The sequence below is a fragment of the Canis lupus genome, chromosome 17 (genome assembly GCF_048164855.1).
Source record: "Canis lupus baileyi chromosome 17, mCanLup2.hap1, whole genome shotgun sequence".
Classification (NCBI taxonomy): Eukaryota; Metazoa; Chordata; class Mammalia; order Carnivora; family Canidae; genus Canis; species Canis lupus.
In genome coordinates this window covers 56,382,628-56,599,286 of record NC_132854.1, presented here as the reverse complement: position 1 = coordinate 56,599,286, position 216,659 = coordinate 56,382,628, and the positions used below count along the sequence as shown (strand labels likewise).

At 44.6% G+C, this 216,659-nt stretch overlaps 3 protein-coding genes, 3 long non-coding RNA genes and 1 pseudogene across 19 annotated transcripts; 4 read left to right on the top strand and 3 right to left on the bottom strand.

Annotated features, from left to right (window-relative positions):
* Window positions 1-14,109: 14,109 nt before the first annotated feature.
* On the bottom strand, window positions 14,110-19,412 carry LOC140608171 (uncharacterized). The gene is made up of 4 exons (XR_012010193.1): window positions 19,228-19,412; window positions 18,819-18,955; window positions 15,823-15,993; window positions 14,110-14,583 (listed from the first exon to the last, which is right to left on the bottom strand). It is a non-coding gene; the product is annotated as an uncharacterized lncRNA (long non-coding RNA).
* RUBCNL (rubicon like autophagy enhancer) lies at window positions 17,307-54,592 on the top strand. 4 transcript variants are annotated; one of them, XM_072783081.1, is made up of 13 exons: window positions 17,307-17,357; window positions 34,459-34,529; window positions 35,054-35,264; window positions 40,189-40,290; window positions 40,820-40,880; window positions 41,433-41,565; window positions 42,926-43,071; window positions 44,979-45,043; window positions 48,262-48,500; window positions 49,435-49,496; window positions 51,467-51,620; window positions 52,265-52,355; window positions 53,625-54,592. In XM_072783081.1, exons 3-13 carry the CDS (start codon window positions 35,081-35,083, stop codon window positions 53,735-53,737), a joined length of 1,350 nt encoding a protein of 449 aa, XP_072639182.1. In that variant the 5' UTR covers window positions 17,307-17,357; window positions 34,459-34,529; window positions 35,054-35,080; the 3' UTR covers window positions 53,738-54,592. The 4 variants fall into 4 exon arrangements, with proteins under 4 accessions (XP_072639182.1, XP_072639180.1, XP_072639179.1 ...); XM_072783079.1 differs by lacking the exon at window positions 17,307-17,357 and adding an exon at window positions 25,994-26,230; XM_072783078.1 differs by lacking the exon at window positions 17,307-17,357 and adding an exon at window positions 30,825-30,944.
* A 14,119-nt stretch (window positions 54,593-68,711) lies between these two features.
* Window positions 68,712-104,951, top strand: LOC140608167 (uncharacterized). Its single transcript, XR_012010191.1, has 8 exons — window positions 68,712-68,922; window positions 69,479-69,586; window positions 70,636-70,728; window positions 81,866-81,970; window positions 82,754-82,833; window positions 93,504-97,601; window positions 99,507-99,547; window positions 103,626-104,951. It is a non-coding gene; the product is annotated as an uncharacterized lncRNA (long non-coding RNA).
* Window positions 92,425-130,141, bottom strand: LRRC63 (leucine rich repeat containing 63). Of its 6 annotated transcripts, none has more exons than XM_072783076.1 (10): window positions 130,052-130,141; window positions 128,956-129,078; window positions 120,508-121,188; window positions 119,967-120,035; window positions 116,435-116,595; window positions 106,225-106,323; window positions 105,850-105,986; window positions 103,235-103,318; window positions 97,333-97,572; window positions 92,425-93,626 (listed from the first exon to the last, which is right to left on the bottom strand). In XM_072783076.1, exons 2-10 carry the CDS (start codon window positions 129,038-129,040, stop codon window positions 93,440-93,442), a joined length of 1,743 nt encoding a protein of 580 aa, XP_072639177.1. In that variant the 5' UTR covers window positions 129,041-129,078; window positions 130,052-130,141; the 3' UTR covers window positions 92,425-93,439. The 6 variants fall into 6 exon arrangements, with proteins under 6 accessions (XP_072639177.1, XP_072639175.1, XP_072639172.1 ...); XM_072783074.1 differs by having other exon boundaries at window positions 128,956-129,205; window positions 130,052-130,135; XM_072783071.1 differs by having other exon boundaries at window positions 128,956-129,205; window positions 129,906-130,129.
* On the top strand, window positions 107,043-213,094 carry LCP1 (lymphocyte cytosolic protein 1). Of its 6 annotated transcripts, none has more exons than XM_072783067.1 (18): window positions 107,043-107,138; window positions 157,861-157,924; window positions 159,850-159,960; window positions 181,645-181,731; window positions 182,284-182,447; window positions 182,632-182,761; window positions 184,249-184,381; window positions 186,778-186,859; window positions 188,428-188,593; window positions 190,118-190,260; window positions 193,077-193,172; window positions 195,118-195,313; window positions 197,558-197,636; window positions 198,224-198,338; window positions 199,213-199,346; window positions 205,603-205,726; window positions 208,451-208,575; window positions 211,360-213,094. In XM_072783067.1, exons 4-18 carry the CDS (start codon window positions 181,668-181,670, stop codon window positions 211,490-211,492), a joined length of 1,884 nt encoding a protein of 627 aa, XP_072639168.1. In that variant the 5' UTR covers window positions 107,043-107,138; window positions 157,861-157,924; window positions 159,850-159,960; window positions 181,645-181,667; the 3' UTR covers window positions 211,493-213,094. The 6 variants fall into 6 exon arrangements, 5 of the variants coding, with proteins under 5 accessions (XP_072639168.1, XP_072639171.1, XP_072639169.1 ...); XM_072783070.1 differs by lacking the exon at window positions 107,043-107,138 and adding an exon at window positions 131,281-131,328; XM_072783068.1 differs by lacking the exons at window positions 107,043-107,138; window positions 157,861-157,924 and adding an exon at window positions 159,568-159,687.
* Window positions 206,690-211,537, bottom strand: LOC140608168 (uncharacterized). The gene is made up of 2 exons (XR_012010192.1): window positions 210,873-211,537; window positions 206,690-207,164 (listed from the first exon to the last, which is right to left on the bottom strand). It is a non-coding gene; the product is annotated as an uncharacterized lncRNA (long non-coding RNA).
* A 96-nt stretch (window positions 213,095-213,190) lies between the features above and the next one.
* On the top strand, window positions 213,191-215,907 carry LOC140608260 (non-histone chromosomal protein HMG-17 pseudogene; annotated as a pseudogene).
* The last annotated feature ends 752 nt before the right edge of the window (window positions 215,908-216,659 follow it).

The following is a 216,659-nucleotide window of genomic DNA, read 5'->3' as shown; positions in this document are numbered from 1 at the left end:
TTTGAGGGGTGGGTCTTAGCAAAATACTCACTCTTACTTTCAGAAGTAAGCACCTGAAGCCCCAAATGCTTACCCCAGTTGCCTCTGTGTTTTTACCCCTTGCAGAGCAAAATATTCTTTCCCCAATATGACAGAGGAAGACAGAAAAGCTGAGATTGCTTTCATGTAACCGTCGAGGGGTATCAAATACAGGAGAAAGGAGGAAATATAATGCAAAGATGATGGTAACCTCTTGGGGCTCAGGCCAGACTTCAGGAAAGGGTCTTTCTTTCCTCCAGAGAAGTCCAGCCAGGTGGGCCAGGGCTGGCAAGGCTGGGTGATGGCAGAAAGCAGTTGAAATCTGTCTGGGGCAGCCACTGAGAAGCAGGGTCTCCTGACTTCTGGGGCTGGAGAGCCACACACAGAAGAGATCAGTGTAAAAGTGCCCTTCGATGAGTAAGTGCTCGCTGTGCAATTTGGGAACTAATTTTATCTGTGCAACCCAGGCACATTCCCCACGTGGGGCTGCGAGGTGGCTCTCTTGTGTCCTCTCCTGCCTGCCATCATGTTAAAGAAAGAAAAATCCCAGCGCAAAGGTGATGTGGGAAACAAAAGCCACAGAAACATAGCTTCAGTTAAAATCTCCTTACGGCTTGCAGCCCACTGATAGATCCCTGAAACTGCAGAGCATGACCCTCCCCCTGGGCCCCAAGGCTGCCTTCATGTTTAAAAGGAAGCTTGTCTTACAGCATCTGGCCCCTCAAGGTCCTGAGAGCCTTGCTTCCAGATTCCTAGGAGACAGGTACTACCCCTCACCCCCACTAATTAAAAAGTAGAGTCACTCCTCACCATCCCAGTATAGCTCTTTCTGCTCACAGGTCCTGTCCCGTGAGCAGGGACGGGGTGGAGGGAGGAGAGAGAGAGGAGGCCCCTGACTCCCCTGACCGGCTCTGGACCTCTTCCTGGCAGATAGGAACGCTGAGACTGAGCAGAACGAGAGATATGGGAATACACTAAGGCCGCCACAAGAACCTCAAGGCCACAAGCTTCCCAGCCAGTGCTCCATAAGACACTGCCACTCACAGCCCTCAGGGGCAACCCATTAGGACCCCTCTCACCCTAGAGAGCGTTTTTCTTTCCTTTCTGCTCTCACCTTCACTTAGTAAACTTTCACTTCACCCTTTTGCATCTGGGAGATTCATTGTTTGACTCCGTGAGACAAGAACCCTGTAACCCGGGTGGTTCGGTCGGTTCAGCGTCTACTTTCAGCTCAGGTCATGATCTCGGGGTCCTGGGATCGAGTCCCACATCAGGCTCTCCATTCAGCGGGGGAGTCTGCTTCACTCTCTGCCCCTACCCCCACTTGTGCTCTCTCACCGTCTCTTTCTCAAATAAATAAATAAAAATCTTTAAAAAGAAAATAAAACCCTGCGATCCTGTAACAAAGTGATTAGATGTCCTTCCTTGTCCCCTCCTGCCTCCTTCCTGTCTCTCCCTCAAACAAAATTCCACTCATTTCCATTTGCCCTCCTTAAAATCCAGTCCATATACATCCCCCGCCCCCAACTCCAGCATGCAGTGTGGCTTGGAACATAGTTTCTTCCAAGGGATTTGGATAAGGATCCCGAGATGTTTGCAGTGGGCGGCGGCTTATATCCAATTATTCTTGCCCTCAACAGCTTCATTAATGACATGGATCCTAATGCAGAGGGGGAAAAAAAGCAGAAAAATGTTCACCTTTAGCCCAGAAGGCTGACCTATGGCCTGCATAGTTTTGATAAGCTTCAAATAAAAAGTGGTTGCTCCATTTTTAAAGGGTCCCAGGACCTCCTGTACATCTCAGCCATGGTTATCATATAGAATGGAATGAGAAATCTTGCAAAAGTAGTTTCACAAGTGAAAACTTGAAGAAGATAATGAGCCCTGGGTGTTATACTATAAGTTGTCACACTGAATTTAAGTAAAATATATTAAAAATTTTTGAAGAAGACATTCATGATCTCATACTCCCTGCACGTCCCTTCCCCCTTGAGCACCGAGCATGCAGCCACAAGCTCAATACAGCAAATGATCCTGTGACATGGAGATGGGCAGCGAGCAAGAAGATCTCTCATAAACCTGTCCCGAGAGCCAGCAGAGCTCACAGCCACAGGGCAGGGCATGAGGGGGTGGCCGAGGTCCGGGAGTGTGGCTGGCTCAGGGCACACCTGCGCAGTGCCAGAAAAACATCTCCGATGCAAGAAAAATCAAATGACATCTCACCTTTGAAAATAAAAGAAAGAGCTAGACATGTTTAAATGTCTGGGAGAACATAGGGGAAGGGAAGGAAAAATAAGATGAAAATCTGGAAGGAGGTAAACCACAAGAGAGCTGGACTCTCGGGAACAAACTGAGGGTCACTGGAGGGGAGAGGGTGGCGAAGGGGAAAATTGGGTGATGGGACGTAAGGAGGGCATTTGATGTAATGAGCACTGGGTGTCATATGCAACTGATGAACCCCTGACCTCTACCTCTGAAACTAGGGGAAAAAATGTATGGAAAGAGTTTACATATATTTATTTTTTAAATATTTTATTTATTTATTCATGAGAGACCCAGAGAGAGAGAGAGGCAGAGACACAGGCAGAGGGAGAAGCAGGCTCCCTATGGGGAGCCCGATGCAGGACTCAATCCCAGGACCCCGGGATCATGGCCTGAGCCAAAGGCAGACGCTCAACCACTGAGCCACCCAGGCGTCCCAAGGAGTTTATATTTAGTTTAAACATCCCTTTCAGACGGCTGTGAATACAGATCTCTTCTCAAATTAGAGTCCATTTGTCTACAGCTCAGCGTGGCCAAGAGGAATAGCAACATATGGTAAAAGTTTAGTTTATCAAGGGGAAAATAATTCATTTATAAACAGGGCTTTTACTTCTTTGGGATCCTCTGGGAATTTGGGAGTGAACAACTAAATACAGGAGTCAAGGTAATGTACGAATTATCAACTTCATAGACAAACACATCAGTGACCACATGACCTCCTTCCGGCAAAGCGTAGAGGTGGTGAGAAAAAAAGAAGATTTAAAGTTCTTATTTGCTGTCGTTTCTTGTATATATCCACCAGGTGAGGTGTTTGAACCAACGAGGTATTCTTTGGTGTCTAACTCTCTAAATAGAGTTTGTCTCACCTTTTGTATTAAAAAAATGAATTGTTTCCCCAGGAAGATAAGTTAGGTAGTAACTGAGATGCATTTCTTTCCTTTCCATAAGAGGGAGCCCTGCAGTGGAATGATAATTTTATCATCTGCAGCATTGAGTGTTAGTTAAATAAATCCAGGGATCTGTTATGTAGTGCTCTATTACAGTCAATCAAAATTAGATTTTTTTGAAAGATATTTCATGAATTGTGGAAATGCTGATGCTATAACATTATTATTATTTTTTAAGTCTGGATCATGCTGTATATACAAGGTGATTTTCTACTTGTAATAAATGTGTGTGCATATGCATAAATAACAGGTATGTGCATATATATATGCAAAAAGACAAAGGAAATGCACTGAAATATTAAAAGCTGTTGTCTATAAGCTACAAGGTTATGTACAACTTAGAAATTGAGAGTATTTTTCCATTCCAACTATCCTACAATAAATATATTTTACTTAAAATCAGAAAAAAGAACCACCTTTTGAACATTTATAAGAATCGTAACTCCCGAAGTGTCTAATCTGTGTCCTGTAGCATTCGCAAATATGATTAAATTAGATCATTTTGCAAACTACTTTTTTAATTAATTAATTTATTTATTTATGATAGTCACACACACACAGAGAGAGAGAGAGAGGCAGAGATACAGGCAGAGGGAGAAGCAGGCTCCATGCACCGGGAGCCCGACGTGGGATTCGATCCCGGGTCTCCAGGATCACGCCCTGGGCCAAAGGCAGGCGCCAAACCACTGCGCCACCCAGGGATCCCCCATTTTGCAAACTATTTAACTTTGGTTCCTTGGCTCCATGCTACCCTAAATCTGCAGAACTGTCTCGAAAATAATAGCCGCTGATAATGGCTGGAGAAGCAGCTCAAGGTTTCCTTTAGTGGGTCAATGGCACCACCACTGGCAAGAGGGAACTGATGCTCCAGAGTAATCAGAAGGTGCTCGCTTGCATACAACTCCATTCAACAGCGTCTCTAACGATGAAGGGCCATGTGCTGGGGGTGTGGGGATTCCTTTTAGGAATCTGGCCCTGGCTCTGACTTGCACACCAAGGGTTTAGACAAGGAACTGCACAGACCTGATGACCCTAAACTCTACTTCGGCTCAACCAGACCCACACAAAGGAACAAACAATGGAAATGAGGACTACATGGGGGGATATACGTGGCACTCGGGCAAATAGAAAGACATTCTTTCTTAGGACTTAGACATCTTTAAAAGATCATCAATTGTTGGGGCACCTGGGTGGCTCAGTTAGTTAAGCGGCCGACTCTTGATTTCACCTCAGGTCATGATCTCAGGGACCTGGGATCAAGCCCCGAATGGAGCCCTTGGGGTTGGCTCCTTGCTCAGTGGGGAGTCTGCTTCAGGATTCCCTCTCTCTCTGCCCAGCTCCTTCTAAAATAAATCAATAAATCTTTAAAATAAATAAATAAAAGATAAATTGTTTAGAGCAACACTGGGACTACCTTAAATATTCATATTGTCTAATTTTTAATAATAGCTCTATTTGAAGTAGGTGCTCTTGTAATAAATGTGTGTGCATATGCATAAATAACAGGTATGTGCATATATATATGCAAAAAGACAAAGGAAATGCACTGAAATATTAAAAGCTGTTGTCTATAAGCTACAAGGTTATGTACAACTTAGAAATTGAGAGTATTTTATGTACACTTTACAGATGAGCAGACTAAGGCTTAGAGACCTGAAATATCTTGCCCAAGGTCAAATAAACACATTCCTTATAGTCTATTGCCTTATGCCACTGACACAGTAAGTACGAGGTCCCATTGCTAGAATTATGTGGAAAGGGGGGGGAATGTATTGAGTAATTGCTATATTTAGCTGCTTGAACAAACGCCTCTTTGTTTAAAAAAAGACATTTATTGGGACACAGTACCATGTTACTCATAAATCTAAATATGAAAGTCTATAAAAAAGAGTCAGTTCTGATTCACCGAAAAGGAAATGCACTGAGATCCAATGGATTATGATAAGGACCAGTTGGGTTTTATGGGAATCGACATGGCAAGCAGCGGCTTTTTATGGCAATAGCTGGAGGAGAGAGAACAACACTATGAAGGAATCTTTGTGTTTCAAATAGATGTCGTTTATAATTTCCATTTGGATTAGGGGGAAAAAATGGATACAGGATAAATAGCATCCGTCCCCCTCCCCCCATCAAATAGAAGGTTATTCAAGGAAAAGAATACATTAAAAAATACTCATTTTTAAATCTACCCAATATGTTTGATGATACAAATCTCTATGACTGCACCTGAGCCTTTCAAGTAGGGCACAGTTTCATGCAGCAACATATAGATTTTCTTCCTGATTCAATAGTATCAATGCCGACCAGGGAAAACCATGCTTGCACTTGTGTGCATGTGTGTGTGCATGTGTGTGTGTGTAGTGCTGGTGAAGCAACCCACCTACAGAAATTTGTTTTAAAGAACTGACATTTAGGGGCGCCTAGGTGGCTCAGTCAATGAAGTGTCTGCCTTTGGCTCAGGTCAGGATCCCAGGATCCTAGGATTGCGCCCCACGTCGGCCTCCCTGCTCAGTGGGAAGCCTGTGTCTCCCTCTGCCCACACTCTATGTCAAATAAGTAAATAAAATCTTGCAAAAAAAAAAAAAAACCCTAACATTTATTAAGTTCCTACAAACTATCAGAAATGTGCCACACACATTTTAAAATATTTAATTATCTGCAATACAGTGGTTTCCCAGAAATACAAAGCTTGGTCATCAGATGGCCAAACAGATTTCTCGGAGACAGCTGGTCTCCATCCACGGTTCCTGAATATGCTTTGGAGCCGTAAAGGTGAAATGGGTGTGTTTGTATTAACGAAGGTGACTTCTAGACCCCCCGGAGGGCTGGGGCTGGTTGCCAGGAGGACCAAACATGTGATTCAAGGTTTGGGAACTTTCAGCCCCACCGTTGGGGCCTCAGAGAGGAGACAGGGGCTGGAGGTCGAATCAGCCAGTGGCCAAAGATTTAGTCAATCATGATTATGTAACGAAGCTTCCATTAAAAACCTGAACTGGGTAGTTTGTTGGTCTTTTTCAGAGATTTTTCTACCCTTGGGAAACCAAAATGCTTCCTCATGCCGCCCAGCCACGAGGAAACTCCATGAGGACAGAGCTGCTCTGTTCAGGACGTCACTGCGTGCTTCTGTTCATCTGACTATTCATTTGTATCCTTATCTTACTCTTTAAAAAAAAGGTAAACCTAAATAAATGTTTCCCTGAGTTCTGTGAGCCGCTCTGGCAAATTAATCAAACCTAAGGATGAAGTCCCTGGGACCTCCAGTCTGCAGCAGTCGCAGCAGCCTGGGGCTTGAGACTGGCCTCTGAAGTGGGGGACAAGGCGGGTGGCAGGTGGCCTTGCGGGACGGAGCCCTCAGCCTGTGTGATGCTACCTCCGGGCCAATAGTGTCAGAATTGAGTGAAGCTCTTGGATGCCCTGCTGGTGTCTGAGAATTTCTCGGCGTTGGTCGTGGTGAAACCCGCCCCCGTGTTGAAATTGGGCTCAGGAACTCTAAACAATGATCTCATTTCATCTTCATAAAAACCTATAGGATAGGTGTTATCATCCTTTTTTTTACAGATAGGGAAAATAAGTGCTCGTGAAATGGTCAGCCCTGTTAATAAACAAGGTTCTAAGCATTTATTACATAAGTTCTCCGAAATAATCGTATTACCTATTTTGACCTTCATCGTCACCGTATTGCAGTGGATGCGCTCATTGTGCAGCACACGGAGGCCTAGAGAGCCTAACTATCTTGCCTGATGTCATGTAAACACTCACCATTCATACTATCTGCGGCTTTGTGTCCTTGACAGAGTCCAAACGTTAGTCCCCATTGGTTCCCGGCCTGTCTCTGAGAAATGCATTCCAATACCAAGAAGACAGATTTTAGCAAGGCACTTCCTCATTTATGATAACCGGGAAGAGGCTGGCATAGAGCAGATCCACGTCTTCACACCTGCACCTCAGTCCATCAGGAGGGTGCCTTTTCTCCCTTAGTTTCCATAATGTAATGGACACGGGTTTGGGATGCTTGGGTCTTAGGTTGCAGGGAGTCAAGAAGAGTCTGATGGTACCAGAAACGTTTGTGGGATGGTCCTTATGGAAGATGAACGTGGGGCAGAACCAGGACGTGGCTCCCCGCACAAGAGTGGGTGCACACCAGTGGGTGACTTCTCCATGCCAGGCCCTGTGCTAAGATCGGGAAGTGCAGGCCCAGGCGCTGCGTGGGGTGGGCATTCTATCCATCTTACAAAGAAGGGGACTAAAGTTCAAGAGGCGAGCGCCCAAGGCATCCAGCTGGTAAGTGGCAGAGGGACAGGAGCCCACAGATGTCAGGTGGGGAGCCCCCCCTCTAAACACAGCCTGACTGCATTTTGGAAAACTAAACAGGGGGGGAAGACCGCCGGCTGAGGAGGAACGAGCGGCCTTGCCTACCCACCCTGTTTTCACTTGTATTCACTGCCAACTTGAGAGGATTTGAGGAGGGAACCAAAACCAATAAAAGGAAGACTTGGGGAAGAAATCAAAATGGATTAGACCCTACAAAGTAGAGACGTCGATGAACCGAACACGTTACATAAATTTCAGTCTGGAAAAAAGCAGTCGGGATCCCTGGGTGGTGCAGCGGTTTGGCGCCTGCCTTTGGCCCAGGGTGCGATCCTGGAGACCCAGGATCGAATCCCACATCGGGCTCCCGGTGCATGAAGCCTGCTTCTCCCTCTGCCTGTGTCTCTACCTTTCTGTCTCTGTGACTATCATAAATAAATAAAAATTAAAAAAAAAAAAAAAGAAAAGAAAAAGAAAAAAGCAGTCAAAGCTATATGGGAACCAGGACTCCCGGGGTCGCAGGGCTGCCAGATATCGTCTACCTTATTATCCTGATAGAATGATCCAGTGTATAATTGAACACATGATGCTCTCGCTTTTATGCAAAGACCTGCTGCTACCAACCCTCACGTCAGCAAGCCCATCCTTAAGTCTGGCCGAGGGCTGCTTGCCTAGAAAGGTTGGAGGGGTGCCTGGGTGGCTCAGTTGGTTAAGGGTCTACCTTCGGCTCAGGTCTTGATCTCAGAGTCCCGGGGTCCAGCCCCACATGGGGCCCCCTGCTCCCCGGAGAGTCTGCTTCTCCCCCTGCCCCTCCCCTAACCCCCGTTAGTGCCCAGGCCACCCCCCGACTCTCTCCCACTCACTTTTCTCCCAAATACATTTGAACAACAACAACAACCACGACAACAAAAAGATTTGGGAGAGACAAGTTCCTGAAGCTGGGAGGGTCACATGACCCCAAATGATGCCAACAGCTTCATCAGGAGCCCTCTGCACCGACAGCCAGTCTTTCTGTGCTGCTCTCTTGTTAGGGAGGGTTGTCAAAGCACCATTGAAGCCTCTTTTTTGTTCTCTCTTATAAACCATTAGTTGGGAAAGGGTCTGGTATTTTGCAATTGCAATGCATCCACGAAATGAATGTGGAACTTAAGGCTTTGCGTGTGCGACCATTGGGATCCATCTCAAGAGTCATTCACGATGCACCGCACCCCTCACATAAACCCAGCTTTCCCTCCCTGACTGTCAGCAGCATCTTTGTTGCCTATCGAGTGGCCTGTGAGTCTGTTCGCACGATTTTGTGCCATTGATCTATTAGTTGACGAGAGCCTTGAGCGTTAACTAGTGAGTTACACTGTCTTTCTGAGGTTGGAAGGAAGAGAAGACCCAAGCTTAATGCAGTTTAATACCTTAACTATAAAGTCATACGTCGGATGCTTCCTGTGTACTAGACATTGTGCTCAGTACTTTACATTTACTGTGTCGTTCGTGTGTGGCTATGCCGTACTGATGACACAAATGCTTGACAAGTCCTGTGTTTCCCTCTGCAGCCTCAATTTGAAGGAATCTAATTTTTCTTTCTTTCTTTTTTTTTTTTTTTTTTTTTTTTTTGCAGCCTTCCTTCACATCTCTAAATCATCCGGACGGAGGCATGGTGATCATTTTTGAAGAATCGGGTGTTCTTGGCTTGACGTCAACTCAAGAAACGGAATAGTCAATCCCACTTAAGACATGAGGAAAAAAAAAAAAAGGAATTTGAACTCCTATTTGTAACAAAGCGCATGGAGAGCAGGATGAGACAGGGAGTTCTGAGTAATGGTCCAGAACAAACGAAGAGCTCAGAAAGAATGACTAAGGGCATGGCCACAATGTTCTCTGCCCGGACTATTAGATCACCCCAGGAAAACACACAGCTATTTGAAGATTGGAAAAGAGCTTTGTGTGTGCCCTCCAGCTGCTCCCTTGCCTTCTTACAGGCTCTGGAAAAAAAATCAGTGGTGGATCTCACAAGTGATTCTGTTCAGGCCTTTGCTACTGGAAGTGTGGCCTGCAGCTCAGCAGCCGTGGCATCCCCAAGGAGCTTGCTGTAGCATGTGGGGCTCCTCCTGAGGACCACTGAATCTGCACTTTTTCAAGACTCAAGGGGATTCCCATGCACGTGGGAGTTGGAGAACTTGAGACATTTTAGATCACCAAGGAAGGAAAGTGCAAACATCACCAGGCTCGCAACCTGATCCCGTCCCACCATCCAGAGCTCTTTAGCTTCCCTGTCCCTAGGCTAAGACTCCCAACACCTTCACATGGCCTTGGACTCCCACTGCCAGCCTCCTCCCCTCACTCTTCCCTTGTGTGCTCCACCCAAGCTCAACAGGAAACTTTTTCTTCTCCGTGTTGCACATATCTCTGCTCATTGAAACAGGACTGTCTTAAAGCCAGGGAAATATGGCACTAGTTAGGGGCGATGAACATAAGAAAGTGGTGCCGTGGCCCCGGGAAGGGCAGTGAATGTGCGTGTGGCTGGGTCAGCATGTCAGCTCTGCACACAGCTGAATTCAAGAAGCAGAGCTCGCCCTGGGAAGGTTCTTGAGTCAGCAACTTTCAACTAGTGGTATTTTTCAAGGGACCTTTGTGTTTACACTGGATTTGACTCGCTGACAGTAGCTCCAACACCAGAGAATGACAACAGGACTCTTGGGAGCCCTTCTAAGTTGGCCAACTGTTGTAATGGTTCATTGAAATGCTCTGCTTGTCTCTCCTTCTTCAAAGAGGCCCAGTGTTCCATGCTGTACGTGATATGGGTGTCAGCTGTGTTGACAAGAATGTCACAAGCTCTTTCACCCCCCAGCCTAAAGAACTTCCTCACACTGCAGAGTCCAAATGAAGCTTCCTCTTGTGAGAGAAGTCACTACTGTCTGCTAGGACTGGCATTTATTTTTAAATTGAATCCACATTTTCTCTGCAAGCAGGAGAAAGAACTGGGTATTATCGTCACAAGTTTCTCTGTTACTTCACGTCCGTATAATTTAACTACCAAGTTCTTGATAGCAGAGGCCTTCGCTCACAGCCAGCTCAGGAGAGAGATGGTTATCCTTAGGGTTCCAGGCTATCAGAGGTACACCAGTCGTGGCTTACAGGCTCCATATTTTGCCAAAATTTACTTATTCGGCAGATATTTTTAAGATGGCCATGTGATGTTTCTCTCTGATGATCAGAGAGGAAAAAAGAATTGAGATATTTCCAATGGAATCCAGGAAACCACTTGGCAAAGACTCTACAATGCTGCTCCAAAACCTGCATTTCATCAGTGCAAGCAAAATCACTCAGTCTCTTGGAGTCTGTGACTTAAAACAATACAGATTTATTATCGTGCATTTCTGGAGGTCGGAAGTCTCAAGCGGGTGCTATGGAGTCAGAATCAAGGTGTCAGCAGGGCTGCGTTCCTTCTGGAGGCACCAGAGAAGAATCTACTTCCCTGTCTGTTCCAGCTTCTGGAAGTTGCCTTCATTCTTTGGCTCCTGGCCTATTTTCATCTTCAAAGCCAGGAATGGCTAGCCAGGTCTTTGTCACGTTGCATGGCTCTGACTTTCCTGCCCCCCTCTTTTATTTACTTGTGATCATATTGGGACATGTGAAAGGTCCAGCATAATCTTGTCATCTCAAAGTCAGTTGATGAGCAACCTACATTCCATCTGTAACCTACATTCCCCTTTGCCATGTAACATAATTACTGGTTCCAGGGATTTCCGGGGATAAGGATGTGGATGTCTTTGGGGGACCATGACTCTCCCGTTTACAGGACCTGATTTATTTTATTTATTTATTTATTTATTTATTTATTTATTTATTTATTTATTTATGTATTTATTTATGTATTTATTTATTTATGTATTTATTTATTTATTTAAGGGCCTGATTTAATTTAACCAAACCCACTGGCAATTTATAGGTAGGGAGGAATGATAATTTATTACTGTTTACTATGAAAGATAGAACTTTGGGGAAGTAGAGTAGGTGGGAACGCCCATGGTGGCTGGTATGCACCTTCCTTCCCTGTAGGTAAATTGATACAGAAAGTCTACTTTTAAGTAGAAGCCAGCCTGGAGAGCATGAGATTAGAGCATCAAGTCAGGCTAAACGGCTTAACGGCTGATGAAATGAATCAAGAGGAGAGAGAAGCTGATGGTTGGCTCCATCTCCGCTCACTTCTCTCCAGACTGGACACCAGTCTCCGCTGGTGTTCATTTTACTGGCACATTAAAAGATTGTAACTTAATGTGGCAAAATAATTTGTTGAGAATTTAATTTCTATGTCATTGTTCATGATAATTTATTGAGCAGTGCACTTATTTTATTCTTAATGCTTTGCAGAAAAATCCAAATGAATGAGACCACTGTTCTCTCATCTCCCTGAAGAGGCTCAGTAGGGCCTTGAGTAGCCCAGGGTGGAGCTAAGAGATTTCGTGTTTAACTTAATTGGAATTAAGAAAGGCAGGAGTTGCCTGAGTGGCAAGTGGCTTCTTCAAAAAGAGGAAGATTTTTTTTTTTTTAATGGGAAGGGCAGAGAGGGTTTGTGAGAGAGGGACAGACTCTCTGAAGGGGTAGCATTTGAATGCTGAGTGACTGGACCCCTAAGAGACTTGTGAAGCATCTTGGTACCCACACTCGGCGTAGAGCATGGAACCGCTCCAATTAAAAGATTTCAAAATTGAGAATCTCTGCAGCAACTTTGATGGAAGAAACCAGAAGTCTTTCCTCAGATGTCACACAGGTACCTGAGCTCTTGAGAAACGCCAAGGAGGGGGTGAGGCTCTCCAGCGCGTGGTGGATTTTTCTTGCTACTTTTTCAAGTAGGGATACTGAGCCAACTAAATCTGATCCTGAAAAAAAAAATTAGAAAAACCAGGTAACTTTTTTTTTTTTTTCTTGGTATCCAGGTTATGGAGAAAGATTCTCACCAGCCACACAGGATTTAATCTAGGCGTAGCTTTTCCTTGTCAAACAGTCCATGTGGAAATGACTTAAGGAATGAATGGTCTAACCTCGGCTAGAAGGCTACCCGAAAGGCAAATGAAAATATCAGGCAAGCAACATAGAAGTCCCAGGTCAGCTCAATGTGAAAAATATAAGATGTGGTCGATGGCTTGAGGTATAAAGGTAGGACAATGCAAAGAATGTTCCCAGAACAATCGGTGGGCCATTGAGGATCTTAGGGTAATTGAGGCCCAAGTGAGAGAAGAGACTGGAAATTGGGTTGAGATCACAGTAAAGGACACTTCACGTGTTGACTAAGAAACCGAACGTTGGACACTAAGTGTTCCCAAACATGAGATAATCGAAGCCCAGGGTCTTTCTCTTTCGTAGGACGGCATTCAAATCACACCCCACAAGCTACCTGAGCAGTTAACAAATACATGGAACACCAGAAACATGAGAAGTACGGGACCAGGCCCACGGGAAGGAGGTTGTGGGGGAGGAAATTCAGAATTGAGTAAGGTCCTCCTCGGTCCACAGCCTCGAGTGCAGGACAGCATACAAACCACTTACAATTTTTAGTCCTGAAGGCAGATGACTATGCACCACGGCACTCATGTGCGAACCCCCATGTTCACGTACACTGCAGAGCTTGTGAAAAGAGACCACAGAACAGGTGCAGCTGGTGGTTCTCCCAGCCCTGCTGAGGGTATTTTCATAGAGGAAGAGTGGGAACTGTGGAATGGAAAGTGGAGGAGAGGGACTGGGGACAAGGTTTACGGATTATTTGTCAGGCTGAGGCCACATGCCCTTCATCTTGTCATCCCCCCTGGAACAGGCTGACCTTGGGTATGCGTGTCTGGTATTCCTGGTTGGCTGGAAGCAAACAACATTTTCACCAGAGCCCACAATCCTTTTGCTGGTTTGTTACAGAAGGAACAACAGGCCTGAAATGGAGTCACTTGGCCCCACAAGAGTAAACCGAGGTTTCATTAGGGTTTCGGCTACGCCTGGGAACGTGTCCTTCAACCAGTCAATCTGCAATGAAATGGTCAGTGCTAGTGAGGTTAGTCTGCGTGATAAGCCCCTGCCTTTCTCCCAGACGAAAGGGATCTTGCTGGAAATAATCCTTCCTTTTGTTTTGACTTCCTTGGCCCGCCCCCTTTCTGCCTTTAAAAAAACCTTCCATTTTTGTACAGAGCCTCGGAGCTCCTTTCTGTTAGCTGGAAAGGATGCTGCTTGGTTCATGAATCATGGAATGAAGTCAGTTAGGGCTTGAAATCTACTCAATTTGTTTCTGAACCCGTTTTGGCTTTCTTTCTCTGAAAGGTAAAGAGCCTCTTGCAGGACGTGGCGCTTCTGAATATGCCCCTCACAACCCCCCAAAGCCACCGATCGCCAGCAGAAGCAAGCAGCAAAGTGGCAGGATTACTCTTCCTTCTGAATGAGGGGTGCTACAACCCAGAAGCGAGGCCCTGGCACCCCTAAAGGAAAGCAAAGTAAGGTAGGACAAAATTCACGAAAAGAGTTTCCAGGGGCAGAAGCCATCTCTTGGCATATTGCTTTTACTTGGGTTTTTATTCCAAAGAAGTAAGACATCATGATAACAGATCTCAAATATTTTTTTTGTTTTTTTTTTACAGATCTCAAATATGTATGTAATATATATACTTACATATAATACAGATATAACACACATATTTAACACAATACATATATAGTGTGTTATAACACACATTATATTACATAACACCCATTATATATATTTAATATACAGCACACATCATATTAACATTAATATACACTATCTATTATATATTACATTAATAGATACATGATGTAACACATTATATGTTAAAGAATATAACACACATTATATTTAACATATACAAATAGTATCTATAATGTATAAATGTTTATTATTTACATATACATTTATTATATATAATAAAATAAAACTACTCAGGAAAAGCAGAGGCTGGTTTTCTTTTTCATGGGGAAGGTCATCTTCCAGGTCACAGTGCCTTCCATGCCCCAGGGCCTGGGACAGTGAGACCATCAGGAACAACTCAGGCTTCAGCTAGTCAGACATATATATATATATAGGCACACACAAATATAAACACACACACACATATATATAACATATAACATTGTAACATTATAATACATATATTTTCAATATATATTTACATGCATGTATATACATACACACATGCATATATACTTCACTATAGTAAAATATACATACCATAAAATTTACTATTTTAACTGTTTGTGGGTATGCATTTCAGTGCCATTAAGTACATTTGCAACCATGTGCCACCATCCCCACTATCCATCTCCAGAACTTCCTTATCATCCCAAAAAGAAACTGTGCCCATAAACCAATAATTCCCCATTTCCCCTCCTCCGGTCCCTGGTAACCTCTATTCCATTTTCTGCCTCAATGCATTTGCCTATCTAGGCTCCTCAGGCAGTCACCCAGATGTGCCCTTTTGTGGATAACGGGTGCTTCAGACAGAAAGGAGGAAAAGAAACCAAGGCAAGCCAAATGCAGCCTCCCTGGGTTCTTTGACTCCCTGTCGCATGTGTTAACCTCCCTCTCGGGTGGGATCCTACCCCCTTCCCTGGACGGCTGTGATGGTATCAGTTTATCTCTTTCCCTCCCTGCTTTGCACAGAGACTGATTTCTCCTGTACTGATGTGGTCGGGCGAGCTCAGAACCAGGGTCGCAGCCCTGCTCATGGCACAAGTCACCTCTCGTGAAGTCTGGCTGGGTTGGGGCAGGCAGCTGCCGGCTTCCCGTCTCCTCCGAGGCTGTCTTGGCCACAGTGGAGCCTTGTGTGTGACCAGTGGGTGCTGGGCCTGGGCCCACCCAGCTGAAGTGGGGGGGTGTTCCCAATGGTCTCACTGCCCCTGGGCCCTGCGGCGTGGAGGGCACAGCGACCTGCAGGATGACCTTCCCATGAAAGAGAAAACCAGCCTCTGCTTTTCCCAGGTGGTTTGTGGCTGGTGATGGTCGGCGATGTTCTCAGAATTGAACAGCTAACACTAGGTAGTCTTGGGACGCCCACCCTCAGCAGGACTTGGGAAATCCTACTTCCAGGACTCTAATCCCAGAGGGGACAGTAGGTTTCCAGTGAGTATTTCTTAAATGAAAACAAAACAAAACAAAACAAAACCCGTCCTTGAGCTTTCTTTCTTCGTTGTAGAGATACTTTTCCAGAATGTGGGCTTCCTTTATCTGTGATAAGCGAGTGGGCACGTTCAAGTCTGTAAGAGGCCTGCAGAGAAGCGCAGGGGCCGGCCTACTTACCTCCTGGTAAAGAGCGTGTCAAAGTGGGCAGCCCGGGTGGCTAAGTGGTGTAGCGCCGCCTTCAGCCCAGGGCCTGACCCTGGAGTCCCGGGATCGAGTCCCACCTCGGGCTCCCTGCATGGAGCCTGCTTCTCCCTCTGCCTGCGTCTGTCTCTCATAAATAAATAAAATCTTCAAAACAAACAAACAAAAAAAGATGGTGTCAAAGTGACTTCAAGGGGGAACTGCCCAAACCTTGCCATCTTGGTCTAAAAATCTCCTAGTGCCTTTCCGAGAATGTTTTTCTTGCCTTGGACTTGGGTCTTTAAAGCCCGACCGTGCTCTACCAGCTGTGCGACCTTGGGCAAGTAACTTAACCTCTTCTACACACAGATTTCTCCTTTGTGAAATGGAAGCAGGTGATCTGTTTATTCTCAGCGATGTCCACAGGATAGTTCAGAATAATTTGGAACCTGGTACCAGGGCGGGCAGTGCACATCCATGGGCTGCCCTCCCTCCCTCCCTCCCTTCCTTTCTCCCTTTTTCCTTCCTTCCTTTCAATGTAAAGGAAGCCCTTCCCAATCTGCCTTTAGCCCATCTGAATTCCTGGGGCAGAACCTCCAAAGTCCAGACTCCTTTCAGGTCCAAGCCTTCCTAGGCCTCCAAACAGGCTCCCCAGGAGTGGGGGGGCGGGCAGCTAGCTTGTCTAGGGGCGCTGATGCGGACCCCACCGTCTGCCTGGAGCGGGGACTCCCGGAGCTGCGCCTTGGCCACCCCACTGCGGCTGTGCCAGGGACAGGGATGCTCTGCAGAGCCATCCAGCAAAACCAAGGCCCCGTTACCTGCCACCTGGTTCCACAACCTAGAAGCCACCAAGGAAGCGAGGGCAGGTTGCTTGCAGCCAGCAGACAGGCTGGCCGGCCTCTGTTACCAGGGCGGGTAACTCTGAGACCCCCCGCCCCGGGAGAGATCGGGGCGCTGCTGGGGCGCCTGGAAGGGACGGCCGCGGGGCACGCAGCCTCCTGACCCTTCCTTAGGGCTCGGGTTTCGAATTGTGAGCACTTTGGGTTTGGCTTGGCGGCTTCTCCGCAGCGTCCACCTGGATCCATCACACCTGGATGCTCCCCCCCCCCTCCCCCCGCCCAGGTGTGATGGAACCGCAAACCCCGGCTTCAGCAGGACGCGCCGACCTGGGGTGGGGGTGGGGGGTGGGTGCTGCCGCCAGGTCCCGGGAGGGGGGCTCCCGGCGGGGCTCGGCGAGCAGCAGGTGCGGGGGGGCCGGGCCCCAGGTCCGCGTTGCTCGGGTCTGCGCCGCGGAGGGCGCGGTGGGCCCCCCAGAGGGCAGGGCGCGGCTTGGGGGAGGAACCGGGGCGGGACCCCGGCTGGCCCGGCCCGCGCCCCCAGCGCTCGGCCGCGGGGGTGGAGCCGCGCGGGGGCCCAGCGCGTCCCGGCTCCGTCCTCCCGGGGCCCGCCCGGTGGCTCCGCACGGGGGGCGGCCGGTCAGGCGCCGCTGCCCCTCCGCGCCCCGCTTCACGGCGCCCACCTGGAGAGCAGGGGTGAGGCGGCCCGGGCGGGGGGTGCAGGTGCTGCGGGGAGGGGGCGGCGAGGGGCGCGGGGAGGGCAGCGCGAGCGCGTGGACACGGGCTCCCCCGCGGGCGGCGGGTTTGCCGGGGACGGACTCGCAGGGGGGCGCGACCCGGGGCCGGGAGCGGGGACCTCGGGGCGGCGGATGTGGGCGACTCTGCGGGAGCACAGAGCCCCGGGCCCCGCGCCGCGCTCGGCCGCGGCGGCTTTTGTCGCTTCCCCAGAAGCGCGCCCGGCGATGGCGAGGGCCGGCGGGGGCTGGGCGGTCCCCTCCCCACGGCGCCCACACCTCTGGGCGTCTCGTGGCGACCACCACGCGTGTGGCTGCTTGAGCGAGCTGGGGACAGCCCGAGAGCGCGGCACCGGGGGCGGTCCGAGCGGCCCCAGGGTGGGGGTGTGTGTGCCCCTGCTGAGATGGCCGGGGTGGGGGTGCACCTGATGAGGTGGCCGGGGTGGGGGTGCACCTGCTGAGGTGGCCGGGGCGGGGGGGGGTGTGTGTGCCCCTGCTGAGATGGCCGGGGTGGGGGTGCACCTGCTGAGGTGGCCGGGGCGGGTGTGTGTGTGTGTGTGTGTGTGTGTGCACCTGCTGAGATGGCCGGGGGTGGGGGTGGGGGGGGGTGAGGGTTCACCTGCTGAGATGGCCGGGGCGGGGGGGGGGGGGGGTGGGTGCACCTGCTGAGATGGCCGGGGCGGGGGTGGGGGGAGCACCTGCTGAGATGGCGGGGGGGGGGGGGGGGGGCGGGGGTGCTCCTGCTGAGATGGGCAGGGGCGGGGGGGGGGTGCACCTGCTGAGATGGCCGGGGTGGGGGTGCACCTGCTGAGGTGGCCGGGGCGGGGGGGGGGGGGGTGTGTGCACCTGCTGAGATGGCGGGGGGGGGGGGGGGGGGTGCACCTGCTGAGATGGGCAGGGGCGGGGGTGGTGCACCTGCTGAGATGACCAGGGGCGGGGGGGGGGGGGGTGCACCTGCTGAGATGGCCACGGGGAGGTTCCCCCCACCCCACCCCACCCCCCCGCCTCCCCGACCCCCCTCCCCCGCGATCCTGGACGCTGTCAGCTTGGAGAGCGTCGAGAACCTTCACAAGAGGGGTTACTCATTGGGTTGAGGGCTAAAAGGAAGGGGTGCCTTCCAGACCCACCTGCGGCGCCCCCGGAAAGATGTTTGCGCTGAAGGTGTCTCAGGAGGGCTGGGGGGGCCGAGGGTCGCCCTTGGGCGCCTGTGTGCTGAGTGAGGGAACGTCCCTGCCCTGCTTCCCCGGGGGGCGGGGGGGGGGGGGGGTCGGGCAGGGCCACGCTTGGCAGGGCTTGCAGCGTGGGGTGGACACAGAGGTCTCACCGTGCGGCCCACGCCCCTTCCTGGCCCAGCAGGACAGCCTCAGGGGAGCATTGGGGCGGCCGCTTGGGGTGGTACTCACCTTCCCCCCCCCCCCCTTACCTGCCCTCGGTAGCAGGATGTGCCTGTTTCTCCGTGTCTGGCCGCAGCTCCTCTTCGCAGCACATCAGGGGACACATCAGGGGACCCATCAGGGGACGGGAACTTTGCCTTCCTCATCTTCTCCAGGGCCTGAGAGGCTAAGAAAGTTGACAAATTGGTAGTGACCTCTGGTGGGGGTGGGGGGGCAGGGGGGTGGATCTGATTTGACTTGACGTGCCCTACAGGAAACCTTTGAGCTCCGAAAACAGGGTTGGCCTTCTGGAGTCAGAGTTCTTGGTTTCTGATAAGGGGAAAACAATGTCAGAGCCAAGGGTCACTCTGCGAGAATCAGCATTTCCGTTTGAACGATCCCTAGAAGAAGCAGGAGCTAAAGAAAGAGTCACCCTGCTTGCTAACAGGTCGTCCCCACCTGTCTGAGGGCACACAGCTAGTGGCACTGCCCGCCAGAGCAGTTTCCCTTGTTCCTAAGTGGAGATTCCTGTTGCTAATATGGAAAGGAAAGGTCACAGGGTTGCTCGTGTGACTGTTGCAATTTAAGCAGCTCTTTGTAAATAAGCGATTCCCAGCCATTGTAAAGGAGAGCAGGACTAAGGCCTGCGTGTCACGTTGTATCTGTTCTAAAAAGATAAAATAAGGTAAGCGGGACAAAGCCACCAAGGCCTCCGATTGGTTTTTCTTTTTCTTTTTTTTTCTTGTATTTTTAAAATTTTGTTCGATTTGCCAACATATAGTTTAACACCCAGTGCTCATCCCGTCAAGTGCCCCCCCCCCAGTGAGATTGATTTTTCATTTTAATTGAAAGGAGTTGTGGGGCACCCCGGGGGGACTCAGAGGCTGAGCCTCTGCCTCCGGCCCAGGCCCAGGGGTCCTGAGATGCAGGCCCTTGATCCCGGGGTCCTGGGATCGAGTCCTGCATCCGCTCCTCACAGGGAGCCTTCTTCTCCTTTTACCTGTGTCTCTGCCCCTCTCTCTGCGTCTCTCACGAATACATAAATTAAAAAAAATTTTTTTTAAGAGTCTGATTAAAAGGAGTTGAGAGGTGACTCATTTACAAAGTTGAGAAGTAAAACTAAGCCTCCTTAATTGTGCTGTTGTATATGCTGAACTACAAATCTTTATAAAATAACACTGATAGTGATGATAAAGCTAAATTTTATTGAATATTGTGTGTCCGCCTGATTATATGCATGTTCCAGTTCATTGAGTTCTCACAACAGTCTATAAAGAAACTGAAACACAGAGAGGTTAAGTGCCTTGCCCAAAGTCACACAGCTAGTAAGTGGAGAATTTCTCAGATTGGCATAAAATTATATTTGATGGGGACCGTTGTGTGTGGGTTTTTTTTTTTTTTCTTAACTTATGTACTGGGTTTTATCTCCCACATACATAGAGGCAGCATTGAGGGCGAGAGCAAGGCTCCAGGTCCCCAGTGCTGAGCTTGCTGCCGTTGCTGGGTGGTCTCCTCTTTACTTCCTTTTTCTGGGCCTCCGTTTTCTCATCCACAAAATAGTCACAATAATCCTATATTGAAGGAATGCTTTACTTCTCGCTGGAACATGAAGTGTGAATTGTGAAAGAGAAACCAGTCCAGCAAGTGAAAAAGAAGTTTCAGAGGCAAGTGGCTTTTGTCTTCATTAACAGTCGGCTGGAAAATGATAAAGGAGAAAAAGCCAAAACAATCTACACATGTAAATGTGATCTGCCCAACTATTAATGTTTGGAAATTACATTTTTAAAAAAAGAACAACAAAACTTGAGTTCTGTTCTTGGAGCCTTAGTTTTACACTTATTAAAATAATAATAATAAATGTAAATCAGACCTCAGAGCTTTGGGGGGGCAGGTCACAATGAAAAGCACCCCCCGCCGGCAGGTGCTTTTTGTCTTGTTGATTTCGGGATGGAGGGCAGGGTGGGGGTTTTGGTGGTTTTTGTTTTTTATCCTTTCACTTTTCTACATTCTTTTATTTCAGCAATCTGTGGTGGGTCAGAGAAAACTATCTGGAAAATATATGTAAAGTCCTTCCCTATTCTCTCTTTCTTTGGAAATTGTTCTTAGAAGACAGCTTGCAGGATAGCTCTTTTAAATACGGTATGTCAGAGGAGTTGAACTCTTGTTTATGCACATTTTAAGGGTATTTTAAGGATACGACTCAATCATCAAATCATTTGAACTGTCTCATGACGTATGTAAAATGTGTTTTTTGGATTTTTTTTTTTTTTTTTTGGATTGGTTTGGTTTGGTTTTGGTTTTGGTTTTGGTTGCTCACCCTTCATTTAAACTCTTAGTGTCTGTGGAGATTCGGACCAAGGGAGGTAAGCATGACATTGCCAGCAGTCCCGTCCTGCTTGATAAATTTTAATGTTCTGGAGAAATCTTTGGGTCCGTGAGATTTGAAGGTCTTTCCTTTACCCCTGTGCTGTTATGGGGAAGAATGTAAACTTGGGAGCAAGACTGCCTGGAGGTGAAATGCACCATTTACAAGCTGTGCCTCGAGTTCTCACCTGTAAAATGAAAATAGTGTTGTTATAGCTACCTCATAAAGTATTAGAAGGATCGTGTGTGTGTGTGTAGAAGCATCTAGAACAGTGCCAGGCAGACAGTAAAAGCCATGTAAGTGTCAGTTATCAACTGATGATGATGGCCAAGATAATAAAAGATGAGTACTCTTGGGGAAAAAAAATAGGACAGTAAATGAGGATAGCGCACCCCTTAGGGATGCAGTTTTAAAAAGGGCTATGAAAAACGTCTCATTCCAAAGGTAAATTCGAATAGAGATGGGAGTTCATGTAGAAGAGTCTAGATGGGTGTAGGGGTGCAGAAGAGTATAGAGCTGTGGGGATGGAGAGGTAGTAGATAAGGAGGTCAGACAGGTACCCAGGGGTACATGGACAGATATAGCAATGTGGAATTCTTTCTTTTCTTTTAATTTGTTGTTTTTTTACTCTTTCTCTGAGAGAGAGAGAGAAAACGAGGCAGGGGGTGGGGGTGGCGCAGAGGAAGAAGGAGAATCTCAAGTGCACTCCACGCCCCGGGCTCGATCTCATGACCCTGGGATCACGAACTGAGTGGAAATCAAGGTTAGACGCTTAACCGACTGAGCCACCCGGGTGCCCCTGTTGTTGTTGTTGTTTTAAAAACTTTTACCTAGGGAGTTTGCTTATGGAAAATTTCAAACTTAAAAGCACAGGGAATAGGACATGTACCCTTCTCCCATTTTCAACAGTTCTCACCATGGCCAGTTGGGTGTCATCCGTATCCCCTGCTGGCTCTTCCCACGGTATGACTTTGCCAGAAATGATTTCTACGTACGTCTGTGTATGTTTCTCAAAGATGGGCACTTAGTCCCACGTAAGCACACTACTGAGCTGCATTGATTTTGTTTCCCATCTGTACAGTGGGACCCGCACAACCTGCCTGGCGGTGCTGGTCTGAGGACGAGGGTGGCGGTCTGGACAGTCGTGTAGGGTGCGGTGACCAGCGAGTGCCCAGTGACTGGTTGCCATCACACTCATGAAGTCATCTTTACCAGCTCTCAGTTTTTGTGTTTTTTCCTCTTTTCTTTTTCTAGATAGTTCAGTTGTGGCAATTTCACTTCTACTTCCCCTGTCTCCTCCCTGCCTACTTCAGGCGTCTATGTTCTGTGTTCCCTTGATCTACGCTCTGTTTCCCCTGAACTTTCAGTGCCGTTGTGTGCAGCCTGACCTACAGCTGGTGCTCCTCTGATCCCCGCAGCCCATGTGATACCAGCACTCTCTGGGCGCCCTACACATGTATGTATTTATTTATTTTTTGACAGAGCGAGAGAGCGAGAGAGAGAGAGAGCACAGCAGGGGGAGCGGCAGAGGGAGAGGAAGAAGCAAGCTCCCCACGGAGCAGGGAGCCTGACGCGGGGCTCCATCCCAGGACCCTGGGATCCTGACCTGAGCCGAAGGCAGACGCTTAACCGACTGAGCCACCCAGGCGCCCTTTCCTAGACCTTCTTGAAGGATGACGAAGGGAACTTCTTCCCATTTCGTTGTATTGGACAACATTATCGAGATTGAGATAGGAGTCACATAACCTACAATTCACCCATTTAAATTGTACGGTGCAGGGGCCCCGGGTGGCTCAGTCAGTGGAGCCTCCGACTCTCGGCTTCATTCAGCTTAGGGTCATGAGATCCAGCCCCGCCTAGGGCTCCATGCTCAGCTTGGGGTCTGCTTGGGATTCTCTCTCCCTCTTGCTCTCCTCCTCCCTCCCTCCTCTCAAATAAATAAATCTTTTTTTTTTTTTAAGTGCTGCTTTTAAAGTGTACAGCTCAGTGGCTTTAGTATATGCAGCAGATATGTGTCCTCATTAGCGTTGAGATCCCCAAAGATGTATCCTGTAGGGCAGCCCGGGTGGCTCAGCGGTTTAGCGCCGCCTGCAGCCTGAGGTGTGATCCTGGAGACCCAGGATCGAGTCCCATGTCGGGCTCCCTACATGGAGCCTGCTTCTCCCTCTGCCTGTCTCTGCCTTTCTCTCTCTCTCTCTCTGAATAAGTAAATAAATAAATCCCTCTATGGCTTTCCCCATTCTGGACATTTCATTAAAAAAAAAAAAAAGTACCTATCAGTATGAAATGAAATATCTTTTGGGACGGGCTGTTGGACTACGCATATCGTTTTCAGGGCCTGTCGGTGCTGCAGCGTGTCTCAGCACTTCACTTCGTATTGCGGCCCAACGACCCCGCTGTTACACGCTTTGCTCGCCCCGCCATCAGTCTCTGGACGTGTGGGTGGTTTCCATTTTCTTGCCTATTCTGAATAATGCTGCCGTTCACATTTGTGCACAAGTTCTCATGTGAACATGTACTTTCACTCTCTCGGGTACGTACCCAGGAGAGGAATTGCTAGGTCAAATGGTAACTGCATGTGTAACTATTTGGGGAACTGCAAGACTGTTTTCTGATATGGCTCCCCATTTGATTTTGCCCAAACATGGGAACCTCGCCATCATTCAAGGATAGGTACCTACCCCTACTTTGGGTAAATTTTTGTCTTATTCAGTTGTTTCATATCCACGTAGAGAGGCAATTTTTTGTTTGTTGTGGGTTTTTTTTATATGGAAGGTTTTAAGTAAAACATTAGTTGAGTGGTGGTATGTATTTTTAGGCTGCAAGATGATTTATTGGAAAGGAAGAACAAAATGATATTTTCAGGACTTTTTAAGTTACATAGTATATTAGAAGAGCTGTGCACATATAAAGTTTTTTTTTAAGATTTTATTTATTTATTCATGAGAGACAAAGAGGCAGAGACACAGGCAGAGGGAGAAGCAGGCTCCACAGGGAGCCCAATGCGGGATTCGATCCCGGATCTCCAGGATCATGCCCTGAGCCAAAGGCAGATGCTCAACCGCTGAGCCACCCAGGGATCCCAAGATTTGTAAATAAATAGTCCCATATTGGAGATGTATGTACAATGGTTTTGTTTGTTTGTTTTTATGAACAGGTATAATCATAAAATTCCAGGCATGGTATTCTAAAAACATGGAATCAAATATAGTGGTGTGGTTCTTAATCCTTTGTTTTGCGACAGATCTCATGAGAAAATTCTTAATATGACTTTGCCAATGAAATTAAAAATATCCTAATTTCAGCCCAAATGGCACATGTAAATATCAGTGGAAGGAGCTTTGGATCAGGTATCAGACTTTTGGTTTTTGTTCTCCTTCTGGTAGTTATTCATGGTGAGGCTTTGGGCAAGTCCCCTAATGTTCTTTATTTCAGTCCCCAAATCAGCATAATACCTGAAACATTTCATGGTATCATTGTGTAGAATGAGAGCGGTAAGTGTGACATACTGACATACGCAGTGACCACAGGAAGTTAGTCATTTGTGTATCTTGGGCAACCTTGCGGTTTTATTGGGCAAAGTATCTGGCGTTCCTTGGTCTTTGCCTTTGTTGGGTCTTCCCCCTTCTCACCCCACCCATTTGTCATACTTACTTTCTGTCCTTCTGTCCTTCTGACAGCAGACCTTCAAAATTCAGGGTCATTGCCAAAGGTTAAGTTGGTCAGAGAGGAGTCCATATGATGCCACCAGCCCCCATTGCAATATAGCCCTGTTTCCTTCCTGGTGCACATCGTGTTAGAACACAGAGTCCAGCATGTGTTGTGGGTGACATTGCAGCTGTATGAAAATGGCAGGGGACTCTGATTCCTGGCCATTTGGTGGAACCTGTGGAGCCACTCCATTGGGCATCTTGGCGGTTTCTGTGTGACAAGTGATAGTTTGAGTCTGTCGACATCCTCGGGGATGCGAGTCTTGTTTAAAGTCAAAGCGTGAAGGGAAGTAGATACTGAAAGATGGGAAGAGGACTGGGGAACTGCGTTAACCCCAAATAGCTCACAAGCTCTCTGTTCACTCGCGTTTGCTTATTCCTGAGCATGCTCTGTAAGGCACCACCAAATTGGCGTAAACGAAGTTTACCTTTCCCTTCCACTCTTATTTATGATTTCTATTCTCCAACTTCCTTTATTATAAGGCAATGATGGACAGAAATCTTGGGTCGTGATCTCTGATTTCTTCTAAAGGTTGGCATCTGTTCTTGACTTTCTTTCTTGGGCAACAGAAATAACCAACGGAACCATACTTAGCTACTGTTTGCTCATTCCTTCTTGCAGTCATTTTATTCACACTCAAAGAATAAATTTGCTGAGCACCTATTAGGTGCCCCTGTCTTGGGTTCTGGGAACAAAGTAGTATATCCAAAGTACAATTTTTTTTTAAAAGTTAGGCTCAGAGATTTTACATTCTAGTGGGTGTTAGTCTTTGAGGTTAAATCAAATGTGGATTAGTGCTAAGGAGTAGGGAAACTAGAGGTGGAAAGGGGGAGAGGAAGTACTGGCTGGACAGTTGCTTAGACCTTTAGGGGGACCAAGGAGGCCTCGCTGAGAAGGTAACATTTAAGATGAGTCTTTAGTGCTCCCAGTGATGTATTCAGTTAGTAGTTTTGCTGGGGCAGAGAAAGTCTTAAATCCTAAATCTGACACGTTTGTGCTTATTCATGGAGTGACTCTAAGATTGTTAGGGGCATTAGCAGCTAAAAGCTGCTCCTCTGCCATCAAAGTCCTGGCTGGTTATGGTCTGAAAGACTTTTGTGAGGTCACTATAGAGGTCATGGTGGCTCATGCCCAACTGAGTCGTCCACCCCTTTTGCAAAAGTTGCGTCTTTGCCGTTGGCATTGTGGCTCCGAGGTTGTCCTCGTGATGCAGTCATTCTTGACAGAGCCACACTGACTTTGATGGGCAGAGGCCCAACCAGAATGACTTGGCAGGGGGAACCCAAGAGTCTCTCTTTTCATCTAGGACCTTTGCTGCTTTATATATGTTAACTAATAATCTGGCCTGTGCTCACCCTCAACAGGAAACTCCTGATAGAAATGACGGTAAGCTTTGTAATTTGATTTCTCTCCCTTTAAAATGTGTTTGGAAATTGATTTTGCCTTTGTACCTAAGCCTCTGTGATTCAAAAGACCCCACCTGGGAAGAAGCCAACCATTGCTCGGACTCATAGTGCCTACTGCCTATCGGCACCAAAACGTGTGAACGTATGGGTTCGGTCACGGTCTCTCCTCCACCAGAATGTAAACGACTGGGGGGAGCATAGCGCTCATTTTACTCCCGGGCTTCCAAAACAGAAAAATGCCAGTCATGTAGTAGATGCTCAGCAAACGGTTGTTTAATCGGATAATTAACAAACTACGAGCAAGGCGATAACAAGCAACACAATGATACGATGGTATCCCATGAATGATCTGTTGCCCCAAAGATCAAGCGATGATGTTGACCTCCGGGACCAGGGCTTGGACTTGGTTTCTAATCATTGCTCTCTCCTGTGTCAATCTCCCTCTCAGAGAAACTCATGCTCCTTAATGAGTGTCCCACCTGCCTTTTCATCCTCTCTCTGACATGACTCAGTGGTGTCCTTAGACGTGCCTTTGCATCTCGTTGGGCCTATTCCAGCTCTAAAATGTTCTCGTTTTGTAACCCAGACAAGCCAACACCTGCCGATTATGTGTGTGAAACAAGAACATCTTTCTAGAAGGAAGTGGAGCAAGCACCTGCTTCTGAAATTACTTTTTAAAAGAAAGTCTGTTTTGCCCAGTGCAGTTAAGTCAGTTCCATATCAGGGAGGATCATAAATAACATCATTCTTCTTGAACTATTGCCTTTAGTCTGTTTCTTAAAAAAGCACGTAGGGATCACCGCTGCGTATCGTTGGTTGGAGGCTGTGCATTTTTTTAATGTGATTTCACATCTGCAATCATCTCCCCACACAAGGACAGCTATGATATGTAGAGAAATGAGCGTAAAACATGACTTTCAGCTTCATTCTTGTGGAAATAGTGATATTATCATGAGCTGTGGACTCAGAACTAAAACTGGCAGCTGTAAGAGAAGAAATCTAGTGAAAGAAAACCAACAACAAGCAACGTGAGCAGGATGTTGGTTGCTGTATATCTTATGATAGTGAAAAACGGAAAATAAGTTTCTGTCAGTAGGAGTCTGGTTAAGTAAATTTTGAGACATTAATAGTAAAGAAAGTGGTAGCATAGTTAAGAGTGATATATACCCTTAAGACCTTGTCGGGAGAAGAAGATCCATTGCAGATTCTGCCCAGAGTGAGCCCACGTGTATGTACAGAGGATCCCACGTGTAAGTCTGATCTGACTGACGTACGTCTGTGAATTCCTAGGAAAAGGTTGGGAGGGATAAAGTCGTTTCCAACATCATTTCTGGGATTGGTGGGTTTGTCTGGTGCAGGGTGGGTGCTTCGTTTGTTCTAGGCTTCTGTGTTTTGGGCACTTCACAGTAATGCAGTCAGGGTCCGTGTTTGTGACTACGACACCCCAAAATTATTGGAGAGGAGAAGATGCATGATGAAAAGAAATTGAGGCACTAGCTGAGATTTGAGGTTTGGAGAAGGAAGACAAAGCGCTTCAGATGAGTTATGGCAATTGCCGCCACACCTCGTGATGTTTGGCGAGAGCGGTGATTTGGGGCAGATGCGTATTGCGCGGTATTGTATGTATCTCAGGGATGTACAGGCGTCACTTCCGAAGGTGTGACCTAGAAAGGGAGGCCCCCAAATCAAGAAAACCTAAGGAGCCGTAGTACATTTTTTACATGTACCTTCCTGGGGGTATTTGTAAGCATTGGGTGAGCAACATGTCGCATCTCTAGGAAACATGATGGATTCGCTTCTATACCTCGTGTGAACAATTCTCCCACCGTGACAGAACAGCTGTACCCACCACAGAAGTCTTCTCTCCAGCTCATGACGTTATTTCCATTTTGTTGGGTTTGCTCATTCAGTCCATGAGCTTGGTGAGCTCTCCCCCGCCCCCCCAATCCCGTATGTAACTCTGTGGCCTGGCGGAGAACAGACGGGACCCCTGCTCTCATGGAGCTTCTAGGCAGGGGGTGGAGGAGGATGACAGTAAGGAGCTAAAAAAAAAAAAATACCAGGAAGTGAGACTACTCTGATGAAAATTAAGCAAGGTGATGTGATAGCGAGCGGCTAGGAAACTACTTTAAGGAGGTAGTTAGGAAAGAGTTCTTTGAGGAAGTAATTCATCAACCAAAGCATGCAGCAAGGCAGGGAGGAGCCAGATGTGTGCTCAGCGGGAGGAAGAGAGGCACCGGCCAGAGGGACTGGGACCACACCATTAGGGTGGGCGACAGCTTGTAGGCCGTAAGCGTTGGCCGCGTGGTTGGGGCTTATGGAGGGTGGACGGAGATGAGTGAGAGCGGTCTGCAGGACAGGATCGTGACATGCCTTAGGGACAAGGTAAGGATTTTGGATTTCAGTCCAGATTTGACCGGAAGCCGTCAGGGGGTGGGTGGGTGATGGGGGGGGGACCACACCTGACTTAGGCTTAGAAGAGATTTCTGCGTCCTTCTTGGTTATAAGTTGGCGAGAGTAGAAGCAGGGAGACCCTTTGGGCAGGTGGAAGGAGGCCCAGGTGGGAGAAGATGGTAACCTAGGTGGGATGGCAACTATAGGGAGGAACTTGCTAATGGATTAGAGAGAGAGAGAGAGCGCTAGGGACAGGTAGGATCAGAGACAACTTCCAGTTTGGGCTTCAGCAGCCGGCAGGTGTTTCCTGAGATGGGAAGACCAGGGAGCACTGGCTTTGGGGGAAATGAGAGTCTGCTTGAATGTGTTTGTTCGTGATGTCCCCTGGATGAGTGTCGGAGAGGCAGCAGGATACGCCAGCCGGAGGTCCCAGGGGAGGCCTGGGTAGGGATGGGGGGATGGGGAGCCCCCGTATACATAATGGGAGTAGTTAAAGCCCTGGGACTGACTGCAAAGTCTCAGCTCACCACCCTGTGGCTGTGCTCCCACCCTTCCATGGTGCTCCGCTCACCTAAGCCGACTGCTTGCATCTCTGGGCCTTCCCCCTCGGACCTTTTTTTTGCTGTTCCCAGTTGCTTGGGTGGGAGCTGTGGAGAGACACATGCTGGGCCTGTGACTACGGTGACCCGGTAACCGGAGTGCTCCTCCTTTGAGTAGCTCTCGACCTTTTCATCAGGACTTTTCTTTTCTAGAGCTAAACACTAAGCTTTTAATAGCGAGCAAACTGGGACGCCTGGGTGGCTCAGTCGGTTAGGCAGCCGACTCTTGATTTCAGCTCAGATCAGGATCTCGGGGTTGTGAGCTCGAACCCTGGGTCAGGCTCCATGCCCGGAGTGGAGATAGAGAGTCTAGATTCACACTGTGTTCTTGAGCTATGAAAAGCTACTTACCAATTGCTCTTGCTGCTATAACTCAGTATTGTAATCTCAGTTACATAAAACAAACTTTTAGGGCTAGTGGTTGTCCTGTTTCACATGCCGCCGGTCTACTTTGTTGAAATGGACACACAGAGGGACGCCCGGGTGGCTCAGCGGTTGAGCATCTGTCTTCAGCTCCTGGGAACCAGTCCTGCATGCGGCTCCCAGCGGGGACCTGCTCCTCCCTCGGCCTGTGCCTCTGCCTCTCTCTGTGGGTCTCATGAACGAATAAATAAAATCTTTAAAAAAGAAAAGAAATACACACGCAGACTAAATAAAAGCAAGAAACGATGAAAGTGCACCTTTACTTCCAAATGGTATTCCCATTTGGGGTTTGACCTTCAATTTTATTGGAAGAATGCACAGCTTGTTTAATCAGCTGTATGCGTCTATGACTCTATCCTGCAAACTTCCATTATTATCTTTAGGCCTTGAAAACCCATTCCTGGGGATCCCTAGGTGGCTCAGCGGTTTAGTGCCGCCTTCAGCCCAGGGTGTGATCCTGGAGACCAGGGATCGAGTCCCACGTCGGGCTCCCTGCATGGAGCCTGCTTCTCCCTGCCTGTGTCTCTGCCTCTGTCTTTCTGGGTTTCTCATAAATAAATGAGTGAAATCTTTAAAAAAAAAAAAAAAAAAAGATAAAAAATAACCTCGTTCTATCCCAGTGTCTGGCCTCCTGTGTTGGCTGCTAGTTTTATTGCTGATTGATTGATTGATTGATTGATGCGTTTACCTAGTCTTGGAAGTCCAAGGGGAATTCACTGTGTTGTGCAGGCTCAAGTACAAACCTGTGTGTTTTTTGTTTCTTTTCCTCCCACGATTTGGAGTGAAGCAATGACTGCCGTCCTCTGCGTGTCCAACCATTTCTTGTTTGTTGCCCCTCGCAGGTTCGCTGCTGCCCGGCCCCGGCCCGCCGGCCGCGTGGCGAGTTCGAGGCCCGAGTCCGCTAGCCCCGCGGCCGCTGACACCTGCAGCCCCGAGCCCGGGAGATGGTGTCCCAGTCGGCGGGCGGGCCCGAGGCCCCCGGGGAGGCCCGCGGGAGGGCCGGCAGGGGCCCCGGCGCCCCGGGCGGCCCGCGCAGCTCCCCGCACCTCGAGCGGCCCCGCTGCGCGCCCGACGCCAGGCTGCGGAGGCACAGGGCCGCCTGGGTGCAGCCGCCGCCCGCGCAGCGCCCGGGGCCCGACTCGCCCTCCGCGGGGGCCCCGGGGCGCCGGCCGGCCTGTCCCCGGGGCAAGGGGGGCCCGGAGCCCCGGGAGCTGCCCCCCGCCCCGCCTGCGCCCCGGACCCAGGGCGGCGCTGCTCCGCCGCCTCCAGCGCAGGAAGGTACGAGGCTCCTGGGTGCGGCCCGGGCCCGCGGCAGGTGCATCCCCCGGGAGGGGGGGGGCGCCCCGGGAGGTGCCCGTGCCCCGCCTGCGCCCCGGCCCACGCGGGAAGGTACTAGGCCCTGCGGCAGGTGCATCCTGGGGGGTGGGTGGGGGCGAGAGGTGCTGTGCCCCGCCTGCGCCCCGGCCCGAGGGCGGTGCTGCTCCGCCGCCTCCCGTGTGGGAAGGTACGTGGCTCCTGGGTGCGGCCCGGGCCCCCCGCGGCAGGTGCATCCCCGGGAGGTGGGGGGGTGGGGGGGCGCCCTGAGAGGTGCTGTGCCCCGCCTGTGCCCTGGCCCATGCTGGAAGGTACGAGGCTCCTGGGTACGCCCCGGACCCTGCGGCAGGTGCATTCCCTGGGGGCGGGGGGGTGCGCCCCGGGAGGTGCCCGTGCCCAGCCTGCTGGGTGACTGCGGGGTGACCAGGCCACGTGGGCCCGCGGGGCTTGGGGCACTGCGGCCCTGGGATGGACGCGAGGCTCCCCACCCCCATCCCACGGTCCTGTGCCCGAAGCCGTGGGACTGCAAAACCAAAACCTCAAAAAAACCCAAATCACGATCCCCCCCCCCAAAGACTGTGGGAGACCTGCGTCGTTAAAGCCGGGAGCCCTCGCACTTCTGTGGACGGAGGTTCGGGTCTCCTAAACAAAGAAACAAACTAAACAGCAAAACACAACCCCTGGAATCCCTAAGGGAAGGCACCAAAGAGTCAGTAAATCGTCCGCTGCTCTTGTGATTCGTGGCCTTCTAATTCCTTTTAAAGATTTTATTTATTTATTTATGAGAGACACAGAGAGAGAGGGAGGCAGAGACACAGGTAGGGAGAAGTAGGCTCCATGCAGGGAGCCCGACGTGGGACTCGATCCCGGGACCCCGGGGCTCACACCCTGGGCAGAAGGCCAGGCTCTCAACCGCTGAGCCTTCCAGGCGTCCGAGGGCTTTTTCTTTTCTTTCTTTTTTTTTTTTTTTTTAAGATTTTATTTATTTATTAATGAGAGAGAGAGAGAGAAGCACGCTCCATGCAGGGAGCCGGACGCAGGACTCAATCTGGGACCCGGGAGTCACACCCTGGGCCTAAGGCAGCTCCAAACCTCTGAGCCCCTGGGCTGCCTCGCGACCTTCTTTCTAATTCTTAACAAAATGTGCCATCCACACTGCCTTAGTGTTTCTCTTGGAACCCTAGCTCAGATTGTCAAGGAAGTTTTTTGTCTTTCAAACCAATTTGAGAGCTGCCTGGGTGTGTGTCTGGCTGTATTTAGTATTTCTCACTAGCGAGAACCAGCCCTACCCCTTTCCTAAAATAGGAGGGGTTTTTTGTTCGATGGGGAAAACTTCTGAATAGTCCAAGATGAGGATAGCCTTTTTTTATTTTTTAAAGATTTATTTATTTATTTGTTCATGATAGACATAGAGAGAGAAAAGAGACACAGGCAGAGGGAGAAGCAGGCTCCATGCAGGGTGCCGGAGCAGGACTCAATCCCGGGACCCCAGGATCGCGCCCTGGGCCAAAGGCCCGTGCTAAACCCCTGAGTCACCCAGGGATCCCCGAGGACAGCCTGTAACATGTTATTCATCACTTAAGGATGGTGGATTGTGGACAATCTTAAAATGGGCTAATTTTGAAATAAGAACCAAATCTGAGGGGCGCCTGGGTGGCTCAGTGGGTTAAATGTCTGTCTTCAGTGTAGGTCATGATCCCTGGGTGCTGGGATCGAGCCTGGTATTGGGCTCCCGCTGAGCTGGGAGCTGGGAGCCTGCTCCTGCCTCTCCCTCTGCTCCTCCCCCTGCCCCTGCTCCCTCTCTCTTCTCTCTCACTCTCTCAAATAAATTTAAAAAAAAAATTTTTTTTTTTTTGAGCAAAATGCCACACTCTACAGCAAGTGATTCTGCGATTTAAAATTCTCCTGTAGCTTGGTCATACACCAGCCCCTTTTGTCCCAAGACGGTAACCCCCAGCAACTTCTCTAAGTACCTTAAAAAAAAAAATCACTTCATGTCAAACTTGGTAGGGGGATTCAGCCCATGGGATTAAAAACAAAAACAAAAAAGGAAGTCCCCGACGGTCTGGTCTTTGTTGTGGGACAGCAATGCAGAGAGCAGACCTTTTGTACTAGGATACAGGATTTCCCACCATTTTCCCCACTGGGTCACCAATGACAGCAGCAGGGTTAGTCCTTTTCTAGAAAATATGATAGAGCAAGACCCCCCCACCCGCTCCCCCAGCTGAGAAGCGTTTCCCAAGGCCCGAGGACACTTTGCCACAGTTCCTGGCGTTTGCAGAGGCGCCCACTCCCATTCCCAGTCTCTTCCAACCTCCTAATTGGGAACTATCCAGTTTAAGGGGTGAGGACCTTTTAGTGCAGAGGCCGGACTGGCTGGTGTCCACACTGTTGGCATCTTCTCGGTCCCTTTTTCTGTCTCTGCTCAGGCTCCAAAGCCCATGGCCTGCAGACCCAAGCCAGCCGGTCCCCTGATCTGATAAATACAAGCTTTGTGTCGCTGTAGCTGCTTGTCACCCTCAGGACAGAACTGCGTGGCGGCAACAGGTGGGCCTCACTCAGGTCCTATACTGGTGGCTACGGAGTCCTTCTCAGAAGTGTGCCCGCCCCACGCGGATTCTGCACCCCAGAGATGTAGGTTCTGGGGGGTACGGTCACTGTCTTGAAGCCGGGGCTGGGGCCGGGGGATCCAGCTGGCCCCTCTGCCGCTCGCCCTGAGAGCTGCGGCATCCACCAGCCACCTGCAGCGTTTTGGTCCCAGAGAGCGGGTTGGAGCAGCTCAGCCCTCGGGGGGCGCTCGCAGGAACCTGTTGCCTGACACCTGCAAGAAGAAATCACTCATGGCAGGGGGCGTTTTTATTTGGGGGCGTTTTTGTCTTGATGGTCTTGGCTGCCAGGAAGGGAGCTGCTTTGGGGTGCAGAGGCTTCAGGGTGCAGAGCACAGGAGTCAGCTGGACGTACCCTCTGTGGTTTCTTCTTGCTTTGGGCTGGAGGAAGAGCATTTTAGAGAAGCACTTCACGCGGGCCTTTTGCAGACAGACTTGTCTCCCTAAACAAGAAGTTTCGGGTCCGGTGCAGCGCCCGGGAAGAGGGATCCCATGACCCTTAGGGCCCTGCTTCTAGGCTGTTCCTTCTTGCCCGTCTCCACCTCGTGTAGGGAGTTTCCACGATCCTCTTCTCTTTCTACCCTCTTGGCCTCCTCATGGGTCTCCTCCGTCTCCCATCCCTTCTCTGAAGAGTCCCTCCAAGTTGCTCCAAGAGGGTAGAAATGATCCCTGGGTGCTGGGATCATTGTTCGGGCAGTATCTGCGATGCCTACCACCAGAAGGATCTGTCTTCTTCTGGCAACCTAATTTATTCTAGAATTGTGCTCATTAAAAAAATTTTTTTTCAAAGACCACTGCCTACAATTGTTTGGTTTTCTTAGGATTCTTTGAACTTCTTTTTCTCCATTTTTAATAACTTGCTGCCTTGGCAGGTGCTGTGCAAGGAAGAACCTTGAATCCCTTCTCACCAGAGGCATTCCTGCTCCCTGTCGATGTTGAAAAGGTGAACACATCTTTCTTTCTTCTTTTCTTTTTCTTTTTTCTTTTTTTCTTTTTCTTCTTCTTTTTTTTTTTTAACCACAGAGAGTGTTAATTCCATAGATGGTACTGTTCTGATTTAAATCTGGAAACTTCACTTGATGAAGCGTGGCACGTAGGTTTCCTTCCAGCCTTTGGCAGGAGCATAAGCTAAGGCGGACTCTGAGTCAGTGCGCTCAGCTGGGCAGGTTTCCATGACTGATGTCTACCCCCCGGGCCACTGCCAACCCCGGGGGTCATTTTCCATCACGAGAAATCCAGCGTGGGCTGTCTGTTGGTCTCAGGGGCCTAAACTGTGTGTGTCTGGAAGATATGGGCCGTCCTTCCTATGATGACCTGTGGTCCCTCAGGTAAATGGACATTTCTGTTTCCATGCATTGGCTCCACTTAGATGTAGCCTCTTGATTTTTCAACCCAATACACCCTCCGTGGAAAACAGGCAATCACGCTTGTGAGTATTTTAACTGATACTTTTCTTTTTTCCTGCAGGAAAACGCCCACTTCTACGTTGCGGATATGATTATAGCGGCAATGGAGAAGATCAAGTACGCCATCCTGAGTCAGCAGCACCCAGACCCCTGGGGTGAGGAAGAGGCCAGGGGGGCACCCGGCAGTGGTCACGCTGATGCTGAGACGACCTTCTATAGCAACATGAAGCAAGGATCTGGGTCTTCCAACTCTTCTGACAGCGGCTATGAAGGCAAGTGGGGGCAAATCAGGGGAACTCTATGCTGTGTTCTGTGCTTACGTCTCTTTTCCGGGCATGTCCCAAAGTAGATCATCATATCCTTTGTCTAAAAGGTCCTGAATAACCATTATCCTCACCATTTTTGCCTTTGGGATTTGGCCTTGGTTGTCATCATGTTCCACTCGGTTGGTACATCAATGTGTTTGGTTTGGGTTTTGTTTCTTCCCCCTTCGACTCCATCATACTTTCTCCTTGGCAGTGGCTGATAGTTTCCCTGTTCCTCTGTTTTCTGTCACCTGGCCGTCCCCCAGCTCTTCTCACACATTGCTTCTTTTCCCGAGGACTCCTCTGTCCTTCATCCCACAAACCAGGAGCCCGAGGGCCTGGGTGATGGGTATCAATGGGGGCAACACGCCGTGCTCCTTCCTTGCAGGAGCATCCCTGTGGGGATGCAGGAGTAGAGGCTGAGGACGCCATATGGGGTCCCCAGGGTAGCAGAGGTAGGCCCCCCCACTGTAGGCCCCAGAGCGGGAGGAGCGGGCTTCATCCTGGGAACCGGGGAGTCCCTCCTGGAAGAGAGGGTCCCTAAGCTGAGAACTGCAGGTAGCATTTGCCCTTCCTAAGTGGGAGCCCTGCTCCGGCCCTCGGAGCTTCGTCTGTACTCACGTCCCAGGAGATGTTCTGCACCGGGGTGTCTGCCCAGGATTCCGTCTCCCTTGGAACCTCCCAAATCTGTTTCCCCTCCTGCCCGTCTCCTAACAAGTGCTTGCTCCACGCAGCGGGGACCTGCTCGCCACATTTACCTGGTTGGCAGGCAGTAACCAACGAACTTAACATTGTCTCAACTAGTCATCTGTTCCTCCCTTCCAACCCCTTTTTTTCCAAAAGAAAAAAGATGAAAAACTAAAGTTTGCTTTTCCTCTTGGCTTCCTTGACCAAGCGTCTTCAGGCGTTTCTCAGTAATGAGGGGAGAACTCACTCCAGCTCCCACCGTAGAGCATGACGCCTGGCACCAGATCCATGCACAATAGCTGGCTGTTGAATGCACTACCTAGCTCAGAGTGAAAGGGAAGTTCGTTTTATTTTATTTTATTTTATTTTATTTATTTTTTAAAGATTTTATTGATTTATTCATGAGAGATGCACAGGGAGAGAGAGACACAAGCAGAGGGAGAAGCAGGCTCCATGCAGGGATCCCAATGTGGGACTCGATCCTGGGACTCCGGGACATGTCCTGGGCTGAAGGCAGACTCTAAACCGCTGAGCCAGCCAGGGATCCCAGGAAGTTCTTTTTTTTTTTTTTAACAGGATACAGAGCACCCTCACCCAACCCAGTGGTGGGAAACACAGGGCTGACCAGTATAGAGGACCTGCCCTTTCTGGGGCTTTGTGGCCTCTTTCACCTTGTGCGATGACGTCATTCTCCTTTCCTGCAGCCTGACTTCCTCTCCCCATTCCCTCCACACCCCGCAGCATCTGGCCTGGGCTCTGCAGCTCTGCAGTCCTCCTGAGCGCCCAGCCGGGGCTGCGCAGCCCAACCCAGGTGCACGGGACCCCTGGAGCACCTGCCGTGGAGAACATCTCCCAGGGCATGAACATAGAGAGCACCTGCTAGTTCTGCGCTCTTATCTTTGACTCTTTTCGGGGGGTGGGGGGTTGGCCTGTGTCCTGGCCCCATTTCTAGTGAACACATCAACCCTGACTTCTCAGTAATGGTGACATCCCCTCCCTCCAGTCCCTGTTCCTGCCCTTGAGCTGCACCATCGCCGCAGCCTCCGGCCGGTCATTCTGCAAGAAGTGCATTCAGGTCCTCACGATGCATTTGCTGCCTTTAATTTTTCTCTTGACTTGCGGCCTCTTTCCTTTCATCGATCCCACACACATCTGTCCTCCTAGAACAGCTTCCGTGCCTCTCAAATGGCCTGTCGAGTTTGTCCCATGTTTTATCCTGGGACTTTTAGGCCTGCGGGCTGCAGCTTTCCAACGGGCATCTCCTGATTTCTCCAGGTTGTACGTGGGCTTCAGGTACCCTAGTCTGGTAAACTTGCCTGCAGACGAGCCTCTGCCCCCCACCCTCTGCTTTGGCTAGGCTCCCTGGAATGCTGGGTCCCCGGGAACTTCACATGAGTTCCTTCATTCTCCCCATTCTTTGAAAGCAGTCTCCTGCCACCAGCACTGAGACAGGCTCCCAGATTCGCATCACAAGACAGGGGCACCATTCATGTGAAATTAAGCGTAAGTTGTGCTCCACAATGCTCTATGATTGTCTGTGTGCGCGCCCCACCGCCCCCTGGAGTTGTGCAAGGTGGAGCCGCCCTGCCTTCTGAAGGTCCATGGCACGCACCTCTGTTTCCTGACGGTGGGTGATGTGCGTCGGGGTCTCAGCTCCCTTACAAGGTGTTAAGCTCTTGGATGGACAAGTATTCCCATTTGAATTTCCCTTCCACACAGTAGTACCTTGCCTGAGATGGTATTTTATAAATATTTCTTGAAATGCTAGCTGAGCTTTTTTTTTTTTTTTTAAGATATCATTTATTTGAGAGAGACAGAGCATAAATAAGCAGGGAGAGCAGCAGGCAGAGGGAGAGGGAGTAGCAGGCTCCCAGCCGAGCTGGGAGCCCGACGGGGGGGGGGGGGGCCTCCATCCCAGGACCCTGGGATCGTGACCTGAGCCAAAGGCAGATGCTTAACCCACTGAGCCACCCAGGTGCCTCTAAATATTTTAAATATGAATATAAATATGTTAAATGAAATCTCAAAAATATTTCTATTGCCCCAATAAAAAAATATGCATCTTTTATTAAGGCTCTCTCTTGGGACATTGGCTTTTTAGTAGTAGCTTTTCTCCTCTGGGGTAGGTCAGCATACTTCAAGTTGCAGGGTAGTCTTGAGAGCATTTGAAAACGAATGAAAAAAAAAGATTGGAAAGTGTCAGCATTCACCTCACCTAGAGGAGGCAATGTGTCCTGGAACTTTTTTGTTTGTTTGTTTAATCGGTGAAATATATTTTTGTGTTTGTACTGAGTTGCAATGTGAATGCATGTTCCTGTGGATCATGGTCAAAAGAGTGTGGGGAACACACAGGTAGGGTGACGTTGCCCTGTTTTGCCCGGGAGAAAATCAATGTTGAGAAGTTGATTGTACATGGTCACCTCGCTAGGATGGGGCAGTGTGGTGGTGGTTTTTTTTTTAATTTTTTTTTTAAAGATTTCTCTATTTATCTTAGAAAGAGAGAGAGAGCATGAGCAGGAGGGGCAGAGAGAGAGAGGGAGAGAGAACCCCATGCCGACCCCGCACTGAGCACACAGAGCCAGACACGGGGGCTCGAACCCAGGACCCTGAGATCATGACCTGAGTTGGATCCAAGGATCGAGTCAGACGCTTAACTGACCTCACCACCCAGGCAGTGCTGTTTTAAACCCTGGCCAGTCCCTTCTGAAGCCCATTCGTGTAACCTGTGGCCTAGAATATTTTCCTAAACGACTGTATCCACTTCTCTGTGTTTTTCTCTTTTTTTATTTTTATTTTTTATTTATTTTTATTTTTGTGTGTGTTTTTCTCTTAAACTTAATCATGTGAGTACAGTTTCATAGTGATTATGTACTCGTATTACTGTAATTCCATTAATAATATGATCATATCATATTAACACTATTTCATATCCAGTTTTCCAAGTTGCTACGGTTTTCACATTTTTCCCACGATGGTGCTTCTTGAGTTAATAACATGATTTGCAAAATTAACTTACCAATATTTGGCACGTAGGTGGCTTTCCATATTTGAATATTTAAATGGACTGCCAATAGTTCCTTTATGATCAAAGCCCACCTTTTTCACCTTTTTAACTTTCTTTTCTTTTTTTTAAGATTTTATTTATTTATTCATAGAGACAGAAAGAGAGAGAGAGGGGCAGAGACACAGGCAGAGGGAGAAGCAGGCTCCATGCAGGGAGCCCGACGTGGGACTTGATCCCGGGACTCCAGGATCAGGCCCTGGACTGAAGGCGGCGCTAAACCACTGAGCCACTCGGGCGTCCCTTAATTTTCTTTTTAATGATATTCTTAGGATAAATTCCAATACTAGCATTTGGGATAGAAAAACCTAGACGTATTGGAAGTAGTTTCCTAGGGTTGCTGTAGCAAAATACCACAAACCAGGTGGCTGAAAACAACAGAAAATGTATCTTTTCTCACTTGGGGAGTCCAGAAGTCAGCAATGAAGTTGTTGGAGGGTTTGGTTCCTTCTGGAGGCTCTGAGGGAGAACCCGTCCCATGGATCTCCTGGCTTCGAGTGGTTGCCCATGGTCGTTGGGCATCCTAGGCTTATAGACGTGTCACTCCCGTCTCTGCCTCCATCTCACAGGGCCTTCTCTCCGGAGATCAGTGTCTGTGTCCAAATTTCCCTCTTTTCATAATTCCCTCTTTCTAATCTAAACGGTCATGTTGGATTTAGGGCCCACCCTCATCCAGTATGACCTCAGCTCAACACGATCACCTCTGCCAAGGGGCTAATTCCACATAAGGTCACATGCACAGGCTCTGGGTGGATATGAATTTCGGGAGGACTCTCTTCAACCCTCTGTGTTGCCTCTACCCTTTGCCTCACCGTGAGGCTGATTTTTTACCCTCTTTCATTCTTTTTTAAACTTCGTATCATGGAAAATTTCAAACACGCCTGAAAGCAGGCCGCTCACTCTTCTGAAGGCCTCCTCGTCACAGATCCTCATCCATCTGTTTCGCTTAATCACAGCGAATGTAAGAACAACACAAAAATAGCTCCCTGCATTTTTGAATTCTCAAAATTGGGTTTTAAAACTCTTTGAAAGTAAACTCTTGGCCCATTTTATTCCCCAGTTTCTGGTTAGTTGGATGTGACAGGTGGTACAGTTTTTCTTTTTTTTTCTTGTTGATGGAACCCCCTTCCTCTCTTGTTCTAGGTTGTGCTATGTTACAGGGCAGCCCGGTGGCTGGGACACCCACTTACGGTGACGTTCTCAAAGAAGCCTGTAAATGTGACTTTGATGACTTTGTTGTCGTAGGTAAGATTTGGAAACTCAGCAGCTGTGACTCGTAACCTCCCTCCCCACCTCCTGCTACACACACACGTGTTGACGTGCATCACATGCCATCCCACATTATAGTGGCTTTCAAAGGAACTTCTCCCAGGATCAGATTATGTCCCTGATATAAAAAAAAAAAAAAAAGGTGTCCTTCTTATTTCAAATGTCTCGACAATCGATCTTTCATCTCACTTACAGAATTGAACACAAAAGCAGATACTAAAAAAAAAAAAAAAAAGGCAGATACTCCTTGTAGTCAGACAGAGATCTGTCTGGCCTCTCAGTTACATTTGGGTGGAATTCCGGGAGGGTGTATTTTGAAATGCCATCTTCGGTCATTAGCTGTACTTTCTCATAATAGAAACCCAAAGAACCTGAAGTACGGAGATGCTGAGTAACTCGTTCTTTCTGCAGTGCAGGGATTTATTTTTGTAGTCTTACAAAATTGAGTATGAGTAAGTGAAACAGACTGAAAGATTTTAATACCCTTTCTTCTATTTGCTTGCAGAACTTGGTGAGTTTAGCAATATCACAGAAACCTGTGGATGCTCCTGCAGCTCTTCCAAGAGGTATCTCTTCCGTGTCCACCTGGGCCGGGACCCCTGGGCCGTGACCTCTGAGGCACTGTGAATGCCCAACCTCTGACATCTCAGACTGAGTTCAGCCAGTTCCAATGACAGGGATTACTCTTTAGCAATGGAACAGTCACCGCTATAATTTTTACAGAGCTTAAAAGGCCTTTATATACATTCTCATTTAATCAGGCGGGGGGTTGGGGGTTAACTCCCATTTTATAAGTGTGGAAACTGAGGGTCAGATTAAATGTGCCTCAGGACACAGTGCTGCTAAATGAGCAGAGGTGGGACTTGAATTCAAGGCCGAAGGCTCCAAATCCAGTGCTCTTCTTACCACATTTCCCAGTCTTGGTACCCTCAATACCTAAATGAAAGCTGCTCTGTTGAGCACAGGGCAATTGTGTTGAGTAAGACAACCAGTGGATGGTTGGTGCATGCTGCCTCATGTGACACCCCTTCTGAGTTTTTGGAGCGGGAAAGAGAGTTGAAAATCTGAAGACTCCTCGCGAATATAGTTTTCCACTTTCTGCATCCCTTACCTTTCAGTATCGTTTATGAGCCAGACTTCAATTCCGCTGAGCTAATAGCCAAAGAGTTGTACCGAGTATTCCAGAAGTGCTGGATGTGGTCAGAAGTTCATCATCAGCTGGAAGGTTCTCCCAATGCCGCTGGCTCCATAGTAAGTATCAAAATAAATGGGCCTTGAATCGAAAGTTCCTAAGTTCTAATTTTGCCTGCTGTTCCCTTCAGACATTTATGTGTTTCCCTGTTTGGTCACCGGGTGTTGGGGGAGACAGGAACAGAAGGATGGATCTGGCATTTATTGAGGGTGGATTATTCTCCCCGAGAATTCAGCATTTTGGATTTTCTTTCTCACAAATATCCTACTGAGTAGATGCTAGAGTGTTAGTCCCAGCACCTGGAGGGGCCTGGTCAGGGGAAGAGCAGGAGCCCGCCCAGCCTGGTCCCTTGGGGAGCACTCTGCCTCCTGACAGCGGGGAGCCCACCGTGGGGAGAGGACTTTGCAGCAAAGCCAAGACTTGGGTAGGAGAAAAGCATTCTGCACGTTGCAGAGGAGGAGTGTTTCATTTTCTCGGGGGACTTGGGAAAGCCAACTGGAGATCTCAGGACTTGAGAAATGGTAGCAGGTAGAAACACGTGGACGAGGATCTTGGCTAAGGGCAGCTGGGGCAAAAGTGACGGGGAGGAGGGCACCTGGTGTTATTTGTTGAGCAGGGCAGCTTGGTGTGGGGTGACATGTGTTTGTGTGTATCTGTGTTGGGGTGAGGGGTGTTGATCTTCCTGGGAGGTTGGGTTTGAAGATGGTCAAATTGTGGAAGACATAAAATGCTAATTCGAGAAGTTTGCATTTTATTTTATTTTTAACAAAATATTTTATTTATTTATGGGAGACACACAGAGAGAGGCAGAGACACAGGCAGAGGGAGAAGCAAGCTCCATGTGGGGAGCCTGATGTGAGACTTGATCCCGGGACTCGATCCCGGGACCCCAGGATCACGCCCTGAGCCGAAGGCAGACGGTCAACCGCTGAGCCACTCGGGGATCCGCTGGAGTTTGCATTTTAAATTCTTGCAGAAGAATTGAATGGTTCAGTTGGGAGCCACTGGATGTTAAGCAGGGGAAGGGGATTAAAAGAGCTGTTTCTGGGGAAGTCTGACAACAGCTGGGGGGTCCGGTTGGCAGCATCTGTCAGTCTGTCCACTAAGAGCGGTGAGGCTCCTGCTGGGAAATCAAAGCATTCCAGGTCCCAGTGACCTACTTACAGTAACTCCAAGTCTGGAAAGAAATGAACTCCCCCCAAATAAGAAAAGTGATCTCAGCCGGGTGGTGTTCCAACCAGCAATCCTGCAGACGGCTTCAGGGACGGGGAGGGCTCCTCTCGTTCAGTGGAGGGCAGTTTTAATTTTTCATGGCGAATCTTAATGCTGGAGACACAGTTGAATGCTCTTTTTCTTTCAGTTCCTGAAATATGCTCATTTAGGTACATGCTCTGAAATCCTCCTCTGTGTTACACACAGGTTGTAAATGAAGAACGTGTCCGGAAAGACTTTGAATCCAGTGTGGATGTGGTTCAGGAAATTAAACTTCAGTCGAAGATCAGAGAGGCTGAAGACTGGGAGCCCCCCCGATTTCAAATCATATTTGATGTTCATCCACCACTCAAGTAAGTGGGGCTGCTGCTTGGGCCTCCGGGCCGGGTGACAAGGTGTGATGGGTCCCACCTCCCCGTAGAAGGAGGTAAAGGGAAGAAAATTACACACCAAGGGATGAAGGAAAGTTTGTTTTAGGAAAAGGCAAGTTGGGCATATTTTTCTGAGTCAGCTTCTTAGCACCCTGTTTATCATGGGTTTGGGGGGTGGGTGGAGGGTTGGGCTCCGTAGTTGGACAGTTGAGAATTTAACTGTGTCCTGCATCATGTATGTTACATAGCAATTGAAAATTATATAAGTTCAAGTGGGGATTTTTTTTAAGGGGCTAATATGGGATCTTAAAACTCATATACAAGAATTTTAAAAGACGGCTCTTTTCACCAGTGCAATGTGAAATAAAAACCGATGGATAAATAAATAAATAAATAAATAAATAAATAAATAAATAAATATTTTTAAAAATTTAAAAAAATTTAAAAAACCCCAATGGATACATTTTTTAAGGGAAAATCTAATCTTGAGGATAGCTCCTATAGTTAAGAAATGACACAGAATGCAAAAATCAAAAACAAACAAACAAAAAAAACTTTGTTCTCTAAGAAGTAACCAAATCCTAAAAGACAAACGACAAAGAGGATGCAAAAGAAAAAAAGAAATAAACTCATTTTTATAGATGTATTTGTATAAATACAATATGTAATTATTTAAGGTAGTAATTTTATTTGTCTTTGAGAGTATGTGACATTATAAGGGGACATTTTAACCAGCTGCAGTTTCTCCATTCCTCTTGGGTTGTATTTAATGTGGCACCCACACTGCAGCATAAAGAAGGGACTGGCGATGGTGACTGCCTGTGACCCACGGAAGTGCCTCATAAGCTCTGTCCTGCATTTTTTTTTATTTTTTTTAATTTATTTATCCACGAAAGACACAGAGAGAGAGGCCGAGACACAGGCAGAGGGAGAAGCAGGCTCCATGCAGGGAGCCCGACATGGGACTCGATCCTGGGTCTCCAGGATCAGGCCCTGGGCCGAAGACAGTCCTAAACCGCTGAGCCCCCTGGGCTGCCCCCTACGTTTTTCTTTTGAGAGAACACCATGAAGGCCTCTGGGGTGCTTGAGCGGGAGAGCTCCTTCCCTAGGCTTTGCGAGGGATCACTTTCCTTAGCAAGGGGTGTCTTTATTCTCTAGAACAACTTCCTACGCCGTCTCTAAGGGATACGGATAGGGTTCCACATATTTTTACCCGGGTCATTTTGGCTGATCCTAAACTGTAATAAAACTTTACGACCACCTTCGTATTTCCAAATCACATGTGAAGTTGTGGCATCAAACAGTCCAGTAGAAAACACGTCAGTGGACTGTTGCTCAACGGAGATGTTTGATGCTTACGTCTTACCCGACCTCCAGATTTCTTTGGATCCATTTGTGAACTTCCCGAGTGCATCACCTCTTGGTGTTTGGTCTTCCTGAACTTTCTCCCATGAGTTACAGGTCTCCGGTTCTCTCTGGCAGGGATCCTGTGCCTGCATATTGAGCAGTCTCTAAAGATCCCGTGGTGGAAGAGTTATTCATGATACCAACTTCTGCTTGCCTGGTAGCAGACGTTTTTAAAAGACCCAGAGATCAGAAAAACAAAACAAAACAAAACAAAAACAAAAACAAAAAACAAACCCAGAGATCCCCCACAACATAACAAAAATAGAAAAAAATAATAATAAAATAAAATAAATAAAAAATAACTTAAACAAAAGACCCAGAGATCTCAACTAGAAAACTCTACTGAAGAATCCTATAATGAAAAATGACCAAGAAAAAGCCCCAAGCTGGGAAAAGCACCATGATGTCAATGTCCTTTCCAGTCAGTGAAAAATGCTCCCTTGGCTATTTCCGAAATGTAACTTACCGTTTTCTGTACTCAGGAGGGATCTCGTGGTAGCAGCCCAGAACTTTCTGTGTGCTGGCTGTGGCACGCCGATAGAACCCAGTAAGTACGGACAGTGGCTTCCCTGCCTAGTATGTGGCGACAGGGCGAAGAAGAGCCCAGTCGGAGCGTGCATTGCTTTTGTGGACGAAGTTGCTACAAGGACTTCATGATGTTGCCCTTTCTTTCATGAAGAGGCCCCGTTGACCTATCAGGGCTGCGTGGCTGGCCTGGTGCCCTTGGCTTCATCCCTAGTCCTCTCCTCATCGGGCCCTCGGCTCCAGCCAGTGGCCTCCCTGCCGGTCCTCGAAGGAGGCAGGCTCGCTCCTGACTTAGGGATTTGCATTCGCGGTTTTCTCTCCCTAGAGTGACTTCCCTTACTTCACTCTTCTCTCAAAAGTTAGGAGGTTTCCTCTGGCTCCCATATTGAAAACGTCAACCTTGGCCCTCCTGGCCACAAGCATACACTTTACCCTTCCTTCTTCCTTTGTGCTTCTCTTCCTAAAATACTCTTAGATTTTACTGATTTTTCTCATTGTTGGCCTGTGTCCCTATCTAGACTCTAAGTTCCATGGGGACAGACGTGTTGTCTGTTTTATTCATTGCTTTATCCCCTGCTTCTTACAACAGCACCCGGTACACAGCTGTTCCTCAAAAGATACCTGTGGAAGGTTTGCGTGGCTTATGGAGGAGCTACCCAAACCCCTCCGAGGGGGTTTGAGGAGGTGGCTTGAGGGGAATCATTCCTGGGTCAGCTGGGGCCTAGAAAATCAGACTTCTTCCAGTCAGAAATGCAAATTGCCCAGTGAAGACTGGGAATCACATGTTCTGCTCGTGAGGGTATCCCCAGGTCTGCCCTGTGGAAAGCTGGGGAGAGGAGCTTTGCCGGAAAGGGTTCCCTTGGCCTTTGATGGGAAGTCATGGAAGGGAAAAGACTTTGAGGACTCCACCTCGAGAAATAAAAATAGAAAACAGAAGTCTGTCTGGGATTCCTTCTACCACACTGAATGGCAGTTCGAGCCATTCATCACAGTTGTAAACCAGTTTCCTTTAAATGACTCATCCCACCCTCTCACCCCCAGCTAGTCCAGGAGGGACCCTGTTTGGTTAACCACTGTATCCCGGTGCCTCCGTGTTGAGCACAGGACTGAGCGCCTGAGTCAGAAGTTATGGACACGTCACCGTGACTCCATCAGCTCTTCAAGTGTTCCCCTAAGTTGGTTCAACGGTGGAGATGTACGCCTGCGCTGGTGGCATAAACGTGGTCCTCCCCTCGTAGAACTTGCTTACTGGAAGGCATAGTTATCAGCCAAGAGAACAGCAAGGGTGGTGCTTGCAACGAAAGAGAAAGTCCAGAGTGCTGTGGGATTGACAGCACGGGAACTGAATCCGCGCCTGGGGGGCTGGGAGTGAGAAGTTCTGTAGGGAAGTGATCGTGCCCAGAAGCATGTGCGTGTGTGTGCTATGGGGGTAGAGGTCACCATGAGCAAAGAAAGGGCCTGCAGCGATTTCAGAGAAGTCCCGTGTGACCGGAGAGGAGAAAGCAGGCCATCACAGGCGCCCAGGGCACACGTGGTAGATGCGTTATCAGCCGTGTCGTCGGTTTTGGACTTTGCCTGTCAACTTCCTATGTAGTTCTTAGGATATAGTTTGACTCTACTTTTTTTTTTTTAATTTTTTAAAAAATATTTTATTTATTTATTTGAGAGAGAGAGAGCCCCAGCAAGAGGCAAGGGCAGAGCAGAGAGAGAAGCAGGAAGGAGCCCTGAGCAGGGAGCCTGATGCGGGGCTTGATCATGACCTGAGCTGAAGGCAGACGCTTAACTGACTGAGCCACCCAGGCACCCTTTTACTTTTTATTTTAAGATATTTTTGGACTTACAGAGGAGTTGAAGGAGTTGAGGGAGGGAAGGGCACACGGGAGACTTAACTGAATTGCTGTCTTCTTCTTAACCTGGGTGGTTAAGAAGAAGACAAGTGCCCAGGGACTTGTTGCACTCGTCTCTATACCTTTTGCTTGCCACCGTATTTTGTTAGATGTATTTCCGAAAGCAGCGCTTGCCCGTTTTAGCAAACAAAAAAAATGCAAAGAACGAAAATCCTTCCTCCCACCCTTTAGAAGTCTTCACTATTGGCTTTGTAGTGGGGATCTTCTTGGACTGTGCATGTGTGTATTTTCAAAAGCAAAGTCAAGATCACATCATACAGATCTGGAACGGGATGTCCACTCCGCACGCTCACCCACGCGTTCCTGGGCTCTCTGGCGTCCCACTGCTGAGTGCACTTGCCTAGCCAGTTGCTTCTTTAACGTAGATTTAGATTGCTACCCCTCCTGCGTTATCAATGTGCTGTAGAAACACCCTTCTAGATCTCTCCGTGTGTGCGTTAGCGTTTCTGTCTAGTGTTACAAAAGTAGGATTCCTGCTACACAACAAAGAGGTGAAGTATATCGGGTAAATGTCCTCCTAGGAAGTAGCCCTCCTGTCAGCTGGCGGGTGCAGGGGGCGCCCACCCCTCTGCACCTCACCTGCTCCGGATCCTCTACCATGGTGACAGTCTGATGCAAAACCAAGTAGTTCATAACCTGCACGTCTTTGTTACCGAGACTGTTTCTCACGTGGTCACTGGTCATCCACATTCCAAGTTTCCCTGTATTGCCTGTTCCCATCCCTCGCATATTTCCATAAGGTCTTCCTCACCGGTCTATGCAGGAGGTCTTTGGGGTGCTCCTCCCTAAGGGCCTCCAAAGCGTGCTTTATAATTTACAAAGCCCTTCCCATGTGTGAGATATCCCATAATCTAACTCTGGGTTGCTTTTCGTGGCTTCAGGATAGTTAACCTGAAGAGTTTCCCACCAGCCCTCAGTCTGCCTGCCAACGGGAGGCAGAGCGTGGACTCCCCCCAGATTTCTAGACCCTAAATCTCGTGCTCATTTGGCCACACTGTTGTTTATTCCAGTGCCCCTCTTCCAAATTCAGGAGTATTTTTAGGAGATTTCTCTCTCTCTCTCTCTCTCTCTCTCTCTCTCTCTCTCTTTTTCTGACAACTGTTTTTGGAAAGCAGAGCTCACGCATGGCCATCCTCCACGGCCTCGGGTGGCTGCCCCAGCTTTCCCAGCTGCCGTGAGGTCGAGTGATGGGGTCAGCTGCACACACCCAGCAATCTGAGCCTTGCACCTGGGACGGGGAGGGGAGGTGGGACTGGGAAGCAGGGGGAATGGACAGCGGTGGGTAGGCTGCCCTCCGAGGTGCCCTGCGCTCAGCCTTCTGTGCACCCTGCAGAGTTCGTGAGGCGCCTGCGGTACTGCGACTACCTGGGCAAGTATTTCTGTGACTGCTGCCACACCTACGCAGACTCCTGCATCCCGGCCCGGATCCTGAGCACGTGGGACTTCAGGAGGTACTACGTCAGCAACTTCTCCAAGCGCCTGCTGGACAGCGTGTGGCACCAGCCCATTTTCAATTTGCTGAGCGCAGGCCACAGCCTGTACGCCAAGGCCAAGGAGCTGGACCGAGCCAGGGTGAGCGGCTGCCCCTGCGGGGAGGCTGGGCCAGGGGCATGCTGCGCCGTCCCCGGGGACCCCAAGAGCCCCCCCACCCCCACCCCAAGGGGCCCATCGACCATCGGAGGCTGGAGCAGTAGCCTCAGGACCCTCTCCAAGGCCTCGGAACCAGTTTCCTATTTATGCATCATTTTGCGTTTATATGTAACTTTTGAAATTTACTTATTATTATTTTTAAAATGAAATTCTCTACATTTGGGGTTTACTGCGTGAGCATTAGATGCACAAATGCAAGTGAAATGATTACTGATCAGGTTAGTGGACGTTACATCATGTGTGTCCCTGTGTGCGGCGGGGGCACCTGAACCACACCCTCTTGGCAAATTTCCGGTATTCAGTAGAGTATGAGTCACCGTGGTCCCCATGTCATATATCGGGTCTCTAGACTTATCCGACGCAACTGCAATTTTGTTCCCTTTGGAAAATCTCCCCGTTTGCCCCACCTCCCCATCCCTGGTGACCTCCGTTCACCTCTGCGTCTGTGTATTGGATTTTCTTTAAGATTCCACATGTAAGTGGAACCATGCAGGTTTTTTCTTTCTGTGTCTGTTTTATGTCACTTAGCATAATGCCCTCCAGGTTCATCCACCTGGATGTTTGTTGCCACAAACGGCAGGATCTCCACCTTTGGCACATAGCTTTCTGCTTTCCCCAAAGAAGGCCCCCAACGGTAGTGTAAGCTTCAGACTCCATGAAGCTTGGGGTCCACCTGGACCCTCTGAGGATCTCTGGACTCAGCCATGAACCTCTGCTACATACACGGTTAACTTCAAAGGCTCGTCTTATAGAGCTGCAGCATTTCCAAGTTAGAAAGAACAGTTGCATTTGATTTACTCGTTTCCTGTGTCATGTATCGCCTTAACTTTTCCCCCTGTTTGGTTTCTCACATTAGGAAATCCAGGAGCAACTTTTTCAGATCAAGAAGCTGTTGAAGACCTGCAGGTTTGCTGAAAGGTACTAACTAGCGTGGCTGGGCCAGGCCGGGCCGGGCCTGAGCTGGGGAGGGCTTCGAGCCTCCACACACCTGCCTGTGCCGTGTGCCACCTGGTCCCCGCCGCTCCGATCCACAGGGTCTCTCCCTAGGTCGCTCCCTGGCTCGCTAGTAGTGAACTTCTAATTTCGGTTTTGTTGTCTTACCGGTAGATTTTTAATCGAATAGATTTTTAATGTATTTATTTTAAAATAGATTTTAATATCTTTGTAGATATTAAACCTAATAGATTTTAATACCTAGTAGATACTTCGTTAGATGTGTAATACCATTGGTTATTTAAAAAAAAAAACTAGACTTTAGCTGAATCTCTGTGCACATCCGAAAATATGTCCTTAAAATAAATTTCTAGAAGTGGAAATTTCTGGAAGCCATGACACAAAGGTATAGGCGTGCCTTCATTGACAGAGATAGAATTTTTTTAAGTGAAAAAACAGATTACTCAAGGGGTGAAGATTATGTATTATAATAGGATATAGTTTTTAAAAATTGTTTTGTTTTAAAGCTTCTTTCAGCTTCTGATCTTCATTTAATGATAATATATTGCTTTTGCATTAAATTTCTTTTTTTAAAGATTTTATTTATTTATTTATGAGAGACAGAGAAAGAGGCAAAGACATAGGCAGAGGGAGAAGCAGGCTCCGTGCAGGGAGCCCCATGCAGGACTCGAACCCAGGACCCTGGAGTCACAACCTGAGCCCAACGTGGATGCTCAACCGCTGAGCCTCCCAGACACCCCTTGAATTAGATTTCTTGAGGAGGAGCATGTCTCCTATAGTTATTTGGCCTCAAGCTCTACCTCATGGCAACGACGTGACAGTTCAATTACTTCTCAGGCTGTCGCTTTTCTTGTGCGTAACATATAACAAGACCCACAGTTATTACCGTCTACAAAAATTTCCCGAGTATCCATTCTGTGCTTCAGATACAAAAATCAGCGCGACTGGTGTAAAGTCCAGGGAGAAAGCACAAACAGATCATTGCCCGGCCGTGTTGGACACATATGCATGTGCCCTGAGGGTGCAGAAGAGGCAACATTTAAGTCTGAAGGGGTGAGGTGGGGAAGAGGGCCACAAAGCTTCCCCGAGAAAAAGCCTGAGCTTGAAGAGCGAGTTGGACCGAAGAGGTGTCAGGGGTCCCCCGGCCGATAAAGCGGTGTGAGCAAGCACCCCAGGCCAGATGGAGAACTCCACGCAGTTTGGCATGACTGGTAGGCCACATCTAGCGTAGGCCGTGGCCGGGTTGGGGCTGCGTGCATGATAATTCTACTACCTGATTTGGGGCATTTGGGAAGAGGTCACTGGCGGTCGGGGAAAGCTACATTCAATATTTATATTTGGGTGTCCTTGGGACACTCAGGTGGCTTTGATCTGCTCCCAGTTGGATGCTCAGGGCTGGACTCCTGGTTATGGGTGGGGGGTCACACACCTGCCTACGGGCAGCTGGACAACAGTCAGCATGTAGATGGACTTGAAATTTAGCCAGAATGGAGAATCAAGTAGTTTTCTCCTCCTCCTCCTCCTCCTCCTCCTCCTCCTCCTCCTCCTCCTCCTTCTTCTTCTTCTTCTTTCTTCTTCTTCCTTTTTTTTTAATCTCAGTACATGTTTTTCAGACTTGAAGCACAAATTCGCAGGTGTCTTTTGCTCAGTGTAACATGGGCAGGCTGCAAGGGGTTTGTTTTTCTGCTGGTTCAGCTTTCTGAAATCCGCTTTTATGGAATTTTAAGATCCTGGCTTTCCAGGATCTTTGACATACTTGCAAAATGTAAGATGACGAGTTAAGGTTAACTGGCCCTTGGACTTCTTTTAGTTTTAGTTTTTTTGTTTTTTAATTGAGTTCCAAAACATTAAGTGCGAGTGCCTGCTAACCCCTCTTGTCTCCCGGCCTCCGTGCGGGTGGGTGTCTGAATTGCTCTTTGTTTCCCCCCTGGCAGCGCAGTAAAGGCATTTGAGCAGGTGCCGAGGCACTTGACCGACGATCTCCACCTGTTCTCTCTGGAGGACCTGGTCAGGGTCAAGAAGAGGCTGCTGGTGCCCTTGCTCAAGGACATTCTCAAAGCTTCCCTTGCACATGTGGCCAGCTGTGAGGTAAGGGCTCACCTGGGACTGCTGTGTCCCCAAGCTATCCTTGACCCATCGGGACCTATGATGGGTGTTCTGGCCTTTACCTCACTTAACCCCCACCAGCCTTGAGTACAGTATTTTCAGATGAGAGAAACGAGGTTCAGAGCTGTTCAGGAACAGCCGAGATCACCGTGCTGGCAAGTGGCAGGGCCAGGATGCAAGCCTGGGCCCAGTGACCTCTTCGTCTTGGGGGCCAAAGCCCTGCATGGGGCCTCCCTGGACCCCCGTCTGCCCTGCTGTGCCACGTACAGCCATGGGGACTCACAATCCAGTGGCACAGGAATTCTGTGTCTGCGTGAACGTAGGAACGGTGGCACAACCATCAGAAACAAAAGTAGATCATTAAAAAGCACGCGTGCAAAATTAAGATCTTTCCCTGGTGCCTCCAACTCGCAGGCTGTGAAATGTCTCCACGCAGAACCAGTGCACATGTGCCGTTTGAATCTACTTGCTACCTTAGAGTATGATGTAGCTTCCCATTTCTTCCAGAAGCTGGGGTTACAGACGCTTAAACAGGGACGTTTATAAGGTTCTGTACAAGTAGTAACGGGGCTCCTCCATCAGAAGGCCAAATGGGGGCCTTAACTTTTTGGCACCTTCCCTTACAGCTGTGTCAAGGAAAGGGCTTCATCTGCGAATTTTGCCAGAGTACAGCCGTCATCTTCCCATTTCAGACCGAAACGTGTAGACGATGTGCAGGTATCTTAAAAACTTCCTAACATGCGCTTAATAATAGCTTAACAACCGAGAGACAGAATTAACTTAACGGCAACTCAATACTTTAAGCACAACAACGTTGTTTAAAGCATCGTGGTGCTGGCATGGGCCTGGATGTTGGATGGGTGCGGGGGGGTGGGGGTGCGGAGGATCTGGGTGGGGCAGGGGCCGAGGGTGAGGACTCCCCGTGTAGGGTTCGGGGAGAGGGGTGGTTGCTCCTCGGCCCACGCCCAAGCTCTCTTACACCAGCACAGCCACGGCCCAGTTTTACAATCAGATCACAGTCAGATCACAATCCATCACAATCGATCACAATCGATCGCAATCATGCCTGAAGCCTGGGCACCAGCTCTGGCTTCTTCTGCGTGACAGTGGCAGTCGCCGAGTGGCTATGGAGACCATGGAGGCGGGAGGACCCAGCACAGTTACTGTCTGGCTCTTTCCAGGAGAGCGTGGCAGCCTTGTTTGGATGTGTCCACGCTCGAAGCAATCCTGTGATCCCTAAAGTGGCTCCTGGGGGCCATCTGATCCTGCCTGCAGCCTCAGCCTTGACAGGAGCCCTTCCTCCCCTTAGGCCACTCCCGCCGTCTCCCCTGACCCCTTAGGGGGCATCCAGCACAGGCTCCCCAGCAGACAAGCTCCGGCCCGGATTTGCACGAAGCTCCCAGGGGGGGGGGGGGGGGGGCTGTTCTCAGGCCAGTACCTGTTGGGGCGGGGGAGGTCAGCAGGCCTCGGCAGAGGGAAGAGTCCAGCTGTGGGTGGCAGCCGAGAAGGCTCAGCAATTCCCACGGGGTGCTCTGGAGCTGGAGCAGCTCGGCCTTCAGCGTTGTCACATCGTGGGGACAGGGCCCAGCCACATCCTTAAACCCAGTGTTGCTTGGTCACCAGATCCCGGCCAGAGGGAAAATGACCTTGAGATGACCTGGAAAGGGGGGAGGCAGGTCTCTCCAGTTAGGGCCATTTCCAGGGAGGGCCGCCTCCTGTGGGGTCGGCCACCAACACCCTGGGGCAGTCCCGGGTTGGGGGGGGGGTTGCACTTCGTCCCCAGGACATCAGGCCCTCTCAGCCTCCTATTCGTGACCTACTGGGGGCTTTAGAATCCCTCCGTGTGGAGCTGCCTCATTTCTAGTTGGATGACTCTGCTTTCTGGCTTCGGACCACCTGTCTCCCCGGGATGGGGATGAGCACCTGTAGTAGGTGGGAAAGCAAGGTAGCCCTTCGCTGACGCCTTCCCCCCTCCCCCGCTCGTAGGGTGCAGAGCTTGCTTTCACAAGCAGTGCTTCCAGTCCTCCGAGTGCCCCCGGTGTGCCAGGATCACAGCCAGGAGAAGACTTCTGGAAAGTTTACCCTCTGCAGCAACATGAGCCCCTGACCACGGTGGAAAAGACTGTTCAACATGCCTTATAACACCGATTTGTGTCGATTATTGACAATCGTGTTTCAGATTTTGAGTATTGTATATTAAGAAAAAATGGTGGCCAATCTTTTTTATTATATATATATATATATATTTAATGTGTTACAAAGAATGCACATTTTTTTGTTATTAAGCATAGGTTTGTTACTGGTGGTCTTGTTTACAAACGTTCAGTGTTTTTGCTGCTACTGTTTTTTTCTTAAGAATTTTTTTTTGATACTTCTTAAAATTGCCTTTGAATGGTTGCATTCAGCTGATACTGGAGCTATTTTTTTATGAATTGTTAACTGACAAGGCAAATTACTCAGTTTGTCTTTCTACAAAGCTAGTTTTAAACGAATTGGTACTTTCAATGAACAAAAATGCGAACAATGATCTGTTTACTCCGGGGTTCTTTTCCCCCCCGACTTAAATGCCACTTTGTAATTGCATCCGTGTTTTAGATCATACTTATTCCGGGGTTGGCACAGGGAGTCCCTGTTCCCTCTGCATCTATGTCCAGATGAGTGTGAGCTGCTTAGCGGGGCTGCAGCTGCCGTTCGAAGGTGTCGCCCCTGCGGGCCACTCTCAGGCACACACCGACCCTGTACTTGTCCTCTCCCTTCCACACACTAAATCAAGGGCTGCATGGCTGAGTCGAACCTCATCCCTGCCCTTTAGGATTTTGTCTCGTGGATATAAAACTGAACATAAGGTATTGACAAACTTAAACTGTGGGAAAGTCCCGTCATTGAGCAATGTGATTTTAGTAATGACAATAAAATCATGGACCTCAATTAAAAAGGTGAGGTAAATCGCTAAACCATTATGCATTTATTTTTCCTAATATTTCTTTTATCTAGATGATTTCTTGAGGCATGTTGGTCTGTTTTGTTGTTGTTTTTCCTTCTACCTCCTGTATACTTTCTCCTACTTGAGAAGGATCCCGGGCCCACGTCCTTTCCCAGCACATCTTCCACCTGGAGCACGGGGGTCGCACACCCCAGGACTCACATGCCCCAACTAAACCTATTCCAAGTGAACTTCTCAAACAGTAGGGGCGGACGATAGAGTAGGACCTGTCCTTCCCTAACCCCATCTAGTTGTGTACAGGTGCTTGTGTGTGTGTGTGTGTGTGTGTGTATTTTATTCAGGGGTTAATATCGAGCACATGAAAGAGATGGATATGTCCTACTAATCTGGTATCTACTCTTTCCGTCACTTGGTTTCCCATCCCAGATGCATCCAGAGCTATGCTCCCATTCATGATTTAACCCGGTCTCTTTTAAATAAAAATTTAGGTCCATGGGATAAGATAACTGAGATCAAATTTAAAGCAGTGTTTTATTCTTACCCGTCACTTGTATTCCTTCTTAGGAGTCCAGAATCAAGTGGCACGTCGATATGCCTTATAACACCTCTGGGAGGTTCATTTTTTTTTTTTTTTTTTTTTTACGATAGTCACACACAGAGAGAGAGAGGCAGAGACATAGGCAGAGGGAGAAGCAGGCTCCATGCACCGGGAGCCCGATGTGGGATTCGATCCCAGGTCTCCAGGATCGCGCCCTGGGCCAAAGGCAGGCGCTAAACCGCTGCGCCACCCAGGGACCCCTCTGGGAGGTTCATGTCAGCATCTTCATTTCACAAGTGAGACAATAGTCTGAGAGAAGAGAAATAACCTAAGTTCCCACAGGCCGTGCATGGGAGAGCTGGAGTTGGCATTCAAGGCTGCCTGCCTCCAAAGCCCGTGTTCCTGGTCCCTACCCGTGTGATATCTTTTTGAGGTGATACAAGCAGAACCAATTCTAGCTGGTAAGTGCTGGTCATACTTTTGCAGTATTGGGCCGAATGCCTTCTCCCTCATTCTCTTGCATCGGCTTGAGGAAGTTTCTGTGGCTTAGGTACTGTTTGAAGGGCTCCGTGTCCAGGCTGCTGTGTTTGCAAGACACTGGTACATGTGTGTGTGTGTGTGTGTGTGTGTGTGAGAGAGAGAGAGAGGTACATCTTTAATGTTGAGGAAGGAAGAGTGCGCAGCAGCTGCCAGGAAGTGATGCTTTTGACTTTTCGTTTTGAGGAAGAATGAGGCAATATAAATAGCCATTCTATAGGTTTGGCTGAGATGCGGTTCCTCCCCACTGTGGTGGTAGTTGCTTCTTCCCAGTGAGGTGCCCGTGAGAGCCCAGAAGCGGCTTCAGCTCATGTGCAGCACCCTGTGGGGACGTGATTATTTTTGACATATGTTGCTCTTTAATGGGTCTTATTCACTGTCCTGGTTTTTCTGTGCAACTCTGCTGGCTGCTGGAAAGAAGATGAAGACTTGGTCTTTCTCATCAGATTCTCACCCGCCATGAGGCATCCAGTTGCAGTACTATGATCACAATGACTAATTTTTCCTATACACTGTTCACTTGGAAAGTTCTAGTAATGTGTCCTTTACAGTCATGATTCTCAGTTGCAGGTAGGGACTGACAGCAGGAGACATGGAGCGAAGAAGGATGAGGCATCTCAGAGACGTTCTAGTGGGTTGACTGGGGTGAGAATTATTGGATCCATTCCCAGATCTGCCACTTTCTATTTGTGTGAGTCTGGGCAAGCTACTTAAATGCTCTGTGCCTCTGTTTGCAAAATGGGGGAATAATAAATACAAGCTGTCAGTTTGGGATTAGACGTGAAAAATGAAGCACTCAGCAGAGGGCCTGGTACAAGTAATTTTTAAGTGGTAATAATTAGATCTAGACAAATTAAAAACTTATTTTCTGGGCACCTGGATGGCTCAGGGGTTGAGTGTCTGCCTTTGGCTCAGGTTGTGATCCCAGGGTCTGGGACCGGGTCCTACATCGGAACCTGCTTCTCCCTCTGTCTGTGTCTCTGCCTCTGTCTGTGTGTCTCTCATGAGTAACTAAATAAATCTTTTTTAAAAAACCTATTTTCTGTGTATCTTTGGGTAATTTACTCTGTGTCTCAGTTTAGTATGAGAGTTAGAACGATACCTGCTAGTGTGGCTTGATTTGGCACCTGCCCCACCACCACCAAAAAGAAATATTGAAGTTTTCGCTCCAGGTACCTATGAATATGACCTTATTTGGAAATAGGTCTTTGACGATGTAATTAAGATGAGGTCATATTGAAAAAAAAAAGATGAAGTCATATTGGATTGGGCGGATCCTCATCCAATGACTGGCGTTCTTATAATAAAAGGGAAATTTGGACAGAAATACAGACACAGAAATCACAGGGAGAATGCCATGGGAAGGAGACAGACACTGGGGCCTCATGTCTATATGCCCAGGAACAGTGAAGACTGCTGGCAAGCAGCAGACGCTAGAAGGGAGGTGCAGAGCAGGTTCTCCCTCCTAGCCTCAGGATGGAACCAACCTGGCCGACACCTTGACTTTGGATTTCTAACACCCAGAATTGGGAGACAATAAGTGTCTGTTGTTTTAACCCACTCGATTTGCAGTCATCTGTTGCCACAGCCCCGGGAAACCAAATGCTCCCACATTGGGGTTGTCAGGAGGGCTAAATGGTGAGTGATTGGCACAGTTCCTGGCATCCTCTGGTTCTGGGTCTCTCGCCTTCAGGAGTCAAGACCCAGAGAATGGACTCCAAACGGTAACAACAGCATAGAAACGACACCATCTATCGATCTGTGCGTGGGTGTACGGACGGAGATCCCCAAACACAGAGCAAGGGCGTCTGAGCACCACCTCCACCTCTTCTACTTCCACTCTCGAGGGTTGGAGAGAACCACCACCCTCAGGTGCAGGGAGGGGGAGGACAGCCACGAGCTTGGAGGGTGCTCGTTTGAATCATCATGAGGGTGGCTGGGGGAGTGGCTGTTACCTCACGTTAAAAAACAAGTGAATCCATCTTGATTTTCAGACTTCACAGAAATTGGAATATACCTTCAAACCAATCTTGGGTGAGGCGCTGATTGGGAGCACAAAAAAGGCCCCTCCTTTCCCTCATTGCCTACAGAGGGCTGGAGGGGGATTGGTGCTCACTGCCGGCCACACTCGGGTGTCTGTGTGTAACGGGCAACGGATTCTGGTGGCCCTGCCCTCTCCCAGGTTCCTGTGGGAGGACCTCAGATGGGAAGAGAGACTGTCAAATAGCAGGTGTCGTGGTGTCACTTTTGTCGCCCTTTGCCGTAGGTGCTTAGAGCGTCAGTCTAGGAGAAGGTTCCAACTTCAGATCAAGTCTGAGGCATCACTGGGACATCCATCAGTCAGAGAAGATCCGTGTTGCTGAGGAGAAAGCTCCATTATGGAGACCATGAAGGAGATAAGGAGAATGTCTGTCCAAGTATGAACTGGAGGCTGAGGACACGCCAGGGAGTAACTGGGCGGTGTTGCCGCCCAGCCCCGTGGATCGGAAGCAGGGTGCAGGCTCACTGATCAAGGGGCCTATGGTCACCCCTGAGGTGAGGGGGATGGGGGGGGGCAGGGTGGCAGGTAGATTAAGTCTAACTCAGAGAGCAGGTTGAGTCAAAGCACTGTAGGAGCAGCAGGATCTATGTGGGACACCACAGTGCTTCTGGAAACTGGTCCTGGAGGCTCAGCCAGACTCCACAGGGAAGGGAGGGAGTCAAGAGGCTCCAGCAGAGGAAGAGCAGCCCAGGAGACCAAGCATCCGGCCCACCACAGGCTCCTCTGGGGAAGGACCAGTAGGCGGGCCTAGAATGGAGGGATTTGACCTAACGCGGAGGGATTTGGCTAGGGATGAAGCCAGAAAGGTTAGCAGGACTCAGAACATGTTGCCAGTGAGCATGATGGGCTTTGGATTCTAAGGGAGGCAGGGAAGCTTTGAAGGATTTTGAGAGCGAGCGAGCGAGAGAGAGAGAGGCTCACAATTCAACCTACGCATAGGCAGATAATGCTGGGTCCGGGCGAGGATGGGTGGGCAATTGCAGGCTGACCAACCGACCAGATGAGGCTCTGAACAAGGGCTGTCATGGAAGAAATGGGAGGGGAGAGATGCTGGAACAGGTGGGAGGGGAACGAGGTACTCGTCTCAGGCGTAAAGTTCAAGGGAACCTGAAAACTCAAGACTCGAGAGAAATCATGTTTTGGGCAATATTTTAAAAAAATAATGCCAAAAAATTCACCATGAACAAAATCTCAACATTTCTTTTTTATTTTTGTTTTATTTATTTATTTGAGAGTGAGATATAACAAGAGAGAGCACGAACAGGCTGGGACCCTGGGATCATGACCTGACCCGAAGGTGGATGCTTAACCTACTGAGCCACCCAGGCCCCTCAAAATATCAACATTTCAAATAAAGACAGGATCCTACCGTGGACTGGCTCACCTTGGCCTCAGGCATCTGCCCCAGATCCCAGCTCCGGGGAAGAACACAGGAGACACTGAACCATGGGCAATATGTTGAAAACTGAGGAGGTTGGGCAGGAAGTAGGAGGGGAAAGGGCACCAGAAACATTTGCAGAGCCCCTGCCAGAAAACAAATGGAGGCCCATGTGCCAGAGCATTAAATATGTAAAAATTACACAAGATTTATTTTATCCTCTTCCCGTGATGACCAGACCTTCATCAGGACCTGGGGGAGGCAGGTTTGAGTCCAGAACCTCAGACTCCTTGGTGTCATGCTCTGGATCACAAGGGCTCAGGGCTAGCCTCTGAGGCCTGACCTCTTTCTCTTCTTGTCTCTGGCTCCATCCCACAGGCCATCTTGGTTTTGGTCTTGGTCTTGGGGCAACACAGTTCACCTTCAAGACACTGGACCAAGGGCAAGGTCCTGATTGTCCTCCCCAAGTGGTCTGGGGCCACAGGGGAGGAAATGCTGAGGTTGCCCAGAGCACCATCTGGAGGGAGGGGCGGGGGCTGTATAGGAAGGCTTGTCCCCTGGGCCTTTGTTCCATCACCTGTGGGGAGGGACAGAGCCAGAGGAAGGCCACACAGCAGGGCCTCTGGTTTCCAGATCTAAATGCACAGTGACCTTGGGTAGGGGGTGCAGGAGGTAGGGATACAGCAAGATGAGGGTGAGAGGCAGCCCGGGGACAAAAGAAGCCTGGAGATGCAGGCAGAGGCCCGAAAAGTGCAGAGGAAAGTGCAGGATTTGTCTAAGCTCTACGGTTAATTTCTTGGTTCCTTAGACCTCTCGACAAGGGCGCTGCCCCTGAGGGTGGAAGCGGAAGAGGTGGCTTTTCTGTTTTACCCTGAGACTTTCCAGTTGTGTTTGCAGTCGACCTACCGTGGCATCCCTCACCAAAGCACTATTTTAGTGTCTAGTGAAGTGAAAAGGGCCATTTCTCGTTTCACACCAGTTGGGGAATTGTTTATTTAAAGACAGAGCTCGTTTTACGGAAGCATGCTTGGGAAGGATGTTGACAAATGAGACGATGTGATTCTCTACTTCACTCCCTTTTGGAGGTGACCTGAGAAGGCTCATGCTGGAGGATCCCTATATGCTGTGTTTGGCTGAGGTTGAACCCCCCCGAGACCTGGTGGCAGGCCTGAAGTCCCAGTTCCTCCCTACGAGTCTGCAAGGTTCTTTAAGCAAGAAGAGGAACCCGGGGTTCCAGCAGAGGGTGCTGTGTGGAGGTATTAGATCTCCAGACCTGGTGGCCAGGGTCAGGGGCCTGCCTGCATACTAGCTTTCCACTCACACAGTTCTCCGGCCACCACCCCAGGCAGAGGTAGAAAAGCTTCTAATTGTTCATTTGAGGAGCATCCCCTTTTGCCACTTCCCTACCCGTATTATTATTATTTTTTAGACTTTTATTTATTCATGAGAGACACAGGCAGAGGGAGAAGTAGGCTCCATGCAGGAAGCCCAATCCAGGACTCGATCCTAGGACCTCGGGATCACGCCCTGATCCCGGCTCAGACGCTCAACTGCTGAGCCACCCAGGCATCCCCTCCTACCCATATTACATCGATCTCATCCTCAGTCCCAACCACTTTAGCAAATTTCAACATTAAAAGCAAAATAACGGGGGATCCCTGGGTGGCTCAGCGGTTTAGCACCTGCCTTTGGCCCAGGGCGCGATCCTGGAGTCCCGGGATCGAGTCCCACATCGGGCTCCCAGCATGGAGCCTGCTTCTCCCTCTGCCTGTGTCTCTGCCTCTCTCTCTCTCTCTATGTCTATAATAAATAAATAAATAAATAAATAAATAAATAAATAAATCTTAAAAAAAAAAAAAAAGCAAAATAATGAAGCCATCCAGTAGGGTATATATTGACCAAGTACTATTGGCAGACACATAGAGACGCCCTTGGTGAAGGGCTTCACTGTAGATCTTTCCCCTGTGCTCTGCTTATTATGGATTCCACGGTGTCAAACAGAAGCGCATCGCCGTACCACTGAAGGTGGAAGGCCCTGGGGGACAGATTCTCTGTCCATAACCAACAGGAAATGGCTTACGAGCAGCCGGGAGACAATCTTTATTAAAGCGAGTTGATAGACAACGGCCTCCATCATCAGCCATGGGGCTGTACAGAAGCCAAGAAGAGAGGTGTGTCTACAGCCTGTGGCCCGCCCGCCAACATCAGGCTCCCCTCCTCATGGGCACACGGTGAAGCTACATGCTCTAGCCCACTTGCAGCTGGGTGAGCCAATGCGGGATGGAGATACAAGTGGGGGTGCAGCACGCTACTTCCAGTCTGGCCCTATACGTCCTGCTTGCCTTTCCCCTCTTTCAATCCTCTCTGACCATCTAGAAGCAAAGAGTTACACGAGGGAAAAAGCCCAAAACCCTGAGTGATTGTTGGAAGGAGACCTACTCCTAAGAATGGCATCTGCCGTGGACTTGGCGTGATTCAAAGAGAACTTCTATTTTGTTCGGTTACAGAGATTTGCTAGTAGTGCCTGTTACTGCAGCATAACGCGGCCTTTCCTGACTAACGTAGGCGGTCCCGATGCCCATGGTCAAGTGGATCAGCGGGAGGGGACAGGTTCGTCATACAGACGGCAGAAGCTATTCCACTGTTGGTCATCCGCTATCATCCAGTATCCCTCATATTAAAAAATAAATGAAAAAGCAGAGGGAAAGAAATTCTTTGACTTCACATTCATCTCCACCGTCACTTCTTTTTTTTTATTTTTTTAAAGATTTTTATTTATTTATGAGAGACAGAGGCAGACATATAGGCAGAGGGAGAAGCAGGCTGATGCGGGACTCGATCCCAGGACCCCGGGGTCACACCCTGAGCTGAAGGCAGATGCTCAACCGCTGAGTCACCCGAGTGTCCCTCCATTGTTCCCTCTATGTTCTTTTCGCAGCTTTTTTCAAAGAAGAATCTTTAATTTTTGTCTTTATTTCCTATACCTCTTCTTTTTCTTTTTTGCTTAATCCAACAGAGTTTCTATTTCAACTATTCCACTCAAACTGTCCAGGTCACTAATAATATCTTTGTTACCACGTACAATAGTCATGTCATTGCTTTCATCTTAGTCTGTCCCTTAGGAGGATCTGCCATGGTTGCCTGTGTATGTTTTCTTGAAAGCCATGATTATAATTTTATTTTAACAATATGTTAACTGCCCAAATGGAAAAACTAGACCAGAATGAGATTTACCATGTTTATTTAATGATGAATACCTCCATATAGTGAGATTGGAAAAAGCTCTTTTCAGGCAGCCCGGGTGGCTCAGCAGTTTAGCGCCGCCTTCAGCCCAGGGCATGATGCTGGAGACCCAGGATCGAGTCCCACATAGGGCTCCCTGCATGGAGCCTGCTTCTCCCTCTGCCTGTGACTCTGCCCCTCTCTCTCTCTCTATGAATAAATAAAATATTTTTTTTAAAAAAAATCTCTTTTCTAAGCTCTCCTGTCTAGAGGATGTATCATTTTGAAAATCACATCTGCACTACAACCATGTTTTTTTTTTTCCTAAGAGTTTGCTTTGCAAACTCTCATAACTTATCTTGGGAATGAGAAGGTGATTGGCCCATGAGCATGATGAAAATGCGAAGCAGAGGATTAAGTCAGGAAACCCACATTTGAAGGCTGGCTCAGATGCTTTCAGGTTGTGTCATGTTGACCAGAGCCTTTAATCTCTCCACGTCTTTTCTTCTTTATCTGGAAGGCGAGGTAGCACATCCACCTTGCAGGGTTGGTTTGAGCATCAAATAAGATAATATTAGCACAAGTGCTACAGAGCTAGGACTTAGAACACCTACTCTCCTCTGATGCGAAAGTTCAGAGAAAACCAGTGCTTGTGGTTTCTACTCTCAAAGCACATGTGAACTACTACTGGCTTTCTGTGAGCTAACGTGACATTTTGACCACTTCCTGGCCATCTTCCAGGATACACGTCACCGTCTTGGCCAGTCATCTATCCAGGGGGCTGCTCTTGGTGGCCGGAGTGAACTCAGAGAGTCACTTCCCAACCAACCCTCTTTCGTTGCCAAAGCCTAAATCGGCTAACATTGAAAAATGTTGGATGTCTACTTTTTGTACATCCGGGTCCTGGTAAGACGATGCTTAAAAATATGTCACTTTTCTCAACCTAGAGTTCAAGCCAGCAAGTCACTGGAAAGATTTGTTACTACAGAAATGATCATTAAGTAGCCTGTGATCACTGGTTTGTAAATGTAGGTCAGTGCGCCAGTCTCGCCCTGGGAAACAGGTGTGTTTTAGTACCTGCCGGAGGTGAATTAGTGATCATGCTCCAAACCCTCAGAGTGGACACTCTCATTCTTTTTTTTTTAATTTTTATTTATTTATGATAGTCACACACACAGAGAGAGAGAGGCAGAGACACAGGCAGAGGGAGAAGCAGGCTCCATGCAGGGAGCCCGACGTGGGATTCGATCCCGGGTCTCCAGGATCGCGCCCTGGGCCAAAGGCAGGCGCCAAACCGCTGCGCCACCCAGGGATCCCGGACACTCTCATTCTATACAATATTTTCTCCAACAAATTTCCACTTGGGAGAACCTTCTTTCCCAGAGCCAGATTTATGAAAAAGAAATACTTCCAATGCCTTGGGCATGCAACTTGGGTTTGGTTGCTTGCTAGATCTGTGGGCCATTAGCCAACCTCACCTGTAGAGGTCGTGATGGGTTATAATCGAGACCCTGTATGTGAAAGCATTTGCAGCCTGTAAAATGCCGCTCAAATGTTGTCTTTTATCAGACACCCCATACATGGTTAAGGACTTTCTCTAATGAAGACAGCAGGAAGGTGATCCACAATCCAAAGTGCCATTTTTCTGTAGCTTTTATGCCTGAGATCCATCTCTGACTTTTAGCCTGAGAGGAGAAACCAGAGGAGATCCGGAGGTGTCTCTTTTTATGAACGTGGATTATGGTAGCTGTGTGGGACCCGGGGTGTGGGTAACGGTAAGGACCACCATGTGTGTGCGTGGGGGGGCCCGGGAGGGGGGACAAGCCCAACTCACCCACTAATAGCTCTTCCCTCGGCCTTCTCAGCTAAATGAACTTCTTCTAATTGGTAATGTGCTCTCCCAATCCTGTGCCAACATCAGAGCCGGGGGCAGGTGAGGGCTCCACACAATAATTCTCCATGCTCGTGGCTTTGTTTCTGATCAACAGCATCAGAGCCTGTGCTGTCTGGTAAACAGAAGGAAATTAATATTTATCACTTACCTGTTATGTAGTAGAGACTGAGGCTTTATGTCTTAAAATAAGTGGCCAGAAAGTGTCCCTGGGGAGGTGACATTGATTCTAAGTTTTAAGTAACAGAGGAGACAGACTGCAGAGACTGGGGTCCAGAGCAACCTTTTGGCAGAAAGAATGGCAAATACAAAAGATCCAAGGGGGGCAAAGGAGCCTTTCTTGTGAAAAAAAAAAAAAAAAAAAGACAGAAGGTCGTGGTTGGAGGAACCCAGAGGTCAGAGCAGGCAGGAGCTAGATGAGGTGGGGCTGCCCAGGCCATGCTAAGAGTCTGCATTTGACCCTGGGGGACCTCCGGGGGTTGCATGAAGGGGAGTATGTGCTCTGCCCTCCATGAGGGTGATCACCTGGAGAAGAAAGTGTGTAGGGAAGGAAACAGTGGCAGGTGATTAGATGGAAGTGGCTCACTGTGCCCGGATGTCTGTGGTGGTGGTGGCGGTTGAGGGAAGTCAGTGGTCTGTTGGTTAAGCATCAACACCGCAATTAAGACCTTGAAATATGGGCACTTGGGTGGCTCAATGGTTGACCATCTATCTTTGGCTCAGGTCATGATCTCTGGGGTCCTGGGATCGAGTCCCACATCGGCCTCCCCGCAGGGAGCCTGCTTCTCCCTCTGCCTGTGTCTCGGCCTCTCTCTGTGTGTCTCTGGTGAATAAATAAATAAAATCTTTATAAAAAAAAAAGACCTTGAAATATGCTCTCATGGGAGGTGAACCAAAATTATGTCTTTAGCCATGATCACAATGAGGCACCAATTTAGCACATGAGGAGATAGATTAAGATTGAAATCTCTCCTTTATTTCTACAACTGTTAAATTGTTTAGGAAAGAGAGGGGGAAATCCTCCACTTCTACAGCAGATGGCAGCATCGCTTTGAGTTCCACACATGACGAGCCTCCCGCAAAGAAGCAGGCCCAGCAAGGCGACCAAAATCAGGTGTTTCCAGCTCACTTCGGTGTCCCCATGGGAAGAAAAGCACTTAATCAGTCTTTATCATTGTCTAGAAAATCACCCTTTAGAAAGATGGTTGACCAGATTCTGCTTTATATATGTCATTTTCCCAAAAGGGCAACACGTCACCTTTTGAAAAGGAAGAGTTGGTTTTTTCTGTCTTTCCAGTCATTACAGAGCGCGTTCTGAGACGGGGCTAGGTGGGGAAGACAAGGGAGAGGCCCAGAGTCAGGCTCCCATAAATCCCAAAGACACCGAGAGGACCCAGAATCAGGCTCCTACCCACCCTAAGGAAACAGAGATAAGACAGTGAAAATAATAATAATAATAATAATAATAATAATAATAATAATAATAAAAAATCTGGCTTCCTAGCTCCAAAATGTTAGGGAGTATCTTCCTTTAATGGTTACCAAGTAATCATAGAAACTCATCAGACCTTGAAGAAATAAGTCATTAAGGATGATATAAAAAAAAATAAGATGATATCGTAGTCCTGCTCAAACCAAGATGGCACGAGGATCTCAAGGCTTTGGGTTCCCTGGCTAGGTTCTCAATAAAAGGCCAGCCGAAAAGCCCTCAGTGGCAACCCTGTCGGGACTCCTCTCACTTCTCAGAGCTTTCTCTGCATCTTTGCTTACTAAACTCCTATGGCTTTACTCATTCTCCATTGTCCCTGAGATTCATCCTTCGACTCCAGGAGACAAGAACCCAGCTCTCCCGTGTCAGTGCTGTGCCCTGGGTGGTTCCCTGCCAAGTCCACGGTGTCTTTATCACCTTAACGGCAGGGCTCCCAGAGCTGTGTTTTCAGCCTTGTGGGGATGCGGGGCAGGGGTGGGGGTGGGGCGGGGGGCTCTGGGTCCAGGCCCCTTGGATTTCAAAGCTGGCTCCCATACTTACTAGTTCTGTGGCCTCGTGCAACTTATTTGATGCTCGTGTCTCAGTTTCCTCATCTGCAGACGGGCATCATAGCAGTGCTTGCCACGCGAGCTTGTGGACATGAACCTGGGGCAGGATGGCAGGGTTCTTGTCTCCCGAGTCGGAGAGCAGGTCTCACAGACACAACGGGGGGCGGGGGGGGGAGTGAACATCTACTAAGTGAAGGTGGGAGCGGCAAGGAAAGGAAAAGCTCTCTGGAGTGAGAGGGGTCCCCAGTGGGCTGCCACAGAGAGTTTTCAGGGCTGGCCTTTCATGGAGAACTTGACCAGGAAGCTGTGGCCTTGGGAGTCTTGTGCCATCTGGGTTTGAGCAGGGACTGGTGGCAATGGCCTTAATGACTTACTTCTTTGAGGTTTGCCCATTTTCTGTGATTACGGTGTAGACGCCAAAGAAACACACGAGGCCCAGCATGCAAGGCCGGGTGGTCTGGTCTAGTCCCTTATCTCTCCTTCACTCTATCTAAGCAGCTTCTGCCTACCAGGAATAGTTTTAGGGCCTGGTCAGGGGCCCCCATCGCTCCCTGACTATACCTTAACCCTTTCCTTACTCAAAATGAGTTATAAGGGCAAAGCATGAAGAGCAGCGCTGGCCCCGTGGCAAGCACAGTGGGTGGGACCGGCAGCTAGCGTTGTCCACACTGTGTGGGCACCTCCTGGGCAAGCACAGCTCTCTCTAGAGTACCATGTGGACCGGAAGCAACTGGCCATAGACTATCCCCCTAATCTTCCAAGGTTAGCATCTAGGTGGTTGAAACCCAAAGTTGCAGTGGACTGAGAAAGGCATAAAGTGTGTCCCTGCTTCTGGAATGATCTATACACTAGCCCATGGAGAGGAAGGGTAGGTACTAAGTTTATACCTCATCCAACCTCCCCCTCCTCTGGGTCCTCCTGACCTCAGAATTTGGCCTCTGCTTGAGGAGCACTCTAGAAAGCACAGCATTTGCTTTCTAAGACTCCATCGGATCCCCTATTATCTACGCACCTGATCCTGATTCCACATCACATCAGCCTCAGTAGATGGAACCTGCCCCCATTCCAAAGGTTCCTCGGAGGAAAAGGAGACACAGGATGTCAACTTTGGCCCTCAATACTACCATTGTTGGGGAGCCCATGAGGAAGGGGGACTTCAGGGGAATTCTTAAGGAAAAGGGATTCTTTCTGAACTTAGCCTCCCAGTGCTTTTGGTTGGAAAAGAGAAATTCATTGCAGTATGACCTTGACGGTGGGGTCAGTCATGAGCTGGTCTTTCTTTTGACGAGTGTCTGAGTCCCCGGGTCCACTAGCTGCATCAATAGGAGGAAAACACACGGCTAGAGGATTTGAGTATCTGTGAAACAGCGGCGGTGACCAAGGTAAGGGCTTCACTGACCTGCCTCTGGATCCCGCCCCCAACCCCCATTGTCAGAGTCACCCAGGAGGTGCTAGGATAGGCCCGAAGCCCCTGTGGAAAGGGCTCTTACAGGCATCACCCCCATGACCTAACTGACATGAGCAAGTCACCTCACCTCCCTGGGTCTTCATTTCCTCGCCTACAAGCCGAGCATCAATGAGCTAGAACGGTGTTTCCAGAAGTGAGTTCCCTGCAACATTAGTCCTTTGAGTCGCTCCATGAAGAAAAGAACTCTATGGCCTAAAACAAGGGTCACCAGGTGCGTTTTTGCCACTCACATTTGGCAACGTCTGGAGCCATTTTTGGTGGTCACAACGTGAGGAGAGGGCAGGGGTGCTCCTGGCATCTAGTGGGCAGAGGCGAGGGATGGGGCTAATCGTCCTGCCACCCACAAGAAAGGTCCCACAGCAAAGAGCCACCTGGCCCGATATGCTCTGACGTAGAGGAACTAAAGAGAAACTAAAGAGTTGGGGGTATACGTGACACATTCGATCACGTTCTTTCTCATTATTCTATCTCATTCTTTCTTTCACCCGAGCGTAGTAATGAAGGCAGGGAGCTGCGTCACCATAAATGTTCTTCAACTTGGTATTGGTCAAACTTGTTTGATCTTGGACCCCTGGGTCTCTGCACCCCCACCAACCTGCTCCCATAACCTTACACCCTTCTGCGGACCCGCCTCTAGAGTGGGCCACGCGGGGGGAGATGCTGGCTAGGGGATCCCTAAAGTAGTTTTCCATTTCTGACAACCTCTTAAAGTCATTTTCCTCTGATGGGACACGGTAGTGGTGAGTTCTGAAGACGCCTTGGAATCCCGCTGCCTGAGTTCAGGGCTTGGGTGGGAGCTGGGCGGCCTTGGACAAGGGATCTCTAAAATGGCAGAAGTAGCACGGCTCCCTCCATGGGGGTGCTGCAAGGGTGGAGGGGGTAAGCCTCGTGCGGCCTGCAGGTCGGCATCCAAGGCCCTGATCAAGGTCAACCCTTAATATTTAGGTGCTTGCCTCGTTGCTATTTTGATTTTGCAATTTCCTGACGACGTCATTTCCTGGCTCTGTGACGGGTCAGATCTGCTCACGAGAGGGCGCTGGCAACCCAGCCTAGGCCGAGAAGGTTCTTAGATCTCCTAGGAAGGCCAGGCCTCTTTGGGGGTATTCAGGTCTGATTTCTCAAGAGCCGCAGAACCGCAGATGGCAGGGCTGGAAGAGAGCCCGCGGATGATTTAATCCACTCTTTGGATTTTGCAATTCTCAGCCACGGGAGGTTAAAGGAGGAGCCGGTGAGTGGGACTCGGGAAACCGACCTAGTAGCAGGAAAACCAGCTTCGGGGATAGTCTCCGTGGTGCTAGGTGGCAGGACAGACAGTCTTATTTTTCTGGAAGCAGAGAAGCCATCCAATGGGTTAACAGCAATGCCGGGCTGAAAGGAAGGGAAACCACCAGTATGGCCATGGGCGGAGGGGGGACCATGTGCCCTTGGACCACCTGGGCATCTGGGAAGGGAGGGCTCCTGGGGCATAACTCCTCCACCTTTTGTTTTGTTTTGTTTCTGGAAGAAATCTGGGTCTCTAGTTTCCTGCACCTACATTGCTTAGTGGAGATAAAGAGAGTTTTGAAGGCTCCATATCAGGTTGGAGACCCCATGACAACAGCAACATGGAAGGTGTGGGTCTCAGGAGTGCAATGTCCTTGTAAGAGAGCCTGCAGGGGTGCGGAGCAGGAGATGCTCCCCCACTCTCTCCCACCCCTCCCCCCTCCTTTTCCTCTTTCTCTTTCTTGGCTTTCTCTTCCTGCTTCTTAGCTCTAACAGTAAACACCTTTGTGATTTTGCAATAGCTTCAAGAATTACGGAAGTTGCGAACACAGTGCAGAGCATACGCATTCGCCTCGGCCTAGCTTCCCCCAGGGTGGGCATCTCACCAGCACTTCTCTGGGCATATGTAGGTATGTGATTCCGAGACTTCTGTGAATAATGGCAGAAATGGTGCCCCTTTACCCCCAAGCATTTTGGTGGGCAGTTTCAAAATAAATAAATAAATAAATAAATAAATAAATAAATAAATAAATAAGGACATAGTCTTACATAATCAGAAGTCAGTAAGGAAAATCAGAAAATGAATATTGATATAATGGCCCCTGGAATAAATTTTGAAGAGTAAGAAAAAGCTTTGAGGTGAAGACTGAGGAGAAGTAATTCTGGAGGGAGGAAACAGCTCCCTTGCTTGGAGGTGAGAAAGTGTGTGGCCCTGGGGACCTGGTCAGCTGGCGTGGCCTCCGCCGAAGCCTGCGCACAGTGCAGTGGCTCATCTCCTGGCTCTGCTCGCCCCGTGCACTCCTCAGCCTGCTACCATTCCCCTTTGTCTTCCCTTCTCCCCTCCTCTCTGGAGGGTCCCCACTCAGCCCTCAGAACCCAGTGGATGTACTTCCTCTCTCCAGCTGCTGGATGGTGGTAAGGAACACAGGTGCGGAGTCCAGTGGGCCTGGGTTCAAATCCTGCCTCTAGCATGTTAGCAAGTGAATAATCTTGGGCAAATAGCTAACGTCTCTGAGACCCAGTGCCCTCCTTGCACAAATGAGAGGTGGTGGCTGGTGCCCCACTGCCTGTCACAGGCGTGGCAACTCTGGACAGTCTCCTCACTTCAAGACTGGCAGCCCGTCAAGTCCTTCCTGTGATTTCTGACTGTTTCTGGGCCTTAGTTCTCACGCTCTTCTCTCTTGCATATTGCCCCACCTATGCATGCTGCGTTAAATTCAGACATGGGGTTCAACTTCTTCCCCATTTTCAAAGAGGAATTCAACATACTCACCACTTTTGAGCTTAGTAAACTCCTTGAAGATTGGAGGGGCTGTGGGAAGATACCGCGTGGCCCACTGACTGGCCTTCTGCCCTCTTGGGGCCAGTGTGTCGGCCCCCTGGAACTCTGCTGCCACCCAGAGCCCGGGCATGCTCCCCCTTTGGTCCATTCATTAACCAAACTTTTCCCTTCCCACAGAAACTGAAGATTAGGACAAAAAGTTGGATCTCAAGGTAGCTGGTTTGGAGGTGGCAGGACAGGTGGCCCCGCGGTGGCCCTCACGGCTGCCTGGTAAGTGGCTTGTCAGATTAGTCCAGGTCCCACACCCCAGGGGCTGACCCACCCCCACCCTGCCTTCTACTTTCTCATCCCTTTTGACTACTCATTCTTAAGATCCTATGACATCATCATCACTGATTAAAGTGTCACCTCCAAAATATATTTTTTAAGGTTGACTTATTTGTTTGAGAGAGAGAGAGAGAGACAATGTGCACGCAGGGTGAGGGAGGGAGGGGCAGAGAGAGGTAAGGAGAATCCCAGGCGGACTCCAAAGTGAACGCAGAACCAGACGCAAGTCTCCATCGCATGATCCCAAAATCAAGACCTGAGCTGAAACCCAACTGACCGTGCCACCCAGGTGCCCCTCACCTCTGAAATCTTAACTTCAAAGCCTCCTGTTGTCTGAGCATCATCCCTTGACCCCCAGACCACTTACTCCACTGTGATGCTTAATTTTATGTGTGACTGGATCAAGGGATCCCCAGCTGTCTGGTTAAACATGATTTTTTTGGGGGGGTGGGGTGTATGTGAGGGTGTTTCCAGAAAAGATTAGCATTTGAATTGGTTGACTCAGTAAAGTAGATGGGCCTCCTGTGGTGGGTGGGCATTATTCAATCCGTTGAGGGCTTGAAGTGAACAAAAATATGGAGGAAGGAGGAACTCACAACCCCCCTTTCTTTCCTGCCTTGCTGTTTCAACCGGGACATCTCCTCTCATCTCCTCTTGCCCTTGAACTAGAATTTACATGATGGGGCCCCTGGTTCTCAGGTCTTCTGACTTGGGCCGAATTATACCACTGGTCTTCTTGGGTCTCCAGCTGGCAGATGGCAGGCCCTGGGACTTCTCAGCTCTCATAATCACGCGAACCACTTCTTCATGATAAATTTCTTTTATATCCTGTTGTCTGCATTTCTCTGGAAAACACTAATACTTCTGTTATCCTCACTCCAGCAATTCTTCAACATTATTGAATCCCTCACTATCTTGGCCCTTATTCTTCTCATCATCAGTCACCCCATATATTCAGTCCTCTGACCTCATCTTTCTCTACCTCGTCCCCATCGGCTGAGCTTCAGCCACACCGGCCTCCTCTCTCACATCCTGTAGAAAAATCTAGCCTTGGTGTTCATCGTTTCCTCTGCCTACAGTATCGCCCCACTTTTTGTGTTTTGTTTTTTAGCTAAAAGCAACTTGTGATGAATACATGCAATATTTATAAGATACATATCACGTTTAAAGAAAAACAACATACCTTATATTCATGTACCCACCAATCATCAGCCATTTAACTGTCAAACTTGTGAGCTCCTCCCTGATCCCAACCCACTCTGAGATAAATGCTAGCCTGAATTTTGTATCAAGCATCCTCTTGCTTTTCTTTATGGTTGGTTGGTTTGTATCTCTAAACAGGGTTTAGATTGCATGTTAATGAAATCATAGTATTTCTGCCACTTGCTTTTTTTTCACTCTGTTCTATGTTCCTGAGGTTCATCATGATGTTGAATGAGGGTGTAATGCATGCCTTTTCGCTGCTATATCATATTTTATTGCACTAAAATATCAAGATGCAATTATCGATTTTATAGCCTACCATTGGTGGACATTGAGCCTATCCCACCTTTTGCTGTTACAACAAAACTACGAACATTCTCAGACACATCTCCTAATATACGTGTAAAAGTTTCTCTGTGGCACATACCTAGATGTGGACTAGTCATTTCAAGGATATAAGCATGTCAGTACTTTCCAGGTAACACAAAATTACTTTCAAACTGGTTGCACCAATTTGTCCTCCCTTCAGCAGTGAATAAGAATTCCTGTTGCTCTATATCCTTGCCAATATTTGGCATCACCTAACTTTTGAATTTTTGCCAGTCTGATAGGTATTAAAGTGATATGATAGCTCATTATGCTTTCAATTTGCATTTTGCTAATCATTTGCCTGGATCTCTGCAGGCTGGTTCCTTCCCTCTTGTCATTCAAATTTGAACTTAAACAACCACCACCTGGAGACAACTTTGTCACTCAACTACATTTATTTTAATTCTTACCATCTGATATTTCCTTTTCTCTCTTTTTAAAAAATATTTGTTGGCCTATTTTATTCCTTCCTACCCAGGCTTGTACATGGTAGCTGTTGCATAGATTTATTGCGTATTTGTTGAGCCAATGAATGGGCTAACTTCAATTCTGTTCAGACCAATACTTACTGGTTAACGGTGCTAGCTTTCTTTGTGTTGGATTCATGTCTCTCTTTCGTATTGCTTTTGTTCTCTTCTCATACATTCTCCATTGTCTTTGTTTCCATTACTGTCCACTTTTCTCTTTGGTTTGTTTGTTTGTTTGTTTGTTTGTTTGTTTTTTCCACTTTTCTCTTTGGTCTCATTCTTGCTAAATTCTTTCTTCTTGGCAAGGTCTCTCTCTCTTGCCTACACCCTTGTTTCAGGTTCTCAACCTTCAGGAGACCCTACTCAGATCTTTCAAAACCAACTTCTCCTGTACCCAGCTCTCTCTTGCCCTGTTTGGCATCCACTAGGGCAATGGTCACTCAGAAGCAATCTGGATTCTAGAGGACAAAGATGAGAAGACCAGACAAAAGCATCATTCATTCAAGTCATCTGCAAAGAACCCAGAGAAAGAGCTCTGTGGGTCCATGTCATTTGTTAGAGGTGATTAATTCTAGAGGCAAAAGTTACATACTGTCTGGAGCTCATTTCGACTTTAGCCTTCCCTCACCTATGCTGTCAAACTTCACAACCCTGGTATTGCAGTAGTAGGAAATAAGGGTGAATATACCTGGGAGATAGAGCGATGTATCACCCAACAAAGTTTTAAAGACAAATAAGGGGTAAGGAAATTAATTTTGAGTAGTGGAAGTAATCTTAATTTTTGTGTGTGTGCGATACTTTTCTGAAATATACTACCATGTTACTTCTATATTTAAAATTCACTAGAACACAGATTCAGCTTTCATCATATTTTTCAAATGTTGTTCTAAACAGCAGTTATTGAATGCTGCATAAGCATGGCAGATTAACAACATGCTCCTTTCCCCCTTAGGATCTTATTAAAATGACTGGAGAGGAAATAAGAAAATTAAAAAGTCCAAGAGGACAAAGTGAATTGGATAAGAAACAGCATCAGATGAAAGAGACTTCAACAAAATTTGGGGCTCTAGAGGATTTGTAACTAATGTTGGTTACGTGAGCTCCCTCTCGAGAGGGAGCATGGTGGCAAGTTAGGGTTTTATTTTCAGACCCACAGAAAGGTTCTGAACAAGTGTGAGGTGCCATGAGGCAAGGCTGAGAACCCGGAATTTCTTAAAAATCTGTCGGGAGCGGTTAAGACACCCTTCCCTATCTTTGTGAAATTTAGGCAACTGCCTTCTTGCTGGACTGAGAGACTGGAGGCTTATTCTTTAAAGAAATTGAACTTAAGAAACTCAGGAGAACCACAGTGAAGGAGATTGGGGAGAGACAGGAGTACAAGCTGAAGACAGGGGAATTAAGTGAAAATCTGCCCTTGGAATAGTAGGCTCTTCACTCCCTCCCCACACTCTGCTTTCAGGAAGTTGGCAGCCAGGCTTACAGTCCTCCCCAACCCTGGGGTGAAGATCAGAGGATTCTTCACTGGACCCTTCAAATGAGCCTAGAGAAAAGATCCCAGATGCTGACACTGGAGGATCCTCCAATGAAAAAGCAAACTTGCCTATGATCTCCCTGAGATGAGGCCCCTAACCATCCACAGCTAAGCTTCATGCTCAACTACAAGTCAATAGGCAACATCATCAGACATTTTCGAGTAGCTTCCAAAATGAAAGGGATGAGAGAAAGAGAGAAAGAAAGAGAGAGAGGGAGAGAAAGGACATTGAGGAAACAGATTATGCTGAAAATAGGAAAAATAACTTTAAAAAGTCAATGTTCTGTGGTGAAGGAGAAAGGATGAGATTATAAAGGGGCAGCACAAGGGGGATCTTAGTGGTGATGTATTTTATGGGATCGAATGACAGAGAATTATACGAACACTTTGCACCAATGTCAGTTCCTTGGTTTTGATATAATATTTCAAGTATGTAAGATGTAACCATCGGGGGATACTGGGCAAAGGGGTAAGAGGCACTTGGCACCTCCCTGTACTATCCTTGCAACTTCCTGCCAATTCTAGAATTACTTCATAATAGAAAGTTAAAAAAAAAAAACAAACCTAACATCCCCAATGAATTATGAGAAGACATTGAATCCAAAACAGGAATGAGAGCCTGTAAAAGTAAGCAAAGGAAGAAACATTTCTTTGAGGTTAAGAATGATACTTTTCCAAAAAATTAAAAGGCTACGAGATCATATGGAAGAAATCACACATAAAACAGAAGTGAAGTTATAGCAGTGGATGATGTGAAAAATAAAAGAGATAGATCCATCTAGAATGTTCAATATGAACTACCAAGACTTTCATTCAGAAGAGAAAAGAAGAGGAGGAGGAAGTAGTGAAACGAGACAAAGCAATGCGACGAGATAAGCTCTGGGAACTGGAGGGCCGAGTTCCAGGTGACAGCACTCACGGACTGCCCAGCGCAACAACCCAAGAAAGACTCACAGCAAGACTCACATCATTATGTAGCTACACGACACGAGAGATAAAGGTTCCAAAAACTTCCGGAGAGAGAGACCAAAATAATTAATAATAATAATAATAATAATAATAATAATAATAATAAACCCCAGCAATCTACAAAGGCTCACGAGTCACCACATCCGATTGCCATCCAGAGTTAGCAGACAAGGAGCCTCGCTGAGCCACAGCGCTCTTCCACCCTGAATTTATAAGCTACACACATTGAGGTGAGAAGAAAGGCATTTTCCAAGCCTTCACATGCATTGCCTTCCTTTTATACTTCCCTAGGAAACTACCAGGGTGTGTGGTCCATCAAAACAAAGGGATGCATCAAGAAAGAGGAAGAAGGGGGTCCGGAAAAGAGAAGATCTAGCACGGGAGACTGGCAGACGAGAAGCCCCGACATGGCAGTGGACAAAAATGATGGGAGAAAACGTGTTCAACAAGCACGGGCGGGAGACTGTCCAACTTGGAGCAAGAGGCCAGGGCTCCTGGGAAAAAATGCTAAAAGTAGCTGATAGGTTTGGGTGCCTGGAATACGTTACTGTTGAGCACGTGACAATAACGAGGGGCATCTGGGATGGCTCAGCCATGCATTGGGTGGACCTGCCGTGCAGCATAGTGGTTTCACCAGTGTGATTACTGGGTTTTAGAATTTTAGAGCTGCAAGATGTTTTAGACATCATAAATCCGTGGACTTGGACATCCAGATCCTTGGCTTTAAGGTTGAGGATCCCGAGAACCTGCAAGTTTTGGCACCTTGCCCAGGTATGCAGTGGCTGCAATGCCATATGAAGTAGAAGCCAGTTGTCTTGACTCTTTATTATTTATGACTAGTATTTTTTGAAATTCCTAAAGGAAGATGAATTTTCTCTGAGGCTCCTGCTGAAGAATTGTCAGGCTCCTTGTGTTGTAGGGATTCAGGAGAGGGGCCAGGTTGTGTCCTGGGTAGAAGCGTAGTGTGGGGAGGCTGAGCACGGGCTTTCAAAACAGATCTGGGTCATGTTCCAGCTCTGTCTCTTACTAGGAGAGTATCTTTGGAAAAAGTGCAAAGTACTTAAATTCTTAAAGTTTCGGGCAGCCCGGGTGGCTCAGCGGTTTAGTGCCGCCTTCAGGTCAGGGTGTGATCCTGGAGACCCGGGATCGAGTCCTGGGATGGGCTCCCTGCATGGAGCCTGCTTCTCCCTCTGCCTGTGTCTCTGCTTCTCTCTCTCTGTGTCTCTCATGAGTAAATTAAAAAAATCTTAAATCTTAAAAAAAAAAATTCTTAAAGTTTCTTGATAAACATTCCACCTCCATGGTTGCTATGAGGATATAGAGATACAAAAGCAAACTCTTTGGTGATCCCTCTTGTGGTAGGCAGATTAATTGTCTCCCCCCCCCCCCCCCCGCAAAGATGTCTCCATTCTAATTCCTGGAACCTGTGACTATGTGATGTTCCCTGGCAATGGGACCATTAAGATTTCAGAGGGAATTAAGGTTGCTAATCAGCTGATCTCGAGGAGGTTGTCCGGGATTACCCAGATGGCCTGTGGCCATCACAAGGGTCCTCAGGAGGAGGACAGAGAACAGGAAGCATCAGAGAGATGGCAGTGTGAGGATCACTAGGCCTGCCACAGTGCTGGCTTCGAAGATGGAGGAGTGGGACCATGAGCCAAGGAACGTAGGCAGCTTCTAGAAGCTGGAAAAGGCAGGATAATGGACTTATCCCTAGAGCCTCCAGAAAGAACACACCTTTGCTGACACATGACATCAACCCAGTAAAACCCATTTTGGACTTTGGAGCTCCAGAACATGAAGATAATACAGGTGTTTTGTGTTAAGCCATGGATCTGCCGTAATTATTTACAGCAGTGGTAGGAAATGAATAGACCTTTCCTCTGAACATCATGCCTGCTCCCCCAGAGCCATCTTTACATCATCTTCTGGAAGATGCAGCTTTTTGGAGGATGCGCCTCATAGTGGTCTGAGCAGAATCTGCTCTTAACACAGGCCAACCAAAGCAGAAAGGCTGCTTCCTGGGGGGCGGGGAGGGGGCGTCGCTTCTGTCTTGCTGCTTCTCAATTCCTTTTTGCTCACTCAGAGCTGAATCAAAAGCAAGGGCTCATATTTGGGACCCATCACCCTTGGGAATGCAGATGTACCCTAAAAGAGCCGGTGATCTGAGAGTTGGGTTTTTTTTTCTTTCTCTTGCCTGATCACACCTTTTAATTAGAGCTGCCCTCTTTCCAGAAAGCAGCTGCCCTCTTGCAAAGTGTCAGATGCTCTTTGCCAGGAAAGGGTTGAGAGAGGGAGGCAACCATGAGCTTCCTTGTGGTGACTGGAGGTGGTGGCAGACGGTTTGTGGTCTCTGCCCCTTGCAACACCCATCATCCTGTTTGCCACAACCCTCTGATGCAGTGTGAAAGCCACGGAGTGCCTCTGTGTGACCCACTTCCCCACACTGGAGCACAGGTTGGGGTGGAGGGGGAGGGTTGCATGTTTGACAAGCACGTGCTCCTGAAGTTCCATCCAATTTTCAGCAGCAGAGACACCATCATGTGATCATGGCCAGTGGTGAGTTTCTATAAGAAAAGGAGGAAAGGCACAGCTGGGCTCCACCTGGTTTCGGTGCGTCGGTGCCCGCAGCTGCCCTGGCGCCGCTGATGCCTGCGCTGACTTGGGCTGTGGAGAAGGGGGGCACAGCAAGCTTCCTCCTTGTTGCTCGGCGTCAACCATCTGTTCCTACTTTTGGAACGAGCCATGGAAGCGTGGGTTACTTTTAGCTTCCCCTTTTTCTAGATCGTTCCTTTCCTTTTAGAAATGAAATAGCTAAGGCTGCCTCCTGGTAGAATAGGAAAGCATTGCCCCCCACGCGCTTAGGGTTTCTGTCACATTTGCGCCCCACGCAATTCAGAAGGACGACAAAATTAAACTATTAGAAAATGGGGAACTTGTGTGTGGGAGATGCCTGGGTGGCTCCGTGGCTGAGCAGCTGCCTTTGGCTCAGGTTGTGATGCAGGGCCCTGGGATCAAGTCCTGCATCGGGCTCCCCTCTCCTTATGTCTCTGCCTCTCTCTCTGTGTCTCTCATGAATAAATAAATAATCTTAAAAAAGAAAAGAAAAGGAAGTGGAGAGTTTCAAATAAAATCCATTGAGATAAACCATAATAAGGTTCCGTTTTCCTCTATCAACTGATTAAATAGGTCAAAGGATAATCCTCAATGGTGTTGCTGGGTGTGTGAAATGTACCCAGGTAGGAGGTGCAGATTTTCCAGAAAACAAATTGGCTTCTTGTCTCAGGAGCCCTCAATATGTTTATGTTTATAAACCCAAAATGATACCATTTTTAAATCCATCCCTTTAAAACTCATGCTTTCAGTTTCCTCACCTGTAAAATCAAGTGATGAATAGACACTATTGAGTGATGTGAGAAACAGAATAACGGATAACAGGCACACAATGGTGTGCCTGGAGATCCTGAAGCATCATAAAAGATGAAGAAATAAGAAGTTTTTCAGATAAAAATTGTTGCAACATCACAGCATAGACATTTCAGGCATTGACAGTGCCATGTGCTCGAGCAAACCTAAAAAACACTTTAGGAAGAGAGCTTTGGCTCATCCACTTCCCATTCAGCTCTTGAAATAGATCTCTTAAGGTGTCTCAAAGTTATGTAAATTGGAGATCTTGATTTAATTCAGACATATTGTCATAAAAAAAGGGGTAGGAAAACATAAGAAAACCGCACGTATTATTTTTATGGGCTACTTCTGTGCCGACTTAGTGTTCTGTTGAGGGAACATTCTGGTGAGCACCCTGTTCCTGGAATTGAGTGTTTAGTGTGGGCTCACCACCCTTTGTCAGCAGACTCTGTTGTAGAGCTAGGATATGGGTCTATTTGAAGGTTTTCAAAGAGCTTTGAAGATGGAACTTTCTGGGCCCCCGAGGAAAGGGAATCCAGATGCTTTGGCTGGGAGCTGTGGGCTGTGGTTTAGATAAGGAAATCAAGTTCTCTTATGAAAGTAAAGGACTATAGCCGTTTGGGAAGACGGTAAAGATGGTGTGTGAAAGGAACTCACAGAGAATAGAGAATAGAGAGCTCTAGTGGTTCTAGGATAGGGACCCAGTGACCTAGGCCCTGAGCAAGAGAGAGTGGCCAGGATGGGGAGGAGACACTGTCAAGGGGGTAAGAGGAAGGTCCCAATGAGTAGACTGATAGGCCTACTATGAGTAGGTGCTGGGTCCCTCGCATGCACCCAAAAGCCACCTTAAATGGGGCCTTCATCGCCGCCCACCCAGGCTTTACCTGTGTGGAGACCACCATGCCCTCCATCTCCGAGCTGCCTGCAGGAGGAAGCGGGCTCCTTGCCAGCTGACAGACTAACAGGGCGACCCTAGCAGTGCCGCAGGCTTGCTTCTGTCCAACTGCCCTGTGCAGACACCTCCCCACAACTTCCCAGGATACCTGTAGACCCAAAAGGAGCATCGGGGGAGCCCCTGTCCTGTGCTTGGGCAGGGGTCCTGCCAAACTGAGCAAGATCTAGACCAACCATCAGGCTGAGGGGTGCGTAATGGCATCCCTGATACCTTCATAACAGAATATTATTTTCCCACTTCTTTTAAAAGGATTTGTCTTTACACAGGAAATACTATCCACTGTGTCCACTGAGACATAGGAGCAGCTGCAATTCCACTTGCTCCGTCAAAGAGGGGCGGGCAAGGAGCTGGATCTAATAGCCAGGATAACAAACACCCTGTAGTATCCTAACGGAATGAAGGCAGTTGGAGTCCAAATACAGGGATGTCTGAGGGCTCCTTGAGCTTTGCCAAACGGAATACTGTAAATGATTTGGGGTCTCTTTTTGGGCATATCTCCAAATAGAAAGGGAAATGAAAATGAAGTGAAATGAAATTGGAAAGTGATAGGATGATATATGATGTGTGATGTTACAAAGAAATGCCCTTGTCCAGATGCTGTTTTAAGAACTGTCTATGATCATGCTTTCTGGGCCAAGAGAATCCTTAGTTAAGGTCAACTGGAAATCTGGTGTTTGAGCAGATATTTCTCAATTAGATAATGACTTTTGGTAACTGTCTCTGTATCTGTCCCAGGCCTTCGGGAGACTATCGATCTGGTCGTTGAGCCAAATTTTGCATTACTGTAAATTGCTTGGGTAATTCTTACTTTTTTAGGGCCTCACTTTTCAAATTAAAAGTGTATGACAGAAGCAGGAGTGACCCGGGAATCAAAAAATGCAATTAATGTGCATCTCTTTTTAGTACAAAAATTTATACAACCCATAAGCTAGGGGAAATTGAGCTAGAGCAAAAGCAAAGGAGGAAAATCAAGCTATTATTTCTACCATTCTAAGTAAGCCCATTATTCTCACCGAGCTTTAAAAAATTATAAGTGGTTTGGCTGAGTTCCTGAAGAATATGGCCATTTCCCCCCATAAAGTACCAACTTAAGAGAAATCTAGTCAAAATCCTATTCTGGGCATATCCCTGGCCTCTGCAGAATTTCTAAACATCAGCTCTCTGTATCTGAAACATACTGAACATGTAACTGGTTCAGATTTTCCTAGTGGTCCCACAAATTCAGCAAGTGAAGTGGATGTGGAAATGTTGAGGAGGGTCAGTCATTTCAAACCTGACGTGACACTTGGAGGACTCTGACCCCAATTCTTCTCATGCTCCAGGGGTCAGGAAACGTCCTTTTCAGTTTTCAGGGGCAGCTGGGATAGAAATCCTCTCAAAAGGATTAGGGAATTCCAGGGCCCTGGGTTCAAGCCAGGCCTGTGGGCCTTGTGCGGCCTGATGGTGAAGTGGCTGGGGCTGCTTCTCTGAGCATCTCTGAGCATCAGGGACCTGGCAGGCGAAGGGTGGAGGCTGCAGGGGGGCAGCACCGGAGTAACCTGAGCCTCGTTTTCCTCAGTCCTTTATAATCTCTTCCAAGGACAGGTTCTTTCCTGCCTCTGCATGAAGTCTCTGGTAGGTGCCAGAAGTCCTTCCTACCCTTTGGGGTCATAAGAGCAGTATCACCACAGCAGCAAAGCATCCAGTCGGGTGTGACAGTCACACTGGAAGCTACTAAGCAAGTGAGAATAGTGTTGGCTCAGGCCTGAGGCCCACAGGGGGGACCGGCCCCCCATCAACTGTGCCGCCCGCCCTCTGGCCACCCTCCCCCAGCTTGCTCTCCCAAAGCTTAGTGGATGGGAGACCCTTTCCAAAAGGGATTGGGAGAAAAGGACACAGTCTTTGTCACTGGCACTGTCGTGATGGGGAATTGGGCCTCTGGCCTTGGTGGATGCTCCCAGCTCCCAGATGACGCCATCTGGGGCAATTCTGTGGCTTTTTTGGAGAGACCCCAACTCACCAGGAAGAGGGAGGGTTCTTTTTTTTGTTTTTGTTTTTGTTTTTAGCAGTTTATTTGGTTCATTTTAGTTTATTAGATGTTTACAAAGCAGTACGTTTGAATCATTCTTTGTGTCACATTCTATCAACTTCGATCAGGACTTTGGGAAATTTAACCTGCGCTTTTCTTTTTTCTTTTAGTATGCTTTTCAGGAAGCCTTGAACAGTGCCGGGGATAAACTTGTAGTAGTTGACTTCGCAGTCACATGGTGTGGACCTTGCAAAATGATCAAGCCTTTCTTTCATGTGAGTATGAAACCGGTTCTGCTTTAGAAGAGATTCTGTGTTTCTCGGGTTGGTAGTGGCAAAGCTGGCCATTCTGAATTACCCTCCTGGCTAAGTCTATCAAAAAGCAGTTCATGAAACAATCAGGTGGTGGTTTTTTTCCTCAAGGAATTTGCAGCTCTGGGTAAAACCATCCCCTCATTTTGACTCTTTAGTCTTGAGCTTCCTGGGCACCTGGGCCATGTTTTCTTTCCATGTTTCAATGGGGAACCTCACCTCCAGCGGGCAGCAGAGACCACAGGGTCCCAGAGACAAAAAGCAGATGTAACTCAACTGTTGTGGAATGTTCTATATATGACCTGGATTTGGAAACTTATCATTTTACTTTATTTATTTATTTATTTATTTATTTATTTATTTAACTTTAAAGTTAAAAACATTTAAAAACAGAAACAGCAGGAGTCCCATCTTAGCTTCGCATAACAGCTGCTAACCAGCAGCAAACAACAGCTTAGCAACCTTAGACAAGGTGATATCAAATACATGCATAAGGTGCTAACATGTCAACAAAGAGAAGCTGAGTTGGGGAATTATTCTGACAAAGACTCAGAGGCAGAACTGGGCCTAGCAGGTGAGAGCTAAGGGTTGCCTAGTATTGTCTGTGGGGAGCAGGGACTATGATGAATTCTGTCCTGGTAGATGTTGGGCACCAGATAGCAAAACACACCTTGCGTGCTTACGTCTGTTCCTAGGCTTTCTTGGTTTGCTGGTTCAGAAGACTTTTTTTTTCCCCTTCCTTTTCAGAGGTATAAGGAAGAAAACAATTGACCAGAAGTGGTAGCTTTCTTCCTTCCAGTAGGTCATATAGACCAGCGTTGGATGAGGTGAGAAAAGCTGACTCCCCACCCCACCAGCCCCACGGGATCATGGGCAAATCAGTTGGCTTACCCTGGCCCCCAGCCTAACATATAAACCTAAATGAAATCAGGTTTAAAAGAGAGTTAAGGGCAGCCCGGGTGGCTCATCAGTTTAGCGCGGCCTTCAGCCCAGGGTGTGATCCTGCAGACCTGGGATCGAATCCCACGTCAGGCTCCCTGCATGGAGCCTGCTTCTCCCTCTGCCTGTGTCTCTGCCTCTCTCTCTCTCTCTCTCTCTGTCTCTCATGAATAAATAAATAAAATCTTAAAAAAAAAAGAGAGAGAGAGAATGTTAAGAGGGCTGCCTGGGTGGTGCACTTGGTTGGGTGTCCAACTCTTGGTTTTGGCTCAGGTTGTGATCTCAGGGTACTGAGGTCTCTGAGTTCAATATAGAGTCTGCTTAAGACTCTCCCTCCTTCTTCTTTTGCCTCTCCCCCCAAAATATTAATCTTTTTTTAAAATTTTTATTTATGATAGTCACAGAGAGAGAGAGAGAGGCAGAGACACAGGCAGAGGGAGAAGCAGGCTCCATGCACCAGGAGCCCGACGTGGGATTTGATCCCGGGTCTCCAGGATCACGCCCTGGGCCAAAGGCAGGGGCTAAACCGCTGCACCACCCAGGGATCCCTATTAATCTTTTTAAAAAAGGAAGTTAAGACAGCTTGAAAGGAAAAAGAAATGAGCTAAAAACACATTACTCTAGTAAAAGGAGTATGTGACTCTTTCCTGATGTAGTTGATTGGAGTGCATTACAAGCTGTATTTGTTAAGATTAAGTTTGGTTGGAGATAACAGAAATATCCAAAATATTGGCAGTTGGTGCCTAAAGCAAGATAGAAATTGAATTCTCTTCATTTATAAAGTGGGCATACAAATTTGACATGGTGGCTTATAATGTCACAAAGATGTAGGCCCCTACTTTCTATTTTCAACATCACTTCCTGGCCCAAAATGGCCACTGGAACTCCAGCCATCCTGTCTGCATTCCAGGTAGCAGGAAAAGGGAGGGATCAAAGGGCAAAAAGGGTCTTCTCTCAAATCAATCTGTTCTTTTTAACCAGCCTTCCTGGTATCCTACCAATGCTTTCACTTACATTTTATCGCCATAACTTAGTGGTTGGATCTAGCTGCAAGGGAGCCTGGGAAGCATAGTATTTTTATATTGTGAGGCAATTGTGCCGAGTCAAAGATCAGGATTCGATTCCAAGGGAGAAAAAGGAAAAAGGAAATGTGGTGTGTAATCCACTTTCCGTACACACGTGTAACACTAAGAAAAAATGATGGCTTTAAAAATTTCTCCTTTCCTTTGGGATATTAACGTGCTTTGCAAATTATAAAATATTTAGGCAATGTAATCTGCTTTACAATGAATGGTATGTAGAGTCTGAAGTGATGCCAAGACAGTGCACTATTTGATGAGACATTAAGTGAGCAAATTAGGAGTATTCAAATCATAGAGTCTTTTTCTCCTGACAAATAACTTAAAGAGTGTGAGGAAATACCTGAATTCTTTTTAAAATAAAGAATATTCTGACAATAGATCAGAATATTCAAAATTGTGAAGTGCAATATATTATTAGAGTCACTTTCTCCAATTCTGTGGAGTATTTATCCAATTGAATATATAGAAAGTCTCTGCCATGTGCCAGGCACCATCCTAGAAAATGCCTTTAAAACCAGCGAAAGGGAAAATAACATATCCTATTTTTTAAAAAGAAAAAAGGGACAATTTATCAGGATGCAAATTCCATGAGGACAGGAACTTTTGTCTGTTTCATTCACTGCTATGGTTGAAGTGTCTAGGACAGTGACTGGCGTACAATAAGACCTCAATAAATATTTAATTGAATGAATGAATGAATGAATGAATGAATAAATAAATAAATAAATAAATAATAAACAAATTCATCCAAGAAAATATTGACTTACCGCTTACTCTAAAAAAATACAACAACAACAACAAAAAAATTTCTTGGGGGGAAAAACCCCCACAAATCAACTCAAAAGTATGTATATGTCTGTTTTATAAAACAGGTATATTTCCGAGGAGCAGAACATTACATCATATTTATAGCTGACCGTTTAAAGTTGTCAAATGAAGATTTGTTTTGTAAAACAAAGAATCCATGCATAAAGGGAATAATCACCCTTGTTCTATTTGGCAGATCTGGATTTTCAAAAAGGGGCAAGTGCATAAGGTAGCCTCAACTCCACTTTGACAGAATATGAATTCATAACCAATATGCAGTTTTAAAATATCATATCAGTTCTATAAAACTATTTTTTTCTATGACAGTTATCAGCTTGGAGAATTGAGTGAAATTAAGTTTTTTTTTTTCAAACTTCTTCCTCTGGTGAAATAATTAAGGGAATCATTCCAGAGATTCCTTTTCTTCTTCATGCCCAACATCCGTTCTGCTAATTTTACATTCTAAATATTTTTGCAAAATGTCCTTCCCTGCTACCACTCTCATGCCTGGTTGGAAACCTCAGCACCTTCTCTGAATTTTCCAATCTATTTAAAATGCACAATTGATCGTTTTATTCTTCTATTAAAATCTTCAGTGACTCTTTAGCAGCTAATGATACTTCTTAGCACGTCGCATGAGAGCCTTATGGCCCACCCTGTTTATTTCTCTGACCTTAGGCCTTGTCTCCCCAAATCCTCTGCTGTAAACTTTACATCAACCCAGTCCATTTGGCTTGACAAATAGGCCCTCAGGAACTCTTCCCTGAATCTCCATGATCAGCTCTGTGCTACTTCACTGTGCTCCTGCCATGCTGGGCATACCTCTGTCTTGGAACATTCCACATTATACTTTATGCGGAGAGCCTATATTTCATGGCTCCTAGCATCTAGTTGGTGCTCAATTAATCCCTGGTGAATTGAACTCAATGGAAAAAAAAATGATCTCCAGGGAACACTTTTTTGAAAGTTTTATTCAAATAAAGTTGATGTGATTATTATTTATTTTCTTTCTTCCACTACAAGACACAGAATCTTCATGTCTCCCCAGAACGGCCCTTTGGCCTCCCACACACATGTCCTCCAAGTACCATTTTCTGATCAAACATACAGCACTTCTTATTGGTGAAAAATAGCAATTCCTGATGTGTCAGAAAAGAGTGGCTAGATCATCAAAATGGCTTGGCATTTTTGATTTGTGCAGTTACCGGTTTCTGAGATTAATTGCATTTGGAACATTTGCATTGTTTGCTAGCCAAAGGAATCCTATTTAAAGACTAGAAGTGCTTAACTAAGCACAACGTGGGGAAAATGGAAAACAGGTTCAATTTTTTGCCATCAATCTCTCCTTCCTCCTTGTCCCTTAAATGTAATGGAAACAACAAATAATAATAATAATAAATCAGAGATCTTCAATTGGCATCCACTCAATTGGAAATGTCCTTCTGTTGATCATTGAAAAATAGGAGAAATTGGAGATGTATGTGTTTAAAATCAATATAAAAAGAAATCATAATGCCCTTGAAGGCAGCCATCAGGGTAGAGGAGAAGAGAGAATTGGGTTGAGTCTGGCAAGATACACACCCTGACATTAAAAATAAGAGCTACCTTTTTCCGAGCACCTGCTCAATGCCAAGTCCTGCACCAGGTACCTTGTCAGTCATTCCTGTGAACCTCGGGCATGGCCTCCATCTCTGCTCTCCTCCACCTTATTGGAAGTTAGGACCCTGAGGCTGGGGGTTTGAGAGGGATGGAGTTGGCCCAGCAGAGTGCCCAGTCACCGCTTTGAAATAGGACACTCCTTGGGCTTCCTGAGCAACCAACTCTGGGGCCTGGGGCCAACCCTGGAACCTGCAGGAAGTGGAGTGGTGCACCTGGCCTGCTCCCTGCAGCTGTGCCAGCCCGAGGCTGGAGAGTGCTCTGGGCTGCCTTGGTTGGGGGTCGGTGCTCCCCCATTTCCACCCCCTGTGTCTCTGGCAGATGGTGACACCACGGAATCTCTTCAAATTGTCACATGTGGTGTGTTGCTGGAGGGGCAGTTTATGGGAGACAATAATCCAGGGTACAGGCCCAGGGGTATGAATTCAGTGAAAGTAAAGCACTTCGCCTACACTTAGTTAAGAGGATGCTTGAACGGTGACACCAATAAGTGACTTCTGAGCGCCCCAGGGCCCAGAGCATGTTACATACTTCTCCCTCCTTAGGTTCCAAGCAGGAAATGACAATTCCCAGCAACAGGGGACTTAGGAGGCCCTGCCGGCCCATCCCCGACACCTACCTTGTGCCACAACCAACTAAGCGTGTAGGTTCCGCACTGAGTCCTGACGGTGGCCCAGAGGACAGGGCAGAGAGCAACCAGAGCTGGCATCCAGTTTTTCTGAGCGAGGCAGAGTATTCCTTGGAGCTGCATTGATCAAACCTTTGAGCTTAAAAATTCTGCTTTTTGAATAAGTGCATAAGTGATAATATTCATGATCGCTGCTCCAGATGAGACGCCAGCATTTTGTCATAAACAATGTTGGTCTTATAGAAGAAAATCCCCCAAAGGTTGAATTATTATTATTGTCATTATTATCATTATTATTATCATTATTACATCAGTGAGGTCATACGGTATGTGTTCCTGGATGTGGAGACTCTGTATTGTGTGGGTATCAGTCTTCTTCGATTTCTAACAAAAATTCAAAACAGCTTACAAAACAACTAAAGGTTTTAATAAATACTATAGAAAATAAACATATAAGAATAAAAATTATTGAACAGGGGCACCTGGGTGGCTCAGTGGGTGGAGTGTTTGTCTTTTGGTTTTGGTTCAGGTCCTGATCTCAGGGTTGTGGGATTGATCCTCGCTTTGGGCTCCACACTCAGCTGAAGGAGTCTGCTTGGGATTCTCTCTCTCTCTTGCTCTCTTGCTCTCTCTCAAGTAAATCAATAAATCTTCAAAAAATGTATTGAAAAAACTAGCAATGAGTGGGGACTTTTTCTTTGAGATATATTAAGATGTGGTTTCAATTAAAATAATTAAAACAGTATGGTGTTGGCATCACATAGACAAGTTAATGGAATAGAGTAGAAAGTTTAAAAAGATAGGCCTAATTATCTTAGAATTTAGTGCATCATAAAGATGGCATTTCAAGTTGGTTGGATGAAGCTTCAGTAGGTAATGAATGGGACACAACTTCCTAGCATTCTAGAAATTTGGAACAGCACCTCACATCCCATACGAAAGTAATTTTGAGATGAATCAGGATTAAAATGTAAAATAAGTGAGGATGCCTGGGTGGTTCAGGAGTTGAGCGCCTGCCTTCAGCCCAGGGCATGATCCTGGGGTCCCAGAATCGAGTCCCACGTCGGGCTCCTCTGCCTGTATCTCTGCCTCCCTCTCTCTGTGTCTCTCATAAATGAACAAATAAAAATCTTTTTTTAAAAAAAGTAAAATAAGTGAACTACAGGTGGATATTTATGTAATTTGGGGAGAAATGTGGACTTGCTAAGTTTAGCAGTAAGAGACGAAAACATAAGGGAATAGATTGATTAGGACCCACATCTGCTCATTTTCCCTTAACCCCAGCCCCTGTAACCACTGCTCTCCTCCCTGCTTCTATGACTTCGACCTTTTTAGAGTCCACATATATGGGAGATTTTTCATTTTCAGTATTTTTCATTTGGTGTTTGGCTCATTTCGCTTAACATCCTCCTTAGCATAACACCCTCCCAGTTCATCCATGATGATTTTATAACCTAAAATTTAAAATCTTAATGTCAAAAAACTCCCCACTTGGAATAAAAATAAAAGGCAGGGAGTTAATGGAGGAAAAAACCTTTCATCATACATGGCGGGAGGCTAACGTTCTCAGCATACATAAAGCATTACAAACCAACAAGAGGGACATATGAATAGAAACATCAGAAAAAGATGTAAAGAGAAAAATCACAAAAGATGATAGAAGTATGACTATTTAACATGGACTCATATCAACTTTGTTAGTAATAAAAGGAAGTAACTTAATCGTTTGCATTTTCTATCTAATTGGCAATGTATATAGTTAATTAGTTACCTGAAATCAATGATGTTGTGGGTTTGGGAATTTGGTAACAAGGGCATCTCACACGCTGCTGGGGAAAAGCTGAACAGATATGAGGGTAACAATTTTATCTTAAGAATAAAAAGCTTTAGGGATCCCTGGGTGGCTCAACGGTTTAGCGCCTGCCTTTGGCCCAGGGTGCGATCCTGGAGTCCCGGGCTCGAGTCCCACGTCGGGCTCCCTGCATGGAGCCTGCTTCTCCCTCTGCCTGTGTCTCTGCCTCTCTCTCCCTCTCTCTCTCTATCATAAATAAATAAATAAATAAATAAATAAATAAATAAATAAATAAATAAATAAATAAAATAAAGAATAAAAAGCTTTAAATCCCTGCACAATGTCTATCTAGCGATCTTAATGCCAGAAATTTTTATTAAAATAAAAGAAAAACAAATCTAGATTTTGGCAGAGATTTAGCTTGAAGAGTTTTTATTAAAGTTATTAAATCTATTGTTATGATAAACGCTGAGGATAGTTTATTCAGCAAGAGAATTTTAAATGAGCAAGTTAGATCACATCCATGATGACTTATCAATATTGGATATAAATAACCTAGAAAAATGTTTGCAATATATGATTGAGGCAAGAAAGACAGAAAAATTGTTTTGCACACAGATGCAAGTATTCTTGAGCAATAGCTTCTATAATAATTATGGGGATCCCTGGGTGGCGCAGCAGTTTGGCGCCTGCCTTTGGCCCAGGGCGCGATCCTGGAGACCCGGGATCGAATCCCACATCGGGCTCCCGGTGCATGGAGCCTGCTTCTCCCTCTGCCTATGTCTCTGCCTCTCTCTCTTTCTCTCTCTGTGACTATCATAAATAAATTTAAAAAATTTTTTAAAAATAATAATTATGACGAAAATACATGTATAATTTAATTTTGTTATTTAAAGATTTAGTTCACCTTTTTCTTATTTATTTATTTTTTTTAAGATAGAGAGTGAGTGCACATGCCCATCACCCTGGGGGAGGAGCAGAGGGAGAGGAAGAAGCAGACCTTCCGCTGAGCAGGGAGCCTGTTGCAGGCTCCAAACCAGGGTCCTGGAATCATGACCTGAACCAAGGCCAGATGCTTAACAGAACGAGCCACCCAGGAGCCCATGTTATTGTTATTTGTAACAGCTTACTGGGTGTTAGGAATTGTGGAGGTCTCCGATAGTTCTAGATTTTAACTGCCCAGAACATTCTTCCTTCCCTTAATTTTCTTTTTTCTTTTTTTAAAGATTTTATTTATTCATGAGAGACAGAGACACAGACACGGACACAGACACAGACACAGACACAGACACAGACAGAAGGAGAAGCAGGCTCCATGAAGGAAGCCCAATGTGGGACTCGATCCCAGGACTCCAGGATCACACCTGGGCTGAAGGCAGGCGATCAACCGCTGAGCCACCCAGACGTCCCCCTTCCCTCAATTTTCAATTCCAGAACTCTTCCTTGGAGAGAATCTCATGTGTTTTGGGAAGAGCTAATGCCACCTTTCCCAGTTCCAGAGATGGGCATGCGGCTCAGTCCTGGCCAATCAGACTATTCCCTCCATGAAGCTATAGAGCTTTGTTCATATGTGAACCTGACCTGTGAACCAAGCTGAGCCAATGAAAATCATCCCTAATCTGTTTTAGTGTCATAGTTGATGCAGACAGTGCACTTTTCTCAAAGGTTCCTGACATCCCAGTACCTGAACTTGGAGTCGTCCCTGGCCATCCTTGCTACTTGGAAATGAGGCAAACTTAAAAGTGTTGCTCAAGGATAGGTGACAGATAGTTGGATAATGCCTTCATGACAGTTGGGAGTTCCTGAACTGGCTGCGCCTGAAGACACAGGCCAAAACGGATACGAATACACTTCCTTCAAGTGGGTTTCTGTCATTTACAATCAAGATTTTCTTGTTTGTCAGTCATGTGTTCCAGACGTTTTCCTGTGTGTCGCTTGTTTTTTGACCTTGTCTATGATGCTCTTGGATGTACAGGGATTTAAATTTTTTTTACATAGTCAATCCGTTCATCCTTTCTTTTGGGCTGCATTTCCTGCTTTATCTATCTATCTATCTATCATCTATCATCTATCTATCATCTATCTATTTATTTACATAAAGATTTTATTTATTTATTCATGAGGGACACAGAGAGAGAGAGAGAGAGAGAGAGAGACAGGCAGAGGGAGAAGCTTCCCATGGGGAGCCCGATGTGGGACTTGATCCCAGGACCCCCAGATCACACCCTGAGCCGGAGGCAGACACTCAACCACTGAGCCACCCAGGTGTCCCTACATTTCCTGCTTTAAAAGAGCTTTCTGATTCTAATTTTATTTATGTATGTATGTATGTATGTATGTATGTATGTATTTAGTTAGTTAGTTAGTTATTTAGTTATGAGAGACACAGAGAGAGAGAGGCAGAGACCCAGGCAGAGGGAGAAGCAGGCTCCATGCAGGGAGCCCGACGTGGGACTGGATCTGGGGATTCTAGGATCACGCTCTGGGCCAAAGGAGGGCGCTAAACCACTGAGCCACCCAGGGATTCCCCTGATTCTATTTTTTTAAGAAAATTTTAAATATTTTTTATATTTTCAATTTAGACCTTTGAGGAATCTAGAAATTAATTACTGTGTGTGGTGTGAGGCAAATAATCCCATTTTTAGAAAAGAATAATATAGGGCACCTGGGTGGCTCAGCGACGAAGTGACAGGCTTGATTTCTGCTCAGGTCATGATCTCAGGGTCCTGGCATCCAGCTGTGGTCAATCTACAAGCTCAGGCAGGAGTCTGCTTGAGGACTCTCTCCCTCCCCTTCTGACCCTCCTCCCTGCTCGTGCTCTTGCTCTCTCTAAAATAAATAATCTTTTTTTAAAGTTATATGTAAACGTGCACATATACACATGTACGGGTTATCTTTGATTTTCACTGGGTGGCATAACAAGGAGAACTTTTTGTCTTAGGTTTCGTTTTATTTTCAAATGTTTGTGTAATAAGTATATCTTGGATCACTTAGATTCGAGATTACGCTAACCATGAGGAAACAATGAGACTGGGCTCTAAGCGTGTATCATATTTGTCCGAATGTCTAGGTGTATTTATTTTTCTGTAGCATCTCTAAGATATTGCAATTTCCTCTGAAACCTGTTCTTTCTTCCCTATCTCAATTTATTTTATTCCCTATCTCAATATATTATCCGGTTACTCAAAGCAAAAATCAACATTTTTTCAATTAAAAAATAAGTGTACTTATTCTTCCGAGAAATATTTCAGGGTCAAAGGTGAGTATTAATAAGCTGTATGCCACTAGATTTTAATTTTATTTTTTATCTTGTTTTATAATTATGGATATATTAAATTTTAATACATGTATTTGTTATTATGCTATAAATACCCCCTTCTGATTACGTGTGTGATATGGTAATTACTTCTATATAAATAATTTCATTCTTTTGCTGGTGAATATGGTGTATACTTCTCAAGCAACATTTTCTTATTTCTGCTTAAAATCAAACTGAACTTCAAGGAGAAGCACATGAGTATCCCAATTTATTGAAATCAATAGTCAGAAAAAAATATTTTGCCTGGCTTATCCTATCTTTGATTTGAATAGTACTGAATGAAACACACACATACACCTGACATAATGTGTATTTTCTGATATTCTCTAAAGATAAGACTCCTGTATAAATTTCATTTGATTTCATCAAGTTTCATCATTAGTAATGATATTTTGGATTTAAGTGCACATAAAAATATGCCAAATATGAAACATTTCTATGCCATTCTAAAATTTAGTCATTTGAATATCAAAATGCTTTTACCTTCTTCTTATCAAACACTAATTCTTCAAGTCTCAAGTTCTACTGTATTCATACGTTGCTCTGGAATGTAATTTTGTAAGTTTTACTTTATCTTCTTGCCAGGCTATCATCAAAGGCTGTTGAATCCTGGCACTGGCCTATGGAATCAGGTTTTGTGAGATGAAGGTCAGGATAACTGACCAGAGATTGCACCAATTTCCTAAGAGCCTGGGTGATGAATTCAAATAACTAAATACAGGGCTGGAATGGGTCTTTTATTCCCTTAAACAATCAACAATTGAAATGGTTGGCACTGGACAGATTTCCACCGAAATTCACCAAGAGAACTTGGATACTTGACTTCGAGTCCATATGTGGCACAAACCCCACTGATGACTTTAAAAAGCTAGCTTACTACTTGGAATGGGTGCACGAAAATGCCAGTTGTAAGATAAACCCTCTTCTGCAAAGTTTTCCATCATTTCTCGTTTTCTGGTAAACATGCTCTGAATGAAATTTTCTAGATCTTTGCTGAAATCCAAAGACCTTTAACTATTCCTTCTTAAGTAATTATTCTGCAACAATTCCTAAACAGTCACAAACTTTTTCCAGAACTGGCTGGGATTACAAAGAAGAGTTACAGAAAATAGAACCTATACTCTCAAAGAAATGAATTACTATGTCCCTAAACCTTAATGGCTTTTAAAGCGGGACTCCTAAATGATCACATGACTTATCAACTCAGAATTTAGACTATTATTCCACTAGGAATATTCTCTGAAAAAAAACTGCTTTCTTTCACTTTTCTGTAGCAGGAAGAAGAACAGACATGAAACAAAACAGGAAGGTGCGTTGCTCCAGAAACATCATAGGATCGGATGACTTGAAAACCTTCACCAAACTTGGGACCGTTACACCATTCACATCTAGATGTGCTGCAATGGAGGACACATCAAATCAGTATTTTAGTAAACATCTACTGAAGAGAAGACATTATATTTGATGCTCTGTGAGACTCACAGTAGTATCAAATAGGACCTTTGTTATTGATCTTACCATCTTAGTTGAGGAACGAAAACATACGCAAGTACAATTAAATGCTAAAAAAATAAAGTAGATAAATATATATGACACTCCTAATTTTCTAAGAACAAAGAGGTATAGATGCATAGTAAGAAAACACTCTGAGGATAGATTCCAAATAGAGGACAGTAATTATTCTTGGTCAGTGCGATCACAGGAAATTTGACATGCTTTTATAAATGTTTTTCCAAATTTTCTATAATAAATATGCATTATTTTTATAATTCAAAAATAAATATATCATTTTTAAAATAAAGAGACTCCATCATAGCCTAGTATAGGATTAGTGCCTCTGTGTGTGTGTGTGCATGTGTGTGTGTATATATATATATATATATAGAGAGAGAGAGAGAGATTTGAGAGAGAGAGAAAAAGTGCATGCGTGCACATGTGAGCATGAAAGGAGGGAAAGGGCAGAGGGAGAGGGAGAAGCAGACTCTCTGCTGAGCAGGAACCCTGGGATCATGACCTGAACTGGAGGCAGATGCTCAACCACTGAGCCATTCACATGCCCTTAATTTACTAATTTTAGATTAAAAAAAGAAAAATTTAATATAAAAATGTATACATGTTAAATTTTATATATAACATCTCAAAAGAGAGATTTGATGTAATGTCTTGGACAACTTTTTATTGCAATACATTTTGTTTTACTTCATATTAATAGCATTATAGTATTCCATAATATGGATACACCATAATTTATTTTATCACTTTTTTTATTGGTGCACATTGAGGCAGCAATTATCATCCCTATGCCCAACTTTGTGTTCACATGTAACTATTTCTATGAGACAGATTCTGAAGATTTAAATTTCTGTTTCAAGGGGTAAGTAGGATACCATCCAACTGCATTCTACAAAGCTTTCGCCAATTTACAGCACTACTAATGGTATATGATAATCCAGTTTTGGGCCATCAAAGACAAAAAGTTTTAGAAAATTTTTATAAAGATTTTGTTTACTTGAGAGAGAGAGAGAGAGAGAGAGCATGAGCAGAGGGGAGAGGTAGAGAGAGAGGGAGAAGCAGACTCCCCACTGAGCCTGGGATCATGACCTGAGCTGAAAGCAGATGCTTCATTGATTGAGCCACCCTGGTGCCTCAAAGACAACATTGAATGTCCATTTATTTATTTATTTATTTACGTTTTTTTAATTTAAATTCAATTTGCCAACATACAATCTTTTTAATCTTGATAAAATAGGTAAACAAAAAATTTGTCATTGCTATTTGATATCGCAGTTCCTTGATTACTAGTGAGATCTAACACGCTTCATTTTTATCAGCTCTCTCTGTGTCATCATCCATGAATGGCATATTCCTATCACTTATACACTTTTTTATTGGTTCTATCTTTTCTTCTTGATTTCTTGGAGACATGTATATGTGTCAACAGCTATACGCATTGCAACATCTTCTTAATGGCTTTCATTGGTGGTGTCACATTATGTGGAAAATAAACACTTGTCAAATTTATAAAACATGGTTCTACTGTTTTATTTTTTGTTTTGCTTAACGTATCTTTATCATGCAGTCATACAGATTAGCCTCCTATACTTGCTTTTAAAGTCTTTTAAAGTTTGCTTTTCCTATTTAAATCATTAATCCAACTGAAATTATTTTATGTATGATAGTGACATGCAGATAACAGAAATATAACTGTACATTTTTTCCCTATAGGTGGCCAAATATCTCAGTATCGCCTGTTGAAAAGTCTCTCCTTTCCCTACTGATCCACAAGGCTATTTTGTCCAAGTTTTCACATATGCATGAGAATGTAACTGGACTATGTCTTCTCTTTCACTGGTTAATGTGTCTTTCCTTGCATGTAATACCACCTGTATTACTTTCTCTAACTTTATAATACATCTTTATATCTAGTCAGCAAGTCCCTTACTTTGTTAGGCTTCTCTTTCAGGCTTGTCTTGGCTATTTTGGGGTCTCTACTTTTCCATACACATGTTATAATCAGCTTATCAAGTTTCTCAGAAGACTGTTGGGGTTTTGACCAAAACCACATTGAATATACAGCTCTATTTGGGGAGAATTGATACATATTTTTTATGTTGCATCTTATTATACCCAAAAATGTATCTCACTTAATTCAGACTTCTTTACCTTTTTGTCAAGTTTTAAGTTTTCTCTCTGTACATGCTTTGTACATATTTCGATTGATATATTTCTAAGTATATCATGTTTCTTTCTGCTATTATAAAAAGTATCCCACAACTATTACATCTCTAATTTTTTTGAGAGAGAGAGAGATTGCCCACACATGCGTTCATGGAAGGAGGGGCAGAGGGAGGGGGAGAGAGAGAATCTTAAGCAAACTCCCTGCTGAGCACGGAGCCTGATGTAGGGCTGCACCTCACAACCCTGAGATCATGACCTGAGCTGAAACCAAGAGTCAGATGCTTAACCGAATGAGCCACCCAGGTGCCCCCACATCTCTAACTTCTTTGATGTTTAGTTTTAATTATACTTTCTTTCTTTCTTTTTAACACCACACCATAGACATTGTTATTATTATTTCATGTCATGAGCATTGACTCCTCAATGGATTAAAATTAAAAACTTTAGGTCCTCGTCCCCTTTTTATTGGTAGATTATTAATAACCTTTCTCCATTTCTTTGATGATTGCTAGTCCATTTAGGCTTCTGGCCTCAATATAATTACTCAATATAATTACTCAATATAATTAGTAATTGATATTACTAATATCAATATTAGTAATTTAAATACTCCTGGGAAATTTTACTTAAGCATACAACAAATATTGGTTAGATCAATAATATAAACACTGATGGGTGTAAACATAGTTTTAAATTATCTGAAGGAAGTAAGAGATAAGCTGAGTGGATTCCCCATGCATGGGGTTTAAAAACCCTAATCCTGATATTAGGCAATGATTCTCATGCTGGCATTAATCCCTGCACATCCCTGCTCTAAATATGACTGCTCTCTTTTTGGTCTCTAGGAAGTCAGAGTCTAAAGCATTTCCCTGCATAGGACGCCTGGGACTAAAGAACCCTCTTTTGGAGGAAACCACTTCCATGTCCTTAGTAATCCATAGAAAAAATTAATACCACAACTGGATAGGTGTTGCCAGTTACACCTCAGTAATTCGTAACTCACCCTGGAATTAAATAGTAACTTGAAAATATTAATAAATGGGCTGAACTCAGACAATATTATTATGCCTGAAGAGCCAGAAGAAGAAATTTGAAGAATGCTATGTATGTTCAAGGCTGGGGTGTAGGTATGTTAATAGTAAAATTGTCACCTGGCCTCGAATGGATAATATTTTAAATGCTCAAAAGTGTGTTTTTATTAAAAGGACTTCAGAGGTGCAGTCCGGGTGGCTCAGCGGTTTAGCGCCGCCTTCAGCCCGGGGTGTGATCCTGGATACCTGGGATCGAGTCCCACGTCAGGCTCCCTGCATGGAGCCTGCTTCTCCCTCCGCCTGTGTCTCTGCCTCTCTCTCTCATGAGTAAATAAATAAATAAAATCTTTTAAAAAAATAAAAAATAAATAAAAGGGCTGCAGAATTTGCTCACCATTTTAGTAGCTTTTGAATTTCCACTGGGATCGTATCGTAATGTTTATGTAGATTATTTTTTAAAAAGAAAAAAGAAGTAAGTTGAGTGAGATGCTGTGGGCTATTCAATGAATTTTCTTTCCAAAGAATAGGATGAGTGTAAGTATTCTCAAATTGGATTTTTTTCAGGTTAAGCTTCAAAATCGCAGGAGGAAAACTCGTTAGATCATTCCCATCAACATTCAGTTTTTCAAGTGATCTGCAAATAAAGGAAACCAAAACTAAAAGGTATTTATGCAATTCATAATACTGAAGTAAAATTCCATCTCAGTGTTCCTGCAAACTGGCATCAAACACAGTAGCAGTAAAATACAAGTGTTTAAGTGCTTCCTCAGAATCAGAGAATTATAAAGCAAATGAAACACTATATTATCATGCAAATAAATGCATTTGTGTGACTGGTAGAGTTAAAGTATGTACTTTGGGTCTTTGTAACATGTCATTATGGAAAAAAGAAAAATATAGATAGTGACACAAAGAAAGAATATATTTTCATAAACAAACTGAACATCAGGACATTTTTTCCCTCCAAGCCTAATCAAAACAGTGAAATTAACACCATCAAAATGTATCATGTTCTATGTCCCAATTTTGCTTTCCCATCACCTGAATACTTTGGTTTTTACTGTCAGTTGCTCCTTTGTTCAAAGAGAACCAACATTACTGATGTTCTCATTTTCTACTAGTTGTCTTGATGGTATTTGTTTGTTTGTTTTACAGACACTCATCTCCTTCCTACTTAGTGCTGGAGACAGAAAGAAAAAGTATCTGTTTATGAGGGACACATAAAAACAGATCAAGGGGCACCTGAGTGGTTCAGTGGTTGATTGTCTGCCTTTGGCTTCTCCCTCTGCCTGTGTCTCTGCCTCTCTCTGTGTCTCTCATAAATAAATAAATAAAATCTTTAAGAAAAACTAAACCAAAAAAAAAAAAAAACAGATCAAAGGCTAGTCCAACTTGTCAAAAGTGCTAAGAGGGAAGAGGATGACATGAGGACTTTAGGTCCTAAGTTGCTGAGGACTCCAGATTCTCGTGTGCAGTGTAGTTTCTCCCTCACACAATTTAAAGTCTTTGGTTCTGACTCCTGCTGACAGCATTAAAACATGGTCAAAGAAGGGATTTTAAAATAATGACACTAAAAAGATGGCACCTCAACTGTCTTCATCCTTCAGCCACCATCTGACTATGACACCTGTCACAGTCTGGGAAAGGTGAGCAAGACCTCAGGAGTTAGTTTGGTCCCAAAGGAGAGCCCTGGCATGGTCACTCTTCTCCCTCTACACCAGACACAAGCCTTGGGCCCAGTGACAAAGAGCTCTATGAACAACCAGAATAAGTGTGCTGTACTCTAGGGAGGTGCCAGTGAGGGTCCCCGAACACCCCTGGAGGAGGTTGCCCTGCCTGAACTGCTTTATCTTGAGGTTTCACCAGTGTGCGTTCCTCTTTCCTCTCGAGGAGCTTTGTGGAGTTTGATAGGCTGGACAATCTCTAAAGCTGGGAGAGCTCCACGTCGAGACAGCCTTTGCAGCTGAGCAGAAGCCGAGAAACTTCCATCAAGAAACGCTCTCTGGAAGTTGCTCTGAGAATGCTTTTGGTCTTGAGCAGAAGACACAGCAGCCAGAAGAGAAAAACTAACAAACACACAGAATAGTGCTCCTGAGGCAACTGTGCTCTGTGGAGGCAGAGAAGGAGTCAGGGAAACACGTAATAAAATTCACTTGACAAGACGCACACATGCGTGTACACGCACACACCTTCTTGAACAAATACATCATTTGTAAAACTAAAGAATTAAGTGGATGAACTGAAGAAGAACGTGATCTTCCTAAAGATCTGAAGTAGAGGCAAAGACAAAGTAGAAGTAACTCAAACAGAGCAAAAATATAAAGAAGAAGCATGAGAAAAAACTACATCGATGCCACAGAGGATAGCTCCAGGAGCCCTAATGTATAAATATAGGTTGTCTCAGGAAGGGAAAATGAAAGAGATGGAGAAGAGGTGATGGTTAAACCTATTTCTTTGACAAAAAAAAAAAAAGTTTAAGCTGGTGATTAAAAGTGTGCATTGCATTCCAGGAGAGACAGGTGTGATACTGTGATTTATGAGTAATACATATTTGGTCTTTGTCCACAGTTCCTGGCCCTGGTCCCAACACCCTTCAGTCTTCTGAGCAGGTAAGGACAAGGGGAACATCTTTTGTTCTAACATATTTTGTCTCTTGTCCTCAATTCTTTTTTTTTCTTTTTTCTTTTTTTGTCCTCAATTCTTGAAATCACTTCGGAACCATAAAAGTGAAAAGGGTGTCTTATTTTTCAGAACAAGCCCCTTTCCACCGCGACTGGGTCTCTGTTAATGAGGTGACTTGTGGAAAGCACAGAAGGATGAGGGCTGTTTCAGGGAATCCCATCATGATTGGCCATGATTTCCAGGGAGGGCCGAGGGTCTGGAGGTTGAATCATTCGCCACTGGCCCCCGGTTTAATTAATCATACCTAGGTCATGAAACCTCCACACACAAAAACCAGAAAGAGAAGAGTCAGAGACCCTCCAGGTTGGTGAACCAGAATGCTTCAATATGCCAGTGTGCCAGCCCCCAAACTTCATGAGGACAGGAGGTTCCTTTATTTAGGATTTTGCCCAATGTATCGCTTTATCTGGCTATTGATTCATATCCTTTAATAGATAGATCCTTTGTAAAAAAACAAAAACAAAAAACAAAAAGCAGGAAATCCAGTGAGTAAACAGGTTTCCTGACCTATGCGAGGCAGGCTAGCAAATTAATGGAACCCAAAGAGGAGGTCACGGGAACTTCTGATTTCCAGCCAGTTGATTAGAAGTGCAAGTAACAACCTGGATTCATGAACGGCATCTGAAGTCCAAGGAGGGGGTCATGGGAACCTCCAGTCTGTAGCTGGTTGGTCAGAGCCACAGGTCATAACATGGGCTCACAGTTTGTATCTGAAGTGGGTGAGGGGGGTCGCCTTATGGTACTGAGCCCTCAACCCATAGAAGCTGATGCCGTCTCCAGGTAGATAGTGTCGGGATCGAGTTGAATTGTAGGACACCCACTGGAGTTGCTTATTGGTGTGGGGACATTTGTTTCCCCCAGCCATGATGGAATTAGGTGCAGGACAGTTTCAGCAGGTTAACAAAAAGACACACTCAAGCATAATCTGATAAAATTCCTGAAGACTAAAGACCATGACAAAAAAAATCACAGTCTTTCCAGATAAAAGGAAGAACTACTTAAAAAGAAAAAGAAATTAAACTGGCATCAGGCACCTGTGTGCAACACTGGATCTAGGGGAGGGTGGGGTGCTGGTGACCACTTATGGGAAGGGCTGCAGTACACTACTGCTCACTCACTGGAGCCATCAATTATCTGTTAGGGTTAAAGATTCAAGAAAAAAATGACCCACAAAACCCATCAGAGGAAAATTAATTAAGAAAACTCTAAATAGCCAATGAATCAAAGGAGGTATCTCCAGGTTCTGTAGGAGACAAAAGAAGGGCAGGAAGGTATGAGTCTTGAAACAGACAGAGTCAAATATAAATGGAGAATGATTGCAAATGTTCATGTTTATTTCTCAGGGTGAAATAAATTATTCTTTAAATAACGAGAGTTGTAACGCAGAGGAAAATACTAATGAAAATACGAAACAAAAGTTTCTAAAACCATCTCAACAACACCTTGAATCAGATAAGGGGTTAGTGCATTTGGAGGGAAGGTGGGAAGATAAAGAGGATTCTAAGGGTCTCTACTATTGATAGAAGACAGCAGAGGGGGATGGATCGCCATAGTGGGGGAAGTAGCTTTTATATTGATTTTACAAAATATTTTTTAAAATGTGTCTGTGGGGCAGCCCGGGTGGCTCAGCGGTTTAGCACCTGCCTTTGGCCCAGGGCGTGATCCTGGAGACCCGGGATGGAGTCCCACGTCGGGCTCCCTGCATGGAGCCTGCTTCTCCCTCTGCCTGTGTCTCTGCCCCTCTCTCTCTCTCTCTGTGTCTCTCATGAATAAATAAATAAAATCTATAAAATAAAATAAAATAAAATAAAATAAAATAAAATAAAATAAAATAAATAAAATAAAATAAAATGTGTCTGTGTGTTTGGAGGGAAAAAAGATAGCCAGTAATAGTGTGGGAAAGTACAGTAGAGTTCCAGAATTAATGAAGGAGAAAAAAAAGGGAAGAAATAACATTCAGAAAAAAAAAAATCAAACACATATGCACACACGCATACACATCCAGAGAAGCCAAATAGGAAAAGAGAAAACAGTAAATTAGTAAATACAAAGCAAAATGGAAGGAAAAAATTGAATATATCACTCATAACAAATGTGAACAGGAGGAATTATTCTATTAAAATATAAAGATTATCACATGGGGAACACCTGGGTGGCTCAGTGGGCTAAGTCTGCCTTCTGCTCACGTCATGGTCCCGGGGTCCTGGGATTGAGGCCCTCATCGGGCTCCCTGCTCAGTGGGGAGTCTGCTTCTCCCTCACCCTCTGTTGCTCTGCCGGGCTCATGTTCTCTCTCTCTCTCTCTGTCTCTCTCTCTCATAAATAAATAAATCTTAAAAAAAAAACCACATTGTCACAGGAGAAATTAAATAATTGGTACAAATATTAGAAAAGCAGAAATAAAATTATTTCACTTCACTGAAGATAAGACTACGCTCCCAGAAAACCAAAGAAAATCTAGTAAAACTGAACCAGAATGAAGATAATTTGGGTTAGATAGCTTGATTTTAAATTCACATAAAGAAAGACATAGCTTTTCTCTATTCTGTACTGACAATGGTCAGCTAGGAAGAAAAATTAGAGAAAATGTTATATTCATAGTTGCAACACTATGAAATATTCTAAGTAGAATACTTAAAAGAAAGTAATGGTAGTAAAGTAATGGTAGTAAAGATAAGGGACTTATGTGAACTGAGTCATACCTTTTTTTATAGGTTTTATTGATTTATTTTAGGGAGGGGAAAACGCAAAGGGAAAAGAGAGGGAGAGGGAAAGAATCTCAGGCAGACTCTGTGTGGAGCCTGAGACCAGGCTCAAGGTGGGGCTCCATCTCACAACCCTGAAATCATGACCTGAGCCAAAATCAAGAGTCTATGCTTTACCGACTGAGCCACCCCGGCACCCCAAGTCATAAATTCTTATGGACATAAAACAAGACCTAAACAAGTGAAAAAATATGCTGTACTTTAGGATGAAAAGACTTCTTAACATCAGAAATGTAAATTCTTCAAACATTGATATACAAACTCAAGATAATTCCAGTGGAAATTTCAATTTTGTGTTTATGTTTTTCTGGGGGTGGAGAGGCTTGGAATTATATTAAGTGATCTTAAAGCCTCTGATCTAAAGAGAATAGTTAAGAGACTATTAAGGAAAAATAATCTTCCTACTAATTACTAAACATTATTCTAAAGTCATAATCAAAATAGTATGGTACTGACCTAGAAGGACATGGATGAACTTCAGAGACTTTTTAAAAATCAATGTAAGGAACAATCAGAGCTTGGTATTAAGATTATACTGCATTTATGTATTTCCTTACCCCAAATGAATAAAACTGGTAAGAGCTACAGGTCTATGCACAGAAAAATGGACAACATTAAGCTTGTCATTGTATCAAGTAGCCATTGGTACAGCTTTTAAATAAGTACTAGAAATGTTATGTCTTAAACATACCAATCATTCAAATCACACTTCTGTAAACTTCATGTTTTCATGTGTTATGTTTTGTGACTATTACATATATGAAAGAACTCAATTTTCTCCAACCAATCACCACCAAATATATCCTTAGAGGGCATACGGCTTTGTGTGTACTTATGACTTCCAAAGTACCTGAGTTTCTGGATTTCATTTGGAATAGAATCAATACTATTGTAGGAAATATCAAGTTCCTCAAGATGGGACAATGAGAATAACCTTAAATAGAAAGAGAAAACGGAATTAAAAATGATTACATTTGTCATTTTACTGGGCATGAATGAAGACTTAAATACTTGAGCAAATAGGTAGAAGGACAGAGAAACCACATTTTTCTATGATCTTGAAATTTATGGACTTCTTTTCATTACAGGCGGTTTAATTACAATCGAAGTTCCTAAAATGATTCATTTATCCTTTAAGAGTGCTTTGAAACGTTTGGAGTGGGTAAAGCCTCATACAGAAAAAGCCATCTGAGAAGTTTCTAACACCTTTAGATACATTCTTTTCTTGGTTGCTGTCTTAGTTTCCTAGGGCTGACATAACCAAGGACCAGGAGCTCATGTGGCTTAGAGCAACGGACACTTATTCTCTCACAGTTCTGGAGACCGGAAGTCCGAAATCAAGGTGTCAGTGGAGTTGGTTCTTTCTGGAGGCTTTGAGGGCCCTCTGGAGAGGCTTGGGGGATGGAAAAGACAAGAAACAGAAAGGAAAGGGGGGAGGGGACAAAGAGAGGGGAGAGATCCAATCTGGTGATGTCATTACCCCTTCAATGAACAAAAATCACCCTGCATATTTCATGAACAAATGCTGTCTCAAAGCTTTGGGAAAAAGAAGAAACCATTTGGATTTTTGAAATGATTTACTGTCTTTATTTCACAAGAAAACTAAATGAACAAATCAAAGACTTTTCATGGTTACAAAACCTCAAACATTTAACCTGAGTTGATTATACCTTTGCATAGTATAATCAAGGGCATAGTTGTGACTGTAGAGGGCCTAACTGGAAGGGGCGTAGCTAGAATGAGAACCCGGTTCTTTAGGTCGTCAGAGCCTGGGTTTTCCTTTCTGCATTTGCTTTATACTCTACAGCCCAAGCAGGCCGAAGCAGAAAGAAGGACAACAAATATTCAGGCCTCGGTGTATTTGTGCTGTCAATCTTCCCTTGATATGCATACATAACCCATGTCATTTAATAAGAAATACACTGCTTTATTTTAGAAGCACTAATATTTTTGAGAAATAGCTCCTTAAAACTTTTCGAGTTATAAGCAATAGTTCAGCAATAGTTCAAGCTAATTTGTCTAATCTTTAAATGGTGAACAGTGTTAATCCTCTAGTTAGGAGCAAGTTGTAGTTGCTTTGGGAATTTCTACATTTTGTTTAAATGATGGTTGCGCTTATTAAAGTTTATAATTACAATTTTATAGATGATCAGATATAAATTTATATTTAGATGCATATATGTATATACATATATCATATATGTGTGTCTCTCTTTGCACATATATATGTAGTTATGTGCACATATATACACACAGAAATATATATACACATATATATACATAGAAATGATCATAGATATGTGTGTACACACAGAGTAGTATACATACATATATTATTTAGCCCTGTTCATGGGGAGTGTCTAGTAGCAATGTCATCCCAATAGCAATGGGACATCTAACACCCAGATCTCGGTTTTTAAATAGTCTTCCAATAACAAGGAAACAGAGTCTCCTTAGAGAAATAACTGCTTCTAGCATCAAGACAGGGAAAATGCAATTTATGTTACTGTTAAAAAATATAGATGATTTAAACAGAAATAAAATACACACAATGCAATAATACTCTTACTTTCAGTGTTTATTTTTTATGTATATTATGTGTAATGTGAAATCCATATATATATATATTTTTTATACAGAAATGGTATAACTTTCGCCTGATTTTTTGTTCTTTTAAATGACGGAGTAGTCTTAGAGTTTATGAATGTAGAATTTGTTGCGGTGATAATTATAAACAGTGCTGGGTGAACAACTTTATAAATGAATTTTGATGCATTTCCTTAACTACTGTGAGAATCTTCTTTACAAAATGTTATTCGACTATTTAAGAGTCCCTGTCCCTTTGCCCTTAACCCACATGCAATTTGCTCAACTCTTAACAGGAAGACATATCTTGTTTTGCATTTGGCCAAGGGGCTTAGGGGTTAGATAATTTCCAGTCCAAAGGTCGGGAGAAATTCCATCTCTTTTATACCCAAATATCAACATTCCTATTAAAGGATGTTATGTAACATACTGGCTAATTTTCTTAGTTTTATAGATTAGGAAAGACCAAGAAGGTCAAGTGATTTTCTCCAGATGAAACAGACCATCATCAACTTTGAAGTTAAAAGTCTAGGTTTCCTAATTCCACATTCAGTGCCCTTTCCGTATCCCAAAAGGCTGTCAAGGGATCAGTGTAAGTTTTTCACTTAAGCCTCTTTCTAGGATTGGGGTTCATTTAACCCATACTCAAATAATGGATCTCTAGATGAGCATTCACTAGCCCCACATTAATTGCCGTCTATGTAGCTGCTAGGATTACTTTGAGCACAATGACAAGAAGCAAATCAGCTAATCAGAAGAGAATGGGAAACATTTAATGGCTAAAAAAGTTGCTAGCTGCTTTCAAAAGGGAAATTGATCTCTTTCTAAATCATAAATTCTTTATTTTCTGGGCTCATAATCTCAGACTCTCGGCCTTACCCAGGTGGAAGAGTAGTAATCAAATTAAAGGCAATGCTGAAAATTCTAAGGAACTTAAGTTGTTGAATTTCAGAAGGGATTTCTTTGATAGGATTATTTCTCAGCAATAGTATTTGTAAATTTTTAAGACAAAATACCTGAGGAGCAGAAAAGAGAAACAAACATGAGTAGAACGATAAATGTGCACATCTCTACGTGGTGCACTTTATAAACCCTTTGGACCAATGTAAGAGAATCAGCAAAGGAACATCCAGTGGCTGCATCATCTATCTCATTTTTAACTCTTTTCCAGGTTATCATAAGGGCCTATTTTTTATTATAATTATTACTAATAAGAAATTAGTGCAATATACACAATGATAAAAATGGACTCACTTCTGTGGGGAAGTGACTGATGTCATTAAAGGATAAGTTAAGATATATCAGCTGGGAAGCCAAAGGCGTTAAGTCCGGACAGTTCATGAGAAAAAAGCCCTAAGAGAAAGTGACAGGAGAGAAGAGGTTAACTATTAACTAGTTAGAAGAGGTAAATAATAATTATTAACAATGCACAAAATATTTTATCCAGAAGTAAAAAAAAAAAAAGAAATGAGCGCATAATCTGAGTGACAGTGCTTGACACTATATACTAGCAAGCCTCTACTCACCTTCCATTCATTTACGAAAGTCTGTCATAATAAACAATTCCTTAAATATGCAAAAGATAGAAACAAAATAGAAACACTGCTAAGTATTCGTGTATGTAAAAGTACGGCACTATACGTGTGACAGGAATTATTTTGAATTAACCACAAGCAAACATTTATGTAGCGTCTTCTACATGCTGAAGTGTAAGTAAATATATTTTATATTTAATTATCTCTCTTATTTTTGTTCATGTTTCTATTTCTGTTATCTTTCTATTAATCTAATGTCTATCTAAAATTTCTTGCTTAAATATGCCAATTCTGATTGAGGAAAACTGTGCCTGGCTAGGAACTGAACGTTCATGCTCCCCACAAATTCCTATGTGAAAGCCCCAATCCCCAATATGATGGCATTTAGAGGTGGGGCCTTTGTGAGGTAATTAGGGTTAGATGACACCTTAAGGGTGGAGCCCTTATAGTGGGATTAGTGCCCTTATAAGAAGAGGAGGGGACCAGAACTCTCTCTCTCTCCCTCTCTCCTTCCCCCCACCCCACCCCCAACCAGGTGAGGATGCAGGAAGAAGGCAGCTGTGAGCAAGAGACCTCTAACCAGGAAATAAATCAGCTGACACCTCAGTGTTGGACTCCCCGGCCACCAGAACTGTGAGAAATTAGCATTTGTTGTTTAAGTCACTTAGTCTATGGTATTTTGTCATAGCAGCCGGAACCCATTAAGACATGTCTGGTGCCCCCAGCATCTTTAATGCCCCAGGAAAATTGAAACACTGATTTCTTAAAGGTCATAGAGTCATTAATGGTCAGCTGAAGGGGCCAAAGAATCCCATTGTTGGAGGATCAGACCTCAGCTTGTAGAGAAGCGGGATGTTGCTGCAGGTGCGTTGGGCTATACCACGTACCGTGTAAGAATGAAAGGCTCGTGGCTAAAGGACCTTGAGGCTGACAGTACTGGTTTCAAGACTGACCTTTTATTAAAGTATTACTATTTGTAAATGTCTATATAGACGAAGTAGGTATTCTTTTTTTTTTTTTTCCTGTCATTAAACATTTTTCCCTGCAGAGCTAGCACCGCACTTACGTAGTAGAAATGTTGTCTGTCATAATCTCTAATCCTCCCACTTACTGTGTTCAGACAACCAGCGCCTTTACACTTCCTTCTGCCTGGAAAGTCCTTCTCTCATCTGGTCCCGTGAACTATATAGTCTCTCATCCTGGCCTGCGGAGAGTCAGCTATCTGCTCCCAGGTGCTCTGACCAGAGAGGCCTTCCCTAACCAACCTTTAGTAAATAGCAACCTCTCAAACCAGTGCTCCATCAAGGATTCCCTGTCCCTGTCCGTTGTTTCATTTTTCTTCATAACGCTTGTCATTACAGGACAGACTACGGACACATACATGCATGACCTCACCCTGCTAGAGTACAACAAGCTCCGTGAAATAGAGATTCTCTTCTGTTTTGCGCACTGATACATAGTGAGATAGCTTACCACTGGGACATGGTGGGTTCTTAATAAATATTGGCTGAGTGAATGCCCAGAACCTTCATGTTGCCTCATGGAATCCCAGGGACCTTCCCTATAGGGCCGGCCCGCCGTAGGTACCCTGGATCTCTATTTTATCATCCCACTATAAGACCTGTTTGCTGTGATTATCGTGGAAAAGATGTGAAGAACTGAGCACTAAGAATGTGGAGACTTTCCCCATCTCTTGAGCCGCTCTAGTAGCAACCTTTAACTACTCATGTCCTGGTCTGTATCAATCAGTCCACTTGTCCTGTGCAAGTTTTTGTTCATATAGAATTTACTTCTTTTAATAAGGTCCCCAAACTAGATCAGGAATTATGACTTTTGATTCTTTTATATCACCCCCCCCCCCACCAGAGCTCAGGATTCTACTCTGGAGTCAAATATTTTTGAAAATAATATTAATGGCTGTGGAAATAAATTTTTTCTTCATTAGCTCCGCTCAACTCTTTAAGAGCTACATTCTTTCTCCATTTAAAGCAAGTAGATTAGTGAGGAGGCTGAGTAGCTCAGTCAGTTAAGCATCTGCTTTCAGCTCAGGTCATGATCCCAAGGCCCTGGGATCAAGCCCTGGGATCAAGCCCTGCATCCGGCTCCCTGCTTGGCAGAGAACTTGCTTCTCCCTCTCCCTGTGCTGCTCCTCTGTTGTGCGCTCTCTCTCTATATATATATCTCTCTCTCAAATAAATGAAATCTTTATTTAAAAAAAATAAAGCAAGGATTAGCAAACTACACTCTGCCACCTGTTGTTCTAAATAAATTTTTACTGGAACACAGCCATCTTCATAAGTTTAAGTATTGTACATAGCTGCTTTTGCACTACACAACAGAGCTCCCGCTGCATAGAGCACCCCAGGACACCCCAGTCTGTGCCCCATCTCAGTTCCAGCCACCCTACCAGGGTGACGTTATGCTGCGCATACTAGGGGCACTTGGCTTGCACACTTCAGCTTCAGCTGTCCTGTCGGGGTATCCTCTGCACAAAGAATCCCCAGCCCATGGCATACTTCACTCCAGCCATCCCACTGGAACAGCCCCAGCTCAGAGTGCTCTGGGATCCCCAGCCCATACCAGCCACAGCACATGACCGGAAATGTCAAAAGGACACAGAAACCAACTTGAATGGGCTTTTACTAACGAGATCTGGGACAACTTGAGAATAAAAATAATGGCCCGCCACATGAAACAATGATGTAAGTTAATAAATAAATCGAACATTTGATGAGAAATAGGGTTGCTTGCATAGTTTTTACGTATTAAGTACAAAGGGGAAAAGAGCAACAGGGGAGAAGCTCTGAAGGTACCACTTAATACAAGTAATCTGAGTAAACCCTGTTAGTAATGGATTCAACTGAAATCATGTACCATGTGATAAGACAGGATGAAAAAAAAAAAAAAGCTTTTGAATATTAATGCCAAAGGTGAGTGACCTGTATCTAATCAGAAAATCTAAGACAAACCCACAATAATGCACATTTTGCAGAATAACTTGCCTGTAATTTTTTTTTTTAAGTTTCGAAGTCATGAAAGTCAAAGAAAGCCTACCAGCTAGGACAAAAACTGAAGCAATTGTACTCAACATGTGACCCTAAATTGGATCCCTCTTTTATGAAGAACTTTATGGGCTAAACTGGCAAACGTCAGATGGGATCTCTTGGTTGAATAGAGTAATGAATCAATATTAATTTCCCGATTTCGAAGGTTATCCCATGGTTATGTAGGAGAATGTTCTTGTTTGCAGGGAATACGTCCTAAAGTATTCGTGGGGTAATGAAGCATATCTGCAAGTTTCCTTTGTACTTTTCTTGTAACGTCTCTGTAACTTCCAAATCATTTCAAAATTAAAATATTCAAAGATAGGACACTTCAAAAACCGTGGGGGAGTACAGTCATGATTGCAAGAAAATTTAGAGCCTTAAATACATAAACAAGAAAAGGAAAGGCTGAAAATCAGTGATGTCCACATTCGTGTAAGGAAGTTAGGCAAAGGATAGCAAATGAATGCCTCCAAAAGAAGAAAGATAATAACAATAAATAAGAGCAAAAATTAATAAAATGAAAAACAGAATGTCAAAAAGCTGGTCCTCTGAAAAAACAAATAAAGGAATATAATCAGAGTTTGTTTGTTTTTTTTTTAATTGACCTCCCCTGAGTTTTTAATTTTAGTTCTACAGAGAATTTTAGTCATCACACCACAGTGGAATCTGACCGTGGTTTCAGTTTGTCATTCTTGATGATGACAAGAACATTCTCAGGTTCTGAATGGCTGTTAGCATAATCTCCTTTGCAAAGGATTTGTTGAAGTCTTCTGTCCACTTTTTTTTTTTTTTTAATGCAAATGGCAAAACTCTAGATGGCCTCGATGATTTTGTCTCTGGTGATAGTTCTATGTCAGATTTTAAACTTTTGACTTTGTTCCCAGCAACCATGCTGAGTTTACTTATTGGTAGGGTTTTTTTTTTCTTGACCTTCCTTAGGCTTTTCTACAGAAGCAATCATGTTGCATGCCAAGGAAGATAGTTTTACTTCCTCCTTTCTGATCTTCCTTATCTTACAGAAGTGGCTAGAACCATCATTACAATGTGGAATAAAATCGAAGGAAAAAATTTTCTTGCCTTGCTCCTAATCTTGGGGATTAGCACCCCTTTCTTTATCAACCCTTACTGATTCTATATGGTATTGGTTGCAGAGTTTTCATAGATAGCCTTTATTTAATTATGAAAGGTTTCTCTAATCCTAGTCTATTTAGAGGTATATTTAGGGATTTTTTACATCTTTTATTTTTCCAAAGATTTTATTTATTTATTGGACAGAGAGAGGGAGCGACAGAGAAAGAGCATGAGCTGGCGGGAGGGTCAGGTGGAGAGCTGGAAGCCGAGTCCCCATCCCAGGACCCCAGGATCAGGACCTGAGCCCAGTGAAAACCCTTAACTCATTTAGCCACCCCAGTGCCCCTTTCTTTCATGTTAAATGGGTGTTGAATGCGATTAGGTTTTTGCATTTATTGCGATGATATTACTGAGAATAACATTGATTTTCAAATATGAAAACAACTTTCAATTTCTTGTGAAAACTCCATGTAGTCATGACATGGTATCCTTCATTTTTAATTTTCGATATTGCTGAATTTGATTTGGAAGTTTTGCACTGACGTGTATGAAAAATAGTGGCCTATAATTTTCCTTTCTTATAATATCCTTGTCTGGTTTTGGTGTGGGAGTTATATGGGCATTATAAAATGAGTTCATGTAAACTGGTATTATTTCTTCCTTCAATGTTTGGTAGACCCGCCGGGGAAGTCCTATGTGCCTGGAGCTTTCTTTGTGTGAAGGCTCTTAATTAAAATTTTAATTAGATTTTGTTACAGGCACAAAACTATATTGGCGTTCTATTTCTTGTTGTGCCTGTTTTGGCAAGTTATGTTTTCCAAGGAATGTTTCCATTTCATCACAGCCGTGGCACTTACTGGGAAAAGGTTGTTCTTAGTGTTTTGTTATCTTTTATTTTAATGTCTGGGAGACATGTGGTCATTTCTCCTTTTTTATTTTGAATTCGGCACTTAGAGTTTTCTTTCTTTTTTCCTTAACCAATCACATTATGGATTTAGAAATTTCATTAATCCTTTTAAAGAACCAAAGTCTTGTCAAATGCCTTTTCTGCATCAATTAAGATGATTAGGTTTTCCCCCTCTATGCATTAATGTATATTGACTGATTTTCTGATGTTGAACTATCCTTTTATTTCAAAAATAAATGTCACTACGTTATTATGTATAATCCTTTTAATTTCTCGGACTCCATTAGTTAGTATTTTGCCGAGGATTTTTAATCTATATTCATAAGGGGTGTTGGTCTGTGGTTTTCTTGTGGTGTCTTTTGTTCCTCTGGCACCCAGGTTATATTGACAGCATAGAATGTGTTAGAGATTGTGATATTCTAATTTTAAAAAATATGTATTTGGTCACTCAGGTGACCAAAATATATATCTCATATGTATTTGGGCTTCATTCAAAGTTCCTAGCCCACAGGTACCCCAAATTCTTTTTTAATTAATTAATTTATTTGTTTTATTTTTTTATTGGAGCTCAATTTGCCAACATATAGCATAACACCCAGTGCTCATCCCACCAAGTGCCCCCCTCAGTGCCCATCATCCAGTTACCCCAACACCCCCCCCCCCGCCCACTTCCCCTTCCACTACCCCTTGTTCGTTTCCCAGAGTTAGGTGTCTCTCATGTTTTGTCACCCTCACTGATATTTTCACTCATTTTCTCTATTTTCACTCCTTTCCCTTTATTCCCTTTCACTATTTTTTATATTCCCCAAATGAATGAGACCATGTAATATTTGTCCTTTACCGATTGACTTATTTCACTCAGCACAATACCTTCCAGGTCCCTCCACATCAAAGCAAATAGTGGGTACCCCAAATTCTTGAAATTTCTGGAATCATGAGAGCAATGGGAACATCTTTTGTTATATACGTAAATCCCTTGTCCTCAGTTCCTGAAATCACTTCAGAACTGTAAAGGTGAAATGCAGGTCTTGTTATTCACACCATGCTTCTTTGTACTACAACTGGGTTTATGGTAATGAGGTGACTTTTGGAAAGCACTGAAGGATGGAGGCTAGTTTCCAAGGGAACCAACCATATGATTAGAGGGTTGGCGCTTTCTGCCTCACCAACTCCCCTCCTCCAGAGAAGGGAGAGGTGTTGGGAGAGGTGTTGGGAGATTGAGCTCAATCACCAAAGGCCAATGGTTTAATCAATTATGCCAACTTAATAAAGACCCTGTAAAAACCAAGAGGACGTGATTTGGAGAGTGTCCAGGGACAAATATGTGGAGATTTGGGGAAAGCTGTGCCTGGAAAGGGCATGAAAGCTCCATACCCTTTTTCCACACCTTGTCCTATGTATCTCTTTTATCAGACTGTTGATTCATATCCTTTAGTTCCTTTAATATCCTTTGTAATAAGCCAGTTATTTAGTAAGTAAGTGGAATTCCTGAGTTCTGTGAGCCACTCTAGCAAATTAATTGAACCCAGGGAGAGGGGCATGGGAACTTCTAATTTATAGCCAGTTGGTCAGAAGTGCAGGTAACACTCGGGGCTTCTAGTTGGCATTCTGAATTGTTCAGTCTTGTAGGACTGAACATTTTCCCCATGGAATCCAGTGTTATCTCTAGGCAGAATTGAGCTGAATGGTAAGACACTCAGCTGATGTCTGAGAACCGCTTGGTGGTGTGGGGAAACTATCCTCCCACCGTGGTGGAACTGGGTTCAGAATACTAAAAGAGGTGTTCCCTCCTCTTGTCTTCTGGAAGAGTTTGTGAAGTATAGGTGTTCATTTTTCTTTAAAAATAGCAACCACTGCTATTTTTATGGTCTCCATAGTTTTGCCTTTTCCAGAATGCTTTTTTATTGTTGTTCTTTGATTACTGCCTTCTTGGCAATTAATTATTTTGCAATCTGTCATATTGATTCTCTTCTCATTCTCGTATATGTACATGTTTGAGATAGTTTCTTAGTAGTCATTACCATGGAGATTACAGTTGGCATCTCAAATTTAAACAATCTAGTTTGGATCGATGCCAAGTTAACTTCAGTAGCACATAAAGTCTTTGCTCCTATACAACTCTACCCCTGCCCTACTTTATGATGTTTTGTCAAAAATGTCATTTTTGTACATTGTGTGTCCCTTAACATAGATTTATAATTATTGTTTTAGGCATTTGTCTCTTAAATCATATAGGAAATAAAAAGAAGTGCTGCAAACCAAAAATAGAATAGTACTGGGCTTTATATATACCTATGTAGTTACCTTTACCAAATTCCTTTTTTTCTTTCTAAGGTTTTGAGTTGCTGTCTAATGTCTTTTCATTGCAACCTGAAGAACTCTCTTCGGTATTTCATATAGAATAGGTGCACTAATAACAAACTCCCTCAGCTTTTGGTTCCTTAAAACATCTTAATTTCTTATTTGTTTTTTGAAAAGTAGTTTTGCTGGATATAGGATTCTTGGTTGAGAGATTGATTTTCTTTCATCACTTTAAAGATGTCATCCCATTACTTTCAGAAATCTTACATGATTTCTGATGACAAATTGGCTATTAAGTTTGAGGAACCCTTATGCATGACAAATCATTCCTCTCTTGCTATTCTTAAGATTTTTCTCTAGCTTTTGACAATTTGATTGTAATGTGTCTCAGTGTGAATCTCTTTGTGTTTATCCCTCTTGGAATTTTTTTTTAAAGATTTTATTTATTCATGACAGACAGAGAGAGAGGCAGAGATACAGGCAGAAGGAGAAGCAGGCCCCATGCAGGGAGCTTGATGCTGTACACTATCCCAGGACTCCAGGATTAGGTCCTGGGCCGAAGGCAGGTGCTAAAACCGCTGAGCCACCCAGATATTCCTTCCTTCTTGGAATTTGTCAAGCTTCTTGGATCTGTAGATTTGTAGCTTTAATCAAATTTGGGGAAGTTTTGGCCATTATTTCTTCAAAAATTCCTTCTGTGCTTTTCTTTCTCCTTTTTTTCTAGGACTTCTATTATCTATATTTGGTACACGTGATGGCGTCTGACTGGTCTCTTAGCTTCTGTTCATTTTTCTTCTCCTTCTTCTCTTCTTTCTTTCTTCTTCTTCTTTCTTCTTCTTCTTCTTCTTCTTCTTCTTCTTCTTCTTCTTCTTCTTCTTCTTCTTCTTCTTCTCCTTCTCCTTCTCCTTCTCCTTCTTCCTCTTCTTCCTCTTCTTCTTCCTCTTCTCTTCATCAAACGGATGATTTCAGTTGACCTATCTTCCAGTTCTCTGATTCTTTCTTCTCCTGCTCAAACCTAATATTAAAAACTTCCAAAGAGTTTTTTGTTTTGGTTATTGTATTTTTCAGCTCTTTTTGGTTCCCTTTTGTAATTTCTCTTTATTGATAAATGTCTACTCACACAATATTCTTCTGGGTTGTTTTTTTTGTTTTGTTTTGTTTTGTTTTTTTAAGCTACTTCAGAATATTTAAGACAATGGATTTAAAGGTTTTTTTCTAGTAAGTCCAATGTCTGTGCTTCCTCAGAGTCAGTTTCTATTAATTTCTGCTGTGATGGGCCATATTTCTTGTTTCTTCACATGCTCCATATTTTTTATTGAAAACTGAACACTTTGAATATTATTATGTGGTAACTCCAAAAGCCATAATATCTCCCTCTCCAGCGTTTATTTTTGTTGCTTGCTGTGGGCTGTAGTTGTTGGTTTAGTGCTTTTTCTAAATTGTTTTTGTTAAGTCTTTACATTTTCACATGCTGTCTTTGAAATTTCTGCTCCTGGGACACCTGGGTAGCTCAGCGGTTGGGCGTCTGCCTTTGGCTCAGGGCGTGATTCCGGGATCCGGGATCGAGTCCCACATCGGGCTCCTTGCATGCAGCCTGCTTCTCCCTCTGCCTGTGTCTCTGTCTCTCTCTCATTGTCTCCAATAAATAAATAAATAAAATATTTTAAAAAAAAGAAAGAAAGAAATCTCTGCTCCTTTAGCTTGTGCTTGGTTAATGTTTTGACGGAGATTTCCTTGTCCAATAGGACTGGAATGAGAAAGAGATATAATATTTCTTCTAATCTCTTCATATTGGCTCTAGTCTATGTGGAGGCACCCTTTCAATGTTTAGCCAGAACATTAAAAGGTAATGAAAGCTCGGGGTCTTCTTGGGTCTCTTCCAAGAATGTATCCGGCACTGGCCATGCGCATAGCTTTCTAAATTCCCCAATATGAGTAGGCATTTTTGAATGCTCAAGAAACTCTCTTGTAGCTTTTCCTATTTTTGCAATTTTTTTACAAGTTTGAACTTATTTCAAAATAAAAATTAAAATAAAAAAGCATAGATTTTGAGATCAGAGAGTCCTGGCTTCAAACTTAAGCTCTACTACTTGATTGTTCTATGGTCTTTCATAAATTACTTTCATTGGACTTTTTAGTGCTCCTATCTGTAAAATGAAGATTATAATACTTATTTTGCTGAATTATAAATTTTAAGAGTAATGTTTGCTTTGCACATAGTGGGTGCTTAATATATGGTAACTATTATCATTGCTATTCAACAGACCTGTGTTCAGTGAAAAGTCAGCCTATTGCTAGATTTGGCATAAGGGCCAAAGATTGCTGTTAACCTTAAAATGTGATAATTCTGAATCCCACTTTTCTTATCATGGTGGATAATGAAAAAACACTATAATTGCTTTAGATCTTAACATTTTAAGAAATTGGAATGAAGGAAAACTATGACATAGGTTTAGAGATAAATCTGAATGTGTTTCTGGAAAATCTCCATTGCAACAGGAAAGATCCCTTCAATCACAGGGAAAGTAACCTAAGTTAAGAAACCTAAAGCAAAAATAATTGATAATACAAAAAGAAGTTCCCATTAAAAAAATCTAGCATACCTTAAGTTTAAGTGCATTTCTTCCATATATTTGACAGTTTACTATGGCAAAGTTGGTCATAGTTATTATAGTTTCATATCGTGTTACATTAATAGTCTTAAGACCTCCACCATGTATAACATGTGCCTGTGAGTCTTCCTGGTTTTTAGATTTAATGATACCTAAATAAAATAAGAAAATATGAGACTTAAATGTTAGCACTTAGAATGAAAGTTAAAAGGTATTTATGTTATAGTAACAATGAATCATCATAAATCATCATAATAGGTTAGCTGTGTAAATCATCTGGAAGAGATTCCTCATGACCTTCATGCACCCAATCTCAGCTGGTTGCTAAACTGGGTGGTATTGTGTGTTTTTCTTTTTTTCAAATATTAGTACAATTGTTGTTCAAGAAGAAAACCATATGCTTATAGATTTCTATCTAGATAAGTTAAATTCCTTCAATCTCAGTCTTTTTGTGTTATATGCAAAAATATTTTTAAAAATTTTATTAGGGATCCCTGGGTGGCGCAGCGGTTTGGCACCTGCCTTTGGCCCAGGGCGCAATCCTGGAGACCCGGGATCGAATCCCACATCAGGCTCCCGGTGCATGGAGCCTGCTTCTCCCTCTGCCTGTGTCTCTGCCTCTCTCTCTCTCTCTCTGTGACTATCATAAATAAATAAAAAAATTAAAAAAAAATTTTATTAGTAATTTACATAGACAATTTTGCTTCATAATAATGGATATCATTTAATCATAAGTCAGATAGAGATCACCTCCCAAGGAAGAACCTTACTTTTTCTCCTAAGATCATCTTGATGCATGTTTCCAGTGCCTTATGTAATTCAGCTTTCTTCACTCAGTTTGAAGATCACACAAGAAAAAAATCCAAGCAACTCAGAAGTTAGCCAGACATCATCTAAATTTACTTTATCATGACCCTTGTGGAGTCCATCACCTTCTATAAAAAATGACCTATCCAAGGATACACTCAAGTGCAGCAGAAAAATATTTTGAAATTTTGTAAAAAATTTTATATTCACTGCCATTCTTGCTGCATTATTTGCAGCAACATATTTTATAATCTCAGTAATTCTTATACTGCCACTGCTTCAATGAAAGGAAATAATGCATCCTAGGCCAGAGAAAACAATGTTCAATTTCTAGCTTCTAAAATAGGCCTTAAAAAAAAAAATAGGCCTTGTGTGCCCATTTCAGATCAATTGATGTGAAAGTTAAGTGCAGCAGAAAGATATGTGATATGATATAGAAAGCCCTAGTTTTGGGAGAGAGAGTAGAGCAAAAAGGAGTATGAATTAAGACCTAAGTCTGTGGCCTGCTCCCAGCTCACTTATCCTTATGGATTAAGCCCAAGCAGTTGGATTTTGAATGAAAATGAAGGAAGTGGAGGTAGAGAGGTAAGTACAAATTCCTTCTTCCTCTCTAAAGGGTGAAGACCCTTAAACTCACCTGAAACTTTTCAAAGATGGAACCACCAGAGTGGAACAAACTCGATAAATCAGAAATGGCAGCATGACTTGTTTCAGCTTATGACGTGACCCAGAAGTTAATTTATGTCACAGACAATACTACAGAACTAATAGGAGGATAGTGGGCTCAGAGAGTCCTATGGTTGCCATAGTTAGCAAAACTGTACTGTATATTTGAAATCTTAAAAGTTCTCATAACAAGAAAAAATGGTAACTGTGTGTGGTGATAGATATTAATCTATTATGGCAATCATTTCACAATAAGTAAAACTGGAAAAAAAGAGAGGGTTCTGTAGTTGGAGTGTTCTATGTTTAATCATTACTTGAATTATTATTTGTTATAATATTTTTCTGTTTTAGAGTTTTATCTGGCTCCTGTTTTTAAAAACAAAAATTCTAGTTCTCTGGTGAAATTCTCTAACTTATTCTTTATTTTCTTAAATGAAATAGTCACAATTATTTTAAAATCTTTGTTCAAAAACTTCAGGAAATGATTCTATGGGTCTGTGTCCACTGTCTGTTCCTTTATACTGATTTTTTGTACTGTTTTTAGGATGCCTCGGGATTTCTTAAATTTAATGCTGGACATTGTGGATGAAAATTTTAAAGGATTTGGATAATGCTATGTCTCTCCAACAAGGGTTAAATTTTCATTGATTAGGCAAAAAGTATCACTTTGATTCACTAAGGATTGGTTTTGAGCTTTGTTAGGGATAATCTATTTTAGTTTTGTGCTTTTTTTCTAAAATGTCATCCTTATTTCTAAGACATGCTTCCTCTGGATCTTCAACTAAAAGCCCAGTGTGTTTACAAGGTCTCTAATTTTGGCAGAGATGTAATTCCATGTAATTCCAGTAACTGTCTTCCATGCAACTATGAAATTATATGTTCACTTCCTTAGTATCTCAGCTGATGTTTTCTGCTGCTTCTTAGAGTATTATCCTGCACATGCACGGCTTAGAAATCAGCAGATATGCATGCAGATATTTGGATTCACCTCTCTCCTCTCTGAGATTTTGCATCTCAAAACCCAGTTATATGGACAGCTCTGAGTCTGACTGCTATCTCCTCAACTCGGTAATACTACCACTTCCTACTTGTGCTCTCTTCTCTAACACCACAAATGACCTCAGGCAAAAGCCAAGGTAAATGTAGAGCTAACTCATGAGCTTCCATATTTCAAAGATTGTAGCCACTCAAGTCAGGCCTACAATAGTTACTCTCCAATACCTTCAATAGCTATTTTATATACTCTGGGCAGCTTTAATTGTTGATTTTGGTGGGAGGGTTTGTCCTCCCTCCAATACAAGCTACTCAATCATAGACAGACCAAAAGTCTTGAAGTTATTTTAAAATCTGTATCTGATTATTGTAACACCTGGATCTCCTGTAGGTATGATTTTACTGCTTAGTTTTCTGCTAGTTTTCATTCATTTCGTCTCTCTTTTTGTCTGCCACACGATTGTGAATTGTTTACTACATACTGTATTGGTGAAATTATTTGTAGAAATAATGTGAGTCTAGGATGACATAGTTTTCTTTAAAGATGACTTTTCATTTTTTTCCCCTGGTAACTAAAGTCAAAGCACTTAACAGTGTCTGGCACATGGAAATAATAACTTTCATTATTTCATGTTTATCTGCCCCACCCCGATTAAGAATACTTCAGCTTTTATGTTCCCAACATCAGTACAAAGTTTGGTTTATAGTCAATGTTTTTTTTAAATATTTATTTATTCATGATAGACACAGACAGAGGCAGAGACACAGGAGGAGGGAGAAGCAGGCTCCACGCCAGGAGCCCGACACGGGACTCAATCCCGGGACCCCAGGATCGCGCCCCGGGCCAAAGGCAAGCACTAAACCTCTGAGCCACCCAGGGATCCCCTATAGTCAATGTTTAAAAAAATATTTGCTGAATTAATTTGCTTAAAGAGCTGAAAATAAGGTGAGACACATATATGAATCATGCATGCATACACCAACACACAAAATCACAAATATTTTTATAGAGAGATAAACTTATATACAGTTTTTTAAAGTATGATATAGCATTTACCTTCAGAAAGGCTTGGCGTGATTTGCCTTGGAGCACTTTCTAGATTTTCAGACTCTGTTACTTGAGTTTCTAGAAAAAAAAAGAAAAAACAGAAACCTCTTTTGGATACTTGTGGAAATTCATATTGCAGGTGCTTATGATTTCATTGTAATTATTCATCTTTTAATGAATTTGTATTATTCTCGGAAATGTGTCCATGAAGACATCCAACAGCACTGGCATTCTGCTTCTAGAATTCATCTAGATTACCTTCTGAATGACCGTTCATTCTCACTGCTCTTTTATATTGACTTTTCTGATCCTTTATCATCTGTTTCCCACTACCACCATCTGGGTAGAGCACCCAACTTGACCTTGGGGGACTTGAAAGGTCAGTACTTCTGTTATTGCATTGTGGCTCATATATTGGATATGTAGGCAAAAAGTGATCCCAACATCCCAACCTGCAAACCCAAGGGATAACCACCCTTTGCTGTGTGCCTTCTCTCCCTTTTGCTCTACTTCACCCCGTTATTAGAAACCATGTTCAGAATGGACTTACCTAACAAAGACTGTCTGTGAGGTTTTCTTGGCAATACTGGTGATGGTATGGAGATGAGACCTGGAAAATGAGTAATACTCAGTATCACAGCAGTTTTTTCTTTAAACTGTGGAGACCACCATCTTTCAGTTTTAACATGCATAAGTCTTGGTACAGGGCTTGGCACTGTTGCACGCGGACCTACCAGTTGTTGCTTAAAAGTATAGGTTTTATCCTTTGATGATATTAGATACTCAGAGCCAACTTTCTTGTGTTTGGGAGTAATAGCTTGAGAAGTGGTGCTTGAAGGTCCGGAGAGAATCAGAATGTCTTTGAACATGTCACCAAAATAAATATTTGTAATTTTTGATGCCGCTTCTTTTGATTTTCTTGAAATTTTCATTTGGCTTGTTTCTTTCCTAAAAATTCGACTTGAGGCTGAATGAGAGCTTGGAAAGAATATGGAACCAGTAGCAGTCTCTGGAATGTGCCAGGAGGCACTCTTCTTGGATTTCCTGGATATTGAAATAGTAGTCACTCTTTCTTGTATATAATGATCGAGAAAGAGATTTTGGATGTTGACAAGGGCTTGTGATTGATCTCCTGAAACAACATCAGGAAAACTAGTTTTCCTTCTTTGAATTAAAGTGGTTTCATCATGAGTGAACTTTACATGTTTTGGCTCAGTTTTACCAGTCTTGGCTAAACAAGAAAAAAAAATTTTTTGAAAAAGCACAATTAGTTCATATTTATCAAGGCATCAGGAACAAAACTATTAATGTCTTAGCATCCATAGCTTTTCTGTATTTACTCATCCTCTTTCACCTTCTAAAAATTTCTGTATATGGCTGTTCAGCTATCAGGACTTCTGTTTAGCTGACTGCGGTAAAGTGTGAGTGATCAGTTGGAGAACTGGAAAGACTATATTGTATTAAGAGATTTAGAAAGGGTAGGGAGCAACTCTTGGATGAAGAGAATTGATAGAAGAGTAGGCTAGTAAGGGAGTTTTCTGAGCAGTTGCTAATAAAACTGGATATACAGAAGCGCCAAAAGGCTTTGGATGAAGTTTTGTTATTCATCATTTATCATTATCTCTTCCTCATTTGAAACTTTTTTCAGCAAAGACTTACATTTCTTCTCAGTGCCAAATGTCAGACCAATGTCTGAACATGGTAACATCCTGATACTGGCTGCAAGGTACTAAAGTTCAGTTGGGTTGCAATGATAAATGTTCTATTCTCTCTTAGGTCCGAAAAATGCTCTGTGCCTGCATCTTAGATACCTCACTACACCATATATGCTCTCTCTTTCCCCTGTGACTGAATGTTACGTGACTTTTCCCCCATTGTCTCAGTTGAGTACAATAAATGATGAGGACCTCTACATTCTAAGGGAGGGATAACAGCCTCATGAAGGCAAGGCTTGCAAAGAGATGGTCAAAGTAAATCCGACTCTCACCCTTTTGAGGTCTACATATAAGAGATGGCTAGAGACTGGCCTGAGTTCAGAGAGAGGCATTCTCCTGAATAGAGCTGTTGGAGTGCTCTGTGTTTCCCCAACTTTCCCCTCCCTGTGGTGGGTGCAAGAGGATGATCTTCCCTCCACCTCAAATCATGTCAGGGGAGATCTCAGAGAACCATTCATTAAGAGGAGTGTATGCCACAAGGAGAAAATAATCTCACTACTCCCCTACTCACGTCCCCCACTAATACTTCCAGAGTAGCAAAAACACAAAACACAAAAAAACCCTCTTAGGCCCTTCAGTGCGGTGTTTCGGTTGGAGCAAGGCAAGAGAATCCTTGAAACTACTTGATCTGCATCTCCTGGCATTTCAGGCGGTCCAGAGACTAATGCCTGGATTCTCACCTTCACTTCACTCTTTCTTTCCCACCCTTAGCCCCACCGACAGAGAAACAGAAACTACAGTGTAAGTTGGGAAAAAGAAGTAAAGAACCAAGTGTAAGAACTCATCATCCCCCTGTTCCCTTTGACTCATCTAACAATTAGCAGACCTAGTCTGACCTGGGAGAAAGGGCAGGGCTTGACTGCATGCTACATAAAAATAACAATTTGGGTTGAACTACTTGTTTAATGTCTAAAAATGAAACAAGGCTAATAGCTGAAAGTGATGAGAAAAGCCTTGGAAGAGCGAGATGTGTGCCTTGTGAGTTTGAAGGGCAGTAAGAGGAGAAGGAGAATTTTAGCTTCCTGTTTATATGGAACTAATAAAAACTGACTTGTTCAATAGCATGGTTACACCATTTTCACCTTTTTTTCTCTCTTCCATATTAAAACAAAATAACACAAGCAAAATCCTCAACAAACTCCAGAAATCCTTCCAACCCACCATCTCACCATGTTTATCCTTCTCTTCAATGGCAAACTAATTTACACTCAATTTGATGTGTTTCTCCACCCATCTCTGTTCTGTTTGTTGTGTCACTTTAATCTAACTTTTAATTAAATCAATGGACTTTATTTTTAGAACAGTTTCAGATATAAAAAAAAAAAACTTGAGCAAGAGTATAGTTCCCGTACATTCCTTTCCCCTGCACACAGTTTTATCTATTATTAACATCTCGCATTAGTGTAGTACATTTATTACAATTGATGAACCAATGTTGAGAATTAAAGTTCATAGTTTACATTAGGGTTCGTTCTCTGCGTTGTACAGTTCCACAGATTTTGCCAAATGTGTGATGCCATGCATCCACTAGTACAATAACATAAAAACTAATTTCACCATCTTAAAATTCCCCTGTGCTTTAGCTATTCAACACTCTTCCTCTCCCTGAACAAACTTCTGGCAACCACTGATTTTTTTTTTACTGTAATATTGTTTTGCCTTTTGGATACTTGTGAAAATTCATGTTGAGGGTGCTATGGTTTCATTATAATTATTCATCTTTTAATGAATTTGTATTATTCATGGAAATGTACCCATGAAAGCATCCATCAGCATTGGCATTCTGCTTCTAGAGTTCATCTAGATTGCCTTCTGAATGATTAACTAGATAGATAGATAGATAGATAGATAGATAGATAGATAGATAGATAGTCAGGCAACCCTGGGTTTGTTTTTTATCTGCTGTAACAATTTGTCTTTAATTGGTATCCTTGGACCGTTCATTTTTAATGAATTATGGACATTGTTGGCTTAATATCTGACACATTTATAAAGTTTTCTATTCATTGCTATTGTTTTGCTGCTTGTTTTTTTCTTTTTTAAAAATTTCTCTTCCTGGGATGCCTGGGTGGCTCAGTGGTTGAGTGTCTGCCTTCGGCTCAGGTCATGATCCCGCGGTCCTGGGATTGAGTCCCTCATCGGGCTCCCCACAGGGAGCCTGCTTCTCCCTCTGCCTGTGTCTCTGCCTCTCTCTCTGTGTCTCTCATGAATAAATAAATAAAATCTTTAAAAAAATATTCCCTTCCTTTTCTTCTTTTTCTGATTTCAGTTGAGCATTTTATGATTCAGTTTCTCTCCTTCAGTTTCTCAGTTTCTCTCTTAGCATATCAATGATACTTCTCTTTAAAAAATTTTAAGTGGTTTCCCTGAAGTTTTCGAACTATATTCACAATTAATCTAAGTCTACTTTCTTTTATTATTTTTTAAAAAATATTTTATTTATTTATTCCTAAGAGAGAGAGAGAGAGAGAGGCAGAGACACAGGCAGAGGGAGAAGCAGGCTCCATGCAGGGAGCCCGACGTGGGACTCGATCCTGAGTCTCCAGGATCAGGCCCTGGGCTGAAGGCAGCGCAAAACTGCTGAGCCACCAGGGCTGCCCAACTTTCTTTTATTTTTAATTGGTATATACTTTATTGGTTGATATTAATACTTTAAATTCCAGCTATCTTGACCTGCAAAAAAAAAAAGAAAACTTAAGTTTGATGTGCTCATTTAGAAAGGATATTTAATTTATAATAAAAAGTTTATTCTATTGTCCTTTCAAAGTTTCCTCTCACTTGCTTTTCAAACCATTATGACCTGGAACTTTCTCTCTTTACTACTAAAGCTGTTATGACAAAATAATTATTGATAATCTGGTTGTTAAACCTAACAGATACACATTTTTAGTTATGTTATTTGACATCTTTTTAGCACCTGACCCTTTAATTCACTCTCTTTTCCATGAAATTCACTCTTTTCTTGGCTATCATGAGAACACCATCATTTCTTCATTAATGCCACCTGGCCATTTATCTTTCTCTAGACAAATCCTTCTTTCTCAATTTACCATTTGGTATTCCCAAAGGTTCTAACGTTATCCCTCCTCTCACTTTAACTAATTTTCCATATACAATAATAATTGTATATGGAAAGTCTGGTCTGGAAGCCCTAAGCACCTCAGACTTACTATCTCTATACAAAACTCATCAACAGCTTAGATAGAGATATATATGATATCTAGTCACACAGATGTGTACACACACACATACACACACACACACACACACACACACACACACTGGAATCTTGGATTTCTCTTGTATTAGCTTCTGCTAGCTACTGTAACAAATTACCACAAACTTGATGGCTTAATACAACAGAAATGTATTCTCTCACACTTCTGGAGGCCAGAAACCAAAATTGTACCACTGAACCAAAACTCAAGGTGTCAGCAGGGCCATATTTCCTCTGAACTCTCTTGCAGAGAATCCATTCCTTGCCTCTTCCAGCTTCTGGTGGCTGCCAGCACTCCATGGCTTGTGGCCACATCACACTTATCTTCAAGGCCAGCATCTTCCAATCTCTCTTTGCTCCATCTTCATATCACCTTTTCTCTCTGTGTAATCTCTCTCTGCCTCTCTCTTATAAGAATGTAAGTGATTGCATTTTGGGTTCACCTGTATAATCCAAAATAATCTTTCATCACAAGATCCTTAACTTGATCATATCTGTAATCCCACTTGAACATTTTCTTTCTTTTTTTCTTTTTCTTTTTTCTTTTTTGGCTGTATAAGATAACATTAACAGGTTCTAAAGATTAGGACATTGATAATTTCTGTGGGATTGTTTTTCAATCTGCCTATACTTCCGATTCCTCAGCCCTCACGTTTAACATACCCAATTAATCACCTCCAGACTATACTCAAATTATATATGTCAGTTCTAAAGCTTCTAACTCCCTACCTCTTCTCCCCTGCTCCACTCCCCTGTCCTTTTCTACCATGAAAATCAATAAAGAAGTGAGCTGTTGTTCTGATGGGCTCGTGTCCCATCTTCATTTGGTTTACGGTGGAGAAAAGGATTGAAAACTCAATAACCTCATGAAGTTCCACTGTTTCAGAGTAGAAAGATAAGACCTATTGATCGAATGACTTCCTAAAGCCATGTGTCATATTAGTGCTGGAGCTAAGACCAGGATTCAGATCCCTAGACTTCCACTCTAGGGCATTTTTTACTTTCCAGGTTGCTGCAAGTCAGTAAATAATGGCAGGCCACACGAGATGTAGTACAAGCAGTATAACATCTCACAACTACACAATGATTTTATAGTTTATGAAATGCTTTCACACAAGCTATTGCATTTTAAACCTCTTCTCTCATAGTTGAGTGACACTTTTTAAAAACCCAGATTTCCCTTCTAATTTTCACAGCCAGCATCCTAGTTTACATCACTTTAGCTTCACCCTTGATTTTCCGATACATTTCATCAAGTCATCTGAATCTTCTCAGTAATGATTCAGATATCTTAGTTTGGTGAATAAAAATCTATGTGAATTGGGTCCACTTCACCTAACCTTGCTGGGTAGTAATTCATTAACTTCCGATGGAAACCTTCAAATACTCTAATTATTACTGACAATCACAAAGCCCAAACTCCCCATTTGTAATTTCGTTTCTTATCTTGATCACAGTGTGCAGAATACTTTTTCTTAGTAGCCAATCGAAATCATTTCCTTCTTTCAAAATCTTCCTCAAACCTTATGCAATCCATCTTTCTTGATATAGCCCACACTACTGTTCTCATTTAACACATACCGTGTGCCAGCTGTACACACAGTGCTGACGGTGCAATCACACAGCACAAACCTTACTACCATCAAATATATCACAGTTTGGTATAGAAACTAGGCAGGTAACCAGTTACACCAGGTATGATGAGTGCTTAGTAGGAGTAAACACGGAATACTATGGGAGCATAAAGGAAAGTACTCTGTGTGAAGGGAGAAGAGGTGCTTAGGGAAATCCTCCCAACGAAGATACTATCTGTGCCTTCTCAATTCCAGACTTGCCTAGTTTTTGATGTTTCCCTCATGATTTTTTCTTTTTTCTAATGTATTAAATTTTTCCTTTTCCAATAGACTCTCCTCCGCCATCAAAAACTACACAGGTCTCCTCTATAAAACATATTTCATTCCACCCTTACTAATTCCTCAAGTCTTAGTTCAAGCCCTACTCCTGCCCCAGTCCTCTCTCACGTCTATGAACTACTACTGTCTGTACCACTAATTGGACATAAATTCTATGTTGCCTTACACTGTTATTTAAGGATTTTATTTTACGTGTATCTCGTGTTTAGAACTTGATTAAAGGTCTTAAAATGTCCTAAAAGGCAGGCGCCAAGTCATTCAAATCATTAATTCCCCATGGCATCTAGCGTCGTATGCACATTATAGATATTTCAGGGTTTAATTTCAGTGTTTGAATATTTATTTTTAGAAACAGTACTTGAGTCATTTTAAGTTAATGAATTCATTCAACAAGTATTTTGAACACTTACTGTATGCAAAGTACTCTACCAAGAACCTTTGTGAACACAGGATTAATAACAGTCAAGGTCATAGAAGCTCTGAGGTGCCAAAAGGCAGGAGAGCCCCCGTCCCCCCATCCCTCCTACCCTTTGCCCCAGACAAAGAATTTGTCAGCCCTGTACTCTGTACTCCCAGATAAACTTCAACCAAAAGATGAATGAAAAAAACTACAACAAAAGAACTGGTAGTGTGCATTAAATCCACATAACTGTGGGCATTACTCTTACAGAACAGGTGGTAAATGTAGAAATACAGAATGCCAAAGAAACGTAGAAAGGATATAACAAAAAGTTGAAAGGGGAAGTGGGATAGGAAATTGGAGGTGGCATGGGCGTGTTGAATACATCTTTAATAGCCATGAATCAAAGGTAATAATTTAACATTGTAAATCAAGTGACAGGCTAGGCATATTTTAACAGTATAAATGTTGATACTAAGATAAGGAAATACATTATAAAATAACAAAGACAAGCAAATAAAATCAGGTGGTTGAGGAGATTGAAAAGGGGAAAGTAGAAATAATACTAATTTTATCATTGCTCTAAGTAAGGAGTCAATAAATACCACATACAGAAATAAAGGATTAAGGGTAGGATATAAAGTTTTAGTTCTTCAAGTGGAAATTTATTAATCTTCACTTCATAGCACTTATCACAGGGTAATTCTACATTTACTTATATGATTATTTGATCCAACCAGAGGATAACCAAAGAAAAGGATGGATAAGGTCTCTTTTGCCTACTATTACACCCCCGCCCCCCATTCCTACCACTGGGCTCAGAAATATGGTCAATTCTTGTTTTCCATGACAGTTCTGTTCTATAAAAATCTGTGAGCGCTAAAATTATCCAATACTGTGCCATGGCTTCTAGGAAAAATTGGAAACTAATAGGGTTCGTTTCCTCTAAGCCTTTGGTCTCAACAGAATCAGCAACCAATCAATACATAATCTTTTATATGTATTTCTATTTAAAGACACTTTTATATCGTTGATTCATTAATACTGAACAAACAGCCAACAGCACTGTAAGTCATGCCTGAAGGAAGCTTAACCAACACATATGTTCTCGTCTGTAAGTCACAGCACAGTCTTCTGCTGCTTGGGAACACCAGACAGCCCTTGAGCACTGTTTTAGACAGCAGAAACACCAACGAAAAGCACAAACATTTTTAAAATGTGGCACTGAGAAAAAAGAATGAAGACAGACGGAGCAAAGGGCTGTTGTTTACAGGATGAGAGCTGAAACAAGAAGGCAGCGCACATCCCTCCCTGGCCATCAGCTGGGAATCTGGGTCTTTGCCGCCCAGAACATATGCACCCACTGATGACCGAGAGTCACCATGTGTAAGACTCTCCTCCTGACAGTCTCATCTATTATAAAAAAGGGAGAAAGAACTCTCTCTAGGGCTCTGAAGTGTTGTTTCTGATCTATCCTTGGGTTAGAAAGACAAAGTTCAGCACAAGGTACCGCTTTGGGGGTTAGAAATCATTTGAGCAGTTAGGTAAACCTGCACCTATAGGATCCATAGACAATGAGGATCAACTGTACCTGTAGAACTGAATCGGAGGTTAGCACCCCCAACAAACATTTGTAACATTACTGGTTATTAGCGAGGGTCTTTTTCACGATTGTGATTCTGAACTGTGCAAGTTGAGAAATTCCTATGAAAAATAAATAAGCTTAATAACACATCTGATTAATTACACATACCTGTAGGGACTTTCTTCTTACTTAAAGGCAGTTTAGGGAGTTTGGGAGGTAAAGGTCTTCGAAGTAGTTGTGGGTGGTTTTGCATTTTAATTGACAGCAAGCGCTCTTTTTCACAGCTATTGGCTAAGTGAGAATTGAAAACGTTTTGAGTGTGTTTGGATTATTGCGGGAAAATCATTCATTTGAATCTAGATTACATCTTAGTGAAAATCTTTCTGTGCTAATACTGTACTGAGTCCAAGCAGAATTCCTATAAGAGAGAGGATAAGGGAAAAAAAATTATTTAAAACTTCTAGAAAGAAGCTAGATAAAATTCAGGTTCTTAACACAGAATTTTAAAATACATATACGATTACCAATCAGGATCATCCTAAAATTTCCCACGTTAGCAAAACGTTCAGTCGGCTACTGTCTCATCATCTAGTAAATACTGATTTCCCAGAACAGTAGAAATAACACTCTTTTTTTTTCTCTTCCTTCAAAATGTGATCATTTTACATATTTGGGAAAAGAATGATAGCCTCTCGAGACCCACAATATCTAAGTATTCACAAGTAAGTTGTTTTCTTTCTGTAATAATGACTTGTTTTAAAGTTCAACCACGACTAGTTGGGTTACACTATTTAATCAAAAAATAAGATGATCTTTAATATAATGAGATTTTCCAGGATCTCTGTTCCAATTAGGACTATTTAGAAGTGATTCCAGAAGATGGAACACCCCCCCCCCCAAAAAAAACTATGCTCAGGGCAGCATCAAAGTGCCCAGCACACCACTATTCGGCGGACAGTCCAGAAGGAATGCTCTGGCCTCGCATAGATGCTTGGGGCCGTTTTATTCCCCCAAAGATAACTTTGCACACAAGCGCTCAAGGTGTGGTCCCTCCCTGTTCGTCCACTAGACGCTGGCAATTTTCCTCCCGAAGTATCGGAGATCGGCTGGAATCCTACACTAGTCCTTAAGGCGATCACTGCTTCTCAGAATAACTGGCTTTTCCTCTTTTCATCGTGTCCTCGGAATTTAGGCAGCGAGGTGAATATAAAGGTCAAGGGAGGTTGCGGGCCTTCCCGCAGGGTGCTGTCCGCAGAGTAAGCACCTAGGTTACCCCGGTCCCCTGGCGGCGCGCGGCCAGAGGCGGAGGAGACCGGCCCAGAGCAACCGGCAGCCGGTGACGCTGCGCCGCCCGCGGGCCTGGCCCGCGCTCAGGGGAGGGCGGGGCGGGGCGGGCGGGGCCTGCGCTCGAGGGAGGGCGGGGCCGAGCGGGGTGGGCGGGGCCGAGCAGGGGGGCGGGGCCGGTGCTCGAGGGGCGACCAGGGGCGGCGGGGCCGGGCGGGACAGAGCGGGGTGGGCGGGGCCTATGCTCGAGGGGAGACTAGGGGAGGCGGGGCCGAGCGGGGGAGGGCGGGTGGGCGGGGCCTATGCTCGAGGGGAGACTAGGGGAGGCGGGGCCGAGCGGGGTGGGCGGGGCCGAGCAGGGGGGCTGGGCCGGTGCTTGAGGGGCGACCAGGGGCGGCGGGGCCGGGCGGGACAGAGCGGGGTGGGCGGGGCCTACGCTCGAGGGGAGACTAGGGGAGGCGGGGCCGAGCGGGGGAGGGCGGGGCCGGGCGGGTGGGCGGGGCCTATGCTCGAGGGGAGACTAGGGGAGGCGGGGCCGAGCGGGGTGGGCGGGGCCGAGCAGGGGGGCTGGGCCGGTGCTTGAGGGGCGACCAGGGGCGGCGGGGCCGGGCGGGACAGAGCGGGGTGGGCGGGGCCTACGCTCGAGGGGAGACTAGGGGAGGCGGGGCCGAGCGGGGGAGGGCGGGGCCGGGCGGGTGGGCGGGGCCTATGCTCGAGGGGAGACTAGGGGAGGCGGGGCCGGGCGGGGTGGGCGGGGCCGAGCAGGGGGGCGGGGCCGGTGCTTGAGGGGCGACCAGGGGCGGCGGGGCCGGGCGGGACAGAGCGGGGTGGGCGGGGCCTACGCTCGAGGGGAGACTAGGGGAGGCGGGGCCGGCGCTCGAGGGGAGGCCGACGGGCGTGGCAAGAGTTCGAGGGGAGAGGGGACGGTGGAGCCGGCGCTCGAGGGAGGGCGGGGCCGGGAGCCGGGGTGGGGTGGCCAAGCCCGGGCGTAGCAGGCGCTCGAGGGGAGATCAGGGGAGGACGAGGCCGGCGCTCGAGAGTGGGCGGGGCCGGCGCTCGGGGGAGGGCGGGGCCGGGCCGGTGGGCGGGGCCTGCGCTGGAAGAGAGCACGGGGAGGGCGGGGCCGGGCGGGGCGCGTGCGCGCGGAGGGTCGGCGGGCGCGCGCATCCCGGGCCCGGCCTGGCGGCAGAGTCGTGCTGCGGGGCGAGGCTGCGGGCGGCGGGGCTGGAGGAGAGGTCCGCGCCGCGCGCCGCTGCTGTACGGATCCCCGTGGTGACAATCGTTATTCCTATTCTCCTTCTTGGTGACGAGGACCCCTGTTACCTGCTTACGCCTCTGGATGACAGGACGTCCTAGCTGGGGTCCGGGCTGGCGTCCGTTCAGGCTGCACCTGGGCGCAGCGGGGTCCCGTGGCTGAGTCTGCCGAGCCCCCCGAGAGGCCGGGCTTGTGTTTCCTTTCTCTTCCTTTAGTGCAGACTGTTTTTGTCTCTCTGGCCCTTCCTTCCAGGTTCCTGGGTGGGGAGAACCTGGGGGGGCACCCGGACGTGCAGGGCGCAGGCGGGCTTGGAGGGAAGCCCGTGGTTTGGGCGATCGCTGGTCTGCGTGCAGGTGTCGGTGCACCTGTGGGTCCGCGCTCGGTGCATCGTCGGTTTGCACGGAGGTGCGTGCTTCTCGGAAGGCTTGAGAGGGCAGAGTGCGAGGCGGAGACCCCAGCAGCTCGGTGGGTAAAGCCCAGCTCAGAAGGGGGAGCAGATGGAGCTTTCTCCCGGTCTAGCTTTTTTCTTAAGTACAAGTGTAGGAACTTTAGTAACAGGTGTTGGGAGAGGAGAGTCTCCTGCATAAATCTAGCTTTGGGGATCTTTTAAGCCTTCAAGCCTAACCAAGCCTTCCCTTTCTTACCCCTTAGGAGCATGCATGCATTTTAAAAACAGTCCATGAAAAAAAGTGGGAAAGTATGAGTGTTGCATCAGACTCTGGGAAATATGCACCTTGGTTTTTTTTTTTTTTTTTTTTTTTTTTTAGCATAATTAGCACGTGGTTTCTTTTTCCTTGTAGATCATTGTGTCCCAGTGAGACTGTGGCGGCTGCCAGGAGGTTGGTTATTCCACTTTGCCCTGCGTCTACTCCATAGGTTGATTAGCCTCTCAGAAAGACCAGAAAGTTGACAGCAATAGGCGGATCCGGTTGCTAGGTTTTGTCTCAAATAATATTCGTTGTGAATTTTTTTTTGTAAGTCTGAAAAAAAACCGTTCATGATTTTAGGCGTAAAATGCATATCTCACATACATAAATCTGCATTCCGATGTTTAAATTGAGTCCGGTGCCTGTGCTCCTAAAAGTTGTTGGAACCACTAGAGCCACTGAAATTCAGTTTTACTGACCAATGCCTGGCCTTTAAAATGTTCACTTAGGATTGCATGGTCACAGGCAAGGCCATGTGCTCATCAATAGTTTTTTTTTTTTTAAATGCTTTGTCACAAATGGAGTCAGACACCAGGCTTCAGTCCCTGCAGATTTTTTTCTGGCAAGTCCTAGGCTGAACCCTGGGCTGTTTAACATGGACATGATGTACAAATGCAGGCTGGATTTAGAAAGCCCAGATTGCATTCAATTTAGATTTTTTTACGATTATTATTTATTAATTTTTTTACTATTTTTATTAATTTTTTACTATTTACTATTTTATTTTACTATTTATTAATTTTTTTACTACCTCAATTTTTTTTCCTTTTAAAAAAAATCGTGACCCTTTAAGTACTGCAGCTCCATCTTTGATTTTAAGGGTCTTTCTTACCTATGACGTAGCGTCAGCCTATTTGTCCCATTAGCTTTGCAGTTTGGCAGCACCATGTGAGGAAGCTTGCGGAAGGGAACCACCACCCTTTCTCACTCTTTTAGCAGATTGTATTAAGGAGGCCCAGGTAGTGGTGAGCCAAGGTCATATATATCTTGTGTTTCTGTGCTTTTTTTTTTTTTAATGTTGCTAAACTGAGATAAAAGCTTATGCAAAAGCAACCCTAGGCACCCCGCAGGTAATGCTATTGATTTTCCTAATGCGTGGGGGAATACATGGGGGAACCTCAGATTCGCCTCTGCTGCAAAGGTGTAGAGACTGTTACTAGAAATCTTTACTATTTTCCAATATCCCTCTCTCCTTTATTTTCCTTTTAAGCATAACAGGTGTACTGAGCAGTTTAATCAGTGTAGATTCAATCGAACATTTTACTGTATAGAAATAACTGCAGTAATCTGTATCCTTATGCTTATAATTAGATTTTTAGAAGTCCTTTTTTAAAATGAAGAGTTGTTTTTGAGTGCACAGTGGTTAAACTACTGAGTGCCCACAGTAACCCAGGGTACCGAAATACTTTCGAGAAAGAGACATTTTCTTGGTCTGAGTTTATCTATTCAGTTATATATACAGTACTGGGGAATGTCTTTACTCTTCACCAGTCATGTGGCTTAAATGTATATACATCTATTTCGTGTGTTTTCATTTTGCTGCATAGAGAACAGTTTTATATTTTCTTAAATGTAAATAAAGATGTTTTGAAGCTGCTTTTCTTTTTACCTCTCATATCTGAAAATTTCATCTCTGTTCTTAACTATTTTAATTATTTCTGGCCAGATACTTAGTTGTTTCTTTTTGTCTTTCAGGATGATAGTTATTTCCTTTATTTGAAGTAGAGATTGATCCTAAGAGTCTCTTAAAAAAAAAAAAAAATTAGAGGTGCCTGGGTGGCCCAGTCGGTTAAGTGTCTCCCTTCGGCTCGGGTCATGATCACGGAGTCCTGGGATCAAGACCCTACATCTGCATCGGGCTCCCTGTTCAGTGGGAAGTCTGCTTGTGCCCCTCCCCCATCTTCTTGTGCTTGCACGCGCTCTCGCTCTCTCTCTCTCTCTCAAATAAATAAAAATAAAATATTTTTTAAAATAAAAATTTAAAAAATCATTACTAAAGAAATGATTTAAAAATCATTAATAAGAAACTATCACACAACTTGAATCATAGAATTAAAAAAAAAAAATCCTAAATGTAATGAAAGGATAGTGTCTGTTTCTAAAAGCATATTCATGAATTCACTCATTTATTCCAGAATGATTTGTTGGAAACCTGCTATGCATAAAGTACTTTGTAGGTGCCAAACTTTAAACTTTATTAAAACTTAAAATGGTGTGAGGATTTATAATTTTAGACATTGAAATTAAATTTTAAATCATTTGCAAAGGCTTTATCTATAATTATATCTACTTGAGGTTTTTAAAATTTTTAAACTTTTTTTTTATTATGTTGTTTGGGTAGAATAGTGTTATTTATTCACACTACCCCCAATACTTGGAAACAATTGTGTATTTGCTTCAGTGATGGTTTTAGACTGTCCGCACCCAGCAGATAGTAGATATCTGTGTATATATTCTGTGACTATGTCCTTCACCAAAAAAAGGTAAATAATATTTGTTTCCTTAACGTTAGGTTGACTGAGCAACATTGCCTTTGGTGCTGTGGATGACGGAAATGTCAGGAAATGTCAATGTCGGTTACTTATTCTGAGGGAGGCACTGTTCTAAGCCTTGGTTTTGTTTTATCTTCTCTACAATTATCATGCTAATTGAACATTCTAGAACCTGCGTCAAATTTCCACCAAAGGCAGCAGAACACAGCTCAGCTCAGCTCAGCGGGGTTCAAATCCCTGGCTGCCCCTTCTTAGTTCTCTGCCCTTGGACCAGCTGCTGACTTCTCTAAGCCCCTGTGGTTTCCTCACCTGTGAAATTGGGGTAAAGTGGGACCTAACTCCAGGTATTAGGATCTAAGGCAATCATCTGCGTCTAGAATTTAATTTGGTAATGCACACAGACGAGGCCTCATTAGAGGCTAATTGTTAGAAGACAAATGGCCCAGCTGTCCTGGCTGCATTGTCCCTGCTTTCTGTGATAATAGTTGATGATCTATTATCTTTTTTTAAATTTTTATTTATTTATTCATGAGAGACACAGAGAGGCAGAAGGAGAAGCAGGCTCCATGCAGGGAGCCCGACGTGGGACTTGGTCCTGGGACTCCAGGATCACGCCCTGGGCTGAAGGCAGGCGCTAAACCGCTGAGCCACCCAGGGATCCCCGACGATCTACTGTCATCAACAATGTCATCAACAAATGCTGTGTGAATCCTGGGCATTTGTTCATAAAATAGCACACCTAGTTTGCTACTGTCCCCCTCAAGGCAGAGAAGGAAGCCTGCAGCTCAGATTGTAAAACAGGTGCATGCTCTAGCCAGGTCCTACGGTCTGTTGCAGAGCCTGATACACACACACACCCCCCACCCCGGGCTGCAGAGGAACTGCTGGGACCCGAAGGGTCCGAGTGAGTGATGTAAGCGAGGAGACCGTGATTCGTCCTCCACGTGAGTCAGGTCTGCGAGCTCCGCCAGCATTGATTGCACTGGACCGAGTCCATGGTGGGTCTGGCCGGGTGACCCAAGGATGAAAGCCGCCTTGTGCTCAGCACCCGCCGGGCCAGCTGGCTGGAGAGCCTGGCAAAGGTGGAAAAGGCACAAGGGCTGCAATGCGCCCCTCCTCCCAATGGTAGAGGGCAGAGCGTTCTGGAAGCGCCTAATCCTTCCCAGGCGCTTTCTCCTGTGCACGTTCATCTCCTGAGTCCTTGCAACCGGCGGGGATTTAGTCCTAAGCGTGTAAGGTGGGTGCGCTGCACGCCCTGTGTGTAGTCTCCCAAGAAGACCTGTAGCCTTCGGAGCAAAGGTGAGCTGCAATGCTCGGTGATGCCACGCTTCCTTCCGAGGCGTGGCAGCGGTGACCTGCAGCAGCCGATGCAGTCAGTGGCCTTGCCCTCCAAACCGCATCGTTCTGCTCTCTGCTCACGCCCCGGACTAAGCGTGTGTGCTTTATTCTTAAGCGTCACGGGGCTAAACGGGTGTGCGTGTGGGGACCAGGGGAGGGGAGAGTGCGGTGGGTGCATCCCCTTCCCTGTGTAGATGAGGAGCTCGCACACCCTACAGCACAGCTGGATGCGGTGGCCTCAGCGTCACACATGGGATTAGCGTGCTCTTGACAGCCCTTGGGGATCCACGACAATCCGAGCCCCCCACCTTTGTGTTTTGATGTCAGAGACTTGATGAGGGTCGAAATGAGGAAGTTCCAGACATGGGTTCAAATCCCTGGCTGCCCCTTCTTAGCTCCTCCTCGGCCTGTCCCAGGTCATGGCCTGCCTTGGTGGCACGGGGACAGTTGCTTCATTTCTTCCGTCGGTGGTGCCAGGTGTAGTGATACCCTCCAAGGGAACGAGGCACGCGGTGTGCGGCTCTGTTTGTGAGCTACGGGCAAGACGGGTTGTGGTCCTTTACTCTTCCCTCCCCTGCAGATCCAGGCAGGACACCGACACTTTGATCTGTTTGACGTATTAACATGGCTCTGCGTAAGGCTTGCTTTAAAGAAGCTTGTTTTTTCTTTTTTTCTTTTTTTTAAGATTGTATTTATTTGTTCAGGAGAGACACAAAGAGAGGGGCAGAGACCTAGGCAGAGACATAGAGACATGGGCAGAGGGAGAAGCAGGCTCCCCCCGGGGAGCCTCTTGCAGGGCTCAATCCTGGGAACCCAGGATCGTGACCTGAGCCCAAGGCAGATGCTCAGCGGCCACCCGGGTGCCCCTAAAGAAAAAGTTCTTAACTACAAGCAATTTGCATGCAAACCACCAAACAAGCTGAGACAGCCTGTGCTCCTGCTTCTCGTTGGATGGTGCCTTGCTCTAAGCCATGGAAACTTGCACGCCGTTGCTGGTGGGGGTCCCTTCCTTGTGCTCAGGACCCCCATGCACCCCTTCACTTACCAACCTACCCAGAATCAGACCCATAAGAAGGTCCCTCGGGTCACCACTCCTTTTGGCAGAAGCTAAGGAAACTGGAACATTCCCTTCTTCCTTGACCCCCATTTCCCGAACCCGGAGTCGTGGCATTAAAAAAGGATTGCTTCCAGTGGATTTGTCACTTGGTGTATCACTTTGCCCAAGTGATCCTGCTTGGGAGGAGAAAGGGCATCTCATCCTGCACCCTCAGTCTGGTTATTCTAAGTACGTAGCCGTGGGACACGTGGTGTCCCCAGTGGTGAAGAGATGGCACGAGTGGGGTCAGTGAGGAGCCGAAGTGATGGGCCGCAGTGGCTGCAGGTGGATCCTGGTTTGCCACCGTTTGCTTAGCAGAGATTATGGGGTTAGGAACCAGAAAGGCCGGTTTTGCTAATCTACTGTAAAACGAGCCTCTGCGATGAATTGGAGCAGTGTGCTTTTCAGATCCACACCTGAGGCCTAGACTTGGCCCTGAGTGTTTCCTAATACGTATCATTCTTAAGGCACCTCACTTACGGGTCCTTATTCTTATTCTTATTCTTATTCTATACGGGTCCTCATTTTGGAAATGAAGTGTTTTCCATAAGGCGAAGACGTGTTGGAGCCTCAAATGCTGTCAGGACGTCGTACAGTTAGTGGACGTGTGGATTTTAAGAGGCCAGACTTTTCCATGAGTTGTTGACATGGGCTGGCTGGAGGATACGGGAAGGGCTCTTGCTGAAATGGGAGGAAGGCCTGTACCTCCCCAGACCTCTCGCGAATGACCTCTGTCCCTTTGAAACATCCGCACAAAGACAAACAGACACCTTTCTCGTAAGAACAAGTAAGGGAACCATAGCACACACGTAGGGGCAATGGGCAAAATGGTAGCCCTTGGACGGCCAAGCACCACGTGGCTGGCTCAGCCCCCCGCCATCGCTCAGTCCTGGGCTCGCAACCGGGCAAAGGTAACTCTTGGCCCTGCCAAGTCAGTCTGCCTGGCACACAGTGGGACAGGGAGGCACCTGACCCCAAAAGGGGAGGCCGGTGCCTCCCATACCAACAAGATACCTCTGCATGCCCCCTGGGGTTGGCTGGGAATGGGAAGTGAGGCCACCCTGGGCCTCAGGAACCTGAGGGACGAGCCGGAGGCCTCCAGGGGTGTCAGGAGGTCCAGGTGCAGCGTACTCAGGCCCCCAAGGCTGGAGAAGGGCAGCAGTGGTTCAGCATCCCCGTCATGGGCGACTTGTGGCCAAGAGGCCAGGAGCATCCACTGTGTCAGAGGACTCAGGCCCAGCAAGGCCACCAAGGGGCAGAGGGCAGGAGTAGGGCAAGGGGAGGACGGGAGTGTCAGGGGCAGGGAGGAGAAGGATGGGCCCATTCCCAAGAATGTCTGTCCCTCGGCAGCCTGGGCTGGCTGAGGTCCCCCAGGACAGCACGGGGTCCCTAGATCCATCTGGCAGGCACCTTTCTTCCAGGTGCCACATAGCACTCATCTGAAATACAAGGGACCAACACTGGGTAGAGTCATGGTCAAGCACAGGAAGTTGGTACCAGGTCACAGAGCCCTAATGAGAAATAGGATCAAGATCCTGTCTCCATTCATGAATTTCCATTCATGAGCAGTCATTGATCAATAACCGTTAGGTGTGGCTAAATAATTATTGAATATCTGGACGTTTCCCACATGGACCAGTCTTGGAGTAAAAATGCCTATAAATATATTTGACTTTTGAGTACTAGACTGAGTAATTTTATTTGCTATTTAATAATATCTAGGGACGTCTGGGTGGTTCAGTGGTTGAGCATCTGCTTTCGGCTCAGGTCTTGACCCTAGCTAGGGTCCTGGGATCGAGTCCCACTTCAGGCTCCCTGCATGGAGCCTGCTTCTCCCTCTGCCTGTGTCTCTGCCTCTCTCTCTCTGTGTCTCTCAGGAATAAATAAATAAAATCTTAAAAAAATAATATCTGTTAAGCTTGGTGTTAACACTGAGTTTGGTTTTTCCATAATCGAATGTAAAAAAAAAAAAGTTTGCTTTATGGATTTCGATCAGCTTTTCCTTCAACTTCCTTATTTTTAATTGAGGATTTTAATATCAAAGTAATTAATATTTATTGGAAAAAGTAATAGAAAAGTATAGAAAGTAAATGTCTTTTCTTTTTCTTTTTTTAAAGATCTATTTATTCATTCATGAGAGAGAGGCAGACACAGGCAGAGGGAGAAGCAAGCTCCTTGCAGGGAGCCCAATGCGGGATCCAGTCCTGGATCCCAGGATCTCACCCTGAGCTGAAGGCAGATGCTCAACTGCTGAGCCACTCAGGCATCCCAGTAAATGTCTTTCCTATCTTCTCCCCAAACCACTATATTTATCATATAATGCAATTACTATATAATTAATTAATATATAATATATAATAAATATTTACAAATTCACATATTAAATCATTTATAATATATAATTATATATAATTTTTAAGTAACGAGATTACATTGTCCATATTATTTGGTGACTTAGTTTTTTTCATTTATTTTATCTTAGACATCCTATGGGACCTTATTTATAGACCCACTTTATCTTTCCAATCCAGCCTTTGACCGTACAGGCTCAGAACCTTGCATTTTCAATTTGCCCGAGTATTTTTAAGAAATACTGAATTAGGGGTCTGAAACTAATACATGTGTGTTGTAGGAAAATCAATTATACATATAAACAAAAAACCCAAAAATTCCCTGCAATCCTTTTCATAAAGGCATAACAATTGTCAATATGTTGATATAACATATTTATTTTTTAAAAAATTCTATACATACAAATATACATATGTACACATATATGTATTTTAATTTAAAAATAATGTTTCATTGCTACTTCATAACCTTATTGTTTCTTTCAAAAATATGAGAACTTTTTTCCATGTGACGTAAGCTTTTTATTTTATTTATTTTATGATCTTTCTAAAAGGTTTATTTATTTGAGACAAAGAGATCATGAGTCGGGCCTGGGGGAGGGCAGAGGGAGAGGGAGAGAAACAAACAGCCTCCCCAGTGAGTGTGCGGAGCCAGACACGGGGCTTGATCCCGAGACCCCGAGATCCTGACCTGAGCTGAGCTACCCAGGCACCCCTGGCATAAGCATTTTAAAGCTTTTTGATAAAATATCCCCTATTTGTCTTCTAGAAATCCTGGTTTAAGGTCCACCTGCTGTGCGTGTTTATTTCCCTCCATGGGAGCTAATTTGTCCTGAGAATTAATCACTTTTTAATCTTAGTTATTCTTACAGGTAGAAAATAACATCTTATTTTAATTTGTGTTTGATTATTAATGAGTTTAAACATCTTATTTCTCTGTTTATTACCAAGTATAATCTATTATAAATAACTTAACCTAGTCTCTTGCTTATTTTTACATTGTAGTGTTTATTGTTCCGTCCTAATGATTTTTAAGGGATTTTTGTATATTATGGACATCTACTATACCCAGTTTGCCTAACTTGGCTGTTTAAGATGAGAGGTCAAGTGGTTACATATTTGGGCCCTAAAGCCAAACAGACATGGTTTGAGTACAGGCCCCACCATTTACGAGCTGTATGAATTTTGGTCAAATTACTCGACCCTTTAAGCCTTAATAGCTACATCTGTAAAATTGGGACAGTATAGCACCTACCCCATAAAGAGCTGTGAAAATTAAACAAGAATGTCCTCGAAGTGCTTTAACACGGAGCCTGGAGTAAATGCTCAGGAAATGTCAACTTTTTATTTTTTTCTCAACAGCAATTCAGAACCTAATAGTATAAAGGAAATGTCACACCATGACCATTATTATTATAATTGTATGTAACAGGGACTTTGTTGCTAAATTACACTAAAATGGGACTTGTGCTCTTAAAAAAATACATCCATATATAGGTACCTTATATATCCATACGTATATGGTACGAACAGTCATAAAACACATATTTATACGTGTATTGTGTGCATGCCTACATAGGTGTATTATATGAACAGTCACAAAGTTATTTTATACGTGAGCACGTGTAGTTGAATTGGTTAGAAATCGATGCTAGGAATCCCAGTTTAGGTGGCTGCCAGTGCGGAGGTGGACAGCCTCCTACCCATCCCAAATAGAGATGTCAGATGAAATACGTAGCTGAGATGATGGACAGAAAGGGAAATCCTGGTGTTGGAAAGAAAAATAACTCACTGCAGGGAAGTCAGCTGAGGGTGAAGCCATGGTGGTTCCACAGAGGTATTCGATTTGGACATGGGCTTTCAGGGGCGAGGCATTGGGGTTGTACCGTCTACCTGGGAAGTGGGAGAGAGCTCTCTAGTCTGCAGCAGGCAGAGAACTGAAACAAAACACCCTGCATAATATTGAAACCAGAAAATCCACATCCTGGCCAGGAAAGTAGAAGGAGCAAGGGAGCTCGCTGGGCCCCCTTTCAGAAGAGCACTAATCTCTCTCATGGGGGCTCCACCCTCATGACCCAATCACCTCCCAAAGGCCCCATCTCCCAATATCATCACTCCGGGCTCTAGATTTGCACATACAGCTTATATTTCAGAAGACTGTTTTCAGGTACACTTGTCTGTAGGTCAAGAGGGACAGGATTTGATTTAAGCATTTTCCAGAGGAACACAGAAGGATTTCCACAAAAGACCGGGATAAATTAATCAGTGATTAAAATCGGGGCTGTTTTTCTCCTTTGAGATCGTCAAGCATCCTCTTCTATAATTGATTGTCTTGGTCTACATTGAAAATCTGCTGAAGCAGTTAAGCTTTCTCTTCGATGATATTGGCAACGGTTTTAGGTTATACCTTAGCTAAGGTACTGACTCGATAGACCAAAATATTAAATCAGTTCTCCACCTACTCGGTACCTGCGCCGGTGGAGATGAGCAGGGTGGGAGAAAAGCCATGCAGAATGCTTGTATTTTGAGTTCACGACCACCTAATTATTCATTACAAAGGGGAATAAGACTGTAGCTTCACAGTGGAGGACCGTGGTGGACATCAGGTGCTCCGTGATATGATGCATCAAAAAGGACCTGTCGCTTATGAGGTATTACTGCCCAAAAATACAAATCTGGTTTATTTGTTTTTTTAAAAAAGATTTTAAAATTTATTTATTCATGAGAGACAGAGAGAGAGAGAGGCAGAGACACAGGCAGAGGGAGAAGCAGGCTCGATGCAGGGAGCCCAACGTGGGACTTGGTCCTGGGACTCCAGGATCACGCCCTGGGCTGAAGGCAGGCCCCAAACTGCTGAGCCACCCAGGGATCCCCAAAGGAATTCATACTTTAAAAAAAATTATTTTAATTTATTTATTGAGAGACACAGAGAGAGGCAGACACACAGGCAGAAGGAGGAGCAGGCCCCATGCAGGGAGCCCGATGTGGGACTCCAGGACCACAATCTGAGCCAAAGGCAGATGCTCAACCACTGAGTCCCCCAGGTGTCCCTAGACCTGATTTAAAGGGTGAGGAGACAGACAAGCCCAAACAAGGGATGGGACATTCTATGACTAACTTTTTCCAAAGTGTTGAGGTGTTGAAAGACAGAGGAAGTATCCCGGGTTCAGGAGATGAAGGGGACATCACACCTAAATGGAATATGGGATCGTGGATGGGTTCTTAGTCCGGAAAAAGAACATTAATAGGACAATATGCTAAATTTGAAAAAGGTCTGTAGTTTAGTTAATAGTGGTGGATCAATGCTAACTTCCTGTTGTTGCCACTTGTACTGTGGTTGTATTAGATGTTAACATCCAGGATCCTGAGATCATGACCTGAGCTGAAGGCAGCTCATGATCAACTGACCCACCAGGCACAGTTTTTCCCTCTCTCTCTGGTAGGAAATTCCAGAATCATAGAAACTTACTGTTATTTCTCCCATTTTAAAAATGACACATGAGGGGCACCTGGGTGGCCCAGTTGGTTAAGTGTCTGACTCTTGGTTTTGGTTCAGGTCATGAGCTCAGGGTCCTGAGATCCAGCCCCATGTCAGGGTCCATGCTCAGCGCAGAGGCTGCTTGTCCCTCTCCCTCTGTGTTCTCTCGCTCTCTCGCTCTCATAAATAAATAAAATCTTTAAAAAAGATTTTTTTTTTGAGCCAGCTCCCTTGAGCCAGCTTCCACTACATTTCTTTTCTTCCTTTGTAATAAATCTCTTGAAATTTATCGTCGCCGTCTCCAGTTTCTTCCCTCCCATTCTTTTGAGGAAGGAGTCCAGCGGGACTTTGGCCCCACCTCTGCCCCAAACTGTCCTTACGTGGTTACTGATGACCTCTGTGCTTCAGTGGTCAGTTCTCTACCCTTATCTTAGGACTAGCAGCAGCGTTTCAGGGACTGATCCCTCTTCCCAGCTTGCGATCTCTTGACTAGGCCTCTAGGTCATCCCAGGCACCTGCTTTATTTCCTATCCCTCTGAGAGTTCCTTCTTAGTACAACCTGCTGGACCCTCTTCATTTGCCTACCCAGGTATGTTGGAGTGCCTCAAAGCTCAGAGCTTGGATCTCTTCTCTCCTTTCTCCGTATTGGTTCTCTGGGTGGTCTCATCCAATCGCACGGCTTTAAAAACCATCCACATGCTGCTGACCTCAAACCTAACCCTACAGCGTGGGCCTCCAGACACGGCAGGCCACTGACCCCCTGAAATCTCCTAACTGGGTCCCTAACAGGGCTAAAACGGAGCTCGTACAATTCACCTTCCACCCTCCACCCACCCCAGGCTGCTCCTGTCCAGTCTTTCCACACTGGTTAATGCAGACTTCCCATGGCTCAGGCTATTGACTCTTCACTTTTTCATGTGCCGCAAAGAATCTGTCAGCAAATACTGTCAAAACACACCCAGAATCAGATGACTTCTTGTCATCTCCACTGCTAAGACCTTAGTCCAAGCCACCCTGTCTCTCAGAGATTATTGCAACAGCCTCCCCCTGGTCTTACTGCCCCCAGCTTTCTCTCCTTTTGTTTAATCAGGAGATTTCCTCCCCTGCAGTGATTTCTTAGACCACTTAGGATAGGAGTCGACCCCCCATGAGATCAGGCCCTTCTGACCTCATCTGCTGCTACTTTACCTCTCCATCTCTGTCTCATCACATTGGCCTTGCAAACGGCAGGTGCACCTTCCCCTCAGGACCTTTGCCCTTGTTCCTTCTGCCTTGAATCTTAGCCCAGAATCTGTAGGGCTTACTCTGCTTCCACTCCTCACCCTCAGCACCCACTTCTTTCATGTTTCAACTCAAATGTCCCTTTCTCAGTAAGACGTTGCCTGATGGCCTGATTGAGAATTTCAAGCCCATATCGCCCTTCTCTGCCTAAAGGACTCACACATACTATGCACACACACACTTCTGTTCCCCCTCCGTGGTTTCATTTTTTTTCTTCCTAAGACTTATCACTTTCTAATATATTGTACACTTTGTTATCTTGTATATTGTCTGCATCTCCTGGGTAGGATGTGCTCTACAACAGGTCAGGAACTTTTGTCTGATTCATGCACGACTGTATCTCGCATGCCTCTGATTATACCTGACACATGGTAAGTGCTCAATAAGTATTTGTTGAAGAATGAATGGATGGATGCATGAAGCATGAACCTGCACTAGAACTTCAGATTTTAGTGCAATAATAGGCTTTGAACCAATGGAATGGTCCTGGGCCTTGCAACAACTTTTGGCAGCAATTTTCCAGGGTATATTAATTACTCAGATTCCCAGGCTTCTTCAGATTAATGTTAGGCATCCAGTATTTACCACATCAAAGATTGTCCCCTTGTCTCCAGCTGATTACAATGCCAACAGCGATGCTAAGGTAGGTCACGTTCATGTCAACACCTTGCATGATTCATTACCAACCTTTCAGTATCATTTTTACTGTCAAGCCATTTATTCCGTATGTACAGTAATAGTCATTATTTTCTCACCACTATTAGGTCTTTTTTTTTTCTTTTACTATTAGGTCTTTTAATTGTCTCTCTTTTCACTTCCATTATCACCGTGTGCCTCCCCATCAGGTTGTTTCAACATTCTTGAGTCCTTTGCGCTGGTTATATAATGTTTATTAAGGTTAATACTGTTTGTTTATCAATCTGCCATGGATTCCATATTTCTGTACAAACACACCAAACCTGCCTTAGACCAGAGATTATAAGTTAGTGACAATTTTTTAATTCATTGACAATATTTTTATTTTTAAAGATTTTATTTATTTATTTATTCATGAGAGACACAGAGAGAGAGAGAGAGAGAGGCAGAGACACAGGCGGAAGGAGAAGCAGGCTCCATGCCGGGAGCCTGATGTGGGACTCAATCCTGGGTCTCCAGGATCATGCTCTGAGCCTAAGGCAGATGCTCAACCACTGAGCCATCCAGGTGTCCTGACAATATTTTTTAAATCAGATGATTTCACATAAAAATCCAGATTTCTGGTTTTTCTTGAGCCATCCAGTTGGCATTCCTTCTGCTACTACCTATGGACAAGACTTCTATTTTCTAGCATGTGTCCATATCTGCTACTCATACTCAGCCCATGTCACGCAGGTTAGTTACCCACCTGGTCCCCGTAGGTGTTTGAGATTGACTCAAACCACAGGCATGGAAATGACTTAGACATGAAAACAACCCTGTGTGCCCATTACTGCCACCTACGAGGGTGGGCAGAGTTGACATCCTTATTCTCAAGCTTTGTTTTCCTGAATATATTCATTAGCTTCAGTAAATCTACTACCAACAGCAATTTTGGAGAGTTCACCCTTCACTCATTCTGGGGCTTGTTTGTTTGTTTTTTTTTAACTATTATTCTTAATTTAAAAATATATTTTTTGTTTATCTTTCATTTATGCTTCATTTCTCTTGAGTTAAACAGGAAAGGAAAAGGGGAGAGGAGATGAGATAACGAAGGATCCTTCTCCTTCCCATGTTCTCATTCTTCTGATTGGAGTTTGTCAGAGACTAAGCGGCCTTTGAAGGCCGAACCCCTCACAGTGTAGACAGCTGATACAGCCCACTGGAGAGGTAGCCGGAACCACCCAATTACTCAGGTTAAAACGTGGGACCACTTGAGCACATATCTGTCACATTTTCTGGCTACTATATAATTCATCTAAAAGAAGACCTCCGTCTGCTGGTTAGCAAGTGCTCAGCCTACATCTGTAAAAAGTTCGTAGCCAAAGGACAATAAGAAAAGCAAGTTAATTAAATGTCACTGAGGTTCAATCCTGTTTACCTTGGATAGGAAGCAAGAAAGGCAGGATGCAAATTGTCAGGAGTTAGGCTATGAACTCAATAGGAACTGAGAATGGTCTGTTTTATCCACCGCTGTATTCTCAACGTCTTCCAAAAAGCAGGATGAAAGAGGAAAATAGTGGATGAATTTGGACATTGTGATTGTTGCAGGCAGAAACAAGTTTTGAGATTTTTTTGGGGGGGCACTTCCAGGGTCTCACCGATGGAAGCAGATCTTACACATTGTTGTAAATGGAAATGTACTATTCATATCTCTGTTTGGTCCAAGAGACTTCATTTTGAGCCATTTCCTTTCCCTGAATAGGATTCTTCTCAAAATGGTTGGAACCTAAAGTGCATATGCCTTCTCCTTTATTGATACTTAACCTTTACTGGGACAGAAAAACAAGAATAAAATATGGTCCTTTATTATCTAATATGGCCTAAAATAATCTGAAATCTAATATCATTTAAGTATATTCCATTACATGCTGAAAAATTGATCAAATTGGCCTTTCTTCTTTCTTTCCCCTCGTGATGTTAGAGGTCAGTCCTTGAACTGCTCGTTTGCTTCTAACTACTTCCTCCTGGAGAGTTGACCGTGACTCATAGTTTTAATGATCTCTGATGAAGCTCAGATCTGTCTTTGGCCTTGACCTCGCCCCACAGCTCCATCACATAGCTTGCCTTTTGCACTGGTGCGCTCTCCTGAGCATTTGCAGTGTTGCCTGTATGTCATTGTGATCCTGTGGATTTGCTCCTTGTCTTCCTAAAATTCTGCCTAGAACATCCCTCTTCCCTGAATTCCTTAGCTGCTTGACCCCAAAGTCATCCTTGACTCATTTTTCTCGTTCATCCTCTGCACATAGGCTCAGAAACAGTCTTGTGTGTGTCTCTTGCGTCTGCCAGGCTGGCAGCTGTTGCCTCAAACCTTCCTGGTAGCCATGGCCTCCTAAGCCTTCTCCTTCTTTCTGGTCGCTGCCCGCCCCATTCCATTTGTCTGCCACCAGACTACTCTGATAGAGCCTATTCCATGGTCTTACTGTCTACTGCATACGTTTCCTGTGATTCTCTGTACCTTTGTTTTGTGTCTTATGCACAATAAACTCTTCCTACAACATAGTAAATACTTGCTTCATAAAGGGGTGACTGAAATAAGGAAACTGTGTCATATGAATTCACCGAAGAGACGCTGGCTGTGTTTTGGCCGACTATGCAGAGAATTAGCAGCTGATTCATATTTCTATTTAAGGAATGAAGAACTTGACCAGAAAGATTTTCATATTGCAGCTGCAGAGACACAGTAAAAACAAAAACTTTTCCTGTGGGCCTCAGTTTCCTTACCTTAAAATGGAATAAATACCCACTTACATCAAGGGGTGGCTGGAAGTGTTACATGCGATGTGTTAAGGCCCTCAGCATAGGGCACGGGTAGGTGCCAAAGAAATCCCAGGTGAATTGTCATCCAAAAAGATTGATTGAATCAATGGATGAAACTGACTTGACATATTTAGGTATTTTATATAGATCACAACTTGTAAATTCAGATTCCACTAGAATTTGGCACTAGCTAGGACCATCGTGTTAGCTGTGTTAGTCTATTTACTCGTTTACTCTTCAGAGTAGCCCTGTGACATGACATAGGTGGTATTGTCTCCAGTTTACACGTAAGTTCAGCCGAGTAAAGGGGAAATGCCTGGCTCAAGGTCGGTGACATACTCGGGGATCAGGGTTTGTCTCTAAAATTTTGAGTTTCAGGTGTTTTGCTTTTCCTGTGCACCGTGCTCCTCAAATATTTTTCTTATTACCTTTTTCATTTTTGTTTATTTTTGCATTGTTCAAAGGCTCATGACTTCCCAGTCTAATACTTGACTCACACACTCTTTTTCTGTTATTATTTTTATATGCTTATTTTAAAAACTTTGTATATGTGTTCTTGGGGGCTTGGAAGCAGGTCAAACACGATCTCAGCAGCAGCAGCAGATCTGTTTACAAAAGCAGCAGCAGATCTGTTTACAAAAGGAAATATTGCCTTTCCAGCAGGAAGCTGAAGGTAAGTGGTATACATTCATTTTAGCCTGCATTTCCTTTAATGACTCTGTTAATGCCAGTGAATATCTAGGGAGTTGTTACAAACTAATGTTATGCAAATTCTCTACTTTTGAAGTGGTCATAGCTTGCACTATTTGCTAGATTCAACTTTTTAATACTTAAAAATATTGCAGGGATAACATTTTTATGCACTTGATATTTTATGAAAATAAAATTTGCAACTAGGAACAGCCCTCTTCCTTTTATACTCTACCTGGCAGTGATAGCCATAATTAGCTTTCGTTGCGCTGTGATCAGGAAGGGGTAGTAAACTCAACATTAAACAGATGTAAAATCAGCTTTTTTATGGCAGCTGTATATGTAAATTCTCCGGAAGACCCCTCATGCTTCGTGAATTTTAGATACATACTTGAAATTTCTAATTACTTTTGTAATTAGAAAGGCTTAACTTTTAAATCCCACATTGTTTATGGAATCAATTTGCCTTCTCAACTAATCAAATATTTATTGAATTTGTACTATTAGCAATGAATTGCATGAAGTGCTAGGAGAGGGTGCAGTTCCTATACCCCAAAAGCTGACATTTCAGTTGGGTGCAGGCGCATCACATTCCCACACTGTTTGCATATGCTAGTCCATCTGTCTGTAATGTCCTTCATTGCACTTTCCTCTGCTTTGCCTGGCCAGCCTCTACACATTTTTGGAGACTCAGCTGTACATCTACTAAGAGGCCTTCCTGCCTGCAGCCCCACCTCCACATCACTGGTACCCTGGGCATCTCTCACACAGTGTTTATTGCACGGCATTATAATTGTTAGGATGTTTAGTAACCATCCAGATTGTGAAATCCTCGAGTGTATGAGAGGACTCTTCTGGTTTTGTTTTCCAAGGGCCTGGCACATAGTATGGTTCTAGTAATAGCCTGATGAATGAATAAAAGTGCTACAAACACATACAGACATGTAGACATAGAGATTAGTGGACAAAGAAAGGTAGCATGCAATAAATGTCAAGAATGACTTACAGACCATACTATAGGTGTCAGAAGAAGAATGAAAAATAAACTGGTTGTCAAGGAAGGATCCCTGAGCAGGGCCTGCCTTGTGGACATGTGACCCATGCCACAGAGGGCTTTCTGCTCTGAAGGGCTCCATACTTGGCTCTTGGTTCTCTTGTCAGCATCTAAAAGTTCTTAATCATTTTTGAACATGGAGCCCCACGTTTTCATTTTTCCCTAGGGCCCACAAATTACGTAGCCAGTCTTGTTCTTGGTTCTCAGAGAATGATTCCAATTTATAAAATGGGGAGCGGACGAGCAGGCAGGGAGAGAGCTCATATCTGATAGACATTTGAGATATGTGCCAGGCTTGTCCCACGGTTAACAGACCAGCTCAAGAGCACCAGAGGGCATATGCTGTTAGTATGAAGCTAGAAAAATGGACTGAGGCAGCATTTGCACGTTATCCTAGAAGTGATGAGTAATCTCAGGTGATTAATGAGCAGGAGAATGAGAGGAGGAATGTGTAGCTTGATGAAGAGGAGTATGGTGGGGATGTGCAGGATGTATTAAGGAGCACTGAGAAGGTGCTTGGATAGCTCAGTCGGTTAAGCATCAGACTCTTGGTTTCAGCTCAGGTCATGATCTCAGGGTCATGAGATGCGGTTGCACCTTGGGCTCTGCACTCAGCAAAGAGTCTGCTTAAGATTCCCTCTCTCCCTCTGCCTCTCTCTCCCATTCTCATGCACTCTCTCTCTTAAAAAAAAAAAAAAAAAAAGGAGCAGTGAGGTAGGAAGTAGTGAATCAGGAAGCTGACCCAAAGTGCAGGGGTATGGTAGTAAGGGTTTAAATAAGGTGGTAGAGGCCCAGAAAGCAGAAAATTGGGAAAGACTATCAGAGAAAAATAGATGCAACCTTGGCCACATGTAAGAAGAAGGGAAAAAGTCAGAGTCAAAAAGGGCTCTGGACTCTCCTGGGTCAGTGATGCACTCCTGGCTGACCTAAGGAAGTGAAGGATGGGGTGCCCAGCAGCTTATTTGTCAGAGGAAGAATGAGTTCAGTTTTAGATGTTTCAGTGCTACCGGGATTTCAATATAGAGTTGCTCATTTTGCAATTATGTATTAATAATTATTCCTGGAGAAGAGAGTTTGAAAAAGGAAAGGAGGGCTAACAGCATCAAATGTTGCCTATTTAGGACATTAACACTAAGTAAAATCTGTTAGATCACAGTTTTATTAATTTATTTTTATTTTATTATTTTTTTTTATTTTATGTTTTTAATTTAAATTCAATTTGCCAACACGTAGTGTAACACCCAGTGCTCATCCCATCACGTGCCCTCCTTAGTGCCTGTCACTCAGTCACTCCATCCCCCCATCCTCCTCCCTTTCTGCAGCCCTTTGTTTATTTCCCAGAGTTAGGAGTCTCTTATGGCTTGTCTTCCTCTCTAATTGTTCCCCACTCAGTTTCCCCAATTTTAGAACAGGGATGAGATGAGCAGCCCAGTAAAGACAGTGTGGGAGTTAAGAAATGGGGTCATCCTTGACTGTATTTTTCTCCTCTATTCAATCTCTTTCTTCCTCTGAATTCAATCAGCTCCCTTTTGTCCTTTCTGCTTACCAGGTTACCAGGCATCCCTGGAATCTGCCCACCTCTCTTTGTCCCACTACTGCTTATCCTCACGTTTCAGGGAGCTGAAGGCCAAGACCTCTGGAGTGGTCTGATCTTTATCCTTTCTACCCCTGCTCCTTCTCATTGGAGGTGAGGAGTTTTCCTAAAATATCGGTCTGATTACGTCCCTTTCTGTTAGGACACTGTGATGGATTGTGTCCTCCCAAAAAGATATGGAAGTCCTAAATCCCGGTGCTTGTGAATGTGACCTTATTTAGATATTGGGTATTTGTGGATGATGACACTAAGATGAGATCAGAAGGGTGAGTCCTAATCCAATATGACTGTCTCCTTATAAAAAGGGGAAATTTGATACCACAAAGATCTGGGTGATGCCTTTGTGAGAAAAGATTGCCAGTAAACCACCCGAAAGTAGGAGAGACATGGGACAGATGTCCCTCACAGCCCTCAGGAGGAACCAACTGTACTGGCACCTTGATTTCAGACTTTTAGAACCATGAGACAATAAATATCTATTATATAAACCACCCAGCTCATGGTTTGTACTCTGTTATAGCTGCCCTAGGAAACTAGTACAGGTTTTGTTTGTTTTTTGTTTTGTTTTGTTTTTTTCTTAGTACAGGTTTTAAAATAACTCCCCATTGCTTTCAGAGTTGAAGACCAAACTTCCTAACACGGCTTAAAAGACCTACCATGATCTGGTCTCTGCTGGATTCTCCAGGCTTTTCTCTTTCTTCGCTCCCAGCCCTGATTCCTTATCATCTTGTGCTCTTGCAGGAGTACTTTGGTACCACTCAGGATCTAGATGGACCTTGCTTTCTCTCACCTGTGGTCTTTAGCACATGCCATTCCCTTGTGGTCAAAGTACATTTCTGCCTTTTCTTTCCATTTCCTCCTACCAGTCAGCTGAGTCCTCTTCATTTTATTCAATGAACATTTTTGAAATGTCAGAGCGTTTAAAAGCTAATAGAACAGGCACAGCCCTTGGCCTCATGGGCTTCCCAGCCTAGTGGGAGAGCCCATATCGAATGAGGTAATAGTCGACAAGAGATGTGGGCAGAATGTTGGAGGCCATCAAACAGATGGATTCTGGAAAGCACTTTAGCACACACAACAGAGCTGGACCCTCAAGCCTGTAATGGGAGACGCCAACAAGAAGCAATTCAAACCATACTGTGGATTCAGCAAAGCACAGAATTGTGAAGTATCACATACCTTTGAAGGTCATTGTGCAAGATGGAGCTGGAAACCAGGAGGACTGGGAGAAAGCTTATACAAGGAGCAGTAAGACAGGCCTCACCTCATCCTACCCCTTACCTTGCTATCCAGAAAAAAAAAAAAGGAAAATTCAAAGAAAAAGAGCCTTTGGCTATTAAAAAGAAGAAAGGAGGTAGAGGAGGAGGTGGAGAGGAAGGCGAAGAAGAAATAAAATGTTCAATGGAAATTTGAAGAAAATTTGAAATACCTCCCTGACAGTAGACTAGAAAGGCCAAGAGATCGAAAATCGAAGGACAAAAGATAAAAATAAGAGCTGAGGTAGCCTAATGTCCAAATAAATCTAATCTCAAGGGAAGAGAACACAGAAAGCAGAGGAAAGGAAATGAGGGAGAGAGAGAACTTCCCAGAACTGGAATATTTGAATTTCTGCATTAAGCAATCGCAGAGTCTGAAGTGCACAGTGGATGAAAACATCCCTAGTCTAAGGCATATCATAAAACTTCAGAAATGTCAGGCATTAAAAAAAAAATCTTAAGTATTTTCAGAAAGGAAAAAAAAGGGCACACAAGGGGCCTTAAGTGTGGATGGTATCAGACATTGGTACAATTCCTTCAGAATTTTGAGAGAGAGAATGATTTCCAGGGTGGACTTTCAAGAAAAAGGCTAGATTGTACATGTTTTCAGATGTAAAACATCTCAAGAAATTTATGTCCCACGCAGTCTTTCTCAGGAATGTCCTTAGAGGAGGATGTCCTTATTAAAATAAGGAAGTAGATCAAGAAGATGGAAGGTGTGTGGTATAGAAACAGGAGATCCGACCCAGAGCTAGAAGAAGGGGATTCCCAGTATGATGACAGAGGGAAGCTTCTCAATGGCAGCTGGGCAGAAAGAACCTTAGAAGGCACCTCTCCAAGAAGGATCAAAAGAGAAACAAATTCATCTTCGGATTTTTCAAATTTTATCTTAGCTCTGTTGGAGAGTTTGGTAGGAGTTAGTGATATTTAAATAGAAACCTAGCAAATGAAGAAAAAGATACAAAAGGGAAATATAAACATTGTGCTCCACGCAACTCAGCTATGAATATTTATGTAGTCATTATGAAAACAGAATGATGATTTCACAAAAGTGTTATAATCTGTTTTACAGGATGATGGGAGAGCTAGTGTGTACACCCTGGGGGAGTGGGGGGCAAATCTTCATCTCCCAAGTAAGACACACACACACACACACACACACACACACACACAATCAGAGTCTGAACAATCCAGACACAGCATAAGCATAGCATCTTAGAAATCTGGAGTAGCAGAAGGAATAGCTCAAACTGTTGAAAATAATTGTTTTGGGGGAATAGGAATTGGTGGTAAAGAAGATGTATGACAGGAGACTGGTGTTTCCTCATAAGCCCTGAGGTGACATTTGACTTCTAAAGCCATGTATGGTTGGCCCTTGAGCAACATGGGTTTGAACCGCATGGGTCTACTTACATAGAGATTTTAAAAAATAGAGTACAGTACTGTAACCATGTTTTCTCGGTCTTAGGATTTTCTTAATAACATTCTCTTTTCTCTAGCTTACTTTATTGTAAGAATACAGTATACAATACATATACCACATAATGAGCTGTTTATGTTATCAGGAAGGCTTACTAATTAAGTAGGCTATTAGCCGTTACTTTTTGGGTAAATCAAAAGTTATACATGGATCTTCAACAGTGTGAGAGGTCAGTGCTCCTGACCCCAGGGTGTTCAAGTATTGCTTTGATTAAAATATTAAAGAAAGCATATGTCTGCACAAAAACCTGTATGCAGATGTTCAAGGCAACATTATTCTTATATATCAAAAAAGTGGAAACAACCCTCGAATGTCTGTCAACTAATGAGTAGATAAAGAAAATCTGGTATTTCCATAGGCTGGAATATTCTTTTTCTATAGAAAGGAATAAGTACTGATACATGTTATAACATAGATGAGCCCTGACAAGATTCTGCTAAGTAGAAGATAGGCACTAAAGACCATATCATATGATTCTATTTATATGAAATGTTCAAAACAGGCAAATCTAGAGACAAAAAAATAAGTGGCTGGGGGTTTGAGAAGTGAGGATAAATGGGGAATAACTGCTGATGGGTCCATGTAGGGACCCATGTTTCTTCCTGGGGTGATGAAAATGTTCTAGAATTGTATAGTATGATGGTTGCCCAACCCTGTTAGTATACTAAAACCCACAATTTCAATTATAAAAGGTGCATTTTATCATTGGTCATATCTCAACAAAGCCATTATTTAACATTGAAGAGGGATTGAGTTACCAGGGGACAGAGTTGGAAGACAAAATCTTTGCCATATAACTTAGTACATCTTTTATATTTTAAGCCATGTTAAATATATTACTAATCATGAAATTAAAATCTTTAAAATTTAAATGAAGAATATCTAAAACATGATAAAAGAGAATAAAACAACCGACACTCATGTATACAACACTTTTTTTTTTAACTTTTTGTTTTTGCCCAACCTGAACATTTTGCTATGGACGTATTTGAATTCTCCTGTCCACCCTCCTCGATCTCATTGCCCCACTAACTTGCCGTAACTATGTTCTTCAATTGGCATTTATAATTCCTTAGACATATTTTTGTTATAAATACACACACACACATCTATAAATCACACTATAATAGTTGTTTAAAGTGCGTACAAATGTTCGTATTACCCTGCAACATTTGCCTCTCCTCCAAGCTTATATTTGTAAGATGTGTTCTTGCTTAGGCCATCTAGTTCACTCATTATAACTGCTAGATACTATACTGAACAACAATTTATATGTTCACTCGGCCGCCTTTGTTTTTTTGTTAATAAGCAGAGGGACAATAAAGATGTCACTCATTCCCTATCTGAGCACCCGCACTGCTCCAAGAGCCAAGCATATGGCTGGGAAGAAAACCAGCACACATCTGCCCAAAGTTGAGCTTACCATTTTAGAGAAGACGATAAACTTAATGTTAAAATATTGCATGCTAGGAGGTGTTAACTCTGCAGAAAAACAGAGCAGAGAAAGGATGAGCGGAGATGGCCGGGAGCAGCAGAGTTGTAAATAGTTGGGAAATGGTTGGTAAGTGTTGTAAATGGTTGGGACAGGACCAGTCCCATGTTTCTGTGAGAACCCTGCATAGGAAAGCACTCCGGATTCTCACCTTTTTCACAACAACAAACCTAGGTTTACGGGTCAGCCGGGATGCCTCCGCTTCGGAATGTGGGTCAGCTAGATTTGGCCTGGACTGTGGGTTGGGTTTGGATTGGCCTCAAGCATCTCCTCATTCCCCTTGGGCATGGGTGTGTTTTCTTCAGGGTAAATGTCAGACACACGGGAGGCCGGGTCAGATCACCTAAGCATAGTCAAGACCTCTGTTTGTGTCTGGTCCGATGACACTCCAGGGCTCTCGTCCAAGCAAGTTACATGAAATAAGCCTGGGTAGGTTTACCCTACTCACCCTAACCTACTCTAGTGGGAGGGCCCGAAAAGTCTCACAGCAGAGATGGCCGTGTAGAATTCCATAGCAAAGATGTAGTGAAGAATTGGAAACGATTAAAAAAAAAAAAAAAAAAGAAGGAAATACAAAAATAATACCTAATTCATAGGGCCATTGTGAAGAATAAATGAAATCATGTATGTGCAGAGTTTAGTCCAGAGACTGGTATAAATATTAAAAGACTAGTTAACATTTCTATGTCACTTATTATATGCCAGGCACTGTACCATGTTCTCCACATCTATCAGCTTATGCTAACCCTCAAAATTTATACAATTTATACAATTGTATAAATCAGATGCCATTCTTATTCCCATTTTCTAAATAAGGAAACTGAGGCCAGCGAAATGAAGTGCTTTGCCCAAAGTCACGTGACTAGTAGAGCTGTAGAGCTGGGGTTTGGCACCAGACCAGTAGTCCACCGCCTTTGCTCTTGACCACGCCACCCTGCTCTTTCTGTGTGCCTCCCGGACCACCAGTCTGGGTTAGTGCTGTGTGTTCCCACTGGCACTTTGCTTGTCACCTCAGGGTTCTGAGTACGTCTTGCCTCTTCGCTTGTCTGTGTCCTTGACTACAGAGGGCATTCTAGAAAGGCAGAGATTGTGCCCATCTAATTGAGTTTCATTCCCTACCCATCAAAAATGGGGGCAATGGGGGCACCTGGGTGGCTCAGTGGTTGAGCATCTGCCTTTGGTTCAGGTCATGACCCCAGGATCCCAGGATCTAGTCTCACGTCGGGCTCCCTGCATGGAGCCTGCTTCTCCCTCTGCCTGTGTCTCTGCCTCTCTCTCTGTGTCTCTCAGGAATAAATAAATAAAACCTTAAAAAAAAATATGGTGACAATGGACGAAAGTGGAGGTGTTTTTCCCTTGTCCCGATCCCACAGTGCACGAAGGAGAAGTGAAAGGAGTATAAGAGATTAAAGACACACGAAAAACATGCAGTCATTGATGGAGCAAGGTATTTCGGGAAATATAAGATAAAAGGATTAGGATTAAAAGGAACAATTGGCCTTGAGGAAACAGAACACCTCTGCCTTTAAAGATGGAACGAGGAAGAAAAAAAAGGGAGGGCTGCAGCCCGGCTGGCTCAGTGGTTTAGCATCTGCCTTCAGCCCAGGGCGTGATCCTGAAGACCTGGGATCGAGTCCCATGTTGGGCTCCCTGCCTTGTGTCTCTGCCTCTCTCTCTCTCTCTCTCTCTCTCTCTCTCTCTCTCTCTCTGTGTGTCTCTATGAATAAATAAGCAAAATCTTAAAAAAAAAAAAAAAGATGGAACGAGGAGGAAAGGGTGGATCTTGTGAGTGTGTAGGAGGCCGGATGACTTGGATCATCTCAGTAAATAAGGGCCGAGAAAGGATGCAGGGAGACTGAGGCAAGAGGAGAGTTTGGAACAAGCATCTAACTTTGGGGGTCTGTGAGCTCCCTAATGTAATACCATGAACCCAGAAAGACCATCGCACACAAAGTTAGGCATCTAACTTCGGAGGGCGGGAGCCCCCAGGCTGGTCATCCCTGCTCTCAGGAACTGATGAAATCGAATAAAGATATCAGAGGTAGCGTGGAGGCCAAGCAGCTTGGATTGTCTGTGTGGCTCTCCTCAGCAGCCTCCAGGGTCAGGAGAGGGCCGGCTGGTGTGGACACGGCCTTCTGAGCAGCCTGGGTTGGGGGGATGGCAAAGCACAGGCCGGGGAAGGCAGTGGAGGCTGGTGGGGGGGGGGGCGTGGGGGAGGTGCTCCCTGGGTGCCAGCCATCAGAGGTGCACGGTCTGTGGAGAACAGAATGTTAGTAGGGCCGAAAGTCCGCTTCCTGCCCACCCCCAGATGCCCAAGCAGCCCCAACCACCGGTATCTGGGTAGAGCCCCCCCAGAGCAGGGGTTGTACCTACAGAGAGGCCCCCCGAGGCAGCTAAGGAGCTTCAGACATGGGGAGCAGGCCACGATGTGGGCGAGGTGCCCGTGGGGGGCCGAGGAGAGGCCAGAGCTGCTCTGGGGCCCCCGCAGAAGAAGCCTCTTCCACCCGGGCGGCACAGTGGCACGATCCAGTGGCTTTGATCTTCTAGAAGCATCCAGAATCGCCCTCCTGACGGCTCGCCTTCGCCCACACGAGTTCCACCGTCCTCCCGCGTCAGCTCTGCTCACACCCGCCCCTGCCTCCGTGTCCCACAGGCCCTGTCACCCCCTCCTGGCAGGTGGCATCGGTCCACGCACGAGTTGGCCTGCCCCAGAGCAGGGGGTGTACCTACAGAGAGGCCCCGGGAGGCTGGTCGAGCCAGTGCTCAAGTGTGTCTTACTGTCCCTCGCAGGTCCTCGGATCCCCGACGGCCGGGCGCCCGGAGACCCGGGATGCTGGTCCTCTCCTCCTCCCAGGTAAACACAAGGAGCCCCTGTCCCCTTCGTGGTATGTTACTGCTGGGTCTGCGGGCCCGTCGTCAGGCCAACCGGGGTGCGAGCCCGACCGGGGAGCTCCCGTGTCACAGGTTCTCATCCTCACACCGTCAGGACACCAGTGGCGGGTGGTGACTGTTCCCACCAGTGTGCAAACCCCCCACATTCGGCTCCTCTGTGGTGTGACCGCCCCTGTCCCAGTGATGCCCGGGTGGGGTTTCTTTGGGGGGTCCCAAAAGAACTTAGGCGCCTCTGCAAACCCCTCTGCCTAGCTACTACTCTGGCTACGCAGTGGAGACAACAGGGTCTGACTCACCCTCTCCGTCTTCCGTGGGAGTCACAAGACGCCTGAGAGTCCTCTGGAGGTGAGCCACTTCTAGAAAGGACGGAATCTCCACCACCTCTGGCCCGTGACTCCATCCACCCTCTCCTCCAACATGACCTCTGTGTGGCTCTGCCCAAGGAGCCCCCAGACCCCCACTGGCCAATGACGTAGATACATCAGAAATATCTTGGTTTAACATTTGAGGTCAGAGGCAGGCACTTTCTAGGGCAGAAATCAAAGAAGCACAAGGGCAGCTCCCCAACCATGGCACCCACCTCACTGGGGGTTCCGGGCCCTTGCCACTACAGAAGCAGATAGAATGATCCAGCGTTGTCAACGTAGCATCAGGTCGAAGTGCAGCCATAGGCCCTGGTTCCTCAATAGCTGGCGGCTGGAGCCACACATGGTTTGGGGACAATCTGGAGACTATGCTTAAAGTCTAGTTAACATTACTGACCCATCTTCACAGCCCCCATGGGGCCACGAGCCCTTGAGCACTTCCTTTCAAAAATGGGAATTTGTTGTCAGGACAAGCATCCAGGGTCTAGACCAGAGCTTGTGCAGAGCTGGGGTTTGTTCCCTTTGCTTATTTTATTTTATTTTATTTTATTTTATTTTATTTTATTTTATTTTATTTTAATTATTTTATTTTATTATTATTTTATTTATTCATGAGAGACAGAGAGAGAGAGAGAGAGACAGGCAGAGGGAGACGCAGGCTCCATGCAGGAGGCCCAACGTGGGACCCCATCCCAGGACCCCGGGGTCACACCCTGAGCTGAAGGCAGATGCTCAACTGCTGAGCCCCCCAGGCGTCCCCCCTTCTCTGATTTTATAAAACGGGCACTCCAAAACCCCAATGTAGCCTGCATGAGGGCGGTTACTGCCCATTTACCGGTAGCCGCGGCCCGCGTGCTCCACCTGGGCTCGGTATAGGAAGCACCTGAATAATTGAAATCTCTAATTGGGTTAAAGAGATCCTTAGCACATAGACGTTCTATAAATAAAAGAATGAGTGAATAATATAGTGGCTTTCCTTTGTGTAGTCCCTTCCCCCTCAGGAGACCCCGTCGTGGTGTTGGCTCCAATGAGACCATTGTGCGGGGACACTGGGGACAGGTCTGGTTGGGTTTCGGGCCGGGGCGGGGCCTTCCCAAGGAAATCCCTGTTAGTCCGTGTCAGGTGCGTGTGCCAGCGTCCCCCTGGCCTGTGCACCAGCCCCCCTCCTCGTGCTTGGCCTCGCCGTCGGTGGCCAGAGGCTGGGCCTTGCGTGTGCAGCCAGGGGGGCACGTGGGGAAGGGTGGCGGGCGACCTCGCCCTGCTATCTGAAATCAGGAAGGTTCCAGGAGCCCGGAGCCCGGGCGACACAGCTGGAGGAGGAAGGGAAGGAGACAGAAAAATGCTTTCTAAAGAGGAAGTGGTAAGGAGCTTCTGAATTTCAGCTTGACCTGTGCTGTCAGGTGATTCCTGTGGGGGAGGAGACACAAAAGAAAGAAAGAAAAGAAAAAAAAAAAAAGTTAGGTAAAATGTCCTTATAAAGACAAAATCTATTTCTTTCGTGGCTGATGATTTGTCATTCTAGTCACTTCCTGCCTTGTGACCGCACGGCCGGCGTTGACAGTTGTTCTGCAGATCCGAGAGGAGGGGGTTTCTGGTCACACGCCAGTACCACTGAGGACAGTTTTTCTACAAGGTGAGTTTTCCTGGTGTCCTTTGGTCACTTCTTGGGGCTTAGGATGTGTTTTGTTGGTTGGGCGCCTCTGGTTCTGTGGGTTGAGCCTTTCGGGGCGTCCGAGCACCTGTCACCCGAGCCCTGGGTGAGCCACGCTGCACCTACCCCCTGTGGCTGTCCAGAGTGGGACTCCTCAGTTCTCTGGGTGGCTTCCTCTCCGGTCACCCACAGTTATCACCCTCCACCCAGAACAATGATTCTTTTTTGTTGCTGTTGTCTTTTCCCTTTCAAACCGAACCGTGTTTTGATTTATTTCTCTTGCCTCAGTTCAGGGAGGTGATTTACTGTGATTTTATCTGCCTTAAAATGTTTTCAGGAAAGTGCATATTATTGATCATGTAGACTGTGCTGCTCATTGGCCTAGTGGGAGTAGTTTAATTTTAGCTCTGTGGTTCGGTTTTTCTAAAAAGTGTCTTTACGGTACCGGAGTGGATGTATTAACATCTTGAGTCATATGGTACTGAGTGTGTTCACTGTTTTTTTTTTTTTTTTTTTTGGTGATTTTGGCACCAACGGTTTTTAACGGGTGTGTTTAATAACCACAAAGAATCCGAGGGACCTCTTCTTCATTTATTCTGGAAAAATGAAAGCAATTTGTGTTACTTAGTTGTACAGGTTTTTGCAGAATTGTCTGAACTAGCGGTTAGGCTTAGGACCAAACAGATGACCGTTCAAGTCTGGATGAAAGGCTTCTGTCTACAGGAGGAATTCTGATGGAGTTGATATAGGATATTTGCTCCAGAAGCTCTGTTGAAACGTAGACTTTGGATCTTGTAGCATCAACCTTCATTTAATTATCACTACTCAACAGCACTAAGACCCACCGACAGATGATAAACATAAAAAGCCATTTGGGCTGGATGGAGATGGATTAATTTATCAGGATGCTTATCAAACCCCCCCCTTTTTTTTTCTTATTCAGTGTAGCGGCTTTTAAAGTTCTAAAGTTATTTCCTCGGGACAAATTTGAAACCAAAAAAAAGTCAGCAATGGTGGTTTTGTTCGCCATATCTGAATTTTGAATTTACATAAATTGATCATAACTGGTTTCTCTTAAATAAAGGTTTTTCAAAGAACATCTGCACAGGTAAATTTGAAAAGAATTAGTGCATGTGCCTGTAAATGTGAATTTCTGAAAGTTGCAAAATGTGGCCATCGATACTGCTTCCCACACATCTTTCCTGAATGGTTTTAAACTAGCAAGAATGTGGAACTGGGGGAGGAGGACCTGAATCCCAGAAAAGAACCAATTTAAAACTGCTCTGTCTTATTTCCAGTAAAAATCAGTGAGAATAAAATAAGTTAAACTGTGAAGGTATGTCAGTCGGTATTTCCTGTACTTTGGGAGGAAATGCAACGGGCTATGAAAAAGTTAATTCAAAACAGAAAAAAAAAAAGTCTCTTGATTTAAATCAAGTTTAGACTGTTAATGTGTCCACGTGATATGTTATCAAATATCCATTTCTCTTCATTCTAGCTACCCCAGCCCCCCACCACCTCCCCCAGTAACATCAGGGGAAAATCTTCCGGGTCTTGCCCCCTCAACAAGACTTTTCATTAGCTATCTCAGGGATGCTTTTCTTGGTCACATTTTATTTTTTTTTAATATTTTATTTATTTATTCATGAGAGACACAGAGAAAGGCAGAGACACAGGCAGAGGGAGAAGCAGGCTCCCTGCAGGGAGCCCGATTGAGACTCGATCCCGGGACTCCAGGATCATGCCCTGGGCTGAAGGCAGGCGCTAAACCGCTGAGCCACCCGGGTGTCCTCTTGGTCACATTTTAAATTTTGTCTCCTTTAGTCTATAAAGGGGAGTATGCCTTGAAACAATCGGCAAATTGGGAAACAACGTATTTCAATATCATTTATATTTTTTTTTCTGATACCTTTGAAGAAGGGGAGCCCAACAATTCAAGTCTCATTCAAATATTACCTACTTAAAGAGGACAAGTAATAATAATAATATTATTATATCGTAATACTTATACATACTTACAATGTGCAGCCAACTCTTTAATGAATTATCTCACGTAATCCTCTTAACTGCCCTTAGACCTGAGGCGTGGGCTCACTGTGGAAAGAACTGGCCAAAGGTCACTGGGCTTTTGGGGGGTCGAGGGAGGGTAGAAAACCAGCTCCATGTTGCTTCTCTATAAGCAACTGTCTGTTCCAGATCCCCTCTTCCTCACCAGCATATTTTTCCCAGACGTAGGTCTTTAGAGGCTTTTGCTTCTGAAGCTGACTGAAGAGATCTTGGCACTCGTAATTTTAAGGGAGGGAGTGGGAGAAAGAAAGCAAGAAAGAAAGAGCAGAAAAAAATTTGCAATGAACCCAGAAGCATTTTTGTCTTTATAAGTAAGAAATATCATTGTGGGTTTCATATAATAATAGAATGAAGAAGTCTTCTCTTTTAATTAATGTATTATTTTACTAAAGAACTGTGTGCAGTACAGACTGGCCTCAACCACTTCCCCAACCTTGCTTCTTGTCACTTCCTTCTGCTCTGCCTCTCCGCCATCCTCTCTCGGCCACGTTCTGGGTGTACAAGACCACAGGCTGCCAGAAAGTTCCGTGTTCTTTCACCTCTTTTTGCTCCAACTCTTGCTCCAATTGCTTTCTTTGGTTGATGAAACGTACAGTCAATTTTCAAGGCTCACTTCAAGAAATGTGTCCCTTTTTGGGGTCTTCCTGACTGGCCCCCCCCCCATCTTCCTTGTCCCCGCTAACGGTTTCTTCTGTGTGTATCTGCTTTGATCTTAGAGTGAGCAAAGCAGTGATCATACTGTTTTAGTGTCAAGTCCTTGTTTGCTGGCAGCCTGAGCTCTTTTTCTAGCTCTGCTAGCGCATGGCATTGCGCGGTGACATCGATTGAATTGAAAATTTGTCACAAGTATTTTCTCTCGGCTCCTTAGATAGGCACCTAAGTCTCGTCTTTGACGTCACTTATTCACTTAATATTTACTGAATTCCCTCAGTGACTGCCGTGGAAGCAGCTACGGTAATCATGTAATATTTTACATTCAACCATGCTTCCTCTTTGCCAAAACGTGATTCTTCGTTTTAGCCTCAAAACACTAAATGGACATTGAGCTCAAGGTGTTTAAGAGGTTGTCCAATGATATAACAAATAGACAAAATTATAATCTTGTTGTTTTAGTCTAAAAACATGCTTTGAGATACAACTTCACTATCTTTATCAAAACTCTTGCCCCTGATAATGGGCTTCTTTGATGACAGAGAACCCAGGAACAGATATCATTAACTTTGGCTTAATTACTTTGGATTATTCTAGAAAGTTCTTCAGTCAACTTCTCCTTGTTACTTATGGAATAAAGGCCCTTTCTGTGTATAGGAGAGAGGGCAAACACAATTTTATATCGGTCTAGGTGAAATAAAATTAAGGAAATTGCTCACAAGATTATATATATATATTTTTTAATATTTTATTTATTTATTCATGAGAGACACAGAGAGAGAGAGGCAGAGACGCAGGCAGAGGGAGAAGCAGGCTCCATGCAGGGAGCCCACATGGGACTCGACCCTGGGTCTTCAGGATCATGCCCTGGGCCGAACACAGGCGGCAAATCACTGAGCCATCCAGGGATCCCTCACAAGATTATATTAACGAAGAGTCACAATTTATAGAATAAGATTGTGAAGGCATTGGTCTTAATGACTAACAGCAGATTTTATAGCAAAGTGACATTATTTATTTAGTCTAATGGTCTCTAGGATTTTTTTATCGGTTAGTTTCCCAGCCTGTTGAAATCATCAACTGAAATAATGCCATGTCCTCTGCATATTGAACCCTGCGGGCATAAAAATTAGAATTAAGAGCCCCCACAAAATATAAAAATAACCAGTATCAGCAGATTCCAAGAGTTTCTATTTCCTTATTTTGGCCAGATGGCAATGCACTTAAATCGAAAGTGTTCGTGTTTCGGGCCACCTGTGTGCTCAGTCGGTTAAGCACCCGACTCTTGATTTCAGCAGAGGTTGTGCTCTCCGGCTGGTGGGATCCAAGGCCATGGGCTCCCTGCTCAGTGGGGAGTCTGCTTGGAATTCTCTCCCTCTGTCCACTCACCCTCTTGTACTCGTTCTCTAAAATAAATAGATAAATCTTAAAAAAAAAAAAAAAAAGTTGAAAACTTTAAGCTTAAAAAAAAAAAAAAAAAACGGGATCCCTGGGTGGCGCAGCGGTTTGGCGCCTGCCTTTGGCCCAGGGCGCGATCCTGGAGACCCGGGATCGAATCCCACATCGGGCTCCCGGTGCATGGAGCCTGCTTCTCCCTCTGCCTGTGTCTCTGCCTCTCTCTCTCTCTCTCTCTCTCTCTCTGTCTCTCTGTGACTACCATAAATAAATAAAAATTAAAAAAAAAAAAAAACCTGTTTCACAGTTTTCATTTTGAAGTTCTGAAGAGTTGCCACCAGATTAGATATCCACATTCGGGGGGGGGGGGGGGGGCTCCCTACAGCTGCTGCAAACACGGGGCTGCCCAGATGGCATCAGTTCCCTCCCTGAGTCAACTTCCTTAAGCTATCCACTGTCCCCATTGTTTTGGTTTGCCAGTTTCAGTGATTACACCAGTCTTCCCAGTAATTTCATCATCTCTCCATCTTGTAAGACACAGTGAGCAGTAGTGGGCTGGGGGTTGTGCGTGAAAGAATTTCAACCTCTCACCGTAAGAATAAGAGCTAATGCTTACGGACTATTCACTGAGACCAAGTATTTCCCTCAGTGCTTTTAACCATAGTGATGCATTTAGTCATCACTATGGTCTTGTGAGGTCGTTCCTGGTGTTATCTTCGTATATGAAGACAAGTGAATCCACTCAAACATTTTATCAGTCTTAATTTTCAACAGTTGAGTCAGTTTTGGGTAACTGCTGAGTTCCAGGAGGAGTAATTCTCTCCTGGAATAATGAGCAGACTGTGGTGCTTATGTGTACCTAAACTCTTGAGTTGAACTCAAATAATCATCATTTATCCCAAATAAATCCCCATCTATATTATAATTACTTTTTTCAAAGAGATTTCTTCTTCTTTGTCTTCATCTGTCATCATTATCATCATCATCATCATCAGTATTTACCCAGCACCTCTGTGCACTTGAGTATTTAGTTTTTACCAATTTATAGATCTCTGCATGGGTCACAAACCATGATTTCTATCCTCCAAAGCTTTGAAAAGTCCTCAGCCTTCGAAGGCGGGAATACTTTTATTCAAACGGTGTTCACACTTTCTGTCGGGACTGATGGACACAAATAAATGAAATAATTGATGTACTCATAATTATACAGTCATGGCCCAATATAGGCGTGCTGCAGACTGTGAAAGGATGAAAGATTGTTTGAATTGTGAGTTGAAAAATAGAGGAGGAAAAAGTGACCCATTTACCAGGTTAAAATAAGTTTTGGTTGACTTCAGAGCCACACCTGTGCATCAGCCCTGTTTATAAGTTGAAAGGCTTGTTTCTCAAATATGGTCATTAGTTTTTGTTTTGTTTTGTTTTGTTTTGTTTTGTTTTTTCTAGGGGAGAGAAAAGCTAAAATGTTAAGTTAAGGAACTAGTAAAGCCACAGTACTGTGGTCGTAGCCTTGCTTCTTGATTGAGTCCAGCACCAGTTACATGACTGATAGATGCCGTCTATCTTGTCTCTCTGTCTCTGTCTCTGTCTCACACACACACATACAGACATCTTCCCGAGTGACTGAGCTGAAGTGGAAAAGAGATTATGTTCTCCACAAGCAGAAAAGCCAAGACACCAAATTCTGCAGGCAAATTAATTATGCATGTGAATTGCAATCTCCTGGATAATTTGTTTTCTTTTTTTTTTTTTTTTCTCTCTGGTTGTCCTTTCAAGAGGGAAGTGAATTCATGAAATAATTACTTTACATTTAAACTAAGCCTGCATTTCGATCCCTCAGCTGGATACTCAGCACCCAGCTTAACGTAAGCTGGGTATCCAAATATATGAAGTAGAGATGCACCAATGCATTTGTATAAAATTTACATCTTCTTCCTTTTGCCATTCCTCAGGCAAAATTTAGAATTCTGATTGCATCTTTGGTAACGCCTGGTGCAACGTCTTACAGTGTGGATCCTCTACACCTCCCTGACATCATCAGCTCAGGGGCATTTTCACCCAGGAGGGTCCTTAAGGAGAAACATAACACGTGCAAAGTGGAAGTCAGGACACAGCGACATCTATGCTGTTAGGTGCTACTGAGCCCCCTTCCTTCATCTAAAAATGTGAAATGAACTTTCCCTCTCATTTTCCAGTGCTTTATAAACATTAAAACAATTTTCCCTTTGGAAAGATAGAACACGATGGTCACCTTTGAGAAATTTTTCAGATTTTTTTTCCTTCCCTCCTTGTCTTTTTTTTTTTTCTCCTTGTCTTTCAAATTAAGATTCTTTCTATCAAAATATACTGTCCTACGACTCCAGAGAAAGGCAATGGCTGTACTTCGTTTGTCTGGTGATCCTGTACAACGCAGGGAGTATGTGATGTATTCAGCATGGTATATAATGTTAGTTTTTTAAACTTTGTGAGTCTGTCGTTTCTGTGCATGAAACATGGTACAGTACACAGAGGGAGAGTACATTTGGATCCATTTTCTAGCCTCGTACTAAGTGTGGTGCCTGAGTGGGTCTAGTTTCTTCTTCTGTATGATAGGGGAAAGTACTGTTTCCTCGGTCTGTTCTTGGGCTCGTTTTCCTTTTCCCTTTCCCCCAGCATCAGCTCTAGTGCGCGCTTCGCTCTGCTACACAGCATCACGACGAGCTGACCCAGCCTTTGCTATTTAGTAGGCATCGTGCTACACACCTGACCTATATCTACTCTTACATTTCCACATCAGTGCTGAACTATAAGGTTGATGTGTTCACATTCTTATAACTGATGACCAAACTGAGGTCTGGGGAAGGTTACATCCGAGGTCCCAGAACCAGTAAGTGCCAGAACCAAGATTTGCACCCTGCTTCTTTTCCATTTTATTTTTTTAAATTTCTTAAAAAGATTTTATTTGGGGATCCCTGGGTAGCTCAGCGGTTTAGCGCCTGCCTTTCACCCAGGGCGTGATCCTGGAGTCCCTGGATCGAGTCCCACGTCAGGCTCCCTGCATGGAGCCTGCTTCTCCCTCTGCCTGTGTCTCTGCCTCTCTCTCTCTCTCTCTCTCTCTCTATCATGAATAAATAAATAAAATCTTTAAAAAAAAGATTTTATTTATTTGACAGAGAGAGAGAGAACAAATGGGGAGCAGGCACAGGGAAAGAGAGAAGCAGACTCCTCGCAGAGCTGAGAACCTGGTGCAGTGCTCGATACCAGGACCCTGGCATCACGACACTGAGCTTAACCATCTGAGCCACCCAGGTGGCTCTTTCCCATTTTATATTCACAGTTTCTTAAAGGTGTTTTAGAATTTTGACCAAAGAAATGTTATCGCATATCCCATTGTAAATTGCTCCTGGGAAATATATGCCAAGCAAACTGTGGCTTCCAAAAGAGTGAAGATAAGTATAGCCCATCAAATGAATACAACTTTCCTGCCTCTGTGTTATGTTAGTCCTCTCTTTTTATTTTATTTTATTTTTTTTATTTTTTTTATGAGAAGGAGCTTGTCATTAGAGATTCTAGAACAACTACCCCAAGGAGCCTATAGAAAATGAGGTCATATTATTAAGAATAAATAGAAGCTTCTGTTGTGATTGCTAATATACAGATGTGGGCTGCTTATTGTCTCAGTATTTTCCCAACTCCAACATTAATAGAGAAAATGCCTGGAGAATGAGGGAGCGCACAGCCAATACAGGTAGAGGCCAGGCTGACTGAATCAGTCCCTAGGAGCCGGTGTACCTGACAACCGGGGGGTCATCAGCCGGTGGTCCTTCTCACACATCCCCATCGGTCTCATTTCTTTTTGTGACTCATGGTGGATGTGGTCAGGCTTTTCTTAAGATTGCTGTACGTTTGCCTCCTCTGGCCACACTTCCTCAACTGTTAGAAGGTACTTTCCACCATCAGTATTTCAGAGGCGGCTAAGCCCAGAGGCCCTTGACCACCCAACCTGACATCAGCCAACACCAGTGCTGTCGGCTTCTCATCTGTGGCATCTGTCGCTACTGCCAATACCTTTTGGAACTGACTTCAAGGACTCTGGGTGAGAAATGTGGTAAAAGAGCCCAAACAAGCCAAGCTAAGAACATTATGACCACAGATGTGAAATCTAGATTCATACACACACACACATATAACATACACACAGCTAAGTGTGGACTTTAAGTGGTGACTCTACATGGCCTTTCATAAAACTTATACTGGAAATTGAGTTTGTCCCCCAAGATCATTTTGTGAAAGTTCTTTTTTCATTGCCCCCTTCTTCTTTCCTTCCTTTGCCAACCACTGTTGTAGACAATCTTTGTTTCATTTGATTCTAACTCAACCCTGTAGAGCGAGCACTATAAATTGTGTTAACTAATATCCCTTTTGTACATATGAAGAAACTGAGGCTCAGAAAACTTAACATGTATAGAAAACACATGGCAAGAAGGGGTTGCATAGAAACTCATCATTTTGGGTCACCTGGGTGGCTCAGTGGTTGAGCAGCTGCCTTCAGTTCAGATCATGATCCTGGGGTCCTGGGATGGAGTCCCGCATTGGGCACCCTGCAGGGAGCCTGCTTCTCCCTCTGCCTGTGTCTCTGCCTCTGTGTGTGTGTGTGTTTCTGGTGACTAAATAGATAAAATCTTAAAAAAAAAAAAAAAAAAAAAGAAAAGAAAAAGAAAGAAACGCCTCACTCATTTTTTCACCATACCATGTTGCTTCCTAGTTTATTATAGGTATTCAATTATACATATAATTTCCCAAAGGAAGAAAAGAGCATTTGGATGAGGCTTGTGTGATGCCTGAAATGCCTTTTTGCTGGCTTGGACCAGGAGAAAGGCAGCTTGTGTGGTAGCAATAGGAGTCCCTGTAAACGGTGGAGCCCAGGCCATTCTTGAAAGGCCTGGGAGGAGAAAGCCTACCCCTTGTTTTCCTCTCCATCTACATACTTAAGATATAGAGCACATCTCATGGAATCTGCATCTCAAAGGGTTTTTCAGTTTTAATCTGTTAGGTTGTTTAAATGCTAATTGACTTCTGTTTTTCCCATATCTTGCCAGACCTAACTAGCATCCTGGAGGCTCTACTTCTCTTTTCAGACCAATCACTGACTCACTTTGAGACTTCAGGGAACAATTTCACTTTTCCGGGGCTGCCATTTCCCGTTTTTGCAACACGATCCAGTTCCCTCCTCACTTTGTGGGGCCGTATTTTCTGGATGGGAGCTGGTGAGAGAAGGAGGAAGCCGCGGCCACACAAACACACCGAAATGGCTTCTGGGTGCAGTCATTTCGTGGCCTGAGGAGGGCGGGGAGTGTTTGCATCACCTAGAGGGAAGTGGTGAGCACTGTGACTGAAGGCAGTGAGGAGAGCCTAGACCACCAAGGTTTTTCTTCTAGAAACAAGAGCTAGTGAGGAAGGCGGCTGTGCTGGCACTCCCCCAAATTCTTCTAGGAGCAGCCTCCTGGGCCAGGCATGCCAACCCCCCCAAAAGTTTCCTCGGTGACCACCTCCTGCTCCATTCTTCTCCCTTTGCAGGACTGGCTCTGTTCTCTTATAGGGTAACCCCACCCCCACCCCATCCATGGTTTCGCTTTCCACAGTTTCAGTGACCTGCAGTCAACTGTGGTCTCGAGAGCAGAATGGCCTCCTTTTGACATTTTCAGAAAGCAAAGGTCAACAGTAGCCCTACCGCTACATCGCTACATCGCCGCGCCTACACCACTCACTCGCCGTGTCCTATCACCTAGGCATCTTATCATCGCACATCCTCACAAAGAAGGAGGGTGAGGTGTTTAGAGAGCGAGGAGACCGTGTTCACTTAACTCCTATTGCAGGACGTTGTCAGAACTGCTCCACCACTAGTCACCATTGGTCTCTGACTGGGCCTGGTTTATAAATTACACTTTATCAGAGTCGGCCGTGGATAAAAGGACAACAGAGCAGGTATAGGGTTTAGTACTATTTGTGGTCTCGGGCATCCACTGGTGGTTGGGAACATATATCCCACAGATGAGGGGCGACCACTGCATGGAGAAATAGGGTACCCCTTTCCATTTTGTCTTTTTGGACAACTTCAACTGGTTCTTTAAGATGCAGCTCAGTGAAGGTCAGTATCACCTTCTTTGGACAGCTTGCCCTTCTCTTCGGGGGCAGAGCTAAGGGCTTCCCTGTCTTTGCTCCTACAGCACCATGATAATAACCCATTTTGAGTGCAAAGGCCAGGATGGCCTCTGAGTTGCATAGGCGCTTGCCTTCAGGGACTGGGTGTCCTTTCAGAGCCAAGATTGGCTGCTCTTCATCTTTGCTCTTCATCTTTGCGTTTCTCACCTAGGAGAAGGCCAATGTGATTGGATGGCAGGCATGGAGCTACTAATGGAGAGGATCCCTTGTGCCCCAGAGGCAGGAGGACGGGCAGGGATGGGCAAGAGCACACTGCTGGTGGTCTCGCTTAACCCTTCCCTCAACGTGTTGAGGCATTGAAGAGAAGAGACATTTAGAACTTCTCAAAAGAGCCCAGGAAGAGCCCCAGTCCTGGGTAAAATCTTCCAAAGTGTGTGTGTGTGTGTGTGTGTGTGTGTGTGTGTCCGTGACCATCGTTAACATGAAGTCAGAGCTGAGGACCCCCAAAGGAGAGTAGGGAACCTTAAGATACAGAATCCAGTGGTCATGGGGGCAAGGAAAGGTGCCACCAGTGAGACCTCCATTGTGTTGGCCTGCAGTGGGGCAGCATAGGGTGCTGTCCCCTACCCCTGGGCTCCGGTGTAAGCACAAGGCTTCCCCAGGTCATAGCAAGGTGACCCTTGGCCACTAATTAAAATCTCAGTTCCCTTATCTATAAGGAGGAAATCATAACGATGCTCCATAGGATTGTGGCGCCAGTTAAATGTGATAATGCATAGAAGACACTTAGCACTGAGAAGCCGTTCAGGAAACATTAGCTGGCCTTCCCATTTGTCATTTGGCTGTCGTGTTCTCGGACTCCAACATAGAGTGGTCATTCTATGGAGAGGATAAGGATTAATCATCTGCATGAGTAAGAAAAAAGACTGAGTTGTTTCTACACATCTCCCCATCTGTGGAAATCCAGGCCAAATGTCACTTCTTGTGGGGGCCACGCCTGGCTCTCCAGGGGAGACCTGTTTTCCCCCTCCCTCTGTTTTCTAGTGCCTACAATACACTCTCCCCACCCACCCCCTCCTAAACAGGGCAGGGCCACATCCCATCTCTGTGTTGCCAGCCTCTGACCCAGAACCTGCATAGAGTAGGTATTTGGCAGATATTTATTGAAAGAAAAACATGTACAGATAGAGGAGTTGGTTCAGTAGCAGATATCTAGAATTACCAGAGGATGAATTTCATAGTCCAGAGAGTGATATGCAAATTCCACCCCAGTGGACCCTCACGTCCATTCCTCGCCGTTTCCTGTGGGCTCCTGGGTCACTGAGTTGGAGCATCCCGGCTAGTTTTGCCCTCCTTTTGGTCCCTGCTCTGTCTCCACAGTTCCTGTCCTCTCACCTCAGCAGGCCTCAGCTCAGAGTCAGACGCTCTACTTAGGGACCCACTGCCAGGCACCACAGGCCGCCAGCAGGGCTTACAGCTTGAAGGAGCTCAGCACCAGACTCTGCTACCCTAGGCAGAAACCCCCTGGTGGCCGGTGGGGCGAAGCCATTGAGCCTTCCTTGGCCAGTTCAAAGACAGCCTAGGGACACTAGCCTCTGTTCAGTCCACGGATCAACTCACCAAAGTCATTTTTCCAGCAAAATGGTTTCACAAAAGTTGAAGGCCTTCACTTGCTTGCTCTAGGCATTTGTCCTTTTCCACGCGAGGGATATTATTCACATGTGCACAAGAATATCATCATTAAACTCCTCAAAGGAGGTGATTGCAGACTTCTCAAGCCCTACATGCCATCAGTTGGTGAGTTTATTCACCTGCCTGCCATGTGGCTGACGCAGAGGGAGCTCTATGAGGTGACTTCAGGTCTAGACTTCCAGTGATCTCATCATCTGCCGGAAGAGCCACCTGCCCAGGTCAGGACCAGAGCTCAGAGTCAGGGACCAGGAGCTCACTGATCCCCACCCAACAGCGAGGAGACCAGAATGTCTAAAATCATGCTGATCATTTTTAGAAGTCTGAGGGTGCCATTTTAGTATTTATATGTGAATTTGGCATTCTATCTTTTGAACATTGTGCCTCAGGGTGAGCTGTTTTAACGTGGTTTGGATTTTTTGGGTCGCGAAGGAAAATCAGAGGGCCTAAATGCAAAGGCAAGAAAAAAAAAAACCCAGAAGAATGCATTCACCTGGGCTTGATCATCGTAACCTGGAAGGTGTCAGTTGTACGTGTTCATTGGATTTGGCACGTTTGTAGCCTAGGACCTAGGGCCTTGGTAGCCTGGCGGTGCCCTGTTAATACCTAGATTAAGTCCTTCTTCAGGTACAGGAAACACATGAAATTATGTTTATTAGATATTTGAAATCATAGGGGAGTTATTCCTACTGGATGTTGAGCAGGACTGACCAAAAGAACAGTCTTACATCTTGAGTCTGAAAACTTACAAAGGAAACGGGAAAATTAAAGAGGTGTGGACTCCAGTCCCGGTGAGCTCCGTGACAGCATCCTTTAACTTGGGTGTCATCTTATTCCTCTGTGGTAGGAAGAGAGTGGCCAGATAGGTGATCTCTATGGTCCCCTTACCTCTGCATTCTAAGACTTTGTTATTCTTATGTCATCATTTAAGGAAGTTGGCATAGACCCAGAATATAGCAAGGGAAAACTATTAAAGGTTTGGAAGACTACCCCCCCTAAAAAAAAAAAAACGAGTTCAAAGAATTTTCTTTTTTTAAGGCTTGGTGGCAATCGCTAAGGCCTGTGACAAATTTTTATGAATTGAGCAGCTTCTGTAATTCCCTCTGAGCACAGCCCAAGAGAGAGGAAGCTTTAATGGTATCAGAAAAGATTTAGGTTACAGGTAGGGATACGAGACACCAGTGAGGTTGCAGCGTTTCCTTATTTGGATACTTTTAAGAAAATAGTAGATGGTTCTCTTTCTGGGACAGTGTGCCTACAGCCTTGCCTAGAAACTGGGAGTGAACTGGATCAGCGTGTCGCAAGCCGTTCACACTGACGTCTCAGAAAGCACGTCCCACGTGCTGCTCTGGTAACTTCCCTGCTCTGTGCTGAGCCGCCGAGCAGCAAGCATCTGCCTTGGTCAGTGAGGAGAGGGTGCAGGACTGAGATTCACCTGCTGCTGAGGTAAGAGCAGGAGCCAGGCGGGGCTGGGAGACGCTGGGGCCTTTTCAGAGGCGGTGCCCCCAGAGAAGGCACATCACGGTGCCTGCTACAGCTCCTGATAACAACCCCTGGCCCCATTTCTAGGCTCCTTTGAAATTCCCCTTCCGGGGCTCTGACTGGTGCATACCCTTTTCTGCACCCTATTGACTAACAGGCTTTTGGACCTTTTCACATGGAAGGGGTGTCATCTCTCGGGTTATAGGCAAGGAAACAGGCCCAAGGAGGCAAAAGGAAGCCTGATATTACATGGACAGGTAGGACCCTAGGTCTCCCAGGCCCCATGCTCCTACCAGTTATTTGGGGTATGGTTTCCTTGAAGATGTGCGAATGTATAAATGATCTGGAGACCTTTTTTTTTTTTGCACGGCTCATTTAGATGTTTGCTATTTTTACTTTTTGGTAAGTTTCTGTGCTCATTTCTTACTCTTATCTAGTCCTTCTTTCCCTCTCAGGCCTGTTTCACTTATTCATTTTCTATCTTCAAAGCTTTTCGCGCTGTATGAACCATTTTGCAGTAAGTGAGCTATAATCTCTGCACCACATTTGAAACTCGACCTTTAACTGTGGGCTTCACGAAGCCCGGGGCTCTGTAACCCTCCCATCCCTACAGTCCAGCTACCAGAGCAGTGCTTTGCACTTAGACTCACAGATGATGAGAAAGAATGAATGCATGAACAAATGGCGAGTGAATGGTGTCTGATATTGAGGTAATTGAATTGTAGGTTACTACTGGCCTGTAATCATATTCAGCTTTTTTGAAAAGATCCAATACCCTGAACGTTCGGTGGGGAAGAGTCTGGATCTTAAAGTCCTCGTGGTAGGATGTAGAATGAAGGGTAGCTGTGGATTTTCAAGGCATTAACACCAGAAGAGTCATTGTCTACACCCCAGGGAAGGAGACCACCAGGCATCGAGGGCCTCCACAGCCCAAGCCTGGAGTATCATCCCCTCTGCTTGCAAGAGGTTTGCTCTGAGTCACATCCTTAATGGCTCTGAGCAACTCGGTAGAAAACAGGAGGCATTAGGGCTGTGCTGGGGGAAGGGAGGCGGGAGATGGGCACTTCCCAGTTGCTGACGGAGCCCGGCTCTGCGTGCTGTGCTCTACACGGCTTCCAAAGCCCCTCAAGTGTGATCAGACCACAGAGGCTCCCAGAACAACACATTCACTAGATCTGGAGTGGTCTCGCCTGCTGGCTTCCCGTGAGAGTTTACCAGGCCCGAGATAGTGAGAAGAGAGCCACTGGGTCCCTGCCCCTGCCTCACTGCTGGATTTTACCCCCCAAGGCCACAGAAAGGGGAATCCTATGCTCTGGAGAAGCCCTTGGGCAAATCAGTGTATCTGCACAGAGAACAAAGACAACCTAAAGGAGATTTTGACTTGACAAAAGATGTCATGAGAACTCCCTTTGGGGCTCCTGTGTGGCTCAGTGGTTGAGCATCTGGCTTCGGCTCAGGTCATGATCCCGGGGTCCTGGGATCTAGTCCCACATCGGCCTCCCCACGGGGACCCTGCTTCTCCCTCTGCCTATGTCTCTGCCTTTCTCTCTGTGTCTCTCATGAATAAATAAAATCTTAAAAAAAAAAAAAAAAAGAACTCCCTTAAATGGTCATCTGTATTTGAGGCTACTTAATTGGCTTCTTAAAAACACAGTCCTCTTTAGAATACATTTTCAGAATCAGCCTTTATGGAAAACTTTGGAATGGTACCCCCAGAACATACAGGGATTCCTGCTGGTTAGATGCCCTGCAGTGACTACTTTGTACCAGGAAGGGGACACAATGAGCCGGAGCAAGGCTTCTTCCTCGTCTCATAGAAGTTTAGCAGGATGGCTTCTTAAAAACTCTCAGGGGTTTTATTTTTGCTTGGGACTCCTCTGTGTTTTATGTTCCTCTTCTTCAGGCAGAAAGGTCTGGCACCAAAGATTGCAATAGGAATGATGTTTTCGATTACACGTTGTTTTGGATTAACTGTTCATTCAGGTGTTTGGAAGTCATGTGGTTTTGTCCTGTTGACGTACTGACACAGTCGAGGTGAAGCTAGGAATCTGGGTCCCGAGTTTCCAGTTTTCCTTTACCCACTGTGTCAAGTTGCAAGGAAAGTAGGACATGCTCAAAAGAGTCCCTTGGCAATGTGATGCTAGGTTACAGATGCCGCCCTGGTCCTGGCAGTTATATAACTGGGCATCGATACAGCGAACCTAAATACTGACCAGCACACCACCCCCACGTCTCAGGAGTGGCTCCAGCCCGTGAGCATCTCGCTCTGGGCCAGGCCGCCTTTTTCCGTCCCTTCTGTGGCTTTTCGTCGTCAGTCAGGAAACTCCTCAGAGAAAATTCAGCTTACAATTTTGCATTTATTTTTAGAGAATGTATTTCCTTCTGTAAATTCTACAGCACTGTGTTCTGTTGTAACCTCCTACCGACAGTCTCCATATTCCAAATTTAGGGAACTTGAATTAGGTGCTTTTATTCTAAGCAGTCATTATCAGAAAACCTCTTTCACTACTGGTCTGGAAAATACCAGCCTCCTCTAAGCTGAGACTCAAAACTCAACTTGACCTCAAGAAACGAGCCGGTCTTGTGGCTTTTTGCAATTTGGGGAGGGGGGAGGGCGGTTCTTTAGTTTTCTTGAGTCTTTAGAAATAATCTTGCAAAAGTGAACGACCGGTACTTTCTCTGGCCAAATGTCTTGGGATTTAATAGCTATTGATTTAATGAATGTAAGTGCTTACAGGAAAACTAGCAGCCAAATGTGACTTAGATGAATGGTTTGAGTCTGTCTTCTTAGATTTATGATTTCGGGCAGTGATTCAAAAACAGGGTCTGAAAATTCACCACTGATTTGCAAGAGACCTTAACATGGTTTCTGGGAGGGCATAGTTGGATGATGCAGTCATTAACAAGGGAGAAAAAATTACAGCGGCATTTATTCAGCCACAGAAGGGAGGCAATCCTACCAGGTGCGACAACGTGGATGCACCTTGAAGGCATCATGCAAAGTGAAATAAGTCAGACAGAGAAAGACAAATATCTGATCTCACTCATATATGAAATCTCAAAAAGTTGGGGATCCCTGGGTGGCTCAGCAGTTTAGCGCCTGCCTTGGGCCCAGGGCGTGATCCTGGAGACCCAGGATCGAGTCCCACATCAGGCTCCCTGCAGGGGGCTTGCTTCTCCCTCTGCCTATGTCTCTGCCCCTCTTTCTCTCTCTGTGTCTCTCATGAATAAATAAATAAAATCTTTTAAAAAAATCTCAAAATGAAAAAATAAAGAAGAATAAAAACAAAACAACTAAAATTAAACATACAGAAGAAGAAGGAATCGGACTTGTGGTTCCTAGAAGTAGATGGCGGGGGCGGGGATTTGGAGGAACATGATCAAAAGGTCCCAACTTCCAGCTGTCTGATAAATCCTGGGGTGTGATGGACAACACAACGGCTGTAGCTCGCCTTGCCGTGTGGTTTTGAGATTGTTGAGTGTGTGCTGTCATCATAAGAGAACGTGTTTCCCCATATTCTTTCCTTCTTGCTTCTTATGGGACCTGCTCGGGAGAGTGGATGTCCGCTGAGCCTCTTCTGAGGGTATGGAAACCACCCGATCGGGCCATACGTCTTAAACTCACACGGGGATGTGTGTCAGTGATTTCTCAGTAAAACCGGGAAAAACTCAAGGGGGCCGCCCCCCACGCAGGAGCGGTAGAGCGGAACCCAGAAGCAACAGGCCTTCAGGCGCCCCATGCTCAGCGCGTCCCTCCTGCAGCAGGTTCTCCCGGGACCACAGCCAACGTGCTGCCAGTAATTTGCAAACTGAAACCCTCCTCTTCCATCCTTGGGAACCTAACATTGTGAGAACCCGTACCTTCGAGCGTGCGTGAAGTGGGTATAGTTTTTTTCCCAGGCAAACACATGACTGTGTAAAGTGCCTCATCTTGGATTCCAACCCCGGCCGTATCCTCCTTAGACGTGGTGTGACCTGCATGTTCTTCATCGCCTTCGCTCCCGCTTCTCTGCTTCGGGAACATGCTGCCATTGGCACGTTCAGTTCCATTAGTTGAGGGGTTTCTTCTCGGTTACGGCCTGTGGCCCTGTTCGTGGTACCTCCGTGGGCTTCTGGCTCTGCTCACCAGCAGCTACTTTTAAAGCTCCGGCCTTGTTTGGGGAACTTGTACACAGACAAAGCATTCCATCTCATCGGAACTTCAGTGTTCCTACCTATAAGGGGAAGGAGTTGTGATAAACCATTTCCCGAGTTCCTTCCACCTCTAAAAGTTTGAGTTTCCAGGACTTACTGCTCTTTCTGATAGTAGATGAGACCCTCTCCAGATCGCTATTCATGCTGGGCCCAAACAACACAGTGTCATAGCAACCTTGGCTGTTGACTATTCCTTCTCCAATTCACCTTTTTTTAAAAGGTGTGTATTTTAGAAAGAGCATGAGGGTGAGGCGTGGGGGGAAGGAGAGGGAGAGGGAGAGAAGCTCAAGCTGACTCCCCACTAAGTGTGGGGCCTCAGTGCTCCATGCTCAGGGCTCTCTGCAGAACTCAATCTCACATGATCTTGTGATCATGACCTGAGCTGGAACCAAGAGTTGGTCGCTCAACTGACCCAGCCACTCAGGCGCCCCATCCAATTCCCCTTTTGAAATAAATTTTGCTTTAGCTCTTAAATCATGGAAGGATTTTGGATTTTTAAAATGTGACAGCTGTCTCACTCCATGGCTTCTCCAAGTCGATCTTCCCCATTTATGAATCTCTCAGAAAAATATAGTTATCCAGATGCTCAGGCTTTCCATCTTGACCTACTTGCCATGGTTTAAAAAAAAAAATCACATGGTTTTAGGGACGCCTCGGTGGCTCAGCGGTTAAGCATCTGCCTTTGGCTCAAGGCATGATCCTGGAGTCCCTGGATCAAGTCCCACATCAGGCTCCCTGCATGGAGCCTGCTTCTGTCTCTGCCACTCTCTCTCTCTCTCTCTCTGTGTCTCATGAATAAATAAAATCTTTTAAAAAAATCACATGGTTATTAAAATAATGCTTTTTTTCAACCTCCCACCCCAAATTCTTTAATTTAAACAGGCCATCCAATTTCTCTGCTAGCTAAAACATTCTCTCTGATTTTTCATTATACCATGATCTTTAGATTTTCTTTCTCACCTAATACTGTAACTCTTTCATTTATTCTTTGGCCCTGCTTTTGACTCTTAAAGCGTAGTCTACTTTTTGCCTGTATTTGGGATTTTTCTCCCATCTCTTACAGTGTCTACCATCTGAAACTCTATGTCAAAGGATAGGGCTAGGGGCACCTGGGTGGTTCAGAGGTTGAGCATCTGCCTTTGGCTCAGGGCATGATCTTGGGGTTCTGGGATCGAGCACTGCATCAGGCTACCTGCATGGAGGCTGCTTCTCCCTCTGCCTCTCTCTCTCTCTCTCTTTCTCTCATTGTCTCTCATGAGTAAATAAATAAAATGTTAAAAAAAAAAAAAAGGATACTGCTAAGTTTAGACTCAGAGATTCCATTCATTCTTCTTATCCTTAACATTGCTTCATGCTTTCAGGGCCCCTAGATTGGTATAGATGTGCCTCAGCTGAAATGAGGAGCAGCGCCTGGCTTGTAGGAGGCATTCAGAAAATATCTGTAAATGAATGCATTTCTCTCATAATCCCATGAACATCCACGAGCCAGGAAGTGAAAAGACACTGAAAAACAAGAAAGGCCAGCCAGCTTTGGGGCTTTAGACCAGATTTTATCAAAGATCTTGTGAACTATGATGGAGGAGAGCCTTCTCTTAATGTATATAGGGAATATTTGTAAAGGGAGAGTCAGGCTGATTTAGTCACAGGGATTTAGTAAAAGGTACAAAGTCAAAGCCTTGATTTCCTAACACATGAAAGCACGAACTTCCTAGGATACCTACCTAGGTTCTCTGTGCCATAGTTTTTAAACCTCCCACGGAGTATGCACGTTAGCTGGCTAATGAATAATTGGTGAGCAGTCGTATGGGAGGACAAAAATGAATACCTAACACAGGTGTGAAGACATCAAACCTGCATAGATAGCAAGGGTGAAAAGAAAAGAGCTGAGAATTAGCATCCTGGCTGCTCTTCTCCGTGGCTGTGTGATCTGAGGGATGTGTGCTAACTTCTCTGAGCTTCTGTTTCCTGTTGGACAAAGTGGGAATATATATCTTTCTGCCATCGGATTTCATCGAGGGATATTATAAGAAACACAGAGCTTGGGCAGCCCGGGGGGCTCAGTGGTTTAGTGTCGCCTTAAGCCCAGGGCGTGATCCTGGGGTCCCGGGATCGAGTCCCACGTCGGGCTCCCGGCATGGAGCCTGCTTCTCCCTCTGCCTGTGTCTCTGCCTCTCTCTCTCTCTCTCTCTCATGAATAAATAAATAAAATCTTAAAAAAAGAAAGAAAGAAAGAATTATAGTTACATGTAAAAACACCCCATCATCCACCCTTTCACCCCCACTCATTCATCCCTTCCCCACCAGGAAATCCAGTAAGCTGTACTGGAACTCTGATTTGGAATATTCTGGTGTGGGGCACCTGGGTGGCTCAGTGGTTGAGCCTTTGGCTCAGGGCGTGACCCTGGGGTCCTGGGATCGAGTCCTGCATCGGGGTCCTCCCAGGGAGTCTGCTTCTCCCTCTGCCTGTGTCTCTGCCTCTCTCTGTGTGTCTCTCATGGATGGATAAATAAGATCTTTAAAAGAAAAAAAGAAATATTTTGGTGTGATTTAGCCAGGAGCATGGAGAATAGAATTTCCTTTCTGTTTCATTCTCTTTCTATCCGCTAGAGGGCAGCGCAAGGACAGGGAAATTAACTCCTTTCTGGAAAAAAAAAAAAAAAAAAGAGCACCTAAAAAGTCCCTCAGGTTCCCATAGATGAATTATTAGCGGGTCAGGTTCCCTTCCTCCTTCTCTGAATATTTAGAGAATTTGAAAGCTCCCTTTAAAATGATAAAAGTTGGATCCCTGGGTGGCGCAGCGGTTTGGCACCTGCCTTTGGCCCAGGGCGTGATCCTGGAGACCCGGGATCGAGTCCCACGTCGGGCTCCCGTGCATTGAGCCTGCTTCTCCCTCTGCCTGTGTCTCTGCCCCTCTCTCTCTCTCTCTCTCTCTCTATGACTATCATAAATAAATAAAAATTTTTAAAAAATTAAATAAAATGATAAAAGTTATCTTTTGGCTTGGCCAAACATATTCATTTTAAATGTGAACTTGACATCATCTCTAAAAAAAGATATTTATGTAAAAACTGAGTGTCACCGTTGTGTTTTGCCGTGTAACACGCGACTCCAAGACTCAGTGATTTAAAGCAACAATTGTTTTATCCCATGTCTTGATTCTGCTTGTTGACGAGGCACACAGCCAGGTGATTTTTCTGCTAATGTGATGTGACAGGGACTGTGGACATCCAGGGTCTCCAGTCAGCTGGGATTTCCAACGCGGCCTGCCCTGGAGCATGGCAACTGATGCTGGCTGCCAGCTGGGGGCCCAGCCGAGGGACTGTTAACCAGAGCACCCAGTCATTGGCTTTTTCATGGGCTTTGGGTGGCCTACAACATGCCACCCACCGCTCTCTCCACGCCCCTTGCAGAGGCAGACGAGAATCTTTCATTGGCTTCTTCATGTGGCTTGGACGTCTTGCAGAATGGAACTGGGTTCCTAAGAGGGCGCATCCTAAGAATGAGCATCCCAAAAGGAGCCAGGAGTTTCCAGTCTCAGACAAGGCTTCTGCTGCCTTCTCGGTGGTCAAAGCAGACACAGGATCAGCTCAGATTCAAGGGGAGAGAAATCAGCTCCGGCTCCTGGGGTGAGGAGCCATCTGTATATACAGGAAAGGAGAAAGTGGTGAGAGCCAACTGGAGACCACCACATGGACGGTTAAGAATAAGGCTATTTCTTACATGTTGGAAAGGTAGTTAGAAATCATGAGGGAGGCAGAGGGTTCTTTCTTCATTTAATAAATGAGGATTGCTGCTTAATGTGGTAGTTTAGGAATTAAGATGCATGGGGGCATCTAGGTGGCTCAGTGGTGGAGCATCTGCCTTTGGCTCAGGTCGCAATCCCAGGGTCCTGGGATTGAGTCCCGCATTGGGGTCCTCCCGGGGAGCCTGCTTCTCCCTCTGCCTGTGTCTCTGCCCCTCTTTCTGTGTCTCTCAGGAATAAATAAACAAACTTAAAAAAAAGAATTAAGATGCACAAAAGTCATTCCTTATATTCTTTTGCTTCTGCAGATCTGTTGCCTAAAGCAATAAAAATGGCCAGAGGATCAGTGTCCGATGAAGAAATGATGGAGCTCAGAGAAGCTTTTGCCAAAGTGGGTGAGTACACCGGGCGGCTCAAGCCACACAATTCTCCTCTTGACTGAGTAGCTTCGGGACAGATTCGATGAAATGGTAACATAAGTAAAATAGGGCCAGTGAAAGGAATACGGCGGCATTGGCCAGAGGAGCTGGGGGGACTTAATTTTGAAAGGTCCACTTTAAGAAAATTAGTTCTTTATCAAAATATGGCCTGGACCCTTTCACACCTGCAGCTCTTCTCATATTTTTTGTCTTGTCTGCTTTCTTTGATTTCCTGGTTTTTCTTTGTAGCTCTAAGCTTGTGACTTATTTTCCCATCTGTTCCTATCAAAGTCCCTTCAGATTCTGCTTCCAGGACCTGTGTCGTGACATGATGACTCACGGTGGTTGGGAGCGACACCGATGTGCATCTCTCATAGACACGGGCCTCCCGTGAGACCCTGGCTCTTGCATGGGGTCAGGCTCTGACCCCTGAATGACTGCCTCTCCCGCGCACTCCCCTCCCATCTCGCCTGCCCTCACCTCCTCATCCCATTACCTGCGTTGGGTCAGCACGTCCTTGCCTTGCAGATACCGATGGCAATGGGTACATCAGCTGCAATGAGTTGAACGACCTGTTCAAGGCTGCTTGCTTGCCTCTGCCTGGGTACAGAGTGAGAGAAATCGCAGAAAACCTGATGGCTACAGGTGATCTGGACCAGGATGGGAGGATCAGCTTTGATGAGTTTATCAAGGTGAGTACGATACAAGAGATACAGGAGATACAAGGAGATGCATCTGAAACTTAGAATTTGAAAAAAAAAAAAAAAATCCAGAAATACGTTGCCACCCTCCTTGCTTCAACATCACGTATTCCCCCCTTTGTGGTTTTCTTGATCACTTGATTGGGTTTCTTAAAAGTACACTACGTTTCTGCAGGTTTTTCATGGCCTAAAAAGCACAGAGGTTGCCAAGACCTTTAGAAAGGCAATCAATAAGAAGGAAGGGATCTGTGCGATCGGCGGTACGTCGGAGCAGTCCAGTGTCGGCACCCAGCACTCCTATTCAGGTAGGCGGTCCCCGTGGGCGTGGAGTGGAAGTGGGGCGGCTGCTGGCATGCGGAGAGCCTGTGGGTGGGTAGTAGGAAAGGGGGCCATATGGAAAGAATCTGTACCTTCTGGGGTTATGTATTCTAAACCTGGTGTTTAAACCTAAGACAAACCAAGACAGAAGCCAACACGAGTTTATTGACTAATTCTGATCCTAATTCTGAGTCTAACACTGGATAAATCTCAGTAGTATTTAAAAAATACATTAAGGCTGCAAGAACTCTTTTGTGAATCTTACGGATAAAATGAACTACTCGAGCTTCTATTTCCTCCAAACTTCATGATTCTTCTCAATGCCTAGTCAAAAAAAAAAATTGTATTTTCACTGATTTGGAAGAAAGTTGTATATTTCTTCTGAAGGCTGCCGTCCAACAGCCTTAAGGGAAATTAAAAGTTCAGACAGGGTGGTGATCCAGCAAATCCCAAGCTGAGTTCTTCAAAACATTATCTGATCTGAAGAGTAAGTCCATGGTTGAGTATGGTCAGTAAATTGTGAACACGATGTTTAACCTCTTACGCTTAAAGCCAGAAACTATATAAATAGGCGTTATGAATCTTCAAGGCAGTGAGGTGCTGTGCAGTGCTTCTCAAACTTTTGTGACTCAAGATTCTTCTGAGGGGACCCTATGGCTTTCAGTGACACGCTATGCCGGCTGTAAGGCATAACTTGAGGGGTTTTTTGTGTTTTTTTTTAAAGATTTTTATTTAATTATTCATGAGAGACACAGAGAGAGAGGCAGAGACACAGGCAGAGGGAGAAGCAGGCTCCATGCAAGGAGTCTGACACAGGACTTGATCCCGGGACCCCAGGATCATGACGTGGGCCGAAGGCAGATGCTCAACCGTTGAGCCACCCAGGTGTCCCAACTTGAGGTTTTATTAAAATTTCCCAAATCAACTTCTGGCAGCTTTACTGATAGGAAAGAAAGATTATATCACAAAAGATTTTTTTTTCATAGCAATTTCATTATAATTGTATCAAGAAACTCAAAGATATTACAGGGGATTATCTGTGATCATCCCACATTTAAATTGGCTGGGCTAAAGGCAGCCTGAGTTTTATCCTTAGCATTAGATCATCTTCAGATATAAATTATATCTAAAAATAAATAAAAATAATCTTTATTATTTATATATATTTATATGTGATAGTTACATATGATCTCTCTCTCTCTCTCTCTCTCTCCTAAATATGCCTGGCATATATTTTATGACCTGGAGTGAATAGAGATTCTGTGCCTATTCCCCAAGTCACCTGATATTTTTTTAATGTCAAAAAATGTGAGATGATAGGCTAAGGGACCAGATCATATCTCAATGTCTCTCCTGGGCATGACAATCTGAGATCTATGTGTATAATTTGGTTTATGAAAAAATAAAAATAAATAATTCGGTTTATGTCAGATTTTCATTTTGCAGATAAGTCATTTTTATCATTTACTTGCAGAGGAAGAGAAGTATGCTTTTGTCAACTGGATAAACAAAGCCCTGGAAAATGACCCCGACTGTCGACATGTTATTCCAATGAATCCAAACACGAATGATCTCTTCAGTGCTGTCGGGGATGGCATTGTCCTTTGGTAAATAACACTTGGTTTCCAAAGGTTTCCCTGGAATTTTCTGGAATACTAAAAATTCATTGTATTATCCTAGGCCAACTTCCTTTTGGTGCTCAGCTGGATCTGAAATGCTTTCTGGACTTTACTTAGCACATCCTTGAAAAGCAAATTAATTTCAAAAGCAACTTATAATGAGAAATGTAAAACTAGTATTTCTTGGTTGGAGGAGAGGGATGCACAGCATAGAGACAAATACAGATAGAGATGCAATAATACAAGGCCTTAAGCAATTATTTTTGGACTATATGCCATTTGGCTTCATCTGAACATGACCTACCATGAAAATAGATAGATTGATAATGGCAGCATGATAATTGAAGAAATCCAATGCAAATCCTTAAGTAAAGGGACTTTTGAGTAGTACATACCAATGCTGAGGACACCTAGGAAAGGACGAATGTTTTTGTCTGCAGAAGACCTCTACACAGATGGTCATGATGGTGTCTTTGAAATGCTTCGGTGGCTCTGGCTTTAGTGGCTTCTAATGCCATTGTGAGGCATGGCATTGGTGAAGAGCCTTGAAATGCCCAATCTCAGGTGGGCACAGGAGTTGAAGAGGAAGCTGGGTAGACGAGAGACTTAGAACCCCCCTCCCCTGCTCTGAGCAGAACAATTCTGCTTTCTAGTATTTTATTTATTAGAGTTCACCCTGAGATTTCATTTTTAAAACTTTCAACTGCCAAAAAAAAGACATAAAAAATATAGCCTACAGGATCAAGTCCTAATTCCCTAGGTTGGCACCCCACACACTCCATCATCTTTCCTCAGTCTCCTTCTAGCTTTACCTCCCAAGACACCTATGACTCAGGTACCCCCCAGGATACTGAGTGAGTGGCTGCATTAGTAACTGAATGCAACAGCAACCAGACTTAACTCTTCCCCATACACATCTTGCTTCTAACTGCAGCTGTGGCTTTGCCTTTTATTTTTCTTTTTGAGAACACCGTTCTGCATCCTCTCCTCCTATAGAAATCCATTTACACTAAAGGTTTCTGGTCTATTCCACTCCCTCAGTGGTCTCTCCCTTCACCGGGTTCTTAAAGCACATATTTGCAGTCCTTTGGAGGCCATTATAATGTAACTTTTCATATCCATATATTTTGTCTCTATAATTGCACGATAAGCTTTTTAAGAGCAAGGTTACTACACATGTTCTAAAGTCACCCCTGCTTCCCATCATCTCCCAGTGGTGGGCTTCTAGATCACCAACAGTTTCAGCTTTTTCAAATCATGATTTATGAGTTTGCTTTGCCTGAATTGCAATAAAGCATCTTTTATTGAAATATATGTATGCACACACATGACAGAGGTATGGAAACGCATCTTTAAAGAACACCACAGAAAAGGCAGTTGCTTAAGAACTGTGAGGAAGAAATGTTAATGCTGACTTCTCATAAGAACAAATAGCCACAGTCGAGTTTACTGTTCTTTGAATTTGTTATTGTTCCTTTGGATTTGCTTTTTCAACTTCCTTTCTTTAAATAAGATGGAGGTGGCCTTAGGAAATTTATTGTCTGTGCCCCATTGGAGGTCAAACGAATGCCAAATGAGTAAAAGCAGTTCTTCATAGATAATAATAGCTTACTTTAGACATCTGGTCAAAGTATTAGACACCTAAGTGGGTGAAATTTCTTAAGTTCTGATACAACAGTGACTATAGCAAGATATAAAACATTTTAGCGTCCAGTTAGTTGAAAGTATAGAGTTCCACCAGGAGTCAGATAGAAACGTAGACATTGCATAAGCTCAGAAGTGTACAAGTAGTCACTTCTACGGTGGGGACAATTTTTCACAGCTGAGAAAGTGACATACTCATGAAGGATGTGCCTTAGCTTTCTACCCAGAATTTCCTTTTTTAAAAAAAAATTTTTTATTTATTCATTCATGAGAAACACAGAGAGAGAGAGAGAGAGAGAGAGAGAGGCAGAGACACAGGCAGAGGGGGAGCAGGCTCCATGCAGGGAGCCCGACGTGGGACTTGATCCTGGTTCTCCAGGATCACACCCTGGGCAGAAGGCGGTGCTAAACCGCTGAGCCACCCAGGGATCCCCTCTACCCAGAATTTCCTAATATGCTCAGGAAACCAGGGTGATTTGGTACCTTTCCAGGTGCATGAATAAAGTAGGGTCTTTATTTCCTGCCTCGATTTATTAGTATGACTTCAGGAACATTAACCTTTCCCATAGAGAGTTTGAATCTAATCAGAATTGCATAACTGATCTTGCTTCAAAACCCTGGATCACACAGATTATATTGCCATCTTATTTGCTTATGGTATTGCTAGAATTTGAATTCAATGTCACTGGACTCTGTTATTCAGAAGCCAGCTTTCCTTAATTCACTTGCTTCTTTTTCAGTAAAATGATCAACCTATCCGTGCCAGACACAATTGATGAAAGAACCATCAACAAAAAGAAACTCACCCCCTTCACCATCCAGGTATGCTCTCTCTCTGTTACCAAACTATAAAGTTGTGCTTGGGATGAAGGAGCCCTGGAACTGCAGAGCCGGCCTGTTCCAGGTGTTCGGGCATTATTCCCAAACTCAGCTCTGCGGCCAGTGATTCATCATGACTAGTGGGGATAGAGGGAGACACTTTTGTTTTATCTTTTATTCATTTAACAGGGAACCGGGGAGGGGGATGTCAGTGGGGAGTTAGTAGTTGGGCGCCATTCTTTGTTTTGGCCACCTGGGAATAAAATTCACATTGGCTAAAGTTTTAACTCAACTTTCCCTAGCAATTGATCTTTGAGCCAATGCCAAATATGCAGCATTTTAGCTGAAAAGATAAGCCTTTCTAAGAATTGGGGGGGTGAGAAACGGGAATTGCTCTGGCAGCCTCACAGTGGCATTGGCCACAGCCACCAGTGCGATAAATATAACTTGGTTTTAGGCCTTCAATTTGTTGATTAACTGGAAGACTAACCAGTAGTAAGTAAGCTGTATTTCTACATTATATTCCAGTGTTTCGACGTTACTATTAACTCTCTTACTCAGGAAGCATGTCTCACTGCTTAAATCATGAACAATATGTCACGCTGCTCGATTGTAAGCAGCGCTGTGTACCTTTCAAATGGAAATGGGAACACTGATTAAACATACATGAATGCGCTTTATGTTAAATTTAATCTTGATGTTAAATTTTAATATTGGCCATAAGCAGAAACAATATTTTCCATTTGTCATTTGAGCTCTCCACTAGGGCAAAACCCCACTTTTCTGGTAGTCCCCTTTCCAAATCACTGGTGGCCTGTGTTGTGTTTCTAACTTGCCCTAAAGACAACTTCTATATATCTCTGCCTCTGATATCTTCTTTCAGGACCCAAGAGTAGTATACAGATTCCAGACTGAAAATGTCATTGATTCTATCCCAACCCCATATGAGTTGCATTATATACACTGTTAATTATAAGAACATGTAGTCTCTACGTCTGTGCATGTGTGTGTGCGTGTAGGGGTGTGTAGACTTACGGTCCCCAGATATTATGGATACTCATTAAATTGTCTTAGTATCCTTTCCGGGAATTTGATTTCTGCCTTTGTCGTTGCCCTAATGACATTCCCTTAATACCTGATCTGAAAGTCAAAACGCTGTTTTGTTACTGTCTTTAATGAGCTTGATTTATATCGACAGTTGTGTTATTAATCATGGCCAGTGACAAGACAATGACAACCCTCAAAGGTACCCCTGTATGTGTGGCCAGTGGGGATGTTGAGTGTGTAGGCTCCATCACAGAGCAGAATGGAAGGAAAGGTGTGAGACTCATTTGTTTCATCTAGGCCAGGATGGGCTTCCAACTCAGGGTGCCCATTTGATCCAACAGGCACCGTCTAAGCCCAGTATCTGGGTTCCCAGATTTTTTTTTTCTTGCACTTGTCAAAATTTAGCAAAGACCATGCCTCTAGACCTGTGAGCTTTCTAGAAGCAAAACCTTGTTGTCAACCAGTAATCATCCTTTGACATCTACGAAGTCAAAAACAACGTTTGTACACTTTCTCTCCCTCAGGAGAATCTGAACCTGGCTCTGAACTCGGCCTCAGCCATCGGCTGCCACGTGGTTAACATCGGGGCTGAGGACTTGAAGGAGGGGAAGCCTTACCTGGTCCTGGGACTTTTGTGGCAAGTCATCAAGATTGGATTGTTTGCTGACATCGAACTCAGCAGAAATGAAGGTCCGAACAAAGCTGCAAATGTTGATTAATGGCGTGGTTTTTTTTTTTAAGATTTTATTTATTTATTCACGAGAGACACAGAGAGGCAGAGACCCAGGCAGAGGGAGAAGCAGGCTCCTTGTGGGGAGCCCGATGTGGGACTCGATCCTGGGACTCCGGGATCATGCCCTGAGCCAAAGGCAGACGCTCAACCGCTGAGCCCCCCAGGTGCCCCAATGGCGTGGTTTTTTATTAATGCTTGTGTTGGGGGCCGTGGGAGGAAGATGTCAGGAATAGTCAAGCTCAGAATCCTTAATTTTTGCAAATTGCAGTTACATCGAATCTGTTTACATTAACGTAAGAGTTTCCATCCACACCAGCCAGACTTTTTAAAATGACAGAGCAAAAAGCTTTTTATGACCACAGACTAATCGCAATGATTGTTTAGAACCTAGAGCTCTGTCTGGCTGTCTGGGATCCAACCTCAAGAGCCTTTCTGGGCTCACTTTGCCTCTGGATGTTTTGTAACAAGTAGACTCCTTTGAACTTGTATTTTATGAAGTGGTTCACGTTCATATACCGAAGGGATGGCACCAGGTCAGGAGAAAGTTGGTCTATTTACCAAGACTGTGGAAGATCACGTGTAGGGTTCCAAAGCTCTCAACTAAGTATTGGAGCTGTCAGTCGAACTCTGTCTGCTGTCCACATCCTATCTACATTTAAACAAGTACAGCCCCATTGTTGAGACAAAAGTAGGACATCGCCATAAGAATCATACAAAAAAACCAGTTAACCTTTTTGTTTCAAGTAGAGAGCCCACTAACGTGAAATCTGTAGCCAAGCTCTAATCTTTAGTTATATGTACATCTAAATTTATATCCCCAAATCACCATAACTAGCGAAGAATCCTGAGTTGCCGTTTTGAAACCGGTATGGGTCAAACATAATACAGGGGAGAGAAAGCAAACAGGAAACTTAGAACCCACGAGAAACAAACTATTGACCGACAAATGACGACCTCCAACTCAATTTAAACCTTCTAGCTGAGCAGACCATGGTTATTCAGCTGGGAAGAACGGAGGAAGGGGTTGACGACACTTTCTGAGATGCTATAATTATGCAAGTAAGCATTCAAAATGTAAAATCACCTATGGGAATAGGCAAGGAGACAGTTGTGCTCGTTACAAAACTGATCTCTTAAAACCAAAACTGTTGTCGTAGGATGGAATGTGGGCTGACAGGCCCGGTGGCGCATTCTGAGCCCGATAGTCCTGGTTTCTCCCGTGGCTTCTGCACGGTTCTCAGGCAAAGCACCGAGATTCACCGGTGACTTGTCTCTTCCACCTGAAAAAGTGAGGCTAGTAACTAAGCTCGCAGCACCTTGCCTTTCTTTTCAGGGAATGATAATAAAGTGTTTATTCCACTGGAAGGGCCCTAAGTCCCCCCAGCCCGGAGAAGTGGCATTGCCCTCTCAGGTCTCCTGTGGAGCTCCAGCGCCCTTCCCAGATCCAGTATTTATCTTTCTTCGCCTTTGTCCTTCCCCAGCTCTGATCGCCCTTCTGAGGGAAGGGGAGAGTCTGGAGGACCTGATGAAACTGTCCCCCGAGGAGCTGCTGCTGCGGTGGGCTAACTACCACCTGGAGAACGCAGGCTGCAACAAAATCAACAACTTCAGTACTGACATCAAGGTAGGAGCAGTGGGGACAGGCCCAACTGCAGCAGAGAAGGGGACCCGGGATGCTCAGGGAGAGAAGACAAGCTCTAGAGCTGTGTTCAAGGTGGCTGGTGCTGTGGCAGGCGCTCTATCCTCTCACGCACATCTGTCTGGAGTCCCAGGGACCACAGCGGCATTGTCGGGGGCAGATGGGTCCCCTATACACACCTGGAGTGACAGTGTCAGCAGAGGAGGGGGAAAGAGCAAGGGATAAGACGAAAGGTAAGACTTTTTCAAGGCAGAGAGTCTATGTAGGGAGGTGAGGTCCTGATTCTATCAAATTTCCGGGCGCATCAGATGGGAATCTTTTAACAAAATTCAGTGAGGATTAGACTTCTACTTACACAAAGAACACCAACCCGGGGGTCTGCTGCATACCAGGCATCGTCCTGCCTGCTTATACATGTACTGGCTGATTTAATCCTCACGATTAAATGGCCTTTGAGACAAAGATGATCATTTCCTCCTTTTCCGGATAAGGAAACTGAGGTTAAAAGAGAATTCACGTAATTTGTTCCCATTCACATAGCTAGGGAACGGGGTCAGGATTCAAATCCAGCGCTCAGCCTCCATACCGCCTCTCTCAAACAACCTTGGAATTTCTTGAAAGGTTTCCATTTGTAGAAGCCAGAGGTGTTTTATTTTTTTTAAGATGTTTAATTTATTTATTCGTGAGAGAGAGAGAGAGAGAGAGAGGCAGAGACACAGGCAGAGGGAGAAGCAGGCTCCCTGCAGGGAGCTCGATGCGGGACTTGATCCTGGGACCCTAGGGTCACACCCTGAGCCGAAGGTAGTTGCTCAACCGCTCAACCGCTGAGTCACCCAGGCATCCCACCAGAGAGGTTTTTGAGAGATGATGATTCTGGAAACCATCTGCAATGGAAATGTCCCCCAGGGCGTGTAGAGGGGGGCAGGCGGCCCTACAGCAGAGATGCAAAGGGGGAAAGGCGGAGGGAAGCATGCCCTGTGGTTTTCCAGGCTGTGAATAGTTTCATGTCGAGGTGAAAGAGCTGTTGGCAAGGAGGGCAGGTGGGCCGAGAGGCAGAGAGCTTCGGAGCAGCATGCGAGCTGGGGGTGCAGCAGGAGAAGAACATTTCAGGCTCCGCTTTCTGAAAAGTTAAAGAAACCTTCTCCAAAGAGAGAGAGAGTCAGAGGAGAGGTCATGTGACTCCCCAACGAGTCACCCAGGCCTTACATATTCCTTTGGGTGACAGCTCCCCCCTGCTGTGGATTCAATGGCTGCCTGCCGTGCATGGTGCTAGGTAGATGGAAGCTTCTAGATGGAAAGTCCCCCATTCCTGAGCACCTAAGCTGATAATGCCAAATGCATTTTTCTAGCTTCCACTGGTTATTGATAGCCCAGCACCCGCAACCAAATGGGGATTTAACAGGAACTGGGCAGCGAGGTGGTCCTCCTTTGTGCTCAGCAGTGAAGCTCTGCACGTTTTCAGCCAAAATTTTCCAGCTTTTCAGCCAAAATTAAGCTGCTTCATCGGAACCATAAATTTATCTGATTTCTCATCACCAAAAAGCTGCGTTCTTACATAATAACCGTAGGAGCTGGCACGCTGAACACACACGGGGGTCGGGCCTGACAGTAGGTGGGGGCAGCTGCCTCCTGCCTCTGAGCATCTGGCAGCTTTGGGAGGTGCCCTTAAGTCACACAGGTCAGCGGAGGTGGGAAGAACACCCACCTTGGGGTGAGTGGGAAAGGCTTTTTAGGGTCAGATGAAAAGAGAGGAGCCCTAACAAAGTCAAGCAGATGTGACACCCAGAGGCAGATCTTGTTTGTGCCCAACACCTGCGGGGAACTTTCACTGGCTTCAAAATAGCTGCAGGCACCAGGAAGAGAGGGGTGGGGGGGCAGATGAAAACCGGTTTCCCCAGGTGCAGCCTCAGTGGCTGGCTTTCTCTTGTTCCAGTGTCTCTCATGTCACCAGTGGGGAGCACCCCCATGCCCTCCCGTCCCCCCACCCCCGGGGCCCCATCCAGTCTTAAAAAGAGCCACAAGCTGATTTTTCAGCCTTTAAGAGACGTTAGGATGCTTTTAAAAGGATTTAAATAAACGACCTGAATATTTGCATGCTTTTGCTGAATGAACACAGATTTGTAATTTGAAGACTAGGACTCTGAGGATGCTTTTCATGAGTAAGCGTATTTGGAAATCTCAGGAAACGTGAGGTTGGATATCTGTATCCAATCTGCTATCACTAAATTTAACCATTTTTTCCCCACCGCCTTGATAAATATTAAGTGTGCTTGTCATCTTAATATCTCCTTTACATAGAGACTGCTTGTTAATGCTTCAAACCTTCTGTCTTTGAAATCCTTATTTTTCTTTTGCTGATTGTCCATTTAACTGTGTTTTTAAACTCGGCTTTAAACTTCTGCTTCCTTTTTCTGTCACTTTTTTTTTTTTAATTATACCTTAGCTGACTGACTTCTACAGCAATATAAAGGTATATATATTTTCCTGTATACAATTTAATACCTTTGCATAAGTAATTTTTCTTCCCTAAGAACAAGAGAATAGCATTTGCTTCTATAGCCTGTATTTGTGTATATCCTGTATTTGTTATACTCCTTTTAAAAAGAAAGTCCAATATGATATGTAAGCAGAGAAATAGAAAATCCAAATTAGTGAGTGCTTCCAGCTTTGTTAATTAAGTTGCATTTTTGAATGACAGTCAAATAAGAAATATAATATGTTTGCTTTGGGGAAATTAATGCCGTGCTAAGTATGTAATTAGTTGTGCTATTTTGAAATTGTAATTTCTTAATTTCTCACAGGACTCAAAAGCTTATTACCACCTGCTTGAACAGGTGGCACCAAAAGGAGATGAAGAAGGTATTCCTGCTGTTGTTATTGACATGTCAGGACTAAGGGTAAGGCCGTGTCCCAAGTTGTGTTTAGAGAATGTGACTCTGCCTTTGTGTTGGCAGTTCCACGGCCCCGCATGACCCTGACTCTGGGCTCCTGTGAGTCCACGTCTCTGCCGAAAGCCCTGGTAAAACTGTTAACAACTGTTAATGGTTTTGGGTGATAACTGTGGGAAATTGCATCTGAAAATAGATATTAGGGAAGGAAAGAAACTAAAACCGCTCAAATGCCACACACCTTGCCTCAAATGCCTCCAATGAGCTGATGTTAATGTCAACTCATCCCTGAGTGACAAGTCCGTGAAATGGGTAACGTGCAGGGTCATCTAGTAAAGCATTATATTAATAAATCAATCAATTTAAAGTTCTGTTTTCTGAAAATTGGCGGTTTCATAGACTCTCAAAAGAGTCTTGAAAACGGCGGACCACATTTCAACAAAACTTCTGTACGTGTCACCATTCAATAGACTCAACGACACAAGGAGGTACTTATGATGTTCATTTTTGGATACCTGAGTCTTATTTCCGGAAATCGGTGGGATAATTATACAAATAAATAGATTCTCACTTTAGCGATGAAAAAAACTGAGTCTTAAATGGATTAATTAATAAGTCCAAGATCATATGATGGGTTATTGGAAGTTATTTGATCCAAGGCTGGGATCCTTTCCCTCTGGTACTAACAAGGGGACAACCCCACCTGCTGGTGCTATGTACCAGGTACTATGCCAGGCACGCTGCATACACTGCCTCTGACCCTTGCAGACATCACTAAGCTAGGTGTTAATAACTGTTTTACACTTGAGGAAGCTGAAGGTCAGAAAGGCTAATGATGCTCTCACGGCCACAGAGCCAGTACATGGCATAGAAAGGATTTAAGCCCAGGATGCCTCCAACATCCACCCAGCCACAACCCTACCTCACTACGTCATTGGGGGGTAATAGACGAAAATGACTGGGTGCAGGTTGTGTGGAGTTCTTAAAAATGTCTGGTTTAAGAGTTCTTAAAAACAGCCCCAGCATGGATCTGGATGATGAAACTGGTTTTGCCACCTCTTTAATACTGACCTGGAAGAGTTGCTTTCTCCGTGCTTATGTCTCACTTGATATCATTAGAGTTAAAACCAATGAGCTAATGTTAAAGTCAACTCATTCCTGAGTGACAAGTCTGTGAAATGTGCAGTGTCATCTAGTAAAGCATTATATTAATATTAATATTATATATTAGTAATATTATACACAATATATTATATATTATAATATTTATATTAATAAATTGATTTAAAGCTCTGTTTTCTGAAAATTGGTGGTTTAATAGACTCCTAAAAGAGTTTTGAAAACAGTGGACCACACAAAACTTTATCTCCTAGTAAGAGCCTACCTACAAAGGACTAGAGGTTTTCTAGAACTATTTGAATTGCCTTCCAACATACGAAGTCCTCAGTCTGAAGTCTGCAAAGGCCAAATTGCACTAGGCAGCTGGACTAACATTTATTTTGTTTGAGTCCCAAGTGTACCAACTCCGTGTGAGAGGAGTGGCTATACCAATCAGAGGGTCTCTACTGATGGGTGTAAATATCTTCGATGAACTGAAAAAAAGGGAGTATGACTTATGACAGTAGCTTCATCGTTGAAAATAATTAAGACCAACTGAAATGATAAGATTATAGGATCTACTGAATCTCTTTAAAAACAGGACAACCAAGCATTCATCCGACATGGTTCTGTACAGAGAGAAGAGACTCAATTTCTCAATTTCTGGGACATTTGGCCCTTGTAACTTGCTGATTTCAGTTCAGGCAAATATAAGTAAATCATAAGTGGCGATTAAGTGCCTCTCGGAGGTTAGACACTGAGGGTTTCAGTAGGTTTCCCATTTCTTCATGTTGCTCTTGCCTCCTCTGTGCAGGGACAGCCTTGCCCCAACCTTGACGCGCCTCTCTCGTTGCAGGAGAAGGATGACATCCAGAGAGCAGAATGCATGTTGCAGCAGGCAGAGAGGCTGGGCTGCCGGCAGTTTGTCACAGCCACAGATGTCGTCCGAGGGAACCCCAAGCTGAACTTGGCTTTCATTGCCAACCTCTTTAATAGATACCCTGCCCTGCACAAACCAGAGAACCAGGACATCGACTGGGGAGCTCTTGAAGGTAACTGGAAATCTCTTGCTCAGAGGTTTGGAAGAGCATTCACAATTTGAATTCAAGGGCCGCTCGAAATTACCCGCTAAGCAAATATCAACCCCTTCCATGTTGGGGAAGATTTGCAAACAGGTCATCAATTCCCTGGCATATAACAAAGAGAATAAATAGATTAATCAAGTCAATTACAGCCAAGCAGGAATAATCAAATACCATTATATCACATCCATTATACATAAGCTTCATCCATTATCAGAATTAAATGTTTTAGGGAAGGAATGCATTTAATTATCAGATGAAATAAACCCTGAGTTCCAAAAACCTAATTTATGTACTTAATGGATGCAGTGTGCATTCCTCACGGCAAGAGATTGCAGCCACTCATCATCTAAAAGTGTTCAACTTAATGCTAAGAGGGGCTTATTAGTGAAGTTTTGGTTTTTGTCTTGTTTCTTTGATTGGAATTAGGGAGGGGGGTGGAGAGCTGAGTAAAGTTTAGACGCAGAATCCCTGGGCATTGTATTTTGGGGATTAGGTGCCCTGAGATAGAATGAAAAGCATGTAGCTATAGTCAGGTCTTCTTTTTTCACCACAAATTAGTCTCAATATTGAGACAAAAAAAAAATCAAGATGGAACTAATATTCAATGAATATCACCAAAGAAAGGAAATCCAGATTTAAAGTATTGATTTTTTTATCCCCCCTGCAATGCTTTACCCGAGCTAGAAGGCAAAATCAATCCGTATTCCAACAGGGCCTCATTTGTATTGTTTGATAAATTGTGGCCAGGGGTCCAGGCATTTTGTTGACTACCAAGTATATACATCAAGCCCTCTAATCACCCACTTCCAGCTGCCTCTAGAACATCTCCATTTGGTTCCTTTGCTATCACTTGAAATTCAGCATATACAAAACAGAACTGATCATCTCTCCTCCCTCTCTCTCCCTACCCGCCTCCCACCCATCTCCTTTAGAAACTCTCCATTTTCAGTAATCCTACCACTTTTTTTTTTCCTTTAGTCACCGAAATCCTGGGTCCCCTTTGATATTTTCCTCTTCTTCACCCCTAAATCTACTGAATTAGTAAATACTAATAACTCTTCCTGCAGAATGGCTTTTAGATTGTTGTTTTTCCTTACTGCTTTCTGGACTCTTATTAAATCATACACCAACCATTTCAATAGGTCTTCGGGGCCTGTTCCTCCATCTATCAAGCATTTGAATGTGCCTGTGTGCTCTTGCCATACGCCATCCCCTCTGCTTGTTTAATTTAAATGCATATTGCCTTTCAGTAATTTTGCACACTGCTGCCAGGGACATCACAGTACTGCCTTCATTATATCTCTGCCTTGCTCAAGAATTTATTATAGTAATAAAAAAAAAAAGAGCCTATAATGACTGGCATTGTCTAATATATCAACCAAAATCTGGTGGTTGGCATTCAGAGGGCCCCAGTTCTGGTTCCAGACACCAGACAGCCTTATCTCTAACTATTGCACAGATGCCTGAAAAATGAATTCCTAATGGTTTTAATACAGACCTTGCCTGTCGTTCCTTTTATGTCCCTATTTATGCTGTCTCCTCTTCCACTTACTATTGCCTCAAATCCTCTCCTCTTTCCTGTCCAGATTTTACTAGCCCTATAAAGTGAAACTTAAACTCCACTCCCAAACTATTCTCTCTCCTATTTCAACTCAAATAGTGAATATGTTTATCTCCTAGTGTAGCCCTGTGGCTTGTGTGATCTTGCTTTGATGCCTAAAAGTCTTGTTTTTCCTGAAAGAATGTAAGGTTTTGAGGGTCAGCTTTAAACTGCTGCTCCACACAGGAGAATAGATGCTATAGAAACACTCGCTGAATTGGAATAGAATAGAAAAAATGAGGGACACCTGGGTGGCTAAGTGGTTGAGTGCCTTTAGCTCAGGTCATGATCCCGGGGTTCCAGGATCGAGTCCCACATTGGGCTCCCCGCAGGGAGCCTGCTTCTCTCTCTGCCTGTGTCTCCACCTCTCTCTCTCTCTCTGTCATGAATCAATAACATCTTTTTTTAAAAATAAGAAAGAGTAAAAAGGAAATAAATGAACCCAGAATAGCAATCCTCATCCAAATCCATTAAGGTTTTTGAATTAAGTTTTTTCATTTTGCATTCAGTTTTTATGATAGTCTCTTTAGATAAACTTTGATCATTTAAAAAAAAAAAAAAAGGCACATCTTCTAAGAGGCCTGAAGGATAATGGGTCTTCATTAACTTAGGTGAGACCAGAGAGGAACGGACGTTCAGGAACTGGATGAATTCGTTGGGCGTTAACCCTCGAGTCAATCACTTGTACAGGTAAGGCCGTGTGGGGACTCATCTTTGATGCGCGACACCAAGACCTTGGAAGATCCCCAGGATTTCTTTCAAATATCTCTGCGGCGTGTGATTTTCTCCACAAATGTGTGCATCTTGATGAGGAGCGTTGAGCTGCAGGTGTTGGCTCTTTAGCTGAGGAATGCACTTCCGCACATCACCCTTGCTCTGTGCTCAGGACAAAATCAGGACCCAGCAACAAGACACATCTACTACATGTTGTAAGCCTGTGACCTGCTCCTAAGCAGGCAAAGCCACACAAAACAAAAATGTGAAGTTTAGGGTGACATTGCTCCTATGCCATTTGTTGGAGCCGTATTTCTTTTCCCGGAGGCAGCGTGCTCACACCTGGGCCCTAGGTGCTCACACCTGGGAGAGACCCAGAGTAAGTCTCTTCAATTTCTCTGAGTCACAGTGTCTTCACTTCCAAAGATGGAGCTGCTAATACCAATTCTGTTGGGTTGTTGCAAATGTCCCTCGTGCTGACGTACAAGGAAGCGCCTGCCCGCCGTAGGCCCCTGATGAATGGCAGCTCTCTGAGAATTGTCTTGTGTTTGTTTTTTGTTCAGTGACTTAGCAGATGCCCTGGTCATCTTCCAGCTCTATGAAAAGATTAAAGTCCCTGTTGATTGGAACAGAGTAAACAAACCACCATACCCCAAACTGGGGGGCAACATGAAGAAGGTAAACAGTGACTCCCCAAATGTTCCAACAGGCAGGTGAAGTCACCAGCCTGCAAGAGCTCCCCGTGAATACTTTATTAGGAGGCCAAACTTAGATAAGTAATGTTTATCCAGGGATTAAATTATGGCACTGCAATCAGAAGCCTGAATGGTTTCATTAAAGTGAGTCCATTACTTCAGTTGATTACTTATTTATAATTCCAAGTTGGATGTCTTTAAAACATTATGATGTAAAAATTCTAATTAAGATAATTAGAGCAAGCAGAGCTGCAGGGTTGCTTTTCCACCAGCAGGATCCTTATTCTAATTTTCTAAAGAATTAGAGCCTTGTACTGATGGTTGGACTTGTACAAATAGTTTGTCTAATGTCAACACAGTGGGAACACATTGTTTTGTAAAAGCAGCAATGGGGTTGGCACAAATATTTCTCACCATTCCTTGTCTCTTTGGCTCTTAATGATCCAAGTGTAGCCGCGGGAATACCTGTCCCACATGTGCATGTAGAACGGAGAATCCAGATTTTCCATGACAATCTCCATGATTCCGCTGTTTTAGGAATATCATGGGCAGGTGACTGAGCAGGGCCCTCTGTAGTGCGAGAGAGCTGAGCCAGTGTTCATACTAATGAATTCATTTTGGTTTTGCACTTAGAGAACACTGTGATTTTTTTTTTTTTTTTTTTTTGGTGGAAGTGAGGGGTTCTATTTTTTAAAAAAAAGACGGAAAATTCTTTGACTAGCTTAGAATCCTAGAATCAGGCAAGATTTAAGAGATCATTCGGTCTGACAATATTTATTTCATTTTGTTCTCTTATCTGGTATCTCTCACGATAGACATGATGGCATTACAATGTTTTCCTTCTTGCTCATTGACAGCTGGAGAATTGTAACTATGCAGTGGAGTTGGGGAAGAATCAAGCTAAGTTTTCCCTGGTTGGCATCGGGGGACAAGATCTCAATGAAGGAAACCGCACTCTCACACTGGCCTTGATTTGGCAGCTAATGAGAAGGTAATGTAACTCAGGGAAATGACTTTTTATTGAGTATATTACTGACCTGGAAAAATACCAGCAAATTGTCAGGAATGTGATTTAAACCAGCAGGATGATATTTTAAGCTAAACTTAAAACCAGAGGAGTGTTTTGTTATTTTCCCATTATTTTTATTTCCCTTGCAGGTCTTTAAGTATTCTTTCAGGTATTGTAAAACTCTGTTATTAGATTCCTAAACATTTCAGATGGTTTTGTCCTCTTAATGAATCACCCGGTTTTCATTATGGCGTTGACCCTTTTTATTCCTGGTAATATTTTTTTTGAAATCTACTTTTTCTGATGTTGGTATAGCCACTCTTGCTTTCTCTTGATTAATTTTAGCATGACATCTCTTCTTCCAACCTTTTATTTTTATATTTTTGTAAATTTTGTAAATAACAATTATCTTTTAAAGAGGATTTCCAGGGATCCCTGGGTGGCGCAGCGGTTTGGCGCCTGCCTTTGGCCCACGGCGCGATCCTGGAGACCCGGGATCGAATCCCACGTCGGGCTCCCGGTGCATGGAGCCTGCTTCTCCCTCTGCCTGTGTCTCTGCCTCTCTCTCTCTCTCTGTGACTATCATAAATAAATAAAAATTAAAAAAAAAAAAGAGGATTTCCAAACAAGGGGAAAATGTGCTATACTTACCCGTTTGCCATTTCTGGCACTTACCTTTCCATGGTGTAGTTACAGATTTCCATGTATATCAGATCTGAAATATTTCAAATTGTGTAGATCTGTTGGTGAGGAAGCATTTCAGCTTCTAGATGTCTACAAAGTCTATTTCATTTTCATTTTTGAAAGATATTTTCTCTAACTGTAGACTTCTAGATTGATAGTTTTTTTTTCTTTCAGTTCTTTAAAGATAGTGTTCCTTGCCTTCTGGCTTACATTGTTTCCAATGATACATCTGTTGTCATTCTTATCTTTGTTCTATGGTATAGCATGTCTGTTGTTCTCTGGCTTACTTTTAGATTTTTCTCTTTATCACTAGTTTTAAGCAAGTGGATTATAATGGGCCTTGGTGTTTCTCATGATTGAGGTTTGTTGAACTTCTTGAGTCTGAGAGTTTGTAGTATTCATCAAATGTGGAAAACTTTTGTTCTTTATTTCCCCAGAAATATTTCCTGTACTCCCCTCCCCCATTTGTTTTGGGGGGACTCCAGGTTCACACATATTTGGTCATCTGAGGTTGTCCCAAGGTTCACTGACACTCTATTCAATTTCCCCCCTCTGTTTTATTTTTCCTCTTTCTGTTTCATTTGGGATCTATTGATTTGTCTTCAAATCCACTAATCTCTTTTGTAATATCTAATCTTGCATTAATCCCATCTAATGTGTATATTTTTTTATCTCAGACACAGTTTTCATGCATAAAAATTTGAGCCAGATCTCTTTGGTATTTCCTGTGTCTCTTTCCTCTACCTTCTTGAACATACAGAACATAATTATAGTCCTGTTATTTCTGGTTCTGTTTCTATTAATTGATTTTTATCCTCATTATGGGTCATATTTTACTGTTTCTTTTGCATGCCTACTAATTTTTTATTGTATGTGAGGCATTGTGGAATTCCATCTTCCTGTGTGCTGATATTTCTGTATTCCTTTAAATATTCTTGAATTTTGTCCTGGGATGTAGTTAAATAACTTAAGCATGGTCTGATCCTTTTGAGGCTTACTTAAAACTTTAATTAGACTTGAGCTAATTTTGTCTCTCCATACTGAGATAATCTCCTCTGAGTATGTCACAGTCTCTGGTGCTTTGCTCACACATATGCATTGAGTAAAACTCAGCTAAAGACTTGGGGCAAACCCTCTGAGGATGTCTGGAGCTTTCTTTCTAGATGATGCTTTCCTCTCCAGGCAGCTCTCTCCTCTCTAGTGTTCTGCTCCACAAATTTCAGATACCTTGAGTCTCCTTGCCTCCTTGAGTTCTCAATCCTGTCCTCTCAACTCAGGGGGACTGCTATGCTCTGGGTTCTCTCTCTCTCTCATTCTCTCTCTCTCTCTCTCTCTCTCTCTCTCTCTGCACTGCAGCCTGGAAACTCTTCATGCAATAAGCTGGAACAATCTTAGGGCCCACCAGGTTTGCTTTCCTTCTTTCAGGGACCACTGTTTTACATTTACTGTTATCCAGTGTCTGAGCAACATTGTTTCATATGTTTTTCATTGTGTTTGGGTGTTTAAGGCAGAAAAATAAGGCTGGTCCCTGTTATCACACCATGGCTAGAAGCAGAGTTTCCTGCTAGTTTTTCACGAAACAATTTTAAATAGCTTTTAGAGTTAAATGTACACTTGATTAATGTGGAAGCCATGTGGCAATGCCGTTTGAATAAGGTAGAATGTAATACATAAATAGAAAATAAATTATAAGAAAAGTAAATGAGGGCACCTGGGTGGCTTAGTGGTTGAGCGTCTGCCTTCAGCTCAGGTCATGATCCTGGGGTCCTGGGATCAAGTCCCACATCGGGCTCCCCGCAAAGAGCCTGCTTCTCCCTTTGGCTGTGTCTCTGCCTCTCTCATCAATAAATAAATAAAATCTTAAAAAAAAGAAAAGTAAATGATTTTTGGTACAAAAGCACGAGTTTTGGAAAAATTTAACATAGCAAATCTTTAAGTATAAAATAGTTTACTTTTAAATGCTTCACTCTTTCCCTCTATACTGGTGGCCTTGACCAGGCAGAAATATTACATCCCTTAATTAGAATCTATGTTACTGTGACTTAATTCATTTTCTACCTGGAAGGAAGTTCCAGAAACCACATGTCACATTACATGATGTCTCACAAGTGAATGGCAAAGACAAGGTGTGTAGTGTCTCTAGGACTTCAGTTTCATTCCCAAGCCACTGTCTCTGGATCCTGACATTCATAATGGTCCTCAAAGGAAGTATGTCAGTGTTTCCAGGTGATGTGGTTCAGTCAGAAATGATCATAATGGAGTTCACTACCTGATTCACACTTGCTTCCCCAAGTATAGCGCTCTACTACCCATCTCTGAACTGGGCTCTCCTTGAAGTTTAAAGGCAGGTGTCACAAGGATCTTCTGGCACAGAAAACTCCAGAGCTAAAGAAACTTCAGCCCCATCTTCTATCTTGCTGCATCCATCTAGAATGTCACTGACAGTCCCTAAGGGCTGCCCTACCAGTATATTTTCAGAAACATGTATGAGCTATTCTCTATTGTCTTTCACATGTGTTTTAGTTCTTAATAGATGACTTGGGCTACTGATTGCTTTAACAAACAAAATAAATCTTTTTAGTTGCCATGGTTAAGTTGACTTTTGGGTTTGAATATAAAATAATCTTTGGCATTTTCTGTTTTAATGATAAAAAAAGAAAAACTCAGGCCAACTCTATGCCATTTTGAATTTCATAATATCTGAAAATCACCTTGTAATATCATCTTCGTTCTGTATAGGTTATAGAAATGTGGCCTGATGTTGTACTTTATGGCTTGTATATATACAATAAGGTCTAGACTGTAGCTGCTTCCCTACCTGGCTAATAAGTCCCATTTCTTACCAGTGCTTACCCAAGAATGGTGCATATGAAAAAGTGGGCAGAGAAATACATTACTGTTGAAAGCGATGGAATGACTAATAATTATGTAAATGCCACCAGAAGGGATTTTTTTTTTTCTCTGTGGGCCACACATTAACAGATCTATTAAATTTAGAGTTAGTTCTAGCTGGAATTTATTTCATCGGATGTGCTAATTTGGTCATTTATCTGGACAATAAATGGCATGTCATTTTCCCCCCTAAGAACAAATGAGAGATGTGTGCTGAAACCTCCCTTTCCCCTCCGGTAGCCTGGAAATCGCTCTCAGATTAGAAAGCTGGCAAATAGTGTGTGTATAAATTTGGAGACAATAGCTAGAAACAAGTAAGCTACAGGCAGACAGCAATGTCAAGCTCCAGCAGATGAACAAAGAGGCAGGCAAATGAGGAACTCACCCCAAATCAAACAGGCTGTGGATGGTGAATTTGGGATAGGTCCTTGCAAAACAGAACAGCGAGGTTTGTCCCTCCGGGCCACATGTTAAATATATCAAACAAGCATTGGAAAGCAGGAAAGCAAGCAAGTAATAATCGCAGCCCCTCCAGCACTGCACGTGCAGACCTCATCAATCCTCTTTTGTTGAATCAGGCACTGGCTGAAGCTGGGGCTTACGACACCCTTGCACTGTGACAGACGGTTTTTCAGCGCAGCACAGTTTGCAGACACCCGTGATACTGGGATCCTGTGTGGGGGTTCCAGTTGCCCCAAAACATAGTTGATGGGACAGAGTGATTGTCTCACAAGGAAAATCCTAGGTAGACATGGGCCAAATAGATTTTTGTTTAAAATTTTGAATCTATAGTTCGTGCTGAGTGGACTGTCCAGAGTTGAAACTCCAACCTAATTCCATCCTTTCTTCCCTTTGTGTTTACCGTTGTACTTACAGGCGGTATAGGATTCCACTGCCACACCTCCCTTGAGGTTGGGGAGGACGATTTTGTACTCACCAGAGCTCTGGGCCAGCGTGAGGGCCCCTGCTGAGACCCTTGAGTGCAGTCAGCTGCCTCCATGATTTACTGTATGTCTCTAAGTTTCTGTGTTCCTTGGTGGCTTTTTGTGTTTGCCCAGATAGACTTTTGTGTAGATGTGACTCTGTGTGTCCCAGTTTCTTCCCTAGCTTCTATCCACTGGAGAGTGTTTTCAGGGAGGAAGAATTTCCACTGCCTTTCAGGGTCCTGTAGCCAGCATAAGAATCAAATTGACATGAGACAGATTAATAGGAGAAAATGAGATTTAATTTTGTATGAATAAGAATCCACACAGACATGGAAATTCCAAAGATGGTCAGGCAAAATGAAGTTGTACATCGTTCTGAACTAAGGAGATGGGGTAAGGGTCTGGGACTTCGAAGGAAAGGAATGTGATTCACAAAAGATGGAAGAGTAAATGTTTGGTAAACCAATGTTTGGTGGGCCACTCATGGGACATAAGACTTTGGGACATAGAGGACTTTGATCACACAGGCCTTGCTAGGTTCTTCTCTGTCTACCATACCTGGTTCATGGTAAAATGCAATTATCTAAGTTTATAACTCTTTCTGGAGCAGGTCCTCGATTTAAGTCCTTTTCGGCAGGACTGGAGGGAGGTAAAGAGCTTTTCCTGGATCTGCTGGGTTTTGATTGCTTTTAGCTCAAAATAGTCTTTATGCCCTTGGCCCCGACCCTGTCAACAAAGCAGTATGGGCCTCCTGACAAAGAGAAGTGAGAATTCCCCCTTGAGGTGAGTGGGGCCTCTAGCAGATGGGACTCCATTTGTCCCAGGAGGCTGTATATGGACATGAGAGGTGAAGCATGTCCTAACCTGTCTTTTCTTACCAGGGTCACCAGAAATGCTTAATTGTCACAGTAAATGCCCATAACTCAACCCCCACGCTTGCTAGCAAGAAACAAGAAACCAGTCATGCCACGAAACCTCATCTTTATGAATTGATCAAAACTAGGGCTGTTTTCCAGGATAGGATTATTTTGAAAAACTACCTGAGATTTATCCCACTTGTACCCATTAATTCCATAGTGTTTGGTTCCATCGCTGGGCCCAGCTAAGCATTTCTCATCTTGACTTTCTCCTTGCTTTCCCTGCAAGAAAGTCATTCTATTTATGCACCTAGCACACTAGCTTGAAGCATCTTTCTAATCTTTTCCCCCTCAAAACCCAATTCTCATGAACAGTATGCATCGAAGGTGATTCTTAACGCTCAGGCTAGAGATTAACTTGGTCTGTGTGTTCCTAATATTTCTACTTTCATGATATGCAAAGGAAACTATTTTATATTTTTTCATTTATTATGTTGGCCCCTGGGATTTTTCTAGCATTGAATGGTGCCTCCATTTTTATGGTTCCTGTAAGAAAAGCGTCACTGGTTTGAATCCTTTGCTTTGCTTTCCTTTCCCTCTCTGTCTTCTGCTTTCCCTTCCTACCCAGAGCAATGACAGCGCTTATTTGCTCTGCATCTCGTGATAATAACCATAACGCTACATTTCAAATTGTTCTAAAAGGACATAATGTTGTTGTTGTCTTACTTTATTCCGCCCCCCCCCCCCCAAGTGTAATGGTGTCCAGGCTATCTTCTGTGGCATACCTAGGAAGAAAAGAACATTTCTAGCCTGGCTACTTTCTGTGTTTTTGAATTCCTTAGCAATTTTTCTCCAGAAATCATTCTTGATTTTGTTCAGGTACACGCTGAATATTCTTGAAGAAATTGGAGGCGGACAGAAGGTCAATGATGACATTATTGTCAACTGGGTGAATGAAACATTGAAGGAAGCGGAGAAAAGTTCATCCATCTCTAGTTTCAAGGTAAAAGTCGGAGTCTACTGCTCATGGCCACCTGAGCTCTATGCTTATCTTTATTGTTTTCACTCTATTTTAAAGTGACCTTCAGTGTGAGGTATCTGAGCCCCCCACCCCATTTTTGATTTTGCTTGAATGACCCATTATTGTTTTGGTGTTCACAGGCTATTTCATTGACAAATTTCCTGTCACTTGCTCCTGTAATAATTAATTTTAAAAACCCATCATTTTTAACACATGATTTTAGGCGTTTTTCAAAGTAACATAAAATACAATAATATTTTTTAAATACACACAGTTTCATGATTCAGATTATTATCATAATGGTGGTGGAATGTAAAAGGCTATAAAAGATCTCCCATGTGATATTTTTTTCAGGGAAAAACAGTTGTGTACTTGTATCCAAATCCCATTTTTATTAAAACCAGCATTATATTTTATTCAATTTCCTAACTCATGTTTCCTAACTCATTAGCTGGATCCTTCCTCTAGGGACTTGCATACTTGATTCATGTCATAACGTCTGTGCCATCTTAATTTCTTTTTCTTTCTTTTTTTTTTTTTTTTTTTTTTTGGTTTAAAGGTCAGGAATTAGGGGGAGGGACCCCGTCAGAGTTTGTATGATCATGACTGGTGAGGTTTTGTCATGATTCTGTCTTCTGCTTCAAAATCAAGAAAAAAAATTAAAATTTCACCCCACCAAAGAGAGCAGATGGTATTTCTGAGTTGTGCTGTGCTAGGAATGTCCACTCCCTGTGAGCTCATCACAGATCATGGCCATTACTCTCTCTCCTCCAGCTTACCCTCAGTCTGGAGAGCTGAGCAGAGAGATAGGAGTAGAGGCGTGAGCAAGTTCTTCCCCCCACCCCCCAAAAAAAGAGTTGGAAGGGCAGGTTCCTGCAGCTACTGGACTCTGCAGCTATAGTAAGGAAGCAGCTGTAGAAAATATATCAAATGAATGGGCACAGCTGTGTTCCAATAAAACTTTATTTACAAAAGCAGACAACAGGCTAAATCTGGGAGCATTATCAACATGAAACATGCCTTGAGCGCTAAGGGGCTCCTTGTGTGTAAGCCCCATGTCATCTCACAGACATTGTAAAGGCAGCTGTACTGTTTACCTCATTTTATAGGTAAGGACACTGGAGCTCAAGTAATGGAGGTTACAGCTAGTAATGGCAGGAGATGATCCATCAGTGAGCGGAAAGCACCTTTACCTGCGGGGTGAGATCACAGAGCAGTGTGTATCCATAGGTCACTTCACCATTACTATGCAGCCATCGGGGTGATAGCCCAGGGCGGGCAATGTCTCGGTAGAATAGCCGCCACCGCAGCCCATTAGGTCATCCTGGTGGCTTCTGGGATGTTCTCGTGGGGACTCACTCTTGAGAATGTTTGACAGCTCTCTTACTCCTTGGGTCGCTCTAGGCTGATTTTCTCCTGTCTCCTCACAGTCATTGTAGAGTTGATCAAGGAAAAAAAAAAAAAACACCAAGGGAAAATGTCAAATTAGCCCCATGTTACTTTTAAGTGAAACCCTAAAAAAAAAAAAAAGAGAAAAATGAACACAATTCACTCTTGATTAACTGTTTTGGAAATAGTCCTGGTCCCCTCTTCAGCTCTGAATGTTGCCAGTTGCCAGCCGTCTCTGCCTGTCTGCAGGCAGGACTGTGGGCAGAAAGTAGGAGAGAAGGCCAGACTCAGATCCCTCCACTTTGTTTCCCCCGTGGTTCTTCAAAAGGTTCTATGGAGATAGAAGCTCAGGCTAATGTTGGAAATTAGATTACAACTGCATAAGGATTTTATTCCTGTAATAGTTCTCACATTATCAAGGAGTAAATAAAAATGGACCCATTATATTTTCTAAAAATATTATTCTCCTTAGCCAGAGGACCAATGCTAGAGACCTAGCACCTTGCAGGGGACCAATGCTAGAGACCTCGCTTGTTTCTTGATAAGAATTCATTCTGATTTAGACCTTCAAGGTGTGTTTGGATTTGCCTGGGCCCTGATGCTGATGTGCAGTTGCCTCTCCACGTGTGCACTCACAGTCCCCAGGGGAGGGGAGAGCAGATGGGAGCATTCACAGCTCTAGGTGTGAGCATGAAGATGTTTACCATGCCAAAGAAAGAGCCCAGAATTTTAAGTCGGGGTACCTAGGTTCAAATCCCAGCTCCACCAGGTATCAGTAAGTCATTTAACCTCAGAAACTCCCTTGACTCCCTGTCAATTAAGATGAGATAGATGCCTACACCTGAGGCTTGTGGCGACAAGAAGTTCTGGGCAAACCATGGGCACCAACAAGTACCAGTTACAGTCATTGATTTAATCACACATCCGCTCTAACTGCCTCCTCGGACTCACAGACTGTTCTTTCCCTCGAGTCTCCAAGGAGCATATGCTGAAGCTACTGCCCAGATGAGCCCTCACCACAAACCCTGCCAGTCAGCTCTGGGATGTTGTACAAACTTCCTTCCATTCCCAGTGTGAGAATGACTCCTTGACTGTTGGGAGACAATGGGTTTCCTCCACTTGCTGAGCCAACAGGAAGCTGGTGGCTCCCTTTCAAAACCACGGTTGACTTAAGACACCATGTGGAACACTGTGGCATTTCCCAGACCAGGTTGTGGATCTTTTGTATTTAAGAGGAGAGAGCCACCCACCTCCCTTGAGCTGAACAGGAGTAATTTGGGGTCCTATTGATGAAACCATCCCTTTCTCTCTATGCAGGACCCGAAGATTAGCACCAGCCTGCCTGTGCTGGATCTCATTGATGCCATTCAACCGGGTTCCATCAACTATGACCTTCTGAAGACAGAAAACCTGAATGATGAAGAAAAACTCAACAATGCCAAGTATGTAAATACACCTGAGTCCAGGGAGGGGAGGACCCAGCTGGCAACGGGAAAGCTGTAAAGTCTATTGTTTGTGCCTTTTGCACAAACAGTTGATAGCACTATTTGCTTTTTCTTCTCATTACTTGCCGTGTCCCATCACCATTATTTTAGATGTTGTACAATAGCCGTTTAAGACTCCTAGTGTAAGAATGGAAGCAAGACAAAGAACACAAGAATATTCTTTCAATCGATAAGCAAGCCTATAGTTTCATAAAACCAATTTCCCAGTTGCAATCTATGAGAGACTTCCTAAGTAAAGGAATACATGCCAGGCCCAAATATAAACACTCCATTTATGACTATCCATGGATATGAATGGGCAGGACTGGGGTTCAAGACCAAAGTCTTTACCAGCTTGGGAGCAACTACTTGAGGGCAGCTCCACCATGTAGAGTGGGGGTCAGCAGACTACAGTCGATAAGCCACATTTGGAGCATTGTCTCCTTTTATAAATAGAGTTTTATTAGAATAGCCATGCATACTCATTTATGTATTTTCTGTAGCTGGTTCCCTGCTACAGGGCAGAGTTGAGTCATTGTAACAAAGCCCACAAAGCCTAAAATATTTACCACTTGGTGTTTTGTAGAGAGTTTCCTGACCTATACTCTGGAGTGGTGCCTTTCTCCGAGCACGTTGCATTATTTCCTAGAGTTGTCATAACCAAATACCACAAACAGGGCAGCTTAAAACAACAGCAATGTATTCTCTCCCAGTTGTGGAGGTATAAGCACAAGATCGAGATGTTGACAGGGTTGGTCTTTCTGAGGCTGGAGGGGAGGGGAGAATCTGTCCCTTGTCCCTCTCCTGGCTTCTGGTGGTGGCCAGCAGTCCTTGGCTCATAAATACATCACTCCAGTTTCTGCCTCCATCTTCACATGACCTCGCCTATGTGTCTGTGACTCTACATGGCTGTCTCCCTTCTGGTGTGCGTGTGTGTGTGTGTGTGTCTGTGTGTCTGTGTCTCTCCTGGTAAGTGCACTAGTCGTGTTGGCTGAGGGCCCCACCCTACTCCAGCATGGCCTTGGCTTAACTGATTAAACCTGAACAACTTTCTTTCCAAAGAAGACCATACTCTGACTTAGTAGGGGATAGGGCGTCCATTTATCTTTGGGGGTGGGGATCACAATTCAATCCCTCACAAAGTTCTGGAATTAAGAAGTTGAATAGTGTCCAGAAGCCCTGTGTGTGTGTGTGTGTGTGTGTGTGTGTGTATAACCTCAACAGTATTCTTTTTTTCTGTTCCCAGTTTGGGAAAGTGTGTGTGGGGGGAACCTGAGTTCCTTGTATGCTGGAATTATAAATGGTAATTACAATAGATGCATGGGATAGATGGGGGATCCATGATGCAGTGGAAGAGATAGGGAGGGAAACAAAGCTCTACAGAGCGAATAAAATCTAAGATGAGATGGATTGAAAAGACAAGTAAGAAAGAGGTAGAGGTAGACAGGTGAAGGAGGCAGAAAGAATACCTCCAGGTAGACGGAAGAATGCATACGAAGACCTAGAATTTTAAATAAAGACTAAAAGAGCCCCCCCCCAAAAAACCTTGCATCTAATTCCTCAAGAAGAATGTGATTAGGTTTAAGGAACTTAGTTTCTTGAGTTAATTTGCAGAGCCCAAGGTCTTATAATTACTAAGTGATTCAGCTACGGTTCAGAATCTGACTTCAGAGCCCAGGCTCCCAAGCACTAGTCTCTAAGGGCGTGGTACGAAATTGCCTAGAAAAAAAATGAGTAGAAGGAATTATACCAAATGCTAAAAATGGTTATGTCATGGTGGCAAGATTTGCATGATTTTTTTGAAGCTCTTGTTTCTAATTCTTCAACAGCTTCCCTTTATATTTTATAACAGAGAAAGTACATTTTTATTTCATTAATAATTGCTAGAGAAGAAGTGATTGAGAAGTGGGCCAGGAGAAAGAATGGGGACTACGCTTGCCTGGTGCTCTTCATATGATCAACAGAGGACGAATAAAGTTAGTTAACAGAGCAGAGGGCGTAATGGGGCCTTGGGTAGAATGGAGAATCTCTGGAGCAGTCGTTGTAAGAGGTTACCAGATAATAAATGAGGTGAATAAAAGAACTGCCAGGTCGTCTTGGGGGCTCGTTTGGAAACAGATTACCACTCATAAAAATTACCTTTATATAATTAAAAACACAGCAAAATGTTCCAATGGAGCTATGATAACCTTATGTGAAAAATGTGTCCTCTAAAACTCTGGCTCTTTGGGTATTTTAGTGACATAAATACATACATGCCTGTGCGGGCAAGGATTGGAATGGAACGAAGAGTAAAACTGGTGTGCGAGGTAGAAGTATGACACACGCATCCTCCTCCTTTTCCTCCTTGCCTTTTCCTCCTTCCTCAACTTGACATGGGGTCTGCAAACTTTCCCAGCGCACATTCTTGTTCAGTTCCAGGACTTTCTCTGCTGCTCTAAAGCCCAAGAGAAGACTCATGGTGAAGGCATCAAACGTAGCAAGAGCTAGAGGGGTTCTTTAAGGGCAAGTAATAAATGTGGTGCTTGTCATGAGTCTAGGCAGCACGTCCAGTAGTCAGGAGCTCTGTTGAGCTGAGATTGGCCCACAGGAGTGAGGGGATGCCATGACTCCCCCGAGCTGTCCCAGGAGTGAGAGCTGCGTGGTATGTGGTACGTGGAACCACGTGACTATGCTCCTGAGGGGTCCCCTTCATACTCTGTGGCTCAGGCTCTTCTCATTCTTCCTCTTCTCTCCCTCTAGATATGCCATCTCTATGGCCCGCAAAATTGGGGCCAGAGTATATGCCCTTCCAGAAGACTTGGTCGAAGTAAATCCCAAAATGGTCATGACCGTGTTTGCTTGCCTCATGGGGAAAGGAATGAAGAGGGTGTAAGTCCCAGTGAGGAGGCGATGCGCACACTCCTGACTGCTCAGCATGGGATGCCCACGGGGAGCACGGAGACTGCTCAAGCCATTCCAGTTTTCAACTCTGTGACATTATACAGGATTCCAAAAAGTATATGTTTGTCCAGCCAGGTAGCCTCTCCTACCTGCAAAAAAAAAAAAAAAAAAAAAAAAAAAAAAGGCTTCATTCTTTGCAAAAACATAAAACAGACAAACAAACAAAAAAAAAAAAACCCCACAACCCAGTCTCTCACAAATATTTTTATTATTGAATTTATTGCTTCTTTGAAAACCTAGAGGGGAAAAAAAACACCCTTACCTTCCAGGCACCCTTCCTGCTTTTGCTATTAGTCAAGTATAGATGCTGCAGTGTTATTAATTTTAACAATATTTCAGCCTGGCTTAATTTGGCTGCCTTTTTGGTTCAAGGTGAGACCCCAGAGGGGGTGGGGGTTGGGAATCATCAAGCCAGTCCCAAAGCCTGTTTCTGGAGGCCGGCATTTGATCTGTTACAAGCCTCTCCTACCCTCCTGTGGCTTTGCTTTATACTCTCTCAGAACAATGCCTTCTCTGTGGCCCACTTTTGCTGCCCATCCTTAGGTCTGGGTCATTTGGCGCCTCTGATGGGTCAGGCTGTCGGGGTCCCGAGAGTCCCTGGTGACTCGCAAAAGTAAGGCCTCATCAGAGCCTTTCCTCAGAACGAGAGTCCCAAATGGCCTAAGTTTTGTCAGCACACAGGAAGCTTCTGTTCTTTTAGGGTTTGTGCCCAGATCAGGTCTACCATCTTGAATACTGTGCCTTCAGGGAGATTCTTAACCTCAAGGCAGGTTACCCCCAAGGAGGGTGTAATTGAGCCTTGTTCCACGAGGGGACAGTGTGGAGCCACAACAAAGCAGCTCTCCTCCAGGCCGCTGCCCCTCGGTGCCTTAGGCCTGCTCCTCAGACCTCTCTACTGTGGTGTGGCTAACTGGTGACTGGAAGCAATTCGGCTCCGCTTCTCACTTGTTCTTAGATCTTAGTGCCCCTGACTGCTGCAAGGCCATATTATCAATGTTTACTTTTTTGGGTAGTGTAGAAGCTTTTTGCCACCCCCAAGCTCGAGGGAGCAACTGGTGCCAATGAGCAGCGCCCCCACCTCACCCCCTGCCCCCCAACAATACACACCCACACAGAGTCATATACACAAGACATTTAAAGGATTCTGAAACAAAACCAGAGGAGCAGTGTGAGTTCGAGGAGCCCTAACAGAGTATATACAATTTTCATGAAAACCTACCGGAGGCTAAGAAGCAGCAGAGCATTGTGAACCAACACTAGACTCTTGTAGCCATCTTTCAAAGGAATTGCAATGCTTCACCCTGGATCTGTTCCTCGGCAGCAGGTTCGAGAAGCCAAAATGTGGCCTCTTCTAGCGCGTAATCAGTATTTCTGCTGCATCTGAATACAAAGTGGTTGGCTTTGTCTCGGACCGAACTTAATGTAGCCTCACATGATTCTCCCCCACCTGGCTCCGGGAAGACTGTTCCTGGCTTAATAGAAAATGAAGATAAAATAATGCTCCAGATGTCTCCAAATAAAAATGTTCCATTTATGTCATGTATTTGGATGTTTCCTTTGGCAAGTGTCATTAGAACTCGGCGTAACTTATCAGTGACTCCCTCCGGCTAACACACACCGAGTGCCTAACATGTGGCAGGCATGGTGCAAGGCTTTAGAAATAGGCCTGGCGTTGTGCCTGGTTGACCTGGAAAGATGGAGGTTCAGGAAACTGACAGGTGTGATAAGTGATAAACAAGGGTGAGGTGAACTTGTGACAGAGGAAACGGTCTAAGAAAAAATATTTTGGCTGCAAAACAGAAAAGTAAGCTGGAGTTAGACACGTTGAGCCCAGTTGTGAACCAAGACCAGATGTGGGATTGGTGCAGGATGGCTTCTGGGGAGACGGAAGGAGGCATCTTTCTTGGCTGGCAGGGTCTGATGTGGGCTTCCTAGCCTGGCCATCCTCCCTTTGGGGGAGGAGCACAGAGAGAGTGCTGGAGAATTTCTCCCCCGCAGGGTCCTCTCAGGTAGGCCTCTGTGGTCAATGAGAAGCATCTCTTTGGCGTGGTTACCTCCTGACCACACAGCCGCTAGGAAGCCAAGTGTGTGAGCTTCAATGGCAGCAAGTCCCAGCTTTGCCAGCAGCTTCCTTCTGGAAGTGGCTCTTTTGTAGCCTGAACGTTCCTGCAGCTCTTCCAAGGAAAGAAAAGATTAGATTGTGGGATGCTGCAATCTAATCATGGTGATTTTTCTAAATTTAAAAGTTTGTTACAATAAATAAATAAATACTTGCTACATTAAAATGTCAATCCAGATACGGCATCAGAAATCAAAATTGCACCAAGGTGTCTACCGTCGAGAGGCCACCCTCCCACCTCTGTGTCTGGAAGTGTGCTTTGAAGCCAGCTCCAATCACCTCACTGGAGCCAGTCTTGTGACCCTATCGCTAAATTATTGCTAACTTGAAATTGGCAACGATGGAGGTTGCCATAGCTATGATCAAACTCTACAAATAGGCTTTTGTTTTTGTTTTTGTTTTTTTTCTTATCCCCAGAGAGCTGGTTCATCAACCCACCATTCACCCCGCCCCCTCCCCCAGTTCCCCTCCTGGTCAGCAGTCACTGTTACTAATTTCTTTTGTATCCTTCTAGAAATATGTCATTCGTATAATACTCACATGCAGACCTTTTTATTACAAATATTAGCATACCATAGCCATCATTCTGCATCCTGCCTTTTTCACTTAATACCATATCTTGGTGATTGTTTCATGTTGGGATATACAGATCGGCCTCCATCCTTTCAGTAGGTATAGGATCTTATTATATAGGTATCCCAAACTGCATTCAGCCAGGGGCTTATAAATAGATATTTAGGCTGTTTAACTGTTTGCCTCAATAAATGAGGTCACAGTGAATAATTATCTGTTTCTTGTGCACAGAATGATCATTTTAATTGGACGGGTATTCAGTTTCTGCTCTATCAAAGGTATTAACTTGGATGTTAAACATAGATCCTCCCTCCCAAATCATTCTTTCAAATTATTTGACGAAACAGATCCTGGACCCAATCCTCCCTTCTCCATTTTATGCCTACAGAAGCATATTGATCCAGCAAAGAGATAATGTACACACACACACACACACAAAATAATAATAAAAATCAGAATGTGGGAGCAGTGTGAAGAAGAAGAGGCGAGAACGACCCCCGGACCGGCCAAAGCCCGCTGCCGCCGCATCCCCGCGTCCAGCGCTTACGTCCCGCCGCCGTCGCCACCACGCCCAAGAGAAAGGCTGAAGGGGATGCTAAAGGAGATAAAGCCAAGGTGAAGGATGAGCCACAGAGAAGATCTGCAAGGTTATCTGCTAAACCTGCTCCTCCAAAGCCAGAGCCCAAGCCTAAAAAGGCCCCTGCAAAGAAGGGAGAGAAAGTACCCAAAGGGAAAAAGGGGAAAGCTGATGCTGGCAAGGATGGAAATAACCCTGCAGAAAATGGAGATGCCCAAACAGACCAGGCACAGAAAGCCGAAGGTGCTGGAGATGCCAAGTGAAGTGTGTGCATTTTTGATAACTGTGTACTTCTGGTGACTGTACAGTTTGAAATACTATTTTTTATCAAGTTTTATAAAAATGCAGAATTTTGTTTTACTTTTTTTTTTTAAGCTATGTTGTTAGCACACGGAACACTTCATTGTTGTTTTGGGGGGAGGGCATATGTCACTAATAGAATATCTCCGAAGCTAGATTGATAACAAGAGGGAAAAACACCTTCCCCTTCTAGTTTTGAGAAACTTCCTCTTGGCTCCCAGGAGGAGGGATTTCTTGATGTTGACACACATGAGCCACCTTGGTGGTGTGGAAAAACTAAAATTCATTTTTTTATGTCCTCTTCTCCCTCTCTGCCTTCAACATAGACTTGACTCCCTTAAACCCAGAGACCTGTTGGAACCTGATCCCATGAAATGGTTCCCAGTATGTCAGGCAATCTGGACTTTACGGTGTCACCACTGAGATGGCGTCCCTCAAAAGAGTTCCTTTTTTTAGCTTGTGGATCTTCAGATTGATAATTCTGCCATTTTCATTTCATTTCCTGAAAGTCAGGGTCGGCTTGTGAAAAGTTGTTAAACAACATGCTAAATGTGAACTGTCAACCCTCACTCTAAACTTTCCCTGTTCAGAGCATCACATGAAGACTTCATTGGGTTTTATAGTGGCTTTCTGATTTTGGTAGTCCATTGTAGAAGGGAGTTTGAAAGTTGTTGTATACTGTTAACGATCGTCCGCCCATGTCCTGCCTGAAATACCATGATTGTTTATGAAAAGTATCTTTAATAAAGCTGGATACAGTTTGGCTTGGAAAAAAAAATCAGAATGTGATAAATGCTATAACAAATTCATAAATAAAGTATGGGAGCTCAGGAGAAAACTAATTCTGAATGATGGGTTACCAAAGTTGGCAGAAAAGCTGAGCTCTGATGAATGGGAAGGCAGGAACCATGCTTTACACATACTGAAATCCCGTACAATGCCAACCGCTTTTCTAGATTTTTAATAAGTGCTCAGTAACATTTTAAAAATTGATTTGTGTTACATATAAATGTTTCCCGACCATGAGAGATGCCAACTGGAAAGAGGTGAGGAACCGTGGTGAGGCAAACTTACCTACTGAGATTTTAGGATGGAAGGGATCCCCGCGTGTCTGGGAATTATGACATTCAAGTCTGATGCAATGTGTTGGACTAGATGAGCTTTTAAAGTCTCAGCCAACTGAGCAATTTTATCCACCTACGCGCGCGCGCACACACACACACACACACACACACACACACAGTCTAGTTTGTCTCTGGAAGCACAGCTCGGGTCTTGATTGTAAAAACTACCAAGACTCAGCCTGCCGTAAGCCAGCCCAACTCAGATGGATGCTTGATGCGTGAGGGACTTCTGGTGCTCGCAGTGTCCCTGGATGACTCCCGCTCCGACCTCCTTTACAGTTACTGTGCCTGTTGACACACAGCAGCTGCTGGGATATTATGGACTTTTGTTCTCCGTCTACCCCAGTGACCCAATACACTTGGATTAAATACTGGCAGGACTGTCCGTGAACTTGACACCTTGCCC

Excerpts from the sequence above, each read along its gene's own strand:
- LCP1 (XM_072783067.1), top strand. The coding sequence starts at position 181,668 with ATGGCCAGAGGATCAGTGTCCGATGAAGAAATGATGGAGCTCAGAGAA. Across the intron at positions 184,382-186,777 it reads GGGGATGGCATTGTCCTTTG|TAAAATGATCAACCTATCCG; the intron begins GTAAATAACACT and ends CTTCTTTTTCAG. Across the intron at positions 198,339-199,212 it reads TGGGGGGCAACATGAAGAAG|CTGGAGAATTGTAACTATGC; the intron begins GTAAACAGTGAC and ends GCTCATTGACAG.
- RUBCNL (XM_072783079.1), top strand. The coding sequence starts at position 26,170 with ATGTTAACTAATAATCTGGCCTGTGCTCACCCTCAACAGGAAACTCCT. Across the intron at positions 26,231-34,458 it reads AACTCCTGATAGAAATGACG|GTGCTGTGCAAGGAAGAACC; the intron begins GTAAGCTTTGTA and ends CTGCCTTGGCAG. Across the intron at positions 40,291-40,819 it reads TGATGACTTTGTTGTCGTAG|AACTTGGTGAGTTTAGCAAT; the intron begins GTAAGATTTGGA and ends ATTTGCTTGCAG.
- LRRC63 (XM_072783076.1), bottom strand. The coding sequence starts at position 129,040 with ATGCAAAACCACCCACAACTACTTCGAAGACCTTTACCTCCCAAACTC. Across the intron at positions 105,987-106,224 it reads TCAGTCACTTCCCCACAGAA|GTATTTTGTCTTAAAAATTT; the intron begins GTGAGTCCATTT and ends TCTGCTCCTCAG. Across the intron at positions 97,573-103,234 it reads AATGAAATCCAGAAACTCAG|ATCACTTGAAAAACTGAATG; the intron begins GTACTTTGGAAG and ends CTTTATTTGCAG.